General features: G+C 46.9%; 3 protein-coding genes across 6 annotated transcripts; 2 read left to right on the top strand and 1 right to left on the bottom strand.

The window, feature by feature from the left end:
- Positions 1-39,614: 39,614 nt before the first annotated feature.
- Positions 39,615-129,077, top strand: MAP1B (microtubule associated protein 1B). 2 transcript variants are annotated; one of them, XM_014851906.3, is made up of 7 exons: positions 39,615-40,395; positions 48,132-48,233; positions 104,917-104,999; positions 107,330-107,470; positions 114,500-121,013; positions 123,151-123,389; positions 124,614-129,077. In XM_014851906.3, exons 1-7 carry the CDS (start codon positions 40,212-40,214, stop codon positions 124,767-124,769), a joined length of 7,419 nt encoding a protein of 2,472 aa, XP_014707392.3. In that variant the 5' UTR covers positions 39,615-40,211; the 3' UTR covers positions 124,770-129,077. The 2 variants fall into 2 exon arrangements, with proteins under 2 accessions (XP_014707392.3, XP_044633984.2); XM_044778049.2 differs by lacking the exons at positions 39,615-40,395; positions 48,132-48,233 and adding an exon at positions 101,505-101,829.
- A 7,413-nt stretch (positions 129,078-136,490) lies between these two features.
- Positions 136,491-224,933, bottom strand: MRPS27 (mitochondrial ribosomal protein S27). The gene is made up of 11 exons (XM_014851904.3): positions 224,794-224,933; positions 217,938-218,015; positions 205,607-205,677; positions 203,495-203,553; positions 155,470-155,584; positions 151,695-151,773; positions 148,342-148,457; positions 144,454-144,556; positions 142,236-142,378; positions 139,955-140,125; positions 136,491-137,624 (listed from the first exon to the last, which is right to left on the bottom strand). Exons 1-11 carry the CDS (start codon positions 224,864-224,866, stop codon positions 137,385-137,387), a joined length of 1,248 nt encoding a protein of 415 aa, XP_014707390.1. The 5' UTR covers positions 224,867-224,933; the 3' UTR covers positions 136,491-137,384.
- Positions 224,934-224,954: 21 nt separating this feature from the next.
- On the top strand, positions 224,955-257,945 carry PTCD2 (pentatricopeptide repeat domain 2). 3 transcript variants are annotated; one of them, XM_070517966.1, is made up of 10 exons: positions 224,955-225,111; positions 226,290-226,382; positions 229,939-230,068; positions 233,114-233,231; positions 236,321-236,399; positions 236,826-236,917; positions 239,604-239,717; positions 243,084-243,158; positions 250,359-250,472; positions 255,930-257,945. In XM_070517966.1, exons 1-10 carry the CDS (start codon positions 225,003-225,005, stop codon positions 256,152-256,154), a joined length of 1,149 nt encoding a protein of 382 aa, XP_070374067.1. In that variant the 5' UTR covers positions 224,955-225,002; the 3' UTR covers positions 256,155-257,945. The 3 variants fall into 3 exon arrangements, with proteins under 3 accessions (XP_070374067.1, XP_070374068.1, XP_070374069.1); XM_070517968.1 differs by having other exon boundaries at positions 224,985-225,056; positions 255,930-257,765; XM_070517967.1 differs by lacking the exon at positions 226,290-226,382 and having other exon boundaries at positions 224,972-225,111; positions 255,930-256,940.
- The last annotated feature ends 21,886 nt before the right edge of the window (positions 257,946-279,831 follow it).

Below are 279,831 nucleotides of genomic sequence, written 5' to 3'. Positions count from 1 at the left end.
CTGAGCAGTCCATCTGTGCAAGCTCATCTAAGAGTGTCGGGTTGTTTTAGCTTTTCTAATTCCAGGCTCCAGGATCTCTGATGTGGTTGAGGTTGTATCAAACAAGAGCCGTGTTCGTTCCTCTGGGGAAAGTGTTTTTAAAACAAATTCTTTGCCAAGCATGAGGCAAAGGGAAGGTAGTTCTGGGAAGCAATGCCCCTCGACTGAATGTTGTTCTTTAGCTTATGCAATCATCCAGACATCCTCTCCACTCAAAGGACTTGGTCACAGAACTGCCTTTAAATTAACCACTGGAAAAGACGAGGGTAGCCATTCATTGCAGTTGATATTTCCATCCCGCTCAGACTTTCAGGAAATGTGCTCAGAAATGAAGAATAAAAATATTCTGGATGTCTAACCTGAGTATGGAGCAGAGAGGGGAATCTGTGTTTCTGTGAGGGATAAGATGTGACCCGGTTCTGGCGCTGAAATGTCCAGTGGAGACTGCTTCTCTGAAATGACTAACAGCCCAGGACAGAGCTGGCAGTGTGGAAACGGAAGCTTGCAGCAGGCACAAAACTGCCTCAAGGTCAACAGAGAGACGTATTATGGTGGCCACGAAAATACACGACTCAGATCTCCTGCTATGGGAGACTGGTGTCCCTAGCTGCTGCCCCTCTGGACCCCCCCACTGTACTCATGCCAAGGCCATGCTTACCCCTAGCTGCTCCCAGCCACCATGGCGAGGGTACGAAGGCAGGCTCACTCCGTGAAATGCAGGAAACCTCCAAGGATAGATTTGTCTCAAGGACTCCCCATAGGCTTGAGTCTTTCTTGAAACTTCACTGTAGTCTAAGACTTCTTACCCAATCTTCCTTTGTTCCCTCTGCTTCTACAGGCATCAGACCTCTGTTGTGGGCTAACAGCGATCCGTGCCTTTCCTGTCCTCTCCTCCAAGAAATCTCTTGCACATCTATTCCCATCTTGGCATCTGCTCCTTGGCAGACCCAAACTAGTGTACGTAGCATTTCTTTGCCCAACCCACTGAGCGTTGTTACTGCTCCAAAAACAAAACAGATCCTACATCGAGACTGGCTGTCTTGATCAGAGTGAGAAGCAAGACCAAATATGTTTCTGACTCCCTGCACAAGCAAGGAGTGGGAGCTGCTTTTTTTTCTCATTGGCCAATCGCAGGATACTTGTGTCTCCCGTAACTTATTTGTAAGATAAGGACATAATAGTATACTAGAAGTTGACACACTTGTGAACCATTTGGGATGTTGAAAGAGGAAGAGAAAAAGGCCATCATGACTGCTGATGCTGGAACCTCCCTCCCCTGGAATGCAGCAGGTTGTCTCAACTGTCCAAGATGGCGCAGGTGCAGAGGGGCTGGGAGCTGTCCACAGGGAGGGGTAAAGGAGGACACTTTGCTAGCCTCCCAGGTTTCTCACTTAATCACCTGTCAGATGTGAACTCCACAAGATCAGGGCCTGTGTTTGCATCTCTTTGTTCCTTCCACACCCCAATTGCTTTTCAAGCACTTGGGACACACTAGGCATGCACAATAAATATCAGCCAAATAAACAAGCTATGTGTACCAGGAGCCCTTCTTTTGTCCTAGGCAATGTTCTCTGCTTGCCTCAGAGGTTGGGTGGGTGAGGGGGGGGAGCAGAGGGCATCAGGTATTTTTACCTCGTAGTTCCCTGTAACGGAGAAGTAAATGACCAGTAGCTACTTGTCATTAGGTCTCTCTGTGACTATTTATATGGTTGTTCTTTTTTAAAAAATAAATCCTGAATTGTCTTTGAGTAGCAGAGGATAATATTGAAGTCTCTACATGAATATTATAGTGTGAAGGAGCTAGTCAAGATAAGTAAAAATAATCTCAACAAAATTGCTGAATTTTGTAATATACTTACGTCATAAAGACCACAACATGAAAAGTAAATGCAAAACCAGTGCTTGAAAACAACTGCAACAGCTCAGTTCTCTTTTTAAAGGAGAAACTGAGCATTCTATTTCGGGCTGTTTTTTATTTGATTTAGATTATTGCAAGCAAACATTCCTAAGACAGAAGAAAAGTTGCAATAATATTATAACTCATTTTCAGCTTTTGTGTATTAACTTATTAGTCATACCCTTCAGTGAAACACAATTTACAAAATCATATCCATCTGTTTATGAGCACATTATGAATAACATAAAGATGGTTTATTAATTTGGTAATTACGAGCCATTATTTGTCTGTAGAGGACCAATTAAGAAAGAATTTAATTCTCTGACTAAGCTTGGGGGAGCATAAAAGAATTAAAGTAAACACACTTTGTTAGAACTGGTAGAAGACATTAGAGATGATCTGGTCCAGGACTCTTAACCTAGAGGAATCTACGGAGATAAATTATCCCAGGACACGATGGTCCCACCATCCTGGCAGGTCAGCACTACTGTGAGTGCATGTAGAAGGCAAAGAACAAGGGGTCAAAGATGGGGAGAATCGTGGTGCCCTGGACAGAAGCAGAAAGATCAGCACGTGTTGCTTTGGGAGGGTAGTCAAGGGATTGGCTTTTAACACAGGGTGTTCAAGGACTGGACAGAACATCCAGATTTAGGTGTTCCAAAAGTAGCTGGAAAGACAGAAGAAGTAAAGCTGAATGCTTTGTTACTGTAGCAACATGAGTTGCTCCCATGAGTCTGTCCTTCCTTTGGGGTTCCCCTAAATCGTCCCCATGGCCACCTCGCCCCCAGCCCCAGCAGTAGGCTGAACCTTCTTCCTCCTTCACCCCAGGAGAGTGCTGAGCTGGCTTATGCCAGATGATGAGAGTCGATTGTTAGCTTTTCCCAACTTTGCCTTCGGTAACTTTACATTGGTAGCTTGAAGTTGGCCCTGGTGGGATTACTTACGTCAGAGAAATCAGCAAATGCCACAAATCATATGGGTTGTTAAACATTTACCAGCGTTTACCAATTACTGCCTAACAGTGAAATAGGGGCAGGGAGTATGTGGGACCTTAAATAGGATGGTCAGGGAAGACCTCAATGTTAAGGTGGCATTGGGCAAAGATGAGAAAGAGATGAGAAAATGAACCATGCAGATCTGAGGGAAGAGCATTTTCATCACAGGGAACAGCAAATACAAAGCACCTGAGGCAGGAATGTGTATGGTGGTCAGGGGACAGCAAAAAAGGCTAGCGTGGCCAGAGCAGAGTGAGTGAAGGAGGGAAGGGTAGGGGAGTAGGTCAGATACGGATGGTGGGGGAGAGGCACATCATGACAGATCTTTCAGACAATTATAAGGAATCTGACTTTTACTTTGAGAACAATGGTGAGCATTGGTGGGTATAAGGCAGTAGGTGGCACGGGAATGACTCAGGTTTTTCAAGAGTTAGTCCTTTTAATGGGGAAGCTTTGTAAAGAATAGACTGCAAGGGCAAAGGCAGCTGTAGAAGACTATCTGACAAGCTACTGCAACAGTCCAGACGACACACGAGGTGACTGGGGCAGAGGGCTGCTGGTGGAGAGGTAAGAGGTGGTCATGTCTGGACATGAATGCAGGACAATTGTTCTCAGCAAGCAGCCTTCAGCTCAATAAAGACCTTCTGAATAGAGTTTTCATAATCCCCAGTGAAGTACCAGGTTTTCCGTGCCTGGAAATAACCAGGAGGAAGCCTGACAGGCATCCATCAGAGATACTATGAAAGAGTTTCCTATGTTGGGAGGAGCTAGCACCCACTGTCTTCTAGTATTTTACATGGCATCTGGGCTTGGCTCCACAAGAAAATGCTTCTGTTATAATGTGATAACTGGCTTAAGACTAAGGGATTGGGGCTGGCTCCTTGGCCAAGTGGTTAAGTTCGCACGTTCCGCTGTGGCGGCCCAGGGTTCGGATCCTGGGCGCGGACATGGCACCGCTCGTCAGGCCATGTTGAGGCGGTGTCCCACATCCCAAAACTAGAAGGACCTGCAACTAAGATATACAACTATGTACTGGGGGTTTGGGAAGATAAAACAGAAAAAAAAAAAAGAAAAAAAAAGATTGGCAACAGTTGTTAGCTCAGGTGCCAATCTTAAAAAAAAAAAAAAAAAGACTAAGGGAGCAAATACAGTTGGATGTGTCTATTAAAATTGCTTCATTTCTGTTAATGGATTTTCTTGGATATATATTATATCCAATTATAAATATTTATATATTATAAATAATATATATTATATTCAATATAATATTATATAGTGCATATTATATATAGTATGATATACTTAATCTATAATAGTAATAATATATAGTTAATAATGTAACATATAATTGTGTGTGTGTATATATATATATATGAATGTGCTCTGACATAGGCATATCCCTCAAAGAGTTTGAAGGTCAAGTGGGGTGGGGGCAGTTTAGCGCCTGTGTCGCTCTCCGTGGTGCTGAAACACCGCCGGTTAAGGGAGAATGTTCCCTCCACTGGTGACATCCTCCATGGAGGTGAGGCTAAGGGACTTGTGCAACCCCATGAGGTAGAGATGGAGTGGTTTGGGGAGGTTAGAGAACAAATAGAGAATGGATGTCTTAGAACTCAGGACATTACAGCGGGAAAGGATTTCAGGGAGTATCTAGCTCAACCCCTTAATTTTGCAACTGAGGAAACAGAGATAGAGAGCAAGCCCATTTGTCCTAAGTAGGAGAGATCCAGGACTCACTGGAATCTGGAATGGGATAAAATGAGTGAGGACTAGGGTCAGCCTGGTGGTTAAGTTCATGAGCTCCGCTTCAGCAGCTCAGGGTTCATGGGTTCATATCCTGGGCGTGTAGACCTACACACAGCCTATCAAGCCATGCTGTGGTGGTATCCCACATATAAAATCGAGGAAGATTGGCACAGATGTTATCTCAGGGCCAATCTTCTTCACTAAAAAATAAAACGACAGAAGGCTAGTCCTGTGGGATTGTTCTTAACATTTCTGACAGAGCTTTCTACTAGTTGAATTCTCTCTTGTCAAGTGACCCCATTCACCATCTCTGTGAAAAAACGTTCTCAGAAACACGCTTTGGCTTGTGCATGAATTTTCCTGTTCAAAGAGTTTACACCTGGCACCTCCAGTCTGGACTTTATACCTGGAAGTGTAATGGAGCTGCTGGTAGGTGTCACCCCAACTTCTTAGGTCTCTGCAAATGACTACTACTTTTTATTAATTTTACCAAGCTTCTAATTGTCATGATTTCTGAAAGATTAGGATGTGAAAGGGCTTGGTATGCATTTATATGTTATTTGTGCCCTTGTGTGGCTGACTTCATGCTCAGTGAGGCTGCAGACTTGCCATTTGGTAGAATACAATCAATAAGGTTTCAGGACGGGGGAAAGAAGAGAGGGGCAAAGTGGCCGGTGACCAGACCTGCAGACACTCAGTGAAGTAAGAGCACTTGCCAGAATCTGGCTGATTTTTACAAAAGGAAAGAAAGGACCAGAGTCTACTGAGATGGGTCATCACACCAACAAAGCTGGTGGGAGTTTTCCTGCCTGACCTGTCCAGGTAAACACAGACATGTCTAAGGGATAGGATTTATATATGTGAGGAAGCTACACCAAATCTTCATTTTAAGACTTTGTTAAATTCTAATTGTGTGTTTATGTTTTTGTTTTTGAGGAAGATTGGCCCTGAGCTAACGTCTGTGCCCATTTTCCTCTCTTTTATATGTGGGACACCTGCCACAGCATGGCTTGACAAGCAGTGCATAGGTCTGTGCCCAGGATCCGAACTGGAGAACACCAGGCCACCAAAGTGGAGTGCGCAAACTTAACTGCTATGCCACTGGGTTGGCCCCAAGTGTGTGTTTTTTATCTAGGCTGGCAGACATTAATAACTACTAAACCAGTGAGTTGCAAAATGCCATTGTCTCCTGATCTGTAAATAGAGCAAAGCCATCTGTGCAGTGGAGAGCATGGAAGTTCCTGCTTCGCCCTCCCAGAGGCTCATTGTAACCTGGGGTCACAGCGGGAGGTGGCTCAGCTGCCCTGAGCACCAACTTCATCTGGCCTCAGTGCCCCAGAGTGGAGAGCAGGTGTGGGCCACATGCCTCATCTCCCCAGGGGCGAGGGAGAGCGGCCTTGAGACCCAGGCTGCAAACAAAAGCTGGGAAAGAGGACTTTGCTGGCTGTTTCAGCCTGAGTCATAAAGGCAGGGCTCCAAAGGGAAGGGAAAACCAGCACCTGCCTGTGTCCAAGAGCACTTCAAATCGAGAAGGCGCTTCTGCCAGAGTCTCTGCCTCCAAGCCCGCCTCCCCAGGTTCTCACCAACAAGCTGTTGAACGCCTGCACCGGGGTCAGCTGAGACCAGGAGGGCGTGTCTGGACAGCTCCCCTTTCCTACATCCCCCACCCCAAAAACTGACTCACTCAACTTCCATGGAGAGGGTCTTCCTCTAAGGAAAGACGCGTGCCATCGCTACTCTGCCTTTTTCCCATACGAGACCTTTCATTTTTCTTTTGTCAATTTTCTTTTCCACTTGAGTGAATATATCAGTAGTTTCTTCCTGGTTGTAAGAAAATTCCTTCTTACAAATGTATTTTAGCTAATGAAGAAAAGGTACTGGCCAGGGCCAGAGCCTCCATCTTTCATTATGAAATCCAAAGAGGATCGTGCGGGCTCTGCTTGCCGTTGAGAACGCCTGCCTGGATGTGCAGGCAGAAGGCAGCCAGGGGAGGACGCCTGCTCAGGCCCTCGGGAGTCCCTGGCTCAGGGTGTTCCTGACAGCAGGAGGTGTGCACAGGGGAGGTGGGCTGGGCAGGGACTAAATAAAAGGTTGGGGGTGGAGGGCCTCAGGAGGCCGCCGGTGCTGGCCTGATCCTGTATTGCAGGCTGAAGCTGGCTTAATTGCTGGTAATTAAGGCAGGATCTATAGTTTCCGGGCCTGCCTGGCGGGGGAGGGGCCAGGTTTCTGGCCTCGGATGAGCTGCGGGAGAGCAAGGGCTGCTCCACTTAGCTGCAGCTCCAGCACTCCCAGCAGGGCCGTTGCTGGGCAGTTTTCAGCACAAGGAGTCTTTGCAAGCCTGCTCTTCAAAGATGGAGGATTGTCTTTTCAAAAGCAATCAAAGGAGAGTAGAAATAGTCTCCATCAACTGTTTGCCGTAGGTTAGGCATTATGCTCAGCACATTTAAGTTCTCCAAACCTTTCAATGGGTGAGTTTTAATTGACGATGATGATAAAAGATGAGGGAATTTACTAAAGGTGTGCAGTTAGCACAGAATGCAAATTTAGTTCACTGGATCCTGAGCCTGTGCCTCAAGGCCCAGGCAATTTTGTAGGGTTGCAAGCCACTCGTCTATGAAGCTGGATCTCCCCTTCAAAGGGCCTGCTCCCCATGTTGCCTTAGAATACGGAGTCCAACAAAATCCAACAAAATTCAGGATTTCTGATTGTCTTGAAGAAGTGATAGGATCTGCCGACACTGGCCCCCTTTTTGCACGGCAACAATGAATTGGGGCTGAGTAGCTGTAGCTCCTTCTAGAGGGGAATCTCTGGTTTCCCTGGAGATTTTTTTCGGTTGACACTGCTCCCTCTTGCCTAACTCCTAGCCCATTTCAACCATTCATGGGACTTGCCTGACCCTTGTTGGCATTTTGAGATTGTGACACTGACTCTCCTGTAATGCAAAATAGAATAAAATGTAAAACAACCATAAGAACCAGAATAAAAGGATAAGGGAGGAGGCCCAGTCAACGAGCAGTGAGCATTCACACGCAGAGCAGAAGCTCACGGCTGAGGCTAGTTTATCCCTCGTCTCATTTTCAAGCTCACAGATGAGCAGAGAAAAGCTGGCTCATGGTGGGGAGAGATGCACAGAAACCTCAAGAAGCATTGTCGTCTGAGACAAGCAACTTTCTTGCTCTGCTTTTAACAGATTGCTTTTCATAAATCTTTGGCGTAGCTCTGCTTTATCATCCCTGCCTGAGCTTCCAGCTGGACAGGATCCAAAAGCTGAGAGCCTGTGACTCGCAGAGAAGGAGGGCGCTTGGCTGCCACTGTGGCTGCAGGGCCACACCAGCCCACTTGCTTCCGGGTAAACCAGGGGGGAGATTTCATCTGAGTCTAGAGTTTCCTCTGTACCTGTCTTCTCCAGGCTCCTGCTGAGTTCAGACTCACAGATCCACACCCACATCCTGCCCTTTAAAAGACTGAGGAGCCGTTTGGAGAGAACACGATCAATTTGTTGGCTTTCTTTAATCAGGAGAATCAGCCACTCTGGTCAAGGCAAGAACTGTCATGAGGTGGTTCAATGTTGTGGTCCAGATTCTGAAGTCCTTGGAGTAAGTAGAGAATGACCTCACATCAAACACCTCCAGAGGAGCATTTGACCTCTGAGCTGAAGCCAGGAGACTCCAGAGGGCTTTGCTTAGAATATGTCTTCTGTGCAAAAGAGTGACAGCAAAGCTTGGGTTCCTGACAAGGAAGGTGACCATGTTTTTCCCTAATGACCATGGAGTATCTGTCGTGTCCACACTGCCACAGGCCAGGAGACTCGGCCCTGTCTATGTGCACTCTAGTCTCTTTCTCCCAGACTAGGTCTTCCAGGATGACTCGCTAAGCTGTCTCAGTGAAGGCCACGGTTTCCCGGACCTAAAGCTCAGAGATCCCCTGGCAAGATGGCTCCAGTCCTGGGCAGAGGGAAGTCCACACACCAAGAGCAGGGTGTGGACTTACACAGCCATAGGTTTGTGTCCCGACTCTGCCACCTGCTACCTGGGTGGGCCTACCCGTCACCTGACTTCTCTGAACTATGGTTTCCTCATTCAAGAAATGCATAACGACCCCATCTCCCAGGAGTGAAATGAAGACTCTTGGAAAGAATGAAGCACATAAAACAGCTCCCACACTGGCATATAGGAAGTGTGGAATGTGGGGTCTGGCTTGTTCCGTCCCTGCCTCCCTCTCTAGTTTCGTCTCTGCCCATCCCCCTCTCTCCCTCTCAGCACTGTTTCTTCTGATAAGAACATTCTTTCCACCCCACGCTTGCCTATCTCCCTCACTTCTCGCCTCAGATCACCCTTTCCCTGGCCTTCCAGACTGGAGCCGTTCCCCAGGCTCAACTCTTGAAACTCCTGGTATTTTCTCTTTGTAGTACTTACACTCCTTGTGAGGTAACGCCACCATCTGTCTCTCCCACACTGAGGGCTGAGGAAGGGCAGGGTTCAACTGTTTGGCCCGCTCTTGTGTCCCAAGTACCTGGTGCATAGTAGGCCCTTAATAAACACCTACTGAATGATTAATAAATGATAAAACTCAGCTGGAACTTTCCTTCAACTATGTAATAAATGGACAATTAATAGTCATGTGTTAAGAGATCATTATAACCGTATATAAAAGTTAACTCAAGATGGATCAAAGACCTAAATGTAGGAGCTAAAGCTATAGAATTCTTAGGAGAAAACACAAGAGTAAATCTTCAGAACCCTGAGTCTCGCCATGGAGTCCTTCAACAGGACATCAAAGCACCTGCAGCAAAAGAAAAACTAGATAAATTGGATGTCATCAAAATTAAAAACTTCTGGGGGCTGGCCCCGTGGCCGAGTGGTTAAGTTCGCACGCTCCGCTGCAGGCGGCCCAGTGTTTCGTTGGTTCGAATCCTGGGCGCGGACATGGCACTGCTCATCAAACCACGCTGAGGCAGCGTCCCACATGCCACAACTAGGACCCACAACGAAGAATATACAACTATGTACTGGGGGGCTTTGGGGAGAAAAAGGAAAAATAAAATCTTAAAAAAAAAAAAATTAAAAACTTCTGGACTTCAAAGGACCCTATCAAGAAAGTGGGTAGACAACGCACAGAGTGGGAGAAAATATTTGAAAATCATATATCTGATAATATATAGGATTTATAAAGAACACTTACAACTCAATAATAAAAAGATAAATAACCCAATTAAAAAATGGGCAAAGGATTTGAACAGACATTTCTCCAAAGAAGATATACAAATGGCCATCAAGCGCATGAAAAGATGCTCAACATCATTAGCCATCAGGGAAACGCAAATCAAAACCACAATGAAATACCACCTAACTCTCACTAGGATGGCCAGAATCAAAAAGACAGACAATAACAAGTGTTGGTGAGGATGTGGAGAAATCAGAACACTCATACACAGCCGGTGGGAGTGTAAAATGGCACAGCCACTTTGAGAAATAATCTGCTCCTCAAAATCTTAAACATGGAGGTACCATTTGACTGGCAATTCTACTCCTAACAAAATATCTAAGAGAAATGAAAATATGTATCTACACAGAGACCTGCATGCAAATGTTCATAGCAACATTATCTTTACTAGCCAAAGAGTGAAAATAATCCAAATGTCCATCACCTGATGAATGAATCAATAAAATGTGGTATATCCATGCAACAGAATATTATTCAGCCATAAAAAAGAATGAAGTACTGACACACGTGACAAGACGGATGAACCCTGAAATCATTTTGCTAAGTGAGAGAAGCCAGACACAAAGGACCATGTATTGTATGGTTCTAATTACGCAAAATATTCAGAACAGGCAAATCCGTAGAGACAGAAAGCAGGTTAGTGGTTCCAGGGGCTGGGAGCATTGGGGGTTAAAAGCTCAAAGGTACAGTGTTCTTTCTGGGGGTGATGAAAATGTTCTAAAATTGATGATGGTGATGGTTTCACAAGTCTGTGAATATGCTAAAAAACGTTGAGTTATATACTTTAAATGGGTGAATTGCACGGCATAAGCTTTACTTTTCAAAACTGTTAGAAACAAAGAGAGAGATCATTACCTGCCCAGGAATTGTTAGGTATGAAGAGAGGATGCGACTCTCCCACAAGGAGGCAAGGAAGCAGTTGGGAAGACAGCCGGTGTGAAACCATAAGCAACACCAAGCAGCGAGAATCAAATGCCACCTTGGGAGACAGGAGTGTGGTCCTGAGAAGGTGCCCAGCCAGGGGAGGTGGGAAATCTCGCAGAGATATTTTAAACCACATCCTGTGACGCTTGGTGGTGACACTAGTTCTTCCCTAGTACCATTGCCTGATTTTTCACATGGTTCAGTCAGATCTGCCCAGCTAGACTGACTGCTTCATCTTCGTTTTCCCCCAACTGCGAGCCTGGAGCCTGACACCCAGCTTGGGGGGACCGGGTTCTGTCACTGGGGATGCAGCCAGAGTCAGGATTTAGACCTTCTGTCTGAACTGACCTGTCTCTTTCAATCATGCCTGTGTCACCAAGGCCTTCCTTCTTGCAAACAGCCTTCCCATGTTTTCATTTGCTAGCCTACCTCGAAGGCTGCTGTGACTGTCTCAGGAAGTGACTGGAGACAGACTGGGAGGAGCCAACAGCCTGGCCCCACCTCAGGGTCACCCAGGGGGCAAGCACCTGGCTGAGCAGGGATTAGCAAGGATGTCTGCGTCCTGCTAAGCCTGCAGAGCCAGGTTGTTTATCTACTTCTGAGATAGGTTTACAGCCATTTAAGGGAGAAAAATATCAGTCTCCACTAATCTTTATTTTGGAACTAAAATAGGTGTGGTGTTGGGGGTGGGGGGGGGCGACAGATCACATCTTTAAGAGAAAAAATCCCAAGCAAACAATAAAGTCACGAAAGAAGTCCCCAGCACCTCCAGCCCCTCTGACATCTCCATGGGAGACGGGGAGATTGGCATCAGCCCGCCTCTATGTTCCTTGGGCCAGTCTGTTCTGTTTAATATATCGCTTAATGTATTTGATCATTTAGGCCATGACTCACTGCTTCTCTGAAGTCTATTTTTAGCTGTTGCTTCTCAGTTGGATTTTTCCACGTATCAGATGTTCAGCTAGGTGTCTAAGGGGACAACGTCTGCCTTGGGGCTGAAAACTGACCATAAAGTTTTATTACTTGTAAACTGTCAATAGGCCAGCCCTGGTGGTCTAATGGTTAAGGTCTGGTGCTCTTGCCACCGCAGCCGAGGCTCGTGGCGGTTCTCATACTGTGGCAGTTGCTGTGATGCTGACAGCTGTGCCAGCAGGACCTCACATACCAGCAGGGTCACCCATGGTGGGCAGGCTTCAGCAGAGCTTCCAGACTAAGACAGACCAGGAAGAAGGACCTGGCCACCCACTTCTGGGAAAATTGGCCATGAAAACCCTATGGATAGCAGCAGAGCATCTGATAGAGGACGGGAAAGGGAGAGGATGGCGCAGAAAGACGGGACAGGGTTCCACTCTGCTGTGCACAGGGGCACTAGGAGTTGGAATCCACTTTACAGCACCAACAACAATGATAACAGGTTGTGGGAAAAGGTCTTTCATCTCCCCTAAAACTGTTTAAGATGGAGGCATCACCCCACAAAGAGTCCATGATGCATTGCAAATTGTTTTAAGTCTGTGAAAAGGTCTAATTCTGAGACGCCGCAAGGAAGACCGTGGCCACCGACCTCTGTGCTACTGTCTAATCCTTGAATATCCGACTCCTGAGCCCCCTTAGGAAGGGTCTGGCAGTGACATGAACAGGGAAAGATCGATCAAACGTGCTGAGACAACAGAGGAGTGAGGCTGTGAAAAGCTAAGAATACGTTAGAAAGAAGAAGCGGCTTTGAAGAAGGGCGGAGGGATGCCAGGAGACCGGATCCAGAGATGGGCAATCAAGCCCCAGGAAGGCGGAGGGGGAACTTGAATGGAGAGAGGAGGCTCAGGACAGACAGACTATGACAGAGATCAACCAAGATGGTGAACCACACGGCTGCCAAGAAATAAGTATTTGTTAACCTTCTTTTTTTTTTTTTTTTACGAGTTTAGAGCTGATGCATTCTTTTTGTTTTTTTAACGAATACTTACTGAGCTCTTTTTTTTTTTTTTTGTGAAAGATTGGCACCTGAGCTAACATATGTTGCCAATCTTCTTTTTTTTTTCCCCTTCTTCTTCTCCCCAAAGCCCCTTAGGACATAGTTGTATGTTCTAGTTGTGAGTGCCTCTGGTTGTGCTATGTGGGACGACGCCTCAGAATGGCTTGATGAGCAGCGCCATGTCCACGCCCAGAATCCAAACCAGCGAAACCCTGGGCCTCCGAAGTGGAGCACATGAACTGAACCACTCGGCTATGGGCCGGCCTGAGCTGATGCATTCTTATATTTATAGGTAAATGCATAGAAAGTTCTGGAATGGTAAACACCAAACCGATAACAAATTGTGGAGATGATCAATTGAATGGGGTTGGCAGAAGTGGAGTGATTGCCTCTTACTCTAAATACGTCTGTGTTGTTAGATATTTTTTAATAACAAAAATGTGTTCATATATTCCTTCTGTAATTAAAGGTGATAAACGACAAAAGGTAGAGAGTATAAGACCACGTATGTCCATCATTAAAAAAATAAAATTAGAATCATGAAACTAGGAGAAATGAAAAGTCATCTGTAGTCCTGCCACTGGACAGAACCACACGGGGGGAGCGTTTCTCACCCAAACCCAGAACAGTGGATTTGGATCTCCAGGCAGAAGAAGTCTCCACTGGGAGAGAAGAGGGGCGCCACACCAACAGGACTGGGGACAAGAGGCCCGAACTGAGACTCCCGCTAAGGTCTGAGCAGACAAAACCATCAGCTAAGTCAGGAGAAGCAAGCAGCTGGGCAGGCAGTGGGGTTGGGCCAGAGGTCAGAGGTCAGGGGTTGGAGGGAACAGCACCAGCAAGAGGCACTTGGGGGCTCAACTCTTAGAGTCAGACGCTCATCCTCAGTCCTGCTTCCCTCTGTGCCCACAGACGATGAGAGTCATCAGCAAGAGGTCAGGAGTTATAGTTGGATCTCACCTCGAGTGGATGCTGGAGTTACACACTGAGTTAACACTTGCAGGCGGGGAGCTCACCCAGACCTCTGGTGGAAACGGGGTGGGGAGGGATCTTCTAAAAAGAGGAGCCACTGACCTTAGACGTCAGTCTTAGATAAGGGGAAGAGAGGCCTGTGATGGAAAGAAGAGTGACTTAGAAAGAGTCTAGAAGGCTCAGTACACATCCTTGTTTGAAAAGCACTGGATCCGATGCCCAACTCAAGGAGCATTGGGAGGCTCTGACCCTCCGCTCTCCTGCTGCAGGGAAGTTGAACTGTGGCCTCAAAATGACTGTGTCTGGGCCACAGAGAGTGAGCAGGCTGGAGGGGTTCTAAGGAACAGAGAAATGCAGGAAGAGGCTGGAAACCAACAGGCACAGCTGGTAGAGGAGGGACGTCCCCCAGGACCTCTGATGGAGAGAGTCGAGGGTCCCCTACATGGAGCAGAGGCAGGGACCTCATGGGGAGACCACTGGTTATGACACAGGGCTCATGTCAGTCCTTCGGCCTTCAGCACTTCAGCTGTGGACTGCATGCATTTTTTAAGGAGGAGGAAGAAAGCCAGTTGTTATATCTGCTGTGAACTTTTAAAGAAATGTGTTCTTAATCTATCATAGCATTAGACACCTCTTGAGATAGAGCCTGTCACATCAATAAGACATGAAGCGACTCTATCTCAGCATCTCTCCATATTCAACTACTGGGTGGGAAAGGACATTTTCATATTTACATGGGATATAAATAGCAACCAGCCAATAAAAACTGGTTCTATTTTTAGATGCTTGTTTGTAGGCTTCTGGATAACTGGACAACAGTGCAGTGTTTGCAACGTTAAATCAAGAAATCAATTTTTTACTTTAAGTGGTAAAACGCATTGCATTTCTGGGTTTGCTCATATACATTTTCACAAGCAACTTAATTGCTCGGGAATACGTATGTATGCACTTTTTTCCCTTAATGCTGCCCTACACAAAACTGCTCAAAGAACAAATACTCAGCTCGAAACATTTTTCTCTTTTTTTTAATTTGTGAGACGTAAAACATTACAGCTTCATATGGCAGATGGCAGAGGCAGGGCCTTGAAGGACCACCAGATGCTCCAGCCCTGGGAGGCTTCCAGTCTCATTGGAAGGGAGCCCCCACATTCTTCCACCCTTTTGTGAGAAACTGAGGCAAATCCACAAGGGGGTCTGAGAAGCTCTTATTTATCCTCCATTCTTTGAGGCCCCAGCGGCCTTGGATGCAGCCTTGCATCACCAGCTCAGAGACCAACGATAATAGCAGCAGCAGTGAACGCCTTATGAATGTTAACCCTGTGCCAGGCATCATCTCATTTAATCACAACAACTCAGTGGGGTAGGTACTGTCCATTTTACAGATGAGGACTCTGAGACGCCAGGAGCGAGCCTGCAGGGCTGCACCACACTGAGGTCTCCAGGGCCCACATTTCATCCGTTTCTGGCTGGGAGAGAAACAAAGCAAGAGAAGGTCCCCTGGGATTCCAAGGCAAGAGGAGGGGCCAGAGATAAATGCAGAACCTGGGCCAGGTTCTGACACTGAGGGACCCCAGTGGGACCCCAACGCCGTATCCAGCATTCATTTTCCAATACCCTCCCATAGGCAGGCTCGAAGTGCGATTTCTGTTGTTGCTATTGCTGAGGATCACGAAAGCCGTCCCCAGTGAGCAGGAAAACCTGGTCCCCTTGGCCTATCCCTTCTTTCCTCTGCTTATTCAGCATCTTCTTCCTGATCCTGGGAGCAGCTGGAGTTAGTGAGCTGGAACCAAGCAGATCAATACTGTGCACATGAGGACCTCATTAGCAGGGCACTGACGCCCATCGCGGATGCATCCGGTGGGGCAGCCGTGATGTGGAGTTAAGTAGACCCTGTCTAATGTCAGGAGGTCCATCCTACTGGAACATGGGACATTTTCCTGTCTTGCTCACTCAATACAATCCTAGAGAAGGTTAAACATTTGGAATAATGCTTTGTATAATGTTTGCATAAATGATAAAAATGCCACCTACATATCAATATATACATAAAACATACAGATAACACATATATTGAAAATATATCTTCCCATCATAGTGTGTGTGAAACATCTTTTAAAAACTAAATGCAGTTCTCAATGTGCTAAGGAAACATACTTTTAGATACTCAGTTGCCAAAGTCTTTTGTAAAATGAAAAATACAGTGGTAATGTAACATTTGCTTACATGTTTTGCAGCACCGTTTTTGTTTTTGTTCTGTTTTCTTGGTCATCTTTTTCTTAAATGAAGGCACAGCACTACTGTAATTAATAACACATCGAATGCCTTCCTGGTGTGGCTGCCACCTCTCGACTCGGGAGGGCCCTTCCGTGTGGTGAGCAGAGGTGAAGTCTATGCCACAGATGCCACCTTCCTTCCAGACGGTGTGATTCTCTGCTCGAGCTTAAAATCTTCTGTGGCCCTTTAAGAGCCGTGAAAAAAACCAAGGAGACATGCTCAGTAAAGTGGAGGAAGGAATTGATACATTTTTTTCTTGCTCGAATGTTTCCAGGAATACCTCTCCTCAAAATTAGAGATAGTTCACCAAATTTGGCTGAGGACGTTCATGCAAAAATAACAGCTACATTGTAGACCATGGATTCTGTCTCCTGTAAAGGACATTACATTTTCAAGAGAATTCCTGCATGTATGCTGATGCACAAAGAGGCATTTCGTCAGATGGCTCGCTGCGCAGCTGAAGCCACCCCTTGGGCCGTTTTTCTCACCTACATTCCCAACAGGGAAAGGGGAATTGTAAGTGCCTGTCACCAAAGGCATCTCTGGGCTCTGGAACACAGCAACAAATACTGATGGATCCCCAGCTAACAATAGGAAAGACTAACAATAAGACACAAGATATAATTATATAATATGTCTCATATATTTATGCTATATCGTGTATTATATCTATGATATCATGTATACGATATATCTATAGATACGTATAATGTATATCATGTCTTATAACAGTAAGATATTATTCTCTATATCGCTATTTACAAATGAAAGGGACTGTTACGTACAAGAGGTCGTCAGATTCAACCTTGTTAGAGAGGTTGGGGTAGGAAGGGTTCTGGAACAGCTAGACCAGTCCTACCCCACAGAGAGGCAGACAGAGCTCCCCGGGGTGGCGCCCACCTGATCTGGACTGTGCTAGATAACTCGGACAATCTTGCCGCTCAGGCGAGTTAACCTGTTGCAGCTGATTTGCCTTCTTCACAGTCCAGGCGACCCAGAGCCCTGAGGATGTACCCCAACACCCTGTTTCCGGGCTCTGTGGCCCCGGGCTTGGTGCTGTCTGCAGGACCTCCGCCAGGTCAGCGCAGGAGAGCTGGAGTGCCCGCAACGCAAAGCAGGGTGGCAGAGCTGGAGATCTTAGAATGACGCCACCTTGTCTTGGGAGCCTTCCCCCTTCCTGTCCGGCGCCAGTTTGCTCACAGGCAGGGACCAGGAACCCACCTCCGCCACCGCGTTGTGTTCAGTGCTCAACTCTTCTCAGGGGAAGAACTTGGCGGCCACAGGACTGATGACAGAGGACTCCTCCCTCCAAGTGCCTTTTAAGAAATTATTTGACTGAAACCCACCGTGTTCCGATTACCTGTATTATGTGGGCCCCTAAGTATTTTCTAGGAACAGCTCTCTCCACCGCTGTCGCAGAAGACATCAAGAGGGTCCTGCCTCAGACCAGCGAAGGCCAGTGCGCCTCACGGAAGAGAAGCAAGTCATTAGATCCCGTAAAAAGAGGAAGTTTGTTTCCATTTATGTGTTTTCCTATAACCGTTTTTTTTTCTCCAGATGATTTATTCATATTATTCTCATTGAACATAACAGATTCTGCAGCCTTCTTCACCTTCGTGTGACCCTGGGTTTTATGGTGTGATGACTGCGTCGATTACGGCCACTTTGGCTACAGATCAGCTCTGGAATAACCTGGGTGACAGCGCGGCCGGGAGCAGATCGACAAGGAGGGCTCCCGTTATCAGCTGCAGAGGGGCTGGCCCAGAGGTTTTGGCCGCGTGATAAGGACAGGTTTCCGGAGCTCCAGCGGGATCCAGGGAGAGCAGCACAACCACAACCGTCCTCTTGCTGACTCCTGCATTTGGTTCCAGGCCTGCACTTGGAAAAACAAAATGTGACCCCCATGGCTGATGGGACCTGGGCTTCTCCTCAAGCGAGGCCACCAGAAACCTCACACTGGCTTCCTTCCCAGCATCCACAGATTAACAACAGCTCCCAGTTTTCGAGCATTTTCTCCGTGCCACACACGCAATGTCTATGTGCTTTGCAGGCACTGGTCATCTCAGCGGACCCTCCCAGCTGCCCTGGGAAGTGGACTGTGGATGCCCTTGTCTGAAGAAGGAGCACGAGGCATAGAAGTGGAATGATCCGCTCAAGACGCATCTGGGATACAAATGGGAGCTTGATGCTCCTGTGAGGCAGAATGTCGGAGCTTTCCTTTCTTCTTCAACGTCCTTTTTCTCCCCTTAGGCCTTGATCTTCCTTGGGGAAGATCTTGCCTTGATCTTCAGCCCTCTCAGCTTCAACTTTTTAAATTCTCAGAGATTAAATTCTCGCTGAAAAAAATGACAAGCAGCTAATCGCCGTGAACTTCAGTTTCTGGGTCTGTGTAACATCTGGGGGTCTGACATCTTAGTCAGCCACTGAGGCTGGGGGTGGGGAAGGGGGAGCTGGGGATTTTGTGTATCGCCCAACCAAGGCATCACGCTGGCGCTCCTGCACAACGCTGAGAGGCGCTGACGTGAGGGAGGGGAAGGAGAGGCTGAGGTAGGCAGCTCCTCAGAGAACAGCGGCCTCTCCGGAGGGTTCAGACGACAGCCAGAGAATCCATTTCCTCCCACAAACATAGAACATTGAGGGCACGTTGTAGCTGTGGCTTCTAAGTGCCTATTTTTATCACTGTCCAGTTATCGATGAACTGAAATGTCGTTTATTTTCCATTGATGCTGTCGTCTTTTGCTATTTATCTTAGGTAGAAGGAACGTCCTGAGAACAAATCTTCAGGGCCACGTCTACCAAACAGAATAGGAGCAAGGCTGAGGCTGTTTGACCTCTCCTCCAGGAGACCCTTCTCGCAGCTAATGAAGATGGCTGCAGTGCTGTTTTGATTTTTTTTGGTGGGACTTTTCAATATCAAAGATCTCAGATTAAAAACAGAAGAGTCTGTCGTGTGCATGTGCTGTGTGGAGATTTACGTTTGGGGACCATTTTGCTCAGCATCAGGGCTCTATGAGCCACAATCGTGTGTCCCCTGTCCTGTCTCCTCCAGAGGACACGGATTCCCACCCAGCAGAGCTGACCGGCCGCCTGCACAGGTCCAGGCCCAGTGGCTCCTCAGCCCCAGTCACAGAGCAGCTTCCTGAGCACCACCCTGCCATCCCTGGGGCCGTGGGGCTGCCCATCCGTGCATCAGTTCGGAAAGATGCTTTGGGATCGGGCTGGACTTCTCTTGCTGGTACCTTCTGGCAGCTTCCTGAGAAGCCTACAGTCCCCATCCTCCGCTCTCCCGGGAAAACTGCATGAATGATCTGGAAAACAAAGTCCCCTTTTCAGGGATCAAGACACTGTGTGCCCTAATTTTCCTTCCATTAATTTTGCTACCAGAGGGAAACTTCTCAAAGACCGTGTTTGTGAGGGGAACTCAGCGTGGAAGGCTGCCCCATGATCTGTTTTTCTAAGGGAGGGCACAGAGAGCTTGTGGGAGCCTGGACTTTTAAGCTCAGAAAGCAGATTTGAATTATAGCATAAGAAATGTAGATTTTCTGTAGATGATGATTAATGATACTTTTATTTTTAATTTGGCTTTTGAATAGGTAATACAGTCATGCATCTATTAGCTATGGCGGTATGCTCTGAGAAATGCATCACTCAGTGACTTCGTCATTGTGCGAACATCACAGAGTGTATTTACACAAACCCAGATGGTATAGCCTCCTACACACCTAGGCTGTATGGCACTAATATTTTGGGACCGCCATCATCTGTGTGGTCTGTCACCGACAGAAGCATTCTTATGTGGTGCATGAGCACAGTCACATGGGTCAAAATTCAAAAACGTGTACAGGGAAGTCTCCACCCTCCCCTTGCTGTAGCCACTAAGTTTTCTCCTCTCTCGTGCGTATCCTTCCAGAGGTATTATATGCATACACAAACAAAAACAAATCTATTCCCACTTTTCCCTACTAATAATAACTTATTATATTCAGCACCCTGTTTTTTCTCATTTTATGATCTATTTTAGAGATCTTTTGACATCAATACATAGAGTCTTCCCTTTTTGTGACCACATAGTATTCCACCAAATGAACACACTATTACTTTTTTTATAGTGTCCCCTAATGTTGGCTAATAATTTCCTATGGTTTGACTACTGAAATCTGGACCAGTCACTGAGAGCAGCTGAGAATCTGTTTACTCAGTGGTATTTAAAAATGAGATAAGTTCTCATCATATGGTAGTTTGAATAATAGTGATGAGACAGGTCCCCTGAGAGTTCCTTTTAAATAATGTCAGCTGAGGATTGCTAAGAACCTGGACTCCAGAATCTTCCACACCAGCCCATAAGGCACTGGGTGGTTGCTAAGAAGGATTCACCCACTTTTACAGCATCTTATGAAATGAATGCCAAACATGAATAAATAGTACTTGAAATAAGTTAGATCTATACCCATGTGTGCTTAAATCAGGGTGATCCTCACATTTGCTTTTACGGTGCTAATGTTAATGTATTAAAATAGAAGACACGTTTGACATCTGCTCGGCTCTGCCTGTGCACTTAACTGGGTGACACTCCCTCTGCCTTATGGTGTGCATTTCAAATGCAGCAGAAAAAGATTAATTGCCTTCTAATTTGGAGCTTTAAAGATTCAAACTGAAGCTATAAGTGATTAACTTTAAACAATATTTGAACTATATTTAATTATAGCCTTCAAATCCATTTTCCCCACTTTTGGAGCTACATTGTGTCATGGACACAATAGCATCTATTTTTGATAGATCTCAGGACTGTGCTCCATCAGCCCTCCTGTGAGACGAAGGCTCTTGGAACACTTGCTGTGGGGAGAGAGAAACTGTGGCTGCAGGAAGAGGCAGCAGGCGGGACAAGTTATCTTCCGGGAATCCACCACCAGGATGAAGGGTTGGGTTGGGTTCTAAGTGAGAACTCGGTGAGTGACGTCCCTCCCAGGACTCGCTCTGAGGAGCCCAGGATTGTGCCCAGGCCATTCGGAGACTCCAGCCAAGAGAGCACGTTGCCATCTGCCACATCCCCTTCTGCAAAGATCGAAGCCAGACAGCCCACTTCCTCGCACTGTGGTCCCAGAGCCAGGCACACAGCAGGTACTCAATGTGTGCTTACTGAGCTGAGCTATTCTTAGCGGCTCGCCATGGACAGGAGAGAATACGCAAGTCTGTGGATGTTTTCCATGTATCGTCAAGTGGGGAAACAAAGAAACAAAGCCAGTGTGAGGGGGCGAATCACTGAGATGGGGAGGAGGCTGACGATGATAACGGCCCCTCCCAAGGCCCTGGACGGACGCTTATTCATCATTTGGAAACACTGTCTTAAAGAAGACCTCCAAATTTTATAAGCTTCAGATCCACAAAATCTATATCCACTCTGGGTATTAAAAAATAGCATATAAATAAACATGATTGCATTTTCAAAACGGAAAATTCTTATTTCCATTCTTAATGGAAAATTCTATTCAAAAATAGAATAACGAACATCTGCAAAACACTCTAACACATACTGACACACATGCACACTCACAAGTTAGGGAGGATACGTACCAAAAATGTTCAAACTGGTTCTCTCTGAAGGTGACGATTTTCTATTTTACTAGAAGTATCAGGTGAATTAGTGCCATTTTAGAGCATACATTTTTTTTCCATGTAAAGAAGTATTCCTTTGAACCAACCAACTGTTTCTTAACTTTCACCTCCGGTCCATCAAGACCATATTCCTCCCTAGCTCTGGGAACCTAGTCTAGCACTGGGAACGCAACTGTCTTTTCAGTTTCCTCATAAGCGTAACTCTAACCGGGGAGTAAAATAAAACTGAGAGTGACACTGGCTCCCTCTGAGTGAAAATCTTCATATTCAAGGAAGGATGCTCAGCCGTTATCTGGAAAGTTGTCACAGGAAGATGATGGAAGAGTCCAGAGCTTCTCATATGCCCTGTTTCCATCTCTAAGCGCCCCCCCCACACCCCGTCCCCTCGCCCACACGTCACACTGTCTTCAATGCCAAGTGTCTCAGCCATGCTGGCTGCACCTCTCACCACTGCTGGTAAGAACATGAAATCCAGGACTCGGGTCATCAAGAGGACCGCTGGCCGTCAGGTCTCCGTCTCTGGAGCCCAGGACAGCAGAGGCTGCCCCTTCGTTCTTCCTCCCTCCTTCCTTCTCTCCTTGCTTCTTTCCTTCCTCCCCCCGCCCTCTTTCCTTCAGTCCTTTCTTTCTTCCTCTCTCTCTCCCTTCCTCCCTCCTTCCTTCCCCCCTCTTCCCCGCCTCCTTCCCTCCTTCCTTCCCACTGCTGACAAACATCTCTGCTGGGTGATTGAAAGCAGCTGGCTCAAGTCCTCACAGCTCACCAAATGCCCCGGTTTGTCGAGTTTCTCTGCTTAATTACTCTTATCAACTTTCTAGATTTTTATAAACTCAACACCCTGAATAATGAGTTTAATACAGCCAGTGCACTCCTTTGCCACGTGCACAGACTGTTTCTGTCAAAATGTCGAACGTGTTATTATCTCAGATCTAACCATCTTTTCCTACATCTTATAAATTACTCCTAATAAACCTATCGACTTTCCAGTGGGGGCTTTACTTACTCGGTGTTAGGTTTTTAATTCCTCTGGACTTGATTATTTTATATTTATATTTGTGTTTATATGTATTTATAGCTTCTAACATTTCTGCACTGAATAACTTCCCCAGTGAATAAGCATCTGGAATTCAACAAAGTGAACAAGCCTGAAGCCCCTGGCAGAAGTACTGACCACCTCTGGCGGCCCCTGGACCTCGGGACAGCCACTGCATCTAAAAAAGCTTCCTGTCAACTCTTACTTCACATAGTTGCCAGAAGGCTAAATAATGCAAAATGTTCAAGTATAGGGTTTTTTTTTTTAAATAGAGGATCAGTCTTTAAAATTGCACACATTCTTTCAACAAACAGTTATTGAGAGCATCCTCCGGGCCAGACTGTAGACAAGAACCAAGGATACAAACTGAATCAGCCAGGTATTGATTGCCCCGGCTCCCGAAGCTTCTACACTCACAGGGCAGACGGGCCCTTAAACAGCTTTTTGTATTGTTTTCAGGAGGAAAAAAATAACAATAGGAACTGTTATTTTAGACAGACAGAATAAATAGGCTCAATCAGAAGACATTTTCTAAAAATCGGGTTCTATTTAGAGCACAAATAAACCCCAGAGGCAAAAGATACTTTTTGCTTTTCTTAAGGTTGCAAACTGTCCCTGAAAAATAGCAAATGCTTTGGACGGGATTTCTGTACCACCCAGCAGATGCCAAGAAAGTAACAACAAGCAACGATGAAGGTCAAAGCAGGGATGCGGAGAAATGGAGCACAGAGAAGTCGGGGTTATTTCAAGGAGAAAACTGGCCATGACGGCAAGTGCCGGGCTTAAGGGAAGACCCAGATACAGCACCTGACAGCGTCTAAGGTGGCTTCAAATTTCCCGGATAGGTCGGGCTCTACCCACTGCGACCAGCACAGAAGCCTGGAGACGCGAGCTCTGCTTTCTCTTTCTGCAGCTGCCTGGGATCACAATCTAGAAAGAACTTCCAAGTATGGGCTGGGTCCCAGGGGAACCCTAAAGCCACACTCGCCCTTCCACGCTGACCCCATCACCAGGGCCCAGTGGGGAATTAGTCACATTCAGTGCTGCATCCATTTCAGTGAAAAATGAGGTTGAGAAAAACGTCCCTCTGCCACTGGGGGTGGGGGGCGCTGAGCTGGTAAGAGAGACGCTCTAGGATCCCCTGGAGCTGCAGCCCACGTTTACTGAACGTCTGCTTTGTGCCTGACCCTGTGCACTTCAGTTGTTTCATAATTTCGTTCAATACTCATTTGAAATTAGTACTGTTATCCCCCCATTTTAGCGATAAAACAATTAAGCCACAGAGAGGTTAAGCCACTGCGTGTGGCCGTTTCAGCTGCTGAGTCCAGGAACCAATGAACCAGAGCCGCTGTAAGCTCTGAGCTGCAGGGGGTCGTTGCTCCCTGCCAAAGACGCTGTTTTCCACCCGGGATGAAAGAGATGCTGTTTGCAACTTATCCGCTGTTTGCTCTACAGAACTTCTCCATGATCCGTTGTCAGCCTGTTTGAAAGAGATGTGAAAAAAGTCATCCAACCTCCCTCCCAACGTGGAGCTAGAGCTGGGGAAGGGTGGGGTCAGGGGAAGTTTTATCAGAAGCCAAATAAAACAAGATAAAAACGCAGGCAGAAGCAGATAAAACCCCCTCAGAAAGGGGTCAGCACCCCAGGCCAAACCCCGGCCGGCCAGTCAGCTTACACGCCCTGGGGCCTAAGGCAGGTCAGCGGAGCAGGCCGGGCAGCCGCAGAACCACAGAATTGCGGGGGAAGGAGGAGAAAGCGGACTCTTCTGATACAAGAGACACGTCCTCCCTCAAAGGGGGATTGATGGCCTGCTCGCGCCCACTATTGAAGTCGGAAAGCGGGCATGAACGCCTTTGAGAACCCACCTTTCAGCTGAGTTTAGTTTTTGTTCTCACTTCACAGAGCACTTGGTGAATTCCATCCCCGAAAGCTCCCTGAGGGTCTTTAGACAAGCCTGTTCCCCCAGGTGTAGCTGAGCTGGGGAGAGGCCAGAACCTGGGTGGTTCTCAGTCAGGCGGCTGGGTGCAATCAGCTGCCTAAACATACCAGACACGCCGCATCTCCAGAGCTTTGGGAATATGGTGGCAGGCAAGAATTTTGTCTTTTAATGCCATGTTCCTGCAACAACAAATGTCGGGAAAGGAATGGAATCTACCAGTAGACGTCTAGACCCCTTGCCCTGTGGACCCCGCATCGGCTGGCGCTGCGTGTCCCACGCTCCCAGCCCTCCAGCCCTAGGTCTGCCCAGGTCCGCGCGGACCTCAGGGCACAGGCTGGGCCTTCACCCTCCTGGAGACCTCAAGGCTCGAGGAAAGGGGAAAGCAGTGACCCTCCCGAGGGGTGGGAATCTCTCCACTGGGAAGAGCAAAGGCCACAGCTCAGCCCCGCTTCGTTCTTTGCTGGACTTGCTAATTACAGGCTTAACTCCGGAGTTTCCTCCTCATTCAAACCGAAACCTGGACCGTTCCCTCTTCCCGCACGTCCAGGGTCACCTCGGCCAAGAAAGACTGGCGGCTGAGCTTCTCCCTCTGTTTCCGGACTAAGTTAAGGCAGGTGAGCCCTGATGTGATCACTGACGAGCAAATGTCGGTAAATAAATTTATTTTCTCTAAAACAAATGTTGGATGCTGTTTGCTGTCTGTACTTTAGCAGTCATAGCCTGTATCCCACGAGCACATTCTCGAGGCCTGATCTATCTCAAAGAACGACAACCTTCCCTTGAAAATATTTTTGAAAACAGAATTAGCACAAAACATCGATGTCAGTTTTTAAAGTAGTATTTTAAAGTGAGCTTCAAGCTATTAATTTGTAAGCACCTCACGAAACAAGATGACTAGATGTGAGTGAACATAGGGCAAGCTGAGTTCACAAGCTGAAATTAAATTTTTAAAGATGAAACAGGGGAAGTTCAAATTCTGTTTAAGCAGGACCTTCTGACACCCTCCTTGTAGCTCCTCCTTCCTTATTCCGATAACTTGAATTTGTTTTAATTATGGCAATTTGAAGATTTTTTCAAAATAAGATCTACCTTCATCTCTGTAACAACAGACATATGGTTTCATTTAACTTGAACTGTAAGTTGGTGTATTTGGGATATTTTTTGCAATCACACATACAGCAAAACTTCCTGTATACAAGATGCAGCTATCCTGAAATCTCAGGGAGACAGGAGTGGGCTCAGGACCAGAAACAAAATTAAAAGACACCTCCCATTAACCAAGTAAACCTTAGAAAATCCACGCCCTAAAGCTCATGCTCTCGATTCAAGGGGCCACTCGGACTCACTATTCTGAGCTTGCAGATTAGAAGCTACATAGAAAGGAGGGGGTTGGAGATACTTTTTCAAGGTCATAAGATTAACCTCATCAGGGAATGGTAACTGACAGCCCATCAGCATTGAAGGAGGCAAACAAACCGAGAACCGAGAAGGAAACTCCCCACAGTAGGAGAGACGACAATTCACTGCAGCGACGACATTCCAGTGGCCATCATTGTATTTCAGCCAAAGTACCAAAATGTATGACGTTACAAAATCATGCACGGATAAAAATTCATTGGTTCACCAAATTATACAAATCATTCTAATTTGACAATTTCATTATACAATATCAAAAATCAATTTGTCCATGTCACAGCATTCTCATCAGAGCCCTTTCATTATTGGGCAGCTGCAAGCTCTGGTTTTCCCAAACTCGAAGTTTCATTTGAAAGCTAAAGTTGTGCTATTGGCAACAAATCCCATCAGTTGTTTTCCTTGCAGTGACAGGCTCACTTTGTTCATTTTTGATCAAATGTCTGCCAGATACCCAAGTCTGAATAACCACAGTTTGTCTGTCAGTCATTCTTTCAAGTAAAAATTGTGTTCCATGAAAAAGTGGCTAGTTCAGCTTGCAACCCAAGCCATCATACGGGTGTTTCTCCTCTTGACAACCATCACACTTCAGGCTGCACAAAAGCGCTCCGTGCATACCTCTCATTTCCTTACACATGCCACGGTTTCCCGTTTTTCCATTTCTTTTCTGTTTTCATCCTGTCTTCCCACCACACCAAAGAAAACCTATAAACCAAAGGCCCAGGAGCCCTCCCCAGGAGCTCGGTGTTGGCAGACGCCACGGGAGGCTGAAGACCCAGCCAGGCACCCGGCCACTGCTCACAGCCCTGGTTTATGCCCCAGGGACTTGTGAGCTGGAACAGAGCTTCTGAGAGTGGTTTTTCTCTTTTTGGTGGGGGTTCTGAAGAAGCAGAAGTAAATATTTCTGACTCAGAGGTGAGACCTCGTGTGACTGGCCTCTTGGAAGAGAAGCCACCACAATCACATCCCGGCCATCTTCGGGCGGCAGCTGCTGCTGTGTGTTAAAGAACTAGGATTCACTGTCAGAAGATGCAGTGGCCAGGCCACACTGCCACACTTCACAAACCTTGTCTGAGGGGCCCTACAGAGTGTGGACGTGTGGTTGTAGGGTGCCCCAGAGAATATTCTGCCAAGGAGCGTGCCTGTCAACTTACGTCTGTAAGTCTGCATACATGTTGCTGTACCGGCGTATCTTTTGCATTACATGTTATTTTATTTGTTGCTGTCTTTTGTGGCTCCGGAGAACTCTGAAGGACAAAACAACACAATCATGGGTGGATTATACAGTGACATTTTTTACAGTCTATTTTACTTTATTTTAAGGCATTATCAAAAACCCCCAAGAAGCAGCAAAAATATGTCAAAGCAGTAAAACTAAGTAACTTAACACTAAGATTGGCCCTGGAGCTGTGGACACAACCTATGTCTCCCAAAAGATTTTAAATCAGACATTTACGCAGGCTGTCTCCCCAGCAACTAGCTGTGTCTGACACCCAGGGTGTCTACAACCAACACGAATGAGTCAACGAATGGACGACTGAAGTGGAAGATGGAAATGAGAGGCACCCACAGTTTTCAGAAGAGGAAACTGAGACACAGCGAGGTGAGGTCGCTTGTCCAACACACACACTGATAAACGGTGGGAGTAGGCTTCCAAGTTGGCAACCTGACTACGAACTCGCCTGATTACCCTCTATGCCACACTGAGCATGAAGTTTTGGGGGATCATTTATACGTAGGTAGTGTGGCATTTTTCCATCAAATACGTTGATTGACTATTTAATCATTATTTTTGGGGATGAGAAGTCAGATACACTGGTCTGACTTCCTCTCTGTCAGTAACCACTTACAGGGTCATCTCACTGGTGGCGGTGAGGGGAACGCGGGTCACAGTCTTGGGGAGGTCACCTGTGGCTCAAAGACACAGTGGCCTTCACGTCAAAATGGCCTCAATGGCCCTCTCCCATGCTGCATGCCACCAGTTCATGCTGCTGTCACCATTCAGGCAAAATGCTTTTCCAGATCAAATCAGAACCCTTTGGTTGGGTTTGGTTGGGTTTGAATCCTGATGCTTAACGTATTTTTATATTTACACAGGAGGCCATATGGTTCAAAAGGTTGGGCAACAACAGTGTAGTCAGGGGTCCTCCAGGTGGTAATAACGCCTGTTGGTGGTGTCATGGGGACCTTCCCAGGCTGGTTTTGTGCCCTGGAAAATGGATGCATGTGGATTCAGGGAACAACGTTTCTGAAGCTGCCACCAACTGTGAAGGCAGTTGGATGCCCGGTCCCACGGGGCCTGCTGAGTCTGGTCATCATCACGCTCCTTTAGTTCTGGCAGATGCTCCACACTCTTTACCGCCGTGGGCTCTTTCTCAAGTCACGTGCACTGGTGGCCGGCTTCTAGCTCCCAGGCATGGACACAGGAAGGGCGGTTCGAGGGCGTCCGAGACGCTGCTCCTCCACGTGGAGTCCGTGCCCCTTCTGCCTGCTTCCAGCGGTCCTTTGTCCAGTGAACTTCCCTCTCTTCTCCTCCACAGAATGGTTGAGATGCCATTTCTCCGCTTTCCCTGGTTTCCCACATCTGCATCTTCCCCTCAGGAAAGGAGGCTCTGCGAGGGTGGGGACCACGCCTGTTTTTCTCATCATCGTGTCTTCAGGAGCTACAGCAGCACCTGGGACACGGAAGACGCTCATTAAAGATGCATTGACTCAATGAATGCACAAGCGACCATTGAAGGACTGTCTCTTCGTGCGCTGACATCACAACTTGGGAAACTTTCTTTTCATCTGGTCAACTGTGTGTGATTTCCCTTTTTCCTACCGCTTTGACAAAGTCCTCCCACATACACACAGAAAGAGTCCATCTCGGAAGGAACTAGTCCATAAGCAACTATAATTCTAAACAGGACCAAGCTCCTGTCAGAAATGGCAAAACTTGAAATACCGTCTATTGGGAAATCAGACACTTCCTGACCATGAGATTTGAGAGAAATTGCCCAGTTTTCTAACACATCGCTATTTGAAATCCCAGTGGTTTTCAGATGTTCTTGCCCAGCTCCAACCAGCTTACAGGGTGAATGCCACGCACGCTGACTGCGCTCTCTGAGAAGCACAAAGATGGAAACGCCAGCGGGCCGGCCCCGTGGTGGTTAAGTTCGCGCGCTCTGCTTCGGTGGCCCAGGGTTTCGCCAGTTTGGATCCTGCTCGTGGACATGGCACCACTCATCAGGCCATGTTGAGGCGGTGTCCCACATAGCACAACCAGAGGCGCTCACAACTAGAACATACAACTATGTACTGGGGGTTTTGGGGGAGAAGAAGAAGAAGAAAAAAGAAGATTGACATCAGATGTTAGCTCAGATGCCAATCTTTAAAAAAAAAAAAGATGGAAACGCCGATCAGGCAGCATCCCAGCAGTCCCAGCTTTCGGCCCGTCCCAGCTCACGATGTGGGTGGCACTTGGCCACAGCCATCAGAATGCCAGGCTACGTGAGCTGCTCAGAAGCAACTATGTCTCCCAAAGCATCTAACCTGCCTGTGTTAACAAACTGCTACAAGTTCAGAGACTTAATGCAGATTTATCACCTTATAGTTCTAGAGGTCGGAAGTCCTAAAGTCTCAGTGTCAGCAGAGTTTCGTTCCTTCTGCAGGCTCTAGGACAGAATCCAACTCCGGCCTTTGCCAGCTTCTAGACGCGCCTGCGTTCCTTGGCTCATAGCCCCTTCCTCCACCTTCAAAGCCAGCAGTGTACCTTCAAATTGCAATCTCTATCTCTGTCTCCCTCTCACCTCGTCACATCTCTCTTCCATCATCACATGTCCGTCTCTAACTCAGACCCTCCTGTCTCCCTCTTCTAAGGACCCTTATGATCATATGGGGCCCACCCAGATAAGCCAGGAACATCCGTGAACATTTTTTGGGGCCTTCATTCTGCCCGCCACACGGCCCCGTCAGCTTTCTTCCTAATGGCCTCACAAAGTGGCTTCAGGTCCTGCCTCCCCAAGGCCGAGCGCACTCCTGGCCTGGGAGGCTTCCCTGCTGCTTCCTCCTCCTGCATATTCCTGGTCCTCCCAGCTGGATGCGCCTGCTGCTTCCCCCACACTCCTCTGAGAAACCTGGACCCTCAGGGCGTTCCTTTCTGCTGCCTGACACCATCTTTGTCTGTGCATATGTCACTTGCCTGACTAACCTGAGCCAGGAGCCAATTCTGTGCCCTCCTGGCGCCTAGAACGGTGTGGGTGATGGCTGGTGCTCTGCTATTGCTGCCAGAGCTTGGCAGATGACACAGAGCACTTCTTCCTGGGCAGGGTGCCTTCCAGATGTTTCCCCCAGAGTCTGAGATAGCCCCCTTCACCCCAGCCCGGAGCACCTCTGCTGGCAAGCGATGGTTTCCCTGCCTGTGAGCTGGTTGGACTCTGTTTAGAATACATGGTCCCTGGGGGCCACCGGCGGCCCTGGAGGGGAGCCTGTGTGTACGTCTGCAGCTCCCACCTTGCGCAAGGCGGGCTGCTTGTTGCTCTGTGGTTTGCTGTGGCAGCAGCTGCTTGTCTGCAGTGCCAGCCGAGAAGCTCTGGCTCCAGGCAGGCTCGGCTCCTTCCGCGATAACTCTCTCCCCTCGGGACGCCATCCTCTACGTGTGTCGGTGTGACTCACTTGGCTCGGCTAGTTGGTAAGAGCCTGAGCTTAACGAAAAGGCCCAGAAGGTCCAGCCTCATTTTCAGCTGCTCCCTGGGTAGGCCTGGCTTAACCCAGGAGGATCTTACCTCCCCAGCAGTCAAGAAATGCAGAATCAGAACTGTTTAATTGCCAGACGCTAGGTGAAGTTCTGGTGAATCGGCTGAAGTGGGTTAAAGGGCAGGGTGGATTACGAAATGAAAACACGAAATCAAGGTTTCTGCTCTGACACACTTCAAAATCAGTTGGGGAGAAAGATAAGTTACCAAGTCATTACAAAATTCTGCAGTCTTCTGTCAGTAAAACACTGTGGAGCTGGGGAAAAGGAAGTGGGTCTCTATCTCACCGTCTTCATCTGGATGAATCCCAAATATCAAACATGAAGTCTTAAAAGTACTAGAAAAAACCCTGGGAGAGTTTTTCTTATATAATCTTGGAATGGCAAAGGGCTTTCTAAATATAAGAAAGGACCCATAAACCACAAATGAAACAATAGTTAAATTTAACTACATAAAAAATATTCCCCATGGCAAAATCTGTGGTACGTAAAGTCAAAAAACAATTGCCAAACTGAGAAAAAATACCTGTAAGTCATATTACAGAAAAAGGCTAAGTTCCCTAATGTATAAAGTATACACACAAATCAGTAAGAAAAACACTAACCATCCAATAGAGAAATGGTCGAAGGACACAAGCAGACAGTTCAGAGAGAAGAAACTGCAGGTGGCCCCAAACATGTGAAAAGATGGTCTGCCTCACTTAGAATCAGAGAAATGCAACTAAAATCACACAGAGATATCTTTTTTTTGCCTAAAAGTTGGGAAAAATCAAAAAGTTTGAAAACACTTCTATTGTGAGGAGTCAGCTGGTAGAATAATGACATACGGGGACAAGAGCAACAGGGGGCAAAGTTTCAACCTCTAAGAGAATCACAAACGTGTATCCTTTGACTCAGCAATTTTGCCAGGAATTTTCCTCCCGATAGTCTCTAACGTATGGGAAATGACAAAAATAGAAAATTATTTAATGCAGCACTGTTTATATTAGCGAAAGATTGGAAGAAATCATCAGTAGAGGAATGATAAAAAAAAAAAAAGAAGAGTGACAAATTATGATATTCACACACCATGAGATTCTACTCATTGCTTAAAAGGAAGGGGGATGCTCTTTATGGAAATATTTCAAAGCTCTCTTAAGTGATAAAAGTGAGGTAAAGAACAGCTTGTTCAGCAAGGTACACTGTGTATAAAGAAGGGAGGAGGAAGCTACGAGCTGTCTTCAAGAACGAGCTCAGCATCATTCTCCCGGTTGTTTTTGCTCGTGCTCTTCTCTTCATGTAGATGGTCCTTCTCATCTCTGCCGACTGAAAAAGAAATTATTCTTTCAGGAAAATTTCAAATATTTCTTCCTCTGAGAACCTTTATTGATCTCCTGAATGAAATACTCTCTCCATTGAACAAAACTATAAAATTATTAGAAGAATAGTTTTAAGGTTGTGGGCAAGGGACCCTCCCTAAGGAAGACAGCCTCCAATAGTTTATAAAGGAAGAAGATAGGTTTAACCTTAAAAGAAATGGAATGTCTCACATGGTTAAGGACAATACAAATGGGCTTACACACAAAACCTAACAGACTGAGAGGAAATATTTGCAACATATATTGATGACAAAAGCTTATTATCCAAATTATATAAAGAGCTCCTACAAACCAATAAAGACAAAACCAACAGTCCAACAGGACAAAAGGGCAAATTTTAAGGACAAATGCAATTAGTTAAAAAAAAAAAAAAGGAAAATAAAGAGATGCTCAATTTTAAATAAATATTTTTCTCCCTTTGATGAGCAAAAATTAAAAAGATTTATACTATAGTGTGGGGAAACAGTCAATGATGTGGTGGGAGTACAAATTGCTAAATTCTCTTTGCAGGGTCATTTGGCAGGAGTCATTAAATGTTAGTATTACGTAATATTACGTACCTTCAACTCATCTGTTTGACTTCTAGGCATCTGTGCTCAGAGATACACATTTGCACATAGAAACACTTTCAAGGATGGTCATTGTGACATTATTTATAATAGGAAAAAACAAAGACTTCCTAAAGTACCACTAACAGAGGAAAGTGTGCATGGACTGTAAATTCCTTCTGTGGGCTGCTAGGCAGTAGTTAAGAAATAAGGTCGAAATTTACATATTTGCATGAAAAGAGCTCCAAAGGGAAAATGCCACTGAAGTACAGTATGTAAAATGTTGCTCCATTTTTGAGGGAAAAGCTATATATATGAATATATATGTTGGGGGGCTAGGTATGTGTGTGCATATACACAGAATAAATATACATGTATGTATACACGTGTGTATACAGAATATATGTATTAACTATAACTATACATAGTTACATATAAGCTCTATGACATAACTATATACAAACTATATATATTGTATATATAAACTATGTATATAACATATATTTAATATGATACATAGTTTAGCTTAATCACAGTCATTACCTCTAGGGAGGAGAGTAGGATTAGAGGTGGGAAGGAGGAACTTTGGTTCTGTGTTCTATGCATTTACAAAGGTTTGTTGTTGGAATGTGGTGATCGAAAGGACCCAGTTCACAGCCAGGAAGGGATCTGACCTTAGCTAACTGGTCTACCAGTATGATATTTTTTTCACTGTTCCACCAAAAGAAAAGAAGAGCTACTTTCTGAGTCAAGAATGATTAAATAGAAATAAGTCTGAGACATTTCCCCTGGCTGTGAAGGATGCTACTGAGCTTTCAGGAGCTTCCCTCTTATAAACAGCTTAATAGCCACTGTTGAGAGTGAGGCCATGCATTTCTCAGGTGGAGAGAACGGCTGCACCCCCCGACACTTAGGTCATGCTCTTAGAATCTTCTCTAATACCTCATTGCTTATCAGTCTTTTCTCTAATTTTTCTTTTCCTCAGACTCTTTGTTAATTTTTCTACAGCTAACTTAACATTTGAAAAGAAAAGACTAGCCAATGCAGAGTAAAGAAGGACTATTTCTTAATCCTTAAATGACATACTGCCTTAACTTATATTCTAGAATCACTCCAATTTTAAATAATAACACAATATTAGAGGCTCATTCGATGTGAAACATACTCTGACTTTTAGATCCTTGTCTTTCCTTCCTCTTCCCAACCAACATGTTTGCTGCGCTTCTGTTAATCTGCTCCCATTCCTGCAGCGTAGAGGGAGAATGTTACAGAGAGAAGGTTGTGAACTTGAAGCCTGACGCATGTGAGTTTTCACAGGTTTTCAGGGATTTGGAGCAAACTGACTGACTTTTCTGCATGTCAGTTTTTAATCTGTCAAACAGCAATAAGAATAACTCACAGCAAAAGAAGAAATCACAAAGAAATTAGAAGACATTATGAAGTGAATGATAATGAAAATACGACATATGAACATGTATAGGGTGCGGCTATGGCAGGACTGAGCAAGCAATGTAAAGCCCTCAACACACACATCAGAAAAGAAGGAAACCTGAACAGCAAGGACCTGAGCTTCTCAAGGAGCTAAAATAAGCAGTAAGATAAAACCCAAAGAAATTAGACGGAGTGAAATAGAGCAGATAAGAAGAGGTTCAATGACAATAGATACACATACATACAACAGAAAACTATCAGTAATGCCAAATGTAGTTTTTTGTAAAGATTATCAAAATTGATAAGCCCCTAGAAGGACTGAACAAGAGGAAAAGACAGAAAATACAAATTACCAAGATGGGAAATGTGAAAGAGCCCTTAAAGCATCAAAGTGAGGAACAACAAGACCAACTTCTCAGGAAGTTTGTGGGACGTCACTGAAGCAATGTTCTTAAAGCAGCTGGCACCGGCACGTGGCTAACAGGAGCCACTCACGTGGTCGCTGTTGAACTTTCACAGAGCACACGCCAGTGCGGGGCCCTGGGAGCCTCAGTACGCGGGCGGGTGTGTGCAGTGCGGGGGATAGACATGCTTCTGGCCTCCAAGAGCAGAGAGTCCGGGGCTGAAGACAGACAAATTTTTTAAATTACATAGAAAAACGTGAAATTGCAATGATGACAAGTGTTACAAATAAGTGCGCCACGGAGCTAAAAGTGCCTAAGGTTAAGTGACCTAGTGACAAAGGTCAGAGAGGGCTTCCGGAAGGAAGTGATGGCTGAGATGAGATCTGCCGGACAAAAAGACGTTAACTAGGTGAAGTTAACTAGTAATTGCTCTTGGCAGGGGGAAGAGCAAGGGAAAGTCCCACAATGGGAGGACGCATGGCCTCATACAAGGTCAGTATGGCTGATGCTGGAAAGCAACAATAAAGCAGAGAGACAGACAGGAGCCAGACTTTGCAGGACCATGCAGGCCATACTAAGGAGAATGATCTTTATCCTAAAGTCAAGGGGAAGCCATTCAAGGGTCTCAAGGAGGGGTGGGCTAACACACCAGACCAGAAAAGATCACCCTGTGAGTGGTATGGAGCCAGAGTCCGATGAGGGTCCCAGTGGATATGCAATGCTAGTCAAGTTACTATGGCTGCTTCACAGGAAAAAAATAGTTACAGCTGATGCTTATAATATAAGTTAAACCAGAAATAACTCAATAAGGCCAATCAATAATGGGCTGGTTAAATAAATCATAATAAATAAAGACAATGGTTACTATGCAGCTATAAAGAGGAAGGCAGAAGATTCATATGTGCTGTTATGGAGCTATCTTCAGGATATATTGTTAAGTGAAAAAAACAAAGTGGGAAAATTGCATGTACATGCTGCTGTTTATCTAAAAGAGGTAGGAGAGGGGATTTGACAATGGAAGGCTAAACCAAGGAAAGAGTTATTTATAGGGAAAGCGAGGGAGCAGGGTGGAGGAGAAAGGGATAGAGGTGAAAGTTCCCTGAATACAACTCATTTTGTAGATTTGACTTTGGAACCAAATATTTTACATAGTTACAAAGCAAAATTAAATATAAAAAATCAATTCAAAAAAACTGAAAACAAAACAAATAAACCCAATTTTGTATTGAGTGAGGGGCAGAACCATATAAAAAAGAATAATTCAAGAACTTTTAAAATTGCAACCCTTTGGGATATGTCTAATGACAAAGAAAACTGCCAAAAAAAAAAAATTCCTAAATAGTAATCCTGTTGATATCAGCAGAATTTTTATTGCTATTCTGAGTATTACTAATTTGAGTATAATTCACATATATTGTTAGATAAAGAAAATGAGAAATTATCTGCTATTCTTGTTCTATCACCCTCAGTGTCCTTGAGAACTGGAATTCTTGGCATCAGACAAAGGAAATACAGATGTCAGATTGAGGGTTAAGCAAAATCCCTATGGTCCTGATCCTGAGTTGGCAGGATCAATACGACCTCATAATGTATTTCATCTTGAAAAAGATTTATTTTCTATTTCTGTCTACTGAAAACATCTAGAAACAATGACCAAGATAGTAGCAATAAGTCCCCCCTAGTATCCAGATTATGGCCTCTAAACACCATTTCCCACTTAAGGATCAGAGAAATGGCTAATTCCAGGTTCTGAGGTTAGATATATACAAGGGGAGCCAGGAACATCTTATCGTATCGCTGGCCAAAGATGGGAAAATTAAAATATCATTATGAATAATGACTTCAAGTTAGATTCTTAATGATACAAAAAAATTATTATTCACCTTTGGAGGATGTTATGGGGCGAATTCATTATTTTGAAAATTAGTAAATAAAGAGAAAGAAGCATGTATTTATCCTTTCTTTCCTGCACAAACTGCACTGCAGGCTAACCAAGTGACAGAGTGATACTTCCCCTAACAGAAGTCTTCCAGCTGTCAAGCGAAGAAAGAATAATAAAATTAGAATATTACCATTTTCCAACTGTTAATAAAATAGTGGGATCTAGGTAATGACAATCAATGGCTGCTAAGATCTCAGAACAAGGTCAACCAATCTTTATGTGCCTCCTGATGGAAGAACACGATAGATATCACCCAAGAAGTATACTTGCAAAAAAAAAAAAAATCAAACCTGCATCTGATCATGCCTTTAGATCTATCTATAAATACACAGGAAATTCAGGAGATGGAAGAACATGTTAAATAACACAACAGGGATGAATCAGCAAAATTCAGACTTGGTAAAACTCTGCAGGAAAAAAAAAGATAGAGTAGGAACCCATAGATTAAAAGAGATTTAAGATATATCAATCAATTGAAATATATGGACCTCTTTTGGATCTTGATTTAATCATTTGATTGATTAATCATTTAAAAATCATTTGATTGGGGATAAGGGATGCATAGAGGTTTCTTATACTATTCTCTCTACTTTTCCATAGTAACATGTTAAATAACAATAATAACAAACACAACTGACTCCTATTGAGTCCTCATTACATACAAGGCACTGTCCTAAGCACTCTACACATTCAACTGTCCCCCTGTTGGTGGAGTGGTCCTCATCTCCACTGCACAAGTGGGGAAGCCAAGCCATAGAGTGGTTAAGCATCCTGCCCAGGGCACACAGCTAATAAACTATGGTGCTGGGATGCAAAACCAGGCCCCATCTGACTTCAGAACCCAGTCTCTAACCTGTGTACTACACCTGCCACGATGACGGTAGCTGGACTAGGGCGGCGAAAGCAGAGAGAAGTGGATGGACTGAAGAGACACCTGGGAGGTAAAACTGACACGGCTCCACGCTGACTTGCACGTGGGGCTGAGGGGCAGGGTGGAGTCTAAGATGCCCGTGAGGTTCTGGCTTGCTCCTCGGGGTAGATGACGATACTGCTCACTGAGCTGGGGAAGGTGAGTGGATCAGGCTGGAGGGCACAGATGCTGTGGGTTGAGAGCGTGCTCTTGGGACATCCAGGTGACGGCAAGTGGCAGCAGGTAACACAGGCACTTTATAGGGTGGTTTTTTCCCTTTCTCCTCCTTAGAACTGAGATGCATGTGGGGGACTAAGTTTTTAGTGTCCCTTAATATTCTATTCTTGTTTCAGAGGTGTTGGTAATTGTGCCCAACTTGATGTCACCTGCACATTCTGTAAGGCTGCTTTTACTCCATTGTCCAGGAAACTGCGACAAAATAGGCGTGTTTATCCACCGTGCCTTGAGTGCTTACTATATTCCAGTCACTGTCTCAGGTTCTCACACACTACACCATTTCCTCCTCTCTTACACAGTTACTCACTCAGTTATAACGACATTATTCTTCCCAGGATACAGATGAAGAGACTGAAGATCTAAAAGAAGAAGCCGCTTGTGCAGAGTTGGGAAGCTGTCCAGTAGCAGTCAGCATCTCCAGTCTGTGCTCTCCCGGCACGTCTGTTTGTCAAAGTGTGCGTGATGACTTCAGTGGTCCACAGTCATGGCACTTACCGGCACTGACTCTCACGCTAAGAAAGCTCTTCCGTTGTTATTTTGACCCAACCTTCTGTTGCGACATGAAGAACAACTCCGCTAGGTGCTAGTGTGTCTGTAACACCTCTCCAACCCTTGCTAATCTCCATTTGTAACCTAGGGAGGGTGCACCTCAGGGTCAGAGTTTTGAGCAAACAACAACAGTATACAGGAGGAACTTAATCACAGTATCTTCTTTTCATTTTGCATATTCTTAGGGATACCTTCTATTTATAAGCGTATTAGTGTTTCCATTTATACAGCAATAAAGAATTTCATTTAAGAATAAACAAGTAAAAGAAATAGAGGTGAAGACAATTATTGCATAAATAAAAAGAATGGTTGTTCAGAGAAATGAAAGACAAGCATTAGGTGGCCCTGAGCTCCAATGGCCGACTTTTGGAAAACGGTCCTCCTCACCAGCTGTCCTCCAGCAATGACGGGCTGTGGTGCCAGCCTCACCTATCTAACGTCAGTAGAAATCCTTCTCTTGACCAAGAGATGATCTGTTACCATCTCACTTGGAAACTCTGTGTCGCTACTCAGTGGTGAACGCAGCTCACCTGTGAGCTTGCCGCAGACCCCAAGTGCTGTGGGTCAGATGGTATCTTTATGCGCCATCCATCAGACTGGCAGGAGGCTGGGGCCACAGCCTTGGGCTGCCCACCATGACTCCCATGCCAGAGTTTCAGGGAAGAGCTAAGAGCAAAGAGTCCATCACCAATAAGCCACCGTGGTTAACAGCTAAGACAAGGGGTTATTCTGGAAATCTTAGCATATCCAGCCATTTTTTATTTATTTGTTTATTTTACTAATACGCATTCGAGACTTAAAACTCTATCACCTACTCTGATTTCCAGCCATTCTTCTCTCCTAACCCTGCAGTCCCTAGTCTTTCATGACCTCCCCAGGTTGGCACACTTTGTTCCTTTTCCTCCACCACTCCTCTCCTGGGACAGAAGCTACCTTCAGTGCGTTTGTGAGAAATGGTTGTAGATGGGCTGCCTTTAAACATCATTTTTATGAGTTCTTCTAAACATGGACAAAGGCAATAAAAATTCCCAACGCTACATACATTTTAAAAGACATCATTGTCACATGAAATGATTTTGCTCCTGTGTTCCCCAAGGAACTGAAAAGTACATTATAATCACTGTAATCCTGCTGGGTAGAGACAGTATCTTCTCTTTATTCTTTGTTATGCCTGATACTATCTGTTCCGCACATTATTAAGAAATCCGCATCTGTATCCCCCTCATTTCCCAGGAGCGCCACAAAGCCAGTACTTTTTCACCACCGGGCCTTGCCCAGAACGGTCCTTGTTGATGCATTCTTTAAGGGAAGGTGGCAAATACTGGTAAACATGTCTTCCTGAATCCACAAGGCCAAAGAAAAGACAGGCTCCGTCTTGCGGGCGGGGTCCCCGCAGCACCACGCCCGCTGTGCTATCTCACGTCCTGACAACCTGGCTTCACCGCCCCAGACCCGACACAGGCCCTGACTCAGACACCTCGGACAAGGTAAACATCCCCACTCTGAAAATGGAACCCCATCCCGCGCTCCTGCACGAGCGGGGTGAAGCTTTGGAGCGGGCAGTGGGCGTGTGGGGGGTGCAGCTGGGGAGTGTTTTCCCCCTCAGGGCTGCGGCAGAGCCCTTAGGGTCCCCCAGCCCCTTGACTCGAGGCCCTTCTCTGACCATTGTCCGCACACCTCGTCCCTCCGGCTTCCGGGCCGCGGGCGAGATGATTTGCTGCAGATGACATCAGCCCTGGGCCAACGGCTGGAAAGGGGAGGCAGCCACCGCGTGAGGATGTGCCGGGTGGTCCTTCCCTCCTCCTCTTCCTCCTCCTCCCCGGCTCCCTGCCTAGTCTCCATAGAAAAACGGCGCCGCCTCCCCGCCTCTCTCACTCCCCGCTCCTCTCCGCCGCGCGCTCCAGGAGTGGGCGGAGGGGAGGCGGCGCCGCGCCTGGAGGAGGGGGCGCAGGGGCGGAGTCGAGCCCGCACCTTCCCAGATAAGCCTTTCTCCTGCCGCAGAGCAGACGAGAGGAGCCCAGCGGCCGGAGCAGGACACTTCGCTCAGGCGGAGGGCCGGCACGATGGCGACCGTGGTGGTGGAAGCCGCCGAGCCTGAGCCGTCCGGCGGCATGGCCAACCCGGCGGCGACCACCTCGCCCAGCCTGTCGCATCGCTTCCTCGACACTAAGTTCTACTTGCTGGTGGTCGTCGGCGAGATCGTGACCGAGGAGCACCTGCGACGCGCCATCGGCAACATCGAGCTCGGTAAGAGGCCCTGCGCCCCCAGGGTCGGGCCGGGGAGAAGCGCAGAAGCGACCCCACCCAGGGCGCGACGGCCACCCTCCTCCTCGGCCGCGCCCCGCACCCCCGCCTCCGCCCGCCACCTCCGCATCGCTCCGGACTCCTTTCTAGGCTAACTAGGGAGAATAACACGAATTATTAGATTTGCGACCCGGTGGGAGAGTCTCCTAACCCTGAGGGATCTGTCACCAGCTGGGTCTGCAGATCCGAGCTGGCCACCGTCTCTTCCGCTAAATGAAATGCAGGTGTCAGGAGCAGAGGCCACAAAAAACCCGCAACCGCAGGAAGCAAAGGGGCGGGGGGGCCTGATGCAATCACTCCCTTCAGCTCCCCCCTCTCCCCCGCAAAGTGCTGGGACCCCCGGCCGGCAGATCCCAGGCTCAAGTCCCATGTGCCAGTCAGTGCCCGCGTGGGGATCATCCTCACCACCGCCCCTCAGCCCCCGAGAAATGCCTTTTCTGGCTTAAAACCTCCCGATCTTTTCTTTCCTCGGGATGACGAGGCCAGTCCTGGGGCCACGCCCGCTCCCCCACCCCCGGGACGCAGAGATGGAGAACCGCTGGCGCTCCGTTCCCAGACGGCGCCGCCTCGTACCGCCCCCGGGGCCTTGGTTACCGCTTTCAGAAAGGACAATGGGTCCCCAAGTTGCGGGGTGGGGCTTTCTTTTAAAAGTCTCAGCCTCGGGAGTGATGGGGGGGGGGTGGTTGGCGGCGAGCGGGGCCAGCGCCCGGCCGGGTGCGCGCACCAGGAGCGCGCTCTGCAGAGGCCGAATAGCGGTTCTCCTGGAGCCTGGGCGGGGCCGTGGGGTCGGGCGGGCGTCGCCTCGGGCGCGCACACCGAGCCCCCCCGCCCCGGGTCCCCGGCGCCGCAGTGCCCCCCCGCGCCGCACCTGCCCCCGCACTGCGGCGCCCCAGGGCCGGGCATGCGCTCCGCCGGGGCTTCGGCCGGCTCTGCCGCGCTCTAGGTCCCGGGTGGGCGGCTCGTGTCTCTGCCTCGCCCTTCCTCCCCCCAGCCGCCCCCCATCCCCTCGCCGCGCCCGCGCCCCCGAGGCCCGCGGCCCCCGCCCCCGGCGCGCGCTCCTCTCCCGGAGCCGCGGAGGCGCATCTGCCGGCCGGCGGTGGGCGTGGTGCCGCCGCACTGCGGTCCCTACGGCGGCCGAGCGGACAAAGGCGCGCCCGCTGCCTCCCTGCTCGCCCCCCGCCCCTGTAAAAAAGACCGAAGGAAAACCTTATTTTAGATGAAAAAATCAACGCTTGTCATCTGCCTCTTCATGTGGAAACGGCCGCTGGCCCTCAGAACAAAGGCTGCGGGGCGGGCACGGGAGTTGCAGACCTGGTTCTTTTGTTTCACTTTAAAGCACTGATTTTTCCCTTTCAGCTTAAAAAAAAAAAAAAGTGAACAGAAAGCATGGCGTTATTTTATTCGAAAAAATTTCAAGAATAAGAGATTTCAACAGTGAAATGCCTCAGTTGAGCTCTCAATAATGCTTCATCTTCCAACTGTAGGCCTTTAGTCTGATCCGTTCTAATTTAGTTTATTTGCACATTTTCTCCTTGGAAAATTTCACACTTCCGACTTTGGGTGTGGCTGCTGTAGGAATCAATGACTTCAGATTTTTTAAAAAATTGTATTTTTCAGCACCATTGCCAGAGGATAATAATACATTAAGGAGGTGCTTTTCTATCGATAAAATTCTCATAACTGCCTGATGTGGTGCCAGGAGAGGGACCATCGCCCCCATTTTAAAGATGGGGGCCCAGAGGGGCAGGAAGGATGAGGGGACTGGCTCAAGGTCACACGGCTGTGAGTGACAGAAGCGCCGGCACTGCAGCATCCCTGGTTTTCTGGCCCCGTCTGGGGTCGGTGCAGGGCAGGCCGACACCGCCGGGAGAGCGCACAGCGCCTGTGCCTTTCCCAGGGCCGGTCTTTGTGTAGTCATCTGCTGGTGGGCAGCGCCCACGCGGGAGGCGGTGCGCCATCACCTTCGCACCGTCATTCTCTCCCTGCTCTGTGCCTGCTCATCGTCCTTTTAGTGCTGGTTCCGGGAGGTTTATTCAAGCCGCATCTGGGTGAGGATGACACGGATGCATCCGCGTTGTGCCGTGCTGTCTCGACTCTTTTTTTCCAGCCCTAGCGCTTAGTGACGAAGTTCAGATTGTCTTCCTGACAATTTTTTTTTTAATTTTAAAAAATGCGATTGAGGCATTATAAAGAGAGGAAAAGGCACAAATCATAAATGAGAAGCCCAGTGAATTTTCACAGAACAGGCAACCTGTGTAACCCTGATCAAGAAACAGACGTTAGTGGGTTGCCAGAAGCCCCCTCGTGTTCCTTTTCAATCTCCATGCCTTCCTGATTTTTAATTCCCTAATTTAGTCAGGTTTTTGCACCGAACTCCAAAATGGCTGTATTGATCCCATTAAGAATCAACCAAGTGAGCCAGCGGGGCGTTTCCTTCCGCGCAGTAACAGATGCTGCTTTTCCTCTGGAGATCCCCGGGCCTGGGCCCTGGGGTCTCTGCGGCGGCCCAAGCTGCAGGGCCTTCCAGCGCTGAGGGAAAATGCTGCTCCCGCGGCTTTTCACACGGTCTGAGATGACTTAGCAACAGGGCGGGCCGGCTGTTTCCCTGTGCCTGACACGCTGCCGCCTCAGCCTTCGGGTCCCAGCTGGGCCTCCTCCAGAGGTCACTCTGGCACCACTGCTGCTGTTGCTGGTGCCTGTGGACCCGTTGTGTGAAGCAAGATGGAGATGCTCCAGGGCGTTCGACTCTGATGCTGCTCTCCAGGCCGGGAAAGCTGCTCCTCTTGCTTCCTCTTTCCCCGCCTGTCTTAACCGAGGCTCTGTGGGTTTGGAGACCCTGGTGACTTGGGTTTTTGCCATTTGATTGCTGAGGGCTTTTGGAGATCTAGGAAATAAATCTGTAGGAAGGTGGTGGTAAATGCAGTAAATCAGCAGGCCTGCAACATCCCTATGTGGATGCGTGGTGAATCCTTCTTGACACCAAGGAAGAGAGATGGTCACTCGTTTTCTCCACTGTATTCAGAAAGCGTAACGCAGGGTTTGGTCAGTCTCCTCAAGTTTAAAACAACCATCTTTGGTCCAACTAGTCCAGCTTTTTTTAGTTAGTTATACAGGACTTACCCCAAACCGCTGTCACTACCACCAACTACCACTCCTTTGCCGCTTCCTAATTAGCCCCCAACATGGGCTTAAAGGTCATCCCATTTTTAATAGAGCTCCCACTCTTCGCCTTTATTTGAGGACATAGACTACATACATCCATGCCTTGCAACTGGATTCTAGAGCCTTGTGAAAGTTGTTTTCATTGTTTCATTTTATTTCTTTAAGGGAAGTGAAACATAAGGAATACTAAGTGTCGGTTTGATGCTTTAAATTACTGTGAAAGAGTGTAACTTTCTTCTGGTTAACAATCGGAATCAGCAAGATTTGTTCATAAAAAGATAGATGTGGGTAACATCTAACGCAGTGGAGTTTTAGATGTAAGTTCAGCTGATTACATTGTAACTCTCTGATGTCAATCTATTGAGTGTCTTCAGCACAAGATGACAGAGAATTAAGAACCTAGGAAAGATTCAAGGTTAGTTTTCATTTTAACAGGGAAAAAAAAACACCACATCATGATGGGAGTTAAAAGAAATGTTGGAAAATGTTAAATTTGTTATATTCATCTTCTTACTTTTCAAAGTCGAAAGGCAGATGGGTTTCTGCCTGCACTGCTTAATTGGGTTTATCTACTAAGGGTTCTGTGATCCATGCTGAAAAACAGGCCAGTTCCCAAACTGGAGGTCATTAAATTGATGATTCATTCTTACTCTTCTCTAACTGCTACTTTTAAAATAAGTTCTAACTTTTAGACCAATAAGTAAATTATTATAAATCACGTCTTTTGTTTGTTTCTAATGTGAGATGCTATCCAAGGCCTAAATTATCATCAGTGCTTTGAAATGATGAGCTCTGTATGGAAGGCATTGTCTGCATGACACAGCGTGTATATATTGTGAACGTGAAGTTCTTGGCTTAACAAAAAAGGAAAAAAGCAAATTGAAGGTTAGGTCAAGGGAAAAATAGGAAATCTTTTCTCTGAGAAAGAAAGCCTTCCTGAACATAACATTCCCTTTGTTTTAATTCTGGTTCTATAGTTTATGATTTTAATCTGACTAAGATCACTTTTTAGCATAGTTTTACACATAGAATCTTGTGATTATAGCTTGATCATTTAGGTACTTGCAAAAAATCTTCCAAAGCCTGTTTCTCTGAGGGAGCAACTGAAGCTCATAGAGAAAATCAGAATGTCAAGCCCAGATAACTGTCAGAGAGAACCACATGCCATTTCAACATACAACACAGATCATTTCACTGCTTTCTTCAATCTGTTGTCCCTTTTAGAAATATAAATTTATCCTTTAAATGGGAGGTGCTTTTTTCCCCCTTTGCTGGTTTTATTAAACAATCCTGCAAAATGCTGGCGTGGTCAGTGACCTCGGAGAGCCGCAGCCCGTGTTCAGCAGAGGCACCTGCTCCTCCTCACGGTTCCCCCTGCCGTCTCCTGTGATGCACCTGCCCCAGACACACACACACAACCTTCTCTTTCTCTTTTTTCCATCTTCGTGTCACGTTGGCCTCCCCTTTGTTCACCACTACCCCTGAGGTCAGAGAACAGAGATGGAAGGACCTTTGGTTACCCTCTGGTCCCCGTGGCTGGAGGACTGGCTGACAGAGTGATGGCACACACTTCCAGGGCTGGTGACAGCCCCAGATTAGGCAGGAGAGTTCCACCAACTCCCCAGTTGTGACATATGCCCTCTAGGCCCAGAAATTTAAAAGTGGAGGTTGATCTCCTCCAACTGGTGGAATTGTTCTGACCCCACCTGGGTAAGCCAGTGAGGGCACAGACAGTGAACCCTCGGGAAAGGGCTTTACGTGGTGTGTACGAGGGGCAGTCAGAAAAAGGGCTGGGAATTTATCCGGACCTCTGTGCCCCATCAGAGACCAGGATGGTCTACTCCTGAAAGCCTTCCAGAACCTCTTTACCTAAACTCCACTATCCTCCAGCCAGGAACTCAGAGAAGGGAGGATGTGGGAAGGACGAAAGAAGGTATTTTTCTGTCCACTGTTGGCTTCCTTTTAGGCACAAAGGGGAGACACGTACCTTGGTAAATGCAGTGTGAACCTTCACTGAGAACCAGTTTCCCTTTACTGATATTATCCAGTAGAAGGCACAAAGTAATTACAAAGTATTTTCTTCCTAAAATTGATATGGAAAGTGACCTGATTCCAAAATTTTCCTTTCCAGCTAAAATAAGTAGTAAAGATTTCATTGTCCTCTTTATCAGTGGTAGTAGTGACTATGCGTTGTTAAGACATAATTTGGCTGGAAATTTCTCCTTTGAAAAGAAAAGTCGAAATTTTTAGTTTCATTGGGACTATAAGAATTGAGAAATAGTATTTTTATCAGCTGTTTACTAGTGTAATTTAAAACTTACCAAATGGTTTTCCTACTGTTTTGTACTTTTTCCATGGCTGATTGCAAATCATATAACCAGGAGATTATGAAATAGAAAGCAAACCTTTAATTACATGTGTCATGACAAGTTGATTGAAGCCGAGGGAAAAATGGCAAACGGCACTGTAAGAGCCAGTCCACATGTAACCCTAGATGGAGTTGTTCACGTGGTGTGGCAATCTAGACGTCACTTAGAACAAAGGCAGAAAAATTGTATGAATTTAATTTAAATACATATGTCTCATTAGGAGCTTATTGACCCAACTTGACAAGCCCGAAGACAAAGTGGAGCCCAGACCTGGAGCACAGAGACTCCTGTCAACCATCACCAATTAAGCAGCTCAGACAGGAGCTCGAGAATTTTTCACACTAGACGAGCATACAGCGTATACATCGAGGTTAAATATTCTAATGAATTCAGACCTCTCAACCTGTCAAGCTTTCTGTGAAACAAAAAGAACCCATTTATCATCTCTGCACTAAAAGGACCCACAAAATCTCAACATGCCTCTCTTTTTAAAATTTAAATACCCCATCAGCACAGATGCAAACTGAGGCTGTCCATGTTTCCAGGGAGACGCATAAAATCTTCCCTTATAATTTAGCCTCTCTTAGGAATGTGAACTCCTCCACACCTGAATTCCTCCCATGGATTGTATGAGGAATTTCTACCTCTAGTTAGTGGACATACATCGATCTGAAAATGTTTCTCATAGTTGAAAAGATGTCCTCTATATAATCTGAAGATATTTTGGATGCATAGTCCACTGAGTTTCCAGAATCTTTTTGTAATGTGTGTGTGTAGTGTGAATCTCCTTTGATTCTTTGCAAGATAGGAAGACTGAACAGGCTATAAATGGGGGTAAAGGCAAATATTCATTACAGACTGAGAGGTGTGTGTAAATAACACATTGCCATTTATCCTCCCAGGTCTGTATGCACGACTAATGACCAGCGAAAATGCTTAAAGGCCCGGTGTTTATTTAGGGAAAGTTCACCTGCTGTGTTATTCCTGGGGGTTCAAGCTTCTGCCCTTGGTGGGTATGCAGTAAATGATTGTTGTTCCAGAGGTTTGTGCTGGTAGTTGAGGATGCTCCATGCAAGGGTACAGTCGTGGATACTGCATATTGACATCTATGTGGGAAAATACAAAAACACAGAAAAAACAAACACTCCAGAGTCCTTTGGCTCCCTAGTTTTCCCCAGCTGGCACCCCGGATCTCTGGATCTCCCTTCTCTGATGCGCTCTGGGTTTTCCTTAGCCTCCCCTCTGGGAGGGCATGAGAGAGGCGGGGAGGGAGGAGGAGGAGGAGACGAGGGAGGGAGGGCGTCAGCACTCCTCGCCCTCATGTTCCTCTCACCCGAGCTTCCAGTCAAGGGAACAGAACTTCTGGGCGAATAGACAGTTCATGGCCCCCAACTCTGTGGACGCTTTACAAAGTATAAAAAGTTGCCACATTTTGTTACCTCTGCATAAGAAAATTCAGTGCAACTAACAATTGTGAATGAAAGAGCTGGCTGTCAGGCTAGTCAGGTATAATAAATGTTGGAGGGAGAGACAGGCCATGCCTGTATAAGATTGAGATCCGGCCTTCTTACCAAAGATCACACAAATTTTCGTTTGATGCCCTGGGGCTGAGAAACCAAGGTCAGAAAAGGGATGAGTAAAGAAAGGAAACTGTTGACGCACACAGAATCTGCACGGCGTCATTTCACACACAGTCCTGGACCCGAATGCAGCCCCTGTGTTTCTGCCTTCCGCACCTCCTCCGCCATCTTGCTGCCTACAAGTGGACATGGGAAAGCTAGAGGTTGTCCTTGGGCCTCTTAACTGCTACAGAACTCATCATCCTCCTGTCCTTTCTACTCCCTTCCTCAAGTAAAGCCTGTCATTTTCCTGATAACTGTTTTCTTTTACTCTTCCAGAAAAGCTGCATTTACGTTTTATGAGGGCAAAAGTTCAGTCCACACTGCTCATTATCCCTCTCTTGTGGCCTGGTGGAGAGACCTCCCCGGCCCTCCCATTTTGCGGGCATCCACCGCTGGTCACCAAGCCCTTCAGAAAAGGGGCTTCCACACCCTCCCCTGAAGCCTGAGAAATGTTCCACTGATGTTTCCCAAACCACTCTGAAATGACTAACTGGATGTCTGTCATCTGTCTTCTGTCCTTCCTTAGGAATCCGATCATGGGACACAAACCTCATCGAATGCAACTTGGATCAAGAACTGAAACTTTTTGTCTCCAGACATTCTGCGAGGTTCTCTCCTGAAGTGCCAGGTGAGGCTGGTTCAGTGTTAGTCAGCTAGGATCGAGGGGATGAGGAGGCGGGCCATGGCTCTGGGCTCCGTCTGGGCGTCCAGAGACTTCTGCTTATTGCTAAAGGAGCCTTTGTGTTTGTTATTACCAACTTGGTTAGCAAGAAGCCACAGTTTTAGAAAGTCGGCTCTATGTTGTCATTGTGCGGGTTACCTATTTTGTGGATTCTTGTGGGGTTTTTGAGTTCTGGGGTAATTTTTTATTTCTATCTCAGTACTCTGAGCTTTTGGATTGCAAACTATGTAAATGTTAATTTTACTCAGATGAAGTTAGGAATACAAATGGATACTCCAGAATCCCATGGCTCACTTCCCTCCCAAGAAAAAGGGAGCTCCCGCACTTTAGAGGAAATAGACACCATCATTTCATCAGTGCGTCTCCCCCTTTTCTTAGTGTGGGGAGAGTTTGAAATTCCAAACTGCTGTTAAAATAGCCTTTCTTTCAGAGATGAAAAAGAATACTACAGAATAATAACAGGTAAGGACACCAAAATTTTGTCATTTGTGAAGCTGCTCTCGCTAACTGGCGCCCCTCTGGGGATGTACTCTGACATGTGCCTCTGGGCCTGGGGTGCAGTAACCCCACCCATCTTGTTCCCTCTTGTGAGTAGTGACCCACTTCTCCCACCTGGTCACATTGGAGGGTTATGGGCAGAGTTGCCAGCCCATAGAGACACCAAACCTGGGGCGTGTTTCTCAGCAGCTCTTCCAGTGTCTATCACAAACATTGTATTGAACTTATTTCTTGAATATCACTTAAATTTTATGTAAAATAGAGAAAATCTTTTTCTGTCTACTTGATTTCATCATATGACTGGTAATTTTATGGGCATTGATATAAAATCAGAAATAGGGTTTAGCCTCTTTTTGACTGATGACATCATATTCCATTAGCCTGGCACACACTGAGCTTTGAAGCCACATACAGAACGCCAGCGCCTTCCTGAGTCACACTTGGCTACAGCAGTGTGCCTACGAGACTGCCCCATTCTTCTCTTTGAGTTTGATGTTAGAATAAAATCCCGTCCATTTCAGTTATCAAATGACCTGTAGCTTTCAAGCATGGAATTGAGTGAATGTGCTAAGAAAAACTTAGCAAGAACAGATTCACTGAAAGTTAAACTTGCTGCAAAGGCATGTGGAAAATCTGCTCTTAAGGAACTTTGCAGCGAGAAAAGTGATCCCGATACTGTGAGACAGCGGGTGCTTTGCTGAAGTGAAGGTACAGTATGTGGTTGTTCTCTCATTGTTACTGTGTTGCATTTTTATGTCTTGCACGTCCCCATAACTTCTAAAATCATCTCACAGAAAGAGAAATAAGGGAAGTACCCTTTTCCAGCAAGTATGTTTTCAAATGTAAAATTGAAACTTCCATCCTCTCCCTGTGGGTTGCTCTGGCTTTCCTACTATGACTGTTTGCAAGGCTACGTGTTTTTTTGGTAAACAAATCCCATAATTCCCACTTGTTCGTTCACACTTTGACTGACTTTATAGAATGACAGCTGTGTTTTGCAAAATGAAGGGCTGCAAGAATTGCTAAAGAATTAACCATTTTTGGAGCAAGGACCTGGTATTACTCTTGCGGACAGGAAGGCCAGGGCCCCTAAAATGCTACTTTAGCCTAATGTACCCATCCCCCTACTTTTCCTGCCATCACCTGGGATGAGGACTGGCCACCTACCCACTGGCATCAGGGCTGTGCCAGCTCTGTGTCCAGAGACCCTCCCATTCCTGCCCACCCCGAGAAGGACAGATGTGATGACCTCCCCTCGAGCCTGTGAGTGCACCATGCAGGGCCGGCCTCGCCTCTGTGAACTGAGCATCTGAACTGAGCCCTGGAGTGATGCCCCAGGGAGAGGGCATCAGGGGGAGTGTGCAGAGTGGCTTGAAGCATCCTAACCAAGGCTGCAAGCAAGGAGGAAAGCGCGTGTCAGACTCAGCTCAGGAAGTCAGTGTGTTTTAGAGAGAAGAGATGTTCACCAGAGGACAAGGATGCAAAACTGGGAGGGTGGGGATCAGAGGATGATCGCTGGGCTGGGCCCAAGGAAGCCTTTAGCTTCTGTGGAACAGACTGGAGGGTTTATGGGAAAATTTGAAGTCTGTTTGTCAGTGAGTCCAAGGCTGGTGGTCTCTTCCCCACTCACTGGGATTCCGGAGGAGCTAAAGCCTGTGCCTCAAGCCCCTAATATGGAGTCAGCTGACCCTCTGCATTTAGAGTTTCAAGCTCCTAAGTTAGCTGAGAGGCAAGGAACAAGATGAAGGATGGAGCCTCTGAAAAATAAAGCCATTCATTCAGTCAGTTAAAAACACTTAAATAGCACCTACAGTGAGCCAGGCGGTGGGGGAGGGGGGCGGTGAGCGCTCAGCGACGAGCGACCCAGACGTGTCACCACTTGGTTTGCGCTCTTCTTCCTGTAAGAGGAGGAGCAGGTGACTGCATCAGATCCAGGCGGAGTTGGTTTTGTCTTGTTTCGTTGAGGCGAGCAGAGTTGTAGCGACATGTCCGTGGTTTCCCTGGACACAAGGAGATTAGGAGCTCGGTTGCTCTCGTATCTGTTTCACGTTCATGGTGTTACAGCTGTGTTGTCTTGAAGAACTGGTGGTCCTAGTGAAAGACTGGCGACAGCCTCCCATGCAGCTAACAGCTTGTGCAGGTGGCACAACCAGGTTGTGCGTTCATACTAGGTTTTAAATATGGTTTGAGATTCAATTTACCTATTTCTTCAGACTTGCATCTCGTTCCAGACCACTCTGAAAGGTTTACTCATCTGGAACAAATATCCTTGGAGCAGGAACCTGGAATGTGATGCTTTCTCTGCAGAGGGCGGGGGTTGTTAGAGTATGAATGGTGAGCTGGTGGGTCCCCCTGTTCCCTGAATGTGCGCCCTGGGCTGACTAAGCCCTCCCCAGCTCTGGCACACTGTAATTCTTGGAATGGTTCTTACTATAATTCTTACTGTAGTTGTTGGGATGGTCAATCATCCAGGGCTGGCTTACTGTCTCAAACCTGTTTCAGCGTTGCTTTCCCTCCAGATCCTTTCACGCATGGCTGCTGTGTCCTGGCAGGTCTCTGCTGACTTGCCCTGAGGGAAACCATTCCTGGCCACATCTAAGCTGGGCTCAGGTGAGACCAGTTGTCTTGAGGGAAAAGGTTAGGTTCTTTCATGAACACTCCCCAGTCTTTCACACAAGGGAAAGCTCCACAATTGAGGCTTCCCAAAATAGAGCAATAGCCTTGTATTTTCTTATATTGATGAGTTCAAAGCCTATGATACAATTTTTATTTATGCGTTATAGCATGTTATTTGTACCTCATTCATGTTGGAAGAGAGTCGTTTTTACAAGTCTTGCCACAAGAGCAGAGCGAGGCTTGCCGTGCCGTGTGGAGTCTGTTTCTTTCTTCCCTAACTTGCCTCTAGGTCCACCTGCACAGACCCGTGGAGGAGCATCTCCTCGGGCTTACGGGATGTGCTCCTGATCATCTCTGTCAGACAGACAGACATTTCAAAACAACAAATACAGACCGTTCCCAGGGCAGGGGCGCCAGAATGGAAATTAATTCCAGTTTTCATTTCGTTTTGCCACTTCTTTGTGCCTATTAAAATAATTAACATTTTTTGGTAACCCAAATCCACACCAGCAGCATAGCACAATGATTAAGAGTGCAGAGTCTGGAGCTGGACTACCTCTGTTTGATCCTTGCTCTGACATTTATTTACTGTGGGATCTTGGACAAGTTACTTAACTATTCTGGGCCTTAGTTCTGCTGTTTGTAAAATGGGGACCTTCACTTCTACCTCAGAGGTTTCCTGAGCATCAAATGAATTAATGGGTGTAAAGGTCTTCAAACAGTGCTTGTCATGTGGTAAAACGATAAACGTAAGCTAGTATGAATGTTGTCTCCCTTGTTGAAATCTATTTGACTTGCATATTTGGTCATGGTTACTATCTATGGGGAATAGTGGCTTTAGATATTGGCTGGCTTCCTTTTTGTAGTAATTTTTTTAGTTTGTATTAAAGATGTTTCTCAGAGAAGCAGTTGCCTCAGCATTGTCAAGACGCACATAGCTGCTGTTATGTGTAGAGGCAGTAACTTTCTGTGAGTGAGCTTAGTAAGGTTCTTGGGTGTGAGAGCGAAAAGGAGATGATACAGGAAGGCACTGGCCCCGCAGGACCTTGGGGTGGGGCTGCAGACCGTTTGCACAGTGCTCCTGCTGGGGCCCACTCGAGGATGCTGAGTGGGTGAGGGTGCTGGCCAGCTTTCTCCTGTGGTCATCCATCCATGGTAACCTCTGCCCCTCTCTCCTACCACTAAGGTCCCTCTTCTGCCCGCCCCCATCAACAAGTCACTCTGCCGGTGTTCAGAAACTGAGATTTCTGGTGGTTTATCTTCTTAGTCAACTGAATAAGTAGTAAGACCTTGGCATGTTTGCATTCTGTCACTAATTTTATAACTCCTGGTCACGTTCACAAAAATCTTAGTACGGTGGGATTGATTTTGTAATGTGTTGAAGAACCCAAGCCTCTTCCTCAGAAGATAAACAAACCACAGCTGAGCGTCGTGAGATTTGTGCTGAGTGATTGCTAAAAATATATGACCTCGAGATTGGGTTTTGATGCAGAATTCAAATCAAGCCGTTTGCATGTAAGTCATGTGGATCCTCCACTCCCTTTGACATTAATGTGGCAAAGTTTTACAATATTTGCCGATAGAATGATAAGAAAATGCTAAAATGCCCTTAGAAAAGATCTAAGAATATTTTTAGTCATCTTCTTCGTCTGTCTAGACTTGCGTGTTTAGTCTGTCATCGTACAGAATTATAGCTTAATTGCATGTGCCTCGCATGCACCGACTTTATGACGATGGGTAATGAGTGTGTCCCAGCCCTGCGCTCACCCCGTAAACAAGAGAGCTCCCAAAAAGAGGTTCAGCTGCACGCAGGATGCTGACCTCACGCCGGGAACCTGTGATTTCAGAGGCGAGCACGTGATCCCCATGTTTTCTCTCTCAGGTGCCCGTGCACCGGTACAGGCCCTTGCCCACATGCCCATGTGGTTCATCTTTTCTTACATCATCATCATCTAAAGTTATGGGAGGAATCCTGGTATTAGAAGAAAACGACAAACAGGGAGCCTTATTTCTGTTCGAGTAACCAGACCTCTGTTTAACGTCAATGCCGCCTGCCTGGGAAGGGGCTCCCATTTTAATGCAAATCACCCTCCTTTCTCCCACTTACCCCTGCCCTCAGTCTGCCTTGCCAGCAACGATCTTCAGTAATGAGCTGCCCTCTCGCTCTCTGCTCCCATTCACGGTTGCAGCCTGAGCAGCAAACTGCCTGGTGGCCCCACCCGAATTCTTTTGAAACAGTGAAAGGGCCAGACTTTCCGAGGAGAAGGACCAGAATTCTGTAGTGTGTGCAACACGAGGCGGGGTGCCTGCGAGGTTTACATTTTGCTCCATTTTGAAATGTGGGGATTCTTTATATCTGTAGATCCTCACACCAACGTGATTTTTTTCTGGCACAGGTGTCGCCGGCAGAGAGTAATAAAATGGCGCTTCATTGCCATGTTCATGCACGTTCATTCCTCAGGGTGGTTAATGATGGCTCATTCAGACCACCCTAGAAATACCTATTCATCTCACTTTTTTTTTTAAGCGTAAAAAGGATGTTTACTCTGCTGGCTGTAATGGCTCTCAGGCGGTCCCTAATGGGCACTGTGGAGCCACTCAACAGAGACACATAGGCAGGGAAGTAGCAGAAAATTGGCTGCCTGGGCCCAGGAGCCATTTTGGGGACTGTCAGTCCTACTAAATTCGCCTAAGTTGTTGCAGAACAGCCGCCAACATTGCCAACCAAGGACAGCATCTCCTGCTGAAGGTCAGCTTCGTCTTCATTTCCAGAGACCAAAGAGAGCCCGCGGCTTTTTGCTGGTGGAGTTGTTGTTGTGTTGTTTTTGAAGCACACGACAACAGCAGCACACTCCCGAGCAACAAAGTCCCTTTACTTTTACTGGCTGCTTTTGGGTTTTCTCCCGGGGGCGTTTTGTTCAGCATTGATGGAAGCAGCTGGAAGTAATGGTGGCAGGTGAGGAATAAAAGCATAAACGAGTAGATTTCTTTAAAAAAAAATCAAATACTGTTTTTGAGCATTTATTAATAAGCAAGGAATTGTAAAGGGACATGTGGAAGAATGAGGTGTCCCCACTGTTTATAATTTAGTTGGGAAAATAAGTCATTCATAGCTTTTAAAAAACGCTAACAAAGAGTGTTTTCTTAATTTACAAACTGTGAGAGAGACAGATACAGACACACACAGAAGAAGAAAGGGGGAGATTTACTCAGATTCCTAAAGAGGACAGAGGGAGAGAGTGGAGACCATTTTGCTTGTTCAGCCACAGACGAGTCACAATGACAAAGGTTCCCCAGGTACCAGCAGCTCCCCCAGCTGCAGCCCGGGACTAATTAAACGGTACCCAGGCAACCAGCAAGCATCCTGCGCCCTGCTCCAGAGCTCACGCCTTTTGTTTCCTGTCTGGGGTAATTTCTACTGCAAGTGAAGTCAGATTTCTTTGGTCCTAGAGAAATGTGAGAAAGAAGCGCCCCTGGGGAAGGACACGTAACAATGGACACAGGGACTGGAGAAATTAACATGCGCACAAGACAAAAATCATGTTATTTTAATAAACTACTCCAGCCTGTGTTAAAGACTTGCCTACAGTCAGGACTGGTGAGATGACCATTTATAGAAAATCCAACTGGAGAGTTGACATAGGATTTAAAGATGAAGTAGTCTAATTAACTGCGCACACTCGGAGCCTAGGGAGGGTGGGGTTGATTCTGTGGCCCCTCCCTGTAGCTGCACCACACACCGTTTCAGACACTCAAACTGAGGCTGCCTCTCAAGATTGCCTTGTGGGGTGAATTGCCTGAGGGGTTGAGCTAGGTGTGCACATCCCAGGACTGCCTTGGTTTGGAAAGACCTCCGACCCTGCCCTTTGCAGCCCTTTCTTAATCAAACAGGTTTTTGTTGTAGGCGATGAGTAAAAGAGGCACAGTGGAGCATTTTGGACGAAATTCAGATTCCTGGTTTTCATCTCACCTGGATAGTCTGGGGAGGGAGCTCCACCCCCTGAGGGAGCGCCACGTTTCCAGCACACCCTGCCCAGGGACACTGCTCCATGTAGATGTTGCTTTTTGGTCCTGAAATGTCAGTCCGTGGAAATGTTACATTTGGGGAAGGTAACGATAGCAATAAAACTAAAGATGGAATGAATTCTGCAACCCAGGCCAACAGCGCTGTCTTGGTGCCGAGCTGCTCAGCCATTGTGAGCAGCTGCTCTCTGCCTTCGGGACTCTTACCTGGAAGTTTTGATGATTGTGAACGACTGTGAAACAGGTGTGAAAACTGCTTTTTGGAGCTCTTCCCCTTTTGATGTTTGTGTGCACGCATGTGAGAGAGAGAGAGAGAAGAGAGATGGGGGCTGGGGGATGGATGGATGCCTGATCAAATTCTCACCCGTTGGAAAGGAGATCATCTTTTCACATTATATGGTATACCTTTTTAAAGGTACTCTATTATCAGCCAATCTGTCATTAAATATTTATGTCGAAGTTCCTGCCGCAAGACACAGTCGCGTTCCAAGTGCTGTAGGCTGTAAGGAGAGGTGTAAGAAATCCTGGCTGAGGGTTGTTTGCACTTGAGCGTGGAACTATGACAACTGACAGAGCGAGTTAGTGTAACATGTGTCCAACGAGAATTTTGCAGCAGGATCCTTCTGTAAATTCTGTTTGTTTAGGCTATTTTTAAAAATATACACGCATAAAAAATGTGTACTTAAATCATATTATCTATTCAAACTGATGCATAAATACAGCAGATCAAATGGGCTGGATTCTCTTTGTGACCAAGGAGTTTTGGATCCAAACTGAATTAATTATTCTGTAGTTTGGAGCTACATTTTCAGTTAAGTCCTTTAATTGTGAAAAGACTGAGTTGCTGTTGTAAGGATTGACCCCTCTGAAAGCAGGTGAGGACGGAACTGCTGAACTGAATGTATAGTCTTGATTCAGGATGGTCTTTGTTGCTGAGGGCTGGAAGCTGTCCATTGGCAGCCTCTGCAGCCACTTGGGAGAGATTGTGAAAGTGACAGTTTTTATGGAAATAAATCTGAGTAATTGGTTCCCTGCCCCGAGGCAAGGATGGTACTTTGGGAAGCGCTGATTCAGCTGTTCCCACATCAGGGGAAGCAGCGAGGGGACGTGTCTCCAGCTGCTTCCCAGGACCCTCCCTCCCAGAGTCCTGGAAGCCTGACCTAAGGCGGCACCTCTGGCCACACCCGAGGCCATCGTTGCCCACGTGGCCCCTCGAAAAATTGCTCTGAGGCCTTTCCTCTCCTGCAAAGAAAGGGATTAGACTGTATCAGGGCATCTGAAATGTCGTGCCAGCCGTTAGTTCTGTAAAACAGTAATGGATAGTCAGTGGGAAGGAATTCCGTGGGGAAGTAAGTCTGGGAACTGTGGCATCCTAGATCTTATTTTTTGAGGAGCCATAAAGTGTGTAACTGCATGTAAATAAGCCTGTTTAATTTCGTATAACCATAAATTTCCCCACCATATTTGACTAGTCACTTCCACCACCACTCTCTCACAGGGACCTAGATTTCTCTAGAACACAATTTGGGCAAGGATGGACTAAAGGAATCTGAGTCCCTTCAAGTTTGTATATTCCATGACACCATGAATTTTTACTAAATTGTCTCATCACTGAAATGTGGAAGGGAACTTGTCCCATTCTCTGTGGAGCTTAAAATGTTTTTTAATCCAGGTTTTAAAATATCAACGAAAGAGTTTAGTTTAGAAAATCTGCCTTTCCCATCTGCTAGGATTATTAGTTTTGGGGAAAGATGCACAGCTTTATGACATGCAGGCTGACTTCCCAGTTTGGGAATTCTTGGCCCTTGGCTTTTTCCATCTGTCTTTACCTTGCAGACAGACCAAACAAGACAAAACTTAACCCAGTTTGCACAGTGCCAAACACCTGCATGGAAAGTATTTCAAAAGTCAAATTCATGAGTGTTTTATCTAAGTAATGCCAAACAGGAAATAGCTGCATTTTTTCCACTAAAATTAGAGCTTCCCCCTTGACGTTTTGGTACTGCATTGAGCCTCAGCTTAGTTACTTATCCTCAGATCTTTGGGAAGAGGCTGAAGATTGAAGTTCACGAGTTCTGGGGATCATCTGCAGGTTGACTGTGTTAAAAGTGCCAGGTACATCGTTTGTTAATGGGTCATCGAGAACGGCCTGTATTTAAATAAGCATGATCAGCCCGGCGTATCTTGTCATGTGCACCATCAATTATCACAACGTCGCTTAACAAGGTGGTACATGCTATGAACGCCCTTGGGAAGCAGTGTTCAAATCAAATTACTGACAGCGTGCACCTTGCATGCGAGTCGTCATTATCAGAAAGCTGTGATTATCTGGAAGGAAAAGTGATTTTTATGGTAATGCAGCATGTGATTGACTAGTGGTGTCTAATACCTTTAAAGTAACAATTTCAATTTGTTTGATCCCTAATTCGATCTTGTTTGCAAAAAATGTTTAATTCACTCACTACAACCTACACGTGATATTTATGGCAAACCTTACAAAGTGTCTTAAAAGCTGAATGAAATAGTCTATGCAGGATAACAACATTAATGATAATATCTCTATGGGTGAGAAGAATGGTGGTCTGGCTAATCAAATATTCTAGTTAATAGAGAGCCGCCCATAATTTTTCGTGGGGTTATTATTTTTTAAGTTTCAGAATCCAGTGATGCAGTCCTTGCTTTTATACTTACACCTCAAATTTATCAAATGGACCTGGGATTCCTAAACCGAATTTATACGTTAGCCCAGGATATATTTAAACTAATTATAGAAAACATGCACTTAGAAATCTGGCATTCCTCCTTTCTCCGAAATGGACTGATATTTTCAAAAAGAGTTTTTAAAAAAGAGGTATTGCCCTCCTTGGGCAGATGCTAGCGTTCATTTTATTGAGGCCTAAGCCGGAGAGATGCTCCACACAGAACACACCTCGTTACCACCCATTTGGAACCTAAACCCAGGACAACCTAACGGAGTCTCCCGTGGATGGTTCAGGAAGGAAGCCCTGTGCCTCAGGTCCTCACCACAAACGTGAGTGGTCACTCCACTGTCAACACTGTCTTATTTTTGCTCTGTTGTTTTACACATGGAACAGAGACTAGTGGAGCCTTTGGAATAACATTCCAGCCTATAAATATAAACGAAATAATTTGGCAAATTGACTCACTCCAGGGTTGTCTAGAAATATGACTGCATCATCAGATAGAAATTTCCATTGCTGGAATCCTTTAGCCAGCAAATGGATTTTCTATGCTTGCTAAGCAGACTCATCAAAAATATGAAACTAGTTACCCCAAAAAAGCTCCAATGTACAACTTAAAAAGAAAGAAAAGAATAAAACAACCAACCAAATGAAAACCTTCGAATGAGAAAAATGGAGACCAAAGAGCTTGAATCAAGTAACCGCTTGTCGTTGTCAGTGCCCTCGAGTGGACTCCGGCTGCCAGCGGCCCCGTGGACAGCAGAGTGGAGCCCTGCCTGGTCTTTTTGTGCCATCCTCTCACCTTCTAGTGAGACAATGCTTGGCTGCTATTTATAGGGTTTTCATGGCCAATATTTTCGGAAGTGGGTGGCCAGGTCCTTCTTCCTGGTCTGTCTAGTCTGGAAGCTCCACTGAAACCTGTCCACCATGGGTGACCCTGCTGGCATTTGAAATCCCAGTGGCATAGCTTTCAGCATCACAGCAACAGGCAGCCACCACAGTGTGACAACCGACAGACAGGTGGCGTGGTTCCCTGGCCAGGAGATGAACCCTCAGCCAGAGCGCCAAATCCTAACCACTAGACCACCAGGGCTGGCTCAAGTAGTCATAGGGCTGGATTTTTTAATCTTTGAGGATTCTGACTTTTCGGAAATGGCTTTTTCCCAATTGTAACTGAATGATAAGAGAAAAGGAATACGGTTATTCTTAACTATAGGTCTGAGGGAGCTTTAGGAACGACCCTCCTTAAAGAGCCTTGAGGCAGTGCCTGGCACCCACTGCCGGCTTCCTATGAGTGTGACAATGAATGATGAGGTGTCGTGGGTTGGAGAAATTATAATTAGCTCTTAGATTTGAAAAATAAGCTGCATAAGAAATCTGGAAATTTGTGATTATTTATATTGCAAACAATTTCTTTATTACAGATTTCCTGTACACATCAAGGTGTGGCAGAATGGTTATTTACAAGCTCCCAATTGCTTTCAGAGATGTGGCAACCTAGAAGCTCTGGTTGAGAGCGGTGTCTGGAGAAGCAATGACAGAGCCCTGGGAGGGAGGGCGTGGGGTTAGAAGGTCTGTGCTCTGCTCCCACCTCTACTGCTAAGTAGACCTGCGCTGTTGTGGACAAAGTATTTAGCATTTATGAACGTCAGTTTTATGATCTCTAAGGTTCCTCTTATATTTAATATTCTGTGATATAATATCAACCCATAGTGAAAAAAAGTCATTCAAGTATTTTTAAAAAGTGGTTTACTGCAAAATTGATAAGCATGGCTAATGTGTAAAGCCACGAAGGTGTTGTTTGCATAAAGTTCTTTGGAATTCTTAGGATATGGTGACATGCTTGGCTGAACAGTGAATGAAAACGTGTACACTCAGGCCACTCCTTCCACAAGTATGTATTGCTCGTCTTATGGGCTCTGGTACTGTGTCAAATACTGAAGTAACAATAATAAGCAGAATAAATAAACCCACAGTCGCGGCACGATCTCCCACAGAGCTCTGAGTCAAGGTACGGAGGCAGACGTTGATCAAATAGTCATACAAATATGTATGGCCATCGGTACTGAGCACCAGGGGAGAGAATAAGGTACTGTATAAATATGTAAAAGAGGAAACCGACCTAGTGAGGGGGAAAGTGAGAGAACTTTAGAGCTGAGATTTGTGACGAATGCTTTTAATTTTGTATTTAGGACATTGGATGCTGTAGTTGTTTCCCTTTTAATGAAACGTTGGCATATCAGCCTAGCTTTACAGGTTCTGAAGTAGCCAGATATTTCTTGAGTTCCACTGGGATCAATGTGAGGTTACAATGGCACATTTCTTAGGAAATAGGAACAATTAAATGGACATGATTTAAAAATATTTCTATGAAGATATTACCATTCTTGTAAGGATTCCACTGCTTTGCTCTGAGTTAAGCATGAAAGTAAGAGAGAACTACCTGGATATTCATTGGCCTCTTAATAAGCATGGGATTAATTACAAATTTGCTGGTTTGCAAAAATCCCCATGGTAGAGAAGTGAAGCAACCAAAATTCCTGGGTTCGGATACGCGGGTTTGTGTTGTCACGTGACCTGTGTGTTAGACCGGTAGTCTCTTACTGTTTTCTTTTTTCTAGACCAATTATAAACCCTGTCTTGCATTGCATCTCTGGTCATTTGTCATCTGTCGTTTACCTTCTGGTTTAAATGTCCACATGTCCTCTTCCATGGCCGTTGATGTCTCGGCCCTACCTGATGAGGTATCTGAAATCTCGCCTTTTGCAAGTAAAAATGCTTCTTCTTCAACCTGGAGGATGTTACTGAAGCAAGTAACCCATGTAGTATTGGAAACCAGCGCCCCTTATTGGAAAAGATGACACCTGATGTCACCACGCAGTCTCGCGTAGAGGAGCCTTTCTGGTTCTGTGTAGGGTTTTGCGTGAAGCTCTTAAGAAGCAGCTGTGTGAGAGGACTTCGCTCCATCATCTGCTCACGCCCAGATCTCGGCTACTCTCCCCGCTCCATCTGAAATCAAAATGTTGTAAAGAAATGTCCAGATAGAAGGATTTTTCATTAAGCTTTTTCTGAAATGCTCTGAACCTTTCAGTCTGCAGATGTTGGTCTTTTTCAGGTAGCAAAGCTCTTTTCCATGGGTTTTTTCATTGTTTCTGTTCCTGTTCTGATTGCAGCCATAAGAATATGTGTCCTTTTTATTCTAGCACTGGCTCTGTCCCCCTCTGTCTCATCATTTTCCCTTGGCTCTCTCACGTGTTCGAGGGGAGCTCCTCACGCTGCCCTGTACGTCGCTGTCAGATGCAGATTTAAATTCTGCAGTTGCGTTTTGTCTTTCCTGGAATTCTTTTGTTGATTCCACTGGCTTCTTTTTAAATCTCTGCCTGGAATTCAACCCACTCCGTTTTTGTTGTTCTCTGTCGTTTTGGAGAGACCGTGTCTGCCGTCTTTTGTAGATATGAAGCATCATTTTCTAAAATTGTCTTTTGTTCCCTATAGAAAGTCATTTTTTTTTCTTAAAAGATTGGCACCTGAGCTAACAACTGTGGCCAATCTTTTTTTTTTTTTTCTGCTTTATCTCCCCAAATCCCCCCGGTACATAGTTGTATATCTTAGTTACGGATCCTTCTAGTTGTGGCATGTGGGACACCACCTCAACGTGGCCTGACGAGCGGTGCCATGTCTGCGCCCAGGATCCGAACCAGCGAAACCCTGGGCTGCCACAGCGGAGCACACGAACTTAACCACTTGGCCACAGGGCTGGCCCCTAGAAAGTCGTTTTCAGAGACAGCATTTTTCCACCAAGCCTCAGGACGATGCTCTTTCTTCCATGTGCTGCAGAATCTTTTCGAAGGTCTCGTTTTTTCTATTTGTTCTCTTCTCCTTATTTAGGGCGGGGTCTGTCTGGGCTCAGCTTTTGCTACCAGGTGGGTCTGCAGAGACTCCCTAGTGATTTGCTGCCCCCTCGGGCGCCGGCAGCCTCACCCTCTCGTAGCTAGAACCCGAAGTCGGATGCAGCTTCCTCTCCCCGCCCTGTGTCGTGGTCCAGCAGGCTTTCCTTTGGCGTGGGATGCTGGCCTGGGAAGAGATGCCTCTGACAGAGAATTAGATGCGACCTGCAGGTCTTTGTACAAACAAGACGTGAGGAGGCCCGTGCACTGGCATGTGCTGCTCCGCACGTCCCTACTCTCAGCTTCGACGTGCAGGGCTTTTCCCGAGAGACCGCTCAGCTCAGGTTGTAATGCAGGCCGGCAGTTTCCCTCTCTCCAGCCCCGTCTCCGCCAGGTTCTGAGGTGAGGGGTGGAGGGGGTGGGGCAGCGGTGGGGAACCGAGACCTCTTTTTCTGGCCTTTGCATCCTGGACGTTGGGGCAGGTGTTTGAAGAGCGACTCAAAGCCTTTCCCACCCTCTCTGAGTCCTGCAGAATGGGGAAGGCTGCGGCTCAGGAGCCAGAGGTCCCGAGTTCAGACACCAGGTCTACCTCATGCCCAAGCTCTCTGTGCCTCAGTTTCCTCATCTGTAAACCTGCTTTACAGAGGATTAGTGAAAGTTTAGCAGCTAGAGGACATGTAGAGCCCTGGGTGGCTGAGGGGCGAGGGGCGGCACACGCTGGGTGCCCCGTAAGTGATGGCTCTTGCTGGGAGTCAGACTTTTGCTGAGGTGGAGCGTGGGTTCAAGAGTGTTCGAAAACATGTATTTCAATTCAATTTGGTGCAGTTCTTCCTCCCCTCCGAGCCCCTCTCCCCCCGCCTTTCAGCATATGGCCAACTCTTTACTTTAAATCAGCATGGTCAGTTTTTCTGGTTTTGTGTATTTTCATGAATATTTCAAAAATTCATCAATTTGGATAAAGATATATTAGGCTCTTCTGTTCTGCCACCAGATTAACCCACCAGCTTTCCTACTTCCAACTCAAAGAGTAATTAAATGATATAATCTTCATTTGTGAAAATCTGTAATGCTTGTAGAATGTGGTCCATTTTAGCATCCTGGATACGTTTCAAAAAATCATGTTTTTAAGAGAGAATTACACGTCATTTGTACAAAACAAATTCTCTGGTAAACTTGATTGGTTCCGTGGTAAACAGCATACCATTCTGATTCTAAATAATGTGCAGATATTTGGTGCTATAAACCCATAGTTTGCTTTACCAGATATGTTGTCTTTTTAAAAAACATTTTTAGATAAAAGTGCTTTAAAAAAAAAAAAAAACAGAAGAAGAAAATCTTAGTTAATGATTAATGCTTTCACCCAGCAGTTCAAGGAAATGACTATGAAATGTGAGTCAGGCAGGGAAAGCTGCTTCATCTTGATGTGATGTTCAGATGGCCTGTAGCATTTTCTCCTCTATACAATATACGGTATTATTCAACCATAATTTGTTCAGTTATAGTTTCTTTATAGCACTATAAGTTCTCTCTACTTGAGGTTCTGGAGAGCCAAATATTTCCATTTCTCTTTGTCTAGTCAGGACTTCACAATTTCAGAAGTCTGTGAGACTCCCTCTCTTCTTTGTGGGTCGTGGGAGGTCTCTCCCCGACACGTGTAGCTTCCGCTGGAAGCAGCAATGTTCGTGGTTGTCGTCACTGTGAAAACCCTGCGCATCACGGCTTTGTTTTCCCCCTCTGGTTTCTGCGTGTTTGTGAGTGGGAGTTTTACGTGTGTCCTGTCGTCCTTTGCGACACTACTGTTTGACTTGGTTGGATGAGAAAAATGCGATTTTATTTAAATGATCACTTGGGGATATAAAGTTTGCAGCAGAAAATCGAGCCTGAATCCTGGCCAGGGTTGTCCTTCGATTTCTGCTTCTTTTATTGTCACAGCAAGACCGTGCTACCGCATGCGCGGGTCCCACTGTGTTCCTGGGGAGGGCCCCGTGGGCAGGCCTTGCCGGCACCTTGAGGCCACCTCCCTCGTCCTGTGTGTGAAGCCTGCAATTACAGCAGACACTGCATTGTCCCCAGCTTCTGTGGAGGGATGTCACTGCACATCAAACAGGGGATCAGCGTGAAGAGAGAAGTTCCGCTGACACTTTCATTTTCCTTGAGAAGAATTGGGTTTTATTTCATTTTGTCGCCGGGAACTGTTGTCTTACTTCGTAGGAGAAATTTTTAAAAAGAAAAAAAACCCAAGAAGGTCTTGAGAAAGCAGGAGCAGACCTGTGCTGCCTGCATGAATGGAATGTGCTCTGCAGCACCCCTCTGTCCATTAGTCAAAGAGCCCAGGACACAAAGCATGCCTGGGAAGTCTGCTCCTTTAAGAGCATCGTTCTTCTCAAAGCCCACAATGGCCTGGGCCCTGCTGCAGAGAATGTCCCTGAAAAAGGGGAGCAGACACTGTGGCCAGGGCTGGGTGGGGAGGGGTGCAGGCGGCTGGCCCCGCTGACCTCTGAAATGTTTCTGTTTCCTGATGGCGTTGATGGAGGAGGTCTTAAAGTCTCATTCCTTATAGCTTAGGGTAAAGCTCTTAGCTCCCTTCCCATCTGAAAAATTAACCAGTCCATCAGGGAGAGACCCGAGGGCAAAGATGCTTTGAGCCCAAAGCTGGGTCCGTGGAAGAACATAATTTTTACCAGTCATTTCCAGCTCCTCCAACAAAAATAAACATAGGAAGAAAATCATGGTCAGATTTGGGGAAAGGGAGTCCTGTCCCCCTTTGGAGCAATCTTCCAGTAACTGCGTCAGAAGAGCTGGGTTCAAGTGCCAGCTCTGTGACCTTGGGGACCTGACCTGCTCTGAGCCTCAGTTTGTCCGTCTGTACAACAGAGGTAATTAGCAATAGTGCCGACACCTCACAGGGTTGTGCCTGCTGCCTAGCAGCTGCTGGGTTTCATCTCCCAAATTGTTTCCTTTCAGAAAACAGGCTAGTGTCCGAGGCGACCTTATCACTCCAGTGAGTGAAGCTGGCAGACTCCGCTTCCCTTGTCTTTCCCATTTTTGTTGGCGTCTTGCGGACACAGATGAGGGAACTGGCCATCGCAGGTCTGGGTCCCCCCGGGGAGTGGGCCCGGGAGCTGTGAGATCTGGGTCCTTGGAGGAGGCAGGCTTTGGGATTTCAGTCTTTTTGAATTTTGCCAAAGAACCGGAGGGATTTTTAAAAGTCCCACAGATTTTTCTTGGGAGATTTTCAAACCCGTCTAAAGTTTCTCAGTTCTTCATGTTTGGACGCCAGAACTTTCTTAGCCTCCACCTTCTTTGGAACAGAGTTGTCCCGTGAAGAAGGATGAGTCCAGTCCGTATCAGGCCCTCCTGCCAGGGGATCAGTTTCCATCCCGATCGCCCTGGGCCGTTCCATTTCCACTGTTGTTTTGTTACTTCTCTTGCCTCGTCTGAGTCCTCAGGTCCGATTACCTAGCCAGTTGTTGCTTATTGGAGTGATATTTTTGCACTAAGGTTCTGAGTCTCCCCTGGGTTTGACCAGAATCTTGAGTCACAATTCTTCATGGTCAGTGTGTTTGGTCATCTGGTCGGAAGGAAACCCGGGGGTGCCAGGCTCCGTGTGAGTGTTCTAGGAAGGACCAGGCCATCTGAATCCCCTGTCCCGTTGCCCTCTTGTGGAATGAGGAGAAGGGAGAGGCGGATCTGTGCTGAGCACCTGCCTGCTGTGTAAGGTGCGGCTTGCTGCTCTGGATGCACCTGCGTGCGTGTCTCCCAGTCTCCCCCAGCTTCTCTCCTGGATTTGTGGACACTGTCACTGTTTCCTCCTTCCACTCTAGCACCCTTGGGTTATCTGAAGTACAGGACAGCTCTCTTACCACAGGTCCCTGGATGAAAATGCAATTCACAGGAAACCTATGACAGGCGGGAAATTGCTTTTAGGGAAAGGAATTTTTCATAGGGAAACCTATGAAAGCAGCAATTGCTTTTAGAAGCTGAAATCGCTGTCTGCAGATGGCCAGAAGCTCTCTTCCCCGGGTGGCTGAAGGGTCGTCTTCCCAGTGCCTCTCGTGTGTCCTCTCCAGGCTCTCAGCATGGCCGTCATCCGTGGCCTGTCCTTCTTTGTGGCTTTGGTTCTCTGGGATCATTTAAAATCTGTTCTCCAGCACCCCTCCTCTCCACCCCCAGACCTCATAGCCTAGATCATAGGAAAAGGGGGTCATACATTCTCAGTTGCTTTTCACTGGGGGATGTAATGGTTTCACTCCTACCCTCTGTCAGACCCTGCTCCGAATCAGAGCTGGCCCTATATTCTGTTCTCTCTACTTGATTTTTGGCCAACCACTCCCTTCCCTCACAATCAGAGTATGTTCTTGGGTTGTTTTATAGCCTCCTCTGATGATAAACTACAAACTTGTAAAGTGTGTACTGAGTCCAAGTCAGCCTACACGGGAAATCTTGTCCACGGGTTGCTAAGTTGTGTGAATCTTTTTTTTTTTGGCAAGGGTAGTGTGACAATTTATTCCATTAAAATTTGTGGGGCCTGGCCTGGCGGCATAGTGGTTAAGTTCGCGTGCTCCACTTCGGCAGCCTGGTTCAGATCCTGGGCACGGACCTAGCACCACTCATCAAGCCATGCTGTGGTGGCATCCCACATAAAGTAGAGGAAGACGGGCACAGATGTTAGCTCAGCGACAATCTTCCTCACCAAAATAATTATGAACTCAGTTTTGAGCGTTTTACGTTTGGTCATTACAAGTTGTAGAGAGATGCAGATTTCTGCATCTTCTTCCCCCCCGATGGACTGAGTGCCTTCACTGTTACTGGAGGCTGTGTTTATGGCACACGAAATCAGTGAGGTTTTTGGAGTGATTGACATTTTTGTTTGCATCCAAACTCTCAAGTGCTGAGTAATGATTCGTGGTACCAAAAGTCAGTTCAGTTCATTCATTAGGGTGGCTTTTGACACAGCAGCTGTTCCGTTTGTCTTCCTAGGGGCATCAGGCATTCAGTGATAGATCCTGGAGCTCGGCTGTTGGATATGAGTTGGATAGATCCATGGATATGAGTGAAACCAGTGGCCTCTGGCCCCGTTGCTGTGCTTAGTTGGTCACCTTGAAGCCTGTTTCTGTGGCACCTTTGAGTGGACTGCATTCCCCAGATCAGTTTACTGGGGGCGCAGAGGCAGCACATGTGATCCCTGGCTGGTTTAGGTTAGCCCCACGTGAAACCATCTTCTCCAGCTGAATCACAGGAAGCTTCTGATCTTTAGCTGCTAGGACCCATCTTCACCCAAGACTGAGTGGCAGCAGCTCCCTTCATCTGCTCAGCCATATCCGCCTGTGTTGATTCTCAATGACCCACAGCTAGAGCAGATCAGGGCAGGAGAAGTTCTGTTGGAAGATGTCTCTTTTTAAAAATGCCTTGTGAAAATAAACAACAAGGCCACCTCTCTCCGTTCATCTGATTGTTAAATTTGGGTTTTCAATTATTATGATACCTTAAAACAAGACACACATGCCTGTGTCCAAAATTGGCGCCAGAATGGCTTTGAGATAATTCCAAACTAAACTTTGCTTTCTCTTAATAATGTCTAATACGAGTCAAAGATTTTTTGTCCATTCAAGTGAAGTTACCCTAAAAATATTTAAATGTGGACAAGGATTCTTAGTCATGGGATCCATGTATGTGAAATGTCATAAATAACTGCCATCAATCATTCATCTTTTGTTTTCAACCCTTTGATATAATCAGCATGGAAAAAGTATTAGCTCTGCATCCTATCTTGGGAATATGAAGAATTAGCATCTGTTTTGTTTTGTTTTGTTTTTTTTAACCAGCAGGTGGGAAGAGTTATTGCTTTGCTGGTGACAATGTAAAAACCAATGCGTCTTGTCAGTTTAAATTGTTATATAATTAAAAGTGATTCCCAAAGTATTTATCCCAGTCAGAAGTTTAATGCCCTTGTTATATAAAGAGCTCTTACAAATAAATAAGTAAAACTTTTAACGTTTCAGTAGAGAAATGTACAGATATGAATATTCAATTTATATATACACGCACACACACACACACACACACACACACGGCAGAGGGGGAGGGGGTCGGGGAGAGAGCAAGAGATAAAAAATGACCTATAGACTAAAACATACAAAAAATGTTGACCCAATCAATTAAGAAAGGCAAATGAACACAGGAAGATACAATTTTTACATATAAATTTCAAGGCCTTAAAAAATACTACTCATCATTGACAAAGAGGACAAGATTGGCACTTTCATATTCTATTATTTAGATAGAAATAACCTTTCTGGAATGGGATTTTTCAGTCTATATCAAGAGCCTTAACGACACTCACACACTTTGACCCAGTAATTCCCTACTGGGAATTTATTCTGTGGCAATAAGCAAAGATATGCACAAAAACTATATGAAAAGATGCTTACTGCTGTATTATTTATGTATATGGAAAACTGGAAAAAACCCCGAAGTTCTTAGTAACAGTGAATGATGTAATGAATAATGATTCATCAGAAGGAGGCAATATTTGGCCCACATTATAAAGCGTATATTAAAAGAATCTTTGCTGACGTGTGATGTTGAGTGAAAAGGCAGGATCTATGAAGATATTTTTCAGTTTGACCACAATTTTGTACCAAAAGATTTTTTGTGTATTTATAGACAAGATTCACCCGCTTTTTGCTATGGGTTATCGCTGAGTGGTAGGTCAGGTTATTTTAATTTTCTTGCTTATCTTTTTCTGTAGTTTTTACATTTTATACAGTGGGCACATAATGTTTTACAGTCAGAAAAGCATAAGCATTTTAAAAGATGGTAAGCTAGCATTGGAGGCATGAATCCCTGTCGCTTTTGTATTTCTCATGGAAATGAAATTCAATAGTAAGTTATATGTTTTGGGAAAATAAAGTTCATTCGAGTCAGAGATTGGAAAACTCTTACGAATCCTAACCTCGGAAACCTCAGACTAGAGCGGAGTGGAATAATGACATGGCGTGAAAGCCACACGTGTCAGTGCGAGTTAAGGGGGCTGGAGCAGATCCATAACACGGCCAGTGGAGACGAAAGTCCACCGGCCTCCGGGCTGGTCTGAGCCTCCGCAGAAATCTGTATTGGCACATCATGCCTCGCGCATGCTGGGCCAGGACTTGGACGCCTTGGTCCTCGTTCTGGCTGCTCCGCTGATAGATTTTGTCCTGAACCTTGGGCAAGTTACCAAACTTCCTGAACTCCGAGTTTGCTTCCAGGGCTGGGTGTGCGTGCTCTCTCGCAGTCTGGCATTCCGATGCGGTTTCAAGCCCTGCAGGTGAGTCTCTTGCGGGGTCTGGCCAGCTCTGAGGCCGACTGAGGCTTCTTTTGGTCACACCCTTGGATCAGATGCATCCGACGTCATCCTGGTCCTGTCATCTTTGAATAATAAGTGACCACGACAAAAGTTCTTGAAAAGGACTGCAGTTGAGGGTAAGAAAGGCAGTTTAATTCTCTCTTGGAGATCAGAAAATGAAAGCAGAGAAACAGAATGGGAACAAAGCCTCGCCTGTTTTCATTGTGGAAATTCAAGTTTGTCGTTGTCAGCAAGTTAATTTTCACCCCACGAGTGGGAAACGTGGTTTTAGAATTGGGACTTGAGGGGAGTGGGTCTGCGTCCCGTGCGCCAGTGTGTAAGGAGGGCCCTGTTCAGGGGGTTCGTTGTTTGACCTGAAGACAAACATTCAGAGATGTAAGGAGTATTTTTTCAACTTGTTTTACTGTAACCGCAGTATAAAAAATAGGTGGCGACCCACGCAGACATGTGGGATTGAAACAGAAATCTCACGAAACCGGGCCGTCCTGCCCTCCTGCACACTCATTTTGCAGCACACTCGTGTAGAGCTTTTTGAAGAGGAACCCAGAATGGAGAGAAAAACCGTTAAATATCCCTGAGAACTATTTCGTACCACTTAGAGATTTCTTTACAGAGAAACAGGAAAGGAGACTAGATCCTTTCTATTTTACGCTCCTGGTCATGGAATCGAGGACACAGATAACGTAGGAGGAACATGTCAAAGAGGAGATTCACACATATCTAGTAACTTTCAAGTGAGAAGAATGCGTCTGAAAAGAGGTAAAATTGTGCTTATGGAAGCAGTCACGTTACACCTGTGCAGAGCGTGAACTCGCTCCCAGCCTCAGACGCCCTGGGAAGGGAAAGGCCCTGTCTGAGAGGACCAGGGCCTGTTTCTAGTGCCCATCTCCTCTTCTCCCTTCTTGTCTCAGTCCCCATCTCAGTTCAGGGTCCTTGTGACCGAAAGGGTGACCACACAAAACCGGCTCCAGGCAGCAACTCCTGGTGGGGGAGGGTGTGCTGTCTGACTCCCGCCCACCTCTGGAGATGCCCGTGGACCCTCACGTCTGGCACGATTTCCTGTGCTTTTTGGGGTCTGTCTGTGACTTCTGGAGCATCACCAGGCCAGTGTGGGGCGAGCACCTGCCCCCCAGGGCTCCTCTCCCGCCACCTGCCTCCCCTCACTCTGGTCCTGCACTTTGCTCTTCTCCTGCTCTCCAGCCTCTTCCCTTGTTTTCTCCCATCTTTTCCTGTCTTCTGCCTCTCATATGCTGGTGGCACTGGTGACCACAGCAGGCGTCAGAGCATGGCCCGCAGAGCTGACAGTTGTCACCCAGTGCCCCAGGGTCTAAGTGGCAGGACTTGGTGGCCACAAGCCTTTAACTTCCTCAGCAGATTTTTAATGGCCTCTGATGCCCGGTTAGGAATAGATGAGGGGCCCTGAACTCAGAGCCTCCATGCCGGGCGTTTACCAGCAGACCGACTCTGCCTTTCGGCTGAACGGGTCTCTCGCGATCAGTACCGCCTGGAGCAGGGACCAGCAGCCAGAGTGACCGCTCCCACTCGAGGCAGCCGGGGCTTGGAGAGGTCAGGCCCCTGCCTGTGTGAACCACCATCCCGGCCCCGAGTCCCGTGACTCAGAAAGCTCGAAGTGCCCGAGAATGGCTTTCTCCATCCACCCGAGAGACGGTGTGGAATCAGTCTGTCTGGAGCCTCCTTATATGGAGAGGTTCTGAGACTCTTATGTTTGCTTTGTAAGAGGATCATGGCTTAAAAAAGGAAAGAGAGGAGAGAAAGAGAAGCCCGAGGCAGAGATGTTGGATTACTGAGAGGCTTGGTTAAAAAGAGAAAGAAAATGCCCCACCCGTCCTTTCCACCCTAAATCTGGATGCGCCTGGGGCAACCCTCCCCTGCATCCTGGAGGCTCTGGCCCGGGCAGCCTGTGTGTGCCTGTGTCTCCCAGCGCTGCCTGCAGAGAGGCTGTGAGGCCAGAAACCCAGCCACGTGTTTCTGCAAATGGGTGGTTTTTATTATTTCTGGAACGCAGCCCCCAGCCCTAAATCCTAAAGCGCTGACTGGGCAAAAGCGAAGGAGACATGTGGAGCCTGAACCAGCGACAGTTTGCTGACCTCCCCGCCTGGGCCCCCTGCCTGAAGGAGTGAGTGACAGCAGGGGGGCCCGGTTTAGGGGCAGGGCCATCCTCCCTGTGACCGCCAGCCGCCACCTCCCCTAGGTGGGCCAGGGGCGGAGGGCAAATTGGAGCTCTTTTAAAGCTAGGGTGAAGGGGACTTCCAGTCCCTCTGCGGGATGGGGTCTAGGCGCTGCTCCTGTCCGGATGGCATTGTGATTCCTGGGCCTGCCCCCCTGTGGGCGGGGCCTGCTCCACAGCCACATCCTTGTATTAGGCAGGGAGCGGGCCTGCTTTCTGCAACACCTCTCCTTGTGGCTTAGCAGTGACGACCTGGAACCTCTGATGGCAGGAGGCGGGGAAACTGTACCCGGGTTCCTAACCCAGGATGTCAGAGCTAACTGAGAAGCAACGGCACGGAAACAAACGTCATATCGAGTCTGACACAGATCGTTTAAAAAGTAGTTACGTATACTTGAGCACTTCTCATTTTCAAAGATGATTTGAGGAGATTTAGGACTTTTTAAGTCAAAGAGACTTGAAATAAAGAAAAAGAGATTTCTCAGGGAAAAAAATGCTCCCCAAGTGGAACAAAAGAAATTCCCCAGCATGAATTTTAATGGAAAAAAAAAAAAACCCAGTAAGCTGACTTTAGTGCATGGTGTTTAGGCAAAGAATCAAAGGCTAAATAAATCAGAACTGTTAGGGGCCATTTTTATAGGGACTGTAGTCTATATTGTAGCATTCTTAACTTCTGGTTTTTGTTTTCAATTCCTGACTTAATAGATGTGAGGGGTGGGTCGAGGCATAGAGTTTTTAAGTGATTTGAAGGCAAGATGTAATCAATCTAGCCCATCTTCACAGATTAGCCTTCAGAAATAAGATTTTCTGGTTCTTGTGTGAAATCCACAGACAGGTGTTATTGCCGAGGTGTCAGTATGTTAGAGTTGTAATAAAGGATTCTTCCGTCGTGTTCTTAAGGGGGGCGTGCGTGCGTGTGTGCAGTTGCTATAGAAAGACACAAATATTGACTAAGTATAGAAAAATCTTGACACACACCATAGATAAGCTGTATAGTTTGACCAGGATTCCCAGAAAAGAAAATGTGAAATATTCGTCCTGAGAATTTAGTAACAAAAGAATACCCTGCCATGTTGAGCGGCTAAATATAAAAGAGAACGTTTCATGCCATCCAAGGGGCCGACAAAGACATTCCCTTTTTAGGGCTGCGGGGCGAGGCCGTACAGTGGGGCCTTGTTGGAACGCCCTGAACAGAGTCCAGCTTTTAAAAACGAGTTCAAGGTCATCATTATAAAAGTGCACAATTAAACTGTGTCATTGTGCCCTCAGCGTCCCACTGGGGAGGGCCTATTGGTTTGCCCCACACGAAGTGGTCCCAGCTATGGTTGTTTATTTCATACATCTTTCAGAAAACACATCCTTCGTGGTCTCCTCCGTGGCCTCCTGCTGGAAGTTGTTTCTTTCTTAAATTGCCTGCAGTGGCTTCCTGAGCATCCTTCCATGTGAGTTTCCCCAGGCTGCTGTAACAAAGGACCCTGAACCGAGTTCTAACCACAGAAATGTGTTCTTTTACGGTTCTGGAGGCCAGAAGTCCAAATCACGGTGTCACCAGGCTGACTGCTTCTGGGGGCTCCGAGGGAGACTGTCCCAGGCCTCTCTCCTGGCTCCTGGTGGTCCCTGGAGACCCTTGGCTTGTGGACGGATCACTCCAATATCTGTCTCCATCGTCACGTGGTTTTCACTTCTTATGAGATCATCAGTTATTGGATTAGGTCCCACGCTAATCTGAGATGACCTCATTGTAACTAATTATACCTGCGAAGACCCTCTTTCTAAATAAGGTCACATTTTGAGGTTCCAGGTGGATGTGAATTTTGGGGGAACACTGTTCAACCCAGTACCTTCCCTCTGCTTGTTCTTTTGAATCTGCTATTCATTCAACACCCAGCAGCTAAGCTTATGAGACCTCCTACCTAAAGACGAAGAAACGAGGCGGGCAGAGACTTGATCCTGTGTGCTCAACTTTGAGGGAGCCCCCTGGAATGAAGTCCTTGAGTTTTAGTGCTTTCATGTAGTGATATCTATTTGGGGGCTTTTTTTTTTCCTGTTTTACTGGATTCTTGGCTGAACGTCGTATAGTTGAGGTTGCTAGATAAAGAGCCTCTGAACACGTGAAGTGTTAGTCTCGGATCTTTCAGACAGTGCTTTTTAGGGTGCGAGGGAAAAATCAGCCAAGTGCTGCTTCTGAGAGGCGCTCTAGGCCGCGACTAGAGATGTCAGGAGGAGGCTGCCTGGCAGAGGCCCTGGAATGCGTTCCTTACAGCTGCAACACAGACCCCTCTTTTTCTTGGCCATCTGAGTTGCAGGAGACTGTTGCCTCTTGTGCCTGGTTTTAGAGGAGGGCCCCATCCCTGCCTCTTTCTGGTGCTGCCTGTGAATCCACTCTGTGTCCGTGCAGATCACGTTCTGTGCAGCTGTGGGGCCACTGTCTGGACAAGCTCCCTCCTCAGCTCAGTTTATTGATATGTTTTGAGAAGTACCCTTGTGCATATTTACCCACTGGACTGTGGAAGGCGAGGGCATTGGCCTGTAAAGAAAATGATAGAGACCCCAGTGGAAAAGGTTTATCAACACAGTTGGAAATTATAGAAAGATCCTCCTGGAAATTTGGGATCTCTTGCATCAAGCTTTTTATTTATCTCCCAAAAGAAAATACTAAACCTCGGAGGAACACAAAGAAAGATAATGATATTAAACACAGAATGATTTTAATCTTCAGCAGCAGCCCACATACTTGAAAAGAAAAAACTCCTGTCTGCATTGTCTTGCACCTGTCATTACTCTGAATGAGTTCTTTTCTCTCTTGATGGATGGTGGTCTTAAAAGCTTGCTGTTTTTCATTAGCAAAGTGAAATGGGGTGCCAGTGTGAACGCTTTGTCATTCTGATGGAATAGAATGCATGAATCAGTGTAATTATTCAGTGTTTGCATAATCAGCAAGATTTTGAAGGGAAATGTTGCACAACTCAGAAGTGGCCTAATTTCACCTGACAATATTCCATTCAGGCTCCAGGCATCTCCTCCAAGAAGAGTGAAGTGCTGGTGGATTTCCTTAAGGCACCAGGCCGTGGTGGAGGGGAATGGAGTTGTTCTAAGTCACTAGCTAATGATGCCCAGCGGACACTTAGAGAGTTTTGCTCTAGATCTCAGATATATTCAATGTTCAATATATTCCCTATTGTTTTAGAAATGTCATTTGTTTATTTTGCATGAAGCATAATAAATTATTCCACATGGGTCCAGTAATGAACGGCCAGCCACATCCGTTAAATTCCACACAAGAGCAAAGTCAGACCCAGAAATGTAGGCAGTTTGCAGGGTCCTAACAGAAAGGCTGAAGCGGGCTAAAGAGATGGGCCAGAGCAGAGACTCATGGGGAGCGATGCGGGGAGAGCTTCAGAGTCAGGTGTACTCTCTTCTTTTTGAAAGAGTCTCTTTTACCAGAAAGGAGCTTGTTCTGTTGAGCTGCTGTAGAAACGCTTGCAATACAGTTGCAAGGAGGGAGACTGAATTTTTCATTAACTCATTTGAGTCAATTTATTTCAGCCCAGCATGACAGCAGAACCAAGAATCTGAACAGTGCCCCGGGCTGGCTCTCACGGTCACCCAGTTCATCTAATTTGGACTAGATTGCTTTTTTCATTAACTCGAAGAATAATTTCAGGCAGGCCACCTTCCTAGGGATTTCTGTAATGAATCATCATCCAGAGGAATCCTCGCCTTTCTCAGACGGAGCCGGCGGCTCTCCTGTCTGGGTTTGTTCCTCTTTCCTCCATGAAGCTGGCCTGCCTTATCTTCATCTTGAGGAGAGCCAATGATAATAATAGCTAACATTTGCTGAATGCTCACCATGTGCCAGGCACTGTTCTAAGCACTTTACGTGTATTAACAAATATCCTCACAACCTCCTAGGAGGGAGGTACTATCATTATCCATTTAACCATGAGGAAACTAAGGCACAGAGTGGTTAGTTAACCTGCCCAAGGTCACACAGCCAGTGAGTGGGGGAGATGGGGTTCAGACCCCAGCAATCTGGCTCCAGAGCCCGCTACTCAATTCTGAAGACCCTCACATCCCAGTGGGAAGTGTTCTTTAGTTAAAGAACTCCTGTGTTCCAAGGCAGAGCTTCTGAGGACCTTGTAGGTCTGGGGAAATGCATTCCAAGCTCAGGAAGTACAAGCTTTTGACGTGCAGCATCGGCCCCTTCCTGAGGTGTCTAAAACCTTTAAAAGCAGAGCCTAACTTGCCATGGGATGTGCTAAGGGATACTCTCATACTCAGCAGATGGAAGAATACATTTGGTCAAAATCCTCCAAAAAAAGCGAAGCCTAAACTCAACACTGCTGGAAGCTTTTTCAGAGAAGCTCCTCAGAAAAGGCCTGTCTTTGTTGCTGGGCCAACATCTTGAGGAACACCTGTGCCTTATCCCTTCCTCCGTGGCTATTTATATTCCAGGTTGTATGAATTACTGGATGAATCCTTCTCAGTGAGAAAGAAAGAAAGGGAGGAGTGTCTGGGAAGGGCAGGCAGGCCCCTAACTTAGCTGCTCGGTCCCTCAGGCCCAGGGTGCACCCAGAGGACACCCCGCTCTGAGGTCCACTGGCCGGCGTTCACTGACCTCCCTAGGACCGCCCGTCCTCTCCTCCTGCAGACAGAAGATGAGTGGTGAGGTGCGGACGGCCAGCTGGAGGGAGGACGAGGGGGAGAGGTTGAGGTCCAGGGAGGAAGTTGGTGCCCGTTGCCTAGGAAACCTGCCGACCACAAAGTGAACCAGAGGAGGATCCAGTTTGCTGTCTTTGCTGAGAGATTTATAGACTGGAAAACAGACCCAAATGAGATGTTCATGTGAAAATTACGAGTCTGTGCAAGTGGAGTTCAGGAGAGTGGTTTCCAAACCTTCTTTGGGGTACAGAAGAGGGAAAATCACCCAAATTAGGAAAATGTTAAGTTTCCCTAAATATAAGAACAATTGGTGTAAGGGAGGAAGAGAATTCCTCTACCCTCGAGGTCCTTCTGGGTGGTCTAGGAATTAAATTGACATGAGACAGAATAACAGGAGAAAATCAAACAAAACTTTATAACATGTGTATGGGAGAAACCCAGGAAAACTGAGTAACTCGTCAGAATGGCTGAGGTCGTCACCTCAGATACCATCTAAAGACAAAGGAGGATGTTGGGGGTGGGGGGAGTCAGTTATGGGAGATGACTGGAAAAACACAGTAAACAGGAGTAAGGGTGTTATGCAGATTTAAGTCCCTGCCTTCTGCATTGATAAGAGTTTCTGGAGATAAGGTCATCCCCTTCTTCCTGGTACGGAGAGGGAGACGCCTTGCACATGGAGATTCCCTTACAAATGTACGTGTCTCTTACAAAGGGTAACTTCTACTTGGCTTTCAGAGCTTTTCCCATGTCTGCAGATTTTAAAAAATAACCAGCCAAAAATAATCCTCATGCCAAAGAGACACATCTTGAGGTGGCAAATTCTGCTTCCCTCCAGCTAGAAAGATGTTACCTAGTTTATAGCAAATGATCCATATTAAATTGAAAGTAAGTGTCATGGTAGTTGTGAGAGGTATGAAGATTTTAAAAATGGGAATTATTCCGTAAAATACTTATTTCATAAAACACTTCTTTTGCAATGTGCTCCTATGGAACCAAAGAACATATCCAACTTACTTAAGGCCCTTCTGAAGCTTTATTCCATGGAATTTTCCATTTCACCTGAGACTGCACAGGGCTTCTTAAAGTCTTCTCTCCTTCCTGTCCCCTAGGGATTCAGAGACACCCCCTCAGTCCCTCTGTTCACAGAGACGAGTGGAGACCTGCAGAAGAGGGGCACACACATCGGGAGGTCTTTGCTAGTTCCGTCTAAGAAATCAGCCACCTGTCCTCAATGTTATCCTGCTAGTTTGCAATATTTTCCTTTTCAGGTTAGTTGCAGAAAGTCCAGAAAAGCTCAAACTTTCGTCAGAATTGCTTGGCACGGGTGCGTGTGATGAATCTCCAGATTGCTGAGTCTCATCCCAGGGGCGCTGAGTTGGAGCCTCCGAGGCTGGGATCCAGGAATCTGCATTCTGAACAAGCCCACCGGATGATTCTCCCAGAAGCACACTCTGAGAAGCATCACTCCGGCACATGGGATCCGCTCATCACACACACAGGAGGCGCTGAGGCGGGAAAGGGAACAAGAGAGGAAAGGAGGGTGTTGGGAGAAATGGAGGCAAAGGCTGCTGGCTCTGTAATGCTCTTTAAAGTAAGCAGGTCCTGAGTTTGGACTGTGTACAGAGGAGCTTCTCCAGCACAAAGGGGTTTCAGAGGAGAGCAGCCAGTGTGGTGTGAGATACAAGAGTCAGGCGATGACAGAGCCTTTGTCCACCCCTCTGTGATCTCCAAATTGCAGCACTTAGAGTGTCCAGGCTGGTCTTTCTCCTGGAATTTACTGACGTTCTTCCTCCTCTTTTCGCCCGGCTGACAAGGGCTGCTCACCCTTCGGGACCCAGCGTGTGTGTCTGCTTGACGTCCCAACCCCATGCGGTCAGAGACTGCCTTACTTCCCATGTGTCCACAGCATCCGGCACAATGCCTGGCACATCACAGATGCTCACTGAATATTTTTTGAATGAACTCTCTCGTGTTAATCCCAGTAGTTTTCTGCTCTTTCTAGACTTCAGAAAGCTACATGGTTGAGAATGTGGGAGGCCGGCCCTGGGGTCTTAAGCTTCAGTGTTCGCACAAACTGGGAAGAAATTTCCTGTTTCCAACCAAGTGCTTTGTCCCTTCTTGGAAAAGGTACTGGTTACGCAGAGAGAGACTTAGGGGCCCTGGTAGGCAAGGCCTGATTTCCCTTTTCAAGACTGATGCTAGTTTCCTTGTGTTCTCTGAACAGACATCTGATGAGCACTGCATTTGACAGGAAGTGTTTGGGGACGTGTTGTCTTTGTTGGAAAGATTTTTAGCTCGTTGGTAAGAGTCTGGTCCAGGCTCCTAAGGTTGGAGAACTTGATATTCCAAACAGCTTGTTGAATGTCTCCCAGGACGCTCTCTGGACAGTCTGTCTGCTCATGGGGATGCTGCTGACGCCTCTGAGCTTTTACTGAGAACCGTGGAGACAAGTGGTTGGAACAGACGATGGGCTGGGTGGGGGCAGGAGGTGGGAGCGAAAGGAAGTTTTCTCTTGTAGTTCTAGATGCCCCTGTAGCCGGACAGGAGAACGTGAGACCAGTGAAATTCAAATAATTTAAATTTATTCTCCAAAGCCAACTTCCCTTTGTATGTTTGGTTTTTCTTCCTGAATATTGATGTAGCCACTTGAGTGCACCATAGGGAGGAATCTTAGCAGGATTAAGTTTGTTTTAGGATTTGGCTGACTCTGTGTGTGTGTGTGTGTGTGTGTGTGTCTGAGTTGGGTATATCACATGAGATCCCATTTTCCCCAAGAGGAGCTGGGCCTAGGCCATTTCTGCATCTTTTGCATACGTAGATTTTCACCCACTTCATGAAATTGGGCTGGTATTTATTCCCACTTAGTTTTTATAAAAATGAATCTGTTGACTTAGTGTGCAGCACGAGCAGACGGGCTCATTTAAAACCACACCATTGTTTTCTAGGTCTTGATGTCTGCTGTGTTTATTTTATTATACACTAATTACTATTCAGGATCCACTTAAGATTTTATGCCAGTATTACTCAGGGCTCTTAATTTGCATTCTCATCTCTCATGGTCTAAGATTTTCTGTGTCGGTGACTGGCATTTTATTCTAAGCATCATTAACGGGCCACAAAGCCGAAATGGACCCAGACTTTCTGGAACAACCTGTTCTGCCTAATTTACCAGTGAAGAGTGACTTAAGCCCAGAGAGAACCATATGCAGGACTGATTTTTTTCCTTACGCTGTCCCTGGGGCATTAAGCGAACAGCCACGACTTTGAGGCCCCCAAGTTGCCGCAGGTGGTGCCTGGCTGAGTCAGCCGCCGAGCGGTGCCCAGTGGCTCAGCGGGCCGCCCTTCACCCTTGTGTTTGCAGACCTGTGGATGAATGCGGGGAAGTTGTTTATGGCGGAACATTCCGTGAAGAAAGCAGGACCACAGAACTGTGTTTCCAGTCCGGTCCTCGACCGGGCTGACCTAAACGCGGTCCTGGTTCTGTGCCTCCCAGGTTTTCATGACTCCCTCCTTGTTGTTCAGATAGAAAGCAGACTGAGCATGTTTTAAATCACTTTTGACACTTCTTTTATTTTGAATAATTTTAGATTTACAGAACAATGTTAGATTTACATATATGGAGTTTTGAATAATTTTAGATTTATGCGCAGATGTTACAGAGAATTCCTATATACCCTTTGCCCAGGTTCTCTGATGTTAGCAACTTATGCCACCATGGCACTTTTGTCAAAACTATGGAATTAACATGGTGGAATGCTGCTGAATAAACTACAGATTTTATTTGGATTTCCCATTTCCCCGTTACCATCTTTGACTGCTCCAGGATCTGTGCACACTTCCACAGTGCATGAGAGGGTCTCATTCTTTCTAAAGGTGCCGATCAGAAGAGCGTTCTAGCGGGGTGTGAATGTCGATCCTCCTGTCTGTGGTTCTGTGAGACATTTTCTCCCCCAGGAGTGGAGGGACACAGTGAAGCAATCAGCCTCTTGCTTCTAAAATAGGAATTTCTCTTTTCTACAAAACCCACAGATCTAACCCACTTCTCTCCCCTTCCCACTGGGAGCCTTCTGTTGACCAACAACAGGTTTGTGAGGAAAAATCAAAGAGAAAAGAAAGCATTTGGACAATCCCAAGCTATTTTTTTTTTGTGTCATTTCTTCTACATCAAGCACATTTTTAAAAACATACAGCTTTTGTTCAGAAATGCCGTTTTGAGTGAGAACATTGTACAGCCACGCCTTTCAAGGCAGTGTGGCTGCGGCATGGCGCCGGGGCCGCTGGCCAGCCTGCTGTAACGGAAGTGGCAACGTGGTTCCACCAAAGGAACCTCTAGGAAACCAAGGCCGTCGGAAGTCTAAGGAGAAAGCCTGTCTAGGGTCCCAGGAGTGAGTATAACAAAGCAAAGTTCTGCCAGGAAACTGCGCTGTGGCTGTGGCTGGCTCCATGAGTCTTGACAGACGATGGCCGACTTGTGTTTGCCTCAGATCCGTGTTGCCGACTCTCTGTACACGTCTGTCCTTCTTTCCTCCCGGTTTGCACACGAGGCCACAGGTTCGCTCTGCTCCGCTCCACGGCAGTGGGCTGCGGGGAGCAGGGAGGGTGTGGGTGGGTATGACCCCCGCATCTTCCCTGCTGGAAACTGTTCCCAGATGCGCGGGGACCACGTATGACTTGACAAAGATCAGTCCCTGAAGGTTAAGCGTGTGAAGGTATGAGGTCTTTTAATTGGCTAAAACCTGGAAATATTTAGAAGCAAGAGTCTTTCGCTATTTCTGTGGGTGCCGATCTTCCACTATCATCTTTCTCAAAAGTAAAGCGAAGACGAGCGGAATTGAGGCCTAGAGGCAGCGTGGTAGTTTATGAGGACGCGTTGGAAAGGAATCCTGGTGAGACCACGCACAGCTGTGGTGTGTGGCTTTGGTGGTGGCCGTGGAGATAGGCGGTGAGGAATATAAACCCTCGAAGGTCTCAGAATCAGTCTCCCTTCCCTCTTTATTCCCTGGGTTTCCTTCCGTTGGTCATCCAACAAGGAGAGAGAAGGGATTTCTTCCCTTTGTGTAGAGACCACAGGTCGACTTTGAATAACAAATAAGGAGGGAAATGCCCAGAACATCTCTGGCTCTCAGCTGTGGGGCCTGAGGGCAGCGTGCTGCATGAAGACCTCCTCATACACACAGCCTTGTGCTGTTGCTTTTATGACATCCACTTAAAAAAAACTGCTTTTCCTTCATTGACAGCATGACCTTCAAAACACCGTTTCTGACTAAGCCTGCAGCTCAGAACCATAGTTAGGAAGCAGTTCTCCAGTCAGATGCCCCGCAGATCTCTCATATAGTGAACAAAGCAAAAACGAAACGAAAGAGTATCAGTGTAGAATTATTATGACCTTTATGGTTTTGCTTACATTCCCATGGGGGATTCATTTTCATTATTACTTGTCTCCTGTTCCTGGCTCACTCTTGTGTGTCTGTTACAGTGGACACGACACTGTCAGAGTCCCGAGACATAGTGTGTCCATGAGGTGTTCTCATGAGCGAGGGAACAAGGAATTGGGATGGCCCCGCTCAGTGCCCATGTGGACGCCTGAGTGACTTTCCTCCGAGTGTAGGTTAGACTGACATATTTTTGGACCAGTTGAATGGTTTTGGTACCATTCCAGTGTTCTGTTAACAGTTTCATCTATTTGTAAACAGACTCGGAGGTGGTGTCTGTGCAACACGAAGGGAGGTTTGACAGCCTCTAGCTCATGTGGCCAGTCCAGATGGCCACAGGGCAGGCGAGAGTCAGAGGGCAGCGTGGGGCAGGGAGGCTGTCGTCTCAGCTGGGCCCAGCGCCCTGCCCAGCTGAGCTCGGGAACTCTGCTGACCAGGCTCTTCCTGAATAAACAAACGCAGGGCCCCTACCAGATGGAGAGGCGCCTGCAGACCCCCAGGGCTCGCGGTGGTCCCACTCTTTGTGACCAGGACTGGGAACTTTGGAAACTGCTTCTTGTTCATGCGGCCTGTTCCCCAGAATGCACTGGCTCTGGGGATTCTGGTAGGTCTGAGCTTTCCCACTCCTTCCCCTCGGGCATCCTCCTTGCACTGTGAACAGCATCCTGACAGCTCCTGTCAGTCTCTGCACGCCGTGAGAGTGTCTTCTAAGCTGGCATCTTTGATCTGGGGATTTGCCCTTACAAATCCAGGTGCACTGCAGATTTCTGAATGTCGGGGTGCTCCCAAGCCTGATTATTCTGGACTCCAGGTTGGACAGCGGATTCGGTATTTTTCTAAAGAGAGTAGCAGCGGAAGGCAGGTGCTCTGGTGCGTGGGAGGTGAATCCACGTCCTTGCACACTGTGTTCCTCCCCAGGCTCAGCCCTCGATTATGTATTAGCATATGTTATTTTCTGAATATTCTATATACAAAAGTCTGGCCTCACTGATTAGAATGTTAAACTCCTCAAGAGTGGTAATCCAGCATTTTGTACACCTTGTCCCCCCCAGAGTATAGCAGAAACCAGCTTATGAAAGGGCTTAAACTCTATGCCGAGGAGCCTGGCTTTCATCCTGAGGGCACTGGGGCGCCATTCGTGGTTCTTGAGCTGTGGACTGACTTAAGAGAAGCAGTGACTGAGAATATGATTTAGCGAGCGTGTGTTGGCTCGAAAACAGAGGTTGTGGTTTTGTGTATTCCTGTCCTTGGCGCTCCTGGTACTTATACTAACAACAAAAATATGTGGTGGATTAGATGGAAATCTCTCTGTAAATGGGACAGAGGGTTTAAGTCTGTTCGAGGGATCGCGTGGCATCATTCCCAGGCACACACGGCCACTTTCAGGGTCTCCACACCGTGTCCCCAACGTCAGCAGTGGGAGAGCAGTGGTGTTCTGATCTGCGGTGGCTGTTTTTGAAGCATTTCCTAAACCTCTTCATTTCTTGACAGTTTTTCCCTCGCTTTTGAGCAGCCTGTTGGTAGAGCATGCGGCAGACAGAGCGCGAGAGGTAGGTGGTGAAGGGTCTTCATTTTGGATGTGCATCCGGCTCCTGGGCTTTGCCCCTCTGCCCTCTCTCCCTGCTGTTCGTTCCTCTGCTTCTGAAACACTGGTTTCTCTTTTTAGCATCGCCGCCACACGTGTCACTCTGGCTGCGTGAGGGCAGCAGGGAGAAGGTGCAACCTGGCCGTGGGGCCTTGCTGCAACACCAACCGCCCCCTGCTCCTCAGCTTGCCTCTCTTCTCTACAGAATTTCTTAAGCCCCTTCTTGGGATAAGCGTGCAATTTAGGAGAGAAAACGGAAATCTGTGTGATTAAATGAAGCATTTACTTATGGACCAAGAAGACAATAGATGAAGGAAATTTTAAAATCTCATCTTCTCTAAAAAAAAAAAGGCAATGATGAAAGAATAATGACAAAATAGCATGACCGCATAATAAAAGCTGCTGTGTGCTGAGCAGTAAAAGCATAAAATATGACAGAGATGCTTAAGCACAGCAGAAAGGTGAGTTCTCAATTTCTGATCCTGAAGATGAGCGTTAAATTTCAGTGATGTTAGTGATAACTCATATGTCTACACTGCTTTCCAGTGCAGTTCTCACACGTTACCTCTTTTAAATCTCGGAAGAACCCTGTAGATAAGAATGTCATTGTTCCCATTTTGTATCCCAGGAAGCGGGACCTGGTAAGACTTGGGGACTTTGTGTTTCTAGTTCCAACTTCTGGGGCCGTGCATTTCTGTGCACAGCATGGGAAACTGTTTTCTGCCACATGCACAGAGACACAGAGAAAGACCAAGGGACCCGAGTTCTCTCTGAGCGTCAGAGCAGAAGGAGACTCGAGAGCAGCCATACGACCTCCCTTCCCTCCTGCTCCCACTTTGCAGGGGAGGGGACTGATCTGGCGGGGGGGGGGGGGGCTTGTGAGTCAGAGCTGGAAGCCTCGCATCTTGGTCCAGACCTCGGGCCTTTCCAGCTCCTGATGGATCGCTGTGGGCTTGTTTGTATAGGGCGATGGATCCTAAGCTCGCCGCATTCACCCTCACCGGCTGGGGCCAGCGACCAGCACTCACTCAGTGCTTAGTAAATAAATGTGTGTGAACAGATGTGTGAATGATGACTGACTTCGATTGTAACCGTATGCAAATCAGCACATTTCTTTTATATCTGTCTTGACCTAGTTTTCCTACCCAAAGATGTTTTTCACTCTGGATTGAGAGAGTAATGTTTATAAAAATCCCGAGACAGTCAGCTGAGGGGCCCTGTGTGTGTCTAAAGTGCCATCAGTGCTGTCGCCGGGCTGCTTTTCTGTGGTGCTGTGGGTCGGTCAAAGGCCTTTGTCATCGTTGTTTTAAACACAGATCTCCAATTTATGATTTAGTTTGTGGCTTCTGTTAACTTATTTGAAATGCAAATGGCAGCAGCACACAGGTCGTCGCTGCAGCTGTGGGGCACAGAGAGTGGGAGCCCGGGGACAAGATGGAGCCGGGATTCCCGGGACGCCAGCCAGGGGCTCCCACGCCCTCTGGGGGACTGCCTGAGGAGGACCTGTTAGATTACAGGGAACAGGGAGGGTCTGGGGGCACGCGGGCAGCAGAGCCTGCAAGGAATTCTTGATCCCAGTCCCCGAAAGTGGAAAAGGTGACGTGGCGGCCCGTATGCGCCTGGTAAGACTCTCGCCATCCCCTAATGGATGCTTGTGGAGAAGGACGTCCCCGACGCTCCAGTAACTGCTTCTGGGCTGTGGGAAGTGACGGTGGTGGAGGAAGTCACACATGCACAGTGCTTTCCACAACGCCGTGCACACAGAAAGCCTCTACAAAATGCTGGCTCTCATCATCCTCTTCCTCTGCTTTTATTATGGTCCCTGTACTGCGAGGTATTGGTAGGGATGGCGGGGAACTCTAGAATGATGCAAACTGAAGTGAGCCTTACGTCTTGGCCTGATTTCACACACCTGTTTGGGTGATAAAGCAATTGGAGGGAAGAAGGAGAGGTGTTGAAACTGTGGCCAGACCCCCTTAGAGACAGCAGCCACAGCCAGGCCCGGGCGTGTGTGTGGCCCAATGGGGATCTGGATGGTGTGAGTATGTGACTTTCGGATGACTAGTTTGGGGGATCACCTGTGTGTTGATTAGTAAAGCAGTGACGACTTGGAATCTTGGTGGTTTCCTGATGAGATGCGCAGCTCCTGCTCGATGGGGATGAGAGGGGAAGCCGAGGGTGAGGCTGGGTTGCAGAGGCACGCGGCTGTTCTTGCTCTCAGACTCTTGGGAGGAAGCAGTTCGGGGCAGGTGCCGGCGGGCTGAGGACACTGAGCAGAGACAGTCAGGGCATCTTTGGGAGGAGGAGAGGGAATTCGGGCCCAGGGAGGTTTTATAGGAATGTCTATACTTTGATTTTGAAAGGGTTCTTTATGCAGGAAGTTAGGGATTGGGGCACTTTGTCCAATTCTAATGATTGTAGTAATTAGAACTACCCCCAGTCATTGAGCACCCATCTGCCAGGCTCCTTAGGAACAAGACCTCATTCAGTCCTCACCACAGCCTGACGAGGTGTGAGTCCTGTTATCCCCATTTATTGAAGAGGAACCTGAGGGTCAGAGAGGTTAAATAATCTGCCCAAGGTCACAGTGGGCATGTGGTGGCGCCTGGATTTGAACTCAGTCTGCCTGTCTGCACAGCTTCTTTCAGTGCCTCTGGGAGAGAAGGAGCCTTATGCATATCAGTCTTTGATGAAAGGCTGCAGAAAATGATCCTTCATTGAAGAAGGATGTTTAGGCATTAGTGAAACAATATAGCACTCCTCTGTTATGCCTACATTTGGACTTATTTCTTAAGAATCCTTAAAAGCAGCAAGGACTCCCTGAGTCTTTGGAGGGAGCAAAAATACCCTGTGTGTGGAAGCTCCTGAAAAGGCAGATGGGACTGTTAATGAGATGAAGAGCGTTGCTAGGTGCCGACTTCTAAGGGCTGGCGAGGGATTGACGACAGGCTGCCTCCTAGCCTGGCTGTGTCTGTGGGATTGCGTCTTTAAGCTGCCGTACTGTGTTATGTTGTTGATGAACCTCATTGTATGGGATTCCTCTGATGCGCTGGAGGGAGGCGTGCCCCCTGGACCCTCCCAGTGCTCACCGGAAGTTGGCATGGATGGACTTCACAGGGAGCCCCTAGTCTTGGGTGATGGAAATAAAGAAAGGGACACTTGTAAAGGTTCTGGAGGGATCTCAGGGGCCCCACGGGCGCTAGAGTTTCATGCTGAGTCTGAGTCCACTTTTAATGGGAACAATTTTCCGTGAATAGTGTGAGCTCCAGGCCTTCCTCGTGGTTGTTTGAGCTTGAGAAGGGGCAAAAGTGCAGCCTCTGACCACACACGCAATTCTTCTTTCACCTGTGGATATAGATGACGGGGCTCCCTTGGAATTATACCAGACCTGCTCCTTATCAGTGGCCTTATCTCTCTGCGGAGTCTTCCAGAGGCAAGTGCGAGGCTGCTTTAGCTTTTGTGGAGGAGGGCAAAAACGTGCTTTTGAACCCAGCAAGGGAAGCTCTCACCTGTGGCAATTTCGTGTGTGTATTTCCATTTTCCTTTGGAGCGTGAAGCAGAGTTGGGCAGCAGGAGGGAAGATGCTGGTACTGTGGATTAGGCACAAAGGAAGAGCGCGCGCTCAGCTGTATGTTCTGAGCCAGCCCCCCACAGACAAAACACTTCCTGCAGCCCCCGCCTGGCTGTTTTTGAGAAGACTCTGAAAAGAGAAGAACGTCTTTAATCAGGAGGGGTGGTGTTAGGTCTTTCACTACAAGCTATACTTTCCCTTGAGCCTGTATTTATTTGCCAGGCTAGAAATAGCTGAAGTTATTTCAGCAACAATGACTGTTGTCTGGGAATTGCGTGCAGGCCGAGAATAGCCTGGCTGGTTACACTGTTTAGAGATAAGCCCCTTTTTTTGCAATTGCTTTAGGTAGGAAGGGTTCGTAAATGTTCCTGTGTCTGATTATCTCATGGTGCTTGTGTTTATATCGGTTTGGTAGCCTCATGATGCAATTATGACCTCAATCCTTGAGACAGGTGTATGGGCGACATCAGAGAGACGTGTAAGAAATCTCTTCATTCTGAGAAGGGGGAGAAAAGGCAGGCAGTGGGCCTCCCACCCTGTCCACCTCAGGGACCAGACTCCTCTATGTGGCCTGCTAGAGGCTGTTGTAGGATCTGTGTCCCTGGAGATCTTCAGGGACAGCTGGACTGACCGCGGAATCAGGGTCGGTGTTCATTGGCCCTGGGCCTTGACATGGTACCTGGATGGATGAGTCAGTCTAGCCGTAGGCCCAGAGGGTTGGGGGTTTCATAGGCCGGGAAGACTGCAGGACACAGCCACTCAGCCCTTACATCCAGGGCACACCATTTACCTTCAGGAACAGTGACGGGGCTCCCGCCTTGGCAACATGGCGGCCCTGGGGAGAACGCATTGCTTCTCCCTAGATTTTGGTGTCTCCACCTTCCAGAATCCCAGGTCTGGGTATGGGGGCAGAGAAGGGCACACCCTAAATAGGTCAGGATGTTTGACTCGGTGGTCCTGAGGGGGCTGAGGAGGGAACATGAGCTTTGAGGCCAGACACATCTGGATTTGAAGCCCAGCTTTGCCACTCACCAGCCATGGCTGTGGGCCCATCTCATAATTTCTCTGTAACCGGTTTTCCCACCAGGTCCACAGAAGTCACTCGTACGACTCTTGTAGAGGATTAGAACTAATGTTATACACAAAGAACACGTAACCCACGCTCAGCGAAGGGTGGCTGTGTGGTTCGTATGGACCCTGAGCACTCCTGGTTCTGGCCTACAGTGAGGGCACGGAGGAACTGAAAACGCTCTTCTCTGAGACTCCTCGTGACTGAAAGGGCCTCTGTCCCCAGCAGGGGTCCGGCAGACAGAGGGACAGGGGGCTGCAGGTAGAGGACAGTCACGGTGGCCTTCCCAACCTGCCCCCTTTCTGCCCTGGCGCTTTCTGCACCCTCAGCTCCCACTTTGGCTCTGCGGATGCTGAGGTGGAAAAACAGGTGTTGGAAAAACCAGAACAGACAGCCTTTCAGAGGCCTTCCGATACACTAGGACTAAGTTATCCTCACCAGAGAGTGAGAGGGCCTCAAGTCCGAGACTACACCGTGGGCAGCATCAGGCCACGCAAGGTGCCGGAGCACGGGATGCACTCTGTGGCACTTAAGACCTCCTGTTCAATGATCGAGGACGTGGCGTGTCACTTGGAGAAGGTACTGTGATTGACAAGTGAGTGTCTGAGCTGAGAGAAGGGCAAGAGCCAAGACCAGGCGGGTGCTGTTTTCCCTCTGAAAGTCATGGTCATTGTGCCCATTTAAAGACCTTCCCATTTCCCCTGAGATCGCTTCAGGGTGCCTAACGAGAAATCTGTGATGTGAGGCCCGTGACATGACTGGGAAGGCATCTTCTTTTTCTCCCCTTTTCTCTTACTCCTTGGAGCAGAGGTGAAAATGAAGTGGTGCTAAGGAAAAGGAAAACGTCCTTAAAAAAAGAAAGTTAACGGAGAACCAGAAGGAACTGCTCTTTCTAAACAGCATGCCCCCTCACTGCACGAAGTTACGTGCCTTCCTCTACAGCCGTGCTTGGGGAATATTCTAAGGAAGTGTCGGGTGTCCACATGACTTTTGTTTCCTTCCTGAGGTGCTGTCACCTCGGCGGGGCCAGAGGCTTTGCTGTTGACACGTATTGTGAGGGACCCAGCACAGCAGGGGCCCAGTAACATTGAATCATTGTTGAAAAGCCCCTCCCAGTCCACTCTGAGACTCTGGCATTCTCTGAATGCACAAGGGTGGAGCGTTAACTCCAGCATGGAGCATGTGGCTCAGGGTGACCAGGCCGCCCACTAGAAGGCTCCCAGTGGAGCGTGTGGCTCCTTTCACTCCATCCCCCGAGAGTTTGCCGAGGGACCTCTGAAGACTGTGGAAGCAGAAACCTAGAAGAGCCCAGGAGACAGTCACTGGACGTTCCGTAGAGCTCTTTGCCTCCATCCTGAGTCGTTTTGTAAACATGACAGTTCCGTTTGTAGTCTAATCCTTTTCTAAGAGAAGGGAGAATGTGTGACCAGCTCTAAGCCAACAGTTTTAGTTCAAGTGGACGAGAGTCCATATTTTTGCCATCACTGACCCAAATAGGTAACCCAAGAATTGAGCTTAAACTGCTTCTCTTGTTGCCCGTCTTTGGCTTCCAATGAGGAATCTAAGCAATATCTAGATGGAGAATCAAAGACACTTTTTCTGCCACTTGAGATGGTATCGCCTCCTGGAAGCTTCTGTTTGCTGTGTGACTGAGCACAGGCGTCCGGATCACAGAGCTGTGAGGTCACCAGGCCTTGATGGCAAATTGGCCTCGAAGGCAAGTCACTTAGCCTTTCTGAACCTTAATGTCTGTGTCTGTAAAATAGGGGTTAGGAACAGAACCCTCCAAATTCACGTTTCTATGAGCCTGGGTCACAGGCTGTGGGCCTTCTGGTTGGACTGGATCACGTTTCCCTGACAGCTGGTTTCCCAGGGCTGGCGGCTGCCTCGCTGCGTGCCTGCTCACTTCCTCTACCCGCCATCCTCCAGGTCCCATCTAGGTGCCATCTAGATGCCATCTAGATGCCTGGTGGGCCCGGAAGGCAGGGCCGTCTTCGTTGTTCTCTGACCCCCACCCCTGGCTCTGAGGGCCATGCCCACGGTCAGCGCTCCGTCAGTGTCAGGTGGACAGTCAGGTGGACTGGCCTGCACCCGATCGTGAAGTCCACAAGGCCTCTGCCTGGTCTCTTGTTCTCGTCCTTGTGTAGGCTTCCAGCTCCTTTCTCTCCTTGCTTTAGCTCTCCCCTCCCTGGCTTCCTCCTTGCTGGAGGTCGTTTTCTTTCCTTCTGGGAAGCCTCCTCTTTCTTTTCCTATTTCCTGACTGTGAAAGCCCCTTAGGATTGTCTCAGGTTTCAAATCCTGGAGACACTAGGCGGATATGTTGGTAAGAGGAGAACCATCCCGGAGGAGTTGTGTGTTACAGTGTCAGATGTGGTTGTAAATCCCTGACACTTGGAAGTGAAAGGGGTCTCTGGGGTGGCTTTGCGGAGGTCAGCCCCCCAGCCAGCACCAGGACAGTTTCTAGAACAGAGGCTCCCAAATCTGCCTGGAGACCAGAATCATCATCTGGGGCCTTTAAATCACAGCCTTTCAGCCTGGCCCTAGAGACTCCGTTTCAGTAGGTCCGGATGGGGCCCAGCTGTCTGTAATTTTAACAAGCACCCTGCGTGCTTCTCATGGTCCGCAGGGACCAGGAACCACCGTTCCAGAACTGCTGACAGGTGACCATCAGCTGCTGGCTTCATATGTCTCCACAGTGGGGCCCTCACTACCTCAGGAGAGCAGCCCCATTCAGCCAGTCTCTGGAAATGGACCTTGACTCTGAAATGCTTAAATCATCAGTTGACTGGATTTAAAACCCATATCTGTAGGTCAAATATGGTCATTTATTTACTGACTCCATCAGATCAGGTGCCTGTTTTTAAACAATTTGTCCTCAGATGTCTGTGAATAGGTGACATCGTAGGGTGCGTGGGACGCACTTAGCTTATTTGAAAAGATCTGACTGTGACTTTTAGTCTAAATCAACATCTATTCCTAGTTGCCTTGTTGGCAAAGTCTCTTTTCGGCCAGTCTACATTCATCACTCAATCGGCATTACTGTGCTCTTTTCAAAACCTGGAACGATCGTCAGGGGGCCTTTTCGCAGTCATCTCCACTGATGAATAATAAATAAATGCCAAGCATCCATCTGGAAGAAGGCACCAGATTCCCTCTTGGAACCTGATTTCTGACGTCAGAGGGGGCCTCAGTGCTGGCCACGCGCATGGAGAAGCTCAGTGTTGTGGTTGCGACCCTGGGAGTGGGCACCAGCCGCTCTGGGGATGGGGCACTCACGGAACACTCCCCAAGACCTGAAGGACCAGCAGGAAGCAGCCAAGCGTGTGGGAGGGGATGAGGTTCTAGACAGAAGGGACATGTGCCACGACCCAGAAAGACCAGGTGGAACAGACACCAACGCCCTAGCTATGGTTTGGCAAATGCCGGAAAAACTGCCTAATTCACGTGCGTCCCAGCACTTGACATCTCGGGCGTTTTCTCCACCTTCTGCGGAGTCGTGGCCCCTGCGGCTTGGACAGAGCCTGTCTCCGAGGGGCATGTGTTCCCAGCTCCACGTGTGTCCGGGGAGGTGAGGGCGGCAGGGGCTCCCTGGCCGGCATCTGAGAGGAGAGAATGGGCCCTGGGCCGCGGTGGGGAGGCCTGTTCCCGGTCCTCTTGTGTGCCAGGTGGTGAGGGTGAAAGTGTGTCATTCTGGGCGGAAGAGCGCCCATGCGGGCTGGCCCTCCCCCATCGCCCGCCCTCTGACTCAGGCCCAGGAAGAGGGCAGCTCGCGCACCCTGGGGACGTCTCCTGAGCCCTGGTGCCCACCTTCAGCTCTTTCACCTCTGCAGCCCCCAAGACCTTGTGACAACGCGCGAATCTTCCTCAGGAAGTCCCGTGGTGACGCGCCTCGTCCTTGTGACTCTTCCTTCATAATGTAGGAAGGGAGATGCAAGCCCGGGTGGCAGCAGCTGGCTGAGCTCCAGAGCCAAAACTGAATTAAAAACTCATTAAATCCTTCGAGCCGTGGAGCCGCAGGCCGTCCAGGGCTGGGAAGGGGGAAGGGGGAGAGAGGGGCGGCACCTCTCCTTGGCACCTGCAGGCCGTGAGCGGGCGCGGGGTCTGGGAACCAAAGCAGCCCGGCTGGCCTGTCCCCCATGGGCTTGTTTGTGACTGGATGCAGCCACGTAATGTATGCTAATTGCTAGATTTCCTTTTTTTTTTTCCATGGGAAATGCTCACTTGGAAAGCTCTGAAACCAAAGAGGCGATGTAGAAATGCCGAAATGTAGACATTACAAAAAAGAGGAGGAACGAAGGAAAAGGGGAGACTGGAAAGTATAAAATGACTTAGCGCTCTGCTTGGTCGGCGCCTCTCGCTGCCATGCTAGCCTTATGGAAACACGTGAGCAGAAGGGGACGGTTTCCTACGTGTGATGGTTTTTGCAGTATCTGTCCCATAGTCTGGAGCTTGTTGGTCGGCTTTTTTTAACTAGAAGCAAAAAGTCCACCTACAGAAGGAATAGAAAGTCAGCAAGAAGAAATCCCAGGATAGTTATCATAGCTCGCAGGAAGTGTTAACAAGAACGTGTGAGCTGGTTGTGTCTCTGTGACTCTTCCGGATGGGACGCCTCTCTGTAAACATGAGACTCAGACGCACACCAAGGAGGGCATGCAGTTGAGCCACTTAAGTGATTATCCATTAGGGGGAAAGACTCGCTCAGAATGTTGTTTTCCCTGTCAAACCCTGTAACTCCAGTGTTCATTAGATACCCTTGGGCGACGGTCATTGTTTAAATCGAATAAGAACAGACCAACATAATAAGATAATGGCTTCTCTAATGATGCTTATCAAAGTGCACAGACATTTTATATTGAAAAAAATGGGCTAGAGAAAGGAAATGTGTTTTTCCTTCATCTTTGGCATCAACATCCCAAGGGTTGAAGTACTGGTAAGTGGATTTCTTATCTTTATCCCGATAACCCTTAATTTTTTTTATAATTTAAGGAAAGATGTAATTTATTCTTTAAAGCAATTTTGTAGACATGAGGCATTTAGGAAATTTCATGACAAACTTGATTGGCTACAGTAGAAATGCAATGTAGATATTTTCCAGATCAGTACAGAAAACACATTAGAGCCTCAGCTTATATCCTTTAAGAATGGTGAGAAGACAAGTGACATAAATTTAAGCTTCTTTTTCACATGTTTAGAAATTCCTTTACAACTCTTGTCCCATGAGTAAACATTTAGCCACAGGACACAAAAGATACTGAGTCCATAGTTGGTGCCAGTAGGGGGAAGCCTCTATTTTAAATATTAGAATAGTCCAGCATTGTCGTCTGGAAGCAACAAGACAATGCTGCAGGTCCTAAAGAAGGTCAGGCCTTAAAGGAAGGATGAGTGGGGTTTGCCTGGAGGCCGGGTGAGCAGTGGTCCCTCTCTTTGGTGTGGTTTGTGTAATAATGGTCTGGACTGCAGTAGCCCCCTGGTCCCCGGCTCTGCCGTAGGACAACCTGTACTGAAACCTCCAAACACGAGACTGGGGAGAGAGCCAGGGACCCACCAGTGCAGCTCTTGATGTGACCCCACACTACAGGCTGTGCCCTCTGCCCTCCAACCTCACAGTTAGGAAGGTGGCAGAGTGTTCTGGTCTTTTGAGAAAAGATTCCCGAGCCTCAAACCCAACCCAGGACCCACATCACACCTTCCTTGGTTTGGGGTCCTTTGGTCCTTGAAGGAGCTGGAAGTCAGGAACAAGGTTGGTTCTCCTCTAGTCAGACAGCCAAACCTCAGAAAACAGGTCAGGCACCGCATACCTCCCTGTGGATCATGACAGACTGGCTAGGAGCCCGGAGTTTAAAGAAAAACCTTTGACAATGGGAGGGATGTGCCCCGGAGTCACTTGGGTGTGAGAAGAGCATCTGTCGGGGAGAAGTGGAGGACCAGGCTCTCAGTCAGCTTCACTCTGGGTCAGCAGACAGGGCACCTCACTGAGGGCAAACGACAGGAGGGTCAGGCCCTGGTGTGCTGGCAATCGCCCTTCAGCCTGGAGTGGAAGACCCCAGGTCGGTAAGAACTGGATGTGCGTTTCTGGGCAGCCCGAGCACCGAGCCGTGACCAGACAGCACAGGCGGGCGTGAAATGGAAATACGGGGGCTGATTCTGTCGGCATCTGCGAAATAGCCGTCCCCACCGCCCCCTCAGAATGAGGCAGTCCACCAGTAAACAAAACTAAAACAAACAACAAAAGTCACGGCTCCCTAGGGTTGGGCTAAGGCGTTATGCCAAATACTTTAAAAGATGTGACCGGATTTGCTTGTACTGGCTGGAACCAGGGCCTGAGCCCACCTTCCCGTTACGTGGTTCAGACGCGGCAGCCAAGGCACCACTTCACCTGAGACCAGACATCAGGATCCTCAAGCTTCAGCCTTTCAGGTCAGGATCTTGACTTCAGGAATCCCTTCCTGGCAGAGCAGAGCGCCAGCCTGGCGCTGCCACCGCGGGTGCCGTTGCCCCCTCCAGACTTTACTGGGGTGAAAACCCAGTTTTCAAGCTGTTTTCCCCTGGTCTAGGGCTAAGGGCTTCTAAGGAACTGGTAATTACCAGATGCCAGGGTAACGTTTGTTACGTCAGCTATTTGTATTTTTCTTTTTCTGTTTCCTTTTCAGTAGCCAATACCGAAAGCACTAATCTGAGTTTTGTTCTAAGGCAGCTGGCCTTGGGGATGAACGTGGTGATGATTTGGTCTGAGCAGTAACAGGCGAGGGTGAAAGGTCAGCCGTTCCCTGGATTTGATCAATGGCAGAAGTTTGGTGGCAAATTAAATGTCAGAGAAAACCACCAAATGATTCCGAGAATCAATACTTTACTGGGAAAAGTTATTTGAGCTTTTAATGATCGCATTTGCTCCCAAGGGAAATAATTCTAGCAGTGTGTTGAGGCGTTGGGACAGTAATACGTAAAAACGACGTGAGGATGCTTTAAAATAAGGTCCCTTATTATGTCGTTATTGAGCAATAGCGAATTCATCATCTAGACTGTTTCTCGAAGAAGGGACCACAGGACCATCAGAATCACCTGACAGATTGCAGAAATGCAGGCTCCCAGGCCCCCATGCCTCCTGATCAGACGGTCTGAGGGTGGGTCATGCAAGTCTTAGTAAGCTCCTCGGGTGATCGTGGGGACTGTGACATTCTGAGAACCGCCAGGCCACAGTCTTTTCCTCCACCAGGCAGGTGTCCCCCCGACAGAATGCAGAGCCGTGCCCACAGGCACAGCAGTGCATCAGGGCAGTGGGTGTGCAGGTCAAAGTGGGTATGTTTGGGGTGGAATTTGAAAAGCAGCTATGATTATTATTGGATTATTTAACATCTGGAATATTCTGCCTCGACTCTCCTCTGTGTCTGCGAGTCAGATCACCTTGGGGCTGGGGTGGAGGGAGGCAGAAAGGGCGTGGCACCATCTCTTCTGTGCTTTTCTCTGACCCTTTCACTGGCTTTCCCCTGCTTTTGCTGGCCTTTTAAAGAGAGGCATTTCCGCAGACTGTTCTCGGCAAGAGGCTCTTTCTGTGTCCCCAAGAGCATCACCTAAGAGATGCTGCCGCCTGCCAGATCCGTGCTTATGGCCCAGCCCAGCACCAGAGCGTCAGGTCCACATTCCCGCCTGCCCTCTGGACAGAGCCACCCATGCTACCCCTGGACCCCAACTGCACCGCGCCCCGAACCAAATCACGCTCATCTGTCTGCCTTCTACCCTTTTAAAATAGTGTTTTAACTAAGAGCCTGGGCTCTGGACCCTGACCGCCCAGGTTCGCATCCTGCTCCACGACGTAGCCCCTTAGACTGTTGCTTAACTGCACTGTGCCTCATTTTCCTCCTCTGTAAAATGGGAACAGTGCCTTCCTCCTAAGGTTACATGCAGATTCAATGTGGTAACCACACAGGAAGAACTGAGGTCAGTGCCTGACCCAGGGCAGCTATTCAATATATCTTAGCCATTTTTATTATTCATTCCTTTATCAAATATTGATTGAGCTCCTGCTGTGTATCAGGCACGACTTCTGGCTTGGGTTTCCCAAGTTAGAGACCGTCACAGCTGCCATCTCCCCGTTAAACTATCTTTCCTTCACAGTAGGGACGGCGTCGCCGTCCTGCTGGCTTATGAAGGTGGCGCCAGTTTGCTCGAATTAACCCCAGAAAACTGTGCCCTCTCTAAGTAATTCACGTTGTCTTAAACAGGGAATGGATCTCTCACAACGGCAGGAACAGCCCAGTAAGATTGAGACACATTCCCTGAAACCTACTCTGAGCTCAAGAGTTAGGTCTGATTGTTAAACAGGAAGGTACCATTTCTGAGCTCAAAGATAGCTGAGACGGCAGTCTCACGGTTTAACCTAATACGTGGCAGGACACCTGGCATGTGGCAGGTATCCCTCAAAAAAAAAAGAATTCCCCAATCTATACCCTAAACGCTGGGAGCGTTTTGTAATACACCAGAGAAAATGTATCTCAAAGGAACCGTATTTTTAAAAAGTGAGGATTGCAACTTTGTAAACTCCTCCAACACTCTGAGAAGCAGTAAGGGCAAGTGTAAGTGGCAAGAAAGGGAGTCAGGAGTCAGACCGGCTACATTTAAAACCTAGTCCAAGGCAGCGTATTTCATCTCTGTGATGCTGGATGAGACAGCTAACTCGTATTAGATCAACCTCCCCAGCAGCTTTGATTTCCCCATCTGTATAAAAGGAATACTTATAATCATTGATCTTTGGGATATGCTAATGAGGTAACATGCAGCTAAAAGGATGTGTAAACCATGAAGTGGGTCACAGATGACAGGTGGTGGTCTTACTGGTTGCGCACCTGCCCCCAATGGAACCGTCCACAATTGCATGGGAATTGCCTTCGGCAGCCATATGAATGTGATGGTCAGTCACCTGTGACCCGTCACTGCTCACCCCTGAGGTTGGCCTTCTCTTCTCTAAAGTGGGAGGGGGAGGGAGGAAGTGGGGTTGTCACCAGGGCTCCTTCGGGTCCCCCATCTGTGAGATGAGGACATTCTGATCCCTCCTACCATGAGTGACAAGTTCTTCTCTGAAGGCTCCCAGTAGGAGGTCCCTCCATGGCTGCTGGACTCCTCGCGTCTTAAAGGCAGAAGAAGGACCTCCTTTCTTGGGCACCAGGAGCATAAGTATTTTCCTTTGTCCACAGCAGGTTTTGTTTAGAGAACAGGACACTTGGACCTCCCACCCTGCCTTAGCTGGGCTGGGGATCCCACCTTTAATGCTTAAGTACGCAAACACAGAGGGAGGTGCTTTGTAAGTGGGCAAGTACTGGATGGATGTGGACCTCTGTTTCTAAGGAGCCCTGGAATTTGCTCCCCTGATGGGTTCGTACTCCGCCCTTCACTAGGTGTGCCTTTAAAAAGACATTTTAATCTGTAGCCTCTGTACGTTGTTGAAGAACCAACCTTCAGGTTATCCTGTCACCCCCAGCTGGTGCCGACGTTGGTGCTGCTGGTTCCCCTTGGGTGTTCTCCAGGGAGCCAGACTGCCTTCAGCACCATCTAGGATATTTATTTCTCCTTCTTTCAGCCAGGGCACAAAATAGAGAAAAAGAAAAAGGAAACAAGTGTCTTCCACATCTGACCCTTGCTAGCCTGGATTCTCATCCCTCTGCTCTGAGGCCTTTAACAGAGAGGGAAGAGGGAAGAGGAGAGCCTGAGAGAATGGGGTCTGGCAGGACAAAAGCCCGGAGGAGAGGATTTGGAAAGAGGGTGAATGGGAACCCTGCAGGAGGGATGGGACCTGTGGTCCCCTGGCATCCCACCCCCGATGAGTCTGTGCCTAGCAGGAGCAGCTGGAACGAGAGGGCATGTGGAATGCGAAATGAGGCCTCTTGGCCACCAGGAGCAAGACCGGCCTGTTGCTGAGCGCTCAGCCTGCACCTTTGGGCACGAAGCCTGTTTAGAACCAGGAGGGAACAGCAGGGTCTAGAGGTTGGGTTGGGTGCTTTTCCGGACCTTTAAAGGTCAGGGAAACACAAAGTAGAAGGTGGCAGAGAAGCCAAGTGAAGGACGGGGTGCAGGACAAGCAGATGCTTGGAAAACCAAACCAGGCGACAACAAAGAAAAATAGTAAAGTCCAGGACATGTAGACAAAAATAGTATAGTCTCAAATTCTGTAATAAATTCTCTGTAACACAAAAGATATCTAAGGTAAATTTTTCAAAATTTGTCTAACTCCCAAGCAATGATCAACTTATTTAAATAAAAAGCAGTTATTTATGAAGTCTCCTGAACTTGTTCATAATGAAATTTGAGTTCTTATTCTCTTAAAAAACAAACACTGAGAATTTGGAGAGCGGTGTGACATGCAGGAACGCACATCGGAGATGAAACAAATGCAGAAACAAAGAAATTCATTTCCAACAGAAAAGAAAGGCCGGTTCCAGGGCTGTCAGGGGAAAGGTGGGAGAGAACTGGGCTCGATTGTTCAGCGGAAACAAAGAGGGACTTGGCCTCGAGGTGCGTGTGGGAGGATTCGGCACCCTGCTGACCAGTGGCTGACCCAGGCTGCCACCAAGGACAATCTTGACATCGCAACTTGAAAACTTTTATTTTCGATGAGGGTGGGTCAGGACAAGATGGAGAAAAGAGGAGTGTCACAGCCTTGGCTGTGAGTGGCCCTGTGGAGTGCGACACGGGTCCTAGTCCTGCTGTCCACACTGCAGGCCGTGGGCAAGCCGTTAGACCTCGGGTCTTTGGTCCATGAAGAGGGGTTAATAATTTTGCCCTCACCACGTCACAGGAATGCCCCAAGGATCAAACCAGGTACCACCGGAAGGACAAAAGCATGCTGCAGCCGTGCGGGTTTGCTGCTGTGCTCTTGCAGCCAGCTCTCTGGCGGTCAGGCTCAGGGCTCTCAGTTTCGTGCATCCGCCTCGACTTTGGGTCTCCTTTGGTTCAGGTAGGATAGCAGGAAGCCATGGGAGGGGCTCCAACACGAGTGTGACCTGCAAACCAGCACCCAGGGCTGGCTCCTGCTTCTGCCCTCCTTCCACTGTGTTCACTGTGGCCCTGGGGTGCCCAGCCTCAGGCTGACAGCTGCAAGAGCTGAGGGATGTGAAGGATGGTGGAGTTGATTTCGGTGCAGAGGACTCAGGAGTCAAACCCCCTCCCGGGGCAGGAATCTGTAGGGGACGGCTGGCTCTTCGTGTTCTGTGCTGACACTGTTGGTCTTTGGGGACAATGTAATCAGGAGACATCAAGTCTCCCAGCACCTCTGAGTTTTCAAGGGGCCTCAGTGGCAGGGGCAAGGGGCTGAGTCGTCTTGCCTGCCTTGTGGTCACGTTCTTCCTCACGTGGGAGGTGATTCTTGTTCCAGGGAACAAGGGGGACGCTCTGGTAGGCCAGGCTCCTGGGCCCTCCCCTGGGCTCCTGGGGAAGATGTCTGCCGTTGTGGCCTCGCAGAAGCACTGTTACCACACAGCGCATGCTCACCCGCTCCTCCCGTTTTCCTGGTTAGAAAGGATGGGGTGGGGTCGAAGGAGCACAGGGAAACCAACGAGGGCTCCTGGATGGGCCTCGTGCTGCTGTGAGGCGTCCTGACCTGCCCCCCTGCCTCTGGGAGGCCATGTCTTCCCGCCCGGCTGGGGCCAGGCCTGCCACCCTGGGCCCAGTGTGAGCTTTGGCGGGTAGAGGACCTCTGCGGGGAGAAAAGAGAATGCACTAGAAAACTCTGCGATGCCGCGCTCCCCTTCTCCACACCAGCTCCTTTCTCTGCAGACTTCCCATCTCTCAGCACCTTTGCTCTTTGTCGTTATGTGGGTTCCCGCAGACAGGAGGCCTGGATCTTATTCCAAACAAAAGTTGTGTTAAAAGCTGCTGTGAGACTTGTTGGTAAATCACCTTTAGTTCCTGCACCGAGTGCCTTTCATTTCTTGCTTTCATCCCTTTGCTAAATGTTACCCTGGGCAGTGTTTTTTGTACTCCCTTCTCCCAACAGACTTTAACACCAAGACGGTTTGTGCTCCTGGCCTTTTGTTGACCTACCAACCCCTACTGTTAGGTAAACAACCCCAGTCGTTCTTTAGCACATGCATTTCCCTTTCTAGGTCTAGAGTCTTCTGTGACCCTCTCTACGTTCCTGCTACTCCACACTGGAAGTTCTTTCTAGTGCAAAGCACAGCACCAAATCCCTTTCCCAAAAAGCATCCACTGGTTTTCACCTGGGCCAGGGGCCGGTGGGAGGCACTGGTGGGTGATGAGGGGCAGAGCTGGGAGCCCGAGGGCTCTTCTCCTTCTGGACCCGCGCCCTGACCTCCACCCCGGGGATTCAGGCTCCTCCTCATCTTGTTCCTTCCACACTGAATAGACATTGAAGGCTTTCTTTATTCTTCAATTTCCATTTCTAGACTATGCTTACAAAGTGTTCATTTTTTCAAGAAAAGGAAGTTGTAGAAATAAACTTCTGGATTGTGATCATTAATGGAAATGGAAATGAAATATTCATCCTCGAGACACACGGAGTTGTCATCCACTTAAAGACAACTTAAAAGTTTTCAGCCTCACTGGTTGTTGCTTTCACTGAGGTTCCCCCTCCCGGGGCGCTGCAGTGACCCTGGGTCCAGCATTCTCTCCTTGGTGTGAGGCTGTTTCGTGGATCAGCTGCCCACCCGGGCTGAGACCTTGCTCCGGTCCCTGCAGAGATGATACAGTCTCCTAGGCCACTGTGTTCTGGGCTGATGTGTGGGATGCGTGAGGGAGGGAGGGGCCAGCTGTGCAAGACGGGAGCTTCCGAGTTTGATGGGGTTCAGTTGGGGCTCTGCCCCGATAGTGGGTGTCTGAATTCAGCCATGGTCAGCCTCCTGCAAAACCAGGGGAGAGGCTGAGTGAGCGCGTGTTTGGGCGAATGTGGACTGTGGAGGAGAGGCCCTAAGCCTCCTACAGATTCTACACCCAGAATATAGCATTTTGCTTCCAGAGATTTCAGTCCGTCGCATATAGTAATCTGTAAACCACTAAGACAGCCCAACCTGAAAAGACACATGGCTTGAAGTAATCTGTCAGGTTCTCAGTCATTGAAAAAAGTCCCAGCAATAACTGAAAAATTGGGGCTTATCTGGGTTTCAGGTGTAGCTTTGGGAGTTTACACCGAGTCTCCCTGTCTGCAAGGGCCCTGCTGCATCAGGGGGTCCCCGGGGGTGCTCTGGGTCCTAAGATGGGGCAGACCCGATTGTTGTCACATAACAGTGTCACCCCCCATGCCCCCGTGGAGCCTTCACAGTTACACTGGGCTGTGTGGGGAAGCCCTCACAGACTCTCGTGGCAGGAATAAGTGACAGCATCCTTCCCTCAGACCAACGCTGAGAGAGTTAACTGTCCATCTCGGCGGCCCAGTGCCCTCCCTGGGAGCTGTTTCTGGAGAAGGCAGACTGCAGGGGTAGAGAGAAAGGCTGCAACCATGTCGTCCTTCTTTCCTGGGAACTTCTTTTCTAAAGCAACTGAACGAGACCTCTGCAGGCGAGGGTGGTGGCCTCTCCTTCAAGAATGCCTGGCCCGTTTCCCAGTGTGAAACATTCCCCAAATATGCAACTTTGTGAGCGTCCCCGCAGCTGAGAGCTGCCTGCCGCCAGGGGAGCTGGCACCCCACAAGGTCATAGGGGGTGGGGGCATGGCTTTAGGCCCTCAGCAGGCCCTGGGTTTGCCAGATGCCAGGAAGGCCAGCCCCTGGTGACGTTGTCCGCGGAAGAATCTGGCCAACAGTCCGGCCGTGACAAGAGCTTGAGGCTTCTCTCTCTCTCTAAATCCCCTCCTTCATTCAAATCCAATCCTATAAAAAGGCTTTTTGTGGAAGGAGCAGCCATGGCGTCGTGGTGCACGTCTGTGTCGTGGCTGTCAGGCTTCCCAAAGATGGACAGAAAGAGCCTCCTCGGTTGACTTCCTGAGCAGGCAGGTCTTAAATGGACTCGGAAGGAGTGGAGGTAAACGGCAGCTTCACGTAGCATCTGTTTTGTGGGCAAGTGGTGAAGCCAGGGAGGAAGGCGCTTCTTGGGCTGGTCAGAAGGCCCTCCAGTGAACGGGGGAGGAAGGGCATGCTGGCAGGTGCTGGGCAGGCCAAGCTGGGCAGGCTGGGCTGCAGCAGAGGGGCCCGGGTAGCAGGGCGGGGACATCGTGCAGATGGGGTGAGAGGGCCGATTCCTTCCTGTCTCTCGGGGAGGGAGGTGCCCCTCTGTGGTCGCTTGCTCAAGTCTACAGAACAGGGTCAGGCCTGCAGCCCCGCCATTGCATTATGCTGCCTGGGCTCTGTGTGCAGGACGCTGTCCCCTCGATAGTGTGCTCCAGGAAGTGACCACTCACTTCTTCGCGGTCTTGTGCTTTTGCTAATTTGTCTCCACTTGGTGCCTCTGAAGTTCCTACCTAAGCTGTTATTTCAGGAGGCCACGATGGGAGGACCTAGAAAGGGGGCGGTTTTCTGTGCTTTGCCGGTTGTCCTTATATCGTTTGCTTATTTGGTTTGATGTTCTTTTGCTTTAGCTGCGAGCATCAGGCTTGGGTCGTGCTCATAGGAGCGAGCGTGCTCCCGCGGCTCAGTGTGGTCCTCTTTCCCAGGCCCGGGCCATCGCCTGCTGGGCTGCAAGACGTTGTGTGTTCTGGAGTCCCTTCGTTTTCAGGCGTTGGGAGGGGAGCACCACACGCCTACTGTTGATTTTACCCTCTTTGATGTGGGTGTTTGGCCACCTTCGCTCTCTTTTCCTCTTTGCTAATATTCTTCTCCTAATGCTTTCTGGCATCCCGCCTCTGTAAGCACGGCCCTGATTTTATTCCTCTGGGATTCTCCCCAGCTCTTCTTGGTGCTCCATGTCTGTCCTGCATCTGTTTTCCCAAGTCCCAGCTCAGTTACCTGCACCACAGAGCAGCAAGGCGGGGGACTCGAGAGCCGGGCACCCTGGGTCCGAGTCCTGGCGCCAGCGCTGGCTGGCTGTGTGACCGTGGGCGGGCTAATTCTCTTCTTCGTTGTCCTCATAGTACAGGAGACAATCCTGGTGCCTATGTCCTGGAGCTCTTCCGGGATCAAATGAACTAGTCCATGGGAGGAGGGCGTGGCCAGCGCCATTCTTGTAGAGTTTGGGCTTCTTCCATGTCTCATGTGGGTTTACTGGTTAATATTAGCTGTTAGGAAAGCTAAGACAGTGGAGAACAGGCTTGACAATGTGCGGGGCTAAGTGCTTCAACACACTGCTGTCGCTGTAGTCCTTCTGGTTCTTGATGGTATAAAGGGAGACAGCTCTAATTAAGCTGTGTGCCCTGGCCTGCTTTCTTTTTTTAACTTCTTAATTGAGATACATTCACATACCATACAATTCACCCTTTTAAAGTGGACTGTTCAACAGTTTCTTGGTAAATTGCATTATTAATTTTTTTTGAGTTTTGGTAAAATATATATAAAACATAAAATTTGCCATTTTAGCCATTTTTAAATGTCCAATTCAGTGGCATTAATCACATTCACGGTGTTATGCACCATCACCTCTTTTTCCAAAACTTTTTCATCCCCCCAAACAGAAACTCTGTGCCCATTAAGCAGTGACTCCCCGTTCCGTCTCCCCTCAGCCCCTCGTACCCTCTAATCTGCTCTGTGACTCCATGAACAGCCTATTCCAGATATTCCGTGCAAGTGGAATCATGCAGTATTTGTCCTTCCGTGTCTGGCTTCTTTCCCTCAGCATAATGTCCCCAAGGTTCATTCATGTTGTAGCCCGTGTCATGACTTCATTCCTTTTTATGGCTCAGTAAGATTCCATTGCCTGGATAGACCACATTTTGGTTGTCCATTCCTCCATCGGTGGACCTCTGGGTTGTCTCTACCTTTAGCTATTGTGGAATATGCTGCCGTGAACGCTAGCATACAAGTATCTGTCTGAGTCCCTGCTTTCTCTCCACCTGGGAGTGGAGTGGCTAGGTCATATGGTAATTCTGTTCTACCTTTGTAAAGAATTGCCCAACTGTCTTTCTGGAAAACAGTTGGTTTTTGGTTATTCTCTCCTTTGGTGGCTGTCCCCCTCAGATTCTACTCCATTTCCCCCTGTCTCCCAAGTTTCATTGCGCTTCCAAGCAGCAGACACCTTCTCACCTACCCTCCCAACCTTGTGTCTCCCTCCACCTGGCTGAGGGAACGGGCTCTTCTCTGTCCCTCCCTGACTGGCAGGGCATTTATGGCCCACTCTGGCCGCACATCCGCCTCAGCACTTCACCTCTGTCCGAGGAGGGGAGCCTTTGTAGGTCATCCATAGGCCTCAGTCCACTTGGGCTGGAGGTGGTTTCAGCCGCACGATGTCCCTAAAACCTAAAGTGTGGGAAGTCCGGGATGTGGAGCCAAACCTTGCAGAATTTCAGCCCTCCTTAGCCAGGTCCTTCATCCCCACAACTCCTTGCTTTGTTGTTTTCTGTCAGCCTTGCTTGTCTTAAGGGGCCATGTGGCCACCCGGTCCAGTGGGAGAGTTGTTCTCCGCTCTTCATTTGCTCACAGTTCCTCCACTTTTCTATGAGCAAGTGAATTAATTAATGAATACCCCAACAGCCTGTAAGCCTGCCTCAGACAGCCATTCTGGTTGTTGGGCTAATTGTTAGCCTGGGTTTCTGGATGTCATTCATTTCACAATAAGGCTCCTAATTAATCTCAGCACCGTTCTCACCAGAAGAAAGGCTGGTGCGGAGAAACATCCCCAATTACCATGAGAAAGGAAATGTCAAGAGCCTGTTGAGTTTTCCGGGCATCCACCCCTGTCTCAGATGCGACCCGCCATCAGCGTACAGAGGCAGCCTGGTGCCCAACCTCGAGAACTAGAGGGTTGTGAGTGCGCGAGGCACGCCAGATCGCCGGACCCAGCTCCGAGGAGCCGGCTGGGGTCCGCACACTCTTGTTTTGTGACGCCGATTGTGTTTCCCAAGACCGTGTGGAGAATCCTGCTGCCGTGGGCCATGTCTCTGCCCTCCCAGAAGCAGGCGGGGCAGTGTTAACCCAGAAGAACTAAGGGTCTCCTCTTTTGTCTGTGTTTTTGCGCCTGCAGGACAAAAGATCCTTCATCACCGAAGTGACGTTTTAGAAACAGTGGTCCTGATCAACCCTTCAGATGAAGCGGTCAGCACCGAGGTAAGCACTCGGCTCTGTGGGGTCTTGGGTGGGGCCTTACACAGCGGGGCAGAGACCCAGCAGATCAGAGGGGCTGGGGAGGTGGCGGGAGGACAGGGAGAGAGACGTTCTGCGTCCAGGGACGTTCCTTACCCCCAGTCAGTGGCTGGTTCTCTGCATTGGTACCACCCCAGACTGCCCCTCCCAATGAGGACAAAGCGGAAGACGCTAGCCAGAACGGGAGTATTTGTAGAGGCAATGGGATAGGAGATCCTGGGTATATATGGAGGGTGATGCAGGGGAGTCTGGCTGGGATGCAGCAGGGGAAATAGACCACACGCCCTCAGGCTGGGCCACGGAGAACCCAGGGTTGGAGAAGAGCAGCGTCTCAGACGCAGGCCCCTGCAGAGCCACCCTGCCCACCCCTTGTCACTGTTGAAAGGCAGGATAGCAGAGCGGTCAGGAGCATGGCCTCTGGGGCCACATTGTTACTAGCTGGTGGCCTCGGGCAAGCTGTTTCCTGTCTCTGTCTCGGTCTCCACCTCTGCGAGACAGAGATCACAGCTAATGTTCACGTTCAACGTTGCGACTGGAAGTGTCGAGCGCTTAGAACAGAGTTTGGCACCTAACAGCAGAAATATAAATGTTGGCTCTTCTTATTACCGATACCGTCAGAGGAATTTTTGCCAGAGAGAGTAACGGGGTTTCAGAGCCTACTGTAAGATAAGAACTTGGTGGGAGCTGGGGATCCCTGGTCACCCAGGCCAGAGGAGTTGTGGGTCTTCATGTCCCACTTCCTTTATTACATTTGGCACCTTTGAGATTGAGTGGCTCCTTGGATGTTAAGGTAGCCACAGTCCCTGGGAGCCTCCAGTATCTGCCGCATCTCTTCTGCCCATGCTTGGAGCATCTCTGTGACTGTAGTCTGTTTTTTAAAATTGAGATATAATTTACATACCATAAAATCCATCCTTTTAAAGAGTGCAGTTCATTGGTTTTTAGTATCTTCACAAAGTCATGCAATTGTCATCATTATCTCATTCCAGAACATGTCCGTCACCCCACAGAAACCCCGACCCCATTAGCAGTCACTCTCCCCAGCCCCAGGCAACCACTAATCTACTTTTTGCCTCTATGGATTTGCCTATTCTGAATATTCCAGATAGTGGAATCATACAATATGTGGCCTTTCGTATCTGGCTTATTTCACTTAGCATAACATTTTTGAGGGTCATCCACCTTATAGCATGTGTCAGGACTTCAAGCCTTTTCATGGCTGAATACTATTCCATTGTCTGGCTAGACCACATTGAGTTCATCCGTTCGTCAGTTGATGGGCATATGGGTGACTCCCACTTTCTGGCTGTCATTATGTAGCCTGTTTAGGTCCCACTTCCATCTGCCCCCATCAGATCCCATGATCCCATTTGACAATCCATGAAGGCACAGGCTGAGGAAAGTGACTGGCCAGCAGTCTCTCTGTGACTAACAGAATCAGGAAGTAGAAACAATTTTAAAGAGCTGGAGGATTAATATTTATCCGGGCAGAGTGCCTGGAACAGTTGTGAGAAATGGTAGGGGAAAAAATGTGGAGTTTCTCTCAGGAATCCAGGCTGGAACGGTGACCTCGGTCCTGTGTGTTTCCTTGAGTCACTATGGGGCTCTTGGGGCAGTGGGTTCATGTCCCTGCCTTCATGCCTAGCCCCGTGCCTAGCAGTCAGCTTGTGCGGAACCAAACGGGGCTCAGAGCAAATGTCGCGTTTCTGCTGAAGGACGGGCTGGCTTCCTGCCATGGAAAGAACAGAGAGTGCTTTTGTGCAAATCATTACAGTTCTCTCTGAGTCCCAGTCCGGCCAGCCCTTTATGTTCCACGGGAGGCACCTTGCTGATGCCACTGGAGGCTGCACTTGGAGCTTTGTGTTTGGTGTGTGGCTTGGAAGGAAAGGGACCCTGGATGAGGGTGCTGACTTGGGACCCCAGGTTCAAATCTGTGTTCCCTGAGCTTATGCCTGGTGCCTCGGCCTGTGGGATACTCCTTAGTCCGCAGACTGCCTGCTGTTTGTACACACAGCTGTGGGACACTTGTTACCAGCTGTGGAGACGGCTAGGAAACTAAGACAGAAAGTCAGCTCCCGCTGCTGTTGTGGGTATAGCCAGACGTGGAAAACGGCACTCATGGGCCACTGATGACCACAGGTGTTGGCTGCCGTCCGACTCCCCAGGGGAGTCTGCGTACCGAGGAATGAATAACTTTGTTGGCAGTGAACTTGAAGCCCTGCAGGGCGAGCCCTGTCTTGAGGGGGATGGCGGTGCCGCCTGGGCTCACGTCCGCTCCCTGTGCTTTGTTTCAGGTGCGTTTGATGATCACTGACGCCGCCCGCCACAAGCTGCTCGTGCTCACGGGACAGTGCTTCGAAAACACCGGAGAGCTCATTCTGCAGTCGGGCTCTTTCTCCTTCCAGAACTTCATAGAGATTTTCACCGATCAAGAGGTGGGCTCCCGTGCGGGACTAGCTGAGCTCTCCCACCGCTCGGTCACTGTTGTGGCCTGAGGCTGCTCTTTGAAAGCTTGTGGGGCAGATAGAAGAAGGGGAGGGCGTGTCCCCCTCCTTTGAAACTAGCAAAGCTGTGGCTGGTGCTTCCGTGCACTGCGGTTCCCTGGCTCATCACCGAAGGAGTTTAGAGCCCTCATCTTTAACTAATCGGAGCCATTCTTAATGTGCCTGAGATACAGATGGAGGGGGGTTGGAACAATCAGCATTTTACAGATGGCAAAAATGATGGAGAAACTTGAAATGACAGAGCCCAAAAGAAAGCCAAGTTTCCTGTTATCTGAAAGGATTCTCCGAAGATCTCGTGGGTTTTTAGTAACATTTAACTGCCCTGATTTCTTTCCCTACTTGGCCTTACTTTTCCTGGTCTAATTATTTCAGTTTCTCTCACTTTTAATGCCCGGTCCCAATGTTTGAACTTGGAGTGGTTGAACAGTCCAAGAAAGAGAGGGCTCGAGAAAGGGAGGCACGTAGGAAAATGGGCCACTTCCGTGAGCCACGTTAACGCCCCAAGAAAAAGATGGGTGAAGTAGGTTGATGAAGCTGGGTCATTAATATTTCTAATGAATAGATCTTATTCAAGGATGATACATGTGAAATATTGAAAACTATATGATGTTAGTGGTATTTTGTAAAATCAAAGGTCAAAGCTTTTAATTTGGTTATTTCTGCTTGAGAATTTATCCCGACTGGGAAACTGCTCTTTCCAAAATAACATTAGTCTTTCATTTTCTTTGTTAGTTTACAGTAGTTACAGAAACAGTTCAGGGCTGTCACCCATAGCAGGTTGGGGCTGCCCTAGCTGACAGCACATTTCTACGTGGAAAGGTTGAGGGATGTACTGACAGGAAGAGTTACCACATCTATTTAAAACCGCCTTCCTGAGAACTTCCTGAGATGGCGGCCTCTTGGTCTCATGGGGGCTGCGAAGGGCCATCTGTCTCTCTGCATCTAATCTTCCTGAGCCCTGTGCTCCACAGGGAGGCCTCTGTGTGCTCTTCCTCGCTGCGAGAGCTGTAAATACACTGCCCAGCTTCATTTGGCTCACCTGGAGCCTTCTGTAAAAATATAAATGTCGGATGACATGACCACGTTTTATTCTCCACCCACCAGAGGGGAAGGCAAAACGGTGAAAAGGAATGTATTATGTAGTGTTTGAAAGCCAGACTCTCAGAAGGTGTGATGCCATCTGGGTCTTGAGGCAGATAGCCTGGCTGCCCACAGTGAGAAGTGGCCCCAGGGCTCACTCCCAGCTGGTCCCCTCTTCACCACTTGAAAATGAAGGTTCCCGCCTGTCTTCCGCCAGGGCTGCCAGAATTCAGGCTGCATGTCTTGTGTCCATTGCACCCACTCATACTAAAGGCCCGTAAATCTGTGTTCAATTGCATGGAAATTCCCAGGCTGGAGCCACAATGCTCACTCCACCTGCTGCCTGGAAATCGTGTGTGATCACTGTAACGTCGGAATCTTTTGCAAGATGGTGTCCCCATGTTCACGTTGTGCCTGGGGGCCCGTGGGCATTTGTCTGGTAGCTCAGGGGTCACAGACACTATCGGCACCTTACCTGGAGAAGGGAGAGAGATGCAGAAGCCTGGACACAGCCCCGTGGCCCAATAACATGGGCGGGTGGCTCACCGGCCTCCTGGTAGGCTTGGCTCCCCGCTGAGCTCCTGGCTCATTTCTGTGCACACCGTGCCTCTGCTGCATCCCCAGGCAGTTCTAAAGTTAGTTGCTACCCCCATGTCATTGGTTTGCCTTTTTTGCAGTAAAACCAAATAGAGCAGATATGTAAAAAAAAGGGTTTGTCATTGCCAGAATTTTAAATAAGAAGGTATCACAAGTCATCCACCTCTCTATTTAAATAAAGCATAGCGTTATGAACATTGCTGCTTACATCACTTTTACTGGCCCGCAGAAGTGGAAGTTTGCACAATAGCCTATGCATATATTAGAATTTACCACTAATTGCAGAAGAAAAAGAAACAGCCTTAGCTGCAGAGTGTGAGGTCTGGGCAAGGGCATGTTCCTCGAGTTTGTAATCACTGGAGGGGTTCTGCAGGGCACACCTTTTCATCACACTCAGGCAGGTGTCGTTAAGGCCAGAGATGCTGTTATCTTCTCCTCTGCCTGCCCCATAACCCCCCAATACTTTGAAGAAAGTCATGCTCAACACACGTGAGAAAGGACCTCCAGAGTCTTCCCTACAGACTAGCTGCGTGGTGTTGGGGGTGGGGAAGGACGAGCAGCAGGACACTGGGCAGAATTCACTCTTCCTCTTCCCTAACCAGCGCCACTCAGCCTTTATTTTTCTGACGTTGTGGACTTTGGAGAAAGCACATGCCACGTTGGAGATGGCTGGAGAGACCAGTGGTGACCAGCCACTGAGCCAGAGCTCTGATTGCCTGTCGCTGCCTTGGAGACAGGGTTTGATCACAGAATGACTCAGTAACAGGGGGCCTCAAAGGCCATTTGGTGTCCAGCTTTGTTCCTTTTATCCAGTGCTTGATACATACTAGTCACTCCAGAGAAATCAGGAACACAATTTGGGAAAAACAAAAAATGATGTATTTTTTAACAAGAATAGCTAAAAATAAATGGACTGAAAAATAGAATTATCAGTGCATTTTGAGCTTCAGGTTTTGGGAGTCTTGGTCATTGGAGGTCAACTACAAAACCAGGACTTAGGAATTAGGACAGCATCTGGCTAACTCATCCCTCTCTGAAACCCAAGGATGGTGAAGTCACCATCTCCTGGGGACATTTTTCAGTCTCTCTGGCAGAAAATTTTTCCTTGTTTCTCTTATTGTATCTTCAAGGAAGGAATGTGATCCCTTTTCCACCTGACAGTGTCTTTAGACACCGTTCGCCAATGCGGCCAATTGTTTTTTCCTCCAGATTAATCGTTTTCAGTTTACCCACTGTTCTTCATAAAACAAGATATTAAAAGTTCTTCCATTCTCTGGTCACTGTCATTCAGGCCTGTTCCATTGGGGCATGGGATGGGATGGGGGAATCCAGGAGTTCAGTCTCGGTCACGTTTAGTGCCCTGGCTAAACTGCCATCAGACAGGTGGACATGTGAGTCCAGAGCTCAGGGAACTAAAAGTCGGGCTGGAGACATTAATGTGGAAGCCATCAGCATGTGAGAAAACAGATGAAGTGATCTAGGGAGAGAAATATATTCTGAGAGAAAGGGGCCCAGCTGTAGTGTTTAGAGGTTAAGGCCAAGAAGAGCCAGCAATGTCAATTTGTTTGTTTTTGGTCCAGTTTCTGTAAAATGCCATGACTCACACTGGACACCCTACTCCAGGCATCACTGACCAGGTCAGAATTGTGACAGTCCGTGACTTCTATAGGTTTGAATACAATCTTCTATTAAATAAGTCTAGAAGTTACTTTTGACCATCACCATCCACAATTAAATGTCAACAGGAAGGGATGCAGGCTTTGAGGACCTCTGCAACCTATGTAATTTGGGGGCTCCCTTTAAGAAAAAGAAAACAAAATTATGAATACACCATTAAGTTCAGGGCTTTGGGGGGAAACCGTGCCAGTGAGGGGCCTTGAAGTTTAAGCTCCATCAGCTTTATGCTAAATCTGTCTGCCCGTCAGCTGAAAGCCCTGAGTCTTTTCCAGGGACATCATTGTTGAGCCACACCTCCCGACCCTGTACTTGACCCAGCTGGTTTACCGGACCTCACCGTCATCCCTTTAGAATGCCATCCTGTTAGAGTTGACTTAGCCGTCATCATTCCCCTGTCAAGAGCTTTTTTAAATGTCTTAACTCTGCCATCCCACCTTTTGCTATGCCTCCCATTTTCATGCCATCCGCAGGTTTGATAAGCATGTCTTCACCATTTTCATCGAAGTCAGTACTCAAGAGGACATAGCTGAGCCCTGAGGCAGCCGCCTTAGACCTATGTCTGGTTGACACTCAGCAGCACGATTTATGTGGCTGGCTACAGATCCACCTAATTCTGCTATCTCACTGTTCAGAGATGCTGTTAGACGTCCTGCTAAAACCCAGAGATACGCTGTCCACTGTATTTCCTCATTAGCCAAGCAAGTAACCTAATCAGAAAAGGAAATGTAGTTAGTGGGCTGCGGTTAGCATTCTAATTTCATTAATATTATCTGCAGTAAAGTCATTTATTTCCCATATCTTCCTTCCTCTTCCAGTATGCCTGCATTTAATTAGAAAAAGTAATTAACAAAAAAGCCAGCCTTTGCCCTGAGGAATATTTCTTCCAGTAGTGTCTCTCATCCCTCTCTGTAAGAACAAGGGGAGGGTGGCAATCAGTGTGCTTGAGAAGGATTAGCAGGCTCGTGTCACTCCCCATGTGTCCACTCTGGGAGGACAGCATGCATCGAACTGGCCGAGTTCAGTGCAGTTCAGCAAACGTCTGTTGAGCCTGAAGATGTCTTGGAGAAACAAAGATAACGGTGATACAGACAGAAGATGCGTTTCCTGTCCTCCAGGAGCTTTCAGTGGAAGGGGCCATGAGAGGTACAGGATCTGCTGTGGTGATGATGTCAAGTTGCCTTTGAGGAGGCCTCAGTTTCCGAGTCTAAGACCTAGTGGGAGATTTTCTCGCACTGCTCACATCCTCGGCTCCTCCCTGTTCACTGAATCAGTGCTGACCCAGTGCCTCCGTGGGCTGGCCACTGTGACACCAGTCTTTACCCCGGGGCCCTCACCCTCTGCATGCGTGCGGGCGGGCCGGTCTGCAAGTGGGCTCTGGGGACGCGGGGCCTCGTTTCTGCCATACTCCTCCAAGGCTGCCTTCTCCCTCCTCCTCCCTGCCCTGCCCCATCCTCTCCTTCCTGACGGGCTCTCTCCAGCCCCCATCTCATCATGCACCGTGTGTGGCTGCTTCTCCAGAGGGACTGGATTTCTCTCTGAAGAGAAACCTTCCAGCAGTGCTGGCTTTCTTTTCTGCTTTCCCTAGGACGTCATGGTTTTCCATCCCCAGCCTCTCTTTGCTGTTTTTCAGTGTACCCCTGACTGCCTCAGAATTCTGTGCAGCCTTGTTTTCTTTTGGGGTCATTTCCTTAGTTTCTTGGAACTCTCTGGGTAGAGGTGAAAAGATGGAAAGTAGGGAGGATTCCTCAAGTCTTTTTACCGTCTCCTTGAACTTAGTGATGACACACTTCACATAAAAAGAGCTGGTAATGGAATGCCCCCCACGCACAGCTGGATCAGACCTTAGCTGCCACATCCTTCAGTTAGGGTGGAATTTCAAAAATTAAAATGAGCTAAACTTAATTTTAAATTTCACTGCTAAAGATTCAGCGGTGTGAGTGATCCTCGATCTCCCCTCTGAAATGTATTCTAAATCATGAGTGGTTTGCGTGAGCCCTGCATGAGGACTGGGATGGAGAGAACCTTGGTTGCTATGGTGATGGTGATGAGGGCCTATGCTCATCACTGGACCAGAAACCGCATCTGGTACTCCTCTTTGCTTTGGTCAGCAAATCATTTGAGCGAAGACTCCCCTAAGGACGGTTACCATTTACTTTTTCAGTTTTCTTAGCTTTCAAATAGTGGATTCTTATCCCTTTTGTAGGAGATTGTTAAGTCAGAGGCAAACAGCAAACTCAAAGACTTGTTATTTTGCCATTTTGTGACACTTCACATAAAATGTAGGACAAATAGGCTAACGAAGCAAAAATGGCTATTTTACTGCACTCTAATGCAGGAAAGTCAGAGGCTATAAATTACCCTTCTACACAGACACACCCTGGTAGGCTCAGAATGTTAGTATCCAGGAGGTTGTATGAGACAGAGGAAGCCACTCGCACTAGAAGACAGGAGTTCAGACCTGCTGGCTCAGGGATGCCTGAACCAAGTGGAATGCTTGCTTTGCCGTTTCATCATCTGCTGTCCAGGACACAGAGCTCTTTTCACTTGAACCTCTGGGCTGATTTATGTGCTTTGCTGCAACCAAAAGAAGACTAGGGTTTATGGCCTGATCCTTCCTATTTACTAAGCTAAGACCGTGAAACATATGGCCACAGTATGAAGTGAGAAAGAGAAGAGCATTTTCGTTAAACCACAATCTGTGTTTTGGTCCGATTTGCTCTTCTTCATTCCCATCCTATGGTACTAAACAACGTGTTGAAAACTTTTGAGCCAGATGTGATCTTAGCCAGCTTGCCCTATAAAGAACAGGAGCTGCGAGAGAGCAGAATGTCTCACCTTGGCTTAAACATGAGCGTGTGGGGACAATTTGGCCACTTGCTCATATAATTACCCAATTGCTTTAATCATCATGGCTTCAATTAAGTATTTGTATTTGCAGAGAAACTGCTGGATGAACCACTCTTGCTTTAAATAGTGTGAACTGATGCCAGAACCAGGAATTTCTTATAGTAATGTGCAATCTATACCTTCCTATCTCCAAGGGGGAAAAATACACCAAACTTTTTTCTTTTGTTCCTGCCGAAATCTATAAATAGATGACACGTGCACTGTCTAAATCCCTTTCATGTGTCAGTCAGGCCCTTTTGCCAAGCCCAGTGGAATAGAAGAGAATATTTTATATCAGTGGTGAAATGACTCACATAGCCTGCCCCAGTGACAGTTTAATATTTTTTAAAGGGCGTTTTTGCATGGCCAGTACCCAGGGGGGATAGGGGCACAGGCACTGGTCATCCAGCTGGTCACTGGTCTTAGAACTAAAGCACAGTGCTGGAGTTCCCCTTCTGGGCCGGAACAGATCCGGAGGGCTCTCAGGGGAGGTGCTGGCACGGAGGGGTGGTTGAGGCAGAAAGGTGCAGTCCAGGGGTGAGGACAGGCTGTTCGCCTACCAGTGTGGAATATTTCAGCGTTTACCCAACCAGCATCTCGGAAATCAGCCCCACGTGCATCCATTGATTCTACAACATCTAGTAATAGATGGGATGATCAGTGATGACAGTCACTTAAACCTTTTCCTACTTTCTTTCTTATTATTTTTTTAAATCCCAGATTGGGGAATTACTGAGCACGACCCATCCTGCCAACAAAGCCAGCTTAACCCTGTTCTGTCCCGAAGAAGGGGACTGGAAGAACTCCAATCTTGACAGACACAATCTCCAAGACTTCATCAATATTAAACTCAACTCAGCTTCTATATTGCCGGAAATGGAAGGACTTTCCGAGTTTACGGAGTATCTCTCGGAGTCAGTGGAAGTCCCATCTCCCTTTGATATCCTAGAACCTCCCACATCGGGTGGGTTCCTAAAGCTCTCTAAGCCTTGTTGTTACATTTTTCCCGGAGGGAGGGGCGATTCTGCGTTGTTCGCAGTGAATGGATTCAATATGCTCATCAACGGAGGATCAGAAAGGAAATCCTGCTTCTGGAAGCTCATCCGACACTTGGACAGAGTGGACTCCATCCTGCTCACCCACATTGGGGATGACAATTTGCCTGGAATAAACAGCATGCTACAGCGGAAAATTGCAGAGCTCGAGGAAGAACAGTCCCAGGGCTCCACCACAAATAGTGACTGGATGAAAAACCTCATCTCCCCTGACTTAGGAGTTGTATTTCTCAATGTACCCGAAAATCTGAAAAACCCAGAGCCAAACATCAAGATGAAGAGAAGCACAGAAGAAGCTTGCTTCACTCTCCAGTACCTAAACAAATTGTCCATGAAGCCGGAGCCTCTGTTCAGAAGTGTTGGCAATACCATTGATCCCGTCATTCTTTTCCAAAAAATGGGAGTTGGTAAACTTGAGATGTACGTGCTTAACCCAGTCAAGAACAGCAAGGAAATGCAGTATTTTATGCAGCAGTGGACCGGCACCAACAAAGACAAGGCTGAACTAACCCTGCCTAATGGCCAAGAGATAGATATCCCGATTTCCTGCCTAACTTCAGTCTCCTCTTTGATTGTCTGGCACCCAGCAAACCCTGCGGAGAAAATCATCCGTGTCCTGTTTCCAGGCAACAGTACCCAATACAATATCCTGGAAGGACTGGAAAAGCTCAAACATTTAGACTTCCTGAAACAGCCGCTGGCCACCCAGAAGGATCTAACTGGCCAGGTGGCCACTCCTACTGTGAAACAAGTAAAGCTGAAACAGAGAGCCGACAGCCGAGAAAGTCTGAAGCCAGCCACAAAACCACTTCCCAGCAAATCTGTGCGAAAGGAGTCTAAAGAAGAAACCCCTGAAGTCACAAAAGCCAATCATGTGGAAAAGCCACCCAAAGTTGAAAGCAAAGAAAAGGTAACAGTGAAAAAAGACAAGCCAGTGAAAACAGAGACCAAACCTCCAGTGGCCGAAAAGGAGGTACCCAGCAAAGAAGAAGTGCCTCCAGTGAAGGCCGAGGGGGCTGACAAGCAAGGCACAGATGTCAAACCCAAAGTCGCCAAGGAGAAGACGGTGAAAAAGGAAACAAAGGCAAAACCCGAAGAAAAGAAAGAGGAGAAGGAAAAGCCAAAGAAAGAAGTCGCGAAAAAGGAGGACAAAACACCTGTCAAGAAGGAGGAAAAACCAAAAAAAGAAGAGGTGAAAAAGGAGGTGAAAAAGGAAGTCAAGAAAGAGGAGAAAAAAGAAGTCAAGAAAGAGGTTAAGAAGGAAACCCCCCTGAAGGAAGCCAAGAAGGAAGTTAAGAAGGAAGAAAAGAAGGAAATTAAAAAGGAAGAAAAGGAGCCCAAAAAAGAAATTAAGAAAGTTCCTAAAGATTCAAAGAAATCAACAACTCCTGTATCCGAAGCAAAAAAACCAGCCGCATTAAAACCAAAAGTACCGAAGAAGGAAGAGCCTGTCAAGAAAGAGTCTGTTGCTGCCGGGAAGCCAAAGGAGAAGGGGAAAGTTAAGGTCGTTAAGAAGGAGGGCAAGGCGGCAGAGGCTGCGGTGGCCGCTGTTGGCACTGTGGCCACCGCAGCAGCTGTGGCAGCGGCAGCTGGAATAGCAACCACTGGTCCTGCCAAAGAGCTCGAAGCTGAGAGGTCCCTTATGTCCTCCCCTGAGGATCTGACCAAGGACTTTGAAGAGTTAAAGGCTGAAGAAGTCGACGTAGCAAAAGACATGAAGCCTCAGCTGGAGCTGATTGAAGACGAGGAGAAGCTGAAGGAGACCGAGCCAGTCGAAGCCTATGTCATCCAGAAAGAGACGGAAGTCATCAAAGGTCCTGCTGAGTCCCCGGATGAGGGCATCACCACCACCGAAGGGGAGGGTGAATGTGAGCAGACCCCCGAGGAGCTAGAGCCAGTCGAGAAGCAGGGGGTGGACGACATCGAAAAATTTGAAGATGAAGGAGCAGGTTTTGAGGAATCCTCAGAGGCTGGAGACTACGAAGAGAAGGCAGAAACTGAGGAGGCTGAGGAGCCAGAAGAAGACGGTGAAGAAACCGTGTGCGTGAGCACCTCCAAGCACAGCCCCGTGGAGGAGGAGGAGGAAAGCACGAAGGCCGAGGCCGACGTGCACATCAAGGAGAAGAGGGAGTCTGTGACCAGTGGTGATGACCGAGCGGAAGAAGACATGGACGAGGCAGTGGAGAAAGGAGAAGCTGAACAATCTGAAGAGGAGGCTGATGAGGAGGACAGAGCCGAGGATGCCAGAGAGGAAGAATATGAGCCTGAAAAAGTCGAAGCTGAAGATTATGTGATGGCCGTGGTGGACAAGGCTGCGGAGGCTGGTGGTGCTGAGGATCAGTATGGATTCCTGACCACCTCAGCCAAGCCACTGAGAGCCCAGTCTCCTGCCCGAGAACCTGCGTCTTCAATTCATGATGAGACTTTACCTGGAGGCTCGGAGAGTGAGGCCACCGCTTCCGATGAGGAGAATCGAGAAGACCAGCCTGAAGAATTCACTGCCACCTCCGGCTACACTCAGTCTACCATTGAGATATCCAGTGAGCCCACCCCAATGGATGAGATGTCTACTCCTCGCGACGTGATGAGTGATGAGACCAACAATGAAGAGACAGAGTCCCCATCTCAAGAATTTGTAAACATCACCAAATTTGAGTCTTCACTGTATTCTCAGGAATACTCCAAACCTGCTGTTACATCACTCAATGGATTATCCGAAGGGTCAAAAACAGATGCCACTGATGGCAAGGATTACAATGCCTCAGCCTCCACCATCTCACCACCCTCATCCATGGAGGAAGACAAATTTATCAAATCAGCTCTCCGTGATGCTTACTGCTCTGAAGAGCAAGACGTGAAAGCCAGTGCCACGTTGGAGATCAAAGACACCGTCTCAGCAGTTTCAGATGAAAAACTTAGTCCGTCCAAGAGCCCGTCGCTGAGTCCATCTCCGCCGTCACCCATAGAGAAGACTCCTCTGGGTGAACGCAGTGTGAACTTTTCTCTGACACCCAATGAGATTCAAGTCTCAGCAGAGGTGGAAGCAGTCCCAGTGTCTCCTGAAGTGACCCAAGAAGTAGTTGAAGAACAATGTGTTAGTCCTGAGGAGAAGACCCTGGAAGTGGTATCTCCATCTCAGTCTGTGACTGGCAGTGCTGGCCACACACCTTACTACCAGTCTCCCACCGAGGAGAAATCTAGTCACCTCCCCACAGAAGTCATTGAAAAACCACCAGCAGTTCCAGTGAGTTTTGAATTCAGTGAAGCCAAAGATGACAGTGAACGGGCTTCCATAAGCCCCATGGATGAACCTGTGCCTGACTCGGAGTCTCCTATTGAAAAAGTGTTGTCTCCCTTACGGAGCCCTCCCCTAATTGGATCCGAGTCTGCATATGACAGTTTCCTCAGTGCTGACGACAAGGCTCCTGTTAGAGGTCCTGAAAGCCCCTTTGAAGGAAAGAATGGAAAACAAGACTTTCCAGACCAAATAAGTCCAGTTTCAGATACGACTTCCACTGGTCTTTTCCAAGACAAACAGGAAGGGAAAAGCACGGACTTTATACCGATCAAGGAAGACTTTGGTCAAGAAAAGAAAACTGACGATATTGAAGCCATGAGTTCTCAAGCCGGACTGGCCTTCGATGAAAGGAAGTTAGGAGGAGATGTTTCTCCTTCACAAATAGATGTCAGTCAGTTTGGCTCTTTGAAGGAAGACACTAAGATGTCCATTTCCGAAGGCACTGTCTCAGACAAGTCAGCTACTCCTGTTGATGAAGGGGTAGCGGAAGACACATACTCCCATATGGAGGGCGTGGCCTCCGTCTCCACAGCCTCCGTGGCAACAAGCTCCTTTCCAGAGCCAACAACAGATGACGTGTCTCCTTCCCTGCACGCTGAGGTGGGCTCCCCACATTCCACGGAAGTGGATGACTCCCTGTCAGTGTCCGTTGTGCAGACGCCTACCACTTTCCAGGAAACGGAAATGTCTCCGTCTAAAGAGGAGTGCCCAAGACCAATGTCCATTTCTCCACCGGACTTCTCCCCTAAAACAGCCAAATCCAGGACACCAGTTCAAGACCACCGATCTGAACAATCTTCCATGTCCATTGAATTTGGCCAAGAATCCCCTGAGCATTCCCTCGCCATGGACTTCAGTCGTCAGTCTCCAGATCAGCCTACGGTGGGTGCGGGTATGCTTCACATCACTGAGAATGGGCCGACCGAGGTGGACTACAGTCCTTCTGACCTGCAGGACTCCAGTTTATCACACAAGATACCGCCAACGGAGGAGCCGTCCTACACCCAGGATAACGACCTTTCGGAGCTCATCTCAGTGTCTCAGGTCGAGGCCTCCCCATCCACCTCTTCCGCACACACCCCTTCTCAGATAGCTTCTCCTCTCCAAGAAGACACTCTATCCGATGTCGTTCCTCCCAGAGATATATCCTTATATGCCTCGCTCACCTCTGAAAAAGTGCAAAGTCTGGAAGGAGAGAAGCTCTCCCCAAAATCCGATATCTCTCCACTCACCCCAAGAGAGTCCTCTCCTTTATACTCACCTAGTTTCTCAGATTCTACCTCTGCAGTCAAAGAGAGCATAGCAGCGTGCCACACTCCGTCTCCTCCGCCAACAGATGCAGCATCTGCAGAGCCCTACGGCTTCCGTGCCTCCATGTTATTTGATACGATGCAACACCATCTGGCCTTGAGCAGAGATTTGACCACATCTGGCGTGGAGAAGGACAGTGGAGGGAAGACCCCTGGTGACTTCAGCTATGCCTATCAAAAGCCTGAGAAAACAACCAGGTCCCCAGATGAAGAAGGTTACGACTATGAGTCTTACGAGAAAACCGCCCGGACCCCAGATGTGAGTGGCTATTACTATGAGAAGACAGATATAACCACAAAATCTCCAAGTGACAGCAGCTACCCCTATGAGACCATTGAGAAAACCACCGAGAGTCCTGAAGATGGTGGCTATGCCTATGAAATTACTGGAAAGACCACACGGACCCCCGAAGAGGGTGGGTACTCCTATGAGATAAGTGAAAAGACGATCAGGACCCCTGAAGTGAGTGGCTACAGCTATGAAAAGACTGAGAGGTCTAGAAAGCTCCTGGATGACATCAGCAATGGCTATGATGACTCCGAAAACGGTGGCCATACACTTGGGGATTCCAGCTACTCTTATGAGACCACAGAGAAAGTCGCCAGTTTCCCCGAGTCTGAAAGTTATTCCTACGAGACATCTACTGCCACTGCTCGATCCCCTGATGCTCCCACGTACGGTTATGAGACTGCAGAGAGAATCCCTGGGACCCCTCAGGCGTCCGCATACGCCTATGAGACTTCAGACCAGTGCTACACGGCAGAAAAGAAGTCCCCCTCAGAGGCTCGCCAGGATGTCGACTTGTGCCTAGTGTCCTCCTGTGAATACAAGCACCCCAAGACAGAGCTGTCGCCCTCCTTCATCAATCCGAATCCTCTCGAGTGGTTTGCCAGCGAAGAGCCGACGGAAGAATCCGAGAAGCCCCTCACCCAATCAGGGGCAGCCCCGCCGCCTCCAGGAGGAAAGCCGCAGGGGCGACAGTGTGATGAAACCCCTCCCACCTCTGTCAGTGAGTCAGCCCCATCCCAGACTGACTCTGATGTCCCCCCGGAGACTGAAGAGTGCCCCTCCATCACAGCCGATGCAAATATCGACTCTGAAGATGAATCGGAAACCATCCCCACAGACAAAACCGTCACGTACAAACACATGGACCCCCCTCCGGCCCCGATGCAGGACCGCAGCCCTTCTCCGCGCCACCCCGACGTGTCCATGATGGACCCGGAGGCCTTGGCCATTGAGCAGAACCTGGGCAAAGCTCTGAAGAAAGACCTGAAAGAGAAGACCAAAACCAAAAAGCCAGGTACAAAGACCAAGTCGTCGTCACCTGTCAAGAAGGCCGATGGGAAGTCCAAGCCCTCTGCGGCTTCGCCCAAGCCAGCCGGCTTGAAAGAGTCCTCAGACAAGGTGTCCAGAGTGGCTTCTCCCAAGAAGAAAGAATCTGTGGAAAAAGCCACGAAAACCGCCCCGACTCCCGAGGTCAAAGCTGCACGTGGGGAAGAGAAAGACAAGGAGACGAAGAACGCCGCCAACACCTCCACGTCCAAGTCAGTGAAGACCGCGACAGCAGGTAGGTGGCAGGGCTGGCCTCCAGACACAGGCCGTGGCTACGCTGCTTTTAACTGGAGCCTCTCAACTTCCACTGACCTTGTGCCAGGGAGGTGAGAGGACGCAACTCGCTGCTGTCCGTCCCCTTTGCTATTCTTTTCTGCTAGAAGTTACGGATCTCAGCCCGACGTGGCCCTTGGGCTTGGGGATAGCTCAGCCTACGGCCCAGACAGCTCTGATGCACCAGATGCCGCTCCTGGGTCTGTTCCATTCCGCAGCCCGGCAGCCACGGCCTCGTTCTAAGTCTTCAAAACCAAGGGCTGTGTTTCATTCTCCTCTGGAAGACTGTGCAGTGCTGGCTTTAGCCACACTGGCCCCAGAATCAAGCTGAGGTGACCCAGGCCAGCTCCCAAAGGCCTAGGGAGAACCCGAGTTCCAAGTCAAGCCTGGGATGACCAGTGTAGGCCCAAGATTGAGGTTCTGTTTCTTTTATAAAATTCTTTTTAAATAGTTATAACATTTTAAAGTTAAAAATTGTAAAGTTTTTAATTAAAAAAAAAAAGTCATCAGACTGGAGATGCGTCCCCATGAGAGGCAGTGCTGTGCTTTTCTGCCACCGAAGAGCATCATTTCAGTTGACCAGTGGGTACCCGGCACATGGGAGGCTCTCCCGACCCCCTCCCGCCCCAGCCTCACTGAGAGACACAGAACCCCGATTCAGATGGAAAGTCCGCTTGGCAGGAGCAGACGTCCCTGACTGCTGAGCAGTCCCATTTCGGTCCTGATTCCCAGATTTGTCAGGCTCTCAGGAGTCATCTGGGTTTTTGACGGCCCAGCCTCATCTTGTTGCTTCAGACTAGTCAGAGGGACTCGCATTAACACATTTTATTCGCTTTACATACTTGTTCAGGTTATGTTGTTACAAACTAACATAAATTGGCCCAAATGTGTAAAGCAAAAAATAAGTAAAATTTCCTTGATTTATTAGGGTAAATCTGATAAATGAACCTTTGGGACTTTCAAATTCAGTACATTTTAGGAAGTATTAGTTACAGCTGCAAATTTTTACTTTAAGTAACATGGAGCATCAATTTCAAGACAATTCTCAGATTTCCTCTTTTTACACACATGTGGAAGACAAACTGAATTTGTTCACGCTTAGAATTAATGGAAACCCACCAGATAATTAACCCCTTGGTCTGAAAGAGCTGACGACTGACCTGCACTTAGGAGAAAAATGAAACCATCCAAACAGATGAAAACCAACTGAAATTGGCTACGAAACTTGCCAAGTATACACTAGCCCACACGATTGATTTTTTTAAAACATTTTTTGTCATTTAAAGAGAGAATTTTAAGGCAAGGTAACGAAGATGAGTTGGTCTAAATTTACTTGGAAGATGCTTTTCCAGTAGGTTTCTAAAAAGACAAAACTGCACCGTTGATTGACTTTTAAGACCAGCCTGGGTCGACTTCTGGCAGCTCCCGTCGTGCTTCTGTGAGAAGCCCTCCTTTGCTCCTTTGGTGTGGATGGGAGGGATGTTGTGTGTAAGGGAAAGCAGCAGAGATTTTTAATGAGAAGAAATATAACTCGCAAACTTCCACGTGTTAGAGTTCTGTCCTTCGCACAGAATCAGCATTTCATCAGTTTATGAAGGAGGTTAAGGAGCTGAAGGCCTTGGAAATCAGATGAAGTTAAGATCTGGCCGTTGACCAGGTCAAATGTTAGGGTATAGTATTCAGCTGTGGGCAAAAGTGCTCTTAAATGAGGTCCTGACATGGATTACCGACTGCTGAACTATGGTTACTAAATGCAGATGCTTCCTTTGCCTTTTAAAATCTGTTTCTTAGATCACCTTTCAAATTAAGATACACACTAGTAGCCCTCTTAGGAAGAGTATTACTATCTAGTTCCATCTTTTGGGAGGGCCTTGAAACTCTTCCTACTTCCTAATGGGTTGTCCCCGAAGGGAGACCATCCCATTCTTCGTTTCTCTTGTTGACGTGGTGAACCACCATGTTGTTTCCTCAGATTGCCAGAGGGAAGTGCCGGGTCCCTCCTCTGGGTGTCCTAGAGGGACCTTCCTGTGCACGAGCACAAATGGGTCTCTTCGCATTCCTGTGACCCGGCTTTCTCTGCTTTTGTTTATTTACCAAAGGACCAGGGACCACCAAGACGGCCAAGCCCTCCGCTGTGCCCCCAGGCCCCCCTGTGTACTTGGACCTGTGCTATATTCCCAACCACAGCAACAGTAAGAATGTTGATGTCGAGTTTTTCAAGAGAGTGAGGTCGTCCTACTACGTGGTGAGTGGGAATGACCCCGCTGCCGAGGAGCCCAGCCGGGCTGTCCTGGATGCCTTGTTGGAAGGGAAGGCCCAGTGGGGCAGCAACATGCAGGTAAGAGCTCCAGGCCTGTGTCTGCACTGCACGTGGAGCTGTGTCCAGAGGCAGAGGGAAGGATTATGTTTATGATAATAGAGGCAACGTTATGATTGTGGGTCCACATGAGGTGCCCCAGGGGTCTGTCACACAGGAAACATCCTGGGGACAGAGTGGATTTAACATGTAGAAGATAGTCTAGAATATTCTTGGCACTGCCAGCAATTACAGACTTGGAGGAAAAGGCCCTTCACCACCCTGAGGCATAATTCATTTATCTGCAAAATGGGCCCAAGACTACTTGCCCTTCACCCTAATACACCAAGAGTACATGTGTATGAACCAAAGCGGTCATATCTCCCGCGAGAGCTGCTAAGGGCTTGTCTTTCCTCCTTGGTGTTTCACGATTGACCAAAGCCAGGAATATGGCCACTTAGAAAATCAGCTGTCCGTGTGAAATCCAGGAGCAATGCTGAAAACGGGCCCCAACAGGACACCCCCAACTCCCACACATCATCACCGGCCACGAACCACTCGCTCTTTCAGCTATGATTTTTGCTTAGCAGAATTTTACTTGTGGTTCTGTATAGTCGCCTAGTCAAATGTGTTTGCATAACGTTAAATAGAATTACTTGTTATTTAATCATATGAAATTGAATGAGAAGCACCCAGCGGCCTCTTAATGAATACTAGATGGAATTTTTACTATTCAAGCCAGCACCCAATCACCTACCCCACTCCTCCCCACTCCTCCATCCCCAACCATACTCACAAATCGGAGGTACGAGTCTTTGTTCTCAGGCTGAAATGTTAGTTACACACAGCTAGAGGGGTTTGAGCTGCAGTAATAACTAAAGATCGGTGGATTCCATATGCAAGATCTTGAGTGCAAGCTGACTGGTTGTGTTAAAGGAAATAAAAGAAATTCCACGTTACCTGAGTACTTCTTCTCTTGACACTAAAGAATTGAAAAACCAACAGTGAATATAGATGAACTAATTGACTAGTCATGAGTTGCTTTTGGCTCTAATCTTCAACTCCCCCAGGAAAACTAATTTTTTTGCAGCTTTATTCTGGTTCCTGGAAAATGTAAGTTGAAAAGTCCTTTGTATTTCTTAAGGAAAATAGAAGATTTTTCTTTCTTTTCCCTTCTTCTAATGGTCTCATTAATACCTCGTTGTTCCATTTTTTCATCTGATTTCTGGCTCTGCCCTTAAACAGCTATTTTCCATCTCCCTGCAGGTGACTTTGATCCCTACTCATGACTCAGAAGTGATGCGGGAGTGGTACCAGGAGACCCACGAGAAGCAGCAGGACCTCAGCATCATGGTCCTGGCGAGCAGCAGCACGGTGGTGATGCAGGACGAGTCCTTCCCTGCGTGCAAGATTGAGCTGTAGACGCCGCGGCCAGCCATGCCACAGGAGCTGAACTTTGTTTCCAGAAATTCTTCACTTTGAAACCACCTTTTCTAAAAAGTCAATTCATCTAAACAAGTCACTGAACTGTTACCTGCCAAACGCTATACTGTATCACGGTGATGCAAGTCACTAATATTTCTCAGTTTTTGCTGATTGCTAAGGGAAGTAACAGTATTCCCACAATAGGGTTCAAGTTACTGCAAAATTACCTACCCCAGTTCATCTCTGCCGAACATTTGGAAACCATGCACTAGCAAACCCAGCTGACTTCTGCTAGGTAGAGGCGTTTGTCTTAGAGAGAGAGTGAGAGAGAGCGCACGCAAAGAAAGAGATGCGGGGGGAGAGAGAGAGAGAGAGAGAGGGAATGAGGAAAAAAAGGAATGCGAGAGAAGGCGATGGAATGGTGGAGTGCTGGTGAGACACCCAGAGAGAGAGAGCAGGGTGCGGTAAGGGGGAGAAAACAGCCAACCACTGGTCTGCGTTTTCTCAGGCAGTGTGTGTTTTGGTCTACACAGGCAGAGGTTTCCACGTGTGTCAGTCTGAGTCCTCAAAAAGGATCTTAATTTTCTAAAACAAGTCAGCTGGAAGAAAACAAAAAGAACAAAACTCGTTATGAGGGCATGGGAGATTTTCATGCCTTAATTAAGCTCCTTCTGTTTGAAGGCTGCACACTGACATAACACAGTGAGTAGACTGGACATGCAAGTGGTTTGAACCCCATTCAGAACGCTCAGACTCTTCAGACACGCGAGTCGACTGGTCTAAGGCATGCTCCCAGCACTTGCGCACCCAGGTAGTCCACTCGAGTCCATTCACCTGCATGCGGAAACACCCAAGTCCACCCCAATTCACAAGCAAATACCAAAGCAGTTGGGAGTACACACAGTGGACAGTTGCCTTAGGAAGTGACTTGAATGTACAAAGATACTTGATGCACTTATTTTTTAATGTGAGACAGCAAGTTTATAAAACATCCGTGTAGGATTGTAGATACTCCAGTGGAAGGAGCATGTGTGCGTGCGTGGGGGGCTAGAAGCTGATCTGATGGGCCCAGCGCTTGCTAGGATGCTGAGTCATGGGTGTCGAATGCTGAGTCATGCGTGTCGAATGCCGCCGCAGTGCACCCGCGGCCCCTCAGCCAAACCAGCGGAGCCTTTCGCAGCTTCTTCACTACTGCAAGTTCAAGACTGAAATGGCGTCTACGATCAGAACTGGGCAAACAGTGAATCTTAGGGTGGACGAGGTTCTCGGCAAGTGTACAGAATTTACCTTCCTGTGTCTTACATTGGCTTTTTTTTTAAATCTTCCATTAATTTCAGCATAATTATGGGAACAAGTGTACAGAAGAATTTTTTTTTAGCTATGTGAGAATTTTCATAGATGAACTTTTTAACAAATGTTTTCATTTACAGGAAAATGCAAAGAAAATTTTCAAGTGACAGTCTTTTTTTTTTAAGTGTTTCGTAAGACAAAACAAAAAGAATACTGTTTTTTTGAAGTTCTGGTGAGATTGAAGTCTGACATTTGCAGTAATAATATTTATTAAAAGCCCATAACTACCAGGAATAGTGACACCTCCCACCCCTCGATTCCCATAACATGAAATCTGAGTATGCGCTGTTTGAGTGGGGCGAACGGCATGGCAGGCTACTTTTCCAGGCCTTTGCAAGTCCATCACCCAGGGGTGTCCTACAGACTTCTTGCAAGATCTTCAGCCATGAGGTGAAAGAGCCAAGACAAAGAACCACGTTCAAAGAACCTTAGCGAGAATTTGCTTTGGGGTTTTCTTTTCTGGAAAAAAACAAGAGAAATAATACATTGAAAGCAAATGAGTTCCCACCTCCTCCGGTTCCCCATGTGGAGTTCAGAGATCATTTCCTGCATTGTCACCGCTGAACGAGGAACCTGGGCAGCCAGGGCGTGATTAGATTTAGACTCGCGCCGAGTGTGCAGTGCAGATCCGTGTGCCGGCGTTCAGACGGGCACTCTTCCCGGTGGCAGCCACGCCGTGCTGTCACATTGCATTTCTTGCAGACTCTAAATCTACGGAGTAGTGAACAACGACCTCATTTTATTTTCTATGTTAGTTATTTATTTCAAAATTAACGTTTTAGTTTATTTTTGTCTGATAAGTGTATGTTTTGCACTGCTAACTACCATGAGGGTTTAAACAACGCTTCTTCGGGGTCCCTTCACTGAGGACCTATGTAGTCTACTTAATGCTGTGAATTACATTTTTCAAATGTTTAATTTTTTAAAAGAATTAATATTCTATTTTTTCTTTTAGGCTTCTCTAGAAATGCAGCTTTTATTTATTACCCCATTTCTTTCAAGTAAGTCCTTAAAAACAACACATTGATTAAGGGTACAAAAAGTTAGCACACGATGGAAAACTCATTGTGACACAAATGGATTTCAGTGAGTATAAACTGATCTGCCTCAGATTTATTTTATGAGACAACCTAAGATATTCAACATAGTTATTTAATGATTAGTTGTTAAGTTGGTCCACATACTACATGGGAAGAGAGACAGGTTTCCAGCCTTCTTGCCAAATCCAGACCCCTGGCTGATTTTTCTTTGATAGAAGATGGAATTATTTTCCAATTTCCCAAATTAAATTTATTTAACATGTACATTATTTTGCTTTAAAAAAATACAAACGTTTTAGGAAAATTATATCCAGTCTTCAAATATAACCATTCTATCCCACTCTTTTTTTTTTTTTTTCTTTTCTTTTCTTTTTTGCTATGGGATTTAATGGGAAAGATAGACAAACCTGTCAGTGCTCAGCCGGCTTTCTTCCACTGAGACAGAGCAGCACCTTTCTCCATCTGCTGTTCTCAGTGCCGAGCACAGAGCCTGAGTCTACCAGGAAAACCAACATTTGCAGTACAGGTTGTTCCTGTGCTTCCAGACCCCTTTCCTACCTGTGTGACTAACCTAATTTTGCTAGTTCCATCAGTACACAATTAGTTTGCCCACAGCATCACAATGGACCATGAACATTTATGGTGAGACCTAGAGATTGACACAGACTTCTAGGAGCTCAGTTCATATCGATCACTTCATCCAGTTGTATAGATTGAATTTTGGAGTGGAAGGAGTTTACACTCTGTTTAACTGATGGCATTCCATGGAGGTAGCACTCCTGGTCATGACCTTTTTGGTAGTATTCTTAAACAAAATTCCAGAGACTAAATGTTAGCGATGATCCTCCATTTTCAATTTTAACTAATTCTATCCCCTTTCTCAAAACCCAACCCCTGTGCATGCTTTCTCAGTCTCGTGGTGGACTGGGTACAATGACTGACTACCCCCCAAATGCCATTTTCCATGGAGTTCAAAAATTTTTTTGTCTTAACCTTGCATATCATAGTGAATGGTTTCCCCAGTGTATATGAGTGTTTTAAGTGTCTCCAATAGCTTACAGGGTTTAGGAGCTTTCCAATACTCACGTCATAAGATTTAATCATTTGCTAATGGAAATGTTACCACCTTCCATTTCCCCTTTATTACCAAATTCTGGCTCTCAGGAGCTGCTCCACAATTCTGAAATTGCTTTTCTTGATTCTCTTTAGTTGCCTGTCACAAGAGGTTCTTGCTCAGTAATGATATTGTGAGTTAGATTAATAACTTTTTTTTGCTCTTCAGATTTAGAAGAAAAGATCCTGTTTCCATTCGAAAGGAACTGTAAGCTTTGATCTTTTAACCAACTGAACACACCAAAAGCAGCCCCGGGATGAGCATTTTTTGGAAAGCAATTAGGTTACTCACCTGGTATTAAAGCTGTTTACTACTAAGAAAATATCTGACTTTAAGTTAAAAGGCAGCATCAAAAACTGAAAAGGGAAAAAATAAATAGCTTCTCTGTACTCGTTCGGAGCTCCCCGAAACAGGAGCCGTGGAGAGGAGACGTCGAGACCCGGCTGCCCTTGGGGACCACCCTGTGCTCCAGAGGCGTGCTCGCTGCCCGAGCACTCAGCACCTCTCCCCCGGCCCTGGAAAGAAGTGGTGGAGCCCGCGGAGCAGCACCTCCCACTCCTCTCTCTTGTTCTGAATGGTGTTCGTGTCAGTCTGCAGCTGTGTATGGTATTACGTCTTATAATCCTGCATCACTTCTAGCCTATCCAGTCATATCTAATGTAGAAAATTAGTTTCCAGTGAAAGTAATATGTAGTGCTTTTATGATATTTGTGTGCAATATCCCCTCTTCCATTGAGGATATTTGATGTAAAAGAAAAAAAACTCAGTTCCACAATAAAATACAAAAGTGGCAAAAGCTAACGTGTGTGCTGGCTGCCTTTCGTTTTGAGTCCCTGAGTTGGGCTCATGGGGAGTTGGGGTTTGCCACCCCCAGAGGGAGGGGGCGGCGCGGCTTCATGCATGTGGGCTGACTGTGTTCTTTTCAGGGTGGGCTCCGGGCTTTTGGCAAACTGAGGAGAGGGTTCTGCTACTATTTCTACGCTTGCAACCTCGTTATCTTTTATAACCAAGCCCTAGAGGACACTGGGGCCTAATGACAGAAAATGGGAGAGGAGAGAAAGAGACCATTAAAATTATTGCTTAAAAAGAAAAAGTACATAGACCACTGTAGTTGGAAGAGGAAACTGGGAGGGTTTCCTGCGTGAACCACAATATAAACCCCAAACCGGGTCTTGATCCCAGCTCTGCCACACCGGCTGCGAGACCTCAGTCACTTTTTCCATCCAGAGTCCCTTTTCTCACCGGTGAAATGAGAGGACTTGAAGAGATGGTCAAGCTGGATGGTCCCTCCCAAGGCCGACTTTCTGGGGCCACCATATTAAGTAATAACATCCAACACCTTATCTTCCTCCTGGTTTCTTGCTCAGTTACAGAACAAGCTCCATATAACTAACATAGTAGCCGAGGATTTGACTGACGCCAGGAACTAAAAGCATTAAGGAAAATGATGATAAATAACAAAGTTCCTGTAAAAAGGAGGAAATCCTCTTAGTCAATCAAATGATTTCTGTGCCTGTACTCTACCCCATGGAGGGAAATAGTGCGGGGAGTTAAAGGTGAAGAAAACATCAGTGCTGCCCCAACGGGCTGGGGTGACAGGCTCCCCATATTCAAGGGTGAGCGTTGACGACCATTGGAAAAGCACCAGAAATGATGTCTAAGCCGAGACCCAGAGAGTGTGTGTGTGTGTGTGTGTGTGTGTGTGTGTGTGACAGAAAGCAAATTCTAGGTGGAGGCAACAGCTCACGTGAAGGCTCGGGATCAGCATGTGTTGGTAGCCCAGATGCTGAGTGCAGAGAGGGAGGCCCTGGCCCCTCCATTCCCCCCATGTGCCCACAGAAAACGTGCCCACAGGTACCAATAGAGGCCTCTGGCACCTGGCCCTGTGTGTCTGCAGGGATGGTCCTTTGGCCTCAGAAGGCCACTGCAGCCTGTCTGTCCTGAGTCATAATGATGTCCCTTTGTCACATACGCTCCTTTTGATCTTCCATGGGGCTTCATGGATGGGTCCCATTAGAAGTCACTATTTGCTGGAACGGATCCTGAAGTCCCTCCAGAGATTAAAGGGTTAAGTGTGTGAGAACTCAGGTGGGAAATCATCACTGGGATTCTAATTACATTTATCAGACTAAAATAAATAAGCTGTTTTCCATTCCACTGCCAAACTATTCAGTCCAGGAAGTCTTTCTGGCGGGAACCCAGGTCATCCAGGGTCATCAGGTTTGCGCAGGACTGCCCTGGTTTTAGCACTGACAGTTCTGTCCCAGGAGACTCCCAGCCCAGGGAGGCCCTGATTGTCGGTCACCTGCCTGAACCCCTCCCAGTGTTTATGTCTCATCCTTCCAGACAGAGGCACAGCAGATATGGGGAAGAGTTAATCCCCTTCCAGCTGGTCCTTTTCTGTAGCTTTCCTTGTCTTACAGGCAAATCGACAAAGGTCTGTTAAGGTACTGCGGCTACGTATTCTCTCTGTATCTGTATTGCTCATTCTGGGTCCTTCAATGTCCCTACACTGATCTTTCGACACACTCCTGACTCATGAATTCCTGGTCTCTCGTATCGTCCCAGATTACTATTTCCTCTTTGATCCGATATTGTACGTCTTGGAAACCCCTGGAGCCATATCTGCAGTTGAGTTTTGGTCACACCCCGTTCCTTTAAAGTGAGCAGTTCTGGCTTATTCAGACTGGGCGTTGCTGGCAATGTTTCCACAGCGGGTGGAGCATCACCACGGGCCCAGTTCATGGGGCGATCTCCCCAAGGAAACCAGGCACAGTTGTAGTTCGTGGCTCAGCCTATCCCCACTGAAACCAGAAACACATGTTACTTTAACGCAGTCTCATGGATTTAAATGCCACGTGTAAACCGATGGCTTTTACAACTTGTATCTCCAATCTGTACCTCTTCTCTGATTTCCAGACTCATACCTCCAGCTGTCTATTAAGAGCTCTGTCTGGATGTCCAGTAGGGATCTTTGAAGTATTCCAAATCAACTTTAACGTGCCCCCACACGAATCCCCCGTCTTCCCAAACTGCTTCTCTTCCTGGGCTTTTCTATCTCAGCAAACGGCAGATGCATCATGCCAGTAGCTCAGGTCAAAAATCTTGGCCTGTCAGCAAATCTGCTGGCTCTGCCTTCAAGATGTATCCAGGCCAACCCCTTCCCTCATTGTCACTGCTACCACCCCTGTCCAGGCCAGTCACTCTCCTGGATCACTGCAGGAGTCTCTTAACCAGTCTGTCTTCACCCTCCTGGTTTATTCTCCATGTGGCAGCTAGACCAGAGTAACCCTCTAAAAGTGTTAGGTCAGATCATGCCACCCAGAGCTCAAAACCTTTAGATGCGTTCTCCGCTCAGAGTGAAAGCCAACGTCCTTACTAATGGGCTAGGGGCTCTTCGACCGTCCATCCCTTCCTCTGCCCGTCTCTCTGGCCTCGTCTCCTGCTCCTCTCCACCACACAATTCTACTCTAGCCCCGCTGGCCTCCCCGCCATTGCTGACACTCTGGCACGCTTTCATCTGGGGCCTTGGTGCTGACTGTGTCCTCTGCCGCTGTGCTTTCCCAGGTGACCGTGATTCCCAACCTCACCCCCCAGGGGCCCCTGCTCAGACATCAGGAAGGCCTCCCTAAGCGCCCTGTTTTAGGTTGCAACTCCCACCACTTAACCAGTGCCCTTCTCCTCTTCCTTGCTTTGTTTCCACATCACACATCACCATGTGACACACACACACTATCTGTCTCCTTCTGTAGAGCGTAAACGCCACGAGGGAAGGGATCCTTGTCCATTTTGTTCCTTGCTGTATCCTCAGTGTCTCTTTAAACAGTCTGACACATAGCAGGTGCTCAATAAGTATTTGTTGAATGAATGAATGAATGAATGAATGAATGAACTTAGTCTCAGGTTAGCACAGTGGTTATGTGGTGTCGTCTCAACGTGGGTTTGAAATCAGACAAACTTGGATTCAAACACTGTCCTTGCTGCTTATTGTGTGGCCCTAGGCAAGTCACAGAAGTCTGGGTTTTCTCTTCTGCAAAATGAGGTAGTAATCCTTGCCCTGCGGGGTGGTCGTAAGGGTTAGAGAGGATTTATTTAACTAGGTAGGATTAAATTAGGTAGAAATGGGCATTCACAAAGAACAGTTGTTCAATATAATTTCTGTAGTCAAGATGGGTACATGATTGCTCGTGAGCCAGAGCCTGGAGCAGGCCGACGCCCAGCAGCGCCCGCACGCACCACCGGAGGACGCTGCTAGCGGGCATCCCTGTTCTGCTCCACAGACCGTCTTGGGCACATCAGCCTCAGAGGGTGCTGCAAGGATTAAAATTTTGAACTCTGCAGAGATGAAGCATCATGGAAACCAAAAGAGCAAGTGAGACCCTCCTGCCACTGGGTGGCCAGAGGACGCGATGCCCCTTCTACAAATCCTCCAGGCATCGTCCCTGTAGTCCTTGATCCAGCAGGTAAAGCCCACGACAGAACTTATTTTCAGGTGCTTTTGTCAGAACAAACTTTGTTTTCTGAACGTGTCCAGCTGGGATCTGGAATCCCTAACATTCATACGTGATAAACACACAGCCTTAGTGTGACAGTTTTGTTTTAAATGAAGGCCCCAGCGGTAGCGGCCACAGTCTCAGGGACATCACCACCACCTTTCATTTGGACGTCCTTGTCCCCAGGCAGGTGAGGAGACCCTCGTGGCACACGAATGTCAGCAAAAAGGCTGGTCAGCGGGCGAGGAGGAGGTTCTTCAGAGCTAAGCAGCTGTTACTTAGAAAAAGGGCAATTTTCCTGACATAACTATGTTGACAAGCTCGCCTCTTTCCCCATTTTCTAAAGTAAGATTTTAAAAATTGATCATTCTCGGGGCTGACCCTGTGGTGTAGTGGTTGTTTGGCACACTCTGCTTTGGTGGCCTGGGTTTGTGGGTTCGGATCCTGGGTGTGGACCTACACCACTCATCAGCCATGCCGTGCCAGCAACCCACATACAGAGTAGAGGAAGACTGGCACAGATGTTAGCTCAGGGACAATCTTCCTCACCAAAAAAAAGAAAAAATGATCATTTTTAGAGTTTGCAAAGTTCAGCTCTGAAGGTTATTAATGATCATTTAACGAAAATACAGTTGCACTTTTTCTGCTTTTGTGATTCACTAAAGCCAAAGTCCTGAACCCGCTTCAGCCTCGGCCCCCGCCTCACCCACGCCGCCCGGCGAGGTGACTGGGCGCAGCGCTGTCAGGTCCCACAGACTCCTGCGAGCTCACAGCACAGCAGCTTCATCCTGGAACTCCAGACTCCTGGTCCGGGTGGTGTATCCCCAGACAGCAAAGTCACATAAACCGTCATTTACCCTTTTGCGTGGTGGACTTCCTCGAGGAAGAACACTGGCCCACCCCACATCACTGCGGACTTTATACTCACTTTCAGTCAGACAAGAACCAGCTGATGCTAATGGTTTCTCTACCTGAGAAACGGCATTTGTAAATGAGCCGTTGGCACAAACACTATTCTTGGATCACCTTGGGGCAAAAATTCCTGTGGGCGCCCGGCTCGTGCACTCGGGGCCAGGTTTGGCATTCCTGACACTTTGTGCCAGACAGTTCACTGTCGTGGGGGCGTCCGCGCACTGAGAGATGTTCGGCAGCAGCCCTGGCCTCTACTCGTTCAGAGTGAGAAACTGACTTCCTTAAACTAGTTTTCAAGGCCTCTGTTTGTAAAATCTACAACTCTCCCACTCGTATCTGATCCCCACGGCCAGCGAGCACAACACAGATGAGATGCGTCCCTTCCTCAAGCCTTCCCACCCCTAGGCGCATGTGCTCTCTGTGAACATCCGCATCACGGCCACGGTGCCTCTCCCGTACTCTTCAGCCATGCATCGACAGGCGCTATGTGCCTTCCTCCTTTCCCTCGCTAGGATCCAGGTTATTTGAGGGTAGGAGCTATAGTTTGCTCATCTGCGTGAACTCCGGAGCGCTTCGCATGGTGCTGTGCACGCAGCAGACGCCACACGGTGCTTGTGAGCGCACCAGTGCAGCACCAGCACAGACGCTGTCTGTCTGCTGTGGTCACCAGCGTCCAAGTGCGGTCAGCAGCGCTTAGCGGAGCAGAGCGTCTCAGAGGGAAAGAGGATCATTGCCTTTGACGGCAGCAGAGTGAAGCCGAATTCTCAGGGTCTAATGAACGAGCAAGTGGCCAGTTAGTGAAGACACCCTTTTAAGAAGTTTGAGGACACAAGGGAGGAGAGTGACAGGGAAGTGGCCTGACTGATGGCAGGATCAAGGCTTCTTTGTTTCTAAAAGGGAAGGAGGCCTTGAACAAGACTGTGGACTTGGAAGAAGAAACCAGGAGAGATGATGCGAGATGGAAAGGGATGACTTGCTGGTTCTGGAACAGGCAGCAGACAGGGAAGCAGTCACCAGTGAGACGCCTGACCCTGGGAAGGAGTGGGTGATGGAGAGAACGGTTACGGCAGGAATATCTGCTGATAGTTCTGGGGGCGAGGGTCTGGGGCTGAAGCAGAGTAGAAAAGCCAATGAGGGGAAGATGAGAGTCGATGAGAGAGAACAAAAGGACTGAGCTGAAGAGGAAGCTGTAAGTCTGTGGAGGAAGCAATCGGCCTGACGGGACGAGTTTGTGGGACAGCACTTAGCAGGTCAGAAGCAAACAGAAAAACAGATGCTGCTGTATTTGTTTCCTAGGGCCGCTGTAGCAGGGTCCCCAAACCGGGCGCTTCAGAGAACAGAGGCGTCCTGGAGGCTGAAGTCCAGAAGCCCAGAGTCAGCAGGCCGTGCTCCCTCCTGGGCCCTAGGAGGCAATCTCCCTGGGCCTCCTCCAGCTTCGGGTGCTTGCAGCCTTCCCTGGCTCGTAGATGTACCACTCCAGTCACATGGTCGTCTGCTCCCTGTGTGTCTTCACATTGTCTTTCCTCTGTGTGTTTCTGTCTCTGTGTCCAAATTTCCCCTTTTTATAAGGATACCAGTTATGTTAGATTGGGGCCCACCCTGATGGCCTCATTTTAATTTGATCCCCTCTGTAGAGACTGTCTCTCTAAAAGTCAGATCCTAAGGCACTGGGGGTTAGAGCTTTAACGTATCCTTTTGGAGGGACACAATTCGACCCATAACAGGCGGCTCCAAGGATGTAGGTTCAAGAATGGCAAGTGGCCTGGCCAAAGGAAATGAGAGGAAATGAAAGATGTTCATGAGAGCATGGGTGGGATGGCCAACCATGGGGCCCAGGCTGGGAGCACGCTAAGGGTCTGCTGGCAGAAGCAAAAGGGAAAAGGTGGTTGAGCAGGAGTGGTGGTTGAGAGAAAGGGAAGACTGGGAGAATGGGACTTCAGGCTCTAAGACCTTGGAATGGTGACAGGAGGCTGCAGGTTCGGCCGCGACTAGCAGAGAGGTAGGTCAGCTAGGGGGAAGGTAAGCAGTTACAGCTAAGGTAGCCCCAGAGGCCGGGGTAGCCAGAGCAGTGCCTCCCTCCACAGGGAAGAGGGACAGAGGTGGTAACAGGGAAAGACCATTCTACAGCTCAGGGGATAAGAGGGAGGAGGAGGGGGGTAGGCTGGAGGGGCAAGACCCCCAAAGGGGAGAGTTCCGGGGAGATGGGCCCAAGTGTGGAGGGCATCCGAGCATGAGGATTCCCGCTGGGCAGCAGCACAAGAGGCAGAGCTCTTTCCTGAGGGCTGGAGATCAAGTGCGACAGGCACAGAAGGGGAGGAAAAATGATGGCAAATTACAAGCTGCAGTATGAACAGATGCTTCAGCATGACGGCCGTTAATTCACTGAGCAAAATGCACCTTCTGACTTATCCTGAACCTTCTTCTTGCTATAAGGGAGTGGCTGAAAAAGCCCTGCCCTTGATACACCAGCATGTGAGAAGTGACTCTGCGTCCTGACCCTCCACCGAGGTGAGAGCCAGCTCTGCGGGTCCACAGGGTCCTGCGCAGGGTCGTGCGGAGGTAGCATGCAGGTTGTGGGGCAGTGCCGGCCCACCGCATCCGCATTCAGCAAGGAGACGACAGCACCTCCCTCACGGGGCTGCGGGAGCCACGGGCACACAGTTAGTCCTCAACAGACGTCAGCGGTGGTGGCGGCGGTGTTGTTATAAATGCCACAGCCTGAAGATGCTGCTCCAAATCATAGCAATGATAGTGATGGGGAAATTCCCTGTCTGTCCCTCCCTCCCCCCAAAGATAAAGAACACACCAAAACCATCCCAGGACATTTATTTCCACAGGTTCTCGATGAGGAGCACAATCCTGAACAGAAGTGCCCGCTGTACTGACAGGCGAGGTCACAGCGGCAGGAGCTGCCCACCCTCGGAGAGACTTCTGTGGGGCCCTCACTCCGGACGCTGCTACAACTCGCCAGGCCTCCCCAACACTGCAGCCAGCCCGACTCTCGCCGTCTCCAACTCCTCTACCCGAAGTGTGCGTGCACACAAAGGCTCTCTTTACCCACACGATGAAGGAGCCAAGACAGCGTGAGACGGGCTGGAGACGCCGAGCCCAGGGGCCTCTGACGTGGGGCCAGCTTTCCTCACGAGCCCTGACCTTCTACACAAGTCACTGTGGGGTCCTGAAATTTGAGAGCCGGGGGTCTTGTGTTCACTCCTGTGCTGAATGTCCCCCAGTTCAGGCCCGGAAGGGTGAGACCCAGCAGCAGGAGAGGGGATGTTGGGGCTGAGTGCCTGCACCGGAAAGGGGACCGGGGGGACACGATCTCAGGACACGCGCTCCCCCGGCTGGGGAGAGAGACTGTTCAAAAGCCTTGTGCTCGAGACCTAGTTCTTCAACCCACCACCAGGCTGCAGGGTCAGGAACTTCCGATGGCCACCACCGACCCCTGTGCCCAGGACGTCCACCATCAGCCTCGAGAGCCCTTAATACTTTAAGGTATTCAGCTGGTGGCTTCAGTCTGACCACTTGCACAGTCCCACAGCCCTTCCAGGCACCTGGACGGGCAGTCACAGTGTCTTAACATGCAGAACGTCAAGGCTTTTACAGCAGAGCGGCCCGCTCTAGGAGGAGGAGGAGAGGCTGGAGGAGCCGAGGCTGGGCCGGTCCAGCGCCGTTCCTGGGCGGGCCGGGCCTGCAGGGCAGGTCAGGTAGACAGCTGGGCTGCTCTCCGAGCCTCATGCTCCTGCTTCGCCCTCTCCCTCTGCTCCTGCTCCCTCTGAACCAGGCGAGCCCGCTCCTGTTGCCACTGCTGCAGCTGCTGCTCATACGCGGCCATGTCCTCTGCTTCATAGGTGGGGAGCTCTTCGTGGACGAGCTGAGTGGTCAGAGTCAAAAGGCTTCCTGACTCAACTCTGCCCAGAGCCTGGAGCTGAGAACGGGCGGTCTGTTGGAAACAAAAGAACAGAAGAGAAGGGGGCAGTGGGCGAAGAACAGAGGAAAAGGATGAGGTCGCCACAGTCCCCGCTCTGCCGGGACCTGCCTGCCACCTCTCCCCCAGGCACCGCTGGCTCCTGCTCTTTCTCAGCCCAGCAGATCTGCTAAGATGCACGCCAGGCGATTTCTGCCCCTTCACTCACAATCAGTAAGTGGAACTCTGTAAGGTGAGAGTCCATTTTTAAATCACAGAGACGGTACAAGTATAACAACCCCTCATTTCCCCTCTGACCTGAACCCAACCAGGCAGCCCACTCAAGAACAAAGAACCTGAGAGGGACACACGGCGGGAGCTGCTGACAGACAGGCAGAGCAGGCCATCTGCATCCTCTCCTTCAGAATAACAGACCGATGTCTGCCTGACTCGCGCTCCTTTCGACAGACAGACGCCATTCCACGGGCCTCTCCCTAAAGCAGGCTGCACAGCTCCCGTGAGGGCCTCTACCTGCTGGGCTCCCAGCAGGTCAGCCTCCATGGCTCACAGCTCCCTCTGAAGGGCTGCTTGCTCTGGTCGGACTGTACTCCTCGAGAAGTGAGGTACTAAAAACACTAATCTACTTGAGTGCCTCAAGATGCAGATCCCCAGAGAGCCACTCACACCCAGCTGTGGCTTCCACCACACGTCCCCCTGGTCCTCGAACAGAAGGATCCATGGCACAGTGGTGAGCCCTGATGTAACAGGGGGCGGGGGCGGGCAGGGCCCATGGGCTTCAGGGAGGGGCCAGAGGCCTAGTGCGAGGGGTCAGTCACATAAAAACGGGTCCCAAACATTACCTGAAACTAATGAAGAGCAGGCAACAGGAAAAATAGGAAACACAGAATGAAAATCACTTTTTTCTCCTGTCACTTCCATGTGACCTGAGGCCAGGGACACAGCCTGGGACAAGGCCTCACCTGAGCCAGCAAACTTGTTCAACTCCAAAGTCAGGCCCAGCCCGGGGGTGTGTAAGGTGGGAAGAGCAGCACCCACGACCCAGAGGACCTCGTCGGGGAGGACGAGGCAAGGTGGGGCTGCCTCGCCCCCAGCTGCCCCTCAGGAAACGTCTGTCTCTGCTCTTGTTCTGATTTTCAAAAAATGCACTTGTGGAAGAGTGAGGGCTGAGAATCTAACGCAGGCTCAGATTTCTCTTCTCCGAGATTAAATTTATAAGGAACAAGAGAAGGAGGTGGTAATTTCTAGCAGTGGTGTGGCAGCCTTGGTCAGTACGAACACTGAATAATAATCTAGGGGGCTAAGCAGATTTTTGTTCACAGCTTCTCTAAATCTGCAAAGTCAGGCAAAGTTAAAAGGAAAGAGCAGGCAGGTAAACTCTTAACCCAGCTGCCAGTTCTCTGTGTACCTTGGGAACATCCGTTCGCCTTTCTTTCTCAGTTTTTAAATCATCAAAGAGGGGAGCTGAGCAATGACTTTACAGAAGTACCGGGAGGAACAGCTGCTACAAGGACGACAGAATCCTCCCTACAACACGGGAAACAGGTTTCCCATGGCTGGTTCACTATAATCAGTGGAAAGATTTAAATGTAATAGTCTGGGAAGTTTACATCCCTCCGTCCCAAAATGACCAACAGCTCAGCTGGGACGATGGAGAGGTTTTCTGCTTTACATAAGGAACCCTCCTTCAGCCAGCACTTTCTTCGCTTTGCACTAAATGGACGAGGAACAGAGCCACGGAAGAGGCTGAGGGTTACGCTCTGAGCACGCTCTGCTGCACTGACCCCCCACGGCATTTGGGCTGCACCGTGAAAGCTACAAGGCACAGTGGAAACTTGTTCCCATCGTCCGTGCAGTATAAGAGAGCATTCCTATGGCCCTGGTGCATAAGCAGAGCTGAGCGACCGAGACGCCTGCATCTTATCTCATCACGCTTCATACTCAAATGTGGCTTCTGTGATTTCTGCCGGGTTTCTGGGTTATCACACATGTTTAGTGTGATATGGAGACACGACCAGCAACGTTCCCCTGGGGTTGGAGGCAGGTGCTCACTAGGAGGCGGCAAGCTGTCACCCAGCCACGAGCACACGCCAGGGATGAGCGGGTGAGACACGCTGCCTAGGGAGCAAACCTGTGACCCACCAGCTCAAGCACAAAAAGCATAAAAATTCCATTTGTTTCTTTTAAGACCAGTTCCTGCGTGAAGCAATAAAAACGTAATTTTTGATGTCAGTTCTTCCTGCCCCCTTTGTGTGTGACACTGATGCATGGAAGGACTGCCTGTCTATCACCACGGCGAGAAGCACATTTAATGACAGCTGACAGGGACTCAATTCTGTGCGACTCACCTGAAATCGTTCCAGGTACTGGGGAAGCCTGGACTGTTGCCTTTCCTCCACGTCCATCTGCTCCACCAGCTCTGCCGGCCTCTGGCCGTCTTCCCCTTGTCGGGGCTGCTCCTCGGAGGACGTGGGGGCTGGAGTGGTCACAGCCTTCAGCACTCCGTCCAGCACATCGAGCTGCGGTGCAGAAAGAGGGCACAGACTAAACATCCTGAGGCTCTGAGCACACACTGGGAGGGGAGGTGGACAAGGAGAGGAAGGAAAGGCTGGGGCCTAAACTCATGAGAAGAGTTCTTTTATAAAATTACATGACAGAGGAAGAGCTACACGATCTTACATTAGAGACAGTCTGGGATGGCATGGAAACTCAGCACAAAACAAATGGCCCAGGGGCTGACCCCGTGGCTGAGTGGTTAAGTTCGCACGCTCTGCTGCAGGCGGCCCAGTGTTTTGTTGGTTTGAATCCTGGGCGCGGACATGGCACTGCTCATCAAACCACGCTGAGGCGGCGTTCCACATGCCACAACTAGAAGGACCCACAACAAAGAATATACAACTATGTATCGGGGGGCTTTGGGGAGAAAAAAGAAAAAAATAAAATCTTTAAAAAAGAAAAAAAATGGCCCAAATGGGCAAGCTCAGGTTGTCTGCCGAAGTGAATCAGCACTGGCCTTTGATGGCACTTCCAGTCGACCAGGTAGGAACCGAGAATCACGTTTGACGGGCACTGAAGTACCTCCCCTTCCAGTCTTTCCTCCTCAATCAGTCTGGGATTGGGAGAAAGGGAAAGAGAAACCACTAGAGACGCCAACCGACAAAGGGCCGTTCTGAATGCAGGTGAAGCCTCGGAATCTGGGCGAGGGCCTCCTGCAGAGAATTTAGCTCATCGGGTATCTCTGATGTAGGATCAGCGCAAGCCACACAAGCTGCTGACAACGACCCAAAAGGCACACCTGAGAGTCACTGTAACCGGGGATTTCTGTAGCTTAGGAAGTAAGTCAATTATAAAACAGGTTTCTTTTTGTCTTGTCCCCTCTCCCCCACAACGTTCACTTTGGGGCACACCTCCCTCGACCCACAGAGATGGGACCCCAAGGTCAGCACAAGCACCTGCCTGGATGCTGATCACTCTGTCCATGTCATACCAGAATAAAAATCCAGAAAATACTCCAAGGCTTTTTAATTCCACTAATACGTTACACCCAAACCTGATACACATCCGTCCTGGTTGACATCAGAATCACATTCCTATTAAGTCAGAATGCAAAGAATGCAAATCTGGCTCAGAGTGGGAGGAACATTTCCCCAGGAAAGGATTTCAGTATAATTCTGTGTCTTCCATCACCAGCACTGACTCCAGCAGGGTTAAAACATGGATATATATTTAAGGATGTATGTGCTTTGTCATGAATGTCTGGCAAAGAACACAATGATGCTCTAGACACTAGTGTGAGGAGCTGGGACAGGCACCAGGCTTGTGACTCCCTGACTGACCTGAGAGCCAGGGCGTGAGTCCTGGAGACCAGCTCAAACGAGCAGCCCGCTCCAAGTTAGCGCTCACAGCCTGGTGACGAGCCAGCTGCTGTCCTTCCAGGCCTCACTCTGCTACAAAAGCTGCTTGGACAGGAGCGGACACTGTGGCTCCCGAGGGGGAGAGAGTCTTGTCATGTGGCTGTAAGAGGCCACATGTCCCGTAGCCCGAGCTCAGTCTAGTAACTGTGTAGTGTCAAGAGCCCCAGGTGATGAAGTGCCATGAGCTTGAGGCTGGTAGGGGGATGGCTCCCAGCCCAGGAGAAGTGGGCGCCTCAGAGCCCTGGAAGGCGTGCCTGGTCCCTCCCCTCAGTGTCTGCACTCCCCACAGAGCGGCCTAAAGGAAGGAAGGGAAGGTGCTGCCACCTCCAGGCCCCAGATTCATCTTTTGGGGGCTTTCACGAGGGACAAAGCTGCCAGGGAGTCTCCCAGGACTCCAGGAGGGCACAGAAAGGCCAAACATTTAAAACGAACTCTTAACCTCTCCTGAGCTCCCATGGAGATTGGCGGGGGTAGTGGGGGGAGTATTTTATTGAACTCAGTTTGAATCTCGGGGGAGGGGGATAGTTTTCCTCCCAGACAGTGAGCTCTGAAATCGACATGGATCTTATCTTCTGCTGCTTTTTGTCAGTAACGTTGAGAATGTTTGTGGTTTTTCACTCCTTTTCAACTGGATAAGAACGTGACTCTAAGGAAACAAAGAAAGTAGAGGGGAGGGGGACGACCACACCCCACTGAATGCGGGCGAGGGACATACCGCGTCTCCACACAGCTTTTCACCTTCCGGGCAGGAGGCCACCTTCTCCATCACTTGCAGGGCTCTGTCGAGGTAGCCCGGCTGCCACAGCAGCGGCATGTTGTGGTACACAGCCCGCAGCCCGTGCTGTAACTCCACCTTCCCTGTGGGCCGAAGGAACAACGAAGAAGGCTCAGCCACGGCTTCCCACTGTGCCCTAGACGAGACGGAGCACTTGAAGGTGCAAAGAATATTCACCCTGCAGCTCCGGGGATGGGGGAGGGTCACTGCAAACCTACAGCAAGGGCCTCATCCATCCAGCGGCTTGGTGACATTTCAGACAGAGGATGAAGAATGTGGCGAAATGCACTGTACACGTTTTTTAATAAAGAGTTGTGCAAATGCTTTTCCTCTTTTTCAGCTGGACTGCGGGAGGTTACTGTGAGGACGTGTGAGTCACAGGGCTGAGGGAAACGGAGACAGCTTGCTATTGCTGCCTCTCAGGGAAGCTACCCGATAAAACGAGTCAGACAACTGAAATCCTATTTTTGTCTTAAGAACAAAATCTTCCTCAGAAAAAGAAATTCCACCACTTTCTTACAGGGAAAATCTTGTCAACATCTGACAACTTTTCCTGCCAGGAAACATTCTGACATTTTTCAAAATGCTCCAAAATACCCTACTGCCCGTCCTTATGAAAAAAAAAAGCCTCATTTTGCTCTTCTTTCCTCTATTTGAACTTCATCTGTACTTAAGTCATAAAGTCCTCATCGTCCTTTTGGATCCCAGGACATGACTGTTTCTCTTGGTACCTCAAACCATGACAGCTGGAGCATAAGATGGGGACCCAGGGTCAGGGCCCCTGGCTGGGGGCACAGGTTGTCCCCACGTTCCCGTGGAGAAGCCCTCCCTGCACCAGGGACCAAAGTCACCTTGAGCCTCCAGGTCTTAAGTCCACCTTCACTTATCTTTCCTGGAAGGAGATTTGGAAGAGCTGCAGAAGGACATAAGCAGACAAAGCCTATCAGGCGACAGCTAATTTTACACCATTAAGATGCTGGGCTGGACCACAGTCACATTCCAGGAAGCTGCTTCCAGGGGCTGAGTGAGGCTGCGCAGCGCATGACACAGCAAGAGCAAAGAGCTTTGCTCTGACGGCTGCCAGCCCCAAAGCACAGGGCCTCTGCTCAGAAACAATGACAGCACGATGGGCATGTTCTGAGCCCTGACGGCTTCCCAAACAATTCCCGCAGGCTAACAGTCCTGAACGCTCATCTGAAGCAAAGGCAGAAAACAGGCAGATGCGTGTCAAAAGTAGATGGCAAATAAGGAGAAAATGATTTTTAAAGAGTGGTCAACTCTTTTGCTAGTCTGATGGCGAGTCTGACAAACTGCAATTCCTCTGATCAGTTTCTATCAGAGTCAGCATCCAAGAATGCCACACTCCATTTTATGGGTGAGGATCAACTCCAAAAGCAGTCAAACTGCTATGACTTGGACAATTTTCAGAGACCAAAGGTAAGCAGAAGCAACGTACGATCAAGAGAAAGTCCCTTCCCAACGCTGATCCGCTTGAGAGCGAGAAGGGAAGAGTGAGAGAACAGTACACAGTGAGAAACCCGCCAGTCAGGACACATTCTCAGCACATTTGGGTTACTCGTCATTTGCCCAGACTCCACACAAGCAGGGTCTGAGGCCGCTCCTCAGCAGGCTTCGCGTCCTGACCTGTGATGGTCAGTGCAGTGGGCACTGAAGTAAAGCGACCATCGCCCAGCAGGGTCCAGCACATTGTCCCAAAGCGTCACTCTCTGCTTTCCCAAAGTGCTGCTAGACACGCAGTTTCTCCTTCCCTGGAAACACTACCAAAAATGTGAGCCCAACCTGAACTCTTCCCTTCTGACCTCCTGGATGTCAGGTCTAAAGAGACAGAGATCTTTGTTAATACTGGGAAGACTCTACTGGCTGCTTCTACCAAAGAGGGCCAGCTCCTCCCTCCCTCTATCCCTTCCTCGCCCCGATGACCCCTAACTAGTCTGAGGCCACCAGAACTAGTCCTCACCTTGCCAGTGGTGACAGGTTTAGAACACTCTTCACTGTCTCAGGTCCTATTTTTATGTCTAAAAGTGAAAGCTGTATTGGAATTTCACTAGTAAATTTAAACCAAATTATAACTTTATTATGAGTAGAGAAAGCATCAGTTCCATTTGTGAAGAACAACACCGAAGGGCCCGTGGCTTACCGAGAAGTGCATAGCCATAGAGCTGGGAGCTCAGCCCCACCGTGTTCCTTTGCTTGAGGCCTGGGAGGAGCAGGGAGGCCCCAAAGTTCCTCTCCTCTTCCCACTACAACAGAAGAGAGCACATCACGGTCCAGCCAAGCAACGAAGACTGTCCCAAACCGGGATTTTTAATGACATAGAGGAAAAAGAACATGTCACAGCATTAAGTAAGAAAAGCAAAATGCAAAGCTCTAGGTATGCTACAATCCCAATTTTGTAAATAGAAAATATTTATGTTGAATGAAAAATACAGAAAAGAAAAAGTATTATGTTAGACTTCTGGGTAATAAAATTATGGACAATTCCAGGTTTCTTCTTTGTACTGTTCGTTATTTTCCACATTTTTGGCAATGAATAAGGGTTCCTTTTACAATCAGAAGAGCAAAACAGAACAAAAATAAAGAGTACACTGTGAACCAACATTGCCTGAGACGGTCGAGATGGTTACACTGCTGTCAGCCCCACATTCACTCCCAGCGCCACAGCACGATGCAGCAAGCTTTTGAATTTCAAACAATTCAGCAATGATAAGACTCCTTCTGCTTCACAGCTTTAAAATAAATACAACCATTAGGTTGCTTTTAGATGGACGTGCCTTTCAAAAATAAGTTAGGCAATCAGAAACACTTAGTGATCATTTCTTTCAACCCAGGGTGCAAAATTACACTTCAATCACATTGAAGCCTTTTAAGACATGGGAAAGAGGCAAAAACACCAGCATCACTAAGCCTGCCACAGACCAGGAATGGCAGTGACAGGGACTCGCTGTGACGCAGGGCCCAAGGACAGCCTTGGCAGTTCCCCAGACAACGAGTGCACATGAGTGCGCAATGGCCAGAGCCCTCGCTCCAGCTTGGAAATACAGAACACGGAGCCCGGTGAGGCCCTGGGCTCTGCACGCAGGTCGGGAGGAAGTGGAGGGTGAACGGGCCTGCAGGCGACGGCTGCAGCTGGGTGTCCGTGAGGCGCCCCAGGTGTTGATGGGCACCCACAGGGCCAGGTGCAGCCCTGGGCTCTGCCCTGCAGGTTGGGAGGAAGCGGAGGGTGAACAGCACGTGCAGGCGATGGCTGCGGTCGGGTGTCCGTGAGGCGCCCCAGGCGTTGATGGGCACCTAAAGGTCTCTACTGTGAATGGGCCTTCGTGCAATACAAGTGCAATTTCCTATGGTTTTTCTAAACCTTTGTAAAAAGCAAAGACCTTGGGAGACAGACAAAGCCTCCCCTGGGGCTTCTGCAGCACAGACGAGTGAAAGAGCCGGTAACTCAGGACTCGGTCATCCACTTTCCAGAGCAATCGCTCTGCGGTGTGGCTTTCCCTGCAGGCTGCACAGAAAGGGGCCCAGTCAATCATTAATAAGAAGGCTTGCAAATATTGTTTCTTTTCTTTAGGGAAAACAGGATCTATAGCATCAGGATGCCACAGGGGCTAAAAGCCAAACAAGCAGCATCCTTGCTGTGCTGGGAATTGAGCAGGGGTGATGGTGCCTGGAAGGGAGACACTTCGAAAGGACTTTTACAAAGATGGATGAAAACAAACAGACGTCTTAGAGGTTTTTTGATGACTGTCTGGGAATAACACAACCACTGTTGCTTATATGGAATCTATGTGCTAACATACAATACTAGGTCTCTTCCAAGCCTTTAGCTTCTACGGTCCATACCATTACGGACTAAATCAGGCGGATTTCACCAAGGTCCTCAAGGTTTCCCCACTTTATGCTTCTGCCTTTCCCACTGATACAAAGCACACCCTCAGCCCCACCTCCGCCTCCACAGCTCAGCATCTCAAACAGCTGCGCGCAGTCGCTGCCTCCTGTCTGCACCTCTCACTCACTCCACGATCCACACCGAGTAGGTTTCCTGATCCACTATTCTACGGAAACACAGGTTACAATTTAGTGCCTTCCCACCACAGATTCAATGAACTTTCAAAAAGCCCTCACCCCTCTACCCTCTCAGAAGTACTCCACATCGCAGACCACTCTCTTCCTAGGGCTTTTGTGGCCTACACATTCCTGATCTTCCTTTCTTGCTCTGGGGCTCATTCGCAGACATTTACACATGGATGTGCAAATTATATGTCCAGTCCAGATTCTTCCCTTAAGATCCCAATTTCCCTGGTGGAATCTCTTGACTATCTCAAAATGCAACAAGTTCAGAGCCAAATTAATGACTTTGCTTGTAAAACCCAGTCTTTTTCGAGTTCCCTTTACAAACGCATGGCGATCCTTCCGCCCAGATACACGAGTCAGAAACCTAGGAGATGAGACTTCGCCCTCACTTCCCTGCCTCCACAGCCGGTTCCTCCCCGTGCTCCCTGCCTCCAAGTGTGTTCACCGCTGCTCCCACCCACCACGTTCTGGTCCCGGTGCCACGTGCCTCCTGCTCAGGCACAGGAACAGCCTCCTGAGTGCTCCGCCAGAGCCCCCCAGCCCGATCCAATCTCTTACCACATCACAGCCAGAGGCATCTTTCCAAAGCACAGATCTGATTACATTACACTCCCCGCTTAAAACTTCAGTGCCTCTCACTGTTTGTAGGACTCAGACAAAATGGCCTAGCACGACCGGCATTCGCCACCCCCGCCTCCCGCCAGGCCTTCCCGCCACCCTCCCCGCTGTGGCCGCATCACTGTCCTGCCTCTCCCAGCCCTTTCCACTCGCCATGTTCCTTCTGCCACACGGCTTCTGCACGTTATTGCTTCTTTTTGGATTGTTCCTACACTCTTCCACCAGTTAATGCCTATTCACCCTTCAAATACTAACAAGAAATATTTCCTTAAGGAAGGCTTTCCTAACCTAAGTTTAAAACACAAACAGACAAAAAGTCCCTACAATGGAGGCTTGTCAAAGAGGACATCCTTGTAGCGCTCTACAGCCTTCATCTGAGGCTCATGAGTCAGTTCTGTCATTTTCGATGCCTGTACTCTCCTCAGCTTGCAGCAGGTGCTGGCTCCCACTGTATAACTAGCACTTGGCAATGGACGGAATGTGGTCGATGCTCAATGTACATTTAATGAACTAAGGGACGTGAGGTGAGCCACAGGCTAGAAGGCTCATCCAAGAAAAGCTAAACACACTATCGATTCTTCAGAATGCGGGCCAGACTAAATGGCCTTTCAGCTCCTACCCACACTCCTGTTTCTGCTGTGACATGTGAGGTGAAGGGCATTCTGCAGGGCCACCCTGCTTGGCCTCACCAGGTGGCCTCATCAGCCACTAGCTGGGCGGCTGTCACGGAACATCTCTGTGCCCCAGGCCACTCATCGGCAGACTGTGAGGATTCACACATTAATGAATTTAAAACACCAAGAACACAGCCTGGTGTAAAGCCAGTGCTACTGAAACATGAGTTATCCTTAGGATAGCAATAAAGAAGGACTGAACATCCTAACCTGAGGGAAGAAACCAGAACTTGGTATTCTGGCCTGACCCAGAGCACCCCGAGGGAAATACTGAGACTAAATAATCAGTATTTGCCCTGTGAGTTGTGGTCAAGCAGCTGCCTCACTACTTCTGCGATGTGCTGTGTCCCGCTCACTGACCATCAACGCCCCATTCCTGAAGGTCTGAGCAGCACTCAGCCAGCTCAAGTTCCAAAACGTGCAGAAGGACTTTCACTACAGATTCTTTCAAGTGGGGGAACGTCCAGTCCCACTCTGTGAGAGGCCAGTGACTAAAGTGTGCAGAACGAACGCTCACTCCTGGCTGGACAGGGCCACAGAGCTGAACATTAGACGCCTCTCCCAGTTGCTGAGGGCAGGGTCTCCTCTGGCCCCTCGTCCCTCCTGAGCAGCCACCGCTTGCTTTTCCTAAGGCTCCCAGTGCTGCTCGAAGGCAGATCACTTACACTCAGGTCTGTCTTGCTTGCCAGGCAGTGGCATAGAACATAGAGCGACAGAAGTTGGGTGGAAGGTGCTTCAAAGGCTTCTTGCCTCATGATCTCAAAAACCACGGATAAAGCATCTGCAAAACGATCAAAGTAAAAAAGACAAGAAATTAGTTTTTGGCAGCATCACCAAATCTGTATTTAACTATAAACACTCTTAGGAAGCAGGGCATGATAGAAAAATACACAGAAATAAAAAGTAAAAAATGTGGGCTCACGGGGCCGGCCCAGTGGCTCAGCGGTTAAGTTTGCACGTTCCACTTAGGCAGCCCGGGGTTCGCCGGTTTGGATCCTGGGCACAGACCTATGCACCGCTTGTCAAGCTATGCTGTGGTAGGCGTCCCACATATAAAGGAGAGGAAGATGGGCACGGATGTTAGCTTAGGGCCAGTCTTCCTCAGCAGAAAGAGGAGGACTGGTGGCAGATGTTAGCTCAGGGCTAATCTTCATCAAAAAAAAAAGTGGGCTCTGGTCTTAGTTCTACAAATTAGGTCTCCCCAAGCCTTTAGCTTCTATTATACCCACAATCATGCACTGGATCAGGTACTACGGCACCAGTGTCCTCAAGGACATCAAAGAAGTCAGTTAATTTCTCTCAGTAGCACCTTCAAAATGATGAAATACCATTGATCCCATCTACTTCAAAAGACTTTTGGACAGCCCAATAAGATAATACGTATGAAGATGCCTCATAAGTTGTGAAGCAGATTTAAGGCATCAGGTCCACCAGCCAGAAGAGCTAAGGCATACAGAAAGGAGGCAAATATATTTTCCAGGTCACCCTGGCAAGCAGAGTGGGGGCTGACTGTCCTATTCTATGTTCTGGAACCTTCGCTCTGTTTGGGTAAAAGAGGACAAATGCTACAGGCAATCCTAAATCCCAGGTATTATTTCAAACATAGAAAACTGATGACTATAAAAAGGACAATCAGACTGACCTTAAAAGACTTGAAAGAAGAGAAAGGAAAACGCTCATTCATAAATTATAAGCCCTGAGTATACCACACAATACGAGATATTTGTTTCGCATGAATGCTGATCACAGGAGATCAGACCTTGAGCAATTTTGACTTTCCCCCAATATTCCACAACACAGATGGAGGCCAAGAAAATCAAGTTCAAACAATTTCTTTCCTTTAATATTTGCTGTTAAATTAGAGAATGTTAATATTGTTTTAAAATACAGTGCCTGCACATAACACAGGCACCGAAAATGTTTCTGACTGACTGAGTTGCTGGGTTAACTGATTTTTGCACCTACTCGTAAGAGTTAGCACTGATTTGCAACGTTCCTAGCCAGCTGGTTTTGTACATGTTGTCATGGCTCTGAACAAGGCCACAGGCAAGAATTTTCACATTCTATTTGCAAATCAGGAAACTGAGACAGGCAGGCAGACCAGGAAGTCATCCAGTAGCTCAGTAGCAAAAGAAGGACCTGGAAGACATTGAAAAAAACCCCCAGCCCCCCCAAACAACCAGTATTTTAAAAGAATACAATTAAAGCAAAAAATCCAGTTTAAAAAAGAAATAATTTTGCCACCTGTTCATTACTGAATCCAAAATGGCACATGAAAGATAATTCAAATTTGCTTTATCTTTTACCTACATTCTGTATTTCAGTCAGCGTGGGAAGTGAAATTAGATTGGCCTGTATAATTAATTTACCTTTCCTCCATAATTATTTGTGTACTTTGATATTTCCTAGCCTAACAACAATAAAAAGTATATTTGCTAAATTTTTGCCATAAACAATAATCTTCATTAAAACTTTATTTAAAAAATCTTCAATATTATTTACTCTGTATTTAGGAAAAAAAACTCCAACATACTTTAAAGAGTGTTAATACTCACTTTAAAGAGTAAGGGAGAAAACTGCTAATACATAATTTTCCAATGACACGGTAATATGGATTCTTAAATCTGACAGTCACAGAGAAAAGATTATGAAATATGCAAAGCATAATTATCCTTTTTTGGCAGGGGGTGGCGGGGAGGAAGATTGGCCCCGAGCTAACATCTGTTGCCAATCTTCCTCTTTTTTTTCTCCCCAAAGCCCCATTACACAGCTGTATACGCTAGTTGTAAGTCATTCTAGTTCTTCTGTGTGGGACACACACAAGCTCATCAAGCCTCAGCATGGCTTGATGAGCAGTGTGTAGGTCTGCGCCCAGGATCTGAACCCCAGCCCACTGAAGGGGAGCACATGAACTTAACCACTCAGCCACTGGGCCGACCCCACTAATTATCTTTTAGTTGAACTCAGGAAATGCGTGTTTAAGAAATGGACAAGAAGGGATAATTAACATTTCAAAAAATAATGCACAGCAAATACTTTTTGGCAGTCGGCAGCTACAAGCCTCGTGAGAAAGAAGATGAAGTGGAGGCGCAGAGAAGGGAAAGGAGAGGGCTGCCACAAGTGTAGCCCGAGCACTGACCACAGATGCAACAGGAGAGGCAGGGAGCAGGGGCAGAACCCAATGGCAGGAATCACAGATGTCATAAATGGCAAGTGACCCCAGTCCATATCCTCTTCCCGAGGTAGCCCCCTCGTGCTCCTCAGAACCAAGCCTGAGGGGGAGATGGTGGGAGGGGAAAGCAGTGTGTGTCTTCACACGATGGCAAGGCCTCTGCTGCCCCTTCACCGTCGGCACAGCTGCAGCACAAGTGGGCTCTCCGGCAGCCCCCTGTCCACTGCAGACTGGCCGACTGCTCTGTAGTCGGCTGCAATCCCCTCTTTCCTCGGCCTCCCTCACTGCAGCTGAAGGGAAGAGCCACCTTAAATTAATCTCACGGGGTCAGAGAATTTCGGGGCTTGAGATCTCAGAGATCACTGTCCACTTATCTTACAGATGAGGGAACAAAAGCCTAGGGGGTGAAATGACCTTCCTTCAAAGCGAGGGGACCGCTCTTTCCAGGAAAAGTCAACTGATTTTATGGTTTGATATTTTACATATACAACAACTGTCACTTAAATAGAACAGTGAGCAAATGGTGCTAAAAGAAGTCAAGCTACTAACTGCATTACTATAATCTTAACTAGCCGTGGAAGCTCCGGCAGGGTTTACTGCTTAACTGAATTCACTGTCCATTGCCTGCAGAGACACGAGCAAACAAACTTGAGAAACTCAGGGGAAAAACCTGGATACGATTCTTCTATCTGGCCAGCTGGTTTGGTAAATCAACTACACTTCTATTTCTGATTAAAAGAGTGATGTAAAGAGATGTTATTAAGAAACAAAAAAGGGAAGGTGACTATATTACTTCCCGTTGGGAGCTGAGCTCCACTAGAAATAGACCTGGGTTTGGTTTCTTACCTTTGTAATTTTCTTGCTTTATGAAATGATCCATTAGTAAATTGAACGTAAAGTTATCTGGAAAAATTCCATATTGAACCTGTGAAGAAAATGAAAATAAATGGAAAATAAGAGAAAAATAGCCACTGATTTCAGTTTATAATATATTCCTATGTATTATTCAGGATGAAACTTGCCACCATTAGCTTTAAAATATTTGACTATCATTTTACAGCCTCTGTGACAGTGAAATAGAAGCTGTGACTCATGAGGTTTGGTTATTGGAACTGCTGGTCAAGATGAGAAAGTTGTGAGGGGGTGTCTGGTATAAGACAATTGATATGTGAAAACTCTAACGCCTCATCATAGCTAAAAAAAAACCTCGAACCAAACCAACAACAAAAAACCCCCACATGCTCCACTGGCTCAGTGATTCTCTTTGTAAGGTATGACTGTGACTACAAAAGTGGACTCCCACGAGAAAGCGTGTATTATCACATTGTGCAGCATGCTCTGGTCCTTAGACTGCTTTTCCCCCCAACTTTACTGAGCTATAATTGATAAATAACATCGTGTAAGTTTAAGGGGTTCAACATGGTGATTTAACACACATGTAAGTTGCAAAATGATTACCATAATAAGGTCAGTTAGCGCACCCATCATCTCACATAACTACACTTCTTTTGTTGTGGTGGTGGTAATGAGAATTTTTCACATCTACTCTCAGCAACTTTCACATACACAATATGGCACTGGTAACTATAGTCACCAGGCTGTACGTTAGATCCTCAGAGCGTACTCATCCTATAACAGGAAGATTGCACCCTTTGACCAACATCTCCCCATTTCCCCCTCCCCCAGTTCCCCACATCCACCTTTCTACACTCTGTTTCTTTTTTTTTTTTAAAAGATTGGCACCTAGGCTAACAACTGTTGCCAATCTTTTTTTTTTCTCTTTTTCTGCTTTATCTCCCCAACCCCTGTACACAGTTGTATATCTTAGTTGCAGGTCCTTCTAGTTGTGGGATGTGGGACGCCGCCTCAACGTGGCCTGACGAGCGGTGCCATGTCCGCGCCCAGGATCTGAACCCTGGGCCGCCGTTGCGGAGCACGTGAACTTAACCACTCGGCCACGGAGCCAGCCCCTACACTCTGTTTCTATGAGTCCAGCTTTTTTAGATTCCACACATGAGTGAGATCATAGAGTATTTGTCTTTCTTTGACTGACTTATTTCACTTGTCCAAGTTGTCACAAATGGTGGGGTCTCCTTTTTATGGCTGAATAATATTCCATTGTGTATATATATCTATATCCCACATTTTCTTTATCCATTCACCCATCAATGGACACTTAGGTTGTTTCTGTATCTTGGCTATTATGAACGATGCTGCAATGAGCACAGGAGTGCACATCTCTGATACAGACCCAGAAGTGGGACTGCTGGATCATATGGTAGTTCCATTTTTAAATTTTTGTGGAACCTCCACAACTGGTTCCCATGGTGGCGGCACCAATATACATTCCTGCCAATCGGCACAAGGGTCCCCTTTTCTTCACATCCTTGTCATGACTTGTTATCTCGTCTCTTAGACTGGGTTTTAAAGACCCAAGAAATATGCCAACAAAATATTACTAACCAAGCTCCTAGGATGTTCTGTTCACAAGTAGCTGAATATTTGAGAATCCAGATTTCTCAAAATGTGGACCCTTTAGCCTCTGCGTCAAATTTTCCAGGAGTGCTTCTAACGGTGCAGATTCCTAAGCCTCAGACTTACCGAATTGAACTCTCTGGGAATGGGGCACAGAAACCTGAAGCTTTAGTGAGCTTCCCATGTGATTTTCATGCACAATCAAGTTTGACTACTAATGATCTACACTGCGGTTATATTTTCGTTTGTTTTAAATCCTTAGTTCAGTAGGATTAACCACCACCTCCCACACTGCCCCATTCTTTCCCACCAACCACCAGAAACACCTGAGGAATTCTTTTGAACTATACCCATTCCCTTGGGAGAGTCCGATCGTCCTAACCCCCAATTGCGAATCACTGCCGAACTGAGTCACTGTTACTAGGAGGCTGTATGGGATGCCTCCAAAATGCTGAAATGGAAAAAAGCATGGAAGCCATTGTTTTCAAAAGATTGTAGCTCACGGGCAGTGTCTATATTTCCCAAAGTGGTCATCCAAATCAGCACTAATCCCTACGGGCAGGGTAAAAACAAACTATTTCAGAATGATAAACCATTAAGGCTGGAAGAAACCTTAGAAATCAGCTGTCAGTGACTCTCAACCCTGGCTGCACATTAGAACCAACCTGGCAGTTTTAAGAAGATAGGAATGAGGGATGAACAGGTGGGGCACAGAGGATTCTGAGGCAGTGAAATTACTCTGTATGATGCTATAATGGCGGATACATGTCAGTATACATTTGTCCAAACCCACAGAATGTACAGCACCAAGGGTGACCCCTGATGTAAATTATGGACTTGGGTGATGATGACGTGTCCGTGTAGTTCATCAATTGTAGCAAATGTACCATCTGCTGTGGGATGTTGATAATGGGGGAGGCTGTGCCTGTGTGGGGACAGGGAGCATATGGGAACTCTCTGTACCTTCTGCTCAATTTTGCTATGAACCTAAAACTGCTCTAAAAAACAGTCTATTTAAGAAAGACTTTAAAAATCCATTAAAAAAATACCAATGCCTAGACTCCAGGAAGATCAACTAAATTAGAATCTTGGGGGTAGAGAAAAGCATCTGTAATTTTAAAAGCTTCTTATGTGGTTCTAATGGGCAGCCAAGGTTGGAAATTACTGATTTAGTATAAGTCACTTGACTTAGAGTTGAAAAAACTAAGACGTAGAAGGATAAAACTATTTGCCAGAAGTTACAGGCAATTGGTGGAACTTACAGGGTGACAGCCTGGACCTTCTGACTCTTTGTCCAGGGTTCTTTCCACTAAAAGACTAGGGGCAGCAGAAAATGAGGTAGACTTTTCTGCCTCTCTAGACCTCTCTTGCTTTGTTTTCATGGGAATCTTTCTCTCTGAGTATAATCTGTGTCATTAAACTCTGAACTGCAGAGAGCAGGATTTAGTGCAGTCCTGCCCTGGGGCCTAGTGTTAGAGGCATCCATGCACCTGCTTATCTGCCTTAAATCACAAGCCTCCTGAGGGCAAGGACAGGATTACTCATTTTTGTAGAAAATGCCATGCCCAATGCAACATCTCACACACAAACTGCCTGCAATGTATGCTAAGATGAAGTGGGCCCAAGTCATGGGAGAAAAAACTCCCCAAAACAAAACTAGTATTTCCTTTTGAGTTCTAACATGCAAGGTCCAATGACACTTTAGAAATAGTACATTCTCACAGAAATATTGTTAAAATCTTTTTATGGGTCAAACTAGTGTTGTAGCTTGAGACACACAATAATAACATTCTAAACTTTTGCTTACTTTGTATTTTCTTTCTTACTGTGAAGGTAATGAAGACTGAACCCTTCGGTGGAGTGTAATGTTCAGAAAGACCCTAATCAACAGGGACTCTGGGGCTGGAGGGGAGGAGTCAGGGAATTCAGAAGACCTAGGAATACTGTCTTTTAAAAAATACGTAATTTTGTTTAAATGCATCCAGTTTTTTAAAAATGTGTCCAGCTCCATTCTAAAAAGGATATCTGAGAACAAAGAATTTTAGAAGTTCTTTCTTGCACTACTCTTTGCTGTACTGTAATAGGTACACACACCACATCATCTAAGCTCAGGAGAATAAGCTGCGAATGCCAGGAAAGCACTCACCTTATTGACAAGGGTGTATAAGGCTTTGTCTTGCGCACCGTACTTTAGACACTGCCTCATCCAGGTGTGGATGGTCCAGTCTCTCAGGTACCAGCAGTTGGGGCTGTGTCGAAATCTAAACAGAGCATAAGAAAAGAGAATCTCGGTGTTCACTCTTACCCGTCAACATGACAGTCCATCTTCCACCAGCAGGTCCTTCTCTTAGGGATTTACAGATGTGCAGCTGATGGGATCCACACTCAGAAAAGCCTACTCTCAATAAAAACTTGAGGATAAGACTCATTAACTATAAAGTCTGAAATGGGAAAGAGAAGGCAAAGTAATAATAAATGACAAACAAAAATACTATTTTTATTATTTTATTCCTTATTTAATACCCCCTAATTCAACATCTTGTTTTAATATGAGATTTATGAAAAATGATTTGGGGAAAATGCTAACCATGGCGTTATGTAAATACATATTTCATTAGAAGAGAGACGTGAAGCTGGAGCTGACACTTCAGAAGTTTAAAATAAAACAGCTGAAGCAAAAACAAAGAACAGAATGGCATAGCAGCTCCGGAGGGAAATCGGCTTTGAGTTATACTGATATTTCTGGGGCACTCAGGAGAGACTGAGACACTCTTCACTGAACCAAAAGAAAACAAAAAAGAAAAAACAACAATGGAACGGAAGTTAACACTGAGGTCCTGTGATCGCAAAGCCGTGCGCTGGCCCTAGCTCTCTCCAGCTCTGCAGCCTCTCTCCTCATGCTTCCTGCTGCGCCCTGGGGGTTTTAAAAGGCCTCAGCAGTCCCAGCCGAGTGTATATGGGATCAGTTTTCCCACGAAGCAGGGGACCTGGGAAAGAACTCCGATGCTGCTCTTGCTGGGGTCGTCTCTCAGTGGTGACCCTGGGTGGGGCAGCTTCTCCTTGCTCTGGGGGTGCATGCCACAAGAATGAGTGAGAGACGGGGCCCGAGGGCCTGCGGGAGGGGCTCTGCGGTCCTCTTCCTGTCTGTCTTGACTGGGAGGGATCCCCAAACATCATATGATGTCAGCTGAAGCCCTCACCTTTTCTTTAACCATTCAGAAAGCAGGTCAATATCTGGGACCCACAAAAATCAAACTTTTCTTAAAAACAAAAAGGCAAGACAAAAACTTCGAGTGAGAAGGTTTTGTGCCACATGTGAGAGTGAGGGCTACCGGCAAACACAGTGCTTTCCAGAGGCTGGTGATTCAACGTGTCGCCTGCTATCTCCTGCCACCTGCTACTGGGACAGTTCCCGGACGAACAGCTTCTCTGCCAAAGTACCAGCTGAGACAAACAGAGGAAGCGAGCAGAGTATTTAATTTAGTCTGTTTATTAGTGCTCTGGTGAGAGATTTGGCAAAAATAAGACCTGAAGATGTATGATGGATTTAGAGGCACCTTGCCCTCTCCAGTCTTTTGAATATCTTTAGATCTCTTTCACTTTATTTTTCTCTACAGAATTAACCCCTTTAAAAGCAGAAAGATAGAAATATGTCAGATTATGTTCAGGATCAGAGTGACCTGGCCAAAGGCATTGCCCAGGCGCCCAGGACCCTAGATCCAATGAGAACCCCTGCACAGAAATCAGACAAAGCATGTCTTCTATTATTTCATGCTTTCTCTCACATTCTTATTCAAATCAATAATTCTTATTCTTATTCAAATCAATAATTGAGCTACTTCAGCTTTTCTCCTTGTTACTCTGAAAAATCTGAGATCTAAAGTGTGACGGTCAATTAAAAGTTAATTTTATTTTTTAAAGAGAAAGGTCAAGTGAAATGCCAGGTGTATTCCTAACCGGTCACTTGAGCTGTGGGGCAGGGAGAGGGCGTGACTGTCAACACTGGCTCCTCAGCCTTAAAACCCCGGGGCCCATAGGAGGTTTCTGGAAAATAAAAAGAAGAGCTTTCATCAACATACATCAATGCCATTCTGTATGGATCATGTTGTTAACAACTATGACATATACGAAGCACTGTAAATTCCCTGTCTGGGGCACTTATGATCTCATTACAAAAGCGAAGCACACAAACGGTGTGACGGTAACACTGGGTGGGGCGCAACAAGTGCTGACGACACAAAGGGCACTGTTGGTGGCTTAGAGGCCCTTTTGGTTGTTAGGTTAGTCCAATTTTTCCTTTAAAAACAAACAAAACAAAATAAAAAACGTCAATTACATCCTTTCCCCAAGATTACTTACACCTAATCCTCATTTTAAATCTAACCTTTTGTCTGAGGATGTCCCAGTGCCCACTAACATTATGACTTTTCTTTTCAATGGATTTTCGAATTCGACTAAGACCCCAGGAACCACATCCAACCCAATGCCTGCTCTCACTCGTGGTCAGCAGCCCATCTCTGGGCTTTGAAGGAGAATGACAACGACTGACAGGCCCAGTCCAAGCCACAGACCTTCAAAGCACAAATTAAAATTTGTTTAAAGCCACGTGCTAACCTCAACACACCAAGGAACAGAAAAGTCTTTTCTCCTCGCACTTTCTTTCTCAGAAGCCTAACGGGACCATGACTCAAGACTGTACACGTCACCATCATCATCTCAGCACTGGAGCCCTGTGAGAGAGCTGTCGACAGACTCGCAGGGGTCGCTGACAAGTTCACGCCCTCTCCCACCCAGACCAGGGCTAGCTGCTGTGATCTCTGCCCCCGAGACCTACAAATCCAGATTCACAACCTTAACCAGGACATTTTCAACTGAGTGACAACACTGCATCAAGTTAGGAATAAGAGGGAAACACTTACACATTATGAACCATGCTGCTCAAAGTGCCCCATCGGTGTCAAAAAAGAAATAAGCACACAACTTATGTGAGGAGCGATCAAGAATACAAATATGTTGAAACACTGAGACGGTAGTGACCAACTCTGGAGGGTGTTTGAGAAGAATTCCTCTGTCAATGACTTTTTAAACAGATCAAATAGATAAATGTGGGCCCTCTTCAGAACTGCCAGGGGTAACGTGACAGCAGGTAAGTCTCTGGAGTGGGCACTTGCCTGGAACGATTCTGCATACACTGGACCAGCATTTTCCCTTTCAGCCAGGAGCAAGGCAAGGGGACAAGAACACAACTAACACACTGATTTTGCAATCTGCCTGCGCAGACTGGCTTTGTTCTCGCCTGCTCTGACCCTCTGACCACCAGCCTGGTGGACCACAGGCGGCCACTGTAGGAGTCCCCTCTGTGCCCCACGCCATTAGCTGTTTGCCCACCTCGACAGAAGCTTTATTATTGTCCAGGCCAGCAGGCCACCAAACTCAGCAAACCGTGTGAGTGTGGAAAAGACAAACAAATGCAACCCAACAACATCAACGGCGCTTGTGCTCTGAAGGCAGGAGACATTCTGAGCTCCCAGCTCGGAAAACAGATGCACACGTCCAACAACTCCAAGGGCACAGCTATGTCCTGGGGAAGCAGAGGAGAGAAGGGAGAAGTGCAGGCTGAAGCTCTTAGCTGAGCTTTGAAGTTGGTACCCCGGGCTGAAGGACCCCGGTCCCCAGTGTGAAGTGGGGTTTCCAGGCGAAGACGGAACTTGCCGAGGAAGTCAAGTCATGGCCAAGCAAACGGCAGGAACACAGAGGCTTCCTCTCCTCACAAATCAGACTACACTCAGGGCTCTTCAGGGTGTTCGCCTGGCCTGATGCCCTTTCGAGATGGTGTCACCAGGGAGGGGGGAGAGCAGAGGCACAGGCTGCAAACCGGACAGCGGCATGGGTCTTTGACAGCTTAGAGATTTCTTAGAAGGGAAGAGCGGTTACGTCAAGGAAGGCAAGAGTAAACAGAAAGACACCATATGATCACACAGAAGACACCTTCCTGTGTGTCAGAGTCATGCAGAATTTCCTATTTGTGAATTGATTCCATCATTTCATTGAAAAAAATAAACGTGGGACACAGCCTTCCTTCCTGGGGATTCAGATAAAGGTCACTGTCACAGGCGCAGTGACCGGTGGCCGTGCCCCACGGGGCTGTCAGGACCACAGACAAAAGCGCTTGCGGCCAGGGGAGCGGCTGGCGCATGCAGAGCCCGAGGGCCCAGGCTCGGCTGCAGCTGCTCTTCCACGCGGACCAGCAAGCTCCACAGTGTTTATCTGATTAGGCCACCGTTCCAAACACACACATGCGCTTCCCCTCCCCGTGGCTTACGGACACCTCCACCCCAAGCTGGGCAGACACGGAGACAGCAAGGGGCCACAGTAGAGGGGAAAAGAAGGAATGCCAAGAAGAAAACACAGCTGGCCGCAAAGCCTGTGGTGTGGACGGGAATCCTGTCAGTAAAGTGCATGTGTGATTATGGAAGGTTTAGCGCTTCCCTGAACCAGAAGCAAAGAGCCAGACGGTGTTCCGTGACCTTGAACAGAACTTGATCCAGTCGTCCCCACCCGATTTCTCATTCTAAAGGGAAGTTACTTTCCTCTGCATCCTGCTGGAAATTCTGCTTTCACCAATTATTAGTTGTCCCCAATGACCACAAATAGAATCGAATTTTGATGACATAATTTCCTAACGACTATTATATTTTTGTCAAGTGTTTACCAGGGGGGCCAAGTCTAAAACAGGAACTGATAATAAAGACATGAGTATGTGGATTAAACTCTCTTTCCTGCCTGAGGTCGCAGACTCTTACTCTGACAGGGGGACATGAGTTAATTCTGACTCTGAACAAGCACGCCCTGAGTGTGCACGAAGCGAGGCACTGGAGCAAGAACCCAGCACCCCGTCTAGCAGCCCATCAGGCAGGCGTGATGGTTTCCAGTGAACGCATGATCCAGCTCAGGGCGCAGGCACAACGTCTGTTTTTAAAAGCTGTAATTTTCCTTCTTTCTTAAAAGACAGGTTTACAGAGAGACAATGTACAAACAGGGAAATGCACACTTCTCAGTGTACAGCCCTGTGGGTTGTGTCAAATGCATCCAGCTGTGTAACCACCACCACAGCCAAGACATATCCACAGTTCTATCGCCTAAGACTCCCTCAGCACCTCCTCTGCGTCAACCCCTCCAGGGCCTTCTGGTCGGTTCCAGCCAATTTTGTAGAGATCACCTCCTCAGGCCTCTTTCTAACCCCAGAGTTATTAATTTTGTAAGAGGAAAAGCAAAAAAGGTAATAAAACTACAATTTCTGTTAGTTTATAATTTATATTCTGCCAATTTCCAAAAAAGGATTTGAGAAACTGAAAACCCAGTTTACCAGCCGTGCACTGAGTCCTGTCTGCAGTCCTCGCACCTCCCGGTGCCCTGTGTGCTGTTCCAAGAAGGGCGGTAAGTCTGCGTATCTGCAGAGAATGACACGGGCGGACAGTTGTGCAAACGTCAAGTGCTAACTGAAGGCAGCGCAGCAGCACAGCCTCGGCGGGAAGATGGAGAGCAGAGGGCCTGTCGGCTAGCAAAGTCAAAGCCTCAATTTGTCAGACACAGGGCTTAAAAATGAGGCCACCAGCACCTCCCCTGGAAACACACTGGTACCCACATGACATTCGAGAAACTACCCCAGGAGAAATGCTCTCTTCCATGTAGGAAGTGACAAGCAGGACATATGTCCCCAAATCCTCTCTCGTCTCTCTGACCTGGCTGTCGTGCCAGATTGCCCTTTCTCAGCCTAGGAGACACTGTTTCACAGGGTATTTACCAAGGAGCCGCCCTGTGCCAGGGGATCCCCATTCCATCCCTGCTGGGCCCCAGTTTCCTCTAACTCAAGACAGTCATAAAGACGGCACCTCTCCCTTTACGATGCAGAGATGCAGAAAGACTCTGCACTCTGCTGCTCTTTCTCTTATGGACGTGGGTGAGGAGCCAGTCGGAATGAAGCCAACTGCTCTTGTCTGAAGCCTGGAGCGCTATTTTTATCAGCCTCCAAAAGGTGATATATGCGGGTAACAGGGGAGGATTTGTGGGGAGAACGGGAGAAGAAGAAAGTATTTACAGCGATTGCTGAGGTGCTTCCCCTGCGAGGGTCCTAAAAGTAGAAAATGGCTGTGTTGCGGCCAAGAACTGACCTGTCAGTGAAACTGCAGCCAGAAGCACCCGGTGGGGCTTCTCCAGCCACTTTAAAGCTGGACACGCAGGTCAGCGTCCCGCCTGCGAGTCACCAGAGGGCCAGGTGAGGCTAACGGGAGCGGGTCTTCAGCTGGCAACAGCAGGCAGCTGAGAAAAAACGGATCTGGGAACCAGTCCTATTAGAAAGGTGCATAAAGTTGTGGGAACTGGCTTGGTTTGGGCAGAAATAAGAGAAATATTTTTGGTTTTCAGTAGGAAATCTACAAGCAACGAACAAGCCAGTTTAAAAAGATGCAAACATTTCCTGACGTCTTCTAAAGTTCTGGCCTGGAACTTCAGACAAAACTTCTGCAAAATCGTGAATAATACGATGTCTAAGACGGGAAAATCACATACATTAATTAACCACCGGTGGACAGTACATCTGAGTAGTTCTGAGGAGGAGGAAGGTGAGAAAGGAAAAGGAGGAAAACAAAGCAATAAAAACCAGAATTTCTGGAGTATTCTAGGCTTGGTGAAGTTGTCAGGATTGTGTCTGCCACAACAGACGAGCAGGCAGAGACGCCCGGCCGGGGAGGAGGCACGCCAGTACAAAGGCGGGAAGAACCAAGCTGGTGTAGAGCAGATGCAGACGTGTTTTTGTGTGTGAGATGACGCATTTCTTTAGGGCTATTTCTGAGGGAAGAGAAGCCCAGCACTAATCTGGATTTTCTAAGAATCAGATTTTTTTCAATAAAGAAGAAAAGTATCTCGGTGCTTTAAATATTCTGATTCTCTAATACACGGGAAAGTGGAATCCCTAAGGATTCTGTTTCCAGCAAAGGTAAGACTGGATTTCTTTGCACTTACACAGCCCGAGTTCGGAGCTAGTTTCTATTTCTGTAACTTTTCTGACTTCCCTATTAAGCCTTTAAGCTCTTAAAAGGCAGGGGACAAGTTTATCTTTGTGTCCTACAACAGTGGGCATTTGCTGATTTGGCAACAGCGACTAGGCTCTCTAAGACTGCATAAATCCCAATAAAGTATGCTCAAATTCGTAAGTCTTACTCATATTTGAAACAGTAATCCACTCCGGTTTTGAAGTACCACCCTGCCTCTAAACAGATGAAGCCAGGAGGAAATGCTGCCTTTTTTGTACAAGGCAGGGGGAGATCAGAGATGGCAGAGGATGTGGAATAATACGTGGTCATTCTGGAAGGCCTACAACTCACTTCTCCCCTGCCGCCTCCTTCCCACCAGACATTCAAGGACACGTGGATGCCGCCGTGCAGGGGCTCAGGGAACAGACAAGCTGACGGGAGAGTGAGACCAAGAAGACGAGCGCAGAAGACAGAGTACATGGGTTCAAAGAGCGGCCCTAACAAGTTCTAAATCAAACTTGGACTCCTCAAGGTTAGAGGAGACCTTGAAAGCCACCCAAGCAAGTAAACTGGGGACGGGGAGGAAGAAAGGCTTCTTCAGAATGAGGGAATGTGTAATTCAGTGCTGGGAGGGACCCTCAGTATCCACGGTTCACTGACTGCGTGGTGTCACCAAGCCTTGGACTGGCGGATGGGAAACTGGCCAGTCTAACTCCTCTACTTCCAGATGACGGAGCTCGGGGTCCAGCGAGGTGAAGGATGAGCACAGGCGGCAACGGAGCCCAAACTAGACTCTTTCCTTTTACTGTTTCACCACTGCCTCCCAGCTCTTCTATCAGTAAGACATCTTTAAAGAGCATCTCTGCAGTCTGACAAAGGTCTCTAACACGCTGAAAATAAGTAACGTCTCTTCCAAGCTTAGAAGCAGAATCCAGAGAAATACTCAGGCTGTGAAGCAGTTCTGGAACTGCCCTCAACTAGCTGTTTGACTCTGGAGAGTCATTCGATACTTTAGGGTTTCAGTTCCTGTAACTGTAAAATGAAGAGGAAGGATCATCTGGATCACAGACTCAAATGTCTACAGGGCCAGTCAGTTAATATAAACACATGAAGAATCGTGTAAGATAATAGGTGCGAAGCTGCTTGGATTACCATCAAGCAGTTGCTGCTTAGTCATGCTGGTTTTGAAAGCACACCATACGGGGCAAACACAACACGCGGGAACCCCTTCCAGCCCTCAAGTTTAATGACTCTAAAGAATAATAAGCTTAATCCACTCATTAAAACACCAGTCATTTACATGTTTCTATTAAGCCAGAAAAATGGCAGTGATACCAATAACTGACTAGAGACTCATTCAGCCCACAGCTGACTCGACTATTCCACCAGCCTCCATTCGTCTACCAGGTGAACATCATTTTACCTGGTTTGGGCAGTCACCAAGGGTTATTATGGGGACAGCAGATCTCACAAAGTGGCATCTAAAATTTCAATGAAATGGTACAATCACTAAAGTTAAACGCGAGGTCTCTAAGGTACGTTTTAATTGGAGACCAAGTCTTGTAGGAAATAAAATTTTCAGCAACTGATCCCTCCAGTAGTAAAGTGTTACTCAAACGAATACTTCACTGTATTGAGTTCAGAGTCAGCCATCCAGAGTAACTTTCCCATACAGCACGAACCGTTTTGTATGTTGCTACTTTCTTTTGCTCCTTAAATAAATTACTGCTCATCAGTCATAATCACCCAAGCAGTTCACCATCATAACTTATTTTTGGTTTCAAATCCCTATTATCTGGCAATTCCTAGAGCAGAAATGGTTGAACTCCTAGAAAAATGGGTAGTGAGATGGGGGTGGTCACAGGGATACTGAGAAATTACGTGCCAGCTTCTGGAACTATAAAAGGACACAATCACTTTTTATAGCTAAAAAGGAGAGAAACTTGAAAATTGAGATTTAGTCTTGTCAGTCCAATTGGTTTTCAGGAAGCTTTAATTTACCACTTACAACACCCCCCCCCCCACAACCCTTATTTACATATGAAGGTAGGAAAATTAAGGTGACCCATCCTTCTTGTGCTATCAAACAGTAAAAATCCGGATGACTACGTTTAATAAGCAGCTCCTCTATTTAGCTCAAGCTAGCCCCCCATGCTAAAAGCAAACTTTTTTTTAAAGTGAATATTTGAAATTGTACAAACAAGCACAATATACTGAGCAAATTCTTAAGAATGACCAAATGCAAACTTCTTGCCGTGGGAAGGCTAAGGGTCAGAGATAACTCCTTTTAATATGATAACAACTGTAAGAAAGAAGGATTACAAAGTTTGCAGAGGAACGAGCTAGTTCTTTAGTAATGCATCAAGTACAAAGGTCTGGGTTCATATGTGCTGGCTGGCAAAGCTCCCATAGCATCGCCATGCTACAGCTGAACAAAAGCTCTTAGGCTGGCCCAGAGGAGGGAATGAACAATTGGAAAAACATCTTTTATTGCCTGAGAAAATTTTTTTTAAATGTCTCAAAGCGCCAGAAGAGCTGCCTCACTGTGACCACACTGCAGGCAGCTTTCCAAAGGCACTGTGCTTGCTCAGGGTGAGTCACAGGGAGAGGAGGGGCAACCCCGGCCCAGACAGTCTTTCCTCTCTGCTTCCACCCTCCCTCCCCCTTTTATTTTCTCATATCCAAAAAGCTTTGATGGATAATAGTTAAATAGATTCCGGACAGGCTTAACTGAAGAAGTGTGAACACCCGGGAGGCAAATATCACTGCAGACATCTCCATTGTCTGCCACTGTGAGCCACAGACGGGGAAGCATCTTGTGCATCCTAAAAGGGCTGGGCTCATGTGTCAGACGAGGGCTGCACTTGCGGGGGAGGAGAGAGACAAGCTCTGAGGACACCTCTGCTTCCCCAGCTTCCTGAACAGCATCAGCTCATACGCTGGACGATCACAGTGAGCTGGGAGGGGCGGTGCGTGTCCTCTATGACAGCACAGTGAGTGGAGCTCCAACTGCAGAGCTGTAGTGATCCACGTGTGTGCGGCTGCTACAATGCGTGCAGCCTACAGTGAACAGGCACTATTTTTCCTTCACTAACTTTAGCCAAAAAAGCAAGACAGCTAGTTAAAAAAATTTTTTTTATTAAGGAAACTCTGAATGTTGATCTAGGGAGAGAACAGTGCTGCTACGTACCTATGTGGAATCACTTACTCCAACAGAATGGAGCATTTGGTGGGGCTCAGCTGCTCGCTCCTGCATGTGATCCTTCATCAGCCTACTAGGAATCAGGACAGTATGCTGGGCACTGAGTGACAGAGATCAACAAACACACTCCTTGCCTTCAATGAGGTTAGATTGGGATTATTAAAAACAAGTATTTGGTGAGCATCTAAAACAAGCCTGGAAGGCCAATTCACAGGCACCACAGCAACTGCTCATTTATATAACAGTGATTATTTCAGAACAGCCCGGTGCCAAATTTTTTAAAATCGGCTCTCAATAGAAAAGTAAATCCAACTTTCCTCTTCCCAATCACCTCTGTCTTTTTTGTTTGTCTTCTTTGGATATATTTAAGAAATAAAATGCTACAGATACAAAGCTGTGCCCCCCCCCCCTTCCAGAGGAGGGGCGTCGGTGCCCCTCATTCTCCTGCATCTTTCAGCCCTTCACTACTAGGATGTGTCCTGTGTTCGCTACTTGAAGGCACGTGTGCCTTCTAACTCTGCACTCACACGCCCGTCAGATGGAGAAGGGAGCCAAAGCGCAGGAACATGTGCTTCTCCAGGGGCAGGAGAGCAGCCAGGGAGCCCACAACATGAGTGATCCCTGCAGCATGACGGAGGGCCAGTGCCACCTCTCCTGGGGAGACTGGTCAGCACTGCCTCCAGACAAGCCATGACAAGGCAGTCGCTGCTCTGCACTGGACTGGAACCCAGCCCCGCCTCACTCACTGACTTGGCTAAATCGGCCTCAGAATCGGTTCTGTCATCTATGCAATAGAGTGACAATGACTCTACCACTGGGTTACTATGAAAATCAAAGGAAAACTAGGTGAGTATTCTGACAACCTTTAATCCTTTTTGGACTGGAGCATAGTAGAAATACGCACACAAACAAGTAACATGATAGTTATAGTCTACCTGACGACCTGTCTGGTAGTGCTTACTAACTGCTTAGGTGCGTGTCCTTGCTAAGTCTGAGGCCTGATCATAACTGCCTCTGGAGTGGAGAGGAGCTGAGAGAAGATCTGGCACTAGACAGGCCTCCTTCCTCCTTTACAACCCCGGAAACTGACTCCAAAGCCGCAGGATCCTAATCTGTAGAATGGGATCAAAGCTGTACCCACCTCATATGGTACAGCTCTGGATTGTTATGAAGATGGAGGAGACAGGACCTGCAAACTCTTAGAACAAGGCCTAGCACACGGCGCTTCCAGACAAGTGGACAGAGCAGCCCACAGCAGCCACACGCAAAGGGCCACTGAGGTAACCGTGAGCTCCTGTGACTATTTCCCTCCACATGGGATGTGACTTGCTCAGCGCTGGGCACATGAGCAGCAAACACCTGACCGCTGTTAGCTCACCGGGATGGGACAGGGCAGGAAGGACAGGGTCAGCAGGAGGGCGAGGAGCCCCCTGCCCACCTTCCTCCAGAGACAGTTGCACATGAGGAGCTGGAGGGCGTAGCAGAAAGGAGACAAACAGGCTTTTCACGGTCACACAGACGCAGAGCCAACCAGTGCAGGGGTGTGCCAGTCAGCATGAGGACGGCTAGCAGGGTTTCTGATCCTATTTATGATAAAGAAGGCCCAGGCAGGGAGAAGGGCGCTTGGAGGTGACCTGGTGAGGAGTTATTTCCATTAGTGCTCTCTGCACTTGGACTGGCTTTCATAAGCTTGGCAAGGCAGAGTTACAACATAACTGAGTTTATGCCTTGAGTTCTCCGTCGGTCCAGTGCCCACCAGCCTGGGCTGGAGTCAACAACTAAGGAGCATGGATACCTAGGGAAGACAAACCGAAGTACTCAAAAGAGAAGCTGCCGGCGCCGCTCACGGCTCTGACCTGTGCTTGGGGCGGAGCCCCTGAGGAAGGAAAAAGGTATCTTTGTAGGACACGCCACCCACCCAAACCTAGGAAGTAAAGGAAAAGAGAGACATGGCTGCTGAGGAAGCCGCTGCCCCAGCCTGTGATCTTCACCCCCCGTGAGCAGACAAGCACCCTCTTTTCATCACTTATCCAGCACTGGGAACCCAAAAGGAATTTCAGGCTGAAAGCACCCATTCCTGCCCTCAGCCCAAATGGAGCCATCAGCCCTTTCAAACAACCTGGACAAGGCAGCTGACAGCAGCCACATGACAACAAAGGGCCACCAAGTTAATGAAATATCTGTGAAAAACAAATACACAACAGATTTTCTCATGCTGAAAAAAACCTGTGGTTACAATAACCAGTAATAACTGTGTTTTAGGATCCTGTGTTAAGATAGGCTCAAAAAATGAAAGAATGACAGGGTGAGCTGTTGCTATAGTGACCACAGAATCTGATCAGCTCTAGGATGTTCTATGATCCCATGCAACCATAGGGAGGTCTAATTTATTAGCGATACCTGTACTGACTAAATTTCTAGGAATGAATACTTATAAAAGGGTACAACATATTAAAGAGCTTGTTTTTTTCCTCAGTATTTATATCTTTTCTAAAAAATCATAATGAAGAGAAGCTTCCTTTTCTTGGTTCAGTTTGTGCAAAATCTTTAAGTGTGACTGCAAATGATGATGATGATAAAGAATAATAGTATTATTAATTAAAAAGTATGGAGCACTTACTATGTGCTAGGCTTTATCCTAAGTACCTTAAATCCACTTTTTCCTTTTTATAGAGTAGGAAATTGAAACTGAAGAGGATAACAATTGGGACCAAGAGCTCATGAATCCAACACAGGTGGTTTTGTCCACAGCGTTTGCAACAGATTGCCGGCTGTGGTTAAGCACCAGAAGTACGCAGCTTGCATTCAGATGGCCGGCTTTATAAAAACGTGTCCCTCTGAACACCAGAATTGGACTCGGCCTGGCAGGATGCTCCTGCTGTGAGAGGAATGTAAAAAGGAAGACGACAGGCTCAGATCTTTCACCTCACGCCTTCGCCAGAGCAGCCTGGCAGTCACACTTGGTTGGGGAATCCCCCGGCAAAGAACTGACAGGTCTTTTCTCTTGGGTCGGTCCGTTTCCCCAGAAAAGATGGCTCTCATCTCCTCCCTGAGAATTATAATAAGCCCACCATCCTCAAGTCCAGAGTCCTTCTGGTTCATTCTCCAGAAAGAAAACTACCGGTCTTCTGCGGCAGTTGGAGGGAACAACCTGGGTATTTCACTACTTCTGATAAGAACTTCCAGCCACCCCTCCTGTTTCAGCTCCATTCATGTCTCCACGCTGGGGATCCCTTCTGCTCCTTCTTACAAGCCTTCCTGGGGTTCTGTGGTGTGGACTGCCCTGCTTCCAGACCTCCTCTCCCGCCAGCTTCAGTCGTAGTTTCCTCTTTCTGCTAAGTCAGTCCATCACCTCTTGTCCATCTGTTTTCTAGCTTCCAAAATTTTGTTGCTGTTGTCTCCCCTCCTGTTCTCTTTATTTTTTCACCCTTTCCTGTCATATTGGCAGAGGTGGTGTAGCGGATGGGGACAGTACCTGTTCCATCTGCCAGCTTTAGTCGGAGGGCTTCCCCAGGGGGCTTGCTCTCTATGAACCAGTCAATGGATTACACAACAATCTAAAAGTGATGATAAAGAAAATACACTTGAAGCATTCAAATAAAGTTCAGCAGCAATAGCCTCTGTTTAAACAAGACGGAAACATCTTGAGTAAGACACTTAACTCTTCTGGATTTCAATTTCAATAAATTACAAAACAAAAGGCTAGAACAGTCCTTTGGTAACCCTTTCAACTCTAATACACTTCAACACAGGCCAAAAATAAATCCCAGGACTACATTCTGAATTATTTGTTCAATCTAAAACAACTACGGAAAACACTTGTGCACGTGCATGAAGACCCAGTACCTGGACGGTATGCTGAGCGTTAAGAAACAGTGTGAGGTCACAGTCCCTAAACCGCAATTACTTTCTTTTCCAGGGGGAAAGAAGCTGATCACATGTAGCAACATCATTCAGGACTACTCTGAGAAACGAAAGATAGTTAAATCAAGCTTGGCAAATTCTCTCTTTTAAGAAGGTAGGAAATGATACAATATTGCAATAATTTCTTAAAAGGTGAAACATACTTCATGCTCCTAGGACCTTCTCTGCTCTGATGATTTTTTAAAAAAATGAAGTGTTTTATCCATATCTGAAGGGTCAAGAAGCTAGGGGAATGGATCTCACAGTGCAGCAGGAATATCTAATCTAGGCTGAAGCCCAGCAGAGCACCAAGGCCCTTACGGGGCACCTTCCTGTAGCAGGTGTGCACAAAACGCGGGAAATTAGGGAGCAGACACCATGCCAAAGCTCAGCTTCCTGGCATCTAGATACAGACATCTATATCTATATAGAGAAGGGAGGGAAGCACAATAACCAGCCCCGCTTATTATCCTGAGGGTTGACACAAAGCTGAACTCCATCTCCCTGCTCCAGCAATTCTATACACAGACCCCCTTACTTTACAGGGAGGGGACAGCCACAGTCTAAAAGAGAGGGAAAAACGGCAGACTTAGCGAATACAGCTCACACCAGAACAGGGAACAAGGAGCTCTTCCCGTGCACACTGTGGAGGACCACTCGCATTACAGCACAATGCAACAACACAGCACGTAATAGCATCTGCTTCCTCTAGTAAACAGGACTGAAATTTCTAGTACTTGCACACACCACACGGGATGTGACACTACAAACAAGCCAAGTTAGCAGGTACATTTCATTTTGTACCAATTCAAGAAATGAAAGAGATTCAAAGAGTTGAGTTAAACATTTATTTTAGTGAATTCAGGGCATTCAAAAATCAGGACTATTAGATGCTTAATGATCTTTTGCTTTCTGGTTACCACTGTTCTTTACTTCAGAAAAGTGCCTGCTGCCAAGAAATGCGAATGTCATTGTTATTCACTGAATCAAAGGAACATGCAAGATTTAGTAGCTCTGTACTGAAGAGCTTATCTTCCACATCTAAAATGTAATATATTTCTTGATACACATTCAATACACATATATACATCTGAAAGGATAGCAGATGTGGACAAAGGGCTAAGAGCCGATACACAAGTCAGGACCCGGCTGCCCCTGACGCAGACACTACCGAGTACCACCACCTGCCCCGGCCCCATGCCGTGCCTCAACAACTCTCTTCTCTCCAGGCACTCAAGACGACAACCCACAGATGGTGTAGTCAGTAATAAAATCAGTACCCCACAGCTTTTGAACTCTTACGTTACTCCAGTTACTGAGCTCACTGTTTTCTAAAGTGTATTTCATTTACGTGTTGCAACAACTCTACATAAGGTTAGAATATTACTATCCCCATTCCACAGAAGAGGAACCTGAATGTCGAAGGATTCAATGACTTCCCCAAGGTCATACAATTCAGATGAAACAAGGCCAAGATAAACCCTGACAGTGTGACTTCAGAGCTCCTGACCACTGAGCTATACTGTCTCATACTATAATTAGGTGGTTTCAGGGGCAAAGCCTCTATTAACCTTCTACCAAAAATGGGGGCTTCTTAATGCTCCAATCAGGGTATCAACAATGAAACAGGAGGTGCTATTCCAATTAAGATTATCCTTGAGAAGAAGGGGCATTTGCCAGAACACTTGATTTGTCATTTTAGAAGTCAGAGATAAAATCACTTGGTTTGAATCATACTGAATGAAAGCCATTGTTGTTTCTCTCCTGATCCTGGAATGCAATATTATAAACAGCGTTCAGGAAGCTACCTCAGCTCTAGAGTTTCCACTGTCACTCACTAAGGACAATCACATGTTGCCATGTGCTCTTATATCCCCTTCCATGACTATACCCATCTCCTGACATCAGAGACACGTATATCTGTGTATTCTTGACTTATTCCATGCGATATGGAATTTACAGGTTTATACTCACATAAGAAAATGCTATCAAATGGAACAATATGCACCTTATATTTAAGAAGCAGAGCTACAGCCATTCCAAAAATTTAAATACCTACAGGTATTAATAAAACAATAAGTAAAACAAAATTTAAGGGGAGGAGTACGTAGCAGAAAAGACTCGCGCCGACTCAGTGGCAAGGCATCCTATTATAAGAATGTTGTAGCTGGAAAGGGACTGTCAAATTACCCATTCAACCCCTTCGTTTTCTTCATTATAAAAAAATGAGCTAGGAAAGATGATGCAAACATGGCCAAAGCTCCTTGACGGTTTCATTATGTAAACTACATTATCCGGAGCCATAGTGTATCACCCTTTTCCCCTTCTCCCAGCTATCCCAGGTCGTTTAGTACGTAGCAGGCGGGACTGCAGAAATGCAGGGGTGAGTCAGAGAGCAGGCAGCTCAGAAGGAGCCTCATGGAGGAGGAGGGTTACTCCATGAGCTCTGGCTTTAGGCATTTGCCCAAGTCACCCTCAAGACAATAAAGCTGTTATCATGCCCATTTTCCCATAAAATGTCCACCAGTTCTGTACTCAGCACCTCTCTGCTGACTCACGCTATGTTATCAGATCTCAGGAATAAGATGAAAACATTATGAGACTCCTTAAAGCCTGAGGCAATCATCCATCGGTCATCAGCGGATATTACTCATCTTACAAGATGCTGTGGTGTGCTCCCACACAGAACCACAAGAGATGCCATTCCTGGGGAGCTCAGGATTTAAGGCAGTCCTTAAGATGACTTCCCAAAGACATACAAATGTAAGAATAAGTAGAGGACATGTGCAACTGACAGTTATTTACACACCAGCGACAGGAAGGGAAATCGCCACAGGGCATCGCGGGCAGCCGAAGCTTCAGCTTGACTCCCCACCCCTACCCAATTCTATTCATAATTGTAATGATTTTGGGTGAAATTTTTATATACCTGCACCCTATTACAAACAGCTCTGTGCCTTTGGGAAAGTCTTTTATTCCTTCTCAGTTACAGCTTCTAGCTCTGTAAATTAGATTATTTTGACCAGCTCAAATAGACTATGAATCTATAATATAACCCTGCCTTTGGAGGTACACAAGTGCTTAGACTATTTTTTCTCCCTATACTAAAATGATTGCAGACTCTTTCCGCTGCTGATAAGTCTTCCTTCTCTTCTCACTATGGGCAGCTAGAGAGAAACTGACCACCATGTCTACTGCATTTGCCCACAAGCCCAAATCAACTGAATGTGGCGTGGTGGTAGCTCCACTGCTCCCAGAGATCCACGTGCATGGGTTTTATGTGCGGTCTGTTTCAAAAGACCAAAATTTCGTATTCTAGGCTGTGGTGGGACGAAAGAATGAGAATCAAATGTTTATGACACTCCAAATGTAGTAATATTGCACTATTGTTATTACTTATTTAGTGCAGTTTGGAGTGGTAAAGAGAAGAGATTTTAGAAAAGCCTATCTCAATTGAGATGGGATTTTGTGATTATTTAGAGTAGCAGAATGCACTGCTTATCCACTCAACCGGTTTGGTCTACAAGAAGGTCAAAGACCTGGAGAGTGACTGTGAAACTTGCAGAGTCCCTGCCATCAGAGCATCTTCAAAGATCAAGAGTCCAAGACCGAGAGATGACATCATGGAACTCTCCCAGAGAAGCTGCTAGGAAAGCCCACACACCAAAGTGAATGGATCTCCTGTTCCAAAATGCACTAATAATGTCTAATGTGTGACATAAAGGATGTTTGCTTTTTTACAGGTTTATCAAGCAAAGGGAGACAACACATTTTGGGCTTTCTATGATCTGGGCAGAATATGAACCATTTTGTCTTCAGGATTTCAATGACCAATGACCTGGGGTGGAAATGTAGGTAATAAAATAGCTTAGCTGCAGATGACTATTGAATCCACATCTCCAGCCCAAACAGCACCCCCCAGCTGCAGACCTGTATATTCAACTGCCTCCCAGACATCTCCATTCGGACCCACACAGGCTCTTCAAACATGCCATATGCAGAACTAAGCACATTATACCGAGTCATTCTCCCTCCCTCACCATGGTTCCTAAACTATCTGCACTCTTGATGTCCAATGGTCTAAGATCACTAAGCTCACCCAATCCAGAAAACCCCAGGCTTTGAATCTACCACCAGACCTCCTGAGGATCTCTTAGCCTCTGTTCTACCCAGTTTAAAAATCCAACCCCCCAGGGGCTTCTTCACAAGCTTCTATTTGAAAACCTTTTCTTAAATTTGCAAGAAACTATCTTTTCTGATATAAATGTAGTAATTTTCATGTAAATTCAATCATTATAGAAGAGCACAGAGAAGTAAAGAGCACTGCATTTTCACAGCCCAGAGCGAGTTTTCCATTGTTTATTTAACTAATCCTCTAGTGATTTAACTAATCCCCCAGTGATGGGCAGACTTCACTATTATAAACAAAACTACAATTAATTTTCTTGACCTACATACAAATTTCTCCTTAGGATAAATTCTTTCAAAAAAGTACCAATTCAAGTTCCTTGCACAGTTTGTTGAGAATGTCTGTTGCCATGAGAACAGGTATTGGTAATTTTTAAATCTTCCTCAATTTGACAGGCAAAAAGTATTTCATTATGTTATTTATTTGCATATTCTATTTAGCGGTAAGCCTAAACATCTTTTTATATGCTTACTGGGTATTTGTCTTCCTTGTTTCTAGAACTGCGTTTTCTACTTTTTTTCGCCTGAATGTTTATCTTTCTATTATTGTCGGTTTAGAACTCATTATTTATTAAGGTTATTAATAAACAACAACGCAGTAATTACTATTTCTCATTTTTCGCATCATTTTACTCAGATTAAGGCATTCTGCCTATATTTTAAAATTTTACTATGGACACAGATGCTGCCTTTTATTACGTGAATTTTTGACATTGATGTCATGTTTAGAAAGGTCTCCACATGTCAAGATTACAAAAACACTTGCCTATTGTATTTTCACATACATAGAGGATTTCACTTTTCAAATTTAAATTTTTGATCACTTGGAATTTTGCTGGTGTAAGGACACAAGAGCGCCTTAAAAGTCTCTTCCCACTGTATATTCTTAAGTTATCTACCTAGTCTTCCAGACATCGAGTGTTGTTTTCCCTACTGTTCTACTTCTGCTTTCTATCTACTGACTCATAATTTTAAGATGATCACACATACTTTTCGGCTGCTGTGTTCTAAGCCAAACGAGGCTTCAGGACAACATGTATCACGGAGAGAAGCTTACCACAGTACAACCAGCCGGGGAAGAGGGCATCTCCTGCTCCTCATTCTGCAAACATTGTTTTAAGTCTGTTTTTCTTTTTGTGCTGAAAACAACACAGAGACAAAGTGGATGTCCATCAAGAGAGAATAAAAAATCACTACGTAATAAAGTATGTATCAGACATAAAAGCATCTAGTCTGACAGTGAAACAGTCAAGTAGTCAAAATGTTGTTACAGGTAACTCGACAGTTCAAAACATACCTGGAATGCTGGGCTGTGCTTCCAAGGCAATAAAATGCCAAGTTTTCTATTACTTCCTGCCATAATTAACTAAATCATTTACATTTAAGCGGCACCTTCCACGTGCTTCTGAAGATTGCTATATTGGTGTGATCAGGAAACTGTGATTAAAAAAAAAAAATACACAACTGCTATACATTCATGGGGGAAAAAAACCCAAAAGCAAAAAACTGTCAGTGTACTCCAGATGCTGTATTGCATTTTTGTACTAGATTATGAGAGCAGGATAAGAAAAAAAGCAGGAAAACTGGAACAAACACTTTTCAGCAGCAATAGCTCTGATACTCAAGCAGCATTTATGAGTATTATGAGAGAACTGTTGATATAATGTAACGTGTCTACCAGGAGGTGAAACACAGATTAGTCATATTATCCATAACTTCCTTCCTGTCCACTGCCCGTTATCCTACACTCCACCATGGCCCTATGACAAGTGTAACATGGGATTTCATCTGGAGGCCAACTCCAGTCTGCTGGCAGTGGGCGCTGTTTGGCTGTACTGAGACGGATGCTAAGGCTGACTCACGATGGCTGAAGTGAGTCCACGATCAGGGTGCTGTCCACCAAGAGTAGACAGCAACTGCGGTAGACAAATGTAAGTTATCTGCCATCCCTATAAAAACACCACCCCTCTGCCCCAACTTCTTCCTAGTCTGCAAGTTCATACCCCCGCCACGACACTCACTGACCTCTAGTTGGGAAAAATGGTACGGCATGACGGTTACAAAGTTGGGCTTTGACTCTCTGGCCAGCTACTTCCTAGCTAGCTGTGTATGTTTTTAGGCAAGCTACTTAATTTTTTCTGATTCTTGATGTTCTTATCTATAAAATGAGGAAAATAAAAGCATCCACTGAAAAGGCTATGTGGGAACTCGGGGAGTAACGTGATCATGCGGTCAGCACGCAAGTGAAGGCTGTGGCTGCTGCCATCTCTATTCAGTGAGTTTGGTGGAGCCTGCTACCTTGAGGCATCCTCTCCCCTAAAAAACCCACAGAAACCCAGAAAAAGCAGTCCAAAGCTCAGCAACAGCAGCTCAGCAAACAATAAGTAGTCACTAGACAGAGGCACTGCTGAATGCCAGAGACACGAGGACAAACAGGACGAGGCCACACGGGCTGCTGCCGCACGCTCGTCAGACAATAGTGAACAGTAACGAACCCATTCTCCATGGCGAGCGGGCGTGAGGAAGAGGTGGACGGGAGACAAGAGACAGCTCCACCTTGCTGACAGAAGGGAGAATGCACCGTTCACAGGAACTCTCCCCGAGCAGTGGCAGGCCTTATGCCTGCCTCTCACAGCCTGTGTGGTGGCAAATTTTAGGTGTCAACTTGACTGGGCCACATCATCCTGTGTGTCTGTGAGGGTGTTTCTGGATGAGACTAACACTGGAATCAGGAGACGGAGAAAAAGACTGCCTGCCCCGACCCCCGTGTGGGTGGGTCTTGTCCAGTCTGCAGAAGTCCTGAGAGAACAGAAAGCTGAGCGAGAGAGGACCTCTCTCTGTGAATTGTCTTTGAGCTGAGACACTGGTGTTCTCTTGTCTTTGGACTCAGACTGGGACCTCCACCATTATCCTCCTGGTTCTCAGGTCTTCAGACCCAGACTGGAACTAAACCCTCGGCTCTCCTGCGTCTCCAGCTTGCCGACTCACCCTGCAGATCTGGGGACTCCTCAGCCTCCATAATCACATGAGCCAATTCCTTATAATCAGTCAACCCATCTCTCCATCTCTATCTGATAGGATATAAATAATAGAATAGAATATTACATTAAACAGAACCAACGGGACACATATATGTGTGCGTACATAGGCATGTGTATGTGTCTGTCCCGTACTGGCTGTTTCTCTCGAGAACTCAGACTACTATAACCTGCAAGTACTGAATGGAATCCCTATTTGGTTCAATCATTTTCATGACTGGGTTCACCATTATCCAAAAAGACCCCCAAAGATAAGATTTTTCCCTATTGGTCACAGGGCACCATGTTTCACGGTAAGCAAGGCAGACTGCTGTGTGAGGCCTTGTAAAACAAAGCGTTTCCCCTTGGTTATCTCCTAGGGCTTTTCTGCATCAGTAAAGAGTGAACTGAAGAACATTAGCCCGTGAGATCTTTGAGGGCAGGGACTCTGCAGTGTTTGTGCACAGAACCCAGTACTATGCATGGTAGGAACAGGAAATCAAAATGGACTAATGACTGAGACATAAGGCCTAAAGTCATTAAACTCTTAGAAGAAAACATGGGGTAAATCTTTATGACACTGGATTTAGTAATGAATTTTTAGATATGACACCAAGAGCATGCAAAATGAAAGAAAAAAAACAGATAAACTGGAATTCATCAAAATTAAATACTTTTGTATATTAAAGGACATTATCAAGAAAAGGAAAAGACAACCTTCAGAGTGAGAGAAGATATTTGCAAATCATATATTGATAAAGGTCTATTATCAAGAATATGCTATAAAGGACTCTTACAACTCAACAACAAAGACAAACAACTCAATTAAAAAATTGCAAAGCACTTTAAGAGACATTTCTCCAAAGAAGATATACAAATGGCCAACAAACACATGAAAAGATGTTTCACATCATTAGTCTTTAGGGAAATGCAAATCAAAATCACAATGAGATACCATTTCATACCAACTAGGAGCACTACTATAAAAAATGGAAAACTTGGTAAGGATGCGGAAGAAATGGGACCCTTGTACATCGCTGAGAGGAAAGTAAAGTGGTCCAACCACTAAGGGAAATAGGTTGGCAGCTCCTTAAAACATCAGCAAAGTCACCACATGACCCAGCAATTCTACTCCCATCCAGAATAGGTAAATCCACAGAAACGGGAAGTAGACTATGGTTGCCAGGGGCTGGGGAGAGGGGCTGATGAGGAATAACTGCTTCATGGGTGTGGGGTTTCCTTTGGGGGTGGTGAAATGTTTTGGAACTAGACAGAAGTGGTTATTGCACAACATTGTGAACGTACTCAACGCCACTGAACTGTTCACTTAAAAACGGTTAATTTTATGTTACGTAAATTTCATTTAAAAAAAGTGAGTGAGAAAGAGTGAGTGTGAGTGTGATTGGTTGAATTGTGGCCCCCAGGAAGGAATGTTGAAGTCCTAACCTCCACTACCTGTGAATGTGGCCTATTTGGAAATAGAGTCTTTGCAGATATAATCGAGTTAAGATGAGGTAATCGAGGGGGCCCTAATCCAATACAGCTGGTGTCCTTAGAAGAAGACACACACAAACACACACACGGAACGGCATGTGATACAGAGGCCGAGACCAGAGTGATGGATCCACAAGCCAAGGAACACCAGGAGCTAGGAGGAAGGCAGGGGGCAGGCTCTCCCGTGGAGCCTTTAGAGAGAGTGTGATCCTGCCGACACCTGGACCTCAGACTCCTGGCCAGCTAGTTTGTGGTACTTTGTTACAGCAGCCCTACAAAACTAACACACAATGGAAGAAATGGAATAAGTAGGTGGCTTAAGAAGGAAATAAGTGTAAGGTGGGCAACGCAACTACACGGAGGAGAACTCAGACATGAAATTCAGAGTACTTCTACGGAAAAATGATCCCGATCTTGCAGTTTAAGGTAGCAACAAGGTGTCATGAAAGAGGAGTGCAGATACTCATTTATTTATTTAACAGGCAATTACTGAACATTTATTGCATGTAGGGTACTTGTGAAGGCCATTCGCATTCGCTAATTATCATTTTTTTCTAGACAGGGTTTGCTCAAAATGCAGATAATCTCACAATTTGATAATATGACAAAGCGATGCCACATGTGACCAGTGTAACCTGAATGACACAGACTAGGTGCTGCCAGCGTGCGAGGCAGGAGGCGACTGCTGGCCAGAGGGATCTGACACAGCATCACAGAGTCTGGACACTTAAGATGTGGCCGACTTTTAAAAGGAGAGGAATGAATCCCCAGGGCAAAATCGGGGCCCAGTTTACAGAGGAAATACAATTAATATTTGTTAAGCAAAACCGAATGAGCCAGGAAAGATAATTCCATAAACATAGGGTTTACGTTAGGGATTAGTGGTATCTGGCTGGAAAATTAGGTTGGAACCAAATTATATAAACAGTCTGGGCTCTCCTTGACATATGTGGCATCCAGAACAGGACTGAGCCGCAGGGGTGGGGGGGCTGGGTCATCATTTTATCCCTCTTCTAACTTCTCATCTAGTAATGGACAGTGGACCTCCTGATGACGGTCAGAACACATGACTCACATCGCTTTCTCACCTCAATAAAGAAAGTTTATTGGGACAGATGTCTCACAGAGTTATTAAATAAGTGGATGATGATGTTCACATCTCTATTTTACAACTGGGAATTGTAAATCCAAGGAGCCATGAAAATAACTGGTAAAACACAAGCAATATCTAGTGTCTTAACTGAAAAAGGAAACTGCTTCTGTCATGAAAACCAAGAATATGACTTGGTTCAAGAATATGATATAGATTCAAGAAGCTCTATGACATTAATAAATTTAACTAAGGTCAAATGCCTTATTTTAAACTAATGATTAGACTTTTGCAGTGAAAGCAGGATTCTGACTTGAAATTCCATTATGATATTTTCTCTTCTTTGAAGGTTTGCTTACAGACAAAATGTGAATACAGACACTAGAAACAGAAACAGAAAACAGGTCACAGCTTGACCTAGGATGGTATTCCACAGACAGCAAAGGGGAAGACACAAGAACGAGGAGGGAGAAACAAACAGGCCTTGGCAGAGTAGATGAAAAATGAACCAAAGATGGTAGGAAATTAAAAGTAAGTCATGAAAAGCACTAGAAAGGGGTGACAATTTGAGAGGGTACATCTATGCATATACATATATCCACTATGCAGCACCAGATCCTTTATTCTCATAGAATCGAAAAGACATCGGGCCTAGAAAATCAGACATCCACATCTCCTCCTCCTGTTTCTGAGACCCACCCCTCCTCGTCTGACCCACTCCTGCTGTGTGAATGAAGCGGGTGTCTGCATCAGCTTCCCGCAAGGACAACTGACATAGCGCACACCACTGCCCCCCCCCCCCCACCCCAGGCCAGGCAGAGCAGCACCCTCCCGAGGCTCGATCTGAGTGTAAGTGGAGGTCCCCAAAGTGGCACCAGGCGCTTTCTCATGTTGTGTGTATCTGCTGCTGACTCAGTTCCGAGCCACAGGCAGAGAAACGACAAGGAAAATGTTACTCAACTGCAGGGGAAGCAGCCACACAGGAGGAGTCAGAAATGTGCTATGCGTTACCATTAGACCATGAACGTTTCCTCATGGTAGAAAATATGCTAAAACTTATGGCCAAAGGATCCCCAAACCTTCCCAAAGTGGGGCTCAAAGCTCTAGGGAAAGTCGTGCAGAGCGGTCCTCTCTGTACCTGTAGAACGCTCTAAGCTTCCCAGAGCATCTCCACACGTGCGAGGGGAGCGACTCCACACACTCCCCGTCTTTACCGTCCAGACGAGAATCCTGAGGTTGGCAGGGCCAAGTGACCTGCCTGCGTCAGATCACAGCCATTTTGGCAGAACCACATGGAACTTCCATTCCAGTCCAGAGCTCACTGCACCACACCACTTCCCGAGATTGAGGTTCTGTTTCACAATGAAATTTATTTGAAGCTGCCTAAAAAATGCATCGTTCCTTGCTCATTAAATGGGTCAAACCACGTATGAACAGAGAAAGACAATGTGTATGCAGTCAGGGTTTTAAATGGAATTAACTGCTTATAGACTTCATTCTATCATTCATTCAACAAATGTTTCTCGGGGCTCGGCTGTGTCCAGGCTGTGGGATAAGTGCTAGGGACACAAGGTCAAATAAGATGTAATCACTATCCTCAAAAATTTCCCCTTAGATTGGTGGTTCTCCAGAAATACATTTTGTTCAAAGTCAAAATCCAATTTACTGCTGCCAAACCTGCAGATATCAAAACAAATTAAAAAGAATCTGTATTATCGTGCAGTAATAAGATATCACCATCTTTAAAAAAAAAAAATGTGTGCTCAGATGCTATTTTCCAAATAAACACACCGGTGAACTATGTGGATCACTACAAAACACTGGGCCAAAAAGATCTGACAGTAGACCCTAAACGATTACTATCTGCAAAGAAAGTTAATACTTAGAAATGAAGAGAGACAGAAGAAGAAATAATCTAGAGGCATTAAAACTACTTTCGCAGTGACTCCCAACCTCAGTAAACATAGGCACCATGGGGCCGGCACAGCGGCGCAGCAGCTAAGCTTGCACGTTCCACTTCAGTAGCCCGGGGTTCGCTGGTTCGGATCCCGGGTGTGGACATGGCACCACTTGGCAAGACATGCTGTGGCAGGCGTCCCACATATAAAGTAGAGGAAGATGGGCATGGATGTTAGCTCAGGGCCAGTCTTCCTCAGCAAAAAGACGAGGATTGGCAGCAGATGTTTAGCTCAGGGCTAATCTTCCTCAAAACAAAAAAAAAAGAAAAAAAACACATAGGCACCAAAACCAGCCTCAGCAGTTCCCTACTTGGTTTCAAATCTATACTGTGTCTGGAGAGTTGAAAGCTAACTTTGCTCCTATGGTAGGGAAAGATTACCGCCCCCCCCCCCCCAAAAAATTTAGAAGTCAACTTCTCAAAATATCAAATTTTAGAATCATAAACATGACAAACAATTTATCATAGGACTATTCCACAATATAACCTTACTCTCAAAACCACTGTCTTTCTTTCAATCTTCTAAAAGCTCAGAGGCTTACAGGCCTCTAACAAATCAAAACAAATACCCTTCGCCCTTAAAAAGCTATTTTGACTCTCTTTGCACCGTGAGTGTTTTCAACAGGCAGTGTTCTGGCCCCACGAGGGAGGGTGCTGGGAACACGCCAGAAACACGAGTGCACTTTCAGGAGGATGAAACATGTCACCACGATTTCATGACGATTTAAATTTAACCCGCCTGGATGTCTGTGGAGCTGACAAATAGTGTTTTTATGAGATTCGGTGATATGGGAAGTAAGTGCTCCTTCAGGTTTAGAGGAAGAACCCTGAACTTCAAAAGATGCAGCATCAGGGGCCTCTGCTGTCACTCACTAGCTGTTTGACCTTGGGAAAGTTTCTTCTCTGGCTTACTTCCTGCATCCACAAAAGAAGGGCAAAACCACTATCTCCTCTTTCAGTGCTGCAGGCTCCTACGTGAGGATGATAAACAAAAAGGAGATGACAACATACTTTTACAGAGATACAAGTAATTACTATTATTTGACTTTTACCCTAATGACCCACAGTGTCACTCCAACCAGAGTGGCCAGCTGGACTTTCGAGGTTTACTCACTCTCATCCCAATCTGAGGGAGCATTCCCAAAGGCAGGCAGTGTGAACAGGCGCTCGTGCTCCCACTTAAGGAAGCACATTCTTGGATGATGTAATTAGCCAGCTCTGGGGCCGGTAGCTCTGAGGGGGAGGCAGCCAGGGAAGGAGCATGCAGTGTCTGGCCTTCCTGCCAGTTCTTTCACTGACCACATCCTTTACATGGCGCAGCACAACTCAAGACTGTTATGTACAGGTTTGTTTTGTAAAGTGGTTCAATTTGAGCACTGCCCAAAGGTATGAATACGGATAAAAACTGGCCCTAGCAACTGTGTAATCAGGTACAAGGCCACATCTCTCAGAAAAAGGTACTTCTCCCCTAATTTACCTGTCTAGAAGAGATAATCTTTTTCTTATTTGCACCAAGATGATGTAAAGGCTCTTTGAGGTCCTAGTCCCATATCTGAGACTTTCAACCATCACACGAGGCCCCTAACCAGGGAGACAGAGGAGGGAATGTATATTCAAATAAGGTATGTGGACAATACTTCTAACAATTAACGAGGTTGTTAAACACAGGAGAAAGTGGGATAATGGAGGCTGAGCAAAGGGGTGGACACAACTGTGAGATTTCTCCTCAGATATTAAAACATTAGGAAGCTATAATAATTAAAACAAGTGTGATGCTACTGGATGAAAAGCCAGATCAGTGGAACAGCACAGAAAATTCAGAGACACACCCAAACCCAAACAAGAAATTCGTATATAAGGCAGCATATCATATCAGTAGGCAAAAGACGAATGATTCAATAAATGTCATCAGGGTAACTGAGTGGCCATTGGTTCTATGCTCACGTGGGGCACACGTATGTCTGGATCATAATTAAACCCAAGCAAACTCCAGGTGCACTGCACATTCACATTTAAAGACGAAAGCATGCTTTCACCGAAGGAAAATACGGGAACATTTCTTGGGATGGAGAATGTCATTCTTAGTCTTGATGCAAAAGCCATAAGAGAAAAAATTGATAAATTCAATTACATGAAAAATAAAAACATCTACATAGCAAAAACTACTATAAAGCAAAGTAATTTTAAAAAACAAAAAGCAAGAAAAAAATCGTCAATTCAAGGCTAATCCCTAAACATTAGAGGTCCTACAAATCAACAAGAAAAAGACTAATGAGCCAGTAGAAAGGATAAAAGGTAAGAAAAGAAAGCTCACAGAAATATAAATGACTCTTAAGCATATAAGAACATGTCAACCTTACCAATAATGAAAAACACAAAATAAAGCTACACAGGGACACCATATTCCTGTTCAAAAATACCAATTTGTAATTAAAATCTTCTTAAAGAAGATAACTCCAGGCCCAGATGACTTCACTGGTGAATGCTATCAAATACTGAAGAAATGATATAAATTTTATACAAAATTTCAGAAAATAAAAGGAGAACACCTCCCAATATGTTTTATGACATCACATAATCCTGATACTAAAGCCATACAAGGATGTTATAAGCAAAGAAATTTAGACACCAGTATTACCCACAACATAGACACAAATATCCTAACAAATATCAACAAATTAAGAATACACCTGGACAATACATTCTGGGGAGTTCATCCCAAGAATGCAAGGCTGGATTAACATTTGAAAACCAATCAAAGTAATTCACTCTTATAACAGAATGGAAGAGAAAACTCGTACTCTTGCCTCTATACTTGTAGAAAAAGTATTTAACAAAATTTAGCATTCATTAATGATAAAAACTATCAGAGAACTAGGAATAAAACTGAACTTCCTCAAGCTGATAAATGGCATGCATGAAAAACCTATAGCTAACATCATTCTTTTTTTTTCCCTAAGGAATACTGTCACTGAGCTAACATCTAACCACTCTTCCTCTATTTTGTATGTGGGACACTGCCACAGCATGGCTTGATAAGTAGTGCATAGGTCCGTGCCTGGATCTGAACCTGCGAACCCTGGGCTGCTGAAGTGGAGCGTGCGAACTTAACCACCACGCCACCAGGCTGGCCCCAAATCATTCTTCATGGTTTAGTATTAAATGCTTTCCACTGACACTAGGAACAAAGCAAGGCTATCTGCTTCCATGACTTTGATTCAACATCTTATTGGAGGCCCAGCTAGTGCAATAAAGCAAGAAAAGAAATTAAAAATGTCCAAAACTTGGAAAGAAAGACATTAACTGTATTTCTATTCACAGAGAATGTGACTGGGTATGTGGGAAACACTAAGGAATCTATAAACAACTATTAGAACTAATGAGTGAATTTTTCAAAGTTTCAGAATACAAGGTCAAGGTACAAAAATCAAGTGTATTTCTGGTAGCAAACAACTGGAAAATGAAATTTGGAAAAATAACTTCACTTATAATAACACCAAAACCCATAAATACTTAGAAATAAATTTAACAGAAAACTTGCAAGATGGCTACACTGAAATTTATAAAGTATTGCTGAGAGATAGTAAAGAAGATGTTAAAAAAACCCAACAACAAAAAGAGTTTAACCACGGCTGATGGGTTGGAAGACTCAATATTATATGATATTATATGGAAACCCAATTCTTCTTAAACTGATCTACAGATTTAACAAAATCCCAATCAGAATCCCAGCAGGCCTGTTTAACAGAAATCAACAATCTGATTCTAAAATGTATACGGAAAGGTAAAGGACCTAAAATAACCAGAATAACACAGAAAAAGAATAAAGTTGAAGAACTCAGAGTAACTGGCTTTAAGACTTCAGTTACTAGGAGTGTGGTATTGGCATTAGTAGAGACATCAATGGAAATACAGAAAACAGAAACACCCATGTGAAAAAGACAAATGTCAACACATCTCACACCATACACAAGAGCTGGTTTGAGATGTAAAATTAAATTGAGATCTATAAAGTCTAAAATTGTAACTTTTTAAGAAGAAAACAGAAGAGTATCTATGACCAGAGGATAGGCAGTAACTATTAGGACACAGAAAACAATAACCACAAATAAATGGCTAAGTTAGATTTCCTCAAAATTAAAAACTTCTGCTCACTAAAACTCCCCATTAAGAACCTAAATAGAAAATCCTTACGTTAGGAGAAAATATCTGCCAAACAGATATTTGGCAATTAATAACAAGAATCAGATTCTTCACTGCCAGAGGAGAATTACTAAGTAAGGGAAGGGGCCAGTCTAAATCAAAACCTGAAGCGTTAGACTGGGATCGGAGGCATCAGCACGAAGATGGTTTAAAGCACACAGACAGACGACGGGTGGATGGATGGACAGACTGATCTTCTAGCTCCCTCCACTGAGAAAGGGTGGGAACAATGATGCCCCAATGGCAATGAGCACACCTGACAAGCAGATTTGGATTTGCAGATACCATTCTTCTCTACGAAGAACCAGGGCTCTTTGGGAAAATGGCTGATTCCAGGGCTGGGGCAGGTAAAGTATAACATGAGACTAAAATACCTTTTGGTGCTAGAAAATAAAAAAATCCTCAAAGAATGATGGGACATATCAAAACAGTGCAAGTGACAGGGTCTCCTACTGACCAAAACTGGGACATGCTGAACGTCAAAACAAGTAACAGACTATAATCTACTGAAAATAAAATCATGAGTCCTTATGATAGAAACAAATGAATAAATAAATAAATGAGGGGGAAAGACACGTTCCTTCTTACAGCAGAATGCTAACTAAAATACAGAAGGAGAATGATGCAATTAGAAAACCATCAGAGGATGCCAATATTAGTGGGGGAAACTTTGATGAGCAACAGGATATTTCACAATCTCAAAGTATCTCCCCACACATTACCTACTAATTACAGAGGGAAAAACAGTGAATTTATAGTGGCCAAGTCTGGTAGATATCATCTTACAGTAAGGTGATCAAAATTAACGTCACCAATATAGGAATGAACCGCTAACGTGCATTTCCTGACAAGAGGCACCAAAGAACACAAGATCGCTTCTGTGGTACTCGTGTCCACAAACTCCTTCCTTCCTAGGAAATATCAGAGAGACCTAAACTGAGGGACTTCTACAGAATACCGACCTGTGTCTTAAAAAATGTCAAGGTCAAGAAACACACACGCAGACAGGCTGAGGAACTGCTCCAAATTAAAGGAGACTAAAGATATGACAACTAAATATAAAGCGTGATCCTATTTGGATCCTGGACTAGAAAAAAAAAATATCCATAAAGAACACTAAGGAGGCAACTGACAAAATCTGAACATGGACTGCATATTAGATCATACTATAGTATTAGTGTTAAATGTTCTGTCTGAAATCATCGTACAGTAGTACGTAAAAGCCATGCCTAGATCAAACGTCATGTTACCAGTTTCAGTAAGTAACATCTGTGGCAGTCGTGTCTGTCAGTTAAGAAAGTCTGGGGCCGGCCTGGTGGCGCAGCGGTTAAGTGTGCACGTTCCGCGTTGGCAGCCCAGGGGTTCGCCGGTTCACATCCTGGGTGTGGACATGGCACTGCCTGGCAAGCCATGCTGTGGCAGGCGTCCCATATACAAAGTAGAGGAAGATAGGCATGGATGGTAGCTCAGGGCCAGTCTTCCTCAGCAAAAAGAGGAGGCTTGGCAGCAGATGTTAGCTCAGGGCTAATCTTCCTCAAAAAACAAAAAAAAAAAAACAAAAAAAACCAGTCTGTCATCTTTCTTCTTCCGGGACCTGCATGGGAAAGGAGCCCCTGCCGGCCATCTGCTGCCGCCCAGCACTTGTCTGGTGCATGATAACCGTATCCACGCTCACCCTGGGATACAAAACAGCCATCCAGCTTTTCCTTCCTCCTCAAGCTCCAAGCTGCAAAACCAGATAGCTCAGGAGTTAGTTCAAGCCTTAGTTTTTACTTTTTCCCCCTCAAAACAAAACAAAACAGTAAGGATGGATGAAATGGTGCCCTAGGATTTTTCCCTCTGAAAATTTTAAGGACAGGGAAGTAGGTGCAGGTAGAGGAAGGGCTGGCAAACTAGGGCCTATGGGCACGCCCGGCCTGCAGCCTGTCTGTGCAGCCTGCGAGCACAGAGCAGTTTCTACATTTTAAAGCATGTGTACACAGAAGAGCTGCAGCAGGCTGGAGACCCCGATCCTTAGAAAGGGGCTGGTCATCTTTCCTGCCAAAGCGCACTCTGACTCAAACTGGGCCAGTCCACCTCAAGATTTCTCAAGGAGGAAGTGAGAAAATAGCCTCAAATCTGTTCAAATATATATATATATATATATATATATATATATATATATATATATGTATGTTTTGCGGTGAGGAAGATTGGCCCTGAGCTAACATCTGTGCCAATCTTCCTCTATTTTGTATGTGGGATGCTGCCACAGCATGGCTGGATGAGTGGTGCACAGAACCTGTGAACCCTGGGCCGCTGAAGCAGAGTGTGCAAACTCAACCACTACACCACTGGGCCGGCCCCTCTAATCTGTTCAAATAAATTTTTTAACAAATATGAAAACGGATTTTTTTCTGTGTGGTGGGAGAAGAGATTTAGACATTATGAAGTATTTTAAACATTCAGTAAAGTATAAAGAATATAAAGCTCATGTGCCCAGGTACCTACCTTCATCAAATTCTAAAATCTTGTCCCACTTACTTCAGACTTTTTCTTTTTTAAAAAACAAAGCATTTGGGGCTGGCCCGGTAGCACAGTGGTTAAGTTCGCACGTTCTGCTTCTCGGCAGCCCGGGGTTCACCAGTTTGGATCCCGGGTGTGGACATGGCACCGCTTGGCACGCCATGCTGTGGCGGGCGTCCCACATATAAAGTAGAGGAAGATGGGCACAGATGTTAGCTCGGGGCCAGTCTTCCTCAGCAAAAAGAGGAGGATTGACAGTAGTTAGCTCAGCGCTAATCTTCCTCAAAAAACCAAAAACAAAAACCAAAAACAAAGCATTATAGATAGGGTTGACACCTCCCTGTATACATCTCTTGATCCTCTTCCTACCCCACTGTCCTCCTTCACAGGTAAACGAAATCTTGAATTTTTTATCATTCTTGGGCATGTTTTTACAGTCTTACACTTTATAGAGTCATGCATCGCTCAAGGACGGGGATACGTTCTGAGAAATGTGTGTCAGATGATTTCGTCGCTGTGCAAACATCATAGAGTGCACTTACACACCTAAGCTCTGTGGTGCTAGTCGTATGAGACCACTGTCCTATATGCGGTCCGTCGTTGACCAAAACGTCATTAGGCAGCACATGACTGTCCCTGTATCCAAATAAACACACAAGCTGTGGCATTGCTTTGCATGTTCTCAAGCCACATAAATGGTATCACACTGTACGTGTGATTCTTCACTGCTTTCTTCGCTCATTACGTTTTTGAGATAACCATGCTGATGTGTGGAGCTGTAGTTCATTCTTTCTCACTGCTCTATGCTATTCCATTGTGTGAGCCTATCACACTTGTCGATTCTCCTGTTGATGAGCACTTACATTGCTTCCAGTTTTTCACTATTACGAACGATGCCACAACGAACATTCTTATAACTTAATCCTTGTGCACGCAGAGTTTCTTCAGGGTATCTTCCTAGGAGTTGAATGCTGAGTAGAAGACCACGCCCATCCTCACTGTTACTTCACCTTCAAGGTGGCTACTCAATTTTCCACCCCCACTAGTGGTGATCAGAGTTCCTGTTGCCCCTCTCCTTTGCCACAATTACTACCGTCAAGACTTTTCATTTTTGCACCTGATAAATGTGGAGATACAGCATTTTAATCTGCAACTCATCTGATTGCTAACGAGAGTGACCATTTTTTTATGTATTTATGGCCATTCTGGTTTTTCATTCTTGAATTGCTGGTTCATATTCTCTGTCCACTTTTCTATCTGATTATCTTCTTATTGATCTATGGAGGTATTCTCTATGCCAGTCTTTGTCAGTTATATGCACCGCAAATCTTTCCCGTGCCTTTGGCTTGTCTTTTAATTTGTTAACGGTGTCTTTTGTGGTACACAACTTTTTAATTTGAATGCATTAAAACTTATCCATCTTTTATCAGTTACTTTTGTGTCTTCAAAAATAATCTTTCATAATGCCATACAAATATTAATATTCTCCAATATTTGTTTCTTAAAGTTTTATGCTTTTGCCATTTGTTTTTAATCTATCTAAACAAAATGTGTGCACATGTGTGTTTTGAGGTAGGAATTAATTCTTTTCGCATATAGATGATTGTCCAGCATCATTTATGAATGAATCCATCCTTCAATGTGTAAGACTGCTCAAGCTTCCCTGTGTATACAGATCCACCTCTGGGCTCTCTCCTGTTCCACTAGTCTGGCTGTTTAAGTCTAAGACCACAGCTCATTTTTACTTATTGTAGCTTCCTAAGACCTGTTATCTATCTGGCAGACCAATCACTTTATCTCAGTCTTCTTAAACTGTCTTAGTTACTCTCGGCCCTTTCCTCCTCCATTTGAATTTCAGGATCACCTTCTCAGGTTGCACGAAAGATTCTCCTGAGATTTGGGTTGGAACTGCATTGAGTTTACAGATGAAATCTGAGCGTTACTGTCAAATAGTTTAAACAAATAAAATGGAAATATGTAGTCAAAACCTTGGGCAGAAACACACTAAAAAGCGAGTGATTTTTCCTTTCTAAGTTGGAAAAAAAAAAACTACATAACCGCTTTTTTCATAAGAAAAAATAACTGAAAAAATGTGGAAAAATTTGTATATTCTAACTTCTCCTGCAGGGCCACAGCATTCAGCCCAATTTTCCGTTTAACAGTAGGCTACACAATAGAAACGCCCACTCAGTTTCTAAAGGTGAGGAAAAAACACTCAAATAAAACCAACAGTGGGGAATGTGGACAGCATGAACCCGCTTCAGGTGCTCCAGACAGCAGAGCTACAATCATGGGGGCCGTTCCTCAGCCACTGCACCTGTTCACGTGTTTTCCTGTGATGCTCTTTTCGGGTCTAATCTGCGTTTTGATTACTGATTCAATAGCTTCTTCTCAGAGATCAGTTTGGGTGCAGGTTGTTCCTCATTGGGAATCACTTTCTTGCAGGTTCTCCCTTTCTGCAGGGATGGGAAGCAGATGACTTTCTGCTGCCCCCTTCTGGTTGTTGGCTGCTGTGAGCTTAGCAATCTGGGTATACAACACATGAGACCTTCATTAGGTGTCTTTTAGGGTCAGGCAGCTTCCCCCAGATCGTGATGTCCTCCCTACCTGGGTGTTAACCTCCTGGGTTCATAAGCATCCCAGAGTCCTGATAACCTTTGCACCTTGATGCCCTTGGGGTGGGGATGGTGAAGACGTCTGAGGACCATTAGTCTTAGGAACCTAAATTGGAGTTCAAAATACACTTTCCCCAAGGAGAGAACTATGGGGAAAGAATAGTCCTTGTTCTTCAAGATGTTACAATCTAGTATAGACAAAACTAAAGCTAAAATTTGTTGAGCACCGACGTTCTCTGACCCAAGACTGTTCTAAGGACCTTATAATGTATTCATGTCTTTAGGTCTCACAACTGTCCTAAAGCACAGGCACTACTTCAACCCCCAATTCACGGATGAGGAAGCTGGGGGACAAGAATGTACATCACGACATCATGCAGCTAACAGATGGCACAGCTCGGACTGGAATCTAGGCAGACAGGCTCCAGAGGCCACACCACACTGCTCCTCAAGTAGAGAAAAATAAGAAATATGTAATTCTGATTGGTCAAAAGAGAAACTAAGTAAGCATCCCGGACAGATAAAGTTCTACAGAAGGCAGCCAGAGAGATCACATCCAATGGTGAAAAGGAGGGCAAGTTTACGGATGCAGCAGAATTTGGGACAGGCCTGAAAAGTCAGGTCGTGCTCTCTGAGGAGCAGTTGGGGGAGACGGCCAAGATCAGAAAGTACACGGCACATCCAGAGAGCAGGAGTGCATTCCGGCTGGAGTCTGAAAGCACCATGTAAGCGTGCCCACACATTGTTAGCACCTGCTACTAACTCTGCACACGGAGAGCTATGATAATCCCTAGGCACAAGATACACAAAGTTCTCATTTTAACAATAATTTCCGTGTTCTTCCTGTCAAAACTCTGCCTGGGCTTTTACAGTGAAGAATAATGACCGATTTGAGTTTCACCTTTTGGGAGCACCATCACTGAGCTGTGTAATAGCCAGTGTGGAGTAAATACTGTTCTTGTGCTGTAACAGCCTGGAGTTGGATGTCCTGGCGTTAAGTCCCAGACTTGCCCCAAACTAGCCATCAAGTACTGGGACCATTTGCCTTAAAATCAGCATTGCTATCAAAAAGAAGAACAGAATAGACCTCAAAATATAAAATCTGTCTGGCAAAAACAAATACAACTGGAAATCTATCATGAAAATGATAGCAGCCAAGACCACTAAAGAGAATTCACATCAAATACTTCTAGCTCCTCAAATGTCCTCTTGCCCAGACACAGAGCATCTGGAAACACTCAGAATTTACTTGCCATTGGCCGCAAACCTCATGATGCAATCGGCTGAAACTTCTGTTCTCACAAAGGTCTTCTTGAAGCTTCTGTTTATCTGCTCATCTCTCCCTTAGATACTGTGCCAGCCCCTGGAAAGATTTCTTAATTATCTTCAAATCTAACCGCCTTACATGCAAAACCCTACTGAAGTCTCTTTGTTTAATAAATATAAGACAATATACTTAGTTCTGCCTTTCTCTCTGCCCTACAGCTGTAATTCCTGGCACCTTGATTATGACTTCACAGTTGTGAAAAAAGCCAGTAAAAAGATTTTGGATCAAAGGACTTCAGGCTCTGGAAAACACTACTTGGGATAGATCTTTTTATAGGCAACTGTAGGAGGTTTCAGGTTTGATCCACAGAGGGCTCTGCAGCTTTAGACTAGGGCTGCTTTACTCTCTCCTTTTAAGTCCCATGTGTACGCAAGGCATCAAAAATAGGTGCTTTGTGGGCCTTCCAGAGAAAGATGATGGGAAAATGTCAAACAATACGGCACAAGAATTAGCTCCCTGGAAAATAAGAATACCCATCTGCTCATACCAAGAAATTTACTAAAAGTATTTACAAACAAGACGGAAAATGAGCCTGCTACCCAAATCCAGAGAAGACTGAGAGACCGCTCATGCTTTCTGCTGTTTAATTTCACATCTGTTAATTTTTCTTTTGATATTTGTGGTTAATGTGGCTGGAACTTCAATGCCACTATTTAAGTAAATAAAGTTATGAGTGAGAAACTAAACAAAGGCCAGCACCGCCTGCTTTCAAAGTCTGAGGCTTGTGGTGATAAAGTCTAGCTTCTGTGCCAGTGAGCCCGAGCAACACCGCATTTCAGGCACGTGGGGGGCCCGGGGAGGCATCCAAGATCATCTGCTCATCCAGGTAGCTGATGTCCAGAGAGTTCATTACCTGGATCCAGGTACAGATCAAGGTGGGAACTAAACTGGTCCTAAAATGTAGGTCACCTGACTCTCTCCCCCCTCCTGATTCCTTCAGGGTCTTTTCAGCACTTTTTTTTTTAACGATCATGCGTTTTTTTACTGTTGAATCTCTGTTTACGCTAGTCTTTTTACAGGTTTAACAAACTTTATGTTACTTTGTTGGAAGGTATTTAAGTTCGTTGTCTCTTTGTCATCTGTTTCTTACCTAGACAGCCTCAAGAAAGAGAACTGGCACAAGGAGAGACGCTGCCCAGCTGATGAGCCTCGGAACCTCATGCACAGCCCGGGCTTTGACTTGTCACACGGCTCCAAGGAAAGTGCTCAGTCCTCCCAGGTCTCAAGACCACAGATTCTGCAAGTTAGCAGGACTTCACAGACCACCCACTCTAAAGCTTCCCAGCTGGTGCCAGCACACCGGGAAGACTCTAACGCAGGTATGTTTTGGTAGTTGTTCTGTCTTCAAGGTCTGTGGCCAGCTCCTCTCAAAGAGTTCCAATGTGGTCAGCAGGCAGAAGATGTGAGGCAGTAAACTTAGAAATGTGTATGCGCATGACGAAAAGGCAAAGGAAACCCCACCCTTGTGCTGTCTCCCAAATCTGCCTCCAGTTCAACCCTCCTACCAATGGACTAGCCATTTTCTCACTAACTGAGGTTCAATTTTCAGTTCATTTTTGATCCTCCCTGTTTATTATCTTAATATTCAGCCTGTCATTAGTCCTGTAGATTGATTTTTTTCCCTCCTATGTGAGAAAACTTTCTCTCTTCATTCCCACGGTCAACCACCACAGGACAGGCCTTTGTCCCCTGATCAGAGACAATTAGCTTCCCTCCAACTCTTACCTCTTTTACCCCCAAACGTACTGTTATTAATATTCCTGGAATACTTTTATTATGATATATACTTCTCAAGAATCTACTGAAGATGAAATATCTTGGGGATCTTTTTAAAAATATTTTTTGAACAAGTAATATACACCCATGATATAAAATTCAGAAGACCTGAGAGAGAATTCAGTGAAAAGTCGCTCAGGTCTCTTCCCCTAAAGAACCAACGTTACCAGTTTTTGTGTCTCTCTATGAACCATTCCAGAGACAGTCTATGCCCATATCTATACGCATGTATCAAAGCACAAGCATACATATTATATACACAGAGAAACCACAGTGGTGATGTAACAAAAAAGTTCTATACCTTGTTTTTTCCACTTAATGCATTTTATAACTTGTTCCATAGGAAATACGAATAAAGCTGCCTCATTCTTTTCAATCACTGCACAGTATTCCACGTGTGGCTGTAGAATAATTACTGAACCGGGCCTCTCTCTACTGATGTACATAATCTTTTACTTTTTGCAATGGATGTTATTTCACACGTGTGCGAGTGTATCAGGAGGCTGAATTCCTAGAGGTGAAATTATCGGGTCAAAGGGTGTGTGCATTCGTAATTTTGACAGATGTTGCCAAAGTTCTCTCTACACAAGTCGTACCAATTCATCTATCTACTACCTATGCGTGGTAATGACAGATTCGACACTCTCCTTTCCCCCGGCCAGCACTCTCCTCCCTCTGTAATCCCACCGCTTCCCGCCAGGCCCCTGTCTCTCTGGTTGGGGCAGGCCGGTCTGTGAAGGCCCCTGTCTCTCTGGTTGGGGCAGGCCGGTCTGTGAAGGTCCCTGCACTGCATGCTCCCCCTTCAACACTCGCCCCTTGCCTCTGCTCCCCGAGTCTTCAAGGCTGTCTCAAGCTCTGCCTCTCCTATGCTTGCTCATAATGACATCAACCCCTCTTCCAGCCTGCCCAAAGCATGTCTTCTCTAAAACACACATTTTCTTGCACAAATACAGTCAATTTACACATTTATTATATCCTGGGTTTGTGTTGATTTTGAATTGTTCCACATTTCCAGGTCTCCCCAGTCAATTTACAATCTTTTTGATTGTGGTGATTACATCGTATCCTCTCCTTTGAACACCCCACAGTTCCAGCAAATTAGAAAATACTTCTCTTAAACCTGCTACTGGCTTCAGAACTTCCCTTATAAACAGAGCTGAGAGTCATTTGCCTTACAGACATACAATCTGTCTGTATGAACTTCCCTTATAAACAGAGCTGAGAATCATTTGCCTTACAGACATACAATCTGTCTGTATGTACTTCCAAGTCAAATTCTGGCAGGGCAGTTTAAATCTGCCTCCAATGGAAAAAGAATGCTTGCTGACTTTCAGATAATCAATCACCCTTCATATCTCTTAGAATCTTCCCTCTCACCCCTCCTGTTTCTAAATACACACCAGAGGCTGGCCGGTGGCGTAGTGGTTGAGTTTAGCACACTCCGATTCAGTGGCCTGAATCGGTTCACAGGTTCAGATCCCGGGCATGGACCTACGCTACTCATCAGCCATGCTGAGGCAGCGACCCACATACAAAATGGAGGAGGACTGGCACAGATGTCAGCACAGGGCCAATGTTCCTCAACAACAAATAAATAAATACCTTCATTATTTATGAGGCACTCAATACATATTTCTTGAACTGACTTTGTTCCTAATTTCTCTACATTAATAACGTATGTACGAATGTGTGTGTCTACACATGTGTATGTGTGTACACACACACACACACGGCGATTCTAAAATTGATATAGGATACAAAAGATCTAGACTAGCCAAAACGATTTTGAAAAAGAACCAAGTCGGAGGACTTACACTACCTAATTTTAAGACTCATTTTAAAACTATAACCATCCAGACAGTACGGTATTGGCATCAAGGCAGCAATGGAACAGAGATCACTGGAACAAAATGTCCAGAAACAGATGCACACAGAGACAAACGACTGATTTACGACAAAGATTCAAAGGTAATTCAGCGCAGAAAGAAGAATCTTTTCAACAAATGGTGCCGATACAACTAGATATTATGATGCGAAAAAATGAACTTTGATCCTTATCTCATACTATATACAAAAAACAATGCAGAATGGACCACAGTCCTAACTGTGAAATCTAAAACTATGAAACTTCTGAAACAAAACACAGGAGAAAAATCTTCGTGGTGTGAGGTTAGGCAAAAATTTCTTTGTTGACACTAAAGCCTAATCCACAAAAGAAAAAAAATTGACAAACTGGACTTCTATCAAAATAAAAGCCACTCTGAAAAAAACAGTTAAGTGAACGAAAAGACAAGACTGAGAAAAAGAATTCTCAAAATCCAATAACAAGAAAACGAGCAACTTAATAATAAAAATGGGCAAAAGATCTGAAGACATTTCACCAAAGGAGATATATGGATGGCAGGTAAGTACATGAAAAGACGCTCAACATCACTGGTGACTAGGCAAATTCAAAGTAAAACCACAATGAGATACCACGAAACCCTATTAGCATGGCTAAACGGGTTGGCAAAAATGTAGAGGAACTGGAAGTGCTGTGGGGCTTGTAAAATGGTGAGAACCACTTTGGAAAATGTATACCTACCATATGCTCTAGCCATTCCATTCCTAGATATTCATTCCAAAGAACTTAAAGCATCGGTCCCTCAAACACCTGTACATAGATGCTTGTGGCAGCATGGACTGCCGTGAGCTCCTAGGACAAGAGCCTCCAGGGACCCAGTCATCACACAAGCAATACAAGAGTAACTAAGGCGTGCCATCACTCTGGAAAAGTCAGACCAAAGCCAGGAAAATACCCTGACGTGCCACCTACGACCGGTCTCCAGGCAGAAATAACAAGACCAGTGGGGAGAGAGGTGCACAGTCTGAAGGAGCAGAGGCTGAGGGGTCTCCCCGTAACTCTCATCGGGAAGCCCCAAGGGGTTTTTGGCAAGGCGGACAGTGCCCCGCCAGTCTGCTCTTCTCTAACCCAGGGCCGCTGACCATGAGCAGCTCTCCCAGGCCTGTGGCAAGGAGCCACAAGCAAGATCTCAATCAAGCACCAGCCAACCTTCAGGTATGGAAGTGTTTCTGAAAATGCTCTAGGAGTCACTTACTTCCCTGGGCTCTTCCTCTTTTCTTAATAATGTTCCAGCATTTGAGAACGGGCAATAGACTCAAAGAAAGATTTTAAATTTCCTTTTATTGCTATACAAACAATCTCCAAGTGCTCAAAGGAAAAGTACTACCGCTTACACTCATGAATGTTGTTCCCTCCTACTGAACCCCCACCTTCCCCTGCTTCTAAGGGCAGGCATGGGTTCTTACAACAAAGGCCTGGGGTAGTGTGATCACTTTCTAAGGAACCATGAAGATGTTTCTGCTTATTGAAAAACGAAGCTATTTCGGTCCTTCCTCCTTCAGCTGGCTGCCAACAACCGGACCTGGAGACATGCAGGCTGCCATCTGCCTCCCCCCAGCTGTGTCCGACCTGCCATCCATCTCCAGGCAGTGACGCCTGGTATCTGCCAGGTCAGTTAAGCAACTGACGAAAATGCTCAAGGCTAAGGTGCGGCGTGGATGAAAGTGTTGGCAGCACACAGCCTGCCATGCAACCCCAACTTCCCCTCATTAAAGGGTGGCACGGCACTCTCCATGAGGACACAAGAGAGCTGCGTTCTGAGAAAAGCCGACACTCCCAGGGAGCTGTGCAAGTCTTTTCTTATTGTAAGACAAGTCAGCACTCCCCACGTTGTTGCTAAAAGCCAGAAGGCTACTTTTAACATGTTATATTCAAAATAGAGAGAATATGTTGCATACATGTTAGAAATTTCTATCACTTATCCTTCAAGAATGACCATTCTGTTGCAGATTAAATTATCAGTTCTGATTATTGACACTCGGAGAGTAAAAAGAGCAAGTTTAATTTCATGCATTTCTAAACTGTCATGGTCCCAAAACGATTTTAAAGTCTAAGTAAGTCTATATGGGGCCCACCTGGTGGCACAGTGGTTAAGTGTGCATGTTCCGCATTGGCGGCCTGGGGTTCGCTGGTTCGAATCCCGGGTGCAGACATGGCACCACTTACCAAGCTATGCTGTGGTAGGCGTCCCACATATAAAGTAGAGGAAGATGGGCGTGGATGTTAGCTCAGGGCCAGCCTTCCTCAGCAAAAAGACGAGGATTGGCAGCAGTTAGCTCAGGGTTAATCTTCCTCAAATAAATAAATAAATAAGTCAATAAAAATGACATTTGCAAACAGTCTGGGTGAAGAGAAGGACACCAAGCAGAAAGAAGGAATTTTTATGCCTTGAGTCTGCATTCTATTAACACAGTAATCAAATCCTAATAGAGAAAGTGTCAGGCTTGTTATAACCATGAAAATCACGACTTTCACTGATGCTACCATTTTACCATGACATGCAGCTTTATCTCCTGCAAAGGGAGACACAGAGCCTGCCTCGGGGCCCACCTGTGTGCACGTGGGCATGTGGACCTGGGGAGTCTTGAGCTCAGGACTGCTGACTGGGTGGAGACGCTCTCTACAAAACGATACAGGAGAGCTCCAGATAAGCTCGCTGTAAACAACATTGGCCTTGAGCTGACAGATCCCCAAAGGGGGTCTCTTGTGGAGAAAAAGCCAAGATCATAATTCTTAGAAAACAGACAACAATAACCCACAGACACAAGAAATTATTATAAGGGATCCTCTTATCGCTTCATTTGAATTTTCTTCTGCTGTACCACGCTCGGTACTCTGTCTCCATGGAATCCCGTCTGCCTCAGGATCCTTAAAAAAAAATAGACTGTAGCCACAACTGAGATCCTTACTGAGAACACCTGGCACTAGGAAGATGGCTGCTTTTACAGCACCACTGTTCACACGTCCACCGCGCTCAGGGCAGGCGTCGCTGACACGCACACCCTCCATGTTAGGTGTGCTCTGTGAACCTCTACGCCTTAGTCTCTGCCTCAGGAAATTAAAGATGCAAACCCAACTCTGAAGGAATGCCATAAATTTACAGGAAAGCCTGGGTAGGAAGCCTTTGTTCTTCAAATGCCAATGAGAGGGCATGTGGCTAGGAAGCAGAAGTAATCCTAAACCCGAGAAAAAAGAATATTTTGGGGCTGGCCCAGTGGTGTGATGAAGTTTGTGTGCTCCACTTCAGCAGCCCAGGATTTGTGGGTTCAGATCCCAGGTGTGGACCTACACACTGCTGCTCATCAGGCCGAGCTACAGTGGCCTCCCGCATACAGAATAAAGGAAGATTGGCACTGATGTTAGCTCAGCAACAATCTTTCTCCAGCAAAAAGAGGAAGACTGTCAACAAATGTTAGCTCAGGGCCAATCTTCCTCGCACACAAAAAAAGGGGAATATTTCGTTCAATTCTTTTTAAACTGACATGGAACATATAAAACTCTTTTTAACAAACATAAAGCATAAATCAGCAGTCCACTTCTTATGCCCACCAATCAAATGCCACCGAGCTGCCCTTTCCTCTCAGCTGCCATCTGCTGTGCTGTCCTACCCTTCTTCTCTGTGCCACCACACCTCCTCCGCTGCTGCTGCTGGGAGAGTCCCTTGCTCCTCCCCTCAGCAGGGGGCCGGGGGTGGGGAGCAGAAGTGCTCCTGCCCAATCCCGGGCTCCCGACAGCAACTCTGGGCCAGCCTGCGTCCTCTAGGTCTTCCCCACACCTTCTTCCTGGGAAGCCCAGGAGAATGGCTACAGCCAACTTTTCACTCGGAAGACAGAACACATATGAACCACGTCTGCCTTACTTTCTAAGATTTAAACTAAAATAAGAAAAGAAAGCCTGCTCTGTAAGAAGAAAAACAAAGACCCAGAAGACCTCACCAGCCTGGGGGAAGAGGAGGAAGGAGCCTCCGCACAAGCCCTGCCCTGCAGGGTCTCATCGCCCATGACGTCTCAGAGTCCCTGGGGTCTCTGAGTGGGGTCCCTGACGTCTTTGTGTGGCAGGAACTCCCCACAGTCTGATGAAACCTAAGGACCCTTCTCAGAACAATGCTTCAAATGTACAAAATAAAAGCACAAAGAATCGCAAATAAAACCAGTTATAGTGAAATACAATTATCAAACTATTAACAAATCCTCCAGATATGGGAACACAGGCTTCTTTACCAACCCACGAAGCACCACTAGCTGGTAGCAGTTTAACTACAAAAGCAATCTCTCGGCAGTGAGGAGCAAAATTTGTCAAGGCATCTGCAACAAACGTAGGAGATATGAAAAATCAATTGGTTTTATTGGTGAAAAAGACCAATAATACTGCTAATAACACTGTGATCTGTTGCCTCCATTCATAATCGAAGGAAACGTGAAACATTATTGAGAGGCTAGTGAAAATAAAAATATCAATTTATTCTCATCTAAGTTTACGCAGCCCTCTGAATTCTCCGCAGACGCTGACACCTGAAGCAGTTGGTGGCCCAGCTGCTCTCGCTGGAACAAACCAGGAGCAGAAGAGGTGGCCGCCCAGCCCGGCCCCTCCCAGCAGCCGGCTCCTCCCAGCCTGCAGGCGTGGCCCTGTGCACAGCTGGAAAACCATTCGGAAGAGGGCTATCATTCCGCCTGCTGAGGGCATCTCCGCAGCCGCCCGCCCAGGCCTACCTTCCCACCCTTCAGCCACATCTAGACATAGTCTTTGAAGTTTCTGGATCAGGTCCTTCTTCTCTCGTTTTTTCACTTTTTTCTCTTATTTTCATCACGTTTCCCTTATTTTGTCACAGCCCAACAGTTCTTAGCATGCCTTGTTTATTGTTTCTCAGCTTTCACATTTTGTTTATTTTACTTCAGTTTAGCCTTCTCCATTTTAATCATTTTTACTCTTGGCTTATTTTCCCTTTAGATGAGTAGAGTATTATCAGGGACTTTTTTTTTTTGGTCAACTTACATAGTTTCTGGTATTAACTGCCCCAATCATCGTTAGTTCACATTGTTCCTTTGTTTAGAGCACCACATCCCTTTCCTTGGTGTTTTCATGTCTTATTTATAGACACTAGGTGGACACTGATCATAGGGTTGCAGACTCCCAGAGCACAGCCCACAGCCCAGACAGGGGTGTGCATATCTGTTCTCCCTCCAGCTGAGTCAACAGCAGCCTTTCTAACTCTCCTTAAAAGATCCCCGGTACTCAGTGTTGAAGCCCCTAAACTTCTAAAGGTGTGCACTCTGGGGAACTTGAAGGCCACGGTTCTCTCCTGGGATGACAGGAGGTGACGAGCGGGCGTGCCCCAGCAGCACCCTGCACTTCTGGGACTTGGAACTGCTTACCCGTGCCCCTGATACGACAGCCGATGCTCAGTCAGCTCTCCACAGACCACCAAGGTTTCCAGACTTATTTGGCTCTAATGCTCTCTACATAATCCTTGGGGAGACTGATCCCAGATGAGAGGATGTGCCTGCAGAGCCTGGCTCTACAGGCTGGGGCAGGGATAGAGCTGGGCCAATGACAGAGGTGGCCGCCAAAAGTCCTGCAGTGGGTCTTCCCCTCAAAGAGCGGAGAGAGAAATCCTCAAGGCAGGCCAGCAAGAAGCTATTAGTTGCCCAGGGGTAAGAAAGTGCTTCTGCATTTCCTCACCCTTGATCTGTGGTTCCAGGTTTACTCTGAGATGCCTAAAGTCACCCCATGTGGGAACGCTGGGCATCATGACCAGTGCGTGCTGAAGACCTAACTGGGGGAGACACCACAGGCCCTGGTGCGTTCAGGACTGACATCCCTGAGTTCAGCTAACAGAGACAAACACCAAGAGTTCACAACTTCTACTGTTGCCGAGGCACAACTATGTTTTGTGTATTCTCCATGGCTGGAAAGGAGGAGTGAGCATTTAGCTAAAGAGTGAGCCTAGCCCACCTCCACTATCTACATCCTCATGTAGCTGTCTGGAGTCACACTAGCCGCATACACATCTAACAGTAATCTCAAGAAGTCACAAAAACATTGTTTTCTTCAAAAAAAAGCTGAGAGAGCCAATTTTCTTGGCAACAGAAGGGAGGAGAAAATCAAAATAAACAAGTAATAAGTTTGATTAAACAAAGGACGGCATGTCAAGTGAAATAGTGGCTCAGATTTAAGACGGACAAGAGTCCTCTATATGACCTCTACAAGGAAGAGAAGTTTTATGGAACTTTCAGTAAGTCTCCAGGCCACCAACACTGAACGTCATGTGAAAAAGTAATCATGGAAGGTCCTGAAGGGAGGGCTTACAGTTCCCAGTTAACCTTTAACCTATGAGGACAGGGACTGTGTCACTTGTTCGTCATTATACGACCAGCACCTTGGACAGGGCCCGGGCACGCATCAGGTGCTCAGCAAATACTTGCTGAATCACTGAAGTCAATTACACGCTACAGAGATACCTGTAAATTGGAGATGTATTTCTTCCAAGACTGTAGCACTGTGTTCCACAGGATGGAATTCTAAGAAATAGTTTCTACTTAGAAATTGGAACTATTTTCTGTGTTTTTCCATGAACAAAGCAAAAGAATGAGAACTGGGCAGATGCTAGCGCTAATACACCTTTCACCACGGGCAGAAATAACTGTCGAAGGAGCCCTAGAGAACCAAGAGCCACGGGAGGAAGGCAGGCTTCTCGCATCAAGGGACCCATTCACGTTTATCCTTACAAACAGCAGAAGGCACTTAAATTATGATTTCTGGACCTAGAATTTAAACCTGGGACAATGTTAAAGGCAACCTTAGATTTAAAATAAATGGCTTTTACACTGTGGAATCTAATCTATTGCGATTCATATTTGAACAGTAAACACCAAAAAGGGGCTACAATTTACCCAGTACATACAAAAAAAGAAGAAAGTCTTGTTATTATTTAGCAAAATCAAATACAAAAAAACTGAATAAATTTTCACTAATACAGAGAAAGCTTTCAAAAGTGCACCCAGATAAAAATAACTGAAAACTCTCTCGATCAAAACAAAGTGAGCTCAAAAGGGAAGTTCTAAGGCAATGCTTCCTGGGAACATTTTAAATTTCCATCTGAGTCTACTTTTAGAACGTAGGAATTGGAACAAATCACAAACCAGTTTTTAAAAATCACAATAAGGAATCACAGTAAGAAGTCAATAGTAAAGTATCATTTTAATAGATAAAATCAACTGTAAGGATGAATCCTAATTTACTTGACCAGCCCCTCACTGAACGAGCTCTAGGTTGCTCCCCTCTTCTGCTCCTACAGAGGTGCTGTACTGAACACAATGCCTTTCACACATGGGTCAGTTCACAGTGGGCCTGCTCGTCGCTGCGAGAAAGAAGGAGGTAAATGTGGTACTGCAGAAGTTTTAAAAGACAGTGTTAGATTGAGAATAGGTGCCTAATAGCGCATACAGAGTGTATTTCCATCTGCGTAAAACAGAGAGAGAAGAAATAAATAGATATAATTTTTCACCTGTCAGATTGACAAAAAAAATCCAAAGTGTGAAAATGCCCACTGGCCAAGCTGTAAACAGGCTTCTCTCCACCACTGCTGGCAGGATGTAAACTGGTTAAATCTCCGTGGAAAGCAATCTGGCAACAACTATCGAGATTACTAATGTATATACTTACGAGAACTACATGCAAAGTGACAGATGCATAAGCTTCTTAATTGTTGATCGCATCATACATAATACAAAAAGAGAGTGCAAACAGCCTACAGGGAACTGGTCTAAATAACATATTCATAGCATGGAATATGATGCAGTTATAAAACACAAGGAAGCTCTCCCCATACTGATATGGAAAGATCTCCAAAACATAAGCTTAAAAAGCAAGGTGCGAACATTATATATGATACATACCACCTTCCATGTTAAAGAGGTCTGAAATAGGAGAGTGCATAGCAAAATGAAATGGAAAACTCACTTGTAAAGGTAATACTCTGCGTGGTCTACCTCTTCTCGAGAGGAAATGTTGTCCACAAACTAAAAGAAAAAAGAAACCTTTGGTTGAATACAAATTATGCCTACATTGGGCCTAATTCACACATTGACCTTAAAAAAGACAAAACACCCATTTTATTGGAACAAATTTCGCGGGATATGACTCCATCCTTGAAACCCCTTTGAGCTAATGTGAACAAAGAATTCACAATGGCTTCTGTTTTTCCATGCACAGACAACCTTGGTCAGAAAAACTGTTTGAAAACCAATCATGAACTTTCTCAGAGCAAGAGAGAGCTCCTCTTACCATATTTATAACTAGCCATCGATATTCCCTCTATCTTTAAACCCTGATATTTTCTCCAGGTTCCAAGTTCCAAATATATGGAACACATAGTTGAAAGGATAAAGACTCTAATGGCTGAAAAAATATGGCCCAAGAGATGAAAATCTAAATTTAGAGAACTCAGTCTTGGAAGTGTTTTCCCACTCTGACGTAGGTGCTGCTACGGACCAGTCAACCTGTCGTTCTTCTACCCACAAAGCCTCCCTTCCACCCATAACATCCCTGAATATGCTCTAATTCCAAAGCAAACCAACCAGCAGAAAGGACTATTCCAAGGATGGATTCTGCCCTAAAATGGAGACTCAGGGGCAAAAAAGACAGAGTAGGAGATAACGCATGTTGTGAATATAATTAAAACCTCATAAAGAGGCAGAGAAGAGTAAAAAGGGGCAGACTCTTAAAAATGCCCAGGACTTACGGATTTGATTTAGAAATCTCACTAAGGGGCAGATAAAATGTGGTTCAAACACAGGACCTGAGGTTGGGACCTAGTCTCCTGATTGTGCACTGTGTGCCATACCTGGACGGCACAGACCTCTGGCACTCAGCTGCTCCACCTGCATAAATAGAATAAAGGCATCTGCCCTGAAGCATATGAGGCTCCAATGAGAAAATGGACGTGAAAGCTCTCTAAACTCTGAGGTGCTGCCTCAACAAGTATCAGGTGTTATGGCATACAGAGGTTTTATCCACCAGGTTAGGGATGAACAAAGGATCTGTCAGTTCCTCCCCAATACGAAAATTATGAGTCTGTAAGATTTAAGTTATGACCTAGTTAAACTGTTTCCCTACAAAATGAGAACACCAGGGGCAGAAGGAAAGGACCCAGACCAAAAAGGATGATCACTTCCTTCCTTTTTCTCTTCTAGATTTAATGATACCTTGAATTTTATGGTGCCATTAATTTCTACAAAGAGCTTTCACAGCTAAAATTTCATTTTAGCGTCATATCAGCCGTGCAAGGAGATACTATTGTCCCCACACTGGAAATGAGGAAAGTGAGGGGGCCCCGCTACCCGATGTCATAAAGTGAGTTCACGGGAAGGAGAGACCAGATCTACCTGAGGGAGGCAACAGAAAAGCACTTTGATGTCACTGAAGTCTGGGTTTGAAGCCCAGTTTTTCCACGTATGAGCTCTGTGAACTCAGGAAGGTTATCAACCACTTTGAGTCTCGTGTGTAAAGTGGAGACGATAGTGCTTATCTCACATGGTCGCTATGAGAACTAACAGAGAGAACGTATGGTAAGAAGCCAGTACAATAGCTGGCATGGAAGGTGTTCAGTAATGGTCACCAATCAATCACTATTGCTGATTCCCAGCCCAATACTCTTCCTTCCGGTGATCTGCAGCAGTTCAATGCTAACATTTATATCCATCCTTTTATAGACTTCCTCAGCTACCAAAATTACTTTCAATATTAACAAGTGAACACCACTACTTTGAAAGTGTATCAACAAAAAAAAATCCTGGTACCACATAGCAGAATATCACATCCTGGAAAATTACATCAGGTATGCAATAGTGATCACTGACATCGGAGTCTGGTAAATTTATCACCTTTCATGTCAGTCCAAGAAATGTGCTACTTCACCATAAAATATCTATTAGTAACTACAAAAACATACCATACTCTGGAAAAATATTTCCTATGAAAGGCAGTCTTTATTTACACAGGCTCATCTATATAAAGAGCCTTTCTCACTTTCTTCCTCCTTCTTTGAAAATATATATATTTAAGTTTTCTTACCCGTGATATTGTTAAAGAACTAACAGGCAACTTTCTCTCATATGTTTTATCCATTAAAGATGCTAGATCAGCTGTGAAGACAAAGGAAAAAGAACCTTGTTAAACACACACATTTCTTAAGAAAAATCCAACAGATGTAACTCCTGCCAGTTGGCTGCCATCATTATGAAATCAGTATTAAAACAGATGCTCTTTCTAGAAATTATTTTTGTATAAATTAAAGAGGACAAAGGAATATTAGTAACATTTTAAGAAATTATTCATTTAATTGAAGTAACGGTTATTTAAAAAATCCTAGCATATATTTAGCTTTTAAAAAAATGGATCAATCAAGTACCTCTGGAAGCAGACATGACAAAGTGTTATTACTGAGGCTCCAGAGAAAGGAGTTAGATGGTCGGGGCCAAAGGAAGAGGACGCCATCACTCAAACACCTATTCCTTTCCCATTCTGAACCAGGTAAACATATTAGCTATTCAAAAAATGTTTACACTGGAATTTATCAAATGATTTCTGTACATTCCCTGAACAAATGAGAGAGGCACTCTGGCTGCATGTAATGATTTTCAGATGGAACTGTTCCTATTCTGGTTCCTTTTAGCAGAACATCCACAGGAATACTTGGTATTCTTAAGATTACACTGTTATCTCAGAGTCTAAAAAGACCTGAAATGCTAGGCAACATACTCTCCAAAATGATTATTTCACAGCTCCTCACTGCTTCTCCAACTTACACCGGGCTCTCTCCCCTTCTCCCTCACTCCCACTCTCAGCTCGTGGTGTAGTGTCTTTTTGCCCTGAGTTTAAGATAGAAGCAATCCAAAGACAACTTCATCCTCCTGCTATCAGATCTACCAGGCTCCCGGCATCTGTGCCCAGATACTCTGCCTTCTGGGTTTTTTTTATCAGAGGATGAATTTTATTACCAAACAAACAACAAAAACCTCCCTTGAGTTTGCATCTTCTTCCAGCGGTTTCTCCTCTGCTCTGCTCCCCTCAGCAGCGAGTCCTTGAAGAGTCATCCCTGACACAGCCATCACTACTTCCTTAGTCCCACTTTCTCTGGAACTCACTCAAATTAGATTTTGGTTTCCATCACTCCACTAACGCCAAAGACCACGTCTACACTGTACACCCAGTGGTTAATCCTTCACCCTTATCTTACTGGACCCCTCACTAGCATTCAGTAGAGTTCACCATTCTATCCCTCATCACTTCCTCTTTGTTCCCTCCTTCTTGGGTTCCGTTGCAGGACCTCCTCTTCTTGACTTCTGAATGTTGGAGTGCCCCAAGTCTGAGTAGGAGACTCTGCTCTTCACCCTCTCTCAGTGCCTGGGTGATCTCGTTCTCTCTCCCACAGCTTTAGCCCTCAAGTGCACAGTACTGACTCCAGGCGCATACGCCTCCCTGACTCTAACTCCAAACTTGTATCTCTGTGCCCACACAGGTGAGACCTCCATGTGTGTGTCTAAAGGCATTCAAACACTACACATCCTCTTAATTTTCCAACCCTCCACTCCACACCTGCTTCCCCCAGCCTTTCCCATCTCAGTGAATGGCCACTATATTCGCTGGCTTACTCAAGCCAAAAACCTAGGCATCAGTCATGACTCCATTCTTCTTCATGCTCCACAACCAACTGTCAGCAAATCCTATAGGCTCTAGATTTGAAATAGAAATATAAATTCGTATTTCTCACCACTACCACTGCTAACCTCTCACCTTCTGACCGACCAGTCACCTCAACTACTGTCCCCACCCTTACAATCGAACCTCCACACAGCAGTCTGAGTAAGTCTCTTAAAAGATCAATCAGATCCCGTCATTTCTCTTCTCAACCAGCCACTGGCTTCCTATCATACTTGGAATAAAATCCAAAAGACTTTCTATGACCTACAAATGCCTACATAAGCTGGTCTGTGTTTGTTTTTTTGTCTTTTACACTTAGAAGTAAAATCCATAAAGGCAAGGACTTCATTTACTGATATATTCTCAGTCTCTAGAACAGTTCTATAAAAGGCACTCAATAAACATCCAGAGAAACGAGTGAAAGGAAGAAAGGAAGGGAAGGAGAGAGGGAGGAAAGAAAAAGAAGCAATTTGATTTCCAAGTGTTGTTTACTCCCTGGTGGAAGAGATTAGTATCAAGAAATAAGGAGACATAGAGAATCAATTGACAAATATTTGTTGAGGACCTACTGCTGCACATTTAAATATTTTTTCCTCTTTCCTTTCCTGGGAGATGCTCTCAATGACTCAGTAGCTACTGGGGAAAATCTTTCCTTATGACTGTCTTAAAGGGGTTGACACTAAGTGATTAAGGAATGTTAAACCACCCACCCACACACAGAGTCCCTAAAACCTCTTCATACTAAGACAGATTAATACTGTTACAGCTACTTGCTCACAGAATGACATTTAACAGCACTCTCATGGCACCAAATCTTTTCATCACGTCATAATAGAGGCTCTTGTGTTGAGATGACAGGCAATATAAAGAGTCACCTCCCTTTACTCAAAGTTTAAAGTTTCACTAAAAAAAGCAGGATCAGGATCTGCTGGCCTAACTCAGATGGGCTGTTTCCTCGTAGGTTTCATATCGTGCACAACGTGTAACTCAACACTGGACTGAGCTGGCATCTGTAGGATGGTAACTCAAGATTCCCTTTTCATCCTTCACACCCAGACAGCTTCAGTCAAGTGAAATCGGCTGCGGCCTCCGAAAAGGCAGCAGCTGCAGAGCCAGCATCTGAGGAGTAATGTCTGCATCCTGGAAGTCAGAGCAAGGTTAGCTGCTAAATGTAATACGTGACCAGTCACCTCACAGAGAGTGCTGGCGTGATGAATGAGGGGGAACACTGCACAAGGCAGGCACAGGCAGGCAAGCTGGCCAGCTGGGGCCTGCAGAGAGCCAGCGCCACAGGCTTCTGGACCACGGGCTTCAACAGTCAAACCACACATGGTTCAGGGAGGGGCCAGCAGATGCCCAGGTTCTGTTCAAAGGGATGTGCCAAAGAAGACGCTCTCCTGCCTGTCCCTCTGCTCCTCAGGGACACACACTGCAGAGGATGGTTGAGGTCAACAAAGACTATCTGGGAAAATGGACCCGAAATGTGAATTCTTTATTTAACAAAACTTAAAGCTGTACAGACGATGTGGAAGCATGTCCAGAAAACGAAATGTATACTAGTAGAAGAACGTCCTTCCTGTTTGGAGAAAACAATACCACTGATGATCTCAGGACACAAGAGATTGTACTGAGGACCCTGCACTATTCCAAGTCCAGGAATGTAATGCTTCAGACTTGGCCGAGGACTTGAATGACCTGAGGGCTCTGAAACTTCAGATTCCTAACTTCACACCCAGAGGGCCATTCTAATCTGCCGGTTTGAGCTGAGACCAGAGGAATCCAAATTTTTAAACAAAAGGCCTGGGTGTGCACTCGAGTGAGTTATGTCTGAGAACCACCATGGAGGAACACAGAATAAGTCCTGGATGTGGCTCCTAAGCTCAAAGAAGATATTAAACTGGAAAAAGGTGGACTAAATATCCTTTAAAAATTCCCCCTACTATTAAAACACCTAAATAAAATACTAAAAAAAAAATTTTTATAGACATGCCTGAGTTTTCAAGGTCGACGTACTTGTCAGAGGCCAAAGGCAAGATGGCAGCACAAACCTGGAGTGTCTGAAGGAGCACCGATGGTAGCAGCCACCCTGAGAGCCTCTGCAGGTCCCCAGGGACACGAGCTGTGGTGTTAAGCACTTATGGGGACAGGACAAGATCAAGACCACTGTGAGGTGAGAAGCTGGTTCAGAGATCCTCAGGGCAAGGCAGGACCACCTAGGGCGACCCCTGACCTCGGTGAAAGGTGACCTAGACAGCAGGGTGCCTGCCTGGGGAACAGCAGGGATGTCGCCCTGAGGACTCCACACTGCAGCCGGCCTTCACACCTCTTTGGGGCCCTAGTTCACACTTCCTATGTGATCTCGAATATACCAACCTGAGAATTTTGTTTAAAGAGCTGATTTTACTGCATAAAATTCTAGAAAACACAAGCTAAGCTACAGTGACCAAAAGCGCATCAGTGGTCAACTGGAGATTCCGGAGGGTCGGCAGGAAGAAGGGAAAGGGTTACAAGGAGCAGGAGAAAGCCTGGGGGGAGGCGACAGACACAATCATTATCTTGAATGTGGTGACGATTTCATGGACATACACACATGCACAAATGTCAAGACTTATCAGATTGCACACTTTAAATATGTGCAGCTTATTTATGAAAAGAACACCTCCACAAAGCTGGGAAAAAGGAACCTGATGAGTAAGTTGAAGAGCAGTTTAGACACGGGTGAGGTGAGAATTAGTCACCGGATCGACACAAAAGGAATTACACAGAAGCAGCAAAGAGAGATGAAGACAAAAAGTATGGAAGAGGAGTAGAGAGATACAGAAAACAGAGTAGGATGGCCTAAAATACATTTAATTGAATTTCTAAAAGAAGTTAAAGAGAATGGGGAGAGGTACTACATTATGAGATAACAGCTAAATATTTTTTAGAAAGGATAAAAGATGTAAGTTTTCAGGTTCAGGAAACACATGAAATCTCAAATCAATTAAGTAAAATTAAACCCACACCATGATACATTGTAGTGAAACTGAAGAATAAAAGGACTTTAAAAGTAGCCAGAAGAAAAGATAAATTGCTCACAAAGGAAAAACAAGTATACCAACAGGTGTTTTCTTGATGGGAACTAGAGAAGCCAGTAGAATGATGTGTTCAAAGCGTTGGGAGTAAATACTGTCAACAATGTATCTGACAGAACTATCTTTTAAGAATAAGGGAAAAATAAAGACATGTTTAGACAAATGAAAACTAAGAGAACTTATTAGCAACAAATACTCACTAAAGAAACCTTTTAGAAGTTGTGCTTTTAAGATGACGTGTTTTAGGAAGAAGAAAATTTAAGGGCCGGCCCCGGGCCAAGTGGTTAAGTTGGTGCGCTGCACTGCGGCGGCCCAGGGTTTTGCCGGTTCAGGTCCCAGGCGCAGACATGGCACTGCTCATCAGGCCGTGCTGAGGCGGCGTCCCGCACAGCACAACCAGAAGGACCTGCAACTAGAATAGACAACCATGTACTGGGGGGCTTTGGGGAGAAGAACAAGAAAAAAAAGATTGGCAACAGATGTTAGCTCAGGTGCCAATCTTTAAAAAAAAAAGAAGAAAATTTAATAATCCTTTAAAGAAGATTTGAGATGCTAGAAAGAATGGCACATAAATAAAGTAGGTTAAATCTAGGATAAAACTTTAAAATAATAATGTATTGTGTGTGTTTTAAAAGGATAAAACTTTAATATTAGACAATACCATAAGGCTGGGGGTGTGTGTGTGACTGGACTGAACTCTTCTAAAAGACAGTAGTGTGTAATTATCATTAGATTTTAAGTTAAATATCCATGTGAGGAGTTACAGAGCCATCATCTAAAGATGTAATGTAGAATGTAGGATCCACTCTTCTAAAAGAGTAGAAATAGAGGATATAATTTCTAGACCAGTGAAGGGGAAAAAAACGTAAAAACAAAAACACCCTAAATCAATCCAAAAGAAGATAAGAGGAAGAAAGAAAAAAGAAAAATGGGATAAATCACAAAATGTGATAGAAATAAATCCAAATATATCAGCAATCACAAAATGACAATGTAAACAGACTGAACTTTCTAGTTAAAAAGACGACTGTCAGATTTGTTAAAAATGCAAAATCTAGCTATATAAATCACACGAACACAGGAGAGCTGAAAATAAATGAATGAGAAATATACTAGGCAGATAGTAGTCAAAAGAAAGCTGGTATAGCCATATTAATATCAGAAACAATGGACTTAAAGGTAAAAAACATTACTTTCACAGATTAGTTGGGTCATTACAAATGATCAAAAATTCATTTTTCCAGGAAGATAATTTGAAACTGGTGTGCACCAAAGTAACACAGCTTCCAAATACATAAAGTTCTCAGAAAGAAAATGGCAATCTCCTCAATGACGGATCACAAAATCTACAGCAGAGACATGCTGTGGAAGAAGCCTCTTATAAAAGAGGGTGGTCTCCAGGTCAGAGTGGAGATGAGCAGGGTCACTGAAAGAAAGATGGAGCCTCTACTGAATCCTGGGAGCTTCAGGTGAGAAGGCATCAGACGGTTTCAGCTCTTCATGATTTCTGTGTAACTGTACATCACCGGTACCCACTGAGTCAACGCTAAGCTCTTTCTGGGCTGGCGACCATCTGCACACCTTGTTGATTTATGTAATAAAGAAGTAGATACAAATTGTTATTGTACTTCCTAGAAGAAGAGATCTAGAAAACACAGGCTGAAACTGTTTTTGATTCCCACATTTAAAAAGAAAAACAAGGAAGGTGACATACAATGTGTAGAGTAATAGAAGGAAGCAGGAAAAACTAACATGGGAGCCATTCTGAATGCAGATATTTAGATTTCCTTCTGTCTGTCTGTCTCCCTGGCACCAGAAGCTTTAAAATAAAGTTTCAATAATGGAAAAATGTGAAGGCAAGCTTGGTCTACATATATACTAAGAAAATGAGACTAAATGAGGATGATGAGCATAATCAGACCACCTCTACAACTGCTGGCAGATAGTAAACATAAACAGATTAGTAGACGTCACAGAGATGCAAAGACACAACTGGCAAAGGTTAGGAAAGCAGGCTTCAGAAAATCTCCATCAGGCTTCAGGGGCAACGTGTGAAAAACTACTGCAACAGCCAAAGGCCTCCACAGCTGAAATGACACAGCAAAACTAAACCTCAGCTAAAGGGAGAAGTGTCTGCAAGAATGGCGGTGGTGTTCAGTTTCAACCTGCATTCAAACAGGAATTCAACACTTCCTATGAAGTATTCATGCCAAAGGAAAAACACACAGAAACAAATTCTGAAGCTGATCAAGGCTCCTTCTCTGACTGGCAGTTTCACAGGACATATGGAAGGTGGAGGAACATGTTAGACACACAAGGATGACAACAGCAAATCCAGAATGTGGGAAACTCCACAAGACAAAACATCTGTTTTCTTCAACAAACAAATTACAAGAAAGAAAGAGAGAAACCTACAAATTAAAACATACTTGAGACCTCTCAACACATTACAGTGTATGGACCTTATCTGGATCCCATTTCGACAAATTGTAAATTAAAAGGAAATTTATATGACATTGGGGAAATGTGAACATTGATGGAATATTTAATGATGTTAAAGAATTACTAATTTTTAGCCATGAGAATGGTATTATAGTTCTGTTTTTAAAAAATCGTTACCTTTTAGAGGTACATTATCAAAATACATGTGAAATGCTCTGATAAGGATTTGTTAAGCAATCTGGTGAAGGGGTAGGGACTGGAGGAAGCAAGACTGCAGGGGACTGGTCAGCGGGGAAGGCGGTGAGGGCACTGGGGGGCTCACTACACCCTTCTCCCTGCTTTGTTTCCATAAAGAACCTGAAAGACGCAGAAGGGGGACATCAGCAACCGCGTTGTACGGACCTTCTGCGGGTCCTCATTCAACCATTAAAACACCTTAGGGGAGTTTCACGGACAGCCGAGTGTTGACTGGTATTTCACATGTCGACGATTAACGTTACAGGTGCGACAATGGTATTGAAAACCTCCTCATCTCTTAGAGATGTATACCGCAGTGTTTATGCGTGAAATGGCACAGCCTGGCACGTGCAGCAAACAGCCCACAGCGTGAGCTCGGAGCGAGCGCAGCGGGCGGAGGCGGGCCGGCGCTGAGGGCCCGGCGGGCCAGGGGATGGGTCCGCCCCTTCCCCACACCCTCCACTGGGAAACTGCACGACACGGCCCCGCCGCTGGGAGTCGGGGCGACGGCCACCGCGCGCAGCGGGAGCGCAGCTCGGCGTCCTTCCCGCACGTGTCCACCTGGGAGCCTCGCCCACCCACCGGGGCGTGCGCACATCTCGGGGCACCGCCCACGGCCGTGGGACCAAAGCACCACGCCCCCGACTCGACGTCCCGGAGCCGCCGCCGGAGAAGCGGGCACGCGGCGGCGCCCGCAGGAGCTGAGGGGCGGCGGCCGGCTACCCTGCCACGTTCCCGTGTTCCGGCGCCGGCGGCGCACCCCGCCCCACCCGCTGCCCAATGGGGACGCGCGGAGCTACAGCGTCATCTCGCCCTCCTCCCTCCCCCAATCAGCGAGCCCGCGCCAGGCCGCAGTGCCCAATCACAGCGCTCCACCTGCGGCGGCGCCCTCCGCGCACGCGCAAGGCGGAGCGGCTCCCGAGCTGCGGCGTCCCCGAGGTCGCACCGCCACCTGCCGGCCGGTCTCGGCAGCGCAGCCCCGGCGCGGCGCCTGCGCGCGCACTGGGCCCAGGGCCGCGTCCCGGCCAAGCCCTCGAGGGGCAGCTGGAGAAACCCGCGGAATCCCAGGGAGGGCCGAGTTTCAGTCGCTGCCCCGAGGAGCTGCGCGATCCCGCAGCACTTTCTCTCCGCTCTTCCTAAGGGGCGCGCCCGTGCCGAGCGCCGGCCGGACGGCGTTCTCCCTGGCAGGTCCCATCACCACGCATGGACGGTCCAGGGACGCAGGTCCATGCAGTTTCCCAAGGCGGCGCAACGGGTCCACGCCAGGTGCGTGCCCCGGTGCAGACTCTCCACCCCGGCACACGGCACACATAAGGAGGGGCCGAGCGCCCCCGGGACAGGGAGCCGGTGCCCAGGGCCCGCTCCAGCAGGGCCTACCCAGGAAGTGGTGGCTGCCACTGCTTTTCCACCAGTTTTAACAGAAGGCGGCAATTAGCTCCACGCGATACCTATTGGTTGCAGATCATTGTGTTCATTCTCCAACAAACAGCTTCTGCTTCTGCAGGAATCCATGACAACGTTCCCCTAAATCTGTCTCCGAATATCAGAGAGATGACGATACCCCATACCAAGGCGCCAAATAAAATGGTCTCCTTTCCTAATCTTCCCTTCATACCTAGGAAGGGGTTTAACAATTGCTGTCCTGAAGTTCCTCCCTCTCCTCTCAGTACTTCCACAGCACTTTTCTTATAATTCACATATGGCACGTCAGAACAAGCTTTGCAATATAATTAATTGAGTCCATGCTGGTTTCATGGCTACAACAGTGGCTCTGGCATTTTAGAATATATGGGGTATTTTTTTGACCATCACAACGACTGCAGGGCATTACTGGGCACTTAATGGGCAGTACACAGGAAAATTAGACAAGCTGTAATGCCAAGATTATCCAACACATCAGAACACTGTCCAGGCCAGAGAGGCAGGCAAGGCAGACCCTGTGAGGATGAATGGGAATTGGAGGTTTCAGGATGAGCTCATTATTTGTAAAATATGTCCATGTGAGCTGATACGCACATATGTGCATACATGTATGTTTACATATACATGTTTACATATTTTTCTAGCTCTGTCCACTGAATGGGCCAAGAAGCAAAAACTCCATAGTAGCAAGAGGACCCCCAGTGCACAGATCTTGGTTTCTAATACCATTCACCACTAAAAGGAACAGGGGTCCTTGGAGGAATAACTGAGTCTAGGCCTAGAGCAGGAAAGGCGTGGCAAATAGAAATGGCAAGCAATAGGATATATGAGGAAGACATTTGGTGTAAACCTAATTCGGCCTGACTTTGTTTTTTCCAAAAGGGCCTGACTGTGGCCGTTGAGCACACATTGTATATCTGCTTTAAACATTTCCTATGGCAAGAACAAATGGCCTTAAGATAAAGGTGCAACTTCCCCCCACATTGGCATTTCCTTAAGGATAAGCACCTTTCCTTAGGCTAGGAACTGATTGCTGTGCTCACCTTTGACCAGCTAGGTGGAGACAACAGACCTGCCACCCTGCTGTGTTCACTGAGACAGCAGACCTACCTGTTATGCCCATCCATTGCCTCGAGGCTACTGTAAAAGGGACATTTCAATCATATGTGAAAGATCCTGTTTGGGGGTATATAACCACTCTGTACACCTCAGTGCTTTGGTGCCCTTTGTTCCTTTGGGAAGAAAGGCCCTGGGCCATGGTCCTCAGATTTTAGCTCAGAATACACTCTCCCAAATTTTCATTTATAGATTGGTTATGGATTATTTTCGTTGACAGGCGCAAGATGGAACATGGGGGGCCAGGGTGACAGTGCTTTGACCAGCCCAATCTGGGACAAGTGGACCCCTAAATAATTAAGGTTGACAATGAACCATTAAAAGAAAAAAAAAAGAGGAATCCGCAAGATGATACTGATAACAAACAGATAAAAAGAGAAAGAACAGGAGAGACGGCGGGGGGGGGGGGGGGGGCTCTTGCTTACAGTCCACCACAGACCTTAACTAGTCCACGCGGAGGTGCTCACGGAGCTGGAATCCTTCCTTCTGCAACCATCACACTAAGAGTGATTCAGGCAAGAAGCTCCATGAAGCCAGACCTAGATGGGACTGTCAACAAGCAGCAGCACAGGGGCATGCTATAAGGTGTCTCCCCACAGACGGCCCGTTAGTCACAGGGGAGACAGCAGTAACTCTCCAGTGGGGACGCCAGACACACTTGACCCGGTGATCAGAGTTAACATCACCCGCCAGGGCAGGTGGGCATCAGCTGTCTCCAGATGTGACACCTGAAGGAGGACGCAAAATCACTGACAGTATTCTGGCCAGGGAAGCATATCTTGAATCCAGTCATGAGGAAATATCAGACAAAACCCTGGAGAAGAACAGTCCATTAGAAAAAGGAACTGGCTTCTTAAAATACGTCAGGTAATGTCCACCAAGGCACTCAGGATAAAGGACCATTAATATCTGCAAGAAACTCAAGATGGTTAAAAAAAAAATGTGTGTGCAGATAGAGAGTGAGAAAGCAAAATCCAATGAGTCAAAATGACAACAATAGGTGAATCTGGGCGAAGGGTATACAGATGTTCTTTGTATTAGTCTTACCATTTTTTGTGAGTTTAAAATTATTTCCACATAAAAAGTTAAAATATTTACCCCACATACCATGCCATCTATAACATGGCAATCATTCACACATTTAAAAAAGAAAAAAACCTCTTTATAATTAACAGAACTAACTCCATTTTACAAATAAACGCAAAGCACTTTTGGGGGAATAATTAGAAAACAAGCTGAATTTTCCATAAATGCAACTGCCACGTAAATCAAAGAAAGATAGCACTTTGATTCGTTCACAACCTTACCAAAGTGGTTCACCATTTTGTGAATAAAACTGTCATTTAAGATAATGCCACTCATGGTATTTAACTTTGCCTGTACACCACATCTGTGTCCATCTGCACTTCTATCTGTGGGTCACAGTGACTCCACATCTCATTGCAAGCCTATAGTTCTCATCTTTGGCGTCTCTGCAGCTCAGCTTTGGCTGGCTCCTGCCCAGACACCACCCCAGGACTCAGACCCCAGCTCTGCCCTTGCAATCACATCATCAGGGAAGAAAATGAGCTCTTTGAACTGCCCCCGCTCCCCAAGGTAGCCATTATAGACAGGACAAAAGACTGTCCTCTCCACAAACACAGAGGGTCCCGATTCTTTAACATAAACAGAAAAAGCAGAGAAAGAAATCTAGGGGAAAATATTAGATCAGTACTGGAATTGATCAAGAAATTACATCAGTCCCCAAAATTATCACTAAGAGTCTGACTTTATCAACATCCTGATGCTGTTATATATGATACATATTATATATAGGAAGTACGTACATTTCTACAAAGTGCTCAGAGGGTCAGTGATTTTAGGCCTGGTTATTTCATAAGAGAAAGGCTGCCATCGGTACTGTGGCCCAGGAACAGGGAAAGAGAGGTGTGGCTAGGAGCCTACCACCTCAGAAGATGCTTGCCAACCATTTCCCAAACGGTGTCTATGAGGTTATAACACTGCTTTAAATCTGTTGCCTGGTGATGAAGAGGAGTTAGAAAGAGCTCTGAAGACCACAAGAGATGACAACAAAAAGGATCAAAATGCATTTGTCTTTGCAGATAATGTAAAACAAGCTGCATGGTAACTCACTGTATGATAAAAACGGACAAAAAACAAGAAAGAAAAGAACTGCTTACATAACTCAAGGAGACCAATTGTCAAGGCAAAAAAGAAACAGAAATTTGCAGGATAGCAAAGATGATTTTGCCATGTGTAAAACAACAGTCAAATTCTTTTTAAGACCAAATGTGCTTATCTGAATTAGATCATCATAAAAGCATCATTTCATACATATACCACATGAATATATGATGATAAACATACGGAGTGACCGAAATGCCACATCTAACAGCCCCAGAGGTACCTACCGAGGTGACAATGTTCTTTTTCTCTTGCTTCCCACTTGCGGCTGTCCACATATGCTGCAGAAAGCAGGTATCTTTTACCTGAGGAAAAAACAATGATCTCAACAGGCATGTTTCACAATAGGTTCAGTTTATACATCCGTTTTTTTGTTTTTTATTTTTATTTTATTTTATTTTTTTTAATTTTTTTTGGTGAGGAAGACTGGCCCTGAGCTAACAGCTGTGCCAATCCTCTATTTTGTATATGGGTTGCTGCCATGGCATGGCTTGATGAGTGGTGTAGGTCCACGCTCGGGATCTGAACCCACAGACCCCATGACACTGAAGCGGACTGTGTGAACTTAACCACTATGCCATGGGGCTGCCTATATGTGTGTTTTATTAAACGTATCTTTCTCATTTTTTAAAGATTCTAGTATGATACTGTAACCAACATCATATTGTTTACAATTCAGTTCATGACAAAATATATTCAACCTCCAACAAGTAGAAGATGTAGGAAACTGAAAACTTTTACAATAATGTTATGGGTAAAAGTTCTGGTAATTTTGTTCCTATAACTTTAGGGCTATGAGCCATTTGTCTCCACTAAATTACAGCCTAGGTGAACCCTAGAAGGCCTTAGAACCCCAAACATTTGCTAAACTGTTGCTTAACTCATTAATCGAATGCTTTATAATCACCAGTTAGTCCTAAAAACATTTCCATCTGACTTGGATCAGCATATTTACTCCTATTTCGCATAAGACAGAGAGTACTATCTTACCGACTGACCCAGCACCACAGTGGTAAATAAGACAAACCTAATAAGGCAAATTTGAGGTAACCACCCACAAGACAGCAGCTGTCTTCCCAGCGCCTGGCACAACGCCTGGCACAGGCAGCACTCAGTAAACATGAGCTCAAGGAATAAACGACAAAGAACGAATGGCAGCTTAACCAGAAATAAAGACTTGTGCTTCAAAGGACACTGTAAAGAAAGCGAAAGGACAACACACAGAAGGGGAGAAAATATTTCTAAATCTTTTGCCTGATAAGGGACTTGAATCTAGAATATATAAATAACTCTTACAATTCAAAATTTAAAGAGAGAACTGCAAAACGAGCAAAGAATGTGAACACATTCCAAAACAATATACAAATATGTATGTGTGTGTGTGTATATTTATGTATGTATATACACACACAGAAATGGCCAGTGAGCACACGGAAGGATGTTTCATATCATTTGCCATCAGGGAAATGCAAAATACATTGAAATACTGTTTCACAGTCACTAGGATGACCATGATCCAAAGACAGATAATAACTGCTGTTGATAAGGATGCAGAGAAACTGGAACCCCCCCCATACTGCAGGTGAGAATGTAAAGTGTACAGCCACTTCGGAAAAGTCGGGCACTTCCTCCAAATGTAACACGGAGTTACCACGTGACCCAGCAATTCCACTCCTAAGTATGTACCCAAGAGAGATGAAACCATGTATCCACACAAAAACTTGTACACGTGTTCACAGCAATATTATTCATAATATCCAAAAAGTGGAACAATGCAAATATCTATCAACTGATGAATGGATAAACAAAATGGGGTATATTCTTACAATGGAATATTATTTGGCATAAAGAGAAATGAAATACTAATAAATGTCACAACATGGATAAACCTCAAAAACATTATACTAAATGAAAAACAAGCCATTCACAAAAGACCACATATAATATAAGTGCGTTTATATGAAAAGTCCACAATAGGCAAATCTAAAGAAACAGAAAGCAGATTAATGGTCGCCTGAATCTGGGGGGTAGGGGGTCAGGAAAGCTTGGGGGAAATGGGGAGTGACTGCTAACAGAAATGGGATTTCTTTTTTGAGGTGATGACAATGAGATGCTATCCCCCACTGACTGTGGTAATGGCTCCACAACCCTGAGTATGTACAAAAAAACCCACTGAATTGAATACTTCAAATGGATGAACTGTATAGTCTATGAATTATATCTCAATAAATCTGTTAAAAAAAAAAACAAAAACAAGGAATGAACAGCAGACAATTACCTACAGGTCAAAGCAGGCCATAAGCCAAACAGAAAAAGATGGCAGGGCTGAGCAAACACAGTATTCACTATTGTGATTCTCTCTCCATCTCCCAACAACAACAACAAAATATATATATGTATCTACACATAAACACATCTGTGAATTCATACACAAACCAATCCCTCCCTTACCTTAAGCACAGGTCAGGCCTTTACTAGAATAATATGTCTAAACTTGAGGTCTAAAGCTTAGACAATGATGTGATAACATGAAAAGGCTTCCAAAAACTGTCTCAAAGGGGAACTAAGACATTAAGAAAAACAGTATCTATTAAAAAGTGCCCACATTTCAAATGGATTATTTTAAAAAAACACAATTAGATGTTTGGAATTTAGAATGCCTTTTTCATAGAAACGATATTACAAATTGTTAGTTACCTTCCTAGACCTGCCAAGAAGGATGAGTAAAGTCACTGGCTACGCTAGGTGCGCAGCTGGACACCAAGTCAGCAGTGAGGAGACCTGGGATTTTGTTTGAGTTCTGTCAGCTGGTGGAAAACTTCAGATCCTGCAGTTGCAAATGAGGGAGCTGAACTAGGTGGTATTCAAGGTCCCTGCAAGCTCTAACAGTCTTCAACACAGAAGCAAAAGAATCAATTCCGGTAACCCACTCACAATTTATAGCAGCTTTTCTAAGCAAATTGAATTCCAATTTCTGAAACCAGAAGGATCTCTCCTTTCTGTGGGAAACAAGAGCTGCCTTTTTCATGTGAGCGTGAGCTACGGGGAGGACTGGTGAGCTATCTACTCCAGAACAGTGACTTACTTATTCTCTACTTATTATTATTATAATTTCTCACTTCTTCTCTATTTCTTCTTCTAGCATACGCTTTAAGCTAGCCCCTCTGGGGTGGGCCCTGGGGCCGAGTCGTTAAGTTTGTGCGCTCCGCTCCAGCAGCCCAGGGGTTCGCTGGTTCGGATCCTGGGCATGGACATGGCACCACTCATCAAGCCATGCTAGGGCGGCGTCCCACATGCCACAACTAGAAAGACCCACAAGTAAAAATATACAACGATGTACTAGGGAGCTTGGGGTAGAAAAAGGAAAAATAAAATCTTTAAAAAAAAAAAAGAAAGAAATCACTCCTCCATATTCTGGAGTCATAAAAGACAACTATCTAGATCAATGTTCAAGAGGTTTAAATTGGGAGGCAAAAAGCAGGAGAGGTCAGGGTGGGGAAAGACAGGAGCCCTACAATGTCCTGTGTGTGCAGTTGTTCTGGGGCATCACACGACCTGAAAACACAATAAATTAGGGCTAGTGAATCTACAAAAGGTAAGCCAAGCAGCCCTTATATATATGAACTTCTTAATGTTTGCTTTATAAGAAAGTAACCAGTAATCATTTTCCATCTCCACTGGGGGTAGAACAAAAGGAAATAGGTATAAGGATGAAGAATTTAAATTTGGCAAATGGAAAATTTTCCTAATAGAAACCAATGACAAACAGATGAATAAGTTACCAACCGCAGTAAGCAGAATAATGTCCTCCAAAAGATGTCCACGTCCTAATCCGCAGAACCTGTGAATACGTTAGGGCACATGGCAAAGGGGAATTAAGGGTGCAGATGGAATTAAGATCAGCAAATCAGCTGATCTTAAAGTGAGGCAACTGTCCTGGGTTATTGCTGTGGCCCCAATGTAACCACAAAGTCCTTAAAAGTAGAAGAGGGAGATGGGTTGTTAGTGTGACCCGGGAAGGACAGAGCGTGGTCGAAGGACTTGATTGGCCCCTGTCCACTTTGAAGATGTTTGAGAAAGGGGACCATCACCAGGGTATGCAGGTGGTCCCTAAAGATGGAAAAGGCAAGGAAGCAGATCATCCCTCAGAGCTTCCCAAAGGGGACAAGTCCCTTTCAACACCTTGATTTAGCACAGTAAGACCCTGTGTCGGACCTTTGACCTACAGACAGTAAGCTATTAAATCTGCGTTGTTTGAAGCCACCACATTTGTGGCAATTTGTTAGAGCAGCAACAGGAAATTACTACACCTTCAGGAAGACAGGCATTCCATTTCCTGTAAGCCTTTTAAAGCAGGATGTGCCTCTTTTTGCGATACTTTATAAACGACAGCGTTTAAAGTCTTTCCATCTCTGTATAGCAGTTGGAAGGTCTGTATACTAACATTAGAATCAAAGAACTTCCATAAAGCCAGACAGAACATTAAATTGGGTGGACAATGGCAAAGTGGAAAATCTAGATCAGCTTCTCAAACTTTAATGTGCCTACGAATCCTGACAGAATGCAGATTCCGAGTCAGGAGGTCTGGAGTGGGGACAGATTCTGCATTTCTAACAGGTTCCCAGGTGATGATGACGATGTTGATCCTCAGACCACAGTGAAGGAAAGCAGCAAGGGGACGGAATGGTAACGGCCTCCCAGGTTGAGGTCTCTGAGCCTGTTTAACTCCACTCTGAAAATGCCACCCAGAGTATATATATATACTCTTCTTGAACCTGCTTACCCTTCAGGCAGTCAGCTTTTGGGCAATCGTATTCTCTAACATAACTATCCACCATAAAAAGAAATATTTTCTCCATTTAATTCTGAAAAGATACCTCCAAGGACCAGAATTTCAAAGTTTAGTGAAAACTGATTGGCTCTAACCGTATGCTAACTCATTTTACAGTTATCTTGGCTTTTGGCCAAATGTCTCCAAATCCGTTTTCATCTAAAGGGAAGCAGTGTGACTGTGGACACAGACAGGCTTTGGAGTCACAAAGTCTGAGTCTGAATCCTTGCCTTGCTAAGAAAGTCTATAAAATGTGGGCAAGTAATACCAGGTCTCTGAGCCTCTTTTCTTTGTATGTAAACCAGGGAAATGATGCCAACCTCGTATCACAGTTTAAATGAGGACATGTATTAAGTGCTAGCTTAATGTCCACCATGTAATAGGGGCTTGAGAAGTTTCCTTTCCAGCCTTTTCATATACTGAAGTCAGTTTTTTGCTTCTTCTCAATAAATTTTCCTTTTATCCTCTTGATCATTTTAGTTGCCCTTTTCCTTTATGTTGCAAGGAGAATCAATGGAAGCACCAAAGTGTTCCAAATATTGATCTGTCATGAATTTGTACAAAGTAGAGTATTTTTCCTTTCTTATCTTGTAATGCTTTGATGACTTAAAACTCCTTATTGGCATTCTCTGATCTGGAGTGGCCCATAAGGCACTATCCTACATACCTATATTAATTGCCTTATAGTTTCCAGTTCCCAATTACAAGACTCCTTTCATCTATAGTCTAAGCCAGTGCTTGTTCAATATAACTTTCTGTAATGATGGAAATGTTCAATTCTGAGCTGTCTGATACAGTGGCCACTAGCAACAGGTGTCTATTGAGTACTTAAAATACAGCTAGTGTGACTAAGGAACTGAACTACTAATTTAATTTTAACTAATTTAAATAGCCACATGGAGCTCGTAGCTGCCGCAATGGATAGCACAGGTGTAACCTACCACAGGTTCACCAGTTCAAACTAAGACCAAAATGCTAGCTGGAAATTCTGTCAATTCACCATTACCTAACTTCCATTCCCTTCTTAGAATGATTGCCCCCAAACATTCCAAGCAACCATGATCCTCTCCATGATGGGCAATCCCAGATCTTGTTTAAATTGAAAAGCCTTTACTTAGTAACAATCATAAATACCGTGCTACTAAATAGCTACAATGGTTAATTCTTACTGAGGTGTTAGGTACTGTACATACCACTTTACCTAATGTGTGGCATTAAACGTTTTCACCAGCTAAGTCAACCAATTAATCCTTAGAGAACCTCTGGTGGCCAAGTATGAGGTTTTCCATTGGTGTTTAATGGCTGTTCCCAAAGTGTGAGCAGCAATGTGTTGCTTTATTACAGGGGCTACAGGGTATGCTGGAACGAGGAGATAACAGACCATGATCACAGTCCATGTTTCCACTGCCCATCAGGAAGTATCACGGTTGCTTAGAACGTTTGGGGGCAATTATTCTAAGAAGGGAATGGAAGTTAGATAGTGGTGAATTGACAGAATTTCCAGCTAGCATTTTGGTCTTAGTTTGAACTGGTGAACCTGTGGTAGGTTACACCTGTGCTATTTCATTGCAGCAGCTACGAGCTCCATGCAGCTATTTAAATCGGGGTTTAGCTTCTGTAAATGTTAAACATTTTTTCCCAATGTCTTCACCAGCCGATCCACTAAACAGGCTTTGGGTGGGCTGCCATTCATCAGATATGACAGTATTTTAGAAATAACTATTAGCATTTACTGTCTACACGTGGAAAACTGTAGCAAAGAAAGGTCAATCAAAAAGTGTGCCCAAGGACATGAGGTAAAGTGAGATTAGGACTGAAAAACCCTTCCACCAAGTGAAGACCAGGGGTCCTGCCAGTGTGCGGGGCGAGGAGAAGGTCTACGACGTCCCCGCAAGGAAACCTGAGCAGGCAGAAAAGTCCATAGCCCCGAGGTGGACCATTTGGACTTTTCATGCTCAGCAAAAAGACGACCACCATAACACACAAACCCCGCAAATCATACCCAAAAGCCCTCACGCTATGACTCCTCTGCTCTTCGCACCTATGGGCGGGCAGACACCATTATTCTAGGGAAAGAGGTGGGTTAGAGACCTCGCCTCACTTTTCCGCGCTACCAAACACCCCGGATGGCGTCTCCGGCAACTAGAAACCAGAGGTATGTCCTCTCTCTTGAGAGCCCATCGCTCCCTTCACTCAAGGAAGAGTCCCCAGGGGCCTCAGGAAGCAGCCCCACGAACGGCAGCAGCACCCACCTGCCAAGGCGGGCGCAGGCACAAGCCTCCTCCGCGCCAGGAACATCGCGAACCGCTCCATGGGGAACGCCATCTTGGAGCATACCAAGGGAACGCGGGCGGGGGGAGTTTGAGGGCCGGAAGGGGCGGGCCCGAGGAAGGGGCGGGCCCCAGTCAGGCCGTCCCCCTCTCCCCCCCCGCCGCCCCGGGACTTGGTGCGGTCCGGCAGCATGGCCGCCGCGTGGAGGCCGTGCTCCGGGCTGTTGCGGGCGCTGCGCAGCCCGGTGCGTCCCGGGGCGGGGGACTCGGGCCTCGCCTGCTCCGGCTGCCCCCTCGGAGGTACCGGGCGGGCCGGGAATGAGAGGGTGGGACAAGGAGCTCGGGCCTCAGCGGCCTCGCCCCGGGCGCTCGCGGGCTCTGCCCTCTGGACGCGGCGGTCCGCGGGGCCCGGGGTCGTGGACACCCGTGCACCTGGGAAGCAGAGGACGGAGCGCGGGGCTCGACCTGGGCCGCGGGGTCCCTGGAGACCCCTTCCCGGTGCACCGCTCTGCGGGAGTCGAGTCCGGCTCCGCAGGACCCGGGGCAGGTGTCCTCCTTAAGAAATTAGCCTAACGTTTTCATGACAGTGCTTGTGCATGGTAGTAAAACACCCTGCACGTGCGGGCCTCACTCTGATGCACTTTACAGACATTAATTCCTTTTCTCCGCACCACACCGATGAGAGGTACTCTTTTCTTTTCTGCAGAGGGGAAAACTGCAAGATGAAGATTTGCCCAAGGTCACAGGGCGCCGGGAGAGGAGGGGGCTGAACCCGGGCGACCACAGTTGAGCCCCGTGTAACCACTCCTCTGGACGCCCTCCATAAAGAAGGGGCAGTTTTTCTTGTCTCCTTGTTACTGGGGTACACAGAGCCCTTTTAGTGCACGATTCTTTGGCCAAGCTCCACTCCGTGCACGGCAAGCATCCTAAAGAAATGGTGATGTTCCCCAAACTCCTCTCCCAAATCGTGGTCGGTGATTTCTGATGGATCGTGAGGATTCCTAGAGTCCACCTCTGAGAGGCCAGGACTCCTCGTTTCACAGAAGGTGAAACTGGGAGTTCCAGGGGTCACACCACACCTTTTTCATTCCACTGGATGCTTCTACCTAGATAAACCAAAACTAGATATGCCTGCTTTGCATTTCAACAGTAGCCTTTAGTTGTTTTCCTCAATTCCCTTAGCCGAATGATGCATGTGTGTCTTTCAGATCCCAGGTTCCTGTCAGCCCATCTTCATACACAGTTAACCACCAGCTCCTTGCACACACACACAGAACTTGTCTTGCTGAGGATTTGCGTTCTCTGGTAGTTTGCAGATGCTTTTCCCGCCAGGAGGACTGTCACATTTGTACCCGTCTAGATGGATTGTTTATACTAGATGAAGATAAAGTCAGTTATTAGAGGCAGTCAAGCTGTATTCATGTTATTTGCTAAGTATAAAACAGTCAAATGATTTTTTTTCTTTCTTTGATTTTTAGCTAAAAGATATCTGCTTACAGATAGTGTTGTGAAATTAAAAGAATTTCAGCATAAGAAGGTGGCTATTGCATATAATCTTCCCGGCACCAAAGGTAATTGAATCTATTTTGTTAATTCTTTCATTGATCTGTCATTCAGGTTTCCTGTCTTCATCCCCATTCGGTCTCTCCTTCGAGGACCTTGTCTCAGGAAAAATTGAGATGATTTATTCCTAGTCTATCCTTTCACACAGTTTCATCTCACTCTCTGCTACTCACAGAGTGTACTGCTCTGTTCTTACCCTTCTCCCAGCATCCCAGAGAAATACTAAACTACTGCCGCAACTGGTCCTCTCTGAATCCATGCTACTCAAAGTAGGGTTCACGGATCAGCAGCAACTGGGAGGTTGATAAAGATGCCAGATCTCAGGCCCCAGGTGATTCTGATGCACAGTAAAGTCTGAGAAGAGCTGCTCCAGATGCCTGGCTTTCAAACTTTTTGATGCGACCCTCAGGAAAAAATACATTTTACATTGCGTCTCCAGTACACACATACATAACTATATAGAAATGAAATGAAACAGAACAGTGCTATGCGTGCTGATACATTTTCATGTTTTCTCCTCTGTGCTGGAAAAGTCAGTAGGCTCAAACAAAGATTTCTTTAAAAAATTAGCAAAGTATTGATAATTTTTAAGGCAGAGTGATGGGCACATGGGAGGTCATTATACTGTTCTCATTGCTTTTGGGTATATTTGAAAATTTTTATTATAAAAAGCTAACAACACACCACCACCAGCCTAGGTCCTATTCCCTTTCAGCATCTGGGCAATCTTGTTGCGTTCATTCCCTCTCTCCAGCACATGTGTTTTTCCTGGTTCTTCCCCCTCCTTTACAAGCACAGCAAGAGTGTCCTCTCTTTTAATAACTCTTGTTTGTCTCTGTTGGCTTTTCACTGTCCTTCCTCTCGGTGTTGGATGAGCGCCTGGCTGAAACGTCTTGCTTCCGCTCACTCACAGCCCAGCCCTCCAGAGCAGTCTTCCCCACTGCTCTGCTACCCATACTGTTGCGTCGTACCACCTATGGGGCAAGAAGAGAAATCTCAGGAGTGGGGCTGTTGTTGTTAGTGCTGTGGACTCAATCTGACTTCTAACGACCCTGTGTCCGGCAGAGCAGAGCCCTGCCCGGTCTTTCTGCGCCATCCCCTCACCGGAAGGTGCTCCGTCAGACAATTCCCTGCTGCTGTTCACAGGATTTTCATGGCCAATCTTTTTAGAAGCGTGTGGCCAGGTCCTCCTTCCTAGTCTCTCTACTCTGGAAGCTTCACTGACGCCTGTCTGCTATGGATGACCCTGCTGGTATTTGAAATCCCGGTGGCATAGCTTTCAGCATCACAGCAACATGCAGCCACCACAGTGTGACAGCCGACAGGTGGGTGGTGTGGCTCCCTGACTGAGAAACAAACCCAGCTACAACTAGTTGTAAGAGCGCCGATCTTAGCCACTAGACCCCCAAGAGTGGGGGAGACTGTATTAATCTCCAGTTTAGTTGACTCAATCTAGATTTTCCTTCTGCCTCAGGTCTGTTGAGCTCTGTGAAGTTGGCAGAGTTAGGGCTCCATATCATTGTGTAGTTGTTATTTCTAATTGTCGTAGTCTTTTTAAGGGTGTGACAGTTGTGCGTATGTTCTGAAGGCAGTGAATATAATGAGTTTCAATGGACTCCATGTCACATTGGTATTTATGAAATCCCGTCAACGTTTCATCATTATGAGAACCCACAGTGGTACTGGTTGTACACCACGTCATGTGCAAACTCACCCCCCGGCCTGCTCGGTCTGCCATCGTGGACCTTACCCTGTCTGTAATGCGGTTTCCTATGAATCTGCTCGCAGTTCTGCCCTCACCACCTTTCTCCCGGAATTCTGTGCTGTTCCTTGTGCTGAGTCCCACACCCAGAGAATAGAGCGAGTGCTCACCGCTCTTCTCAGTTTCTCCAGCCCTGTCCAGTCCCTTCCTTCCTCTAGTACCGCTCCGCTTCCACCGCCCTGATTGCTCTCTTCTACAGTCAGTCACGTGGCACGTGCTTCACCGTTGTTTTCACTTAGCTCTGTGGAAATATATCTTGTCTTGTCAAGTAGACACGAAGCGCTTTCAGGACAGGGACCATACCTTGTCCCTCCTTGTGTCTCACACTGGAAGGATATGAATAAATGATAAGCCCTTAAATCTTGACTAATTTGTTTTAAAATACAGATTATGTCTGTGAAATTTTGGATTCTTAAGGTTTATTAAGAAGCGTTAAGAACGACAAGGTGTAAATTTAGCCCATTGAAATCTTTTAGATTGGAAATTCTTTATAAATATTTAATAGAATAAATCCTCTTAAATCTGACATGTGACAGAGTGAATGAGAATGAGAACAGTGTGGTCTGTGACTTACTGACGGTTGCTGTCTGCTCGACCTGTGCTGCGTTATCTCAGGATGACCTCAGGAGACTGGTCTCTTGATCCCCACTGTACACGTGAGGCGTCACGTCTCACAGACAGGGGTCTCCATAGCATGCAAGTGGCAGAGCCCAGATTTCATCCCAGGTCCTTCCATCTCTACAACCTTCAGCCATGGTGTGGTTCTGCAGATAAAGATCGGAGCATGCGCTGCCTTCGCTCAGACCTGGGGGGGCCTTCTTTTCTCTTAAATCGAGAGCAGTGTCTGCCTCAGCTTCCTGATCTTGTGTTTTTAGTGTATATTATACCACTCCTTTCAACAGAATTTCTTCAAAGCTCTGAGCCTTGGAGCAAATCCTGTAGACTTTTCCTGGCAGCTTCTGATACTGAGAACAGCCTGCCTTTTGGAAAGCAGATGCTTGCTGGTGCCTGCCTTGCGTCTCACCCCGATTCAGGCGAGAATACAGTCCCTTCCTGACGCCAGGAAGCAGGGTTTCCTCCCGGTGTTTGACTGTCGCCACAGTTGGTCAGACACAAAGACCCAGGATGGAGATGGACTGATCACCTTGAGGTGATGCTGTTCCTGAAGGAGCGTGTGCTGCTGTCTAGAGGACTGAGTTTTGCCCCCGTGCATTCTGTAGTGCTGTGGTGTGCTTCTAACAGCCGCGTAGAGAGACCAAGAGGAGTGAAGAGAGGTGAAGTCGAGTCAGTGAGAGACGTGCACTGTTCCCGAATCCTGTGAGTTAACCGCGTGGGTAAACCATCTTCAGTCCACTCCTTCCTTCTGGTTTTCCTGCTGGGTGCCCTGCCACTGGATGGCTTGGGTATCTTGGTTACGTTTTCTTTCTTTATTTTTCCCATGTGTCACTTTAGATCCAGTTCTGTGGGCTAAGCCTCTGGGACATTAGTTCTCGAACTTGAGGGTGTGTAAAGATCACCTAGGTAGTCAAAATGCATTTTCTTCTGCTCCCGCTCCCAGAAATTCTATATCAAAAGGTGTTGAGTGGGGGCTGGGCCTGTGCCCCTCTGACGCAGATGCTGTGCGTCCTGCCCCCTCTCCCACCCTCTGGTCTGGAGGAGACCAGCCAGTGATGGGAGCTGCCTGGCCAGGAGCCCCTCTTGGGACCCCTGTGTGGTGTGCCAGGTCCTGTCTTGCCTGGAGCTCAGACTCTGGCAGCCCCAGTCAGCCTGAGTGGTGGCCTCCACACTGTGCTTTCTTCCAGAATCCTATCTGAGAGACTTGCAAGAGAAGTTGACCCAGAACAAGCTCATCTTGAAGGAGGAGTTGAGAACTCTGCTTCATTTATGCAATTCCCGGGACGATGTGGAGCTGGCTAAAAATGTCATTTACAGGTGAGGCATTTCCCTAGAGTTCTGTTAGCTGTCCTCTCTTCTCACTCTGTTCCTTTTTCCGAGCATCGTATCCACTTCCAGGATGTCAGCTGTCACCTGTACACTGATGACTTCTGAATCTCCTGTTCAGATGCCTGCCCTGATCTCCAGACATTTATGTCCGTTCACTGAGCAGACACTGGGTTCCTGCCACGTGCCAGGTGCCGAGGATGAAAAGGAGATATTTGTCCCCCAAGAACTCACCAGCCTGTTCACTAACTCCGCTTCCATGTCCCATAGGGCTTCACACTCAGCTTGCACAAGTTCTTCCTGTGTTTTCTGTCACATTGGCCAGTCGCTCAGGACAGACGCCTGGGAGCCTCTTGCCCCTGACTTCATTTGCTCTCCTCTCTGACGGTTGAGAAACCCATCTGCATCCTCTTCCCTGGTGTCGCGTCTCTAGCCCCGTTACCAGTCTTAGTTCAGGCCTCAGTGTGTCTCGCTGGGCTCCTCGTGTCCTCCCTCCAGGCTTGTGCCTGTTGTGTACCCTCGTCTCTGATCCCTGGTGGGAGTGTCCCATGTCAGAAGGAACTCAGGTGGACTCTTAGTCTGCTCTTAGGGAACCAGCAAAGGTTCTCCGGGAGAGTGTGACACCACACCAGCAGGCTGAATTTCTGAAGTTAAGTTCGTTGCTCCTTTTTACCATTCTTTAAAGATCCATTTCTGTACATGGACCTGCATTTATGTTGAATGTTTATGTATAGACACTGGAAGAATGTATACCAAAAGTTACCCGTGGTTCTCTGGGAATTATACATTGTATTTTTTTTTGTCTAAATATGTACTTTTCTGATTTCTCAAACTTGTCTTTATTGGACATTATCAATTTTATAATGTGAAAAAATAATGTTATTTTTAAAAAGGAAGAGAAAAAAATCACACAAAATTCGTTGAAAATACGAAAAACACCAAAAAAAACGGAAGAAATATATCACAAATTCTGCTGTTACCGTTGTCTCTTGCTGTGTAACAAACCGCACTAGAACTTAAGACCACCACCATTTGTTGTTCCTCACACTTCTGTGGGTCAGGAATTGCGGCCCATCTCAGCTGGCCAGTTCTTTGTTGCTGTTGGCTGAAGGCTCACCTGCAGTCTGCTGGTGGCTGGGCTGGGCGGTCCGAGCAGGCTGTGCTTGCGTTTCTGATGCCTCAGTGCCCCTCCGCGTGGCCCCCTCTCCATGTGGTGGTTCATGAGTCTGGGAGCTGCACTAGCCCACAGCACAGGTAGAAGCAGCAGGCGCCATGGGGCCCCCAGAACTGGAATAGCTTCACCTCTGGTGCATTCTCTCAGCGAGTGCAGGTTACCCAGCCAGCCCAGATTCAAGGGGAGGGAAGGGATGCCACCGCTGCATGGATGGAGCAGCACGCACATCCAGAAAGGAGAGGAGTTGATGGCGCTGTCTTTGGGGCCGATCTACCACCTCAAAGAAACCACTATTAATATTTTCATATGTTTTCACACTGATTTTTTTCACACACAGATTTTGTGATTTCAGTAGGGTTTATTTTACATGTTGTAATTTTTACTGTATATAGAGTGATATTTTCTTGTTTTCTAAATTAGTATAGCATAAATGTTTTTTTCTTGTTAACATACACTTAGGAATCATATTTTAATGGCTATACAAGATTACATTGTGTTTTAGGTATTTTAATTAACTGTGCCCCTATTGTTGAATATCTAAATTGTTTCTAATTTTTCCCCAGTATAAATAATGCCATGATGAGTGACTCTATGCGTAAAACTTATTCTTTATTTCCTGTTAGGGATGAGAGGGTGTGAACCATCCAAAGCTTGTCCGTACAGAGTGCCAGATTATCTTCCCAAGGGTTGCACCAATTTACGGCCACACTGTCAGCAAACCCAGCTCTGCTCCTTCCGTTTCACTAAGTTGAGTCACTTGAGACCCTGTGGCTGTTTTATTCTCAATCTTTTTGGTACCCAAAGCCGTCAAATGTTTACAAAAGTAACAAAACAGGATAAAATTCTGAACACTCTTTCCAGTCTTATTTTTTATCATAAACATTCAGAGTATGAGTCACAGTTCCATTATTGATGCTGATGACTCTGCCCAGTTGCTCTCCTTTCCCTTGACGCGCAGGCAGCTGGACAAGTGGGAAGATGGCGGGTCCACGGCCTCACCAGCCTGTCCTCCCCTCATGAGACGCGTGCCCGCGCTGGGGAAGAGGAGCAGTGAGCTGCAACAGAAGCTCTTCGTTGAGCCAAAACGAAGAGCGGCTTATTCCCCTCAAGCCCCTGACCACGTGCTGTGGTTTGGTTTGTAGGGGGATTTCAGACCCTCTGACCTGAGCGTTTCTTGTCAAGAAGGTGACACATTATCTCTGACTTCTTAGCACTTGTATTGGTGTGAATGTCATTTAAACTGGGAAAGCTTTTGTTTTGTCTTTAATCTGGTGCAAGTTTCTCATAAGACTATTTACTGAAATATATTGATTTTATTTATTTATTTATTTTTTTAAGATTGGCACCAGAGCTAACAACTGTTGCCAATCTTCTTTTTTTTTTTTTCTGCTTTTTCTCCCCCAATCCCCTCAGTACATAGTTGCATATTTTAGTTGTGGGTCCTTCAAGTTGTGGTCTGATGAGCGGTGCCATCCCCCCACCCCTTTCCTCCGTTCCCCTCCAGCTAGGGTCCATGTGAAGAGACAGTGCCACTCCCGTGGGCTGACAGATGCCAGAGCCCTGCTGTGCCTGACAGTGCCTCACATTCAGTCCTGGGGGTTCTTGTTAAATTGAGAAGATGATTGCCATGTACATTTTTTCCTCTTTTATTTCACAGGGTATGTGGGCTTCCAACAAACCCTGTTCGTTTATTTATAATTCTGCCTTCCAGGATTCCTGATATCCTCAGTTCTGCACTTCCCCTCCAGACCTGGAGAGGGCCTCGTTGTGGTGTCCCCAACACCTAGGAGAGCACATGCCCTGGTCTGTCTGTCCTTTCCCATGTCCTGCTGTTTGGCTCACTGAATTGTTTTGGTTGCCAGGTACCACGCGGAGAACAGAAATGTCACCTTGGGGGAGTATAAGTTTGGACCGCTCTTCATGAGGTTGTGCTACGAGCTGGATCTTGAGGAGTCTGCAGTGGAGCTCGTCCAAGACCAGGTTGCTGTCCTGATTGCTCTCCGTGCTGCTGAGGGTGGGCGTTTGGGGATGTCAGGACAGGCAGCTCCCTCCACATGTTGTCAGAGACCGTGAGTGAATGAGCTCTCCTTGTGTTTCTAAGGCATCCTTGGAGAAGTGCCTCTGGAGGAGTAGGTTTCTGTACAGGGCGTGGGGCAGTTGTGGAGGATGGGGAGGCATGGTTTCTCTGGGACTGACAGCCTCTCTTTGGAGGAGCTTTCGTGGGGTGGTTAGGACAGGCTGCTGTTCTGTCTTTAACATCCCTCACCTGCGTTTCTCTCCTGTTTTTGTATTTTTACTTCTGGTTGAAGGCTACATTGTAAACTGCTTTTCCATTTTCACAACACTTTGACTGGGGCCGGCCCCATGGCTGAATGGTTAAGTTCGAGCATTCTACTTCAGTGGCCTGGGGTTCGTCGGTTCAGATCCTGGGTGTGGACCTACACACAGCTCATCAAGCCATGCTGTGGTGGCATCCCACATAGAAGAACTAGAGTGACCGCAACTAGGATAAACAACTATGTGCTGGGGCTTTGGGGAGAAAAAAAAAAAGAGGAAGATTGGCAACAGATGTTAGCTCAGGACCAATCTTCCTCACCAAAAAACAAAAACAAAAACAAAAACAAAAACTTTCACATATTCTGATTTTATTTTCCTGAAGACAGAAACAACAGTGATTATTTTTGTAGTTATCTGTTGAATACTCACTGTGTCCTCAGCATTGCTCCAGCACCGTACAAGCTCCATTTCATTTGTTTCCCACAATAGCCCCGGGGAGGTGGACACTATCATCATTTCCATTTTACAGAGAGGAAACCAGGACACAGAGACATTGTAAATTCATCAGTGGGCAGAAACAGCTGTTAGATTTGCGGCCTGGTCTGGCCACCAGGGACAGTCTGCTAGTTTTAGGAACCTCCATAACTAAGTTGTCCTTCCGCCTCTTACTGTTTCCATATGAAGTGCGCCGTCCGTGGTGGAGTGGTTAACCCCTGGCTGGCCCCTCTTTTAAGGACACTTATGCATTAGAAGGATGCCGTAATTTAGAAGGCAGAGGAAGATGGTTTCCGAACAGTACGGGTTAGTTTGAGACTATTTTTCTAAAAGAAGAAATGTACACGCATATTCACATTTTAGTCTGCTCTATGTGTGTTAAAGACCTGGAAGGACAGGCACTAAGCTACTGTTTGTCTTTAGGGGGCAGAATTATAGGAAATTCTCACTTTTTACTTTACACATTTTTCTATTGTTGGTTTTATATTAAGCATTTGCTAACGTTGTGATTAAAAGAAAATGAAAGTTTTACTATAATAAGTCATAGCTGTGAGTCTAATGATAAAAAACAAACAAATGAAAAGAAAGGAAAAGTTCTGATGTTTTTTTGACCTACCTGTGTATGAATCATTCGTGCATGAGCAGGTTCCTGGGGAGCAGGATAAACTGAATTGGAGTCACGTGACCTGGAGCCTGGTCCTGCTTCCACCCTCACACGTTGGGGCCCCAGAGCCTGTAGTCCTGCCAGGATGGGAGCCTTGGGCCACACGGATCTGTACCGTGGCTGGTTCAGATTTTACATGTGCTGCGCACGTGAAATACATGATGGGTTTTGAATACTTGGAAGAGAAAAAAGAATGTAAAGCACCTTAGTAATTTTGTATTGATTACATGATGAAATTATATTTTGGATTTAGTAGATTAAATAACATATTATTAAAACTGATTTCATGAATTTCTTTTACTTTTTTTTTCCTTTTTCTCCCCAAAGCCCCCCAGTACATAGTTGTAAATTCTTCGTTGTGGGTCCTTCTAGTTGTGGCATGTGGGATGCTGCCTCAGCGTGGTTTGATGAGCAGTGCCATGTCCGCGCCCAGGATTCGAACCAATGAAACACTGGGCCGCCTGCAGCGGAGCGCGCGAACTTAACCACTCGGCCACGGGGCCAGCCCCTCTTTTACTTTTTTTAATGAGGCTGCTTGAAAAGAATCACATATGTAGCTTGCACTTCTGGCTTGCAGTATCTTCCTATGCATAGGGCTGGGCTGGTGGTTTCCCATCACACGTAGACCAGAACTCAGACCCCAAGCGTGCCCCAGGGGGCCTTGGTGTTCTCTCATGTCCTGCCCTTCTCCCCGCTTGCTGCCCTCTGGACCTGCTTGTTCTTCCTGGACATGCCAAGCCCTCAGCCCAGTCTGTGCCCTCATCATCGAGGCTTTCTCCTTTACTGCACTGAGGGCCAGTCTTCTCAGAGAGCCTTCCCTGACCCCCTTCCAGCATCTTCTCTGTCCCTTTATCCTGTTTCATTGTTCTTCATAGCCCTTATTGATACTTGCGGTTGTATTTTTTCACTTGTTCGTTGTCTCCGCTGGCAGAGCTGGCGCTCCACTAGCTTGTAAGCCCCCAGAGCTCCAGGCGGGTGTGCGTCATCTTCCTCATTCCTGTTCTCAGCCAGAGAGCAGGGCCCTCATAGAGGGCTCTCAGGAAAGAGCACGCTGGAGCAAGGTGGACAAGGTGTTTGTGCAGCGCATGTCACGTTTTCATGGCGTTAGGAATGCTGAGAAAAGTGTTGAGAGCTACTGTTTTAGTGAATTATTTCGGAAAGTGAATAATCAGCTTTGTCTTATTCGTTTGTCAAAAGAGGATCTTAGTTGTGTGAGGCTGTCCTGCCTTCGTCCTCAAGCGTACTTAGAGCTGCTGTTTCATGTTAACGTGCTGCCACCCTGGTTCCAGGACCACTGCCGGCAGGGGTAATGGGCCTGTTTCTTCTCTCCTAAGCATGAAGCAGCCACATTTCATGAAGACGCCCTTTGCTGTGTTTCTGCAACCCAGTGACCTCTCGCCTCTTGTTCAGTGTGCCCATTGCTGAAGGCGCGACAGCTGGGAGAGGGGGCAGCATTTGGACTTGTTTTGAAAAATAAATCTTTGGTATATCAGAGATTTATTAGAGAATTCAGGAGGCCACATGAATAAAGTATTCACAAAAATAAGTCCTGGACAGATAAGATGCAGTATAATGATAAATACCCCCTTAATAGTTTTAACTTTTAACCCACTGTATTGTTTTCCTTCATTAGCATTTACGAGGTTTCTTCTCAGACTGCACGTCATTCAACCTTTTGATGGATATGTTATTTATCAAAGGCAAATATAAAAGTAAGTATTGCAGTTTATGTATGCTGAAAGATTCTGCTGTCTTTGTTGGTATAGCAATTAGGAAAAACAATGGACCAAGCAAATAGGATCCTTATATTCCTGAGGAGCAGCCAAATTATGGAGACTTCATTCTTTCAGTGTGAAAATACTATCGCATCGCATGTCATGCCTTAAAGTAAACACCCCAGATGGTACTTATGCTGAAAATAGAATCTTTTAAAATATTCGTTCTTCCTGTATGACCTGATAATTTATTTTGAAATTTAGTTAATTGCTAAATGACTTTGACAGATAGCTTTTATTGTGCTGAAATGCAGTTTTCAGTAGATGGTGCTGAATGGATTAGAACTCTGGGGGTCCATGGTGGAGGACCCTAAACTCACTTGAACACACTTAACACCACTGCCCCGCGCCTCACTTTGGCAGGTGCACTGGAAGTGTTGATTGAGATGAAAAACCAGGACGTGAAGTTCAGCAGAGACACCTACGTCCTTGCTTTTGCTGTTTGCTACAAACTGGTAAGACTTCTTCCCTTAACTTTCAGAGCGTTGTGGATAAGGTTTGAGAGAGGATTTATTTTTTCTCTCCAGATAAAGTTGAGTTCCTATGAAGTGTGTTTTCCATCTGGTGCAGATATTTCCATTTTAAATGTGTTCGTTTTTAGAAGACTCAAGTTAGCCACGTGAGACAGTTCTACCGTGGGAAAACCAGTTTTCTCATCTTCCAGCCGTCTCTGGCAGTTGCGTAGACAGTGAGAATGAGAAACAGTGGGCTGGGTTGAGCTCTGCCTTAGAGTCGTCTTGCCACCGGGCTGGTGCTGGGCTCCGCTTGACCAGCCTGCTTGGCGGCCCTCTCCCTTGGGAGTCTTCCCATCCTCGTTAGTGGACTGCAGGCTGCTTCATCATCCTCTGTGAATTTCTCTGCTTGCTAAGTGGGAAGCGATGTCCCTCCTCCAGTGTCTCCTGACAGTGCTCCATTCGTGTCACCCGCAAGCACTCCCAACACTGCCTGGTACTGTGCTAAGAGAGGCACGTGCCATCCTTGCCTCGAGAGGGCAGGTCCTCGTAGGCCAGCGCCCGACAGAGCCTGGCACACAGCTGACCTTTAATAAATGTATGTGACGTTAATGGGAGCTCTTTGAGGACAGAGAGCACAACTTAAAAGTCCCTGTGTCGTTTCTGTACCAAGATACTTTCTTGCACATAGAAACTGTTTCTTCATTATTTGTTGAATGAATGAATGATAACTGAATATGCAGCGACCAAGGTTCCATGCATTACTGTAGTCATTCACACCATTTAAACTTTGGAAACTTCATAAAACCTTTGTGTGCTGAAAATGAAAGAATGCCAAGCAAGCTAGAAGAACATGGGCCATCCAAAAACTTCCCTAAAAAGTATAGCAATGCCAATTTTCCAAAGCACTAGAGGCAGGTGGCTTACAGTCGAAAGAAAACCAACCCAGAAGTTGAGAAACTCGGAATCTGGTCTCAACTTGACCAGTAGCTGGCTTTGGGGTGGTCACTCACCTCACTGGTGAGGTGAAGGAGTTGAGCAGTAACTGGCTTTGGGGCAGCCACTCACCTCACTGGTGAGGTGAAGGAGTTGAGTGTAACTGGCTTTGGGGCAGCCACTCACCTCATTGGTGAGGTGAAGGAGTTGAGTGTAACTGACTTTGGGGTGCCACTCACCTCACTGGTGAGGTGAAGGAGTTGAGTGTAACTGACTTTGGGGTGCCACTCACCTCACTGGTGAGGTGAAGGAGTTGAGCAGTAACTGGCTTTGGGGTGCCACTCACCTCACTGGTTAGGTGAAGGAGTTGAGTGTAACTGGCTTTGGGGTGCCACTCACCTCACTGGTGAGGTGAAGGAGTTGAGTGTAACTGGCTTTGGGGTGGTCACTCACCTCACTGGTGAGGTGAAGGAGTTGAGCGGTAACTGGCTTTGGGGTGCCACTCACCTCACTGGTGAGGTGAAGGAGTTGAGCGGTAACTGGCTTTGGGGCGGGCACTCACCTCACTGGTGAGGTGAAGGAGTTGGATTCAGGAGCAGCAGGCTTTTTCTGTAAAAAGCCAGACAGTAAATATTTTAGGCTGTGGGGCCACATTACAGTCTCTGCCACATATTCTTCTTTGTTTTTGTTTCTATAAACTTTTAAAAGCTCACAAACCATTTTTAGCCACAGGCTGGATTTGGCCTGCAGTCAGAGTTTGTTGAACGCTGCCTTGTTAGATGAGCCTTTCCAGTCGTACCATTTTATGATTCTGAGAAACAGGCGGCCAGCGAAGCGCACAGCGCTCCAGCCTCAGTCGCCCGGCGTTGTGAGCCATGCGGATTTCCTGACCTTGCTGGAGATGCCTCCCTGAGTGTGCACTGGAAAGACTGAATTCTCTTACTTAGGAAGGGCTTTTTCTCCCCTGTGTCATGTCCAAGAAGAACTTGTTCTCAGTGGAGACTGGAGTTGGAAATTGAACTGGTCGCTCTTACACATTCCAAGCCAATTCTGGGAACTGTCCTCTCTCATCAAATTCAGCTTTTATAGCTTTTACTTTAGGATTTGAGTGGTGACTCACATCATGAGAGTGATGCGCAGATGCAGAGCTGACGCTGCCCTCGTGACCTAGGGCCCTACCCCACGTACAGAGGAAGAGGGTTCAGCTTTACCATTGCTGTCTGCTGGTTTGTGTGTCACTCACCTTCCTGGATTTTTTTTAAGGTTTCTGTTTTCACGGAATCCTTTCAGGATTTGCGTTCCAGTAAGTGTTCACGTCTTCAGATATGTGACTTCCATAGATATTTAGATTGGAGATGCCCTCAGAAAGAGTTCTGTGGTGCTGCCGAGCTTTCCTCTACCATTTCATGGAGTCGCAGGCTGACTGCACTTTGATGTTACGGTCCCTGTGTCTAGAAACCAGCCTGCCCGGACACAAAGACACCTGTGTGTTTGCTCGTAGATCTGCCCCAAGTCAGAAAGTTGGCAAAGAATTTTAAAAATAAAGTTAAATTTAGATTCGAGCTGCTAATGAGTAGATAACTTGGTCTGTTTGCAAATAGTCTCGATAGGGGGCTTAATCTTAGAAGTGGCTTGAGGTAGGGTCTGGGAAGTTCTTCCAAAAGGAAATCTGACATACTGAGCACTGTTTGTCATTTTATTAAACTTAAACATTCGTGTCATGTATTTACTGAGCCATCCTGTCTCCTCCCAGAATAGCCCTGAGTCCTTCAGAATCTGCACCACGTTGAGGGAAGAAGCACTCCTCAAGGGAGATGTCCTGTCCAGGAGAGCATCCTGTTTCGCCGTGGCTCTGGCTCTGAGTCAGGTAAGGCTTGGAGGCGGTCCGTGAACGGGGCATGGCAGGGCTTTACTGCTTTCGTCTGTTCTGGCTTTATTTTACTTCTTTTCCTTCTGACTGTGTCATAAAGAAAAGTCCCACAAGGAGACCAGTGCCTCTGGTGCCATGCAACCTGCACCCGTCCCTGAGCCTCTAGAGAGTGTGTGCAGTTACAGGGGAGGACCCGGCGTGCGTGCTGTGTAGAAGGGGCTGGCCAGGATCCAGTGGAGGATCAGTGAGGGCAGCTGCACCCTGGGAGACAATCTCCAGTAATTCAAATGTCATGATGGGTTTACTATGCAGCATCTCAGAGAGCACTTTAGTTGACTAAGCTGACTTCACCTCAGCTGAGTGACGACTCCTGGGTCAGCCCATTGTAGAAGTGGGGTCCGCCACATCCGTCATCAGCCCGTTGTAGAAGTGGGGTCCACCACGTCCATCATCAGCCCATTGTAGAAGTGGGGTCCACCACATCCGTCATCAGCCCGTTGTAGAAGTGGGGTCCACCACATCCGTCATCAGCCCGTTGTAGAAGTGGGGTCCACCACATCCGTCATCAGCCCGTTGTAGAAGTGGGGTCCACCACATCCGTCATCAGCCCATTGTAGAAGTGGGGTCCGCCACGTCCGTCATCAGCCCGTCGTAGAAGTGGGGTCCACCACGTCTGTCATCAGCCCGTTTAGAAGTGGCATCTGCCACGTCCGTCATCGTTAGACCAAATCCTTTTGTTTGGAAGTGGCTCAAGCTCTCTTTTAGCCTCCCCTTCTCACTGGATAGATGGAGCCAGCTGTCCACACCTCCGGGAAGGACAGTAGAGCTGGAGCCTGGACACCCCCTTGAAGAGCCCCTCCTAAGCTGTCTGATTCGTAGAAAATGTGAAATACTTTACGTGTTTAATATTCAGTAAAAGGAGATTTTGTGGCAGCAAAGATAATAACTAGGCCAGGTTGTTGACCCGGCTAGTAAAATGTGGCTGGAGAATTCTTGTTTATCATTCATTAGAAATGAAAATATCGGGTGATCCATTTCCATAGACTGCTGGGGAAGTCACTGGAGGACAGAGACTGACGGGGACACTGCTCTGTCCTCCTGGTCTGCCAGAGCCGAGGGGATGAAGGACAGTCTGTTCTTAGGGACGCGTTTCTGCTTCTCGCTGTAGCTCCCGTGGTTTTTCCTTCCTGCTGTTTGGTGTATTTCACGTGTACATTTGGTGCGTGGATGTGTTGTAACTTAAACCGCCATGACAAACCTCCCTGGGGTGTTGTCAGTGCCTGTCTTCTCTCGTTGGCGCCTTTGCCCGGGATGCAGCCTTGTCTGGTCGTAATGCCTCCTCCTGTCTTGGTTGGTTCCCTGTTGGTGGGATTTACGTTTCCAGCATACGCCACTCCCGTCTCTTCTTTGTCGTCATCCTGGATCGTGCAGCTGTCGGCGTAGCCCTGCACGTGCGCAGGTTTGGACTGTGCTGGATGTGCTGCTGGTCCTTCTGTGAGTGTCACCCACCTGTGGGGACGGGACATATGTTTAATCTGAGGTTTCACTTTTGCTTTCTGGTATTGTAACTTTTAAAACAGCTATGCCGTGTTTTGGTTTGTATTTTTGCTCTAGTGGCTACTTTAAAACCATAATTTTACTTAATTTTCTTAGTCCTCTAATTCCTTTGATAGTACCTATTAATTCCCTACTGTAAGTAGTGGTGAAATTAGTGTATTTCCTCTTTGGCACTATTTTCCTCCTTTTCTTCCACCCAGTTTTGGTTGATAGGTTATCTTTCGTGGTATTCACTTTTCTCTTAAATATGCTTCATCTGTCAGCTGTAAGTGAAGTGGGCCTCCTGTCTCCGCCTGTCCCCCTTTCCCCTCTCTCACAGCCCTCCTTAGTACCGTCACCCCGTCCCCGTCCAGGTGTGCGACATTCACGCTCTATTCCGCAGCCACAGTCCCCACCATGTTACTGCCGGTTGTTTTGCTCTTATTTTTCGGGTCATCTCTTTGTTGACCAAAGGGTGTCTCTAGTAAATTCTTCAAGGGAACAGTATTCTCTGAGTTCTTGGTATTTGAAATTATTTGCCTGTTGTTTTTTTACTGGAACTGCAGTTTGGCCAAACATAAAATTTTGAGGTGACATTAGCTTTTCCTGAGGTTTTAGCCATTGCTCTCTGTCTTCCAGCATGAATTTTGCCGTGGAGAAATCTGAGGTCTGCCTGATTTTTTTTTTCTGATTCTGAATGACTTGATCCTGTTTGTTTTTCTCACTTCTGTTGTCTGTGTCCATACAAACAACCTTCCACTGAAGTTTCTTCATGCGCCAGTGATTTTCTTACTTTGTTGTGCTGTGTTCCTTTTCTGTCTCTCGTTTTTCCTCATAGCATCTTTTTTTTTTTTCAGTTTTCTTTTTTTTTTTCCTTTTTCTCCCCAAAGCCCCCCAGTGCATAGTTGTATATTCTTTGTTGTGGGTCCTTCTAGTTGTGGGTCATAACATCTTTATGTGGATCATGTGCTGGTTCTTTTTTGATTATTCATCATTGAAAAACAAGTTTCTTTTAGTCCAGCCACTTGCAGAAGATCCGTGTCTGAGAGAGACCAGGGCTGTGGTGCCGTGTTCTAGGCCAGCAGGAACTTTCTCTGTGTAATGCAGAGTTGTCTACAAATATGTGTGGGCTTGGCCGTTCCCTGGTCCGTGGATGGGTGTGGGTGTGGTTCTCAGCGAGAAGTCTTCTCTGCCACTGCTGCATGGTGACATAGTGCTTCCTGCAAACGTGGCTGGTCCGTGCGAATCCTCTTTTGGCCTCACTGCTGCCACCAAGGTCCAGAGGCTGCTTGTTACTTGACCTGAACTCTGTTTCCACCACTGTAGGCAGGATGTGGGTTTTGAGACCCCTCACCTGTGAGACCTGCTCTGTGGGCTCTTTCTGAGGTAGGCAACCATGTTTTCCCTCTCTGTTTACTCCAGAACCTACCCACGCGCCATCTCCAATGTTTTGGTAATGCTTCCACCTCTTCTGTGGTTTCTGGTTTCTGCTATGTTCCAATTATGTCAAAGAAGGGGTTTATGTTTCTGTTTCTCAGTCTTGTTGTTTTTTTTAAAGCTCATTCCAGTGGGAGAAGAGGAAATGCCAACTTTATGCCTCCATCTTAAAAACCGGAACTTGGGCAGGTTGTCGAAACATTCAGTAATGTGCTGCTGTGGGAACCATGTTGCAGAATGTTCCTTTTTGATCACCAAATAACTTTTTTTCTCTGTGGACTTCAAAGCCCTGGGCCCCATGAACAAGAGTAACCTGACGTCTTTAAATGATCTTTAGGAGAGCAGAGTAATGTTCATGACCTGGGTTTGATTTGTTTCTCTTTCTTCTAGAACCAAGTGGCAAAAGCCGTATCCATCTTTTCTCAAATCATGAAGCCAGAAAGCATAATCTGCACTAATTTGAATGTAAGTGACTTCTTTGTGGTTTAAAGTAAGGCTTGAAATGCAATGGGTGAGGTCTGGATTTTTTTTTTGGTCTGTATACAATGACTTCATCTCCCAAAGTTTTCGTCCAATTCATTCACTTATTGAGCTCCGTGTGGAAGTCCCAGTATAGCCCCTGTGAGAAGAGTCAACACTACTGTGCTTCCAGGAGTTTATAAATAGGTGGGAACGTAGATATGCCGGGATATCAGACGTGGCTACGTGCTGCAGGTATAGTGCATGACTACAGAAGGTGTAGAGGCAGAGAGAGGGGAGGTGGACTCTCAGCCTCTGATGAGACCTGAGAGAAACCAGCGTGCTAATTGCATCCTGTCCGTGGCACCTAACTCGTGGAGTCGGTCTGCCTGTGCTGCATAACATAGTGCCTGCTGTGGGAGGCACTCAGTAGGTGTCAGCCATTTTCATCCTGATGTTGCCAGCCTGCGTGGCTGTCTGCCCCTGTGAGCACTGAGTCATCTGTGCCTTCCCAGAGCAATGCAAAAGGCTGAGACTCTTGTCACTGGGGACATCAGAGCCCCTACTCAGCCAGCCCTGTTGGGCCCTGCTTGTATGCTGAGTACATTTGTATTGTGGGGAGTTGAAAAGAAAGTCCCTGACTTTCAAGAACTTCTAGTCTCCTGAAACGTCAAGGGGTCAGGATGAAGAAAACAGAAGAGCAGAAATGTGTAAACACCAGTGTGACGTGAACTAGGATAAAGGAGCACAGCCCATGGCGTATTCCGGGATGGGGAGTGAAGGGCTGGGCAGCAGGAGCAAACCGCGGAGGCCTGAGGGAGGGGAGAGTCGTTGAGCAGAGCTCCCAGGGAGGACAGAGGATGGAGGACGGGCCATGGGCTCGGAGGGATGGAGGTGGAAGGGCATTCTTCGTTGGGAGGTGAGTTCTGCTCAAAAGAGTGCAAACTGTTCATTGTAACCACCTCTTACTCGCTCTGGGTCCTTAGGCAGGTTACGTAACTCTGTGGACCCCATTTTCCTTTTTTCTGAAACAGCAATGGTGATAGTGATGGTGCCATCCTTTCATTGTGAGGATTGAAAGAACAGCACAGAAAGCAGGTAGCACAGAGCCTGGCACGTCATCGGTGTTCATGAATGCTTGCTAATACCAGTAGTATTTGTTTGAAATCAAGTATGTTAAATAAAAAAGAATAGTTATTTGTAACAAATCCTAGAACCCAATGAGCAGGAATTAGGCCCAAAGCCAACTTGGATGGTTTTCAGTTCTGCACGTAGTGGTTACCCTCCAAGGTCACCCCAGACCAGCGCCCAGACGACTTTCAAGAGAAGGACTAGATAAGCCTTTATGGTAAACTTTCAAGAACGTGGTTCTGCAAGAAGTCCAAGATAGGAAGACCTTGTATTTGACCTTATATTTACTTTTCAGACTGCCCTCACATGAGGGAAAGATGAGCCTAGAGAGCCAAAAAGGTGGAAACAGTGATAATAGAGAACCTGAAAGAAAAGAGATGGATCTGGAAGGCATGAGACCAAATACTAGAAAAATAGCCAAAAGGAGATCTTGTAGTTTGCCAAGGGCACGAGCCTGGAGGGGGGATGAGTGTCAGAGCTGTCGGGTGAGAACTCATCTGCATAAACCAATAATGGATCTGATATGAAGTGATGAATGCCTCCAAAAGGGAAGTAAGAGGACCCAGGGATGAGTTTATGGGGCATCAGTGGTGAAGCAGAGGAAGCACCAGAAAAGACAGGGAAGGAACAGCAGCAACGTCGAGAAATCCGAGGGGCAGAAAGCCCTGCCTGTCTGCCTGCTGCAGACAGCTGCTGTCCCCAGACCAGCGCCTAAGCAGAAACCGCAGGTCAGAGCGGGCGGGTCGGCCTGAGAAGCTCAGAGGCTAGCGCAGGTCTGGAAGGCCAAGGTGGCAAAGGTCCAGTGTCCAGGAGTTCGGGTCAGTTCAGCCATCAATACCAGTAAGCCAGCCAGACCAGGAAGCCTGGTCTTCCAGCGGATGCCATGTGCGATTTCTCTTCTCTTGCTTCCTGCTGGACGTGGACGGCTCTGGGGTGTCAAAGCATCTAACTGCTCCGAGAGAGAGTGGGCTGCTGATGCACTCGTTCCTGATTGGGCAGAGTAGAATTGCTAGGGTTCCAAGTGGTTCACAGCATCAAGTAGAGAAGAAATACAGGAGGGTGTCGTGAGAGGAGTTTTATGTGGATCGTTAGTGTCTTTTCCTAGAGTTGGGGTGAGCTTGGGGGGATCAGTAAGGGTTGGTGGTGGGAAATTGAAGAGTGAGATGGGCGGAGTTTTAATTTAATTGAGCTCGGATACCATGCTAGGTACTTTACGTTTGTTGGCTCATTTTATACAACACTGTTAGAACAATATTTCTCCAGATTATACATATGTAAAATGAAGATTTAGAGGGTAATTGAATTACCCAAGTTCTCACAGTGAATCCAGTGCAGAGTCAGAGTTTTAACACAGACAAATCTGTTTGACCACAAAGCCTAGGGTTTCCCCACCACCCCAGACCTACAGAGATAAGGGTTGTGTCTCTTTCATCCAGGATCGGGACTAGCTGCTCCAGGACAGTGAGAAGAACATAGGACTGGATGTTGAAAAGCGCCTTTGCGTCGGTGCACGTGCTCGACGTCCTTGCGTTTAGATTCCTTGTCGATTTCAGTCCTTGCATCTCTCTCACAGCTGTTGTGAGAATCGAGTAATGATTTTTCTTTTCAAATGAGAAAGTGCTTTGGTGGCCACCAGCCGTGAGCCTGTCGAGAGGGAAGTGTCCACTCCAGTCAGAGAGGAGATGCAGGGGTGGAGGGAGGCGTCCACGGGCCGGGCGCGGGCTCTTCTCCTCTGAGGGCTGGGAAGGTGGTGGAGAGGGGTGTTTCGGGTGAGCAGTGGGGAGGGAACCTTGAAATGATCTTGAACATGAGTCATCCCCTCCATGGACTGGGTCACAGAATTATCCATTGTCCAGAAACTTGAAGATGGTTTTATCGTTTAAAAATTCTGCCTCAGGAAATTCTTCCAAATGTCCAATCTAAATTTCTCATATTGCAATATAGGCCTATTTCATCTTCCTCAGGGATATGGAAAAAGAGATGGTTGCCATTCTCAAGTTTAATAATCTTTCAGGTTCTGGGTCTCTGTTATTAGCAGGTTTTTGAAAAATAATTTAATGGGCCCCGGCTTCTCTGAGGCTGAGTCATCCACTTGAATCCTTAGGGCAGTTTGTTAACTGTGCAGAGATGGAACCCTGGCAAATAGGCTGAGTAGAGACTCTGTTCAGTCAGTGCTAGCCGAAATAAATGAAGTTATTTTTCTATCTACTTTAAAAATTAATGCCTTAGACTAAAATCTTTTCCTGCTGCCAGTTGGAATTTGAACTTACCTCATCTTTCCCCCTCAACTTAGTTTTCTTTTCATCAGAATTGCTCCTGATGCCAGTATGACCCAGAGGGCCAGGTTTCCCGTCTTTTGAGCTTGTACTTGCTACACACAGCATTGACTTAGCAGATGATCTCATCGAGGCCAGTGCGTGTTGACTCTGCCCTGTCTGAATTTGAACACATCAATCTCAAAAGAACTGTCGCCCTCTTAAGCAATGCTGCTCAATATCAAAGGATTAATTTCCACTTTCAAGTATGTCTCAAAGTAGTAGAGACCAATATGGGGTAACTTCCCATGGATTCTATTTGAATTCTCATCTTTTCTCTAGAAATCTGGCATGTCTCCAAATGGAGACTCATTTTGAAATTGAATCTGTTTGCAGGGAAATTGACAAATAGTTTTGCTGCTTTTACCATTTGTTTTTTAATACAGGTGATGTTTTAATGCCCCTTTCTCCTACTCACTAAGGTCACCCTAAAGTTCTAGCTCATGCTGGGAAGTCTCCTAGGCTGCACAGGTGGGAAGGAGACAGAGGAGACAGGAGTCATTTCTCATAAATCTCTTTGTGGCAGCATCTCACTTATATGTGTAAGTTAAGAATTGCATTTGGTTGGGAGCAATGTAGACTCCAAAAACAAACAAGAGTCTATACAAATTAGAGGCTTTCTTTTTCTTCTACGTAGAAAACCAGAGATGGTCGGTCTAGGTCTGGTGTGACATTCCATGACAACATCACGGACCTGACTTCTTTCTGTATTTCCACACCACTGTCCCAAGGATGTGACTTCCATCCATCACATCTCTATTCCAGCAAGAAGTAGCAAGAATGGAGGACAAAGAAGTTGGTCACCTTTAAGGATGCTTTCCCAGTTGTCTCAGCCAGCAATTTGTACTTGTTATTGACCAGAACTTGACCCCGTGACCACCCCTAGTTACTAAGAAACCTGAGAAATAGAGTCTTTGAGTTCCATACATGACAGAGTCAGGTAAAGTTGGGATTCTGTCATGAACACAGGAGGGTAAAATGGATACCACTTAGTAAGCCAGCAGTCTCTTCCACAGTGTGACGTTCTGCTTTGGGTATAGCAAACTTCAAAAGAAAAGAAAAAAGAAATGCAAATTTCTCTGTGTTCAGGGCTTCTGTTCCGTTTTTTGGTCAAAGGTACCCAGTGACTTGTCAGCATTTCTTGAGGTCTCAGAAAATCTGAGAGGCAGGAAGTAGGGGTTCTTTGATTAGTTTTTCTTGCCCCAATTCCCCCCGCTCCTTGCTAATTCAGTTTTCCTAGCCTTTTGCTTGAAATCTGCAAGGTTAAAACAAAGTGCTGTACCCTGACTTAACTTTTCTTGACTGCACTGAGACGGGGGTTTGAGACAAGCTCCTGGCTTTAATGTTCTCTCTGCCTCTCATCAGCAACTGCCCTTGTCTCTATTGCCTTCATCAGTATATTTCAAGAATTGAAACTTACTCTCAAAATCCCTGCTGAATTAGGGATAGTTGCTGGAGGCAGGGAGAGAAATTGGGAAAACTTATCAAGAAAAGTTGAAATCTTCCAGGAGCACATCATTAATCATTTCCAGTGTGGAGCTCCACGAGGTTTATCCTTGTAATTGCCAGGGGACGTGTGCCCCTCTTCTCATTCGTTATTGTTGAGGGTCGGCTAGATACCAGGCACTGGCTATGTGGCACTCAATGAGGTAGGCTTGTCCTTGCTTTCAATAGGACGGATCACTGCCAGCCAGATCGGGATAGGTTTTTATTAACAAGAATGTTAAGAACTATTAAGAATGGGAGATTTTGCCCTACGTCCAAGCTAACGAGTCAGCCTACCACAGCTTCACGGATGCTGGTAGCATGCACAGGACATCAGCAGATGAAGACAGGTTATCACTCACAGCAGTAGTAAGAGCCAGAGTATTAGCCTCTTAGCATCAGTTTCTTGAGCCCACTTCCTGCAGGGTGACATGAAGAAGGGTGTATGCCTCTTTCACACACAGGGGGTTGTATGTTAAGGAATAACTTGGCACCCAAATCTCTTATAACGGGCAGTAAGCGTGCCTGCCCTTTGCTCTGGGTGAAACACTGTCTGCCTTCCCAGGCTGGTGGTTGTACAAACATCCTTGAAAAGGTAGTCTGACCTAAGGGCAGTAGGCACTCCAATTGGATGGGAGAGTCCCACAGAGGGTGTGAGTGCTTCTGTCTGAGCGGGGAGACCCGTGGAGGGTGTCAGTGCTTCTGTCTGAGTGGAGAGTCCCACGGAGGGTGTCAGTGCTTCTGTCTGAGTAGGGAGTCCCGTGGAGGGTGTCACTGCTTCTGTCTGAGTGGGGAGTCCCGTGGAGGGTGTCAGTGCTTCTGTCTGAGTGGGGAGACCCGTGGAGGGTGTCAGTGCCTCTGTCTGAGTGGGGAGTGCCGTGGAGGGTGTCAGGGCTTCTTCCTGAGCGGGGCGACCCGTGGAGCGTGGTCTCCAGCACAGCGTGTGCTCATGGCTGCCTGTGCTCTACAGCACTCACCTCAGTCAGGCCTGTTGCTCTAGTGTACTTGAGATCCGTGCATTCTGTTCTTTGGACCAAAGATAACCCCTCACCCTGATCAACTGCACAACAAACACAAAATGTTATGAAATGCACTGTTGAGAGAACTTAGCTGGTTGATTATAACAAGGGATATCTCTTCCAGAAAGACCACGTTTCTTGAGCATCAAGAGCCTTAACAGTGTTCGTACCCTTTGACTTTGCAATTTCACTTCTGGGAATCAAGCCTAAGAAATTTTCAATTAAAAACATGTATGCCCATTTATTGATGTGATAATGTGTGCCGTTTTATCTCATACATTATTTATATGATGGATTGCTATACATTCGTCATTAGAAATGAGGTTTTCTTTTTTCTAAAATTTCTTAACTCTATGGGAAAATGTTCATTGTATAATAATTGACAAAAAATGGAATCAAATTTGAGGGAAGAATTAATATATCGGGGGAAGATAATACATGAAATTACAAACAGTGGCTAACATTAGTTGGTGAATTTTGAGATATTCTGTTTCTTTAAACTTTTCTGTATTTTTCAGGTTGTACTAGTGGACAGTGGTAATGAGGGGGGAATGCCTTCTTTTTTCCTCGTGTTAATTATGTCTGCTTCCTGGAAGGTAGTTAGTGGCATCATTTTGAAGGCCACATACAGTACCCAGTTTTGAAAGTTCCCTGATAGCTGTGGTGTAGACAGGAGTGCCTCATTAAGACCGTAGCCAGCTTCCCCTTTATACCTGCAACAACCTGTGTGCCTGCAATTTCCTAACCAAAAAAAATAAAGAAGGTAAAGGTGTCATTTGCCCCCAAGCCAGTCTTCGGAGGTCATCTGGTTGTCATCTCCTCTGCATCTAGAAGCCACAGAGGAAGAAACCGAGGACCTCCTGGGTGCTGGTGTTTTATTTAATGTTTACTATAACTCAAAGTGTGAGAGGTAAAGGTATTTTCCACATTTTACAAATAAAGATCTAGTAGAGAGATTAGGTCCCTGGCCAGAGTCACATCGCGGGTAATTGCAGCGCTGGCATTCCAGCGCAGTATGCAGACTCCAAAACCTGGGTTCTCTCCGTTTCTGCCCTGAAGCAAGTTTCAAAGTTGCAGTATTTTGATTAGCTGCTGGAAATTCAGGTTTGGCTGGTGGACACCCATTCGAAGCGTTTCCTGTACTTGTACAGGCAGACGAGTTAGGACATACATGAAGGCAGGTGGGTGCCCGTACCTGTCGGCACTTCTCACTGTCGAATACCACCTCAGTCCTGTTCTTGCTTCTTTTTATCCAGGTTATGATCCACATCCAGTCAAATGCGCCAACAACCCTGATAGAGATACTAAGGGATGCCACAGAGGGAAACTTATCCAGGTTTGTGAAAAGACACGAGTTCTCAGAAGAAGTGGTGAGTATGCGATTTCTGCACAAATCAGCTAAAGATGAAAGGCCATTCTCCGCAGTGTCCACTTAATGTCTTAATTCTGGAGGCTACCTCCTTGAAGGGACTGTCAGATGTGGCAGCCTCTCTCTTGTTCCTGCTGTAGGACTTCTGTGTGGGTGTAAAGATTTTTTTCTTCCAGCAGAATATATCCTCCAAAATTCTAGGGAAACATTTTCCTTTTGCGTTATTTGTTTCCCCACACTGTTTTCATGGGTCCCAGCTCTCTTTTTCTTCTTTTTCCTTTCTCCTCTGGCCCCCAGGACCTTCTCCCCACTCCTCACTCTCGCTTGATGATTTTCCTTCCTTTTCCACAGAGGAAATGGAGGCATCTGAACATGGACAGCCTCCTTGCTCCTCGCCCTGTCTGCTCAGCCTTCCCTGCCGAAGCCATGGGACTGCACACACCCCTCTCTGGAGCCAGTTCCCAATTTGTGCCCCTGAGTGTGTCCCCTCTGACCTGCTCCAGGGCGCCAGCTCAGAATTTGTCTCCCCTCTCTTGAGCATCTTGAATACCCACTTCCCTGTGGATCATTCCATCAGCAAACAATAGGCTACAGTATGTCTCATCTTAAAAAGAACCTCCCTACTTAAACACACAGAGGGACATCCCCCAGCTTAGACAGGGAGACTCCACCTCAGACTCAGTGTGAAAATGTGACACCCCAGTAAGAATACCGTGAGGTTTCTCCTGTAGTTAAGCTTTAGTAGAAAGAGCAAACTAGCAAGAATAGCTGGGGGAACCCTGTGAAAGAGCAGGAAGGGGTGCCAGACCCACCGGATATTAAACCGAGTTAAAGCTTCTGTTATTAGAACTGTGGTCTTAGCTCCTGCGTAGACCGACTAACGGAACCATACAGTGCTTTGCCAAATTATAAAACAAAGTTAAATAAAATGAAGGGAAAGAAGGAATTTCCAAAAATTGAAGGCAAAATGAATCAAAGGAACCCACATGTCGCACTGATGGCTTATAGGCACACACAGAGGAATTATTCTAAGTCGTTTGACATTTAGTAATTTGTACATCTCTAGTGGTATATAACCTAAGGGGAAAAACAGCTGTGAGAAAGCGCGAATTTTGGCAGTGCTCGCCGTCAGTCGTGACACCACTGTTGTCATTCTGACTAACGAGGATTTCCTCCTCTCCTCGCCTTTCATAGTCCTGGCCCGGCTGGCGTCAGAGATGGCGGGAGCGGCAGTGGAGGCAGACGGCTGCTTTCTCCCTCAGCCACCCTGTTGCCTTCCTGGCGCCATCCCGTTCCCTCACTTCCACCCAAAGGCTTATTCTGCTGGTGAAGAGGGCTTGTAGGGAGGCACTGGCTGTGGTTTAGTTTCAGTCTTCCTTCTATTGGGGGTCTCAGTTCTGTGCAGGTTGTGACCCACCCACACCCTTTTGGAGCATATTTAGGGGAACTGGAAACGTGAACAGGTTTTAAAGTGCACACTCGCATGTGTGTGCATGCAGTACTAACACACGTGCGTGTACAGTGCTAAACATTCACTCGCATGTGTGCATGTCCATTACTAAGCATACACTCACGTGTGTGTGCATGTGGAAATAAGGGCACACACATGCGTGTGTGCAGTGATAATCACATAGTTGTGTGCTTGTATGTCCATGCTAAGCGTATACTCGCACGTGTGTGCATCCAGTGCTGAGCGTACACTTGTGTGCAAGTGCATGCGGTAATAAGTGCACACTCATGCGTGTGTGCAATGATAAGCACACAGTCACGTGTGTGTGTCCAGTGCTAAGCGTACACTCATGTGCATGCGGTAATAAGTGCACACTCATGCGTGTGTGCAATGATAAGCACACAGTCACGTGTGTGTGTCCAGTGCTAAGCGTACACTCATGTGCATGCGGTAATAAGTGCACTCTCATGCGTGTGTGCAATGATGAGCACACAGTCACGTGTGTGTCCAGTGCTAAGCGTACACTCATGTGCATGCAGTAATAAGTGCACTCTCATGCGTGTGTGCAACGATAGGCACACAGTCACGTGTGTGTGTCCAGTGCTAAGCGTACACTCGCGTGCATGCGGTAATAAGTGCACACTCATGCATGTGTGCAATGATAAGCACACAGTCACGTGTGTGTGTCCAGTGCTAAGCGTACACTCATGTGCATGCGGTAGTAAGTGCACTCTCATGCATGTGTGCAATGATGAGCACACAGTCACGTGTGTGTGTCCAGTGCTGAGCGTACACTCATGTGCATGCGGTAATAAGTGCACACTCATGCGTGTGTGCAACGATAGGCACACAGTCACGTGTGTGTGTCCAGTGCTAAGCGTACACTCATGTGCATGCGGTAATAAGTGCACACTCATGCGTGTGTGCAACGATAGGCACACAGTCACGTGTGTGTGTCCAGTGCTAAGCGTACACTCGCGTGCATGCGGTAATAAGTGCACACTCATGCATGTGTGCAACGATAGGCACACAGTCACGTGTGTGTGTCCAGTGCTAAGCGTACACTCATGTGCATGCGGTAATAAGTGCACACTCATGCATGTGTGCAGCGATAGGCACACAGTCACGTGTGTGTGTCCAGTGCTAAGCGTACACTCATGTGCATGCGGTAGTAAGTGCACACTCATGCGTGTGTGCAACGATAGGCACACAGTCACGTGTGTGTGTCCAGTGCTAAGCGTACACTCGCGTGCATGCGGTAATAAGTGCACACTCATGCATGTGTGCAACGATAGGCACACAGTCACGTGTGTGTGTCCAGTGCTAAGCGTACACTCATGTGCATGTGGTAATAAGTGCACTCTCATGCATGTGTGCAACGATAGGCACACAGTCACGTGTGTGTGTCCAGTGCTAAGCGTACACTCGCGTGCATGCGGTAATAAGTGCACACTCATGCATGTGTGCAATGATGAGCACACAGTCACGTGTGTGTGTCCAGTGCTAAGCGTACACTCGCGTGCATGCGGTAATAAGTGCACACTCATGCGTGTGTGCAACGATAGGCACACAGTCACGTGTGTGTGTCCAGTGCTAAGCGTACACTCGCGTGCATGCGGTAATAAGTGCACACTCATGCATGTGTGCAACGATAGGCACACAGTCACGTGCATGCAGTGCTAAGCGTACACTCGCGTGCATGCGGTAATAAGTGCACACTCATGCGTGTGTGCAACGATAGGCACACAGTCACGTGTGTGTGTCCAGTGCTAAGCGTACACTCATGTGCATGCGGTAATAAGTGCACACTCATGCATGTGTGCAACGATAGGCACACAGTCACGTGCATGCAGTGCTAAGCATACACTTGCGTGCATGTACGTGCCGTGATAAGTGCACACGCACATGCGTGCAGGCTCACACAGCTTCAGTCTCCTCAGTGGCACTGATGTTCATTAGGCGTTCCTTAGACCTGGTCCCACTTGCGTGAGTGCAGCGTCCACACACACGCCACGTTAAAGACACTGCTTTTGTCTGATTTTCCCGGAAGCCTACAAGACTGATTACCTAGAAAGCTCCCCCTCTAGGCGGTGTGTTCCCTGGGTGTTGTGAGACCACGCAGGACACTGCTCGTTGAGAAATGAACTGATTGATACGACGCCAGGAGCTCTGGAGCTAGTTCTGAATACGTGAGATTGCACGTGCTGCTTGTACTGTAAAACTCTGCATTTTACAAAGGCTCTATTTAGTGTTTATACCAGCAGTCGTTAAAATGTCTTCTGTATAGAGACACGGTGCTGTTACACCCCCAGAGAAGTGTTGGAAAGGATAGTAGATTCTCTGCAATACAGTGACTGAAGCCACTCAAACATTAGCTGTCGCTGCACTGACTTCCTTTCTAAAACTAAATGGACAATGCAGTATAGCGTGTTTTCTGCTGGCATTGCAGAGTGGTCCCGACGACCACCCTTGATGGTTTTGTGGTGCTGTGAGAGCTGAGGCAGTGCGTGCAGTGGAGCGGCTTTGCCCCGCTTCCTTTGGAGGCGTGTGCTGCACAGGAAGCCTCTTCCCCTTGGTCTGAGGACTACACCAGCTAATCTTATTAAGAACACGATGAAGTGCTTACACTTCTTGTCTGAAGGCTCGGGGGGAGCCCTTCTTTGAAAGGAAGGTGTGCAGGTAGCTGATAGGATTATGATGTATTCAGAAGATGACCAAAGGATTTGTTAGGGACCTTGATCATAATAAAATTTTATGGAGCAATGTTGTTAGGTTGTATTGTTAGTAAAGATTAAACTAAGTAAAATGTTGACTTTAGGGGCCAGCCCTGTGGCCGAGTGGTTAAGTTCGCGTGCTCCGCTTTGGCGGTCCAGGGTTTTGCTGGTTCAGATCCTGGGTGCAGACATGGCAGCGCTCTTCAGGCCACACTGAGGCAGCGTCCCACATGCCACAACTAGAAGGACCTACACTAGAATATACAACTCTGTACTGGGGGGCTTTGGGAAGAAGAGGAAGTAAAAAAAAGATGGGCAACAGATGTTAGCTCAGATGCCAATCTTTAAATAAATAAATAAAGGAATAAATAAACTGTTGATTTTGTTCAGAAAGTAGCTTCACGTTCTAATTTTGAGCTTACCCATTTCTGTAGAATTAAATAGCATTCATACACTAGTGACTCTAATATTTACACCTCTGTCTAACCTGTCTTCCGTGCCTTATCCCTGTATATCCAACAGCGTCTGGCATACCCACTTAGATGGTTCACAGGCATCTCAGTCATGTCCACATCAGAACTCTTGATGGAGAACCCTCTCCAAATCTGGTCCTCCCATCTTCCCCGTCTCAGTTAATGATGTCCCCCATCACCACGTTACTCAGCCCAATTTAGGACGATGTCTTGGATTCCTCCCTTTCCTTCACCCCTTCGACGGTAAATCCTGTTCAGTTTAACCTCCAAAATATGTTTCACATGCATTTACTTCTCCCTCTTCTCTATATATTTCCCAGCCTGAACCATCAATCCTCTCTCCTCTGGGCTGCGATGGGGACTCCAGATTAGTCTCCACGTTCTTGTACCCTCCAGTTCTCTACACAGCTTTTTAAACCTAAATCAGATCACGTCCCCGTTTGGGCCCTCTGATGGCTTTAGAGCAAAGCTCGCCACGTGCTGACGTGATTAGCCCTGCCTCCTCCCTGCTGGTGAAAGTGAGCAGTGTGACTCCACTGCTGTGTGACCTGCTTTCCCTGGCCTGTTTCATTGTGAAGTACGAGCCATTTGACCCCCTTTTGTAAGATATTCAGTGATTTTCAGGTGCTAGTGCTGAATGTTGTATGCGGCTTACGGAGTCCATTGTAGTCGGTCATATCTCTGGGCCCAGGAACCAGTTTTCACACTTCACGTGTACACTGTTCATTTTTACACACTTGTATCTGCTTCTTGGAGGATGGAAAGAACAAGAAAGAAATCTTGCAGGAAAATAGTGATCTGCTTTTCTTGCTTTTCTCCAGCTGGCTAAAGTGAGGGAAAAAGTGAAGGATGTGCCCGTCCTCCTGGCTCGATTTGACGAGATCTATGGGAAACTGCACGTAAATGGCCAGGTCACCACCTACACTTTGGATGCTCTGCTCTGCCACACTCCCCAGGACAGGAAATCCCACACGGTGCTGTTGAACAAGAGGACGGTCAGCCGTCGGACCCTCCAGCCGCTCAGCCAGTCCCTGTGGGCTGAGTAATGCCCGTTTCAGCCACCCGTGGGTCTGAGGTGGAGGGATCCTGCTTGTGGTGAGTCACTGGCTTCCCGAGAAATTGGGCGTCGTACACCAGCGGACACTCTGCTCAACCTGCTCTCCTCCTTAAGTTGCCGGCTTCGTTGAGGGCTGGCGTGCTGCCCTGGGAGGTGCCTGTGGCCGCTGCGAAGATGTGGATTCCAGCAGGCAAGGAGCTCACCTCAGAAAGGAGGCTTCCCCTGGTGAGCTGCTGGGCGTCCTTGAAGGAATGCCGTCACCATCGCCAGTCCCACTTCCGGTGCCGGATGGAGCCCCGTGAGCACCCGTGGGAAGGAGTGTCGCTGTGCATGGCCAGCTCCGACTCACTTTCAGGGGCGTTACTGCGGGTCACACCCGTGCTGCGCTCAGGAGCTCTGGCCTGTTCTGCCGCTGGGAGCTGGCCCAGCGTTTTCTCACCTCTGCCGTCATCGTTTATCTGTGACCCGAAGGAAGGGACCTGAGCCCTCCCTCTTCCATCTCTGAAATAACGGAGCCTGTGTGAGTCAGCATATCGATTTGAAGTTTCCATTCAAGGTTCAGTAGGGTCCAATTTTCTCAAAAATAAAAGGAATAAAAGGGTTCCAGAGAAGATGTCTTGGGGTTATGCTTTGTTTCCTCAGCAGCATAAACAGAGCCAGAAGTTAGCTCTCAGGATTGATAACCAAAATTTAAATGATTGCTACATCGGTCATGGGCAAGCCATGTGCTTTTCAAAATACATGCCAATAAAACCACAGAATGCCCTCCAGAGGCCCTGCTTGGTGTGCTACGTGGGTCACAGATATTTGGCCTGCAGTCCATCTCTTTTCTCTTTCCGTGTTTTATCCTTCTGTAGAAGTGAATGTGTTGGGACAGCAGGTCAGAGCTCCTCGCACTGACCACGATTTGACGGTTTGAAGCACAGCCCCTGGGGAGCTGTGCCTGTCGCTTCTGACCCCCAAGCCGTGCCAGCCTCTCCTCCTAGGGTGCTGTAGGCTCGCTCATCGGGGCTGCTTCAAAAACTAAGGCAGCTTTCCCTTTGTTGTTCTTCTGAGTCAAGACCTGTTCGTGGAATCGGAGATTTAGAGTGGGAGGGATCTTCTGGGTCTCCTGGTTAAACTCCCTCATCCTTCGGTTGAAGAAGTGACTTGTCCAATTACTAGTAACTAGTCTGAGGTGGAGCTGCGATGAAATCCAGATTCCCAGGCTCGTGCCCTCCCCGCTGACCACATCACGGCTCCTCGGAGAGGCTGTGGGCTCCCTCCATCTACCGTGTGCCGGGCACTCGCCTCAGTTTCCTCATTTGTGGAGTGGGGAGGATAGTGATGCCCCTCACAGGCCTGCTGGGAGGGTGGGATGAGGCAGTGGATGCACAGTAGGTGCTGTAGAAACGGGGGCTAGTTAACCATTGTCACCACGGTCGGTGACATGCAGGTTCACAGCAAGTAGAAGAACAGTATAAACAGAGTTCTTCCTCCTGCTCAGAAATATCAAAAGAATTTTTTTTGCTTATGCTTTGTGAAGCATTCGCCACTTGTAAAGAAAATTCTCTGCCTTCATAGCATCCTAATTGCATCTTGTGTGTGTCTGGTGTTTTGCAAAAAAAGGGAAAAGCATTTGGAGTTCTCTGCCTTCAAAGTCTGAGGGAATAACAGAGCGTGCTTCCTGTCCCCCGTTTATCTTTTATCTTCTCCAGCATTCCCCAAGAGCATTCAAATGGCTATTGTGCCCTGGGTGAATGTGGCCCTGGTTGTTAGCTGACAACCATTCATTAGCCATAAAAAAAAAAAAAAGAATTTTGTGAGCAATAAATAGCAGGCATGACTGTCCTGGCCTGCTGCTCTGGGGGTCCGGTGACTGCGCTGCTCTGCTCTGCTGGCTGCAAAGCCGGGGCTGCCCACCTGTTTCCCAAGTCTTACTGAGGCACCCAAGGACAGTGACAACTCATGTGCAATGTTGACCCCAAAGTAATGGATGGTTCTGACGGCTAAAACAACCCTCAAAGAAAAAGTATGCTCAGTATATATGAGCATTTCATTCTTTAAAATTTGGTAGTTTCTTTGAAAAATGGTGTTTCTTTGCAGTCGATACTTTGCCTAAAGCATCTACTTACTCTTCAGTAATTTGCCTAAAGCATGTACTTATTCTGCTGATGAGAATATTCCATTGGACAGGACATCGTATTCCCCAACTCTGTTATGGCCCGTGTAGATTGTTTTCACTTATTGTAAACGTCCATTGCTCCAGAATCCAAAAATCATCATGGCGAGTACAGCGCAGTAGGATAGAGACGAAAAGATAGCTCCTTAAGTAGGTGGTGTCAGGGTGGTGTTCTCGTTACCTGTTGCTGTGTCAGAAACACTCCAGACCTTAGTGGCTCAAAATAACACCCATCGTTTTATATTTCCCCATATCCGTAGACTTGAGGGGCTCAGGCAGGCAGTTCCTGCTCAGGGTCTCATGTGGCTCTGGCCACGTGTTGGCTGGAACTGGAGTCACCGCAGAGGCCGCCTCACTTGGGGTCCCTGGCAGCTGAGCTAGGACCTCAGTGGAGGCTGGTGCCCGGGCTTGCCATGGAGCTCCCAGCAGCCTGGCAACCAGGTACCAGGAGGGAGTGTCCCAGGAGGACCGGGTGGAAGCTCCTGTCGCCTTTTATGACCTGGTCTCAGCAGTCACAGAGCATCACATCCACTCAAGCCACAGCCCCATCGAGAGTCACGGGACAGAGCACACGTTCCCCTTTCAGTGGTGGGAACACCGAGGGGCTGATGGTCATGGTCTAAACCCCACAGACAGTTTTTTCCAGCAAGCTCTTGGAACTTCTCTCCTTCCCAGTTGCTACTTCCCTAACTAAAGCCACCGCCATTGGTCATCTTTCAGCTACCCTCTCTGCTGCAGCCGGAGGGAGGTTTCCAGAGCAAATTGGTCCTCTCCCCTGTTGAGACCTCCCGAGGGCCCCTCACATCGCCGTGGATAAAGCTCAGACTCTCCCAAGGTCTGGAGGGCCCGCGTGCCCTGCCCAGGTGTCCAGCCCACTCCTGCTGCTCCACCCCCTCCTCCCTCCCGCCCTTCTTTCACATCATGGCCTAGCCATCTCTCCTCCGGGAAGGCTTTCTGGCCACTTGGTCTCCAGTCCGGGTAGGTGAGCACCCCCTGCACCCCTGTGCTTCCCCGGCCAGCACTCGTGGTACGCCTGTCATTGCCCGTTCTCTGTTCTTCACCAGAGTGAGGCGCCGTCTGTCTCCTTCTCCATTGTTCGGCCAGCACGTGGGGAGGATGCTGAGGCTGAGCACTCACCCGCTCGTTTATCCTGTGTAACGATGTTGGTTGTCTTCACGACCCCCTGTGAGTAGCTTTTTCCCTCTACTGCCATCTGCTTAGTCCCAGACGCTGCACACTTAGACCTGACTGATCTCTCCCTCAGCCTGTTATGTATCCTTTTCTCCTCCCACCCAAAGTGCCCTCACTCTTACTCTTACATCCCTTTCTGCCCATTTTTCAAGATTCAACTCATGTGTCACCTCTCCCATAAGGCATTCTCAAGCCATAGAACCCGTATGGACTCTCCATTCATTCATTCAACAAATCGATACTGAGGACCTCCAAAGGACAGGGCATGAAAGGCTCTTAAGATGCCCCAGGGAAAAGACTGATGAGATTCCTTTCCCAAAGCACAGCATCTGTAGCCTGCCATGTCCAACATAAGGACCCTTTGGCCTAGTCATTTCCTCTTTGCCTCTGTCGATAGTACTCATTACAGAGTGATCAAATCCTGCTGAAGAATGGACTCAGTGATGAAATAGACAAATTCCATTCCAGTTTTTGCTAACAGTTTTGTTGACGATGACCCAAGAAATTAATACACATTTGAACTAATTGATAACGTTACTGGGAAATTATAATGGGGAGGTAAAGCTTTATCTGCTCCAACTCAGGTAGGCAAATTGTAGATTTCTCTGTTTCTTTGCAAGTGAGCAAAAATTTCCTCTGACCCCTCTGGTTACACTGAGCAGCTGAGAGGAATTCCTGGGAGACTTGATCTTGCTTGAAGGATCTCTGGAGCTTGGTGTGTTTAGGTCGAGGCCTCATCTTTCTGGAGATGTTCCTCTCACCCCTTTTCATAGCCAAGATGACAGGGAGTATAAGGCCGTGGTTCTCCAGCGTTAGCAGGCATCAGAATTACCTGGAGGGCTTGCCCAAACCTGGATCGCTGGGCCCCACCCCAGAGTTTCTGATCCATGGGTCTGGAGTGGGGCCCAAGGGTGTACATTTCTAGTAAATTCTCAGGTGCGGCTGTCGCTGCTTTGGGGATGTTAAACCACAGTTGTAAGAGGAAGCTTTCGTTTCTTGATGTGCACAGGAGCCTGGGGCTTCACATGCAATTTCCGGGCCCTCTCTGGTCTCTGCTGTGAGGAGCAGGGAAGAGCAGGGCAGGTGGCCTTGTCCCTGGGTTCCGGAGCCAGTATCTGCTGAGGTCATGCTGGCACCCGCGGCTGAGGTCTGTGCCTGTGCTCATAAGGACCTCCACTGTGAGGCTGACCCATCCCAACCCCACGCCCCCCGACTAGATCCGATGAATCTGGAGTCACAGGGCATTATGATTTAAGATCAATGAAAAATAGATCAATTTAGTGTTTCCACATTTTATACACACACCCCCATGTAAACTAAGGCAGCGTGTGGCAAAACAGCCCAGGGCTGACAAAAACAACTCAAGATTCAAATTTACTTTATGACATTTCTGTCTACGGATTTGACTTGGGAAAATTAAGCTGAGTAGATAGAATAGCCATTTAAAAATCACAGTGGTAAAGCTACGATCAGAAAGTTTGATATGTGTTATGCACAAAAAAATGTATGGGAACCAATTGATCCCAATGGAAAGATTTCAGAAAAGTAAAAATAAAAAGATATTTTTAAAAAGGAAATTGTATTTCATAGAAAATGGATCAAGGAATTAAATTGGCTTAAATGGTATTACCTCAAAAAATACCTTGTGAACAAAAATTGATAACTGGTGTAGTTCTGACTGACCTATATTTTATTCATTTACATGGAGTCATGACAAGGGAATTGCAAAATGCCCTCTGTTCTCCTGGAGAGTGTGTCCTGCAGGGGGAGCAGACGCTACACGGTGAGTGACCACATGGTCACGATGGGATAAATGCTAAAAGTCCAGGTGATCCTCCGATCATCCTGTGGCGTGGATGGTAAGTGCATGTGTGAGCACACGCACACACGCACACGTGCACACACACGCAGAGGAGAGGACCTTTTCTCGTCTTTTGTAGCAGCAGCTGTCATTCATGTTGACATGTAAAGTACGTTGCTTTGTGTTGCTACAGAACTTTGTCTCTCTAGGTATGTCTAGTGTCTCCTGAAGGACAATGTATTCTGCATTTGTGTTATGTGACCCCAAAGTGCCTGTGTAACATAATACTATACATTTAACAGGGCCTTAATACTTTTTCTTTTGTTGTTTTTGTGAGGAATATTCGCCCTGAGCTAGCATCCATTTCCAATCCTCCCGTTTTTTTTTTGGTGGAGGAAGATTAGCCCTGAGCTAATCTGTGCCAGTCTTCCTCTATTTTGTATGTGAGATGCCTCCACAGCACAGCTGATGAGTGGAGTAGGTCCGGACCCAGGATCTGAGCCCGTAAACCCGGGCCGCCGAAGTGGAGCCCATGGAACCCTAACCACTGAGCAAAGGGGCCGGCCCCCAATACTTTTGAAAGAGTGAATTAAGTAACGGCAGGTTTTAGTTCCAATGTATAGTCCGCCATGGTAAGCTCAGGTACTTCACAACTTTCTCATAAGCTGGTTGCGCTTTCCATCCTGGTTTTACAAATGGCAGAGCCGAGACCCGTCTAGAGCAATGGAATGCCCGAGAAGGGGCGCAGGTCAACTCGTGCATTGACACACTGGCCCGGAGCCCCTCTCCCAGTCCCGCTCCATGGGGTTCCCCCAGTGCTCCCAAGCACCCAGCCAATGTGGGACAGGCGTGAGTTGGGGAGAAGGGGGTGGGCACAAGGGCTCAGGTGAAACTTGCAAGCTGCTGGCCTGTGCGCCCTGCCCACCTGCCTGCCTCGCTGTCCCTCCTCCACGGCAGCATTTCCAGTGATTAATGGGAGGTTTGGGGAGAGAAGTCCGAGAGGGAGGAAAAGAGGCCCACACTGGGTTGCTCACCGTTCCTCCCCGCTGAATCACTCCAAAGCTGGGTGCTTCAGGGCAGAAGGAGGCCTCGTTTCATCAGGCTCTGGGAGGAAAGCGCACCAGGCACCCCGATGGCCTGGATGGCCTCGCTGAGTGATGGTGCCACATGCAGGCGCCTGGGAAGTGCCTCGTTGGGTTAGGATGCCTACATCCCTCATCTTCCCTGAGTTCCTCTTCCTGCCCCAACTCAAGCCAAGCTGCTCACCCAGAAGAGCCTGGCGTCACCTTGTCACTTAATCCCCCAGATCTCTCTCTCTCCCAGGCAGTGAGGCCATCCTGTTCATTTACAAGGGATATTGCAAAGGAAGGCGTAACCCTGCAAAGTGGCTGCTCTACGGCTCGGTTTGACTTCGAACCCGTGAAGGCAAATCACGTACCTGGCCACTCAGCAGCAGAACCTCCTGGTGTATCCCCCTGCACCCCAGGGGGCATGTTATGTGGCTGTTAAAGTTCAAGAGCATTAGGGGACCTTCAGTTTCGTGGCTGGAAGTTACTGGATGAGTATCAGGTAGTTTAAGGAGTGTGTCTGGTTGTAGCTGGTAGTGGGATGGCCACATGTATGTCCAAAGGTGATTCAGCACGAAGGCCACCTGAGAGGCCGGGAGAGAACCAGCCACTCAGCGTGAGGCTTTGGGGCTGTAGGGTTTGTCTCCCTCCATCACACTGTAGAGAGCAGAAGAGATGTCCTTCCAGCTTAGGTCAGGATTAGTTCCTTGGACACAAACGTGCTCTGGGGACGGGAATTCAACAGCAACAGGGCCGTATGCTTTCGTGAGATGAAAGAAGGAAAAGGAAAAACAGCTGATGCACAGTCAGACCTAGCCTTGTCAGACCTGTGCCAAGCACTCTGTGTGCAGCGGCTCGCCGGGCCCTCACATGGGGCTGTTCCCCCTGCACAGCGGAGGACGCTGAGGCGGAGAGGCAGTCACTCCGATGCAATGCCGGGCAGCGGTAGCACCGTGGTCCCCTGCCAGAGCTGGGACCTGGAACTCTGTCTCCATACTGCCTGCCCAGACCGTGGCTCTGTGTGTGTGTGTGTGTGTGTGTGTGTGTGCGTGCGTGTCCACGTGTGTGCACATGCCGTGTGTGTGCTCTTCAGGAGAGGTCTTTATACTGTTAATTCAGCAGAACCTCAAAGGGGCCTCTGAGCAAAAGAAGGTTAAAATATATATGCATTCACACATACGCATGCACACACATATCCCTATATTATCTGTGGATACATTGAATATATGCACATGTGTGCACATGCACACATACGTACATGAATGTGTGTGTTTGGGTTTTCCTCGTTAACCCCGGCGGGTTTCAGTCGCTGATACCCAGCTGAAGAACTCAGAGTGGACAGCAGAGGGCGCCCAGAGTCACTATTTTTGAAAAGTGCTAGTTTTCGAACGCATCGTCCATTTCTGGAATTGAGAGAGAACAGATGTCCACACCACAGGCTGGACAGGAAAGGTCATTGTCGATAGACCTTAGGGAAGATGGAGAGTATCGTCTTCACTCAGATTAAGAATGATCCAATTGGGGCCGGCCTGGTGGCGCAGGGATAAGTTCACACGATCCACTTCGGCAGCCCTGGGTTCACGGGTTTGGGTCCCAGGCGCAGACCTATGCACCACTTGGCAAGCCACGCTGTGGCAGGCGTCCCACATATAAAGTAGGGGAAGATGGGCACGGATGTTAGCTTAGGGCCAGTCTTCCTCAGCAAAAAGAGGAGGATTGGCAGCAGATGTTAGCTCAGTGTTAATCTTCCTCAAAAAATAATTAATTAATTAATTTTAGAAAAAATGATCCAATGTTGAAGGATGTTCTTAGAGGAGAGAAGGCGGGGAGGAGGGTCCTCTGTGGACAGCACAGCACTGCCGGTGTGTGTGCACCTCGATGCTTCCCAAGAAACAGCCGACTCAGCGCCTTGCGAGAGGAAAGGGCGGTGGTGGTCGTTCGTCTCACCCGGGAAGAGTTTCCTCCTGACCTAGGAAGGAAGAGCCCACAGTGAGCCGTGAGTCCTCATCTCCTGAAATCCACTGGCCTGTGGGAGAAGAGTTAGGCTCTTACTTTTTTCCATCGTCATTCTGCCCCCTCAACCCATCAGATGACAGCACCTGACTGTCTCTTCCTGCCGTCCTCGGGGGCACTGAGTCCTGAACTTTCTCTATTTAAGGAGGAGAGAGTATCCTGGCATATCGATCGCTGCCCGTCTCTGGGAACAGGACAGAGATCCAGTTTCCATTCCGTGGGCCTTGTTACCTCCTTAGAGTCAGAACAGTGAACTTGGTAGGCGGTGGGTCTGGCCCCAAAGTATAAGTCTTTTATTCTCATGGACTATTTGGATCTGTTTTTAAAATCTCTTTTTCTCCTCCAAACCATCTCAATTCCACATTTCACTTTGCAAGTATAGACATGCCTTATAAGTTATTGATTATTTCACTGTGTTGAAATCTTTTCGTGTACAAAACACCTGGATAGACCCAGAGGGAGAAGCGCAGATCATAGCACCCCACCGCCCCTCTGAGTTTCAGGCACCTCTCCCACCGCGGGCAAGGATGCCCAGGCAGGGGTGTTTGAGTCCGCGCGTCCTGGAGCCGCGGTTTCGGTGGGCGAGCTGGCCTGGCGTGGGTTGCAGCAACTTTGCCTTCTGTTCACGTTTCACAAACTAACGTCTTAGGATTTTTTTTCCTCCTTGAATTCTACTTCCTCTTCTTCTTTCTCTGTTCTTCTATTTTGTGTCTTCCCCATCATTTTGTTCATGCTTCTCCCTTTGAAAAAAAATATGTTAGGTCCCTTTTTCGGGCTCTTTGGTGACGGAGTTTGGCTCACTCACTGACTCAGAGTGGAGGCTGCTTTACTGGAACCTGGGAGAAACCAGAGGTTTGCTTTCAGTCCTGTTTCCCCCCAGCATGAAACTCTTATCTCAAGGGAGAAATTCTGAATAGGCCACGCTGAGAAAAGCAAGCACCAAGCCTGCAAACCCATTTGCCCCGCCAGCTGCCCTGGGCTGTCTTCCGTAGGAAGGCAACAAGGCCATTTGGAGCTGCCCACTTGCTCCCCAGACACATCGCGTGTGCCCAGGCCTCGTGCAGCCTTGACGTGAGTTAAGTCCGTCCAAGTAGGGCATGGTGAGCCAATCCAGCTAACACCATCTTTTACGGCCGCCCAAGGAACATTTCAACTTTCTCATTTTGTTCAACAGAGAATGTTTACCAAGTATCTATTTGGCCTGGAAAACAGAGAGGCCACATTAAAAATAACGAAATGTGTTTGCCAGTTCAACGTTTCCAGACCTGATATTCAGACACCTCCTAACAACCCCCAACCTCAGATCTAAGTTTGGCGTCCAACTCTGGGACTACATATCTCATCCTCTGTGACAGCTGGGAGGATGTCTGTTACCACACACTTAATGATATTATCCCATCGCTTTCATCTTCATCATTTTAAGTTGAGGCAACCAGATTGCATTTGTCTGTGGCAGCTACAAGAGAATATTTATTTTTAAGTTGATCTCATCTTCTCATTCTCAGAAATTGATGAATGAATAGAAGATGCGCAATCCGACCTGTGGCCAAGAAGTCCAAGATCATACGCATGTGAGATTGGGGATAATCATCCACCTATGAAGACCGCAGTAGGATGCTCATTAAGACTCAGTCAACAACACTTTTAGGTAAAGTTCACGCTGTTTGGAAAGCACGTTTCATGCCTGGTGTCAAAACCTCCAAAAGCACATAGAAAAGTAAAGGTGCCAGTCCATGGTGAGTTTGTCTAGAGTTATTTTGGAAGCCCCCATGGTCACCTCTCATTGGTATTTAGTGATGATGATGAAAATGCCTTTCCTTTCTTCACCTTGTCTACCAGATTCCCTGTCCAAAATAATAAGTAAAAAGGACGGCAGGCCGGTTAACAGACAGGGAGCCCACGGCCGGATTCGTTCCAGTAAGACCCAATAGAACCCCCTCAAGTTGCTCAAGAATTGACACACGGGCAGGGACAGCAGCCCAGCAGCAGACTCAGGCCTTGCTTCACACTCCCACCGCTGCGAGGCTGCTGTGGCTCAGATGGTGAGAATCCGACCTGCATGCAAAAGGCCTTTCTGGCAACCTGTAGTTTAACAAAGAGGAAATGAAACGGTTGTTCTGGCCACAGGTCTCTATACGAGCCTGCACACTGGAGAGGCGGCTCTGCTCCTCCCTCGGCCATTTCACTCTCTCTCTCGAAATCTTCAAGGGCCTCCCATCGCACAGAGAACCGACTCCAAGTCCACATGGTGACACAGTCTGGCCCCACCGACTCTCCAGCCTCGGCTCTCACACGCTTTCCTTGCCTGCCTGATTCCTGCCACAGAGGCCCTCTGTTCCCCGAGGACCCTGAGCACATCCCTGCCTCAGGGCCTTTGCACTGGTGATCCCTCTGGCCTGCTCTCTCACTTCATCCAGATATCTGATCAGATGCCGTCTCCTTGCAAAGGCCCGCACTGACCACCTGATCTAAATTGCCCCTCCCTCTTCTCCATCCCTTATCCTGCCTTTTAAAAAAAAAGCACCTACTACTTGAATTTTATGTTTATTTGTTTATTATCTGGCTTCCCTCTACAATAACGGTTGGCAAACTACAGACTGAGGGCCACCTCACACTTGCTGCCTGTTTTTGTAAATAAATTTTTGTTGGGACACAGCTGCTCTCGTTCGTTTCCACATGGTCTGTGGCTGCTTTCACATGACAGCTGTAGAGACGAGTAGTTGCAATAGAGACCACATGGCCTGCGAAGCCAAAAATCCTTATTATCTGGCCCCTTACAGAAGAAAGCTAGCCACACTTGCTGTAGCGTGCGAGCCTGGTGAGGACAGGGCCTTGTGTCTCTCCTGTGTCCCCAGCACTCGGACTATTGCCTGGCATTTAGTAGGTACTTGGTAAATATTTACTAAATGGTTGAACAAATGAATGAATGAGTATCCAAATATATCTAGAAAATGCTTTTCTTAATTTAAAATTATTGAGTGCCAACTGCCAGGCTTGGGACTCTGTGCAGAGGACACAACATGATGAGAGACCAGCAAATTCCAAGGCACTGTGAAGAATGTCACATTACAGGTAAGTGCCAGGTGGTATGGGAGCCATAAGGAGCGATTCCTGACCATGGCACCCGAAGGTGGTGGCCCCCACGGCTGCGTTCTCCAGGTAGGAGAAGCATGAAGGGCGTTGCAGGCCGCGAGCAGAGCGTGCACGGTCCGGATGTGGGCGACCACGATTGTCTGGGGCGGCCACACGCTGCTCGGTGTAGGAGGGCTGTTTGATGGGGATTTGCACAGTTCTTCATGGGTTTGAATAGTCACTGTCCTCATCTTTCTGACTCTTACTCCCTTGGTTGTCACTCAATATTTGGAGGAAAATAATGATCCTTCACAAAAAGGATATGCCCCTTTTCTGCTGAGATTTTCAGTCCAACTCAAAACACACGAAAGACTTTTTTTTTAAAGAGTATCTGGGATACATTAGATCAAGATTTCTCAACCTTTGTGCTATTGACATTTGGGCCACATAATTCTGCGTCGTCGGGGCAGTCCTGTGCATTGTAGGATGTTTAGCAGCATCCCTGGCTACTCACTAGATGCCAGGAGCCCTTCCCCAGTGTTATAATCAAAAACATCTCTAGACATGGCCAAATGTCCCCTTGAGGCCACTGCATGGGTTAGTGCCGGTAACACACACTGGTTAACTGGAAGAAGAAATACGTTACTAGCCTGTCAACGCTGCACAGAAGGGGCTTTGTAAAGCCTGAGGGGCTCGGGCCTCTGCTTTCTCTGGGCTTATTTTGCTCTAGAATACAAGCTGCCTGTTCCTTTCATCTCCAGATGACCACCCAACATGATTATGACAAGTAACCACGGAATTTGAAGAACAAACCTTGGCTGCTTCTTCGCTTAGTGACCCAAGTGCCATTTCTTTGCAGCGCTCATAGGTCTGCACTACACTGAAAATGCTAAGTCAAGTTTGCACCAGGACAATAAAATCCTACTCAGCAATAAAGGAGAAGAAGCTATTGACAAACCTGACAACGTGGGCAAATCTCAAAGGCAGGATGCTGGGGGAAAGAGGACAGGCTCGAAAGGTTAAATACTGCCTGGGTCCGTTTACGTGACTTTCTGGAAAAGGCAAGACTGGAGCGGGAGCAGATGAGTGGTTGTAGGGGGCAGGAGGGGGAGAGTGTGCTGCAGAGACAGCACGGGTGATGGCACTGCTCTGCGTCCTGATTGTGGCGGGGGCTACAGGAATCTGGACGTGCATGAAAACTCATAAAATTGCACACCAAAAAAACCTTAATTTTACTATATGTTAATTTAAAAAAAAAAACAAAAAAGTCGTTCCTGAAGAATATGATGAGCTTTCAATACTTGAATATCTTCTTCTAACAACAGTAAAGCATTTAGAGAGATATTTTAAAAATGCCCCAGGCCACGGGGCCCTGACCACTCCTGGCCTGGCGATTGGAGTGCTCCAGGGCGAGGAGAAAGTGGAGATTCTGGAACTGCATGAAGAGCACTAGCTTCCTTGCCTCAATTCCTCTTTCACTTTCCACAAAAAGACAAGGTAATCTTCACTTCCCAAACCAGGGTTACCAAATTTCACCCCAGAATCGGTTGAGTCTCCTTGGGCAGAAGAGAGAAAATGTTTTCAGAATTCGGGGTATATTGGAGCAGGTTTGCCAGCACACTTTGAGGGGTATCTGAGGTCATCCCACGGTACCAATCTGAGCCTCTGGTGCAGGTGAAAAGGCCTCATCCAAGCAATAGAGGACAGTCTAAAGCAACGTCGGGGTCGCTCCCTAAGGCTCCAGGCAGAGAAGGAACAGAGCATAACAGAAAAAAAGTGACTCCATTCTAAGAGAGCTCAATAGCCTGTGTTATTATTCATATGAGTAATACCACGAGAGTCATCTGTGTAGGAAATAATCAGCATCATTGGGGCATTTTAGTATCACCCGAAGTATCCAGTCTGTGTGATGATGATGGGGCCAGGCTATGTCTGGGAAAGTAGGGGTGACCTCTGTCTAGAAACCGACCCCAGAGCATCCAGTTCTGGGTAGGAATGCCCAACGTTCTTCCCTTTTGTAGGGAACTGCAGGCTGTGGTTGACATACATGAAAGGGCCATTCACAGGAAAAGGATTGCTCATTCGCTCATGCAATGGTGATAGTGAACCACAGGCTCATCGCATCAGAGGAGAGTGCTTGACTTCTCCAAGGATGAGATGCATGGTGACAGTGAGGACCAGAAGGTGCCATCCGCCTGATGCTTGTGCTGAGAGAGCTGCTCGGAGCGCAACATCACAATCAAACATGATCTTCCTCTTTGCCCCGTCAGCCAACCTTTTCAGCAGCGCAACTTCAGACGGACAACGGGAGAGTCTCTAAGTTTTTTCGGTGGTAGCCTGCTGCACCAAACATCCTCAGGAGCTGTTGATTCTTTCCCCCTTGGCTGACTGTAAGCTGTGAAACGAGGCAAAAATGAAGCCCCTCTGTGTCTGCAGGGTGAAGGAAGGTGGGGGGCAAAGGTAAGAAACGCTGTGGAAGATCTAGCTCGTGACTTCAGATCATTTTGAAAGCAGAGCTTCCATCTTTTCGGAGCATTTTACATCTTTTGTCTCATTCGATCCTCACAACCACTCCCCTCCCCCGTGATATGAGGCAAGATTGCTTTCTCCCCATTTAACAGAAGCTAGAACCAAGACATATGTATGTTAAGAATTTGCCTGAGGTCTCCCAGGGGGTTTGTGGAAAGACCAGGTGTAAAACCTGAGTCTCCTGATTCTAGATGCCGTGGTTCCACCCAAGGGGCCATATTGTAAAGCGTCACCTGGCGTCACACAGTCCAGAAGCTGAGAGGTGAAGACGGTCACCTCTGTAGGAATCAGATGAACTCCCCACTCTCGTCGCCAGGCCTGAAGGTGGTGGTGCATTCATAGTTGAGAATGCGCCTGACCCTTTGTAAGACTTACCTCAAGCATCAGCCCGCAAGAAGGCTTCCTGACCCATGCCTTCCCACAGGGAGCTGATTACTCTCTTGGGTGAGCCCCACTGTCCCTTAAATCCAGCGCTATCTTTGTACCTATAACTCTTTCACGTGCCTCAGGACCTGGGTCTTGCCGTGCTTGGATTCCCAGATCCTAACACAGTGCCTGCCTCATAGTGGGTATTCAAGGCTTGTGTGCTCAATGAAAAGCAAGGCTTTTCCTTCGAAGGCTGATCCTTCGAGGTGCAAACCAAGGGCAAGCTGGGCATGGGAAAACTTTGGGAAAGTCATTTACCCTCTTCAAGCCTCAGTTTCCTCATCTGTAAAATGGGGATAGTAAGAAAACAATAATCCTGGAGGGTTATTGTGTGTAAAGTGCTTGACCAGCTGCCTAGCAAGTCAGCTCTCAGTGGATGGGAGCTCTTTGCGATAGCCAACCTCCAACGTGGCCCCAATGACTCTCGCCTCCTGGTATCCACACCTGTGCATAGTCCTCTCTCACACTGAAAAGGGCTGACTATGGGACCAGTAGGATATCAGAGAAATGACAGAGTGTGACTTAAGAGACTAGGTCATTAAAATTATTGAGGCTTCTGCCTTGCTTTCTCTAGAATCACTTGCTCTGGGAGAGCTGACGCCATGTCAGGAGGACACTCAAGCAGGCCTGTGGAGAAGGACGTGTGGAGAGGAACGAGGCCTCCTCACAACAGCCAGCATCACGTTTCCATCTGGATGAGTGAGCCGTCCTGGAAACGGATCCTCCAGCCCCAGTGACGCCTTCCCATGACCGCGGCCCTGGCCGACATCTTGACTGCAGCCTCATGAGAGACCTTGAGCCAGAAATACCCAGTTAAACGGCTCCTGGATTCCTGACCCACAGAAACTGTGTGAGATAAACGCTTATTGCTGTTTTAGGCTGCTAAATTCTGGGGTAATTTATTATAGAGCAATAAGTGAACAATATACTATTATTGTAAATGGTTGTATGAGTATCAGTAAAGAGAGACCTCCCACATGGTCAGTTCTGGTTCTTGACTGAGCTCAGTCCATAGGAGCTATGGGGCAGGAAGGCCAGTTTTGACCAAATTAGGACTTCCCCTTCCCCAAACTGAGAGGTAACTAAGGTAGACGGCCTAAGGAAGGTGAGAAGGCCCTCTTGGTGCTATTTGCCACATCAGACAAACTTTTAGAGACTATCACTGGGCACTTAATCAGATATTCCTATGGTATTTAACTGTGTCAAGTGAGTAGGTCATCTCTCCAAATCATGGAAAAATTCTGACCCCAAGAGCTAACCTTCGTCTCCCCTCTTGGTCCCCACCCCCACCCAGACCAATTCCTTGCTTGTGTTCACCTTCCCAAGCCTTTCACACCACAAAACTCTGATGGAAATGGGGACATTTTAAAAGTAACCAATATTTGACTGGATATTGAGAACCTCTTGTGTTTTCAGGCTGTGCAGGCCTTGTTCATATTCAAAGCTTGGACGATGGGCATGGGGGCCTTTGGCTCTGAGCTCCCACATGGCCGTATTACTGTAGCTCTAAACCCCTAAGGCTCTTCTCTTCCCCACTGATCCCTGGTATCTCCCTAGAGTATTTGCCACTGCTTCTGGGGCATTCCATTCCTCAACAAATGCTTTCATTCTTTACCGCCGTCCGCAATTCTCCTGCAGTCCCTGCTCTGCTTGGTTTCTCTCACAACTGGAGCCCAGCTCCCACTCCAAGCAAATACAATTCTTTCAGGTAACCTTGAATTGTCTGACCCTTAAGTGACGACAGACCGTGAAGGCCCCTTGAGGCAGCCTCTATGTAGGAACTTACTAGTTCCCTAGACAGGAACACGTAGCTCTTTGCTGTACTCAAAAGCATTCCTTCACTATGAAAAAAAGCATGTCTCAGGATGGGGAATACCAGCTATGTTCGTCCTTCTCCTTAGAGTTCTCTGCCTATTTGCTCTCCCTCTTCCTGCTGAGAGGTTGGCACAGACACAGTCTCCTCTCTTTGTTCAAAAATCTCAGGGTCCCCACTGTTTTTCAGGGAGCTTAAACACCTTGTGTCATTAGTTCTACTGTGGCCAGTCTGCCCTGGATCCTGAGTTCCTAGAGATACACATGTATAGATGAGACTACCAGACTCCCCCAGGAGTGAAACTAGATACCAGCAGGACTGTGCACAAAGCTTGCCTTGACCAACTCCATTGTGTTGGATATATACTGTTTCTCACTATTCCTACCCTAAAACTCTATTAACGCTTATGTCCACCCATCCAGCTGTGACAGGATCGAGGGACATGGTGACCGACCCAATCGAGCTGTGATGGAATCAAGAGGAGGACCTGGCGACCCTAGCGGCCAAACCACTCCTGGGCATTGGTTTGAGGATCACCCAGCATCACCCTTCTTATGTGCCTGACAGCAAAGCCCTGCAACCTGATAGCCAGGCCTGCTTTCATATCCACACAGGCCCCTGAGAATGTGGCCTTTATAGGAATCTCCGGGGTTGTGTTGTCTGAACCATCGAATGTCCTGTGTGTCCAGTGCTGGAGAATGCATGAGTCGACTTCAGCACTCAGCAGAGAAGCCACTGGGCAAAGAGTGTGCCCTTAGGGTCCTTAAATGGAATTTGAAATTTTAACAACTTACCTCCGCTTCAATGCAGACTGTTACTCTGACAGAACGCAAACTCCGTGTCCCTAAACTTGAGGAAAAATTCTTCAGCGTTTGCTGCTAGCACACTGTGTTACACATTGAGGGGGGCCCCTTAAGGATTTTGAATTCCTTGTATTCGTACTTCACTGGGTCATGGGAACCACCACTTTAGTGTCTGCGCAGAGGACTTCTTCCTCTGGGTTTGTCAAGGTTGTAGGTTTGCTCTGACTTCAGCTGTGGCAACAAAGAGAGGCTCCAAGCGTAGCCTGAGGCAGAAGGAAAAGGCAAGTCAACCTGTCACCTTTTTGATCCATAGGTTTCCATCTATACTATTGCTCGTCCCCTCGGGCTTGGGCTTAAACCCTCTTCTCTCCAGTCTTCTCACTAACAGAGCTGACAAACCGACTCACCCCCAAACTCGATGCTTAGTCTCTAGTGACGGGAAGCCATGTCTCAGTGCCAACATTATTTATGTTATTGGCATGCCTGAATCAGATAAATAGCTTCAACAGCTGCAGAGCGCAGGGCAGGAAACAAAATTTACCAATTTTCACTCTTGCCAAGACAAATCCACAAGTAGCTTAGCCAGATTGCCTACAACTTCTTACCAGTAATTTCAAGGTGATTTTACTCTGGAAAAGAAAAAGGAGAAACAGAAGGCAGAGTCCTGGAACTTCTCCTTTGTCGCAGTCCTCCGTCTCTTCTCACACTTGGAGTGACGGGAACAGAGAACGAGGATGGACACGGTATGATTGATACACAGACAAAATCTCACCGTGGTTACGACTTTCAGGGGGAATTTAGACCACAGCCTCAGCTTCCCAGTGCTCACTACCCTTTGGAGTAGTTCTGTTTTTAAAAATCAAAATAAAAAAGCAATATTTGGAAGCTTCAAACAGGATATATCATAAGAGATGAACAGCATTTCTCTCCATTGAAAGCGGTGCTTTACAGCGGAGCTCAGTTCCTAGGGGACTGAAAATTCCCAGCTGGTGATTGGCACAGAGAAGATGAGGAGGTGGAGGACTCAAGAGGGGTCTGTGCTTGAGACGACGAAGCAGCTGTGGAACGTTCCCTGAGATTACAGGCCCGCCATGCTATGCGTGCCTGCGTCACCTGGAGTCTTTCCTGCTCCCGTCCTTCCGACGCCTGTCCCCAGACTAACCCTTCTCATCCACACAGCTGCCTTGGTCACGTCACGCCTCCCCTTTACTGAATCCCCCAGGCCTCCAAGAATGTCAGTTATGTCCTAGCCTGGCCTGTATATTGTGCAAGAACCTGGCTGCCTCTGACACGTAATCTCCCTCTGTCTCCAGCGGGAATCTGCTCCTCCAGTCGACAGGTTCTGCATCGCTTTCTATGTGCACAGCTCTACACCGCCCTGTGTGGTGGTCTCCATTCTCTTCACCTGGAACATCCTTCTCCTGCCCTCTTCTCAACCAACTCCAAGAAGTGACACAGAGAGTGGGATTTGGAATTAGGTGGGTCTGGGCTAGATTCTAGCTCTACAACCTGCTTGCTGTGTGTCGCTGGCAGGTGTCTCATCTCCTCTGACCCTCAGCTTCCTCATCTAAGGAGAATGTTCACCCTGGGTTCATGGTAGATGCTAAGGAAAAGTTAACTCCTTTTTTCTACATATTTACCCAACTCCTGTGCACCCTTCCAAGCTCCTAAATCAACTAATTTCTATTAAATGGGTCATAAAATGGGGTTTACAGATGAGAATAAGGTTTAGTGCAGTAAAACTGTCACCAAGGAATGGGACAGGCCAGGAACCCAGAAGTCACAAGACCGTCTCAGAACAGAGCTTAGAGGCCAAGGCACATGGGCCCATCCTCTGCCAGTGACACCCTGAAATTTCAGTTTCGAGGGAGTGGAACCCAATACAAGATTTGGAAAAGAGCCAAGCAGTCCATGGATGGGAAATGAGAGCATTGCTGTGACTCACTGCTGGGCAGGTGACAGAGCTCCTGAATAAGGTATTTTTATAATTCCCCCCAGATTTACAAAAGATGCCAATGAACAGATTCAGCTCTATGATTCTTGAACCTTAATTGAAAAAGAAGAAAGGCAGATGTGTTAGATGTGTTTCTGATGCCTCAGCCCCTTTGGAAGAAATTGGCCCACCAACAGACTGTTACTTTGGCCGGTAACTTGCCCTGCGATGGAAGCCTTCTTTAGGCATTTCTGATTGATGCAGGGGTGGGCACCTGAGCAAAGGGCAGCCGATCCCATAGGCTGGAGAGTAACTCTGACTATGTCCTAGTGCAAAAGGATGAGCTGAGCTGATCAGATTCCCTGTATTTCAAGAACTGGAACAGGAAACACGGAAGGAATGAGCCCATAGTAACAAGAGTAGAAACTATAAGGATCTACTCTAGGGGCCGGCCCCATGGCTAGTGGTTAAGTTCTCGTGCTCCAGTTTGGTGGCCTGGGGTTCACTGGTTGGGATCCTGGGCATGGACCTACACACCTCTCATCAAGGCATTCTGTGGTGGCATCCCACGTAGAAGACTTAGAATGACCTGCAACTATGATATACAACTATGTGCTGGGGCTTGGGGAGAAAAAAAGAAAAAAGGAGGAAGATTAGCAACAGATCTTAGCTCAGGGCCAGTCTTTCTCACCAAAAGTAAATAAATGCAACTGTTTCTTAAAAAAAAAAAAAAAAAAAGGATCTACTCTACCCATGGAGTGTCGGGACCAGGCAAGCAAAAGTCATGAGCAAGCCAGAGTTAAGAAAGTTCAGAAACTGCCAATAAGCAGAACCAGTCCGTGAGCAGAAAGAGGAGAACTGAGCAGAGGCACAAGCAGAAGCAAAAAACCATGAGAAAGAGATGGAGAAAGCAGTGGGTCCTGGAGCTGACAGTTCCTCAGGCTACCTCAGTCTTTGGAGCTATCTCACTTCCTACAAGAAAACCCCCTTGTCCAGGCTAACTTACATCAGTATCCCTTATAAACAAAAGCACCCAACTGGAACAGTCGGAAAGCAGAGAAATATTTTACTACTAGGAAAATATAAATACACATACTCTGGATACACATGCTATTCCACAAGTCACAAAACCCACAGGACCATGAGGATTATTTATTTTTAATAAGACACAAGGTGCAGGGTGAGACCACCTTAAAGGAAAGACTCACATTGTCTCAGAGCACAGGGAGGATGGGCCTCTTGTTACTTCACCTTCTGAAGGCGGCCGCTTCAAAATTGTTTCCACCTGCTTTGAGGACTTGGCCCATCCCTGGTGGGGGATGCCAGGGTGACTTGGTAGAGAGGGCCGTCTTTGGCAATGAGAGGACATGCCACCTGTGCTGTGTGGTTGGTGTCCACCCACTAGCCCTGTGACCCCAAGCAAGTCACTTCATCCTTCTAAGAATCGGTTTCCTACCTTGTGATGGATGATCACTAAAGTGACTTCTAGAATTACTAATACATGAATCTTCTAAGTGGATTTCTCCTTCCAATTAGATTAGCAAAGGAGGCAGCTGGAAGGGAAAGAGAGACTGGACCAGGAGTCGGGAGCCTGTGTTTCAGCTCTGGTGCTCCCTGGCTGGGCGAGCCTGGGCGGATTCACGCTGAGCAGAAAGAACGCTGGGAAATCTGATGTGTTTCAGGCCAACGCTAGTTGAACAGACTTGCAGGCTGATTTAGATTCCTGGTGGCACAAGTGCTCCTGGTTGCGGATGGAGAACTGTGAAGTCTAAATAGGAAGATAGGCTGCATTCAAAAGAAACGCTGAGTCTCCTTCCCAGAAAACTGGAAATCCGTAAATAGAAAATGAGGCCCAAAGCATTCCTCAAGGCCACTTTAAATGTCTCTTCTTAAAAAGATTAAATTGGTTCGTAGACTTTAGGAGTTTTGGGGTCACAGATGAAGGCAGTACAGGCCAACAGAAAAAGGCCAGGGACAAATATGGCTGGTTCTAAAGGAAAATTAGTGCCCTGCAATTTCAGTAAACGCCAGAAGGCACAAGTCACTCCAAGATCCTGAAGGTCACTGCTTTCCCTTGTTTGACCCACACAGTAAACACCCTTGTTAAATGAAGGCGCAAATCTCTACAGTAACATCTTCATTGGCCTGGAGAGGCAGGTGACTGGAGTAATCAGATACAAAAGGTGTGACCTGGCAATTCACAGAGTGCGGTCACGTGCCGCGGAACAATGTTTTGGTCAGCTGTGGGCTGCATATTCGACAGTGGCCCCACAAGGTTAGTCCCATGAAGCCTAGGTGTGCAGTGCGCTATACCACTAGGTTTGTGTACGTGCACTTTGTGATGTTCACACAATGACGAAATCGCCTGACGACGCATTTCTCAGAAAGTGTCCCCGTCAAGCAACGCTAGACTGTAGATACCTAAAGGCGAGAAAGATAGGAAAAGGGGTTCAACCTCAATAATAATGAAAATGAAATTGAAAATGAGATTTCTTTGGCCTATCAGATTGGCAACAAATAAATTCCATCCAGTGCTGTTCAGGGTGTGAGGAAACAGTAATCCTGTTCACAGCAGACGACGCAAAATTTTAAATGTGCATAGCCATCAACCTGGCAATATTGATCGTAGAAATTAAGCTGTCGGAGGTTCTTCTATGAGTACTTACTTAATGATGTTCATTTGCTCTTAATAGCAAAACCTGGAAACTACTGCCATCAATAGTGGATTGGTTAAACTCACTTTGTGCATCCAAGTAGTAGCGTATGCTAGAGCTCTTTTTAAAGGATGAAGAGTATCTAAAAGTCCTGATGTGGGAAGATCTCCATGTGAAAACTACTAGTTTTGGAGGAGAAAGCAAGGGATGATCCGGTGTCTTTAAAACGGGCACAAGTTTGTCCATGCGCATGGGCCCGCACACACACACACACACACACACACGCACACACACAGAGCGCTGTAAGTGGTAACTGCCCACCTCCACCCCTCCCATCTGCCTCGCCCACCTCGCACGCCTGGTTCTGGCCACACTGAGCCTGCAGCTTCTCCGAGGAGCCCTTTGTTCTCCTAAGGACACGTGTTCTCCGTCTCCAGCCTGGCCCTCTGCTTAAGGCCCGGCTGGTTCCTAATCATTGCCCTCCCATAGTGAGGAGCCAGGAGGCATACACAGCAGACGGTTAATATGGGTATTTCTGAGCCTGAGATGTGGGGGCGTCTTCCCTTTCTGTATCATACTTTCCTGGGTTGTTTGACTTTCTATGAAAGGTAATAATTTTTTATTGTTTTGTAATCAAGAAGAAAAATCCACTGTAAATAATAAGTATAAAACTAGAAAATAAAGATCAAATTTTACCTCTGGTCCTACAACTATTGCTACATTCAACTGCCTGTCATTCCCCCAGTTCCATTTAGACATCACCCATCTGTGACCCAAAAATCTCCAAGTGCAGCATCCTGGGAAAATCTAGGATAGAGGGAGTGAGACAGAAAGGAAAAGGAGGAGATGATTGCGAGTGATTTAAAAAGATGGCGCTTCCTCCCAAATTTCAAATTAGGACACTGCAGTCTTTTCAGCCCTGTAGAATGAAGGCTGAAACCTCTCGGAGAACCTCAACAGAGAGACAATTTCAATAGGAACCTAGACATGTCGTTTTAATTTAGTTTATATTGTCAAGCCCCTCAAGCCAAAAAAATTCAAAGAATACCCTTTTTTTAATTGTAAAATAAAACGAACAAAGCTCTATCACTTAATTGATCTTTCACAAATCCAAGGTACATAGTACATTTGAAAAGCCTTAAGCCTCAGAGCGTCTGGGTTATAATCCGACTCCCGCAGTAAAGTGCAGCGCTGTGTTAGTGCAGCCCACTCCAAACATAGGGCATTCATCTTTAATTTCTTCCTCTCCATACCTGCTCACCTCCCCGCCCTCCATCCACTGCCTCTCTGCTGAGGCTCGGTCCCAGGTGCCTCGCAAGTCTGCCCAAGGGCACTTCAGCATCTCAGGTCCTGGTCCCCTCACCAGGACCCCAGCCCTATATCTGGTCTCCTAGGTCCAGCATCTCTTCTCCACGTCATGGCTGGTAACCTTCTACAGTGCCAAATGTGGCCATATCTTTCGTCTTTTAACCTCTTGGCACCTCCCCAGAGCTCGCAAGACCAACGCTGAGCTCTCATTGAGTGGAGGGTGAGACTGACGGCAGCTTTCTACCGGGCCCCGCCTTCCTCGCTTAGAGCAGTCATTCTCAAGCCTGGGGTTTACAGACCAATTTTAATGCTGACACAGTTTGAAAATCCATCTCGGGTGACTCTGCTCCAGTGGCCAGGTGCCCATGCTTAGAGGAGCAAGAATAAGGAGGGTTGGAGGTCCACAAGTGGGTGCGACCTGGAGTTGCATTAAGTGAAAGAGGCCCCTAGTTCAGGTTAAGCCGCTACTCTCAGGATCTGCTCCAAAAATGACTCGTTTCATCTCCTCCCCTGGCCCAGAAGGAAGGTTCTGGTCACGTGCTCCAGCCAGAGACTCCTTAAAAAAGCAAAGTAAATATTGAGTCTTCCCTAATGTAAATAATGCACCTATTTATTTATAAAAAGTGAATGATTAATAAGTAGCAGTGCTGGCAATTTTAGTTTGGAATTTAATCTGTTTACGAAATCCAAGAGCAAGATTCCGCAAGGGCAAGACCAGTTCCTACAGATGCTGCGTCTCTATCAGCTCTCCAAGCGGTCCTGGAAGCCGCCAGTGGGGACATTGGGGGCCAAGGCTAGGCCGGATGTGTGCTCTGCGGATGCACTTCATCCCAGAGATGTGGCTGATTCTTTCCTTGCCTTCCGGCAGGACTGAAAAGTGACTCTGAACAGCACA

The sequence above is a fragment of the Equus asinus genome, chromosome 9 (assembly GCF_041296235.1).
Source record: "Equus asinus isolate D_3611 breed Donkey chromosome 9, EquAss-T2T_v2, whole genome shotgun sequence".
In the NCBI taxonomy this organism is placed as follows: Eukaryota; Metazoa; Chordata; class Mammalia; order Perissodactyla; family Equidae; genus Equus; species Equus asinus.
This window is presented reverse-complemented; position numbering and strand designations above follow the sequence as displayed.

Coding starts and splice junctions, on each gene's coding strand:
- PTCD2 (XM_070517966.1), top strand. CDS start 225,003: ATGGCCGCCGCGTGGAGGCCGTGCTCCGGGCTGTTGCGGGCGCTGCGC. Junction 233,232..236,320: donor TGGAGCTCGTCCAAGACCAG/GTTGCTGTCCTG, acceptor TTCCTTCATTAG/CATTTACGAGGTTTCTTCTC. Junction 236,400..236,825: donor TATCAAAGGCAAATATAAAA/GTAAGTATTGCA, acceptor TCACTTTGGCAG/GTGCACTGGAAGTGTTGATT.
- MRPS27 (XM_014851904.3), bottom strand. CDS start 224,866: ATGGCGTTCCCCATGGAGCGGTTCGCGATGTTCCTGGCGCGGAGGAGG. Junction 205,678..217,937: donor AAAAGAACATTGTCACCTCG/GTAGGTACCTCT, acceptor TTGTCTTCACAG/CTGATCTAGCATCTTTAATG. Junction 142,379..144,453: donor CTATGGCTATGCACTTCTCG/GTAAGCCACGGG, acceptor TTCGGCCCACAG/GGAAGGTGGAGTTACAGCAC.
- MAP1B (XM_014851906.3), top strand. CDS start 40,212: ATGGCGACCGTGGTGGTGGAAGCCGCCGAGCCTGAGCCGTCCGGCGGC. Junction 40,396..48,131: donor CATCGGCAACATCGAGCTCG/GTAAGAGGCCCT, acceptor GTCCTTCCTTAG/GAATCCGATCATGGGACACA. Junction 105,000..107,329: donor ATGAAGCGGTCAGCACCGAG/GTAAGCACTCGG, acceptor GCTTTGTTTCAG/GTGCGTTTGATGATCACTGA.